Source organism: Rissa tridactyla, chromosome 1, assembly GCF_028500815.1.
Source record: "Rissa tridactyla isolate bRisTri1 chromosome 1, bRisTri1.patW.cur.20221130, whole genome shotgun sequence".
In the NCBI taxonomy this organism is placed as follows: Eukaryota; Metazoa; Chordata; class Aves; order Charadriiformes; family Laridae; genus Rissa; species Rissa tridactyla.
The window spans coordinates 88,852,717-89,141,074 of NC_071466.1; the positions used below are offsets into that span (position 1 = coordinate 88,852,717).

At 41.2% G+C, this 288,358-nt stretch overlaps 3 protein-coding genes across 5 annotated transcripts; all 3 read left to right on the plus strand.

Moving 5' to 3' along the window:
- The first annotated feature begins 3,187 nt into the window (after positions 1-3,187).
- Positions 3,188-39,403, plus strand: MBTPS2 (membrane bound transcription factor peptidase, site 2). 3 transcript variants are annotated; one of them, XM_054208158.1, is made up of 12 exons: positions 3,188-3,408; positions 8,924-9,072; positions 10,782-10,939; positions 12,754-12,827; positions 13,651-13,754; positions 16,121-16,248; positions 20,060-20,178; positions 21,131-21,311; positions 23,814-23,908; positions 25,876-26,071; positions 31,939-32,014; positions 33,365-39,403. In XM_054208158.1, exons 1-12 carry the CDS (start codon positions 3,334-3,336, stop codon positions 33,585-33,587), a joined length of 1,578 nt encoding a protein of 525 aa, XP_054064133.1. In that variant the 5' UTR covers positions 3,188-3,333; the 3' UTR covers positions 33,588-39,403. The 3 variants fall into 3 exon arrangements, 2 of the variants coding, with proteins under 2 accessions (XP_054064133.1, XP_054064121.1); XR_008467615.1 differs by lacking the exon at positions 12,754-12,827 and adding an exon at positions 26,204-26,268 and having other exon boundaries at positions 3,191-3,408; positions 10,782-10,920; positions 33,365-33,423; XM_054208146.1 differs by lacking the exon at positions 12,754-12,827 and having other exon boundaries at positions 3,190-3,408; positions 10,782-10,920.
- Positions 39,404-65,050: 25,647 nt separating this feature from the next.
- On the plus strand, positions 65,051-117,270 carry SMS (spermine synthase). The gene is made up of 11 exons (XM_054219928.1): positions 65,051-65,198; positions 82,707-82,827; positions 92,510-92,603; positions 93,375-93,439; positions 95,166-95,341; positions 97,232-97,386; positions 98,317-98,406; positions 99,492-99,606; positions 100,161-100,240; positions 111,088-111,203; positions 114,230-117,270. Exons 1-11 carry the CDS (start codon positions 65,144-65,146, stop codon positions 114,270-114,272), a joined length of 1,110 nt encoding a protein of 369 aa, XP_054075903.1. The 5' UTR covers positions 65,051-65,143; the 3' UTR covers positions 114,273-117,270.
- A 16,650-nt stretch (positions 117,271-133,920) lies between these two features.
- On the plus strand, positions 133,921-238,591 carry PHEX (phosphate regulating endopeptidase X-linked). Its single transcript, XM_054212651.1, has 22 exons — positions 133,921-134,313; positions 138,449-138,517; positions 140,848-141,009; positions 157,592-157,678; positions 158,770-158,996; positions 162,203-162,271; positions 166,488-166,604; positions 169,295-169,378; positions 169,689-169,834; positions 176,410-176,503; positions 180,784-180,912; positions 184,409-184,510; positions 203,264-203,341; positions 204,943-205,046; positions 212,702-212,760; positions 224,290-224,344; positions 227,548-227,615; positions 229,699-229,829; positions 232,864-232,929; positions 233,071-233,175; positions 234,970-235,046; positions 237,288-238,591. Exons 1-22 carry the CDS (start codon positions 134,196-134,198, stop codon positions 237,388-237,390), a joined length of 2,250 nt encoding a protein of 749 aa, XP_054068626.1. The 5' UTR covers positions 133,921-134,195; the 3' UTR covers positions 237,391-238,591.
- Positions 238,592-288,358: the final 49,767 nt, after the last annotated feature.

Here is a 288,358-nt window from a genome sequence, read left to right on the forward strand (position 1 = left end):
TAATCACTTATCTACTTCAATAATAGATCAAAGTTGAAGAGATTAATTATTAGATGTGCATAATTAATTTTTAGATAAATATATTTACTATGTCTACAAAAAGATGCCTATGATATTAAGCCGCTAACTGAATTTGATAACATCTTAATTAATGTAGTATTAACACATTCTGTTTGGTATCTACTTCCCAAATTACATTTAATAGGTATTATGCTTATGAGATTATTATTTTTCTGTTTAAAGTTTTTGCATGGACTTAGATACTCTTTGCGTGATGACTGATACATATCTTTTTCTAATCAGTCTTTGATACTTGCCCTTTGGAGGCCCGTGCATGCCCTCCCACTACGCACATCTCAGCTGTGACTGCTAAAACTCTGATAGTTACACTGCTTTCTAATAACGTACTGATACTGTGCACTAACCTGATTACTGCATGGCATTTTGCTTTAGTCACTACTTTAGCTTAATATGTGGCTGTAAGGAAAAATAAGCAGTGATAAAAAGTACATCAACATCTGTATTACCTTCTGAGCCACTTTAAAGTGTGAATCTTTAATCCTGAATATCTTAACTTTCAAATTGCAAAATGTGATCTCTCCTTGAAACACTTCACAGTCTGCAACAGTTTCATTGTATGAGAACAAGGATCAACTTTGCCTTTCTGTCAGGGGCAAAATACCCACTCGTTACGCAAGTAAGAACAGTGGGGCTGGCAGTTCACTCAGAATATCTACCTTCTGCGTTCTAGAAAATTCTCATTTTTGTTTGTTTGCTTGTTTTAAACTTTGTAGGAATAAAATAGAGACTGTGTATTTTAGTTGCATTCCTTTTTATTTGCACTGCCAATTTCTATGCCAACTCAATAAAATTCAGGTCTGTACTTTATACGGTATACTAAGTGAACATAGAAGAAAAATACAATAATGTTACAAAAGCTGTTTATCAATTGGATCATTTAAACACACACATTTTACTATGCTTGATCTCAGTGAGGCTATGCTACTAGTAAAAGTACTCATGTTCTTAACTATTTAAATATGATTCCCCTTCACTGCTTCCAAAGGCCATCATTAGAATAAATTTTGTATATTTTCATTAAATGCATGTTGGTCTATGGAACAACTTGAGTTTTTCATCGATAAGGTGGAGAATTAACCATATTTGCATCATTTCCCAATGATTTGCAATTCAACATGGTAGTTTGCAAATAACTGCAGAAAAGCCATAGTCAGATCTGATTATTCTGGGACCCTCTTTATGATTTCTTTTAGATGCTGGGGACATCTCAAAGTTGTCTATGTCAGTGCACAAACTCAAATTTGATTGCATGCAGGGATGGATTAATTTCCTGTAATTCTTCTGCCTCTTTGTTGGAATGAAATTCTTTCCAAATTTCTCCTAAGGCTTTGGTTAACATAATCAGCTCCCACCGGAAGGTAGGGGTTTAAGGATGATGGAAAATCTAAACTTGGGGGAAAACCATCCCTGACTTGAAAGACAAAGAAATTCACCAGAGAACCAGTGAAAACATATACGTATTACCAGTTCTCACTTTCCCTTCTGCCTCCCATGGTCAAAATGGCCAACAATGAGACATTGACCAGGGCTGTCTCCCCTTACTTGCTTGCTAACCTAACCACTTCCTAGGGTACGGCCCCTTATTCCTACTTCCCCTCAGTAATGCCACATTACCAGTGAAAAGAAAAGGAGCTGCATAGAGACAAGGAGTTCAGACCTGAGACATTCTTCCTGCTGGTATCATAAGGAAAGCTTGGAGCATCCGTTCTGGGAAGGACAGAAGGAAGCAGCATATATGGAACCAAGAAAGGGTGGGAAAATCTGAAAATGTGACTGAAAAAAGCATTAAAAACACTTACATTCTAGCAAAGGGAGGGCTAGATATAAGTCTAGATGCATCAGATTACATATTTTTTTGATTCAAAGGACGGACACTGGTATATTTCTTTAAAAACACAATTTCTGCAAAGCTTTCTGGAAAAGATAGGTTGGTTTTATGAACTCTTGTCCTAATAGCAGTCCCAGCTCTTCCACAGACTAGTCCGCAAACCCACAGACTAATTCATCAGAGCTGAAGGATGGATGGAATAAGAATTTTCAGAAGAAAGATGTCCTTCTGAGTATTTCTCACAAACCAAGGCCAAGGAAAGTTTATCTAGAGCACGCAGGAAAAGGTGGACTGGAAACCACAGAGAGCTCTCCCACTGCTGCTGCCTCGATTCAAACTGTAGAGGGCTCTCCCACTGCTGCTGCCTTGATTCCTGAAAAATCTTTAGAAATAATGAGAAAACTGAGGACATGAGAGTGCCTCTTTTGCACAGGGGGAATGGGAGGGGAGGGGCAGTTCAGTTTGCATAGTTTGTGTGGGCAAATAAATACTTTCCCTTAACCTGTGCCAAATCTTGTACTTGCTTGCTTTCAGTATTCAAACTGAGTGGAAGTTTTTAAACTAGGAAAGGCCCTGAGAAATGAACTCTTAAGGTTAGTGACATCATGGCACGTCCCACTTCTAGTAACAAGAGAAAAACACGCCCAAGAAGACCGGGAAAGATCAAGAGACGCATGAATTCAGAGAGTTAGGATGACAGCGGACTGGAAGCAACCACAGTGGCCTGGAAAGCACTTGCCTGAAAGCCCCTCTTAGAAGGAGCCTCATGAAATGATTTCGTTGTCACGAAGTCAATGTGAAATTTCTGTTAGAACATTAGTAGTTAAAGGGAATCCTGTTACACACTCATCCCTGAAGCGCTTCCAAAATCCCCTCTAATCCCACCACCGCAAACGAGTTTTATTCTCCAGCGTGCTTTCCTCAACCATTGTCAGTGCTGCCTCAGCAGAGGCCTCCAGCCCTTCCGCCCGCAGCCGCACGGCTACCGCCGGGGGCTGACGGGGAGCAGCCGGTGACCCGGACGAGGGGGTGTGGGTGCTCGCCTACGACTGCCTCTGTCATTCAACAAGTGACACAAAAAGACGGCACGTGGACATCCTTACAACCCTTCGCGACCTACGGACGCATAAACAGCTGACGCAAATTTAGCAGAAGTAACGCGAAGGGACCCAGCCGGGAACCCCCGGCCTGGCCTACCGACCCCCGCCGCTGCGCCAGCACAGTCTGCCTCACTGCGCACGCGCAGCCACGCCACGCCCTTCCACTGCGCCGTAGCGTTACTACGCCACCTGCCCTCGCTCGACGCGGTGCCCGGAAGCGTCCGACCGAGCGGTATCGCTGATGGAGAAAGGTTCCGGGACAGGTTTAGTTCCGGGGGCTTCTCCGCATGAACTGCCGCCGCCGCCGCCGCCTCGGCCGCAGCGATGATTCCAATCGCGGTGGTGGTGTCCGTGCTAGGGGGCTGGTGCGCCATCTACCTGGCGGATACGCTGCTCAAGGTGAGGGCTGCGGAGGCAGAGCCCAACGGGGAGCCCCGGGCCCCGCATCACCCCCTCGCACCCCGCCGGGAGGAGGGCGCCGGTAGCCCTATCCCCATCCTCTTCCCGCGGGCGGCGTCTGGAGTCGCCGTCGGCGAGCGGCCTCCCCGCCTTGCCCACCCTCCGCAACATTGGCCGCGAACCCCCTTTCCCCCCACACCCCGTCGCAGGCTGGGGGAGGTGCTGCTCCCCGGCCCGGGCCTACAGGCCCCAAGCTGGCGGCGCCCGGCCTCTCCCCTCTTCAAATCTTAACGGCCGGCGCGAGGCTTGGGCCGTTGGAGGCGCGCGGCGGCGCGGCCGTTCGCCCCCGCGGTTCGGCAGGTGCCGGGGCCGGTCGGCCCGGGAGCGGGGGGAGGAGGAGAAGGCCACGGGCCGCCACCGCCCGCCCCGCCGCTCCTTTTCCCCGCGGGCAAGCCTCCCCCTCCGCAACGCGGGGCCCTGCAGCCCCGCCAGATGCCTCAGCAGCGGCGGCGTCCGGGGACGGGGTGTTTTGCTTCCGCCTGTCGCTGGGGTTGGAAACGCCGCCCAGCCGGCTGCTGCGATTTAGGGTGGGTGTTAAAGGACCAAAACTGATGTGAAACTGTAGAGGAAGCCAGCTTTTTAATCTGCTGTGGCACTGTAATGTGCTTTCTGGAGCTTAAAGAGTTATCTTAAAAAACAAACAAACAAAAACAACCACACACACAAAAATGCCCCCTTAATTTGTAAGTTTGCTTATAGAATATGTCTTTTAGAGTGATGATTTTTCTAAAGTTACTGCATATAAAAACATAACTAATGCACTTTTTTTTTCTTTTGAATGTCCTTAGTTTTACTGGAAAAAAAAATATGTTGAGACAGAGCTCTATAGCCCTTTTAAAGAAATAAACTTCAGAGAGCATTGTAAGACTCATCATCTTCCTCCTGATGGAGGGAGGGGAAGGTTTGAAAGGAAAATACACCAAATAGACATCATTGTATCTAAGGATGCATTTGACCATTGCACAAGTTTCATTAAGTGTTGGTTTTTTTTAAAGCTCGAGAAGTATGATTTCTGAGAGATGACTGAAATTTTAATCTGTGTATGCAAAACAGGATGTGTGCTAGTTAAATATGAGGAAAAATAAAATGAAAGGTTTGATGTGTAATTCTCTTGGTGTTTGACGTTAATGTTACAGTCCAGGAGCTGCATCTGTTTCTGCCAAGTGCAGACAGGGCCTACTGATTTCCAAGCAAAAAATGTTCCTTCTGTCACTCCTATAAAATATAGGAAGAAATAGAAGAAATTTTAGGTGATGAGAGAACTTGGAAAAATAAGTGGCTCCCCCTGCTGCTGATCGTTGGAGAGCAAATGTAGCTCAGTAAATGATGAGAGCTATTAATTGCCAAATATTAGTCTGCACATCATGACAATAAAAACGACAGTAAATTATCTGAAGATTTTTCAAATTTTATTACATCAAGTCTATATTAGGTATTTGGAAGCAAACGTGGCACTGTTTTGAAACACATGAGAAGATTGTCTGAATACCAGAAAAACATGCTCCTGAGTGCAGCGAGACACTAAGACAGGCAGATTTTCTTTTTACAGTAATTTTGTGTCTGATGAAAAATCTTAAGAGTGTGAAGCAGGAGCTGAATTCGGGTAGTGGACCACGATGCTGTGGTATTTGTATCTCCTAGATTCTGAAGATTTCTTTCAGACCTTAAAATCACTTTTGTAGGTAAGAACAGCCAGTCCTTGTTACAACCTCTGGTAGAGCCTAGCAGCAGCAAAGGAGAAAAAAAGAAACCCCACAGTGTTTGGAGCCAACGTAGTGCCTGATTTATGTTGAAAAAGAAGGGGGAATGCTTGGAATGCTATAGCAAGGAAGAGAGTCCAGGAGTTAAATTTGAACTTTGATCTTTTTATTAAAAGTTGAAAAAGGTTATTAATCGTCGGGAAGTATGCGGGAGCTGTTAGGTTTTAGTGAACTTACTGGTAGATCTCATCTGTATACATCTCAGTGATGAGTTTCACTGTGAGCACCACAGCCAAAATAGAATTGGGTTTAGATAACCAGATTTATATAACTAGGAAACTCGGGGTTGCATGTTTTATTGCTGGTACTGTAAATCTCCCACCACTTTCAGAACCAGAGGCTACTAGCAACTGTAGCAAAAGGCAGTCCCTGCTTAGACCTCAAACCACGTACAATTTAATTACACTGAAAGCACATACAGAGTGTTAGTGAAAAACAATACAGAAGTACTTTTCTGTGCGTGATCCTGATGATATTTTTGGCAAGAGAAGGATCTGTGCTGTAACTTGGCAGTTGATGTTTATTCTGTAAACTTGTTCAATGTGCAATGTCTCTTATTCAAGTTTGTTCCCTTACTGGTTTTGTTCAGATTTTAAACATTTTGTTAGGCAGATCGACTCTTAGAAAGTCTACAATATAGAAGGCATAACTTTGTGTATAAATGCATTTTTACACAAACAGATTCACATATTATAATATTGCTAGACTTACCGTACAAGGTACATTTGTGTTAGCAAACTAAAAATATGCTGAATCAAGTTGGGACTTGCAATTTTAAGTCCCTCTTTTTACCCTTCATTGTACCCCTGGCACAAAAGTTTCCATTGAAGCTTGGATCCTACAGAAGGGAATCACTCAGACAGACCCCTAAATTCCAGCTCCCCAGCATCCTAAATCATCCCATTTCATTCTGCCTGAAGGATCAGGAATGAGCAAAGGGTATAAGGCTGTCCCTCCTTCTGCTATCATAAATAAAGGATGCATTAGGCGTGTTCAGTCAAGGTTGGCCTTCAGCTTTTAAGGTCAGGAAGCTGAAATGGTTCAGAGCTCTTGAACAGATTTTGTCAGCAAAGAAGAATGTTAAGGACTCCTGCTTACCGGCGGATATTTATGGAGCTCCTGGAGTATTTAGCAGATGTTCATTATTTTGAAGGCTTGCATAAATAAAAAAGGTATTGCTTTTATAGCAAAATTAATATAACAAAGATCACTTGGAAGAAGCAGAGCCGAGGCCTGTGTGAAGGAAAGTTGAAATGAAACATAGGATACCAGCATACCTCATACCAGGGTGTGGGAATGCACCTTATAATGTGGTGAATCTACTGGTCTCAGGACAAAAGGAGCAAAACTTTGCATAGAGCTTTTTAACATATTTTGCAAATTCAGTCATTTAGTGATCATTAATACTGTTTACCCAACTTGTGAGGAAAGCGCAAAAGGAAAATTAATTTTGATACCTTTTATTTATTTTTTTTCCACATTGGACAAATGTACGGTTAGTAATCCCATATTTCTCATGGAAAACTTCGTATTTATTTATGTCTTGCTAGTAAAATGGGGCTTTGATGTGGTTTGAATGAATTTGAAAGGATGAATTTGTGGCTTTTCTAGGGGAAAAGTGGTTTTTGCATGTGAAGGAGTAAATTTTTAAAGTGCTAAATTAATATATCCAATTAGCTTTATTATAATAATATGTGGTTGGTTGGGGTTTTTTTGAACTCTGTGTGAATGAATAGGACGTGTTTACTTAATTCCCAGAAGACAGTCTCTCATGTCAAAGGTACTTAATGTCATGTGTATTTTTGTTCTTAATTATCTGGTAGATTATTTGAGGTCTTTTTCGTCATTTCTTTGCCTTATGTATTATAATTTGTAAAAGGATAATCATCTTTGTGATCTCTTCTGTTAAAGTTAGCAAATGCTGTGTTAGCAAATGCTGATCTGCTTGTGGTCACTAAACTTAGTGATGTCATAGGGAGTGCCTGGTATTGAATAGGGAATACATTATGATGAAAACTTCAGTAGGTAACCTCAGCTGACAGCAAAAATATGACTGAAATCAGTAGGGCAAAGAAGGAAATGACACAGAAATATATAGGCAGAAAGGATAAATGGTGTAATGGAATCATAGGATTGTTAGGGTTGGAAGGGACCTTAAAGATCACCTAGTTCCAACCCCCCGGCCATGGGCAGGGACACCTCCCACTAGATCAGGTTGCTCAGAGCCTCATCCAGCCTGGCCTTGAACACTTCCAGGGATGGGGCTTCCACCACCTCTCTGGGCAACCTGTTCCAGTGTCTCACCACCCTCATGGTGAAGAACTTCTTCCTAACGTCCAGTCTGAATCGACCCATCTCTAGTTGTATTCCATTCCCTCTAGTCCTACCATTACCCAACATCCTAAAAAGTCCCTCACCAGCTTTCTTGTAGGCTCCCTTAAGATACTGGTAGGCCACTATAAGGTCTCCTCAGAGCCTTCTTTTCTCCAGACTGAACGACCCCAACTCTCTCAGCCTGTCCTCATAGGAGAGGTGCTCCAGCCCCTCTCATCATCCTCGTGGCCCTTCTGTGGATACGTTCCAGCACGTCTATAACTTTCTTGTAGTAGGGGCTCCAGAGCTGGATGCAGTACTCCAGGTGGGGTCTCACCAGAGTGGAGTAGAGGGGGAGAATCACCTCCCTCGACCTGCTGGCCATGCTTCTCCTGATGCAGCCCAGGATACGATTGGTGAAATAGGTGATAAATGAATGATGACCTGAATAAATGGGTCTCGTGTCTGAGGAAAATTGTTACTTGAAATAAATTTTTAGTGTTCAAATTCTAATTAATTCAACAAAATGAGAAAAGCTATGAACATAGTTGTGCACGATGAGATTGTCATCCCCACCACCACCGCGGCAGGACAGGAGGAATGCAAGGAACTTGGCAAGTTCTAAATTTGTTTAAAGAACCACGGACGACAGCCAGAAACTTGTGAAGCTCCTCTTGTGGGGAGAGAGAATGGAGCCTGTTGTGAACAACGCATTCCCGATGTCTTCAGTATGTGCTGCTGCTCATAGGGAAACCCGGGAGCAATGCTGCAGGTCAGACATCTCTGAAGACTTGTCTGGATTATGTCAGAGACACTCCTGCCTTGGGAACTGCCCGAAGTCAGAAGGCTCAAAGCTCTGGTGTGCTTTTCCTGAGCTGTGGGGTTCCTCTTTCACCTCCAAGGAAAGCATTCCTTCAGTTGGGTTTCTGATACTAGCTTTCATCAAGCAGGCTGAGTAAAGCCTATTGAGAAGACAAGCACCGTATAATATATAGCAGCAATTGCAAAACTACATCTATTGGTCTATTGTATCAGATAATACTGCAGATAAGTATTAATCATATAGTTTATAGGTCACATTTCCCATAAAAGAAAATCTTTGGAACCACTAGGAAGGCATTCTGTCAGTATCTTGAAATGCTGGGGAATTATCATAGTGAAGTCCCTGTTGTAATACAGGTTTATAATTTTAAATTCCTTCTGGCTTTTTGTTAGCATGATCAAATATTTCAGAGTCTCTTTAGGCATAGTCTCTGTGTTTGAAAAGTAGACCTTATTTTTACCCTTACAAAAGGGTATCCAGAGTACTGATCCGTATCTTACATTTACTGCAGAATCTTCCCAGAAGTTTTTTGTTAAACTAATTTTCCATTGTTTTGCAGTCATCCAACTCTTTGAAGGCATCTTATGAAGACTGGCTGCTGACGTACAGCTTGAGCGTCTCTCCTTTTCACATACGATGGCAAACAGCTGTCTTCAACCGCCAGTTCTACAACTGGGGGAGATGGAAACCCAGATTTCTGTATTTATGGTATCAATTCAGGACTTTTCCTTTTCTGTCAAATACAAAGTCAACAACTTAACCACATCTGTGCCTTTCAGCCTTAAAAGTGCATTAGATAGATGTGGTTATTTCACTGGGCTAATGATAACACCAAACTAGCGTGGTTATGATAATTGTTCTGTGCCAGTATAAGTCTTCCTCCTCTACTAAAAAATACATAGCTGTAATATAGGTTGCATATTGAGATGCTATAAAACTAGAAATCTGTATTTTTCCCTATGGTTTGAACTGTACATAGTTTAGAGTACAGCTTACGTGTAATACTGCATACAGAAGTAGGTCTGAAAGCAGCTTCTCGTATCCTAGAGCTGTCCGTCACTGTACACTGAGCCCTCTCCTGATCCCTAGAGTTTACAAAGTATTCAAAGACAGTTGTGTCCCTGTTGTCAGTCATTGCCCAGACATTCAGCACTTATACATGCTTAGAAGTTCATTGCTCACCTTCTGTCTTTTATCTGCTGGCACCTCTCCCTGCTAAGATTGCACAGTAAATTACAGATTGGGTAAATAAGCAGGATGGTTTGTATGGGTGCTCCTGGACTGGTTTAGAAAATTATTGCTCTGTTGCCTTCCTAGCATTACTTTATATCTGCTCTGAAAACATAAAGCGAATAAGGTTTGAATTTCTTTTCATTTCCTGTATTGCTACCCTCAGTGAGATAGTAATAAGAGGTCTGCTTCATATTGGTTTCTCTCATATGTAATGATTTTACTATTTCAATTTGAAATAGTTCTATATCAATCACAATTTTTTAATGGGTATAATTTATTACAGTATAATGTTTCCACCAGTCTCTTTAATTAACATTACAAGTACATGGCGCTTAAAATAAATCTACTAATTCCCAGTGAGCTTCATTAAGGATGATAAGAGAACAGTTATGCTATTGTGAGAGGAAGAAGGACTGTTAGTGAATTGTAGTGTTTTAGCTAGAAAATAAACTTTATCACATCCTTCAACTATTGAACAGTGTAAAATAATAATAATAATGCTGAATAAAAATTCATCACTAGGTGGACTGACATAAATTGAAATTAGTTGCAACACTGATTTTAATGAAAAATAAATTGGTTAGAAGAACAATGTGTTTTAAGAGATTGAATTTAATCTGGTCTTGCAATTGTACATTTTAGTTGTTCTTCTTTAAAAAAGGTTGAGTCTCCTTTATTGTTCTTTAGAACTTTTTATTGTTTGTGAGGAAGATGCAAAATTTATTGAAAAAGCTTACATAAATAAATATATTGTGCTACCCCATCATTTGATCCATGTCTCTAAATACGTAATGATGTGGTGCAACACAGTAAGTTATACATTGTTAATTATATTTTTGTGTTCATAGCTAATGGCGAGTTTCCTGTATGGGGTAACTGAATAAAATTTAGAATGTGTAAGAACAACATAAAAATATTTGAAAATTAATCAGGATGTGGTTTGGATACAAAACATTTATTAAACAAGGAAAATATTATATGTTATTAGTATATGTTATTGTTATTAGTTTCCTTTAGCTAATGTTTTTGTACTGGATTTTTGATACAGGAATGGTAGTAGCATCGGATACGTTTTGCCCTGTGAGTTTGCTGTGCTAAATTGCACTAAAGCAGTTACATGTCCAGAGAATATACCCTATATTCTTGCAGCTATGCATTGCTAAACTATTTGCTTCTCTTTGCAGGTTCAGCATAGGAATGGTGTTTGGTATAGTTGCCATGTTTGGCTCTGTTATTCTTCTCGGAAAGACACTGATGCAAACACTGACACAGATGCTCACCGAGGCACCGAAAGCCCAGAATGATCGTATGCTGCAAGTTGTTGTAAGTATTCTCTCCTCAGGTCTTTATTTGAGAGGTGTGAACTGATCTTAACCAGCTTCTTGATGGGGTATGTGATGCTTAAATCCTGCCATGCGAAAATAACCTAATTGCTGATATTCATCTACATAAAAATTTGCTGGTTTGTTTAAAAATGGGGAGGGGAGTGTAGGTAGTAAAAGAGGGGAAGGCAAATGAAGGCAAACATCTTGAAGAGTTTATATTAAAAATTCTCAGGCGTGAGAATTGGCTAGTAATTTTGAAAAGCCTTAAATTATCATAGTACTAAGAATACAAAACAGAGCTAAGGATTTGCCTCCTCTGAGCTGTGCAATGTAGAGGCACTGGTGGCCTTAAAGTTTGCAGAGCAAATCCGTAATCCACAAGAAGAGAGGAGTTCTATTTCATTTATTACAAAACATCAGGGGAAAAGGAAAGAAGCATTAAGAGCTTTGTGTGACAGTGGAAGCAAAGATTCATTAGTGAGGAGGTGGCATATTTTTTGATTGTTCAAGGACTTAGGCTCTAATTTACAGTGTTTAATTGAAAGTTCTGTTTCTGGCAGTATCTAGTCAACGGCCTAACAACAATGTATTTGATTGTTTTATGGATTTCTCATGCTGGACAATATATTGTATGATTTTGGAAAGGAATGTATTTTACAGAATGAGAAATATTGCAAATACTGTCTTTTTTTATCTCTACAAGAGGCAATAATGGAAGAACTGACATTGCCCTTACAACAGTTTTAACCTGGAAGGATTCCTGGCCACTCTTATTTCCCCAAGCATGCTAACTGGCCAAAATGTATAGTCTTTTTCCAGAAATGCAGAAAGTCCTATGAGATTGCTTTGCTGTCTGCTGCATGGTTTAGAGCAGGGATGCCCAACCATTTTACTCTTTTCTAAATACTCAGCTAGTCTAGTGAACAGAAGTTGGGAATTGTGTGCTGCTACGATAGGCCTTCCCGTAAGTGCTAAACTGACCACATGCAGCTAGACGTAAAAAATTGCAGAAGTGCAGGAATCCTGATCATTATCACGTGCCATAAACTCAGTGCCTTTGGGATGATTTGGGTCTGTTTGACACATGCAGGGTGAATATAGCAAATGCAGTATGTGTTGGCAAAAGCAGGCAATGAGACCTGGGAGAGAACTGCTGGCACTGCCACTGCGGTCACCCAGTCCACCGCCTGCTCCTGAATTATCTCCAGAAGCAGACAGGAGTGGGCAGTCTGTGCATCCAGTAGAGCACAAGTTGAACACAAGACATGCTGACTGTCCTCCCACGCACCCGGAGCAGAGGGCCACTGTCAAGGCCAGTTAACTGGTGCATTAGTGCCACCAGCTGATGCTGTTATACAAGCAGTGAATGCTTAACGAATGAAGAGCAGCTGTCTTCATACAGCGAGGTTCGATAGTCATGCCAGTTAAGATAAATATCTCGGTCATGATCACAATCTGGACAGAATTTGTGGAATGATTCAGTTTAACATTAATGAAAACAGTCTTTTGAAGGATTTATTTTACCTAGGTTGTCTCACTAACCTATTGTAGAGTTCTGCTGCATGGGAAGGTGAATGCATATAATTGAGGAATGTGCAGGACTGAATGAAGGTGGGATCAAATGGGATCTGTTCAGTTGGATCTGCAGCCTTTTGTGTCACACAAGGGTAGTTTCTAGAGAGTCCTATAGACAGGCCAGGAATTTTTGCCCATAGCTACTGGATTGCAATTCAGACTGTGTTCACATCAGCTGTTAGTGACTGTACTGGAGTGCGCCCTGCTTTGGGCCGGGAGAGCTGTGGAGCAGACAGGAGAACTGTCCCAGGGCAAGCAGCAGAAGCAGCCTCATCATCCCACTGCAGCATGGCCAATGAGCAGGGACAACAGGAACTGAGCAGGAGGAAAGTCCATCAGGAGGAAAGAGGGGATGGTTGCTCATTCCCTGACTTGTGACTGGTTTGAAGCCCGTCTGGAAGGAGTGACTGGTGCAATGAAGGACTTGGGGAGTGGTGGGAATCCACCACCACAGGTGGAACGTAAGGGGCCTGCATATTGTGTCTTACATAAATTAAAATAGTGTACTCATTTCAAGTGCTTCTTTTGTAGCCATATGTAGACTGGCAAAACTTGAGCAATAGATAAAAGTTAGCCTTTTTTGACCTTGTAAATTTGGGATAGTCTCATGATTTGGATAGGGAGAGAGAAGGGAGACTGACAGTTCCAATGGTAGGCTCATTTTTTTGAACTTTGAAGCCTTACAGTGCTTTAAGTGCCATACAATTTTTTTTTTATTTTTTTTTTGAGGGGTGGATCTTCTCTATAGCTGCATGATTGGCTGCAGGAAATTGTAAACCAATGCTCACAGTTGCCAAGCCTGTCTCATTTGAGTGGAAGTCTGTGTACATTTTTATAAACTTCTCGAGCTTAATATAGAGTAGGACACATTTGGTCAGGGCTGTGGGGAATAAGTAGGGCAGGGAGAAGGCATTTGCGCCTGGAGAGCTTTTCAGTCTTCAACAAAAGAATAAATATTTAATATATTTTAAAATACATTGACAAAATTGTGAGAAGAGATACAAACTGATAGTGCTGTGTGAGAATGGCCCCTCTTCTGTTGTGGGTCTGAAGAAGCTGAGTGAGAGCAGCATGTTTAGGAGCACAGTGATTCGTCTTTGTACTTCTTGATTTCCTCCTGTGTTTTGTTTTGTTGTCATGCCCGCATCAACAGGTGCCTGGTGTAAATTTGCCCGTCAGCCAGCTGACCTATTTCTTCTCTGCAATCCTCATCAGTGGTGTGATACATGAAGTCGGCCATGGTGTGGCAGCTATTCGGTAATACAAATTACTTCTCTCTTACTATGTGCCAGCAAAGCCTAGTATTCCAGTTGCAGTTGGATGACTGCAAATTCGTAGTATTTGGAAGGGTGTACAATTAAGGGTAGAGGTTTAATACACTGTTTATTCAACAGACCACGAAAAAGGACTTCTTCTTTGCGAAATCTATCACACTGCATCAGGTTTAAAACAATACTTCTTTTAAGTGCTCCTGGTTTTCAGACAGTAATTGCATTTCTGCAGCTGTGGCACTTGAAGGGGACCCATGTGCTGTTGTACTATGCTGCTTTAAAATAGATTATAAACTGATTTGTTTAAACATAGCTTGTGAAGTAGTGTACAAACAAGCTGAAGCAGTAACTTAGTCAAATGTGATTTGCCCCTGCTAATCTCAGTGTTGTGTTAATTTTGGTCAAATATGATATTTTTAATGTCACTTAACCATGATGATTACAAAAAAGTTATTTGACATGGTTAGTCACTACTGTTAAATGACGCTCTAGCATAAGAGGGTTAAGTGGTGGTTACTGGGACTGACATTCAAACGTTCTCTGCATTTCTCGTGGACATCATCATTATCTGCCCCATGAGCATGAAGGCTTAAGTTGTTTCTCTGATTTTCTTGAGTGTAGGGAGTCATAACTGCATCTTAACCCATTACTGCCTTTTTTATATCCCCAAAAGTTCTCAATTAAAGGGGTAATTTGGGACCCTCTGTGTTTCATATGCTCTGTTTGTCTCTCACCTTTTTTCTGCTAATATTCACAGGGATTTTTCTGTGGAGGATGAAGCTCTTGCTCAACCCACCACAGGAAGAAGCAGCAAAACTTCCTTTTTGTTATATAGTGTTTTCACATGCTGCTGGCTAACTGCAGAGAAGCCAGGAGTAACTCTAGAGCTTTTTTTAAGCAGAATGAATAATTCTTATACCTTAGTGGTGTGACATATTCATTCACGATCTGGAGCAAAGGCTCTGAATATTCAAGTTGGCATTATGTCTTTGTCAAAAAATTGATTCCCAGCTCTTTCCAGGGGGAAATTTTTTTTGCCCAGTGTCCATTGCTGTTGCTGCTGCTGTTTTCTGCTTGACTGACTTTTTTTTCTTCTAGCAAAGGTTGGGTCTACAGTGCTGTTATGGTCAATCCTCAGGGTTTACGCTTTACTAAATAGCCGCGCTGGGGACAAATTTTATTATTCTGGGAAATCACTTTGACTCCCTAAAATCTAATACCCTCTCGCCAACTTAGTTCAAGATAGTATTGGCTGTGAACTACAAGAGCTTAAAGTATTTAAGCCTTAGCTTAGTCAAGGCTGGTGCCAAAAAAGCCTTTTTCTTCTTCCCTCTGTACCTCCTACCCAAGTCATGAAATCATGTATAGGCATTAGACTGCCCATTAGTAACCAGTAGCATGAGCAGGTCTGATGAGTTAACTCCAGGGAATTTCTGTATTACTTCATTCTGATTAATTTTATATAATTCTGTGTCGTCTTTTATTGTATATGCACAATAAATAAATAAATGCAAGTAAATAAAATGCTGTGCCCAATATCAGTAAAGATGCTGGATTAGCTGATTCTTGCCTGGTTTGTCTTGGAAGACGATTGTCTTGGGATAATAACTGGAACGTAATTGTCTTGGAACATGATTGTCATGCCTCTACAAGTCCCTTACGAAATTTCTAGCTTCATAAAACCTTTACATAGTTATTACAAAAAGTGCCATTTAAGAGCAATTGTAAAACTTCGGAAAAAAATATATTATCTATATGATAGGGTCAGCTACCAATATATTTAAATAGCATTTGTCCTTTTAACGTCTTGACTTGTTTTCATCTTCTTCAGATGACATTTCTCTCATTTTTGTTAGTTTACATTTTACTCTAAATTTCATTTGGGAGAAACAGAGAAATGATAAATTCCACAAATCCGTAAGTGTACCTTAAAAGGAAAGTGATTGCTTCTTCCAGATAATTTTTCATAGATTATTTTGCAGCTGCATCCTCCAGACTGCCATTTTTTTACTGAAAAGAAAAGATCCCCCAAATGCTAAAATATACGTTAACTTGAAAGTAGAGGTTTTTTAAAAGTATTTTATGTATTACTGTTAAAAGGAGGCAGAAAAGAAGATGAATTTATCCTTTGTTTTTTACCAGGCTTTTTTGGTTAAAGGTGGTATCTACTGCAGAAAACATCCTTTAGCTTAATTATCTTCCAATTATTATGAAGGATTATGAAAAATAAGTTAGTTTTATAATTTTAGTTTTTCTTGTTGTCAAAAATATGTGTGCTGTGTAGAATCTCTCCGTTTTTCATTTGTTTGCAGTAACACCATTTCATTTCATTTTTCTTTTCTTCTTTTTAAGAGAACAAGTACGATTTAATGGATTTGGGATTTTTATCTTCATTGTCTATCCTGGAGCATTTGTTGATCTCTTCACAACTCACTTGCAACTTATATCTCCAGTCCAGCAATTAAGGATATTTTGTGCAGGTAATAGTTTGTGCTTTTTTATTAAATCTTTTCTTAGCACAGTTACTTATTCTCCAGGCATCATTTGTGAATCCTTGATGGAGGATTGAAAGTTTAAAATGAAGAAGTACAAAAGCTTGTCTTTACCTAGAGGTCGTCCATCTGTTCGGGACCTAAATTGTGATTTCAGAAAATCATTTGATCATTCCTGTCCATAGTGTGCTGTTTTCTGGAGGAGAGACATCAGTTTCTGGGAGTTTAAATGAGTACCAGTTTCCTGTCATGAAAAATGTTATTATATCCTAGATCTGATTCAGAATAGTCAAAAATTCCAGTTGTATGGTTGGGGAAAAAATGTGGTTTCCGACCTTCCTCTCTCATTAGAAAAAGCTCTTACACCAGCTCAGGTGCAGAAGTTCCTCTGGGGTTTTGGGTTTTTTTTGTTTGTTTGTTTGTTTTTTGCATATTATATGGCCCAAGTAGCAAATCCTTGGAGCACACAAGCTGGAAAATACTCAGCCAGAAGAGTGGTGGTATGAGAACATGACTTGCTGTCACAGGTGAACACCCTTGAGCAATTCACTACCATTTTTCTGCAACAGGAGCAATCTATTATGTGATTTTTCAATAGTATTGTGAGTGATTTTCAGTGACGTGTGAATTATATACAGGTCACTGTGTTTTGATGTTGCCATCAGGAGAAAATAAAGGCTAAAACACAAACATCCAAAAAGAATCACAGTTTACGGCTCCAAATAACCTCCAAATGTTTTTGATTTGATGTTTTTTGAAGTGTCTGGCTACTGGGAAGTAGAGCCCAGTCGCTGTGGAAAGTTAGACTGAGACTGTGTTATGCTGCCCGGACCGTTTGTATTACTGATTTCTAGAGACAAAGGTGGTTCCCAAACTACGGAAGGAAAGATAGAAAAGCTAGTATCTTGGTTTAGTTCTTGATACTGATGATGTTCTATTGCAGGGGGCAGTATGATAGCAGCCAGGCTGTTGTAATGTTTAGATACTAACATTATTTCTTGAATATTGTAACTAAAACATTATAAAGAGAGTTTTAGGCTGGGCATACAGAAGCCTTTAGCAAAGCATATTTTCAAACTTTCATAAATCGGGTAAATGATGATAAACGTTAGGTAAGTAAATATATCTATATTCTGAATACCCTAATGAACCAAAATCATTCACTGCAATAGGCTAACTTATGAAGCCCTGTTGCTCAAATTAATCAATTTCCATTTCCAGCTACTGTGAACAGAAGTGAAAGAGAAGACATACCAATTTTCAAAATGGGTTGCTTACATGCATTACTGAGAAATCATTTAGAAAAATAAAATTATAAGCTGTAATAGAAAATAATTGCTTGCATGTTCTTGATGACAAGCAAACACCTATAATACATTTTCATGTTTCTTTGGAAACCTGAAATAGGGGAATACAAGGTAGGAACAAGCATGTTGTGAGACTGGTTGGCATCAATGGCTTCTTATCAGTTAGGTATAACAAACGTATGCCTTTTTTGCAGCTAATGATAGGTACGTTTCAGAACTAGGATGTTTGATAATGATAAAATGTGATATTTAGTAAACTTGACTGAGTTTTTTCTTAATTGTCAGAGCAGTTGAATGAACCTATTCTCAGTGTTCTGAAGATCTGAGTTTACGGAAACATGCTTTCAGATTTTTGTGTGGCAGCTAAGTAAAAGAGCTAGAGTGGAGAATGACACCGAATATTCCTTTTGTAGTCCACCTATATTCTGGAGATTAAAGACTATATTTGTTGTACAGCAGATGGCATCGTGAGTTCAAGAATAGTGACTGAGTGTTCTTGTAAGACTTGTGATATTTTTAGCATTAATTCCACGCCTAGTAGATGAAAAGTGCTTCTGTGCAGCACTTTCTTGTAATTAGTTCAAACATTTGTATTATTTTTTGAGATCCTTTTTAATATGTTTTGTCTTGTCTTTAACAGAAAAATGAATTAAACATTTTAAAAATATTATTTTAAGGTGTTTTAAGGGTTGTGTAAGGTTTTTCTTTCTAAATATAAGGAATTAGGTATCCAAGGATGAGGCTGTTATAGCAAAATGAAATTGGTATACTCAGCAGTGTGCTTCTACAGATATTCTCATTTTGAGCCTGGTTATTTTTCTGTGGATCACCTGGGATGAATTTGAAGCCCTTCTATTTTAGACTTTTCTGCTATATTCCACACAGCATACTCTGTAGAATATGATATTAAGGCCCATGTTTTCTTAGCTGTTTCCTTGTCACCCTCTAGCAGTTCCATCACCTGTTTTTTTTTATTATTTTAAGGTTTGTTTTCAGTTTAGTCTTTCTATCGGCCACACTGTTACAAAGGTATTTTGTTTCTGTCTTAGTTTTTATCCTTTGTTAAGCTGAAAAAAATATTTTTAACATCAAAAAGTTAAAACAATAAAGTTAAAATACTTACTTAATACTTTTGATTTTGTTGCACTTGTGTGTGTGTATGCGCAGATATGTATGTGTGTGAGATAAAAAAGAACTGAATGTTGAACCGTTTCATCTATCTGGTTGCTTTTTAATGAAATGTGATTAAAAACTATAAAAAGAGAAATCACTTTAAGAAGCATTTACTAGTGGAAATGGCAACAAACCCTTAGTTAAAATACTCCAAAAATACTTCTCATTTCTGCATCATTAGAAACATAAAAGATGATGAGGTGAAACGTAGAGATAGCCAGGGGAAATAAGAGTCTGCCATGTGTTATGATTCCAGTACAAGAAAGATAAGTTTAATATGTTTTTAGATGTATTTACTTCAGTTCTTGCCCTGTAACTGCACTGTAAATACAGAATCAAATCAAACCCCTCTTAACAAGATGAAGCACTGTAAGGAAATGAGGATCTTCAACATTGAAAAGTTTTCCTACATTGATCGTACAAAATGGTTGTCCAAGAACACAAATAAAATGAGTAAATTTGTATAGTCCTGGATATTGAAGGAAGCCAGATGTGTCTTATGATAGTGGTTCATTTCTTCCTATGGAGAACAGCATACTATAAAGAAGGCAGCTGCAAATATTTTGCCCAGAATAATTTGTCAGGAAATGCTGACTGCACAACTTAATTTCTTGATGTGGTTTTAGGTCCAGATTTTCTTGTAAATGAAGCCTTTTTTGAAATAATTTTCTAAACTTGTTTGGCACATATACATGTAATTATTTTCATTGATACAATGGAGATAACCATGATAAATACTGAATTGCAACTACATTTCAAACATCTTGCTGACTAGGCAAACAGTATTTATTCACATATTAAGCCCATTTATTAAGAATCTTAACTTCAACAGTTTATTGTGGTAGAAGGTGACATGCAATACATTTCAGTCCACTAGTTTTTTAATATTTATATTTGATGACAACTCTACAGATAGAAACTGTACTGCAATAATTGATTCAGAAGCACATTTTTTCTTTGGATTCTCTGCCCAGTTTTTCATCTGGATACTCTGTTACATGATGAAATATCAATATGGTAGAATGACACCTTAAAAATAGACTTACCACTTCCCTGTCTTTTCTGGTAGTATAGTTCTCAGGGGCTCAGAGGCTTCTCTAAAACTCCCCTACAAAGTGACATCATAGAAACTTGAGTTTGTAAAGTAATATACATGTTCTTCCTTGGTACCTGTCTTCACAAATTAACTTTTCATCCATTCTTCAACTCATCATTTCAGGAAAGTTAATTAGAAGTTGGCTGGAGGATCTTGCATTTCAAAACCACCTTTTTGTTACTGGTGTTTATTTATGAACGTGATTTTTTTTCTTTCTTTTTAGGAGTGTGGCATAATTTTGTTCTTGGTGTTGCAAGTTTCATTGTTCTGTTACTGCTGCCAGCCATTCTTTTCCCTTTCTATTACACGGGTGTTGGGGCACTTGTCACTGAGGTTGCAGAGGTAAGAAAAGATCTTTACTGTTTTCATATTGTATGCTTCGTAACCTGAAACGTAAGGGTGTCTCTTATTATCACAATCAAATTTGGTCAGTGCAGCACTCTGCAGAATCTATTACGTTGCACTTTTTGTCTGCCTAAAGTTTCCTTCTCAGTCTCATGTTTTTAGTATTAGTAAATGGAGGAACATAGCATGAATAATTATAGACTATTCAGCATACTATAAAACTGTTTAGACATTTGAGACGAGTTTTCAGGCTTATTTCAGGGTTTTTTTTTAACTTCTTTTCAATATTGGCACCAAGTAAATCTACTGGAAACTGCATTATCATTCTAGTTATTGCTATCTGGTTTTAATGTTAAAGATTATTTTGAGCTGTTTTCCTTGCTTGTTTGGTCAGCTGGAAGCAAAGTAGAGATAGACTGCTGAGTTTCTGGAAAGGACTGATTTTTTTCCAACTTAATCAAATACAGCACAGCTGTAGAGCTGAAAGGAGCTGAAAGGATTCAGTTTTTCTTGTGTCTAAAAGCGAACGGATATAACTCAGGAGGAGAGTGACATTTATTGTGCTTTATACCTTCAAAAGTATACGTACACCCTGCTTTGTTGAAAGAGTCAGGGTATTAATTTAAGCTTCTTGAACTTAAAATGGTAGGAAAACCCACAACATACGAACTTGTATGAAAATAGTTACTCAAATTTGAAGAGTTCCCTTGGAAAACTTCAGGATTTGCCCTTTTCTTTTTCTTTGCACTAAGTTAGTTGTTATTTGTCAAGGAGGTTGTTTTTGTAATGCTGTATCATAAGTTGAAATAATCAGTTCTACTGTAGCCTGAGATTTTCTGTTTCTCTGGGAAGTGTCTTAACCTAAAGATTTCATGGCTATTTGGCAGAACTGTAAACAAATCCTTGTAGTTTTAATTATAACATGACTGACTTCACTGTTTCTTCTCAGGATTCTCCTGCTAATGGACCAAGAGGTCTTTTTGTGGGAGACCTTGTCACTAACCTACAAGACTGCCCAGTCTATAGTGTGGAAGACTGGAATTCTTGTCTGGAAGACATTTCAGAGAAGTCACAGGTCGGCTACTGTTTAAGTGCAGCCACCCTACAGCAATTAAGCTTTCCAGCTAGAGGTATGACTTTAAGTGCTCTCTTCATTATTTTATATTGTAATTTTATCATGTCTTAGAGACTATTTTGGATTTAGGATTTGTTGGTGGGGACAGATTTCTCTTAAGTTGAGTCTGCTATCCTATCTTAAGCAGTGACCAATATGCCATTCATTTTTGTGAAATCTGAAAGTAAGAAAGAGGTAGATAGAAGATTGGAAGACCTGTGAAATTCTTCTGTCATCCTATACAAATATCCTGTATGATCCGAATAATGAAATTTGCCTCTTCAGGATATTGCATAGCATGGTTATTAGCAGTAATAAAATTATCTCCTCTATTTTTAGTTCAGTTATATGGATCATCTCAGTGACCTTTTGCAGTTGTAAATTCCACACGTTACCTTACTGCTTTGATCAGCGTGACATTACAAATTGTATGGCTTAACCCAGTGATGTGCCTTATTATGGCCACTTCTGATTGGTCTCACTATACAGGTTTTATGTTTCATTTGCTTCTTCAACCTCACGATGTCATTACTCATAAACTTCGTTTTGCCTGAATTGCACATATTGCTTCTAGAAGTCAGTCTATTTCCTTCTGTTTTCATTTGTACATTAGAGTGCTTGTTGCTGTAACAGCTTACCCCTCAGAAACAAAAGAATGTGAACTGAGCTAAACTAGAACAATAAACAAAAATTAAGTAGAACAAAAAAGAATAGTCAAATTGAATTGGCTGAATGTCTTGTCACGTGCCCTAAAGCTCTCTAGAGTTTGTTTCATGCAAACATGCATGGAAACTGAATTCCAAAGGTAAGGGGCTGCTGCTGAGCAAAACCTATATGATGCTATTCAGAGCTTTAAAATTGTCACTGCATTTTACCATCGTACTGGAAGTTAACAGGAGGTCAGGCAGCTAGATGACCTATGTTTTTTTGGTGCATTATAGTTCTCTTGTGAGACTGAAAAGGTAATTTATGTATTTTTCAGTATGTAAGGAAAGTAATCTTACAGCTGGAACTAAGATAAATATTTAAACTGGAAATTAGCAGAGTATGGGTAAGATCCTGCTTTTAGAGACCTGACAGTTTGTATTATCCCTCTGAAGAGGAGGGCAACTTTGGCACACGCTTTCAGCTGTGCAGGGATGGCAAGTAAGAACCAATTCGTAGATGCTGTATGTATATATGCTTAGATTCTGCTGTTCTCTGGAATGCAATTTCAGAGTCATGGATAATAAAACTGCATATTCTGCAACTGAACCAGTCCTATTTAGATTGAAATACTAGAGACTTAATACTAGAGACTCAATAGTGCTTCCAAGCTTGGTTGCGGTATTGTGTTAGCAGCCCATTGTCCCACTGCTGCATTCTAATCAGACCAGTCTGTCTGCATTTTCAGAGCCATAAGCCTCCAGCAGCGAGAAATATTCCTCTGAAATTAAATGAACTCTGTTTGCTCTCTAGCAGCTGTCATTTGTCAAAATCTTGACAGTTCACAACTTGACATAAATACAGAATATCAATAAAAATGTATCTAGCAAATGGACCCTATCTACTTGGCCATAAAACAAATGGCGAGTAAACTATTTGAGTATGAAGCTGGACAGAAAACAATGCCCCAAGGACCTTCTTGAAATTAAAAAAAAAAGTAAAAAAGTATTTTCAATGTAGTTTATAAGGAAACTAATTTCATGGTCATTCACTATTCAAAAACGTATGTGGTTGCTTAGCCTCAGGGTACTTGAAAAAAGGATTGTACGGTACAGTGCTTGCACCTGTAAGCCCCAGGTATAAAGCTTCATGTTAGTGGACTGCAGATTATGCAGTGATAAATCATCAACGAGTATCGCAGGCTTCATCTGCCTAAGGAAGGTACTGCAGCGTTGCTGTGACACAGATTCTTACAGTGACTATTCTTTTGTGGGTTTTTTAAAGCTGTTGTCGCAGAGTACGTTAGGTTTAATTCATTTAAAGAGTATCTGTACAAAGATTCTGTACCAGACTAGTTAAATCATGGTTTAAAACATCATTTATTCACTGCTGCAGCCTTCAAGGCTTGGAAAGCTTTCAAAACCTGAATACTTGTAAAGGCTTTCACGTATTTAAGAGGACATTTTGAGTGTTGGTCATTTCCGTAGCCAGCCAGTGAAGTAGTAGGTGACAATTAGGTACAGTAGGTACAGTAGCAGGTAACAATTTTCTATGCCAAGCCTTAACGCAAGTTGGGGGCAATGGATAAAAGCATTTTGTAATTTGTAATGCTCAGGACATTGCAGTGGTTAGATCCCCCGTATCTCAAGGAGATTTATTACAATGAAAAAATCAGTATGTGACATGATTGAAATCAGATGACATTCACAGATATAAGCGGTGAAGCTTATTTTTAGTTGTGACTGAACCACAGCTAGACCCTGTGAATTACTATAGTTCTTGAAGGCTACAGAATGATTTGACTTTATTCAGAGACCAATTGCTTTTCATGAAGTTACTGTAATATTATTTGTTCTTTGCCTATGTTCTTTAGTCTACAGAAGACTGGATGGCACAGTTGAGTGTTGTAGTAACAACAGCCTCACAGACATTTGCTTTTCATATAGCAATAACTTGGACAGCCACCTGGTAAGTTACTTAAACTGCTAATTCTGTTTGGTAAATCTGAAATTATTTATATTAAATTTGTAATATTTACCATCATTTATGCAGCATACTCAAGTGCTTAATACCTACAATTTGTAATAAGGGTGTATGCATATGTTATTCTCCCCATTTACAGCTTAAAAAACCCAAAATATTACTTATGATTTTTCCCATGATTAATCAGGGAGTCTCTGGAAGAATCAGAAAAGATTCCTCATTCCTTTAGGCAGAGACATCTCCCCCATTTTCACCACTGGATGCAGAATATTGGCGAGAAAAAACAGCTTTTGAGAACAAGGTGAAATTGCTTATTTTGGTGCTTCAGTCTTTAAAGGTACTCAGCACTACAGGCAAAAACTGGACTCTGTTCAGTTATTTTGTCTGAAGCTAGCAGTGCTGCTCACTAGGTTAAACTAAAAACATGCAAGAGAAGGTCCTAGAGATTGCCTGGTTTCTCAGAATCAGGTCCTCTATTTGATTCCTTTTTCACCATGTTGATTTTCTTGTAACACATGAAAACACATAAAGTTTTTCAGTAGGATTTTTATTCTCTTCAGAATACAGAAATGTTTGTTAAAATGCATGATTGATATTGACAGTGATGGAATATTTCTAACAGTTCTCTTTACAAGAAAAAGAGCACAAATACCAACTGTGTAAACTTTTCTACACATACCAGTTTGTTATTGTTCTGACCTCTAAGTTAAATACCTAAAGAACTGGAAATAAGTCTGTTCCTGCATCTGCTATGTTTACAGTTTCTACGATGGTAAACTTCCCACTCCAGGGTGATTTTGTGGTATTTAACCACTAAGAACTGAGCACAGACCAGCAGTTCATTTGAAAGATGACAGTGGCTGGTAACATCCCGGAGTTCTGCAAGATTTGATAAATCACTGCCCCACTGAGCTTTGACATTCTTAAGCTCATAGCTGCTACTTAGGAACAGAGAAGAAATAAAAGCTTCCAGAAGCCTGTGACCTTCAAGTGTACTTAGATTGGCTGTGAGTTTCTGAACAATTACTTCAAATAGTCCTTGCAGCGCTATGCAGCAGTATTTGAAAGTGTGCCCTCTCCCCCTCAGTAGAATTGAAAGAGCTTGTATTGAGTTTAATGGAGAGTGTCTGACACTCGTGCATCTATGGGGATTGCAACTATCAGGATGAGAAGCAAGAAAATCCCTTTTTTTGTTGTTGTTTTTGTCTTCCTAAGGCAAACAGTAGATGAAGAACTTTCCTTGCTTGTGTTTAAGAGCAAAATGAAAATCAGCACTGAGCTTTTACGAGAGGCATGAGGGGGGAAAAACAATTTCCTGTTCCTTTCTGCTGTACTCTCTTTGGCCTGTGGGGAGCAAGAAAGATCTGGTCTTTCAGACTGCTGAGTGAGAGAGTGTTATAGGTAGGACTTGGGACACGGCACTGCATTAAGTCCTGTGCTCATCTTAGTTGAGAATGGTTTCTTAGTGATCACACAGCCGGTAGGTTTTTTGGTTTGTTTGCTGAACATAAGGTTTTGTTCAGCCAAATGAGGTTTTAGATAATGAAGATTAAAACTTCTTAAACAGGTAAGTCACTAGTATGTTGATACAAGCTCTGTTCATTAGAAATCACTGACTTATGTTTAGATGCCTTGATTTCTTTTGTGCATGTGTGTACCTTTTTAAAAATAGTTATCTTTATTTTGGTACACGTGCACACCCTGTCTTCCACATTCCACCAAAATGGAATGACAAGCTGAATATATATCAGGAAGAGGTTCTGCAGGATTTGGAAAAAAAAAAAAAAAAACAAACAAACAAAAAACCACTAAATCAGATTTGAGCTCTTCATGGACTGGTAGTATATTAGTGAGGCACTTCCTTCGCTTTAAAAAGGACTATATAGTACCTTTTTTCTGATCTGTTGGAAGATACCTTTACAGTTGATAATCATTTTAAATGCCCTTTGCAGTATGCCTGTCTGCCAGCACGAAAAGTTATTGAGGCCAGCAAAGTTTGTCGAACCAACATGGATTGCCAGAAGGACTCTGTTCCAAGCTTTTGTGTGACTCCTTCTTTAGAGAACCAAACAAGACTAATCAGGGTAAAACATCCACCCCATATTGACATGCTGTATGTAGGACACCCTATGCATCTTCAGTACACAGGTTGGTGTTATTTATTAAAACAATTTAAGAAAAAACATTTCTAACATTGTTTACTTTGCCTGGCTGCTTGAACAAGGTCTTGGAGCACTTGTCAGTTAACTTGTTTAATGCAGAATCCATTTCTTGTTACAGCCAGTGGAGAGACATGGACTACTCAGGCCTAAAATGAAATGTGCACAGTGCAATGAGTTACGAAGGTAATAGAAACCATATGTGATATGAGATAGTTGGTTTTTTTTCAGAAAAGTATGAAAGGGCTATTTCAATAACAGATCTCACTCAGGTTAGTCATGGGAACCAGGCACCTGCATTTTCCTAACACATAAACTTCTCAAAATACTATTGTAAAATCTCTAGGGCATCTTGCTGTAAGACCTTGCCTGGAATATTAGCATGACTGCTTAAATCATACCTAATATCCAAGTATCTGTGACAGATTCCCATGACTGCTGAGCCACAGGTACAATTACAACATAGTTTTTTCCTGATTTTTATTTATTTATTTGAGTGCCCTAAAATAAGTAACATACAACAGCTTAGTCCCTTTCTTTGAAATGGACTATGGCTCTCCTTTAGGCAAGCTTATATGCTTAAGCCAGGTATACAAGTAAAAAGTAATTCTGCTCTTGGAGCAAATATGGAAAGAATGAACAAATTCATCTACATTCCTACTTAGTAGCTTGAGTGGCATCGTGAAAATTAGCTTCAGATGGCCTAAAAAATTCTGAAGTGTTAAAGTAATGTCCCTTCCTGTGAGGAAGTTCTCTGTTCCTCACAGACGGCTGTACCTCACAGGGGGAGATTCTACTTCAGACATCTTGAAGTACCTCCTTAGCAAGGCATTGTACTTTTCTGAATAAGCACTGGAATTAGGTACAAAAAGCTTTAGAAACAGTGATGAAATCTGGTAGTGTAAATCCATTAGCAATCTTGCATAAACATATTTTTAGTTAATCTCTCAGTCTTTATCTTTCTGTACTGGTCATATTTTAATACTGCAAGACAAATTATTTATTTCTACTTGTTTACACTCTACCCTCATTTAAGCGCAAAATACGATCGCTTTACTTGTTATTTCTGCCCTTTTGCCATTTAGGAGGAAAAACATTGTTCACCTGTGTGATATCGATACACAGTTCTATATTTGATAACATCTATTCCAAACGCAGCAACAAATTTTAAGAATAGAGTTTGATAATTATTTCAAGTTCCCTTTCTTGGTCTCTAACAATACAAACTGTAGGTACTGTAGAATAATTGATATTGTTCTCTTTTCTAATATGTTGGAGCAATGGAGTTTTAGTCAGTGTTTCCTACTGAACGCTAATTCTGCAAAACGATCAGAACCTGTCAGTCTTTCAGAAGTCGGAAAAGAATGTTATTGCATCTAAAGAGGTAGTTCTACTTTAAGAAGTTACTGTGTGAAAATACAATTTACAGGAATATAATTCCTAAGTGATTTACTGTACCCGGGGAGCTGCACATTGAATGTGCTAATTTGAAAGCTAAAAGCTTGACTTTATTATAAACTTCGCTGCAAATGCAAACTGTACTCCCCTTGGAAAAACACCAGAGCTAAAATTATAGGATCCTGGCTTGGGCAGCAGGTAGTCTGCTGTACCATCGTAGGGTTCCATGCATTCCAATGAAACAACTTCTAAATATTTCAGACTTAACTTTGCACTGTACAATGCTGGCTTCGGGACAACAGGTTTGATTTTTTTTCCAAGTGTGACCTATCAGAATGTGGTAACCATTTTTTTACAGTTAAGAAAGGAAAATAATTTCTTCCTCTACTGTGTGACTTTTGAAATAGGAATACATTTTAGTGAAATGCCTTATTCTTGACTGTGATCTTTCTGCCTGCAGGAAACATTACTTTTTAGAGTAGTGCCACATTTAACGCTCAACCTGATACGGTGGTTGTACTAGTTTGTACTGTAGCTTTACTTTCTCTAGTAATGTCACTAAGGTAATGTTTGAAAAACATTCTAAGATTATGCATGTATTATTTTCTACTTAGGCTTGTATTGTTGTCATGATAGTCCTGATTTATGGAGAAGCAATAATTATTTCATATTTTCATTTGAAGCTAGCTTCCAGGTACATTATTTTTAAAATTTTGTATTCACATTCACAAGAAAAAGGCTATACAGCCTAATTCCATGAAATGTTTCTGTTTCCTCAATGTAAAATATCCTAGCAAAAATACTTTTTGTTGATATAGATGCCATATATTGCTCTTGTTCCCAGTATAAAAAAAATGTAAAGAATCATACTCCTTAATGAACTTACAGTGCTGGAGATTTTGACAAAACTAAACGAGAAGGGATGAGGAATGCACATTGTTTAGGATGACACATTGATTAATCCTTTTAATTAGCATTCTCTCTGTAAAAAGTATCTAATGTAATCCAATATAAATTCATACTGTGGGTTTAAGTCGTGTGGTATCACTCAAGACTCCTATACTTTTCTTACTGCAGGACAGTTATGCTCTGGAGGCTCTTCCTATGTCGGACATATGATATGTAAGGTTGTAAGGTTGAAATGGAGGGCCCTTTTGTTATTGCCATGCAACTTTGCAGTCTTTCTTCTTTATTTTGTGTGTTGTTTTTTATTCCTTCATGTCATTGCTGGTATTGCAAAATCTTGGCTTCCTTCTGTGGCCCTTGTTGGTTGGGAAGAATCTGGTGACTAACATTCACATTTGGAATTCGCACTGCTTGAGGGAAGATCATCCCTGAATGTTACTCTATTTGCATCGCCCATCAGGGATCCAAAACTGCAAGATTTTCTTCATGAAAATAAGATGGAATTTACCAAAGCCACTTCCTAGCTTTGGGAAGGTTTTTGGGCAACAACAGCCATAATCCCTGATTAAGGTCTGTCTGTTAGAGTCTGGTTTCTCAGTATTTCCATGCATGTTTCCTGTTATTGCTGAGGATGATCCTTCTTTGCTTTCAGCCCATATTTAAAGGGTTACAGGTGTAGTTCTTCTGGAGACCACTCAGAAATATCGCATGCTGTGCTGTCTCTTTCCTCCATAGCATACATGCCCTTTCCTCCATGAAGAGGTTTTGAAAAGCTTTTTGGTAAACGTAGTCTCCAAATCACTTCTAATTAAAATTGTGCCTGTTGTGCATTCTTCTCAATATTTGCCAACACCATGTAGCATTAGCCCACAAAAGAAACGTTAATTCCAGGTCAAAGAATTGTTTAATTAGAGTGGGAAAACAATGACTGTTTTCTCTCACCCAGCCTCGTTGCTGTTCATCTCTTCGCAGCAGCGTCTTTTGAAGACAAGGCTGGAGAACATTATTTCTGTAATTGTTTGCTTTTTCCTCAAAGGACAGATTGCCTGCTGCCACTAGGTTTGATCCATTACAGCCACTAAATTCATTGCCTCATATTACAGTATCTAGAGTTCAGTACAGTAACTTCCTGAAGAGTTTCTTTGTGTCTTGGAGATTGCTTCAGCAGCAAGGTTTGGAGTTTAGAGCCTGTCTACTGTCTGTCAGGGACAGCAGACAGTTTGTTATAACAAAGAGGGAAGGAGATTAGTGATCCATTCTAAATGTAGGCACAACTTCAGGTTAAGGATGATGACTTGTTAGCTGCCATTAGGTGTTTGTCAAGAGCAGTCAGGCTTTGAAATTACGCTGTATTGAAGTGTGTGTCTTTTGAAACCTTTGAATACACTGTCTGCCTCAGCCATTTTGCTGTTTTGGCTCATGAACAAGAGGTCTGGTCAGGTGGTCTGATCAGATGTTCTGATACCAGCCTTCAGCTTCATGAGTTGTTTGCTTTGGATATCACTTGACTTGGATGCCTCTGACTTTCTGAGCTGGGTGATGTCCAAGATTTCTGACTGTTATGTTCTTCACTCAGTAGTCATAGAATCATAGAATGGTTCAGGTTACAAGAGACCTTAAAGATCATCTAGTTCCAACCCCCCTGCCACGGGCAGGGACACCTCCCACTAGACTAGGTTGCTCAAAGCCCCATCCAGCCTCGTCTTGAAAGTAAGCATCTCCTTCGAGCTGGAAGTCTTTGAGCTGAGTCCAACAGACTTATTTGTTTTCTCTCAGTTCCCCTTAATCAGAGGTCTGTCTTAAGCTAAGGTAAGAGAGAACATAATTTTCAAGCCATCTTGGCATAGCTGTGGCAGTTTTGGTATTGGAAAGTTCTCTTCTTGTTGCCACACCAAAAGCATTCCTTCTTTGGGACTGCTTGCTATCCAAATCTCTCCATGGTATGCTTGCTGGTTGTAATAATTACCTCTTCTGACTCGTCAGGAAGGTCTCTAACAGAAGAAAATGTGTTTATGTGGCTGAGTGGACCAGTTCTGTGCCTCTTCTGCCTTTGCAACTACTTTCCCCTCGTCTTTGTTTCAATGTCCTTGAATTGTTTATTGAACCTGAAGAAGTCTGGTCTGAATCTTAAGCAAGATATACTTAGCAGCACTTTTGGTATATTATGTACTAATACTGGGGTTTCCAGTGTTCTCTTAGCCTATGGTTTTAAAACTTCTCTAAGGGCGGGTAAAATTGTTCCTTTCTTGGGGGTGTTTGTATTGAGTGGGATTTGAACTCTTGCTTTCACCTGTCTCTGTGGACAAGGTATTTCTTACAGCTATAACTTTTTCCCAGGTTGACAGGGGAAATTCAAGCTATTGTGGCTGGCCTCAACTCGCATCCGGAGTTGTTCTTTAGGGACAGAGGGACTATTGTTGATACTGTGCAAGCTCATTCTTAAGGTGGTTTTCTAATTCTGCCTTAATTTACTTAAACCTCTTCCTTCCCTGGGTAAGACTCCCCTACGCTATGAGTGGAGCCTTCTCGTAGGAAAGGTGTCCCTCTTCCAGCTGTCACAGAACTAAGGCTTTCAAATGGTCCCTGAGGCTCGCAGACCAAGACTGCTGTTTACTTTGAAAGACTGCATCAAGACTTTTTATGAGACAGCCCAGATGGAGCATCCCTGTACAAACAGAGTGCACTCCGGGAGGTCTCAAGCTACCTCAGTTTTCTTTGAGGAGTCTCTCATAAACATTTGACATGCAAACAGATGAAGCTTCATGTACACCTTCAAAGAAGTTACAATACTAAAGAAGTGTTTCAAGGTCATGTGGTGCTTGACACTTTAAATTTACAGTCACTATTTATATGAAGGATGCTGTGTCCCACCTCTCAGGTTTTTAAGTTGCATTAAGTTACACCTTGGAGTCATCTGAAGACTGAAAAAGAAACTACTTACATACTGGCTAACTGGTGTTAAGATGTGTAATGCACCCGTGCATCATGTCCTAGCCTTTGCTTTCTCAGAGTGACTCTAGAACTCTGCTCCATATCTGCCCCGCTCTTATACCCCCTGAGAACAGGGGTATCTTCTGCAGGTACTGCAAGAGAAGAATTTTCTGGCCTTCGGAGAAAGTGCCCACACATGTGCACCCACAGTATGAATGTATACATGTGGACTGCATATGTTGAAAAACTATGGTAACTGGTAACTATAATTTCTTTTTATATGTTTTTCTTTGAAAAGGACTTAAATTACACAATGTGGTCTTTACTACTACAGATGTCCAGTTGCCTCTGAAAATATATATCTTAGATCTACTTTTACTGAAATCATGCTAACTGTTATTTTGTGGAGTGACTTTACTATGATAGTGACCATGTTTAAGAAAGATTTAATGGCTGCACTCTTTTAAAAAGAAAGACAAAGCAAAACCATATTTAGATTGGTTATTCATCCTTGAAGAAATGTGATTTCAGATCTGATTTTTCTGCAAAATTATAATTCATAAATGTTATAATCCTGGAATGACTGTTCATGTTTTGTGTATCTTTATCTTTTCATTTCAGTAAGTCTCAGCAGTTTTGTACCAAGACAAAACTTTCTAAGCATCGATCTGCCTGTGGTGATAGAGACGTTTTGCAAGTATCCTTTGAAGTATGCTTGTTCTTTTAAGGCAAGAAGGGAAGCGTTTAGAATTTGGTGACCCAGCAAAATTTCAGTTGGATATCATTTTAGACAGGAAGCTCTGAAACATTTTTGTTGCATTTTAACATCTTTATCCCATCTCTGCGTTGATTATTGTCCATGTGACAAGCTCAAAATGAAATCTCTCACTTTCTTGTGCTTAGCAGGATATTTTTGGTCAGTGCTTTTTTAATTCGTTCTTAAGGGTGAGTCTTAAAAGCTGTGATGACAAAGTCAAAGTAATCCTGAATTTACAGCAGGACAAATCGGATGTTATTGCTAGCTTTGTTATGTCAGAGTTTTATCATTTTTCAGTCATTATAATGAACTAAATAACAGGCTATTGTTGTTGGTTTTTTTTCTTTTCCATCAACAGAAAAGAAAACCTAGCCTATTCAAAATGTAGGATTACAATTCAGGTAAAACATTTGTATTAATGAGCAAGATTATATATATCCGTATACGTAAAGGTGAGTAGGCTTAAATATGGCTAATCTAAGAACCCTTAGCCTTAGAAATGGAAATGTTTATGTGTGGCTATAGAACAATTAAACAGTGTAGTTCAGATTTGTCCATAAATCTAGAGTAAAGATGCTACATGAGCTTCCCTTTTCTGGGAACAGACCAAGGTTCATGCTGACCCAGCTGCTTTCTGAGTCGTATGTCTTCTTATCCAGCCATTATAGGATGGAGGTAGGTATTAATGTTAGCAAGCCTTTACCAACAATAAAAATTATCTACCCTTGCCTTATTCTCACATGCGTATGCACGTACAGAAATACACTGATCTTTTCTGGCTAACAGGCGAGTAGGAGAGAGAGGCCAGGTTTCCAGTTATATTCTAGCCATTTACTTACTCCAGCAAGGGAGTGTTTTGGAAAATATTCCCAATTGTTATTTCATACTTAGGTCATAGGTCTAGAATACCTTCTTACTTCAGGCATGGTGTCAGAGCTATAACCTGGCTCCAAAACCACACAAAGCGAGGGAGGAAGATGGGCAGCGTTAAGTATTGTTTTGCAGTCTCCTGCTTTCATCTGAGTTGTGAAGAGTGCAGGTTGTTTAAGTATCCAAACCTAGTGCTTAAAAAAAAAATAATGAATCTATAAAGGCAGTTCTCTGAGTTGGTATGTTATGGTGTAAAAATCATTGTACTCATATAATTTCCGTGAAACAGAATGGTAGCTAAAAAAAGATAATAAACCTCATATGCTTCTGCATACTAAAAATAAAGAAAATGTTTTGTATTTTATTTTATTTTTACATTTTCTTGAATATCATTAATAAACCTTAACTAATGTCAACCAGGTACCTAATTTCCCTGTCAGGAGCACTGGCAGTTATCAATGCTGTACCCTGCTTCGCTTTGGATGGTCAGTGGATATTGAATTCATTCCTGGAAGCCACTCTGAGCTCCCTGATTGTAGAAAAACAAAACAGAGAGCTTGTTGGCTTTTTAATTTTGCTTGCTGGTAGTGCACTTTTGGCTGCCAATGTTGCACTGGGACTTTGGATGGTGACAGCACGATAGAATATTGGACGCTCTTCCATCAGTTCTCAAAGTACACAGAAATAATTAATCCATTGCCTTTTAAAACTTCAGTACTGAGATTGAAATAATTCCTTTAAAATGGCACTGAAAGAACAATCACTGGTGGATGCTGTTTTAATTTAAATCTGTACGTTGTGCCTGTGGTCGTGAGAAAACTAATAGAAAGAAGTAGGAACCTTTTCATGTACTCTTTAAGCACTGTACTAATTTTGGAGAAATTGCATTGTAAAGTTTCACATGAAAAAGCCTGATAATTCATTAATTTAGATCTCAAAATAAGGGAATTATTTGGCCTCAAATATTTGTAAAGTGGGAGGAAAAAAAAAATGCTTAGGTTTTATTTTATAATTTGAATAATTGTCAGAAAATTGTGTGTAGGCTCTGATCATTTCTCAGTCAGCATAGTCTTGAGTGTCTTGTTTTGTTTTTTTAATCTGGTGTTCTACCAAACTGGACCCTAAGAAGCCCTAAAGTCTGATCTCAAAATGGTGAAAAGCTAAGAAAATACTTACGGTGTGTTAATGAGGAGAGAGAGGCCATATGGGTTAGTATCTTTCCTTTCAGCTGGCCAAAATGACTGGAAGCACGTTGTCCTCAGGATGTATATGAGAAGTGCCAACATCTGTTAAGAATGAGGCATGTGGGAGGATATGTGGGAGGATAACAAAGCCCACATGTCTGTGTTTCTTACACATTCAGTTGTATATTATCATACACAGATGAAGATTTTTTTTTAAAGGCAATATTTGTCAGCAATAGCCATTAGATAACGGAAATTTAGTTTCTGAGTGATGAAGTATGCTGTGCACAATACAAGTGATAAGTAATGTTTGTGTTGTTTTACTCAGAAAATAATATGTGTTATACCTGTTTACAGTCAAAAGTGAAACCTATTGTTTTTACGGTGTCTATCTTCTGATGCTATGCATGTAATATGTACAGTAACTCACTGATGGTTTTCTGTCTTTCAAAGGGTTGTTTTCCTTTGATAGAATTCATTCTGTTCAAAGATAGCTAACAAAGATGTTTTAGCTGAAGCTGATCTTGGATCAGAATGCTTAGAGGAAAAATACAATTGTGAATTGAACTATTTAAACATTTGGCTTTGCTTTCTGAAATGAATACAGACCATATCCTCGTTCGTAAATGAACGGTGGAGGAACAGCCAGTGTTTTTCTGACTGAAGTATGTCTGACATACTTTGAAGGTCTTTAAGTCTGTAATAGTTTGTCCCCAATAGGAATACATATTGACTGTCATACCCTCCTGTGATATATTGCCTAATTTATATAAATCAGGTTCATTCAGCTGCTTGCCTCAATATAGGCTGATATTACAAAAAAAAAAAAAAAGCTCTAGTTTGGGAGCCTAAATATTTGCGTTAGGGATATTTTGAAAAATACCCTGCAGCTTCTGTCTCGTACAGTGCTCCCCATAGGAGCTGCTGCAGCTCAGAGTTCCTTTACAGAAATGGCCTTTCCATCAGGAGCTGACGTGGAAGCTGATCTCAGGGGTACTGGCCTGCAGGGAGTACTGAAGCGTTCATGGCTGGCCAACATGGATGCTCGGGGCACTACAGGTGAAAGCCTGGGTAATTGTAAAAGAGGGGTTGAGCCCAGTTCCTGGTGCTACTGTGTGGATTCGTAACTATGATGTTTGCATTTGTCCACTGATGTGTTGATGTATTTTTGCACAGTAGCCTTCACGCTTGCTTAAGATGTATTCTTTTCTGATGCTGATGCAAGCAGTGATGAGAGAGCATGTTTGTTTATTTGTTGTTGTGTTAGTTTACTTACCTCTCCAGTGCCGTCACAGGCTCAGTGGGCCTCTTGAAGTTCACCTCTGCGGGGTGGCAGGCCCGCGCCTCTCAGCCATTTCAACTCAGGCGTTGTCGGCACAGATCTTGGTAAGAGAGAGTAAATCCTCCGGTCAATCCAGCGTGAGTCGGTCCCTTTGGGGACTGTTAAAGGTCAGACAAAGTGCAAGAAAGGAAAAACAGTCAGAAACTGCCAGCAGGCTTCTCTTTCTTCCAGAGACACCCCGAAAGTCTATAGCTCATCGTCACTCCTGGAAGCGTATAGAAGTTTCAGGGTAGCAGTTCTGATGGGCACTGCCATCTCTCCGTGGAGAGGAGGGGCAGGAGCAGCCCGGTTCTTGCACAAAGCCTGGCTCTGACACTACGCTCCAGGAGCCTTGTCGCTCGCCTAAGTGGCTGCTTACTCATCTGGGCTCTTCCTTCCAGTGGCTCTGTGCCACTCTCCTCTGTCTCTGTGTCTTGTCCAATCTATAGTGCACAACATTAATTGGCATTTAGGACTTTTAATACAATTTGGTAAGACAGGATATTTACTTTTTAAAGTGGCTACTATTTATGTGTCAGAGTTGCATTGCTGTCTTATTATCTAAAGCAGCAAAAAATGCATCTATGGTGATTTCAAAAATATTTTGTGAAAAACATCTCAAGTCGACTACAACTGCTTGGGACAATCTTTTAGCATAGTACCCCTCCTGAACGTGTAGGCAAGAGATTTAAAAAAACAAAGTTTCTGACTTAACATACACAAGTTACGTCTGCTATAATGAGGCTGGCGGGTTGTTCCTGGTTATTTAATGTGCTACCAAAACATGATGTTTTATCAAAGGAAACTAAATCCAGTTCATTTTACTTTACACGATCACTGAAAGCCACAGTTATACTAAGTAGAACTTCAGTCTGTGTTTGACCTCATAATCAAAAAGAGGGAGGAGAAGACATCAGTCATGTTTTTAGCAAAACAGACATGCTAGTACACTGTAAGGACCCTGGTTATCTTTTATAGGAGAGATAGTACTAGACGTGTTTAAAAATAATTCATGGGTCCATTTTTTTGTGTGCTGGAATTCTACTGAAGAAGGGTCTGATTTAGTTATGTACAGGTGCTTTGAATCCAGACTTCAAGCAAACTGGGTATGAATGGTGACCCAGTGCATCTTAGATTACTTGTGGACAAAGGTAATAGTTAAGTTGGACCACTCTCGGAAGAAAAAGTTCTTCAGTGGATCCATTTCATTCTCCTATAATCCTAACATATGGATTACATTCTGATAAGCAAGTGACACACATTGGGAAGAGTTTTGCTGGGATTTTGTTTGTTTAACAAGAGAGAACACAGAAGGACACAGAATGGGGTTTTTTGTGTTGTATTTTTACTCTCGACTATTTCTGTTTTTGTAAAAATTGAAAGGAAGTCTTTCCTTAAAATGAAATTTTTCCATTTCTCATTCTAATTAGCCTCAGAATGTAGCATATTCTTTAATACAGAATCCATCAATATAATTATAGGACATAGTAACTGGAGTATAGAACAGAACACTCTTAAAGATTGGATGGGTACTACTATTTATGTATATACTATGCATTTGAAATCTGTATCAGATGGAAAAAGCAATGTCTAACATTGGGAAGCGTAATATATAGCTTTTACTTGAAAACTGCCAGAAGAATTCCATAATTGTAATCAGTGATTGTTCTGATTTTTTTTATGAGAATTTTTTTATATCAGCAGACTTCCATAGCATGTTCTGATAATCCATGATATGACATGAAAATGGCTAACTTCTTAGCATGTGGGAAGTTACACACTCTTTGCTAACTTAGGAAATTAAAAGCAGCTTGCTTCTGTACAAGTTAAATGAAAGTGACTTCAGTAAAAAAAGTAAAGACAAACTTGCAGATTAGTCAGACCAAATTTATGAGCCAGAGCGGAAAATCTCTTAATTCATCCTTTTTATTTAGAATGAAACAAGAAACTGTATTGGCAGTTATACTTTTCAGTGATGATGATTCTGTGTTTGTGTATATGCGTGTGCATACATGTATACATACATATAAATAAGATACAGCCACAGTCTGTATTGGTGCTTTTTTAGGGATAACTTAGCAGTCCTCCATACTCTGCAATGAAGGCTTTTTTTTCCTTTTCCTTCTCTCTATGAATTCCATGCCTTTCACTGGATTTTAAAATTGCGGCTATGTTTTTCTCCCATAACTGATCTAACTCTTCTTTATTAACAGAAGACAAGTGATGGACATAATGTAGCCACAGCTGCATAAATTCTGCTCAGCCAATGTTTAAAATGTGTTTCTTGCTTTCTGTGAGGCCTCAGCTACAAGCATGGTAAACACAGATTTTTCAGGGCAACTAAAAGCAGTCAACCTTAGAATCCATCACTCTCTAAATGCTGCTGTTTCTACTGTTCTGAATAACTGGGATGAGTGAGACTGTGTAGATTATACTGAAGAAATAATGTTTTCAGGACAGACCTTCCCATGGCAGTCAGGATGTTTCAGTTTTCTTGAAATAAGGATAAATTTTTGTTCTCTTTAGAACAATCCAAGTTTTCTAATAAGTTTCCTTTACATTTTACGTGATGGCAAAGGGTGACCTGTAGCAAATAAGTTTTTAAATAAATTCTGTACGGCTTCTATCTGAAAGATCTGAATTTGTATCTGGATATAATTTATGACAGATGAAGAAGGGTTATAAAGATTTAGGTAGCCTAGTCTGGTTTTAATTATTTTAAAAAGATGTGAATTAAACTCTAGAAGTAAGTAGTTATTTGTAAAATATGCATTCTATACACCTGCATTCAGACCAGTTCCCGCAACCAGTCTTGCCTCAGCTTTGTTCTTGTGACCTTGTGAGTAAGGAAGCTGAATCTAACTCAGGTAAGATCCAATATTAGCAGTTATTTTATACCCTTTTTACCCTGAACTTCATTTAACACTATAGATGGATGAGTTGTTTAATGTGGCTGAGTTATCTGGGGTACGTATCCTGTATTAATGCAGCATTTGGGAAGTGTTGTAACTTCCAGAAAATTACTTTTCTTGTTCCTTGGACTCATCCACTATGGTCATGTGAAGAGCAGATGGCAGTGACTAAGGGCAGTGAAGAACCTCAGTTTATGGCAGCTTTACGAAACCTTCACACTGCTGACCCAGTGTGAAAGGACAGGAACAAAGAGCAGGATATGACACTGCAATTCCATTTACATTGGCATGAAGCATGAATTGAACTTGTAATTATCATTTCAGAGCATGCAGATATATTTTCCAGCCTTTCACTGAATCATTCAGTGACGGGCGATCCAACTGGTTTTGGGTTTGTTTTTTTTACACTTTGTCATTCCGTGTAGTGACCAAGTGGCATGGGTAGTTGTAACTTACTGAGTAAAATGGACTTGGATTTTTCTCATCTCTAGTTGTTCATCTTGAGGGTTGGGTTTTGCAGCATCATAGTGTAATTGACCTTCACTTGATACTAATTTGAAAGTTTGGAGGCTATTTCCAAGCCATCACTAGAGAAATCTCATTTCTTCCTTCCCAAGTTGTTTGTTAATATTTTAAATTCCTCTTTTCCTTACATAACTTTGCTTTTAGATTTCATATGCTCAGATGATCTTATCTGAAATCTGTCAATGAAATGTGTATTGTTTTGAAATTCACTGTGGAGTTTTTTTCCTCTACATAGCCTTATTTTTCACACTGACTCACAGCTGTGGAATGTTAGATTTCTAGACCCTTTGTTCCCACTATGCATTGTTCATGATCATGTTTTTTTAAAAAAAGGAAAAAAAAAAAAAAAGAAAGCGTCTTTTTTTAAAATGTCAGCTAACAAATATATGGAACACTTTGAATAATGTATTGTGCTTTTGTTTTGCCTTTTTTCTCTATTTAATCAACCAAACAATAAGTATTGTTTTCTATGTATGATAAATGTATCCTGCAAATAAATTCATTGTTTGATTGTTAATGTGCTTAGATCTGTTTTTAAAAATAAGGTAAGAGTGACATAATTCCTTACTTGTAGCAATTACCGTATTCTCTCGTATATTCTCATACTCTTACGTATGTAATTTATATTCTGTCTCTGGGTACCAACGAGGTACCACAAGGTACTACTATCCTTTTCGGTATCTGACCACCTCCTAAAATTAATAATCACTTTACTTTCCCTTATTTATCAGCTTACCACAGTAATGGTTTGAGTTATAGCAGAAATACATGCAGACAGACACCTACACGTTGTTCCGGAGTGAAGCTACCTTCATTTGAATGTGCCCAAGGTACATCGTGACTGCCTTACAGGAGCAGATCCCTTTCTCTTGTCTTAGTTCCTGTGTGATTCTCTGATGGAGTTATGGACCTCTGTGAGCTTGGTTTGTAGTGAAATATTTGACACAGGGTGCCATAGTCAAGGTAAGTGAAACCACCTCTTTGGGTGTTAAGGCCAGTCCTGTGTGAAGGACTTAGAAAGTCAGATCTTTGAATGACGTTAAGGTGATGTTATGTATCACAATCTTTGATTTGTAGAGACAGGCCAGCCCGGAGCTGGGCACATATCCCAGCTAGTTCTGAACAAATTTACTTAGGTATCCAGATGCTATCTGGGGCTGCGTTAGCAGGGTGTAACCAGGTTATTTAGCTTTATTTGAGAATGAAGCTTTATTGCTCAGTTTCTTGAGCAAGATCATGTGGAGTTAGCCAGGTTATTTGTACTGAGAACTAAATTGTCCTTTGTTGCTTATTGGACAAGCTGTTACTTTATACAAGCGGAGCTGTTTCAGCAAGCATGGCTTTGTTCCCAGATAAAAGATTACCATGAGAAACAGGCACAAAGCACAGATCGGACACATTGGTAGGATTTCCCAGATAGATCGCTATGCAATTTTCTGAATACTTGCATGAGGAGATGGTGCTTTTTTTCCTCTGTTTCTTGCCCATGTTAAAGGTAGAGACAACAGTTTATTTTTTCTGAAGCATTTAAGCTTCTAGGAGGGTCCTGAGGTTTTTCAATTGATTTTAAAAATGTTAACCCTTATTCTGATCATGTATGTTCTGTAGTCTAGAATAAAAACAGTGATGTCTTAATGTCATCTGGAGGAATGTTCCCTTAATCACTAATATAATTTCAGGATGAGATTTAAAAAGAAATACTGTATCTATGAGGCTTACTGCTGGTAACTTTATAAAGAAGGCTTAATATAATTCTTCCTCTGATCATACCAGTTTTAATCACCAAGCAGAAGCATTCCTAAGCACCTTCAGTAGACCTGTTTGCATCGAACTGACTTACTTAAATCTTTTTTAAGGTATTTATGAGATTTTGATGTGAGCTAGCCAATGAAATACAATTTGAGGTTTAATTCTAATCCTATGGTGGTAAGCTGGGAGAATCCACAACTTTCATGAGGTCTAACCAGCAGTCACCCAGACTTCTACCAACTTTTTCCCCCTTTTTTTTACCTCAGATAGATGCGGGTCTGGTGTTTACCTTGATGCTTTTAAGGCTCCATTGTTGTTGAAATAGCATTGGATGTTCTTACCAATTACATATCTTATTCTCTACATTTCTGATTAATTCTACTTTTTAGTTCTTTGTGAATACAGTAGTGGCTGAATAATACGTAACTGCCACTTCTGACAGTCTTGAAAACACATGGTCATACATCCTTTTTCATTTCCCCTGAAAGGAATCTTTCAAACTAAAAAGAAAGACTTTTTTTTTTTTTACTTGCTATTGTATTATGAAAGTCTCTGTATCTTTTTCCCTTTCACAGCTCCATGAGGATCTCTACTAAAATACTACTACTACATATTTTTTAATGTGTAAATTCCTCTGAGCCTACTGAATTTGATTCAGTTACCCACATAGGCATCTGTTGTGGTCTGAGATATCCTAAGGTGTTCTTAGGTTAATAACCTGACTTGGAATGACGTTTTGAAACTCATTCCCCAGTTGTCTCCTTTTGTCTCCAGTTGGTTTAGGTCTTAGGGTTTCTAAGGCCTACGCATGGGGTTGGCAGATGTGGGTGAGGCCCTGTAGGAGATCAAAGGCATTCTGGACCAGCAGCTGGATACTCGGAGGGGTGGGTACCTGAGGGCATTTTGTATCACGCCAGATGCTTAGATGTGGGAAAAAAATCAAGGCAGAATGACTCCTTTCCTTTCCTTGCATTTCTTTTCTTTTTGACTCATGAATTAAAGTGGAATATGAGGCTTTTTGCGTGAGTTTTATTTGACATAAAAATACATCCGCGCTTTTCTGTTTGTGCATAATAGTGCCATACAGGCTGTTTTATAAAAGTTAGGCTAGCAGAATACATGCATTATCCTCCTGCTCTGGGCCTTAGGTCTGGAAGCAGCAGAAATGAGTATTGCTGCCTTATCTACAGCAAGAACAAGGAAGGCTTATTTTATAAGGAAAATACCATCTGTCTCCAGATGCGGAGTGGTGGTAACAGCAGTGCACAGATTTAGAGGAAGCGATGAAGAGGCACCAGGTGGAGACAAGACTGCACGAGGGGACTATGATCATCTTGGCCAACTGCCACAATTGTGTACTTGATTCTTTTTTTTTTTTTTTTTCTTCCCCTTGCAGGAGAAAAGAATTCGTGGGGCTTACAGTTAGGAATGGGATAAAATCTGGGAAGGGGCGTGACAGTGAGAGGTGGTTTATTCATTTACAGAATCTTTAAATCAGAAAATGAGCATGTGTACTTTATGAGTGGAGATACAAGTGCTGTTCAGTAACTCCACGATAAGCATTTTTACTACTTTTTTTTTTTTTCCCCCTTGAAGCATTTATGCAGCTGACCTGCAAATAAAACTGACAAACTTCCATCATGGGTAGAAACATCTCGTGTAGTAAGATCAGAAGCCTGTCCTTCTAGATAGTAGTTCAGGGCATTTAGACGTCGGAGTTGTGTCCCTCTCCCTCTTTAAGGGTCGGGCCTGATCTTACTTTCAGTTAGTCTGGATGCAAAGTCAGAACTTTTCTCCCATTTCCACATTCCCTCTTCAGCACGTGTTGACCTCACAGGTGCAATTATTAAGAAAAATTAATCAATCCATTTTTATAATGTTTTGCCCCTTGGCTTTGTTTTCATTCCTGCAGCTATTTGAATAACTAGCAGAAACTGGGCCAAACCACCTGTATCTGTATCATCGCTGCAAAATCAACAAAGCCAGATTATGAACGTGCATTATAAACCACAAATTCCTGGGTGCTTAACACTGGTTATACCAACAAACTTTTTTTTTTTTTTTTAATTTGACTGTTTACCACTCTTTATTAGATGATTGAATCTATTCCCTGGAGATGTTCTGCGAGGCACTTGCAACGCTCAACGTGCTGCAGCGCTGAAGGAAAAAATGGGCAAACCAGAACTTGTATTGTATGCTTTTTGCAACTAGACAAAATTCACTGTTTCATTTACTGGACCAGTGTAGATAAGTTATTAGCCATATATGGAGGCCTTGGTTATTTTTCCACTATTTATCTTCCAAGTTGCCCCTAGGGAGAGCAATTCAGTAGTTAACCTAACTAGCCTCTGCGTACCACTTTACCTGCAATTAAATATAACTGAACCAGAAGTAAAATCGTGAAAATTTAGCATATTATCAAGCAGTATTTTTTCATAAGCTGCAGAAACCTATTGTTCATTTGAGAATTTACCTAACTGGAAACTGCACAATGTTTTTTTTAATCTTTATTTTTTATCTTGATGTGAAAATACCAAAAGCAATTCTGAAGAAAACATCTCAGCTTTCACTTACATGTTAACTTAGAGGGGGTTGCTTTTAGCATGTGCACATGATGGTGTAGAAATTAAACTGTATCATTTAACAATGTGATATTAAATGTGATACTAAATATGATAAATCACTCTGTTCTCACATATGTGATTCTCCAGTTCATTTCCCATGCTTTATACTAAGCCAAATGCAAGTGCAATGCAGATTACTTGCATGAGCCTTTATAGCTGTATGGTGTAGCTGAAGACACTAAGGTTTCAGCCAAACCAGGGGTCCAGGTTTGGGGAACTTAGTTCATCCTAGTAACAAGGATAAAGTAACAAGCTGATAAAGGAGTCATGAAACCAAACTTGTCATGCTCTGATGTAAAATAGCAAAAAGAATCCAGAAAATGAATGGTCATGCAGGTTTAAAAAATAATAATCTTTCTTATTAATTACAAATAAATATGTAAATAATTGGGGAAAATGCCCCTTAAATGAAGGCCCTCTTCTAGATCAAAAAGGTGCTTTGAAATGCAAAATAAACCTCTTTTCTTCTACCATGGGTTTGTGCATACACACAGATGCTAATTTGATAAGCACTTGGTTAACTTCCACTGACCTGAACTGTCATCAGTTTAGATAAAAATGATTGTTAGTGGCTAGAGAAGGCTGTGAAACATACAGGCTCTAGCTGCAGTGAAGGAAGCTGAAATGGCATTGTCAGATCCATAAATCAGGGCTTGCAGTGAAGAAAAGTGGTTCCGTATGGGCCTGGGATGTGAGACCAGGCAGCAGGACAGGTTGCCCGCTGTGCTACACCTTCCCTGCATGACCTGCAGCGTCTCAGAATGGCATCTACAGTCCTGAGGAGGGGCTTAAGCTCACTAAGTTCTGCAGTTGGGACCTTCCTTACTCTGAGGTCAACAGGCCTCCAGAACTAGCTCAGATTTTTACTCAAAATAGCCCTGAAGTCTTAGCTCTTCAGAAGGGATAGGCAAGGAAGGAGAGGCGGGGGTGTGGCTCTGTACATTAGGGAATGTATTGACTGTATAGAGCTAGATTCCAGTGATGATAAAGTCGAGTGTTTATGGGTAAGGTTGAAGGGGAAGGCAAATAAAGGAGATGTTGTGCTGGGAGTATGCTATAGACCACCCAACCAGGATGAGGAGACAGATGAAGTATTCTATAAGTGGCTGGCTGAAGTCTCACAATCGCCAGCCCTTGTTCTGCTTGGGGACTTCAACCTGCCGGGTATCTGCTGGAAATATAACACAGCAGAGAGCAGGCAGGCTAGGAGGTTCCTCGAGTGCATGGAAGATAACTTCCCGACACAACTGGTAGGGGAGCTTACCAGGGGAGGTACCTTGCTAGACCTACTGCTCACAAACAGAGAAGGACTAGTGGGAGATGTGGTGGTTGGAGGTCGTCTTGGGTTTGGTGATCATGAAATGGTCAAGTTTTCAATTCGTAGCGATGTAAGGAGGGGGATTAGCAAAACCTCCACCTTGGAGTTCTGGAGGGTGGACTTTGACTTGTTCAGGACACTGGTTGAGAGAGTCCCTTGGGAGACAGTCCTGAAGGGCAAAGGGGTCCAGGAAGGCTGGACGGTCTTCAAGAAGGAAATCTTAAAGGCCCAGGAGCAGGCTGTCCCCAAGTGTCGCAAGTCTAGAGGGTGGGGAAAATGGCCAGTCTGGATGCATAAGGAACTTCTGGTGGGACTTAGGAATAAACAGAGGGTTTACCACCTTTGGAAGAAGGGACAGGCAACTCAGAAGGAGTACGGAGATCTCGTTAGGTTATACAGAGAGAAAATTGGGAAGGCAAAAGCCCAGCTGCAGCTCAACTTGGCCACTAACATTAAGGACAACAAAAAAAGCTTTTATAAATACATCAACAAAAAGAAAGCCAGGGAGAATCTCCATCCCTTACTGGATGCGGGGGGGAAAGTTGCAACCAAGGACGAGGAGAAGGCTGAGATACTTAATGCCTTCTTTGCCTCCATCTTCAATAGTCAGACCAGCTATCCCCAGGATGCTCAGCCTCCTGAGCTGGAAGATAAGGATGGAGAGCAGAACAACCCACCCATAATCCAGGAGGAAGTAGTCAATGATCTGCTTCTGCACCTAGATGCACATAAGTCTATGGGGCCGGATGGGATTCACCCAAGAGTATTCAGGGAGCTGGCGGGAGAGCTCACCAAGCCTCTCTCCATCATTTATCAACAATCCTGGTCAACAGGGCAGGTGCCAGATGACTGGAGGGTGGCTAATATGACGCCCATCTACAAGAAGTTGGGTCCTGCATTTCGGTCACAACAACCCCAAGCAATGCTACAGGCTTGGGGAAGAGTGGCTGGAAAGCTGCCCATCTACAAGAAGGGTCGGAAGGAGGATCCGGGGAACTACAGGCCTGTCAGCCTGACCTCGGTACCAGGAAAGATCATGGAGAGGATCATCTTGAGTGAGCTCTCACGGCAAGTGCAGGGCAGCCAAGGGATCAGGACCAGCCAGCATGGGTTTAGGAAGGGGAGGTCCTGCATAACCAACCTAATCTCTATCTATGACCATGTGACCCGCCTTCTGGACGCGGGGAAGGCTGTGGATGTTGTCTGTCTGGACTTTGGTAAAGCTTTTGACATCGTCCCCCACAGCATTCTCCTGGAGAAGCTGGCGAATCATGGCATAGACAAGTGTACTCTTCTCTGGGTTAAAAACTGGCTGGATGGCCGTGCCCAGAGAGTTGTGATTAATGGGGTGAAATCCTCTTGGCGGCCCGTCACCAGTGGTGTCCCTCAGGGGTCAGTTTTGGGGCCAGTTTTGTTTAATATCTTTATCAATGATCTGGATGAGGGGATTGAGTGCACCCTCAGTAAGTTTGCAGATGACACCAAACTAGGTGGGAGAGTTGATCAGCTTGAGGGTAGGAAGGCTCTACAGAGGGACCTGGACAGGCTGGATCAATGGGCCAAGGCCAACTGTATGAGGTTTAATAAGGCCAAGTGCCGGGTCCTGCATTTCGGTCACAAGAACCCCAAGCAGCGCTACAGGCTTGGGGAAGAGTGGCTGGAAAGCTGCCCAGCAGAAAAGGACCTGGGGGTGCTGGTGGACGGCCAGCTGAACATGAGCCAGCAGTGTGCCCAGGCGGCCAAGAAGGCCAACAGCATTCTGGCTTGTATCAGGAACAGCGTGGCCAGCAGGAGCAGGGAAGTGATCGTGCCTCTGTACTCGGCACTGGTGAGGCCTCACCTCGAGTCCTGTGTTCAGTTCTGGGCCCCTCTGGACAAGAGGGACATTGAAGTGCTGGAGCGTGTCCAGAGGAGAGCTACCAGGCTGGTGAGGGGTCTGGAGACCAGGTCATATGAGGAGAGGCTGAGGGAGCTGGGCATGTTTAGCTTGGAGAAGAGGAGGCTGAGGGGAGACCTCATTGCCCTCTACAACTACCTGAAAGGAGGTTGGAGAGAGGTGGGTGTTGGCCTCTTCTCCCAGGTGAATAATGACAGGACCAGAGGAAATGGTCTGAAGCTGCGGCAGGGGAGGTTTAGATTAGACATTAGGAAGAATTACTTTCCTGAAAGAGTGGTCAGGCACTGGAACAGCCTGCCCAGGGAGGTGGCTGAGTCACCATCCCTAGAGGTGTTTAAGAAACGTCTAGGTGTGGCACTTCAGGGCATGCTGTAGTGGCAGAGATTGTAGGTTGTTTGGTTGGACTCGATGATCTCAAAGGTCCTTTCCAACCACAAAGATTCTATGATTCTGCACATGCCCAGCCCTGCCACAGCAGAAGAGCTGCTACACGAGGTTCAGGCCAGGGTCTGGCAGTGACGCGTGCCATCCCTCTTGCCCAGGGGCTCAGTCGAGCGCTTGGTCTCAGCATAGAAGTTTTAAATCAAGGACCCCAGAAAATGCAGCAGGGGTTAGTCCTGGCTTTAAAAATGCTGTGTGCACGGGTGGGAGCAGGATACAGCAGATGTGAAACAGCCTGGATACAATCCAGTGTCTGTTTAGTGAACCACTGTCCAGACTGTTTATACAATACTATAGGTGAATTCGAGGTCTTGGCCAGGACCTACTTACAATCCCAGGACAGAGCCAAGATGTTTCTAGGAATGTTTTAAATTGCCTCTTTTGGTTGTTGGGAGTTTTTTAATCTTTGCTGTATTTGTTTTGGAGCATAAGGAGTTTGGTATCCAGGGCCATTAATATCATGTAGCAGTCTGCGTGGGGATGGTTCCTCTACAGATGCACACAAACCGTGTAAGAATGAAGTGGTTTCTTCTTGGAGAGGAACGTTAAAGAGATACTGTCAATTTTAAGCTTTGGGGAAAACCCAACTATTATTTTAAAGAATAAAAGTGCCTTAATATTTGAATAACTGTTCTGCTTTTCTACAGTATTTGCTGAAACACTTTTTATATGTTTAAAAAAACCCATAAATCTAACTTTCTTCACAGGCTAGGAAGCATACAGAGCTACGGAATCTTATGAACAAAGGAGCTTTGAAATTGGCTGTCTCCTTTTCGACTGCTCCAAATGTTTGACCTTGGTGTATCATTGAGAAGAAACTGTAGCAAGCGTGTTGCTGATAAAAGCTTGCTGTTCTCCAGCCGTGAGCAGCCATCTGTTTTAAGAACAGCTTAAATTATCAGCCAGTCAAGCATCTGAAATTAGAGATTTCTACTGCTGCATCCCAGCCTTTGGAATGCTGTCCTATGAAATTCAACACTGCAGCGAGACAATTTGACCTGATACCAGAAAATCATAGGTCCAGATTAAATGGAGTCCATGAATTAAGCCCTGAATATGATATTCACGTGAAAACAGAGCCAAATTATGCATGAGTAATAAGACTGTTATCAATATGAAAATATAAAGGACTCCTTTCTTCCATCCTCATTCACCACGGACACGATCTTGGCTACACTGACAGCAGAGGAAAACATCCTGCCCCTATACAGAGTGGAATATCAAGTATTATAGTAGAATAAGGTGACGTAGCCTAAAGAACAGTGACAGAACTGGATGTGCCGAGGTAGGAAAACCTTGGTAAAAAGAAGCAAAGGTTTTCCCTTGTTATAGTTAACGCATTTTGCAAAGCTCCTTACTTGCATGGTGTAAGACATAGGCCTATTCTTCTAAGCACATCTTGCAAAAGCTATTTTGTCTTGAAGCGTAAGGATGTAGCAATCAAATGGAATTTGGAAGTTTTCTCTGCTTTGGACTGTAAGAAGCTTTCAAGGCTGCTGGTGGATTGAACAGGGTGCTGCTATGAGGGGAGGAGTTCAGGGATTCATTCCAATCTAGCTTGAGTCACTTGCTTAGGTATTTGGATAGTTATCTTTTCCCCTCTCTACAGTGGATGAAGAAAGAGATGCCACCACAGATGATAGCCATCAGAGGAGCGATCACGCTGTGGGGCTGCTCATCACCCAACATACTATAGGCGCAGCCTGGGTACGCAGCCCAGGTACAGCCTGCTCCACAGCCGTGTGGAAGAAGGAGTACGTTAATAAATAGGATTGCTCAGAGCACTTAGACAGGCAGTAATGGGGTAAAACAGTACCCCACAAAAACCATATATGTAACTTGAAACCAGTGAGTATTACAGTGCCTTATTCCTTCTTTCTTTCTTTGGTCCATAGCACATGAACAGATAAAAAGCTTTGCATGAATAAACACCGGTTTGTGGCTGATTACTTTACTCAAAAGGTCTTTATTCATGCACACCACATTCCTCTAAAGAATGTTTTAGAATAGGTTCTAAAAATTGTAAGGATCATTCCTGATTTTAAAATATTTTAGTCTAGTAACAGAATATCACTTCTTATACGTGCATGTGTCATTAAGATCACTGAAACACGATGATGAACAATTTGTAATTGATAGGTATCTGACATTATCAATCTCTTCTTAGTTTTAAAGTAAAAATTACAATAAAGTAAAAAGTTAAGTAAACAATACAAGTTTACAGTAGAGTAAAAATTACGATAATTTGCAGCCATCCAGGTGTGGGGCTGCAGGGAATGGCAGAGCCTTTCGCAGCAGCGAGAACAGCTGTGTGAGGTGCGACCAGGTGGACGATGTGCTCAGCCTGGTGGCAGAGCTACGAGAGGAAGGAGAAAGGTTAAGGAGCACCAGGGAGCCTGAGAAAGAGATAGACTGGTGGAACCCTGCTCTGCCCTGCCTGAGACAGAAACGGGAACAGCCGCCAGAAAAAAAAACAAGATCAAGGGGATCCTGTGTCCACCCCCTGACAAGCTGAAGGCAGTAGCTTAAAGGAGAGGCATGAATGGAGGCAAGTCCATGCTCAGGGTGGCAGATGAACCCCCTCCTTGCCCGCCTCACCTTCCCAGGTGCTTCTGTACAACAGGTATGAGGCTCTGGATGCGGAAGGCCAGTCAATGGATGATGTGGGTGATGGTCCATCTTCACCACAGGTGCTGCCAAGGTCAGAAAGGCCTGCCCCTGTATCACAACCACCTCCACAGGGAAGAAAAGATGGGTTATAGTTGTAGGTGACTCCCTTCTGAGGGGAACAGAGCCCAGTATGGCAGGCTGACCCTCCTCTTAGGGAAGCCTGCTGCTTCCCTGGGGCACAGATTAAGGACATCACTACGAAACTTCCTAGCCTGGTACAGCCCTTGGACTATTACCCATTGCTGCTCTTCCGTGTGGGTGGCAATGAAGCCTCAACGTGTAGTCCAAGGGGGATCAAAAGAGGCTTCAGGGCCTTGGCGTGGTTGGTAAGGGAATCTGGAGTACAGGTTATTTTTTCCTCTCTCCTCCCAGTTGCAGGCAGCGACATTGGAAGAAACAGATGGCCCCAGTCTATTAATGCATGGCTCCATGGCTGGTGTCATCAACACAATTTTGGGTTTTTCAATAATGGGATGGCTTACGCGGCACCAGGTTTTCTGGCATCAGATGGGATTTACCTTTCTGAAAGGGGGAAGAGGGTCTTTGCTCACAAGGAAACCAGGGGTCTGTGGATGAAAAGTTGGACACGAGATGACAATGTGCGCTTGTAGCCCAGAAAGCCAACCACATCCTGGGCTGCATCCATAGAAGCGTGACCAGTAGGTGGAGCGAGGGGATTCTCCCCCTCTACTCTACTCTGGTGAGACCCCCCCTGGAGTACTGCATCCAGCTCTGGAACCCTCAGCGCAGGAAAGACAGGGACCTGTTGGAATGGGCCCAGAGGAGGCCACAAAAATGATCAGAGGGCTGGAGCACCTCTCCTGTGAGGATAGGCTGAGAGAGTTGGGGTTATTCAGCCTGGAGAAGAGAAGACTGCGGGGAGACCTTATTGTGGCCTTTCAGTACTCTAAGGAGGCTTATAAGAAAGGTGGGGACAGACTTTTTAGCAGGGCCTGTTGCGATAGGACAAGGGGCAATGGTTTTAAACTAAAAGAGGGTAGATTTAGACTAGAGATAAGGAAGTATTTTTTTACGGTAAGGGTGGTGAAACACTGTCATAGGTTGCCCAGCGAGGTGGTAGATGCCCCAACCCTGGAAACATTCAAGGTCAGGTTCGACGGGGCTCTGAGCAGCCTGATCTAGCTGAAGATGTCAGATCAGAAAAGTAGACAATAATGCTAAAAATGTTGATGGTGAAGATAGTGAAACACTATTGATGAGGCTCTGAGCAATCTGATCTAGTTACTGCAGGGGGGTTGGACCAGATGACCTTTAAAGGTCTCTTCCAACCCAACACATTCTATGATTCTATGATTCTATAGTCATTCAGAAATCAACCTAGTTAGGATAAGCTTAGAAATAAGCCTTAAAGACAGGGATTCTCAATTATATGTGCGGCCTCAAATGGCCCCTTTCCACCTTCCACACTGTACATCTCTGCTCTAGTTGTAAATAATTACATTTTTACCTACAGAATTGTTTACTAGCCTTTTCTCTGTGTTTCTGTCAAGATCAAGACTGAAGATTGGAAAGCCAGTTAGAAATACGTCTTCCCTGTCAGTTTGACACTGAATTCACAACCCGTACTTCCTCTGCCTCCTGCCTTTCCCAGCACCTCCCCCCGATCCCCATCTTGACTTCACCTTCTCTCTAACAAGTCCGGAACCACTTTGCAGAGATATTCATTTCTGTCTGACTTTGTTTTGTCAGTAAAAACATGTTTTTCAGATGAAAAAGTGAGGATTTCTCAGCAAGCCATTCCTATGCAGTCAGGAGGAAGGAAAGGAGGAGGAAGGCATCTATGTGTTTTACTTTTGATTTAGCTGAGGGAGGACCTCATTAGTAAATATATTTGTCAACCTTTCTGTTCTTTACCTCTCTAAAATAAATGACTGTGGTGATATGATTGAGAAGGACTGTTTATAGAGTTATGACTCCCTACCTAGTTGTGTTCAGTTTGCCAGCTGTGGCATCTATTTGAAAGGCTGCACTCCAGCCTGGGGATTATTAGCGGCTGATATATACCAGGTTATATATTTTCATACAATCCATAGCTTAATGCTCTACCTCCCCTGACACTAGAGATGTTAGAGTAAAACCTGGATTCATGTTGAAGAATAATTTGCTTTGGGAAGAAAGAGATTTTTACAGTGAGTAAGCCTTACATACATCATATAAAGATATGGCCAAGATTCTGGAAAGTGACTACTGAATCTGGGTACGTTTCTAAGATACCCATTCTAAAGGATTTACTTTTCCAATGCAACAGAGCAGAAAATCAAGTCCTTTAAAAAGAACCAACCTGCACACCAGAAACATTGCTTACTGCACAGTAACATTTGTGTTTATATCTGTGAATGTTTGTGATTTACTTCTCACTGGAAGAAAAAAGAAAAAGGTTGGAAAAACTGAAGACAGTTGCCAGTACGGCCACTCGCCATATTGTTACATACAATCACACTAGTTTCCTGGACAGATGAAATAATAGCAGCCCATTTTAGTGCCCTTGTTGATTGCGCATCACAGTAAAGTCTGCAATACAACTGTCATCAAAATCGGCAGCACCTTAATTGTCACACTGAGTAACTAGGGCAGATGCTGAGAAAATCCCCATATCTGCCCAGGCTTGGTTTGGCTTCTAGGAGCACCAGGGAGATGACAGTCCAAGTCGCAGGATATTTCCACCATTAACAAACTGGACAAAGTTTTACAAGGCCTGAATTAAACTCTCGTTTCAGCCACTGTAAAACAGGAGCAATAATGTTTTGATGTTTTGCTGATCCCTTTTATTGTCAGTATTTGGATCATAAATTCTCTGGGTAGAAGCTCCCTCTTCTGAGTGCAGTGATGGGACGATGTAACTCAGTTTGGGGAAAGGGGGGCCTCCAGGTATCAATACAAAGATGGTTTGAGAGTAATGTGCACTGGAAAGACTGGCTTCCAGAAAAGAGATACCAGCTCTTAAACATGATCTCTGTCACACAGCCCAAACCCAAACAGCAGTATGCATTTTGAAAACAGCGCAAGCAGAACAAGAAAAAGAGGTTGTAAACAGCAGAGAAATCAGAAACGGATGGAATGAACATCATACAAAGGACTCGCATCAGGAGGGGATGCAAGTGACTAGTATCAAACAGAATAAAATATGGCTTAGGAAAAGAGAAAAGGAAGAAAGATGTGAGAACAAACCGTGCCTCATTCAGAACAGGTTAGGCAAGTGACTGTGCAGTGTGAATGGGAAGACAGAGAAATCTCCACTGATTTTGATTTCTAAATAAAAGATAAAGACGCTACGATGAATGAAAGATAATAAGGTGAATTAGGTATCGAAGAGCTATAGACAGAAGCAGGGCTGAAGTACCACGTGGCAAAAGAAAAACCAAGCTGATGGAGTGGAAATACTTGGGAGAGCATTAAAGAAGGATGCCTCCAGTGGCAAAGATGTTAAGTGATGATCACACAAAAGAAAGGAACAGAACTGAGAAGACGGGATGTTCAGAGGGGGAATGGGAGAGGTGACTGGGGCTTGAAACTGCAGAAGGGATGTAAGGATTAAGGAAAGATCACGTAAATAGCCATTGCTTCTCCTTTATTGAAAGGTACCTCATCTTTTTGTGTTTTTATCTCCCTCTCTTGTTAGTTAGACAGCACTTTTGTATTCACACCACAGTTGCATTACTTGTTTCTAACATCTGTTATTTCAAGCAGCTTGCAATATGACCTTAGGGGAGGTTTAAGGTTTTATAGCAACCTTTTACCTACCCACCACCTCTTCCCAAGCAACTTCCAGTTCATTCCTGCCATGAAACTGAAACGCTGCATGATAGCATCTTTGCAAAGCCTACAGAAGCAGCATAGGGCCAAAAGCATCTTATTGCTTCTCAGTTTGCATTTTCTTAAAGTCAGTTTAATCCCACGTACTTAGTGCTGTAAGCAAGCAATTTCAGAAAATTAAATAGGAATTTCCCTATGTGTTTATGACATGGCAGCGATGATAGATTTTTGTTTGTAGTTAAATATTTCCCTGCAGTGTTTACCGATTAAACATTCAAGGCACACAGGGAAAGTGATTGTGGGCTTGACTGAAAGCCAGTTGAAGAGAGAAAATTTCATTGATTCAGCTGGGGTTTAGAATTGATAAAACCAGTCCAGAGACTGATTTGCAAATAAACGTGTGCATTTCATTAATAAATTGGAAGTGGGAACTCTTGCTTTTATGGACAGGAACATTTACAAGACATGTAACTCCTAAACAGTTTATAAATAGAGCTCCAAACAGTTGTATTCTACAGAAGGATATACTGTAAATGTGTTACCTGGGGTCACCATTCAGACAGGCTGCATATTATCCAGGCAATGAAATATGCTGTGCATGATGCATCTCATATAAATAGCACAAGTCTGCCAATAACACATGCACTATCCCTTAAAGTTAGGCTCCACGAATTATTATAAAGGTAGAAGTGAGGCTCACTAGCGGAAGTATGCCTAAAGCTAATGCTACTGACAACGTATAATTTGACTAGAAATATTACCTAAAAGCAGAAAACTATGGTCTCTTTCCCATCAAAAAGTACCATTTTCATTTTGAACAAAACATGTGCAAAATTTTTTTTCATGTATGTTTAGCTTGATATTATCCATGAATGAGAAAGAAAAGCAATAGGAAAATAAAAGTCATTGAAGGTAAGTTGACAAGTGGTCAGTAGTCTAAACAGTCCTACATGCGTAGTAATAATGGACTTGCTCTCTTGTCAAGAAATTTAAGAAACTTTTAAAAGAGTCCTTTAGATTTACCCTGCAAAATCATAATCCTGTGGTCTCACAACTGGAAGGAGGGATCCAACAGTAGGAACGCTGACAAGAACGTATTTTCAGGGAAGCTGAATACTTAAAGAGTAAGGTGCTTACTAGTATTTCCTCCGACCATCTTGGCTTCCTCCTGCAACTCTATTGCGGCTCCTCCCAGCGCGATCCTACGGGGCTTGTTCCGATACCATTAGAAAGCGCTGCAGCAAATAACGCTTCTGCAGCTCAGATCGGCGTGAGGGGCTCCGACATCCTTACTCCTGTCTGGTTTGTGACAGGATAAGCTTTTTTCTCTTAGGGCCAGGGCTTTTAGTCTAGCTGAATAGTTTCAACGCGGGACAGTGTGTTGGAAAGCAGAGCCATACGCCGCTTCGACACTCCTACAGTGCTGGAGCCAGCAAAGGCTCCACGATAAGCCTGGCTGCACGTTAACTGCCCGTAACACAAAGGACAATCGGACTCATTCGCCAGGAAAGCCCTGGGCTCCTTGTGCCGGCGGCTCTCAGTGGCATAGTGAAACCATGTCGGAGTGTAATAGAATCTGCGGAAAAGATTTCTGAAAGAATGGAGTGAGGCAACTGCATAATTTTGTTCCAAAAAGTCTGCGTGACATATTGGCTAAAGTTAAGTTTTATGGCTTTGTTTGACATAGTCAGAAGTGGATGTCACACAGAAAATGTATCTTGTCTTTTCCTGAACCATTTTCATTGTAAAATCTGCTATTCATCATACATTGGTCAAAAAAATGAATTAATACGCTTTCACATTAGCTCTCGCACGCTTCCTAAGCAAACAGTAAAAGTTAAAAGGCCGTCAGTTCAGTATTGTTCATTGTTACATGGGGCTGTGTTAGTTTGCGTATGTGATGAAGAGAAATACAATACTGTATACTTTAAAACAGGAATCAAGTAGAAAATATAATCCAGAAGTTTCATTTCAGCATTCTCAAATGTCTTTCTGAGTCAATGTCTTTTGGCATTGGCAAGACACCAACCTGAGCTCTTTCAGCACAACGAGATACAGTACTGTAGGCTATGATAGACGCAGCCCTTGAAAACGGGAAAACAGAAAGAGAAGGAAGAAGTGAGTGCTCAGGACAGAGCACCTCGTTGCTTGAATTCATCAGAGTACAAACTGAATGCCACCATATCACTGCCCAGATCAGAGGAGAAACCTAACTCCGATTTCTAAAACCCCGCAGGTATGACAATACATTCGTTTTTTCTTACAACTGAGCCCCAGCAGAGTAACAATTCCAAAACACCACTGAAAGCCGGGGAGCCAGACCAAATTAAATTACCTGCCATTTGCTATAAATCATAAAGGCAACCTTTCTATCAACATGTACTTGAAAAATTAGAAAGTTTCCACACCAGAAATTCTAAGACTATCTATTCATGGACATTTCTAATTTTGCATGCCATGCCAGTATATCTGGGATTGGGGAATTACAAGAAATAAAATAGCTACTTGCTCTCTTCAGGATTCATACACTCACAAAGTAAGACTCTGAATTAATAAACTTTAAAAAAGAAATTATAATTGCATGTTATTGCATAAGATAACTGAAGTCCTTAAACTGCAGAACCCTGTATGAATTGCCTTCCTTTATGTTGCCGAGCAATTTTACACCTTTGTTTATTGAAGCAACTCGCACCTTCATTGCCTCTGCTTTGATATAACTCTCATCAAGGGAGTTTTTTTCTTCAAATTTTGTCCGGACAGAGGAAATTAATGATGTTTTGATATTTGTATAAGAAATTCCTTTGCTCTGTCTCTTTTTGGAAGTCTGCATTTCTCTCACAATTTTCAGCCTAAAAGTCAAAACAGAAATGGTACTCAAAAGTCTTGCCTTTGAAGATCATACTCAGGTGTTACCAGTATAATGTAGCTACCATTTCTATCATAAATTCCTTTAAGTATTTGAAAATCTTACCTCTCAAGATTCTTACCTCTCACCTCTTTGAAGAAAACTTTCCAGAATTCTGATGCTGGGACGAAAAAAAAAAGTTGTATTTGAACTCTGCATGTGGTAAGTATTCCTGTCTGATTAATTTTCTGATTTTCTTGTATTTTAGGTTAACGTTGCTGGCAATAGTAGTCATTCTAGAAGTGTTGCAGCCAAAACTTCTAGACAAACTACTGGTTATCTTTTGAGCAACTGCTTGATCGTTAACAATAGCTACAAATATAATTTTGTGTTCATCAGAAGTTCTTTCAGTTCAAAATTAACTATTAGAGTAATGAAGAGAAACTGAAAAAAAAAAGCAGCAATTTATTAACCTAATGGTTAAATAACTGGAGAATATAATAAAGACTGTCTGAGGAGTATTCAGATAATGTAAGGCAAATAATAAAAAAGCATTATGGAAAATGTACGTAGAATATAAAACACATTGTTCACAAGAGAAATTTCTACTTAGCTGTTGAATTTGTATTTTTAAAAACGTCACAGCTGAAACAGTTTCTGTCCTCATGGGTTTAAAAACTAAGAGAGAAAGAAAGTACTGTTACCACCACTTTTCAGATAGTTTCTAACTTATCTAGGGTGGAACAATCAGTAGTAGGTTAAGAATTAAAACACTGATCTCCTGACTCTCAACCTATTGCTCTAATTAGAAGATATTTCTTCCTCTTGAAGTATTCACTGAGACATTTAGCAAAGACCGAGTTGGCACCAGGGAGGACCAAACTCCACAATCAAGTATAAGTTATTTGACAAACTTTTAGGTTACAAGGACACATAGGTTTTCTGATACTTAAGACAACAGGCTGTTTTAGGCTGAAAATTTTTATGTTAATTCCAAAAGTCACTTTGCTGTAATTAGTGCCAACTACTACTTTACTGAGTTCTGGTGAAGTTTTGGTATCAGACTACAGTGCATTAATATTTTACCTTATTTAGCATTTTTACGTAATTTTTGGAGGATAAATTACATTTTTGTCTGTTTCTCCAAATCGGGTCTAATCATTGTAGCTCTAATTGTGATATTTAGGTGAGCTATAGATCAATCACTTTGGATTATATTCTTGACTCTACCTTTTGATTTAATTACCTTGCATTTAAAAACACAGATTTATAATTAGATGTTCCCTGATGACTTCTTAGAGGAACTGCCTGTGAATAACCACAAAGTCCTTCACAAAGTCTTTCCAGCCTTTTTCTGTGATGCCTTTAATAAACTCAAAAATGGTCTGGCAGTAAATAAAATGAAATTATTTGTATTATCTTACTGTATTGTTTTTTCCCTTGAAAAGCTCATCTCTCTTTCCTAAGCATATGTTGTTTCTTATTTACAATAGAAAACGAATGGAGAAGTTTGTGCAAAAGTTTCTGCAAAGAAGCAAACTTTTAGAAAGTAATCATTGCTCGAACTCGCTACATGGCAACTCTTATTCCACGTCAAGAATATCTCTGAATAGAAGGGAATGAATTTAATCTGTGCAAAGCACTCTATTGATGTGGAACGGCAGAGCGGAATTCACCTGAACTGTTCACAGTCAACAGAGAGAAGCAGAGCACAATTCATCTAATCTGTTTTAGAGATCTACTGCAGGGTGATCATTTTAACATGAATCGCATGTTAAAAATGGCTCTCTGCTGCTAAGGCAGTCAACTCAACCAGATCAAATACAGGCTTCTGGACTGTAGACATCTGAAGTTAGATGAGATGAGCTTCAAGCACAGGGCTCATGGGGGAGCCTGATGTGGAACAGCTGCTCTGCACTCACACTCAGGCCTTTTAGACAGGCACCTTTACTTAATCTGGAAATCCCTTTGAGGAAGAGACCATCCTTTTCCTTGGAATTTTTATTGCACTTGCAATCAAAAGGTTCAGTCATGACAGGCAAGCTGGTAATACCTCTGCTTATAATAAAAAAGCTGACCTAGTGAACATAAACTAATACCTCTTATAGAGTTATGACAGCATGTGTGTGACTTAATAATAGCTACTATGATTTATCAGCGTGGATTTAAGCATTTCGTTCATTCTCCCTGGTTTTATATTTTGAACGCAGTTACGTACAATTCTGCCCAGAAAGTCAGATGACCATGTAACAAACACAGTATTAACATAATCTTGTCTGCAGTGCGCCAGACAAACACTGACATTCTGCCTCCCTCGAAATCAGCAGTAAGTCTGTCTTTGACCTTGGCGGCAACAGCATTTCACATAAGAAGCCCTGAATTCAGTGCAGAATACAGGTACGACAAAAAATTTCACATTAGCACTTACCAGTGTTTCCTATAGATTGCACACTGAAGCACCATCCCTCAAAAGGAATTAGAAAAGACAACTAAAAGGAACAATTTTATAAGAAACAGTATTGCACAACATGCATATAAAGTAAGGTAAGTATAACTGGTCTCTACTGCAGGTAAAAATATCTTTTCCACTGTCTTTTTTTACACTCTGTTTTGGTCATCTGTTTTACTGCCTTCTTGTGCTGCCTGGATGAATTAAGCATTCTAATTTTAAACAATTTAACATCCATTCTTCTTTGTACAGGACTTCCCTCCCTCCCTATAAACACTTTGATCAGAAAGAGCAGTATTTCCTTCATGTTATGCAAGGCAAGGGTTACAATTTATCGACCCGTGTATATTTTCCCCTAATTTACAGTGGTTTAAAAGATAGAAAAAGAAATCCTCTCTCCCTGACCTTTTTTTTTTTTAAGATTTCTTTGGTCTGATATCATTTTTACATTATTTCAACTGTAACTGCTAATTCTGATCAAAAGAAAGGAGAATGCTGTCCACTGGACAAGAGTGGACACTGGAAGAGTGCTGTGATGAAAAACACAGGGCATTTACCTACTCAGTATTTTGTGGTTTTGGGGTTTTTTTTGATATTCAGAGGTTAACCTCTTCCTGAAGTGACCTGCATAACATGGGAAATGATCAATCAGTAGACAAGATGTGACTTGGGTGGATTGGGAAAATGGGCTGTGCATTACTGGTTTTGTGACTGTAATTATTAGGAAATAGAAGCCAAAGCAGAAAAAACTAGTTTATGGTAATAGAAAAATGACTCTGTTCTGTCACTGATGGAAACGAGGAGAGGGCTATCCTAAAGTCCCAACCATACCACACATAGCCACCCCCAGCACTGGTGTTCTGACATCACCTGAGCTTGCCGTCGTTCTCCTCTACCTACAAGGAAACAAGGCATCAGAATCCAATTTTTTCTGTTATGCTTTTTGTGAAACACAGGTCCTGTTCTGCAGCTGGGTCTGTAAGTCACCACTTGGGAGTGGTTAAGATATTCTAACAAGCTGCTGCAGCTATCGAACATAACTTCTATAGCTTAGATCACCAAGGAAGACTAGTTCTAGCAGGCCCTGTCAATGTCTGAAGAGTTGTATCTGGACTACGTGACAGCCATGATAAAGAAGATGTACAAGCCAGGCAAGCCCTTTGGTTGCTATCCAAGATAATGATCATGTGATGTGGGATTGGGAATCACCTGATGAGCCAGCTGTGGGATCAGATGATGGCTCGGGATGAAGAGGGAGTGGGGGAAGTCATCTGAGAAAAGTTATAAAATGGTTTCTCGGGAGCTGTTTTCAAACACCAAAAGGGACCGCTTATAGGATGTAGCTGCTCTGAGAGACGACACAGACGTTAAGGAAAAGCTTGACCCCAATTCGCTGTGTCATGTGATGGGTTCACAAGCAAGACTGTGGTCGGGGTGGAAAAGCAGTGTTCATCTAGCCTTTCCTTGTATTCACTTTGGGGGTGATGAAATAGTAGTTGGGATTCTGAGGAATTCTGTTGTGTGATCGAACATCTATAGAGAAACATAGAAAGAAACTCTGTCAGGACTGTGGCATTCTGGGAGTTAGGAAAAAAAACCCAACCCCCAAGCCCCCCCAGTATGTGCGGGTGAGAGGTACGACCCTGGGCTAAGCTGAGAGGATGCTTGTGGGGAGGCAAAGGTAGGGAATGATCTGCCAGTGGTTTCCACGGCTACTTCCCTGTGGTATCAAAATAATTTGTTAGCTTCTGTCAAACTTGAAACCTGATTAGTGAGTGTGCTAGCCTAACTAAAGTGTCCGTGATAAAGGTGTGTATGGTGACCAGGATCCTGGGGACACTGGACCTGAGGTCTCACCTCCGTGGTAAATAACCTCTGCCCAAAAGAGACAGACTGGAGTCTATTTGGATCACAGGAAATCCCATTGAAACGGTTCAAACGCAGCGCTCTGGCCGAAATCCAGCAGAGGGCTCTCAAAAAGCAGGGAGTATAATAGCTGCTATAATTTATGGTAGCACTTATTTAAGCAATTAACTCTTATCTGAGTTTGCTAAAACTTCCTGAAATTGTTCTCTTGTTCTGTGAGAAGCCTTATGTCCTATGATATAATTTGACTCTCCAGGGTCCTTGTTCGCACAACTTCAAAAAAAAAGAAAGAAAAAAGTCTTTACTCATCTTGTAATCTACTTGAATGTGTTTCCTTGTTCAACTCAATATGCTTGGTTTTAAAATTGGAGATTTTTTTCATGGTTTCCAGTAAGATGTAGGCTCTGCAGTGCTGAAATTTACTTTGAAAAAGTCAGTTTGCTATCTTTTTTTTAAGTCTCCAGAGCAATGCCCCAGCAAGCCTACATACTTGATTGTAAGCATCCAAGAACAGGGAGATAAATTATGTTTGTTTTAGTAAACAGTAACATGCTCAGACACAAAAGTAGAAATAAGAACAAAAGAAGTAAATTCATTATAATATTGAGTTCTAGTTTTCTTGGCTGTATTAAACAGATGTTCACCTCTAGAAAACATTAATTTGTCTTATATAATAATATACACTGTTTTGCAAAGAGGTGACCTTCATCTTTGGTCATGATTGTGGTACTACATTCTTACCTCAAATCATTTTCTAAGAACAACAACTAACTTACAAGACCCTTTTTTTCGCCCCATATGACTTTTCTAAAATCATGTATTATCTTCCTTCTCCTACCCCTCAAAATTTACTGTGACTCCTACCAATTATAAGCAAATACTTAAGGACTAGAGCTGTGCTTAAAAAAAAAAAAATGCCTAGGGAAAAAACTGACGCAGTACGATGCATTAACAGTGAAGGTGATGAAACTACTTCCAAGCGTTCAAATCAAACTCTAACCCTCTTTCGTTTGCAGCCCCTGCTATTCCCATTTTGGTACTATCTTCTAGCAGTCACTTCAGCATGGGGCTACGTTTTTACATGTTACCCTGCTTATTTAATTGTATTGTATAAATGCCTCTGCTTAGCATAAATTGATTAACATTAGTTTGAATATACAGAATCAGGCAAGGGGAGAGAACCTGTGTGTGCATCTATTTTAAATAGGCATGTTTTAATTAGCATTGTGAGATGAGGTCCCTTCCAACCTAGACAATTCTATGATTCTACGACCACATTATTCATGAGTGACAAAGCCATGAGATATACAGGAATTCCTAAGCAAGTGCTAACACAACCTTTGTGAACTCCTGTCTCAAATGTGTCATCACTTTAGAAATGTGCTTCACCATTCAGGGAAAAAAAGTCCACTAACATCAAGCAATCCTAGTGTACCCTAGGTAGGCCTCAAAAAGACCCAAAATTAAAGAATTTCTGAACAACTCATATATATGAGGCAAAAATCTTTTTGTTAAAGGATTTCTGTCTGTGAGAAAAAGTTGGTCTTAACTCCAGTTTCTGAGGTGAACTTTAGATTGTGGCAGTTGTAGGTGAAATATTTTCAGACCAATGAACACAGGCAGATGTAGCCAGAGAAGGCGAACTGGGAGCCTGTGGTTAAAAACCCTATTACGCTCTGCTTGAAAAATCTTGGGACTTGCAACATTGGCATTTCAGCCCACCATGGTTCTATACAGAGAAGAGAGGTGATGCAGACTAAACCACACCTCTAGTGCGGGTTATTGCATACCATGCAAGGCTTTTGTCCCAACCATTTTCCAGTGCAAGATTGTTCCCGTCAGCCCGAGTCTTTTATCTAATCTGTCCAATCTACCTGCAGAGGGTAGGGCCCCTGCCCTTGCTTTTCAACACAAAGCTTTCCATAACTCGGCAAACATCGGTGTCTCAACCTTTTTTTCCCCGTTGCACCCACTTTTGCAGTCATTACTGGTTTCAAAATATACACGTCATCTTACACTGAATACACTCTTTCCATATAGCCTGTGCTAATCTTAACAATATGATGTCATTCCAACTCCACAGCATTTGTGAAACATGTTTTAATATTCCAGCTCTTTTGATCTTGTCTCATAAATCAATCCCTCCATCTCTTTAATTATTTTAATTGCTCTTTTTTAAATTCCCTTCAGTGTAATTTTCTAACAGGAAGATTCCCAAAAATATCCCAGGCGTGACCTAGTTAAGTAGCATGCAGAGGGTGGTCATGCCAAAGAAGCGGAAGAGAAAGTCTATTAGTTCCTTCCTCAGGGATGGGATCCTTCACACGGAGGCTTAAATTCTGCAGGCTTTGTTATTATGCTGTTCTGCAAGACCACACGTAACGTACTGTCCCACTTCAACTCCTACATGTTAATATTGCAGATTTTGTCCTCTTGTTGGATGTTTTCCTACAGCTCTACCAATGTTTCCAAGATGAACCTCTTCTTTTCCATTCTCATTCCTTTTTTGAATTTGTTCGTGCTGTTTTGCCAGCTTTCCCAGCTCCACCTAACCTAACAAACAGCTGTGAAAGCCATTTATGGCTAATAACTGTCCTTTAAGTCAAAGTTTAAGAAAGAAAGACTTCATGCTGTTCTCTGAAATAATTCAATAGCCTTTTCAGCTCTTCAGTTGAAGTCCACTACTACTCCATAAAATCCCCATCCATATAAAAAAGGACATGGTAAGATGACTGTTTTGTTTCTTTTTTCCATAGCAAATTTAATTAAAAAGATGATGCTCCACCCCGCTTCAAGTGCCAGTCCGGAATGGTCGGCCTTAAGTAGCAAAATTAATGCCAGGAAAAGATTTGCATGACAAATTGGTGTTCTTTTTTTTTTCCTGTAAACCCAGCAAAGCTGCTCATGTGTATATAAGGGCATAATTTAGCAAGGCACCTGGCACGTATGAATAAATACAACTGAAGGTACTTAGGTGACAACATCACTATTACCTTTTTCCAACTATTCCACAATGGAAAGATAATGTAACAGGCTGAACAGAACAAAAGGCACTGGTTAGTTCCTTGCCACCACTGAAGTTTAAGACAGCAAAAAACAATCTAGTAAGCTCCTTTATGTAATGAGGTAACTGAAACAACTGCAGCTGCCACAAGCCATGGTGAGACATGAGATTATAAAGTACAGGGATTTTCCTGGCTGTCTTGTGGCAGCTGCCTGTCTGAAAAAAACAGCAGAGATATCAGAAACGGCAGTAAGGAAGCATTGATTTTTGTTTAAAAAAAAAAAAAAGAAAGAAAGAAAAAGGCATGGCACTAAGAAAAAGCAGAATTCCTGGTGAAACCTCAACAAGGCTACCCAATCCATTCAAACAGGACTCTGTAATCCCCTGTAACATCCAGGATTGGATCAAAGATGTTGAATGGGAATCTGCAAAGCCCTATATTTTAGCTAATTAATCATTAAAAAATAGAGCCTCTCATGGATCAGCTGTGTCAAATGAACACCAGCTGATGAAAGCATAGCTCTAACAGACCCACAGACGTCCATGTCTCTGTTGATGCATATCTCCAGTGAATGTTCCTGCTTTGCTCAGGGTGCATGTGTGGAATTTTTCTCTTCAAAATAAGGATGCTGAAAGCTCGCACTGAAAAAACGTTATTGCAACTTACAGAAATAATGACGGTAATACATTAGATTAGACATTAATGTGTAATCCTTGTAAACCTCTTCTTTTAATTGTGGAATCACACGAAATCACTGATGCCACGGTATTGTGCAAATTCGACCTCAGTCCTGCAAAGAAATTAAAAGGAACCAAGAGCTGTAAGACTTGTAGTAACCGGCAAAGTTAAACATCAGTCCCATCATTACCTACTTCTAAACGCACGCTTCTGGGTTTGTAACTGCAGGGGGCTTGTGTCATTTGTGGCTCGGGCACGCTAGTTTACGGCTATCCTTTTTATATATATATATAAAATGATTTTAAATAACTGGCTTTGGAGATTCTCTGGTGGCGGTCGCTCTGCAACAGCGGGATAAGAAAGGAGCCCCCTTGCCCAGCGGGCGACAGGCAAATCCTGCGACGGCGCGGCAGCCACCATTGCTGCTGGACCTTCTTCCTTAGCGGATTCCACCGGTGGATGAAGTGGGGAGGACGGGACGTAAACTGAATCCTAATAAAATTCCGGGCTCAGTTGGGCATTTTTCGGGCGCACGGACCAGCCCCAGCCCCAGGGGCCCTGAGGCGGGAGCTGACGGCCCGGCACCAGCGCCGGGCTGAGGCGCCGCAGCGGCCGCGCTCCCGCCGGCGGCCCGCCGAGGGCCCCCCCACCCCTAACCAACTGCCCCTCGCCCCCAACCCACTGCCCCTCGCCTGGCACCCGTTCCCCTCACGGCCACCGGCCCGGCTCCCGCGCCACCCCGCCGCCAGCCCTCCCTCCACGCCGGGCCGCCACAGCTCGCCGCCATTGCCCCCGCCCCGCCGGCCGGACCCCGCCCCGCCCGCCGCCCGTCCGCCCGCCCCCGCGGCGCCGCTGCAGCCCCCAGCGCCCATATAGGCTGCTCCGCCGCGCTTCCCCGCGCCGCCGCCTCCTCCAGGCATGGCACAGGGCTCTACCTCACTATGGCGGCAGCAGCAGCGCGGCACAGCACCCTGGACTTCCTGCTCGGCGCCACAGGTAACGGCCGCGGTGGGGGACAGGAGAAGAAGGGGGGGGGGGACGCGTCCCTTCGCCACCCCCCCACCGCCTCGGCGGTGTGTCGCGCCCCACCTCCCCTCGCCCCTTCAGCCGCTGAGGAAGCGGCTGCTCGCCCGCCAGGCCCCGCGCGGTCGCCCCCTGCCCCGGGCCTCCCTCCGGGTAGCCCGTGTGTCCCCCCGCGTCGCCCCGGCATCCGCCTCCGGGCAGGTGCCCCCGGGCCGCTACGCCGCCGCCCCGGGCAGGCGGGCGGCCGGCTGCGGCCTCCTGCCCTGAGCCCGCCGTGCCGCCGCCCCGCGTTGGGGGCAGCCTGGCTTGGGGCGAGGCGGCGGTGAAGGGCCGGGAGGGGCCGCGCAGGTGCCCCCCGCCCTGCTCGGTCACTGCGGCGGGCCCCGGGCGGCCGCCGGGACGGGCTTTCCCCGCCGGCGACAGGGGGAAGCGGTCGGGCGGGAGGTGCCGCGCCGCGGGCCTGGGGGGAGGGAGGGCCTGGCTGTTGGCGAGCGGCCGGGCCGCGGGGCTCCCCGCGAAGCCCGCCTGGACCCGGAGACCCGGTTAGCGCAGCCCTCGCACCGCGCTTGGGGGCGATGGAGCGGGCTGGGCTCCCCCGCGGAGCGAGCCGCGGTACCACGCGTGAGGGCCGTGTCACCGCGGTGTCTCTGTAACCCCGCCGCGGAAGCGCGAAGGAAGTGATTAGCGATGAAGCTCGGCTTCGGATGAGCCGCCGGCTATTTCGGAGCTTTACTCCGCCGTTATCTGTAGGGGGCACGTTCGAGCCAGAAACCCGAGGGAGACACCACGTTTCTCAACAGCCAAGATGGGTGAAAAGGTTTAATTGGGGGGAGGCGGCGGGGGGAAAGCCGCCATGGTCGCCGAAGCTGGCTGGCGACGTCGGTGGTCACTGAGCTCGGGCTGCCCGCCCCGGGACCGGCGGGCCTCGGGGGCCTGGCCTTCTGTGCCCTACTCCTTCCTCTTCGTTTCCCCTTTTGGAGGGAGGGAAGTAGGTGTGAAGGCAGTTCCCTTCATCTACGGATAAAAATCTGTCCACAGCTTTGTTCCTGACCCCAGGGCCTCTGCTGCATACTGTGTCCTTTGTGACATTGCTGCGTTTGCACTTCTGGGAGCCAGGAGCGGAGAGGGGGAAGGCATCAGTGGAGTAGCTCTCAAACAGTGTGCTTTGGAATGTGTTTCGTGGTGGAAGTCTTTCTATTTTACAGTGAGATTTTTATAGTGCAGCTTAGCCACTCTAATGGTGACCTAATGGCAAATGAGATAATCCTGTCATTTTCCTTGCATCTTCATAGAATCATAATCATATAATGGTTAGAGTTGGAAGGGACCTTAAAGATCATCTAGTTCCAACCCCTGTGCCATGGGCAGGGACACCTCCCACTAGACCAGGCTGCTCAAAGCTCCATCCAGCCTGGTCTTGAACACTTCCAGGGATGGGGCATCCACAGCTTCCCAGGGCAACCTGTTCCAGTGTCTCACCACCCTCTTCTTAATAGCTAATCTAAATCTTCCCTCCTTCAGTTCAAAACCGTTACCACTCATGCTTGACTGATCTAGCACAAGCAGAATTGAGAAGCTAAAGTAGTCTAAGACCAATTTTCATGGATACCAGCCAGCCCCTGCAGTGACCCTATCTGTTTAGTAACTTGAACTATCATGGGTTCAAGGGTTATGTTAGTAACTAACTGGCTTCTGCAGAAGAGTCAGAATTGCCAGGGAAGAGTAGGACTATGTGTATTGAAAACAAGCTGCAGTTGTATTAGCTGCTCTAAGATACAAAAACTATGCCATTAATAAAATAGTGTGGTAACAATCTTAAGTATTGTCTGGCTTCCAGGTTGGTTCTCTATTCTGTTTGCCTTTACTTTTGAAGACAATGTTTTGATATTTCTCCAATCAAGATGGATGTACCTAAATGTGGACGGGGGATGGACCAACTGTAGAAGTCTTGCTGTGAAGATCAAAGGAGGGGAAGAAACCTTTTTCCCTTCTTCAGTTAATTTTGGCACAATAGACATCTTTACTGAGATGTGAAGAACTTTCTTCCACTCATGACAGCTCTGAAGCTGGTTTCTACTTTTCATGTGGACTTTTTCCTCTCATCTAGTGCCTATGGCCCAAAGCATAAAGGGTTGCCTCCAGAGGAAAAATGGTGAATGTATGTTTGTAGTTTGTGTTAAAAGAGTTAAAGCTTAATGCTGAATCATGGATCATCAACTAGTTGAGGCTTTTACTGTACATTACGTGGACAATAAAACTTCTGAATGGTCGGGAATGCCATGAAATGGCATTTAGTAAAATAAGAGGTGTGTTTTTGTACCTTCTGATCTTGTGACATATTATCTCTACAGCTCATCTGAAGTTATTGCATCTTTGTATTGTGGAGAATATAGGATCTGTTAACCTTGGTAAATGCATACTCCTTATTCCTCAAAACATTAGCTGTGTCCTCAGTTTTTGAAAAATATGTATTTTTGGTAGGTGTTAATATACCTGTTAAACTTGCCAGTTTCTATGAAGGCAAGACTTTAGTCTATGAAAGCAAGTTTGTTCAATAGTTTGCAAGATGCATTGCAGTGCATTGTGCAATAACTGTACAAGGTTATGGTGTCCGCTTCCTTAAGAATCTGCTTGTGTATGACAGAGGTGTTATATCATAGAATGTGTTGGGTTGGAAGGGACCTTTAAAGGTCAGCTAGTCCAACCCCCCTGTAGTAAGCAGGGACATCTTCAGCTAGATCAGGCTGCTCAGAGCCTCATCAAGCCTGGCCTTGAATGTCCCCAGGGATGGGGCCTCCACCACCTCTCTGGGCAACCTGTTCCAGTGTCTCACCACCCTCACTGTAAAGAACTTCTTCCTAATGTCTAATCTAAACCTACTCTGCTCTAGTTTAAAACCATTGCCCCTCATCCTATTGCTACATGCCCTTGCAAACAGCCCCTCCCCAGCTTTCTTGTAGGCCCCCTTCAGGTACTGGAGGGCTGCTATAAGGTCTCCCTGGAGCCTCCTCTTCTCCAGGCTGAAGAACCCCAGCTCTCTCAGCCTGTCTTCATGGGAGAGGTGCTGCATATATGGTGGTTGAAATCTTTTGAATATGGTTCTCAGTGTTCCCACTTAACAGAGTAGCTATCCGGTGTTCTCCCAATCCTGAAGGAAAAAAAGGCTTCACTGTTAATTGTCCACAATCAAGGTTGAACATGACTATAAAGGATAGGGTAGTGTTTCTGGGGTGTTAACATTCTTCTAGGATCTGTTTGTTTCTTTATGTGCTGCATTGTGTGTGGCTTGTCTTCATCCTCAGCCTTTTGAGGTTGTCAGGGAATAGAGGAGGGAGGCTGTCTTTGGATTTCAGTGAAAAGATCTGGAGGGCACAACTCTGCATTAGGAAGATGGGATTTTGTCATGTGTTAATACTTGTGTAGCTATTAGCTAGCAACTGCTTGTGCTACAGAATGGTGTAGATTCTGGTGGGTCATTTGCACTGGCTGGCTTCCTTGGCGTGTGCCAAAACCCTTTGATAGCAGCCTTGTTTTCTTCAGGCAGTCCAGTTCTCTTGGGATATTGGACTGTGCTGCATGTCTGTACATTCTTCATGATTCAAATGTGTATTCAGCAAGGATCTTGAAAATGATAACTGGAATACTGGTACTTCTTGGTGTTTACCATCATCACTTCTGTAAGGTTGTTGGAGGTATTGAAAGATGCCAACCAATGTCAGTGAAAACATAACATGGGTGTAGGGAGTTGGAGGAGAAAACAAGTCCTCTTGTGTTGGTTTGAGATTGGGAGGATACACATAACACTCTTGGGGGTGGGGCTGCATGAGATGAATGAAGCCACTTTACTAAAAGCTGTCAGTTTTCTTCAAACTCTTCAATACATTTTTTAATATACTACAAAATCTACAAATTAGTTAACAGGAAAAAAGGCCCTTTTGTCTGTCTTCCTAACTATACATCCTGTAATTATGCATCCCATCAGTTTTTTTTAAAAAAATAGGCAATTAAATATAAGCAGGTATATTAGCTATTGTCTGTGGCCCTTGAGGTAAGTGGACAACTTCAGAAGGCAAAGAGCATAGTGTTCCTTATCCTGAAATACAAGAGTGCTTTAACATTTATGAAAATGGACGCAGATTGCTCACCTTTCTTAATTGGTGCATATATAAGGCTTTAGCCATTCCTTTCACTTCTGGGCTAATGACATCTTTGTTAGTCAGTCAGAAATGAGGCATTTGAGACTCCTTGAGTTACTTAATGTAAGGACTTTATTATGGAAGTAGGTGCTTGGTGCCTTACACCTATACAGAATTGAGCTTAGATTACTGTATGTTGTGAATCTGCTCATACATGGGAGTGTTTCCATCCATGTATGAATGTGTCATATAAGCTTGCTTTTCTTGGTTGTTGGGTATTAAAATGGTTAATGTTCTTCAAGTTTCTTTAAGGGGGTGGAGATAATATGGAGACTTTAGATTTGGGTTTTTCTTATTTGCTTCAGAAAGTTGCTTTGAAAGGGTAAGAACTTGTTGGAAAATTAGTTTTAACTGTATTAAAGTTTACTGTTTGGGATTATTGCTTGGGGGGGGATTATATGGTTTATAGTACAGCTGCACAAACAATTGCGCTGACAACATTCAGGGCCAGGGCACAGATAATTGAGCTGGTGGAGGAGAGCAGTGATTGCCTGAACTGACCCAATTACTGCAGTAAATTCATATGAAACTTGTGTGTGAATTAACATACATTGGGAATGCCAGGGCAGTAATGCAGGTAAGGCAATGCTTGGGTTTTTAAGAAAAAGGATAAGTAGGCACATGTGTGCACATGGCCTGTTTTTCTTCAAACTAACGTTTTCATGGAGGTAGAAAGAAGAGGGGAATGACCTTTTGTGGGCTGAGCCTCCTCTTTAGGCCCTTTGTCAGTGGCTTTGTTCCTGTCCCGCAGGGTCCACTGCTCAATTCTGACACTGGGGGGGAAAAATTGGTGAGAAAATCAAGCCTGTTTGATGGTTAATGGCTGCAGTACTTACGTCTAAATGTTGCTGGATGTAGACAATATATTAAGAGATACTCTTTACTAATACATTATGTGAAAAAAAAATCTAACTGGAGTCATGTGAACTGTTTTATGCTTTGGTTAGTGTTTTGCTGCATAACTGCACTTATTGGAGACAAACGATTACAGAACTTCTTTTGGAGGCTCTTGCAAGGGGATGCATTTAAATGCTTTACAAGTTAATTAAAAAGACATAAAATGTCTCAGCTGAAGTGTCCATTACAATGTAAGAAAGTGCCGTTAACTCTTCTGGCAATCCTGAATCTTAGACTTTTGGCCTACTTTTAAGCAGACATGAGTGCTGCCAGGTGAAGCTTTTATATGCAGTCAGGGGTGTAAAGATTTTTTTTTTTGTTGTTTACAACTGTTTGATAATACTGCATGATATACCTTAGTATTTGACATCCTTAAAAGTATAATAACTAACTGGTCATACATGTTGTGTTCTGGAAGAATCTTGACTATAAGGTGTTCTAAGTTACTATACTAACAGTTCTTTCAGTATTGAAGTTTTTACTTAGGCTATCAAATTGTTAAATATTTGAATTGCATGCAGTTAAGCTGATAATTTCATTCTTGTCTTTGTTTTGATTTGAAGTTGTAATGCTCTTCATAGAGCAGGATCACAATTCTATGCTTGTTTTTTGGCTGTGCTGATCTAAACTTTTGGAGGGGAGGAAAGAGTTGGCAAAGCCTAGTTTAGTTCTACATCCCTTTGCAGCCTTGTAGTTGAGCTTCCTTACTGTAACGACTGTATTGGCATTTCCCTTCTGCAATCTCTGAATTTCTACCTGTGAAAACACTTCACAAGTTCAGCTGCTTGTGTGTGGTAAGCTGTATCCTGCTGTAGTAAAGACAATTTGGAATTGGTGCGGGTTTGGTTTAATAAGCAGATAATCAGCAGTTCTGAGTCATAATTCATCCTGCACTAAGTGTGGAAATACCAGAGAAAGCAGGAAGAGGTGTCTGGCATTGAAAACTTGGTGTCTCTTGCAGAGTTTTTCCACAAGTCTGTCAGAATCTTGTGTATGAAGGAGAAAGGCTTAAACTAATACTAAATACTTGGCAATTTCTAAGATTTTATTGGTGAGTTTTCTCATTTATAACCTTTGAGCACTTGGCTGAATATAGTTATTTTTAAATTGATATTCTCTATAATGGGTGTTTTTGTTGCCTGATGTACCTAGATATTCTACAGCTCTGTTATTTCTTATGAGGCAGATCGGCTTCTATGACTGGAGGTGGCTGCAGTTAGCAGTAACAACACATTAAGTATATTTTGAACATGTTTGGAGGTAACAGTATCTCTGAGCCTGGTAGCTCAATTTGTCTGGTTCTGTCAAGTACTGGGTTGTCTGAAGTGCTGAAACATCTGATTACAATGATAACATGCAGATGATATGCTTATCTCTTTTCTTTACCATATTGATTTATGGTACGTTATCAGAATTTGCTGACTCGTTGGCTATGAGCTGTATGTGAAGACCATGTAAATAAAGATTTAATGGAACTCAAGTAAATCTTGCAACTGTTATCAGCCTTGGCTAAAGGTGTGTTTGCCTCCAGCTTGCAGCTGTAGTTCAGGAATGGGTCTGTGCTAGTTGAGCTCCCTTAGGAGCCCCTGTGAGCAGCGTGGGCTCAGGCTGTGCGCTTGGCTGGGCTGGTCCCAGCTGAGCCCTGCAGGTCTCCATAATCTAGTTCTAACAGGCCTGGACCAAGAACTGGCCTGCTGTGTGTCAGGGCACAAATGGGGCTTGTCAGGAGGAGTTAATACAGGAATTAATAGCTTTCTGTTTTTAGCAGCGAGGACTGCTGTGAACTCGTTCCCTGCTTTTGTTGATTTCCAGTTTTGAAGATTAAAATGCTTTATGAATGGAACTCTGAAAATATAATTATCTGATTCTCCAGCATGATGTCAAGTACTCAATGGCTCCTTGTTCAGACATGAAGGAACTGTCACCTGCAAAGGTGAACATTGACAGCATGGGAGACACTTTCCATGAGGCTGTAGTTTGAGGCTGTGGAACAGATTCCTGCAGGAAGTAAAGGCTGCTTTTGACACATCAGTATTTCCCATTTCAGGTACTTTTCTCTGACCATGCCTTTTTTAATAGCAAAATTCTTGGAAGGAGAGAAATACATATGACAAGACTAATCACTTTACCTAATACACTTCTAGAAGATGGGCAGATACCAGGTGATGAAAGTGGCTTGAGAGATGTAAGTGAACAGGAGAACTGGTGCTATTTGGGTATGCTGAAGTTCTGTTACCAAGTACATTTTGTCTTTTACTGCTTTTTTGAATGGAAGGGCTACAGCTCTTTCAACAGGTGACAGTGTTTATGTGAACAGTCTTTATATGCCAGTTGATGGATTTCAGTTAATGCATTAGTGGGAGAGACAAATTAAGTTAGTGGAACTGGGGCATTGGAAAAAAAAAAAAAAAAACATTTATTGCTGCTAAGGCTCAAGCTACATATCATATGAAGTAAGATTTCTGAGTGCATAAATACTCTGTGTAAAGGTGGTATGCCAAACTTAAACTTAAGAATGTTTGTAAATGCCTTTGACTTACCTCTTTGCCTGTTGGTCAGCTCTGATCTGTTGGGATGAAGTTGTGCAAGAAGTTCAATGAAATGCTGTCTTTCCTTAGGAAAACTAAACTTGACCACACAGCAAGTCTGGAAGAGTCTGTGAGACTTAGATGTTTAAAAGGTGAAAGATACTGTTTGTGGTTTGTCCAGAACAGTGTGACAAACATCTCATGTGTCTGTTTCTAGATAAGCAAATGTTGCTTCTATATTAAAGAAAAGTGAATTTGTATGAAGTGGAAAAACCAGTAAGAAACTTACAGGGTAAAGTAGCAATTAGGGAAAGGAAGAAAGTTAAAAATTTCTTTCTTAACTAAACTTTTGTGTGATTATTAAGCAGCAATGTGACTTACAGAATGCCAGCCACTGTTACTTGTGGAGGCCTATAAATGGTTTTTCTTCCAGAGTTACAGTAGAGTAGCAGGACTTCTGGTAAGCTGCTGTGCACCATTCCAGAAGATCTGCATGTAAAAAGTTGTTGTTAACCATAATAGGATGTCACATCACTAGTTGCAATTAGATGCCAGGTGTAAGAAAACTGCTTTTAAAGCATTTATTTTATCAAAAAATACAGAAATGAATACTTTGTAAATGTCAAAGTGAGTGGTAGAGCCTTCTTAAACATTCTTTAATTCTGTGTGTGACTACTGTGAAAAGTATATAGTCACCTGGCAGTTCTTTGTTGGCCTTTATCATCTTGCTGAATTTCTTTTTGAAGGAGCAATACTAAGTTTCGTCTTCAGAGTTGTTCTGGCTGTCACAATTCGGCACGCTTGCTGTCTTAAACTTATTTTTGTCTTATGGAATGTTCTTGTAGGACTTGTCCTACCTAACTGAAAAACATTCCTCTAATAGCCAGCTGAAAATGGTTCCTCAAGTGCTTCCAGCAGCAATGAGGGACTCTTAAAAAAGTTTTGCCAAAAGCTAGCAAGGAGAAACCCCTCTATAGGTCCCTGTGGCAAGTTCTTTTTAAACTTAGTGCTAGTGCATTGTGATGCAGGAGTCATCAGGAGTGAGCTGTTGATGTTGATGAATCCACAAGCAGGAACCCTGTATTTGTGCAGTAAACAAGCCAGGAAAATTGTGCTTGTGGTGCTAGGTTTCCCAAGTAACTCCTAAGTCATGTCAGATGATAATCAAATATGTCTGCAAAAGAAAAAAAAAATAATCTAGGTAGATTCTGGAAGCTGATCCTTTGTCTTTGTTCTTTCAAGTAGTTTCAGATTCAGACATGCTGCAAATACTTTAACCTTGACTTTGCTGGCTCTGCTGTAGTCATTCACTGTTACAGTCACAGGTTTATTTTCCTGTCTGTGGGTATTTTATTAATGATGCTCATAATAATTGAGCTTATATGTAGGCAGATGTCTGTGTTTAATTGCTTGTCTCTTTGCACTGGTACAAATTTTCAGAAAGACTTCTGTGGATGATGTGTCCTGGCTCTTACAGGTATCTCTGCAGGACCATGGCATAATGCAGAAGCCACGTATACCTGCTGTCCTCCTGAACTCTGGCTGATGTTCCTTGTCTAACAAGCGGGTGGAGATTCTGTGTGGCAGAATTTTAGAGATTAGTAAATACATTTATTACTACGTGTAGTAAAAGTTTAATAACAAAGCTGAGCTGCTTCACTTAAGTGATCTGTTTTAAGCCTTCTTTCAGTTGTTCTGAATGACTTAATAAAACTATCTGTACACAAGTGTGTGTCTGTATGTGTAACAGTCTCCCAGATAAATCCTACTGACCAATTGAGGACGTAAATCTATCCTTCCTGAGTGCTCTTAAAATGCAAAATGCCTTCAGTAAGGCTTTGATCTTCCAGAAGTCAAGAATATATTAATTGGAAATCAGTCTGTGGGCTGTCAGGAGGGAAAAAAAAGGGGCCCCTCACTATAAAATTTATTATATTACATATATTTATTATATTTTATGTTAATTTCATCACTGTTACTACTAAAGTTACAGTAGTGTTTTTAAAACTACAAAGCGAAGTTTAGCTTTTTAAAGGTGGTTTTAGGAAAGTTGAAGTAGGTTCTCTTCCTCTCTGCCCCTCCCCACCTTTTGCATTCCTTTGTCTGAAGATGTGCTTTCACAGACCTCATTCTGGTGAGGGGCAGAGGGAAGACAACTCAACTTTGGGAGACTTCTGCGTATGGGAAAGATGAGGGAAGAAGGTGGTGTAAATTGTGAAGGTGTGTGGTACTCTTTGCCCAGGACCAGGTTCCTTGTTCTTTGTAGGTGTGTGGCCCTATACTGATGCACTTGGTGCATCTGGGTAAAGAATCTGGTACTGAAAGAAAATCAATATCACTCCTGTCTTCAAAATACCAAGAAGGGAGACCCAGGGAACTACATGCCAGTTAACTTTATCTTGATATCTGGGAAAGTGATGGAGTAAGTAGTTTTGGAAACTATTTCTAGACCTGTTGAGGGCTAGAAAGCATAGCTGACATAGATTTACAAAGGATAGATCATGCCTGACCCACATGATAGCATTCTGTGGTCAAAAGACTGGCTTGATGGAGGAGGGAAGAGTAGCAGTTGCTGTTTTATCTAGACTTCATCTAGTCTTTCCAATAACATCTTCATGGACAAAGTGGGAAAGTACAAGTTGGAGAAATCCACAGTGAGGTGGACTGAAAACTGAATTGCTGGGCCTGAGAGATTGTTGTGATCAGCAACAAAAAGTCCACTTGGAGGCCAGTCAGTGGTAGTGTGCCCAAGGAGGGGTAGGTAATGGGGCCAATGCACTTTAATATCTTCATTAATGACCTAGGTATTGCTCCAGAGTGCATCCTTGTCAAGCTTGCAGATGACACAAACCGGGGAGGGATGACTGATGTACTGTAGGCCCTCCTGGCCTACAGGAACCCAATGAAGCTCAGCCAAAGGGAGTACCAAGTCTTGTACCTGGGAAGAATGACCCCATACACAAGTACAAGATAGGGACAGCTTTGCCTTCAGCCTAGGGATCCTTGCCCTCAGCTCAGCCCCAGTGAGGCATATCTGGGGTGCTGGGTCCAGTGCTGGGCTCCCCAGTACAAGAGAGAGTTAGTCCTACTGGAGTAGGCCTGGTGTAGGGTCATGAACATGATTAAAGGACTGGAGCATCTGTCATACAAAGAGAGGCCTAGATTAGCTGGGAATGCTCGGCCTTGAGCAGAGAAGGCTCAGGGGGATCTTGCCCGCATAGAATCATTTAGGTTGGAAAAGACCCTTAAGATAGAGTTCAGCTGTTAACCTAAGTCCACCACTAAACCATGTCTCTAAGCACTGTGTTGAATTACACCTATACATTAAAAAAAAAAAACCACAACAACAAACCTCATGGGCAGAGTAGAGAAGACGGAGCTGATCTTTTCTCAGTGGTGCCCTGTGTGACAGGACAAGAGGCAGTGGGCACAAATTGAAACACATGAAACTTGATCTCAACATAAGAAAACGCTTCTCATTGTGAGGGTGATTGAACACAGGAACAGGTTACCCACAGAGGCAGTGGAGTCTTACTCTGTGGAGAGAGTGAAAACCTGACTGCATGTGGTGCTAAGCAACCTGTGGTCGTTGATCCTGCTCTGAGCAGGGGGTTGGATGAGACAATCTCCAGAGGTTGCTTCCAATGCCTTCCATTCTGCAGTATCTACCTGACACAGCTGTGCCAGAGGGATCTACACAGAATTGACTTAGGTAGGAAAATCGTACCTCAGGTGAACTACAGGCTTGCTCAGGGGGTATGGTCACATCATTGCCTTAAGCACTCTTTCACCCTTCCCTCTCACTCCTTTTTATGTCAGCACTAGCTCTTAAAATATATGTTGCGCGTTGGTTTTGGATGCTTCCCATGCCACCTCCCTACCTCCCCAGTTGAGTCTGGTGCATGAATGTACAGGAAGAGGCAGCAATGAGAGAGGGTGGGAGTGCTCTGTTTGGCGGCAGTGCAGCTTTAGCTTGGCATTGGTCGACACAGAAAAACATCTGGAGTTCAGTCCCTAGTTGGTTGGATGTTTTGGGGAAAAGGTGGCTGGTAGCTGTGGAGCGTGGGTGGGAAGGGAAGAGGCAGGTCACATTTAACTTGTGCAGAACGCTGGAAGAAAGGGAAGATGTTTCTTGCAAGAGTAATGTATTTAGCTGGATATAAGACGAAAAACCTATCATGCTCTCAGAAATGCTGCAAATACTGTGTTAAAAGGCTTCTAGTGTCTGTCAGAGATTTGTTATCTCATATGGGTGTGTTTTGTGTGTATTATTGGCAATCTGAGCTGATAGAAAGGTAGTGGTAGTGCAGCAGAAGAATGAGGGTTGAATCAGCCTGTTGGTAGCTGGGTGTCTTTAATACTTGGAGAGCTCATTCTGGTTTGTGGTTGCTTTATGTATAATTTCTAACGGACGCTTGGATGCACTGTGGGTGATTTATATTGACTGTGGTGATGACATGGATGTGCTGGTGAGTTCATGCACTTGCTGTTGGGGCACAATATGGCTTAATTTGCCTGTATTCACTATGTAGCTGGAAGTTCTCAGAGTAGGAGTGTGGAGGATGTTCTGTGGAAACTTCAAGAAAAAGCAGCTTTCTGCTCTTAACCTCCTGTAATACAGAATAATGAAATGGAGGAAGTGCACAGGGAAACTTTGATCTGTTTTCTCATGGGTGGGTGAATAGTAGATGACTGTTTCCACCTGCTGCCCCTTTTTTAAGCCATGCATGATTTGTTGATGTCTGTGCATGAGTCAGCATGAAGAGGTTGATTCTCACAGGTGCAAACTGATTGAAAGGAATAATTTTAATATAGCTTTCTGGTTCCTGCTGTTTTCTGCTTTCACAAAAATGGCAAGGACAAAACAAAGGATTCTTCCTGTGTGTATGCAGATTCTGACAGGAGACTTCCAAATTTAGTACCTGGGAGGTGCATGTTTCTAAAGCCAGTTGTCTTTCATTTGTATCTGTTAACCTGTCAGGCAAAAGGTAGCTTCTTTGTCCTGGGGAGTAATGCAAGCAGGGGCTTCAGGGTGTTCTTGGAGAAAGTCCTCTCATTCTTGTGAGGCATGCATTTATTCTGTAGTCCTTTTTCAAGGAAAAGAACCAGTTAAGGGAACTGTTGTCATTCTGAACTCATAGTTGAGCCAGTGATATTTCTGTGGAAACTTCTCTGGATAGTCTAACACTAGTGTGCTCTGTGCACTGATTTTTTTTCCATGCTGGCAGATCCTTTTAACCAGGACAAAAGGAGTACGGTTGTTAAGTTTTCAAGTTTTAAGAAAAAGATTGCCATGCAGGAGTTGATGACTAAATGATAATCACCAGTTATCTACAAATTATTCTGTACTGCTTTGTACTTATATATGTAGGGGAGAGGGTGGGCTAGTAAGATGAGGCTGTTGGCTTTCCATAAACTATGGCGACTTTTGTCGCTTTGTTTTTTGTTATTTCTCCATTTGTTTTAGTGCCTAAAGGAAATCTAGGACATGTGAAATACAGGCACTGGAGCCTGAAGTTTCTCCTTGTCTCTGGATTTTAAAATTTATGAATGTTTTGCTCACTAAGCATTTCTGCAGCACACACCTAATTCTGGAGTTTTTATCATAATTAAGACTGAGATTTTTCCAATGTCAATATTATACCTCAGATTAGTCTATGAATGAGAGGAACACCTGTAAGCCTGGTTACTGTAGTTCCAGTCGGTGGTGGTGGAGGGGAGGTGCTGAGGGTGGCCTGATGTGACTGTGGTGGGCTTGGTGGCCAGAGCAGTGAGGTGTGCTGTTGCAGCAGGTTGAAGGACCATCCTCCTGCTCCTTGCCTCTGGAACTGCCCCTGGGACTTCACCTGGCTAGAGATGAATCTCTTTTCTCAGGTGTGTTCCCTTCATCGGTTGTACCTGACACCTTCCCACCTTGTCTCTGCATATTTCCTTTTTCCTGTGAGGTTTTTGAAGAATTGAAGTTGATGGGTAGAGAGTGCCCATGTGTGAGAATTTCAGACTTGCACAACACAATGACTTAATATATTGAAACAATTAATTTAAACGGCTCTGAACTGAAACAATATGTCAGTCATTCAGGTTGCTGTTTACTATTAGCATATTCTGCGTTTTGGCTCCTAATGTACTCTAACTCATAATGTGTTGTTAATGAAGCAGTTCACTTAACTTATGTTTTTTTCTTCACCTTTCTCCACTGAAAGTGTTAGCTACCAAGAGAAAAATACATTCAGAGATGTGGAAGCATATATAAGTGCTTTGATGTGTCCTGTTTTGGTTATATTGCATTCTTTCTTGCTTGCTAGAGGAAATGATTCAAAATCAGGGTAAGAAGAATTTGAAGTCGGAAATGGGGTGAATATTTTCAAATGAGAGCTAATCTGTTCCCATAGCTTACTAAGATTTTTGTCAATCCTCTGGTATGAGGAGGTCTTAAACCAGAATATTTTTAGAGATAGTCTGGCTCAATAGCAGATTACTGAACTGAGTGTTAGAGTATCTGGGGGAAATTAGTTAGTGTTATGCAGGAGGCCAGACTGGATGCTCACAGTAGCTCTGGACCTTGAGCTGTGCTTATGTTCACAGATTGCTGTCAAATAATGTCTTCTCTGCTGCTAAAATTTCAGAGGAACATCTGCAACTGCTGGAGATCATCTCTTCAACTGAAATACCAAAATTGTCTGGCTTAACTAGGCATTAACTCCCTTGAAAAATAGGGATCTCAATCTTGTACAGTGTTTTTGTTTCTGTTCTCTACAGTTGAAACTCTGGGCCTCTTCATTCTTTCTGACAAATAATTATCAAATACTTAAAACAGTATTTCATACTTGGTGACCAGATTATGTTTCCTTTGTTTCTGATTAGGAAAAAAATTTAATGACTACTTGAATTAACATTTTGATGTAGATTCAAAGGTGTCTGTACAGTTCTGATCACCATTGTCCTTTTTGCTTATCAATGCTTGATATAGGATATCTGAGTTTGAAGTGAGTGGTGGCAAGTGGATTTGGGTGAGAGATCCTGAGGTTGCTGAAGCTTCCTGATGCCTTCAAGCAACCACTGATGCCTCAAACACTTTAAAAAGGAGTCTTCAACTTTGGAGAATTAATTAGCCCTTTGAGGCAAATCTTGTGTGGTATAACCAAAAGGAGATCTGATGAAAGAGCCTGTTGTTGTCATCTTAATTTCCTAAAGTTAATCGCATAATAGGAAGAACTCAATCAAGCTTGTGCCTTGCTGCTTAGCAAAGAAATGTAGTGGTGAATGACGAGCAGCTTGTGAGGGACTAGTATGTTCATGGAGCAGAAAAACATCAGTGATGATTTGTCCTGCAGTCTCTGCCAAGATGCACCTAGCAGGAATCCTTGAAGTTGTTGAAAGCAGCCAGGCTAAATGTGGTATGAGCAGTTCAGTTCTTCCAGAGTCTGTTCTCCATCTTACTACTTCAATATCTTGCAGGAACTGTAAGGTGGAGTGGTCTGGGTGTTAGGTGCATACTGCTTCAGTTTGGGTTTTGTGCTAATTTGCTGGCCTGGAAGGGAATGCTGTGCATTATTCAACTCGGTTCTTGTTTAACATTGTTGTGGTGGTAACATAAGAAATAAGTAAGGAGAGGAAATGAGCATGGGTTTCATAAGAGATGAGGGATAAGGTGAAGGAGTGGGGCAAGGAAGCAAATGCCAAGCAAAATGAGGGGACCACATGTCTGAAGTAACAAAAATTCTTTGAATATACTGGCGCTGGAGCAGCAGCTCTTATCCTCCCCAAAAAGAGTGTTGATGCATGCTGGAAACTGTAAGTTTAAAGTGTGCAGTGCAAAGTTGCCTTCCCAGTGCATGAGACCAGAACCAGGTTAAGAACTGTGGCTCTAATTAAGGCCCCGCTTATTTGTGCTTTTGTCACAAAAACATGGTGGCTTGATTGTTGGCCACTTACCGTAACCACAGTTACTGGGCACATAAACTGTGTACTCGGAGCCTTAATTATTGCCTGCGCCATGGTGTGGTACCTGACTGATGCTGGACAGGAAATATAAAAACTTACTGGTACAAAAGGCACAGTTTTTGACAGGAGGGTGAGGAGGGGGGAAAAAAGCTTCACAGTGGTAGTGGACTGTGTGTGGAATGTCTCATCAGTGAGGGTAAAAATCATCAATGGTGCTACTGAGAAAAGGCCAGCAGTCAGATCACTTACTGTTGTCCAACAGAACTTATTCTTCATTAGTTTTATTTCCCCATGATTTGCAACATGAGTTAGTGAGATGTAGACGGTGAAAAATATTTATCTCAGAAAATGCATTCAAGATCAGATAGTATGAACAGTAAGAAGCAGGCCCTTTCCGCTTTTAATAAATATCCTTGGCAAGGTATTGGGGAACTGGTTCGCTCTTGGCTTTGTGTAGAGGAAAACTGAAGTGAATGCTTCATCTGTTATTTCAGCCTGTCTTGTTAAATCATACAGGGATAATAGAGTCCAGGCTTTACAGATGGGCAAACATAGATTTCAAGCAATAAAGTTTTCAGTTTAGTCTGCTGTGGAGTTGTGTAAAGAAGATAGATGAGCCAAATCTTGTGATTTACTTGGTATAGATTTGTTTGCTTGTTTGAAGCTTGTGCAGATCAGTAACATCCTGGAGACTATTGCTGATTGTGTCTGTAGGCTACACTTACTGGTTTCCAAAGTGTATGCATTTGGGGGCAGGGAGTAAAACAAAATAATTACCTCAGGAATAACTCTTCAATAGCTTGGGGCAAGGGGAACAACGAGTGAGTGCTGAAGCATTTGGTTATAAACTGTGCTTCTAATGTGGCTGTGGCAGGTGATTTCTCTGATAGAAAGACTCTAAATCCTGGTTACATTATTGATATATTGCATGACTGCAGTGGCTTAGTTCTGTATTTGTGAAGCAAAAATGATACTTCCCTTACTGGGACAGCCTGTAGAGTAATACTGGTAGATCTCTCACTGACACACTGGTATGACAGTCTTTCCAGTTTTGTTCCCGTTCGGGTAGGTGTACCTTTACCATCATCCTCTATGAACTTGCCTCATCAATTCCAAAGTCTGACAAAACTTGCAACTTGTTTTTGGGACGCTTATTTGAATGGTGCATCTAAAATGGCTGTAATGAAGATTATTTAAAAAAAAAAAAAAAAACAAAAACAAAACACAAAACTAATGTGTACAGCAAACCTGGGGCTTCTGACACTTGCACATTCTGACTGAAGAAACATCTTTATGGACAAATAATCAGCTTGCTTTTGAAGATAATTACCAGAGTAACTTCTTTAGTTACTTCCAAGGGAATTTTTGTGAGGCCTTTTCCATAGCATCATGAAGAATTCAGCTGGGGGGGCTTGCTCTGTCCTAGATGTTAGAAAAAGGATGTTTCTATAGGGCAGAGTGGATAGGGTGTCTTGTCCTGTCTAGTTTTCAATGCCTTTGGAAAAAATGTCAAGCCATAAGACAGGGAAACTACTAAGTTTCTTGTCAGTGCTGTGGTTTCTTTCTGGGGTTGTTTGTGTCTTTTTAAGAGATTAAAAAAAAAAACAAAAACACATGAGTAGGGACTTCACTGGATTGTGATACAGTTGGTGACCAATAGTAGCCATATAAAAGTACTCTTATTACATCCATTGTAGATAACCAGTTTTGCTCAGGGGTAAAGACTGATTTAAATTGTTTGGATCCCCATTCACTGAAGAACATATCTCGGGATGGAGGTGGGGAGGGGAGAAGGTACAGGAAAGCTATTGTGCAGATGAAACTCAGAGTATGTACTCCAGGCTGCCAGCAAAAACTGTTGAGCCTTTAAAAAAAAAAAAAATCCTTACTAATTTTTTTCCTCTTTAATCTCACAGCTGATTGCAATGCTGTTCTTAAAGCTCTACAGCCCATTTTTCAGGAGCAGGGAATGACAGAAACAGTTCATAACTGGGAAGACCATGGTTATTTAGCAACCTACATCAAAAAAAATGGCAGGTGAGTAGATTTCCTTCCTATAAATTATGTCCTCTGTTCTCTCTTAAAAATATTTATTTCTCCCATGTTGGATCTCCTTCTGGGGTGGAGGCAGGGCAAACTGTTCTTTTACCAGCCTTGTGTATGAAGTGACTAAAATAAAGCATAATACTGTTGATGATCTTGTCTATGTCATCTTGCAATGTCATCTTGCTGTTTGGATATCAGAACAGTTGAATTCTGGTCTGCATTGATGCAGTGACATTGTATGATGTCTCGGTCTCAGGGCCAGTCCTTCCAGATGCAGGAAAGCTCAAATCAGTTAAATGTATTTGTAATTCTTATGACAGTTGAATATGTCTAAATATGTTCAAGTCTAACCTTAGCATGTGAATGATGAAAAATTTCTGTCTCTGTCTTGTTGTATGTGCTTTTAAACACTTTATTATACACTCTAATTTCTCAAGCAGTGACTGAAGTAACTTAACAGCATGATAAAGGTGGTTGGTGTCATTAGTGACACTTGCATAAACAGAATCTACTGGGATAAACTGGTGAGCAAAACCAAATTCACTTTATTTCCTGAAGCTGCTTTACAGTGTCAGGGTTAGTTAATTACTGCATACACCTATTTGTTTACAGTTACTCAGTTGTCTGTTCTTGACACTCATTGTGGCAGTTGCTGCTTTTGTTCTTCTGGAAATCTCTAGTTCTGCGTTCAAGATTGGAGTTGAGCTAAATAACCTTTAATTTGTTGTCTCTCTTCTCCTGGGTGTCTTGTTAAGCAGCTCAGTTGGCCACGTTCCTAATATATGAGAATTACCTAAGGATTTTCAAGTTGTATTGTTTCTGTCATTATATACATAGAGAGAACTGATATATCTAGTAGGAAAATTGGATCCTAGGCAAGTGTGTTGCCTGCTGGAATTCGTCTCTGTTTACTGTGTATGAACATATTTGTATGTACTGAACATATTTGTGTGTACAGCTCTATATGTATTTTACATATGTAAGTGGTGTAGACAAGTTACACTGGTAAACTTGGGGCCTGACTTAAGGTAACAAATAAGCTGGCATGAGTCTAGTCCTATGTTTGTATCTTTCCTGGTAATGCTCTATGAATTTCTAAGCGTATTTCAGTCATCTTTTCAAATGTGACACTGTCTCTTTCTGTTGAAAACTATTTGGTTTTTTATACTTGATGTGCCTATTATTTTTCTCTTGTTTTTGTGTGGTCTATCTTATTCTGGTTTTAGTTACTTATGCTTTTATGTTCTTCCTGAATAAAGATTCCAGTTCTGTAGAAGCTTTTGTTTCTGAGGTCGGTGAAAAGATAGCCAAGTTGGTAATTTAGTACTCTGGTGCTGTCCTTCCTCTGTATTGGGTTAAGCTTGTACTTTGTTCCCCTAAAAAGATAATGCCAAGGATACACAAACTCTGAATAATTAGAAGGTAAAATATCTAAAAGTAAAGAGGACTTACAAGACGTAAAGGTTGGCTTTCTTTGATTACATGGCCTCATCTTGCTTACCTGTGTTTCCTTGAGTCTGAAAGTGACATGAGATGTGAATTCTCAAATTGGCTTTCCCCTTGGCAATCTCATCTGGTCATTTTTCTTAAGAAGACAGCCTCTTCTAAAGGAGCCATTTCCAGACTTAAATTACCTGTCTTCTGACATGTTCCAGGAACTTTCTGGAAGACTGTCTTCTATTGTATAACATTTCCAGGAGATAGCTGATCTGGCATCTGGAAGCATCTCTGAGTAAGGTCCTTATAAATCTAAATCTTAAAGTATCTAACCTGATTTCTCTTACTACACTGTCAACTGAAAATACTGTCTTCCCCAAGTGCTAGAGTAATACTAATGAATGATTGAAGGGGGGAAAAAAAGGATGTAAAAGTTGACATGTCTGCATAGGAGAGCTGGGGAGCTGTGCACTGAGCTTCAGGAAAAAAATGTGAAGTTTAAGATCTAAATGCTGAGGCATCCACATAAGACATGAATGGGCTTTCTAGTACTGCAGCACCATTTTTGCCTTTCCTGATTTGCATAGGCTGATTGACTTGCTCTGTCACTCTCCATTTGATGTGTGTTTTTTATCAGTCAGATGTAGAAGTCTCCCCTTCTCCCTGTAAATATGCAGGTGCTGCAACCTTGCCTTTCCTTGTTCCCCCATGCATACTGTGCTTCACTCTCTGTATTGCTAATCCGACCATCAATGCGCTGCCCAACAGGAATGTGGATAACTGTCAAAAACCTTTCATTGACCTTAGTTTTAATATTTTGTCAGCTTAATATTAAATTGTCGACAAGTGTTGTCAGTTCAAAATTGTTTGCTAATGAAGACTCTTAACACTTAAGAAATAAGTTCTCAAAGTTCTGATATAATACAGATCTAGAAATAGTTGACCTTCTAAGAGAAGCTATCCATAAGAGCATCCTAAGCATAATAACAAATTGCAGTTTGTGATGCAGCCTCAAAAGTGAAGAATGAGCGTGCTCAGAAGAGCTCAATATTAAGAGGATATCGTTCCCTTTGCAAGTGGCTGGTTTAGTGTGTTTTTTTCTTAGTGCACTGCTAAATGTCAATTAATAAAGAATGATTATTGTTTTCTCTTGGTATATTCATTGCTGTCTGAACACCGGAGCATACCGGATTTATTTCCTCTGGAAATTACTTACTTTACTAGCCAATTTACTGTAGTGGTGTGAGTTAAAGTACTCTTCTGTGCTTAGCCATGCCCATTGAAAAAAATACTGAATTGGGGAACAGCAGCATGTGCAGAACTTCCTGTGAGTTTTGGGACTTCAGCGGTTTTGTTTTCTTGAGTTTTCGATCACTTAAAGAAACTGCGTGTACTTTTTTTTTTTTAGGCAGCCTTAAACAGCATATTTCTGTTAATGTCAGTTGATGGAGTTTCAGTTAAGTGAAGCAACTGAGGGTGTGAACGCTTAAAAACAGAAACAAACATTTCATGAGTGGTAAGAATGAACTGGTGAACATATAGAGGATGGTGTGAGGCTGCACATACAAGCACATTTTTAACCAGCCAAAGGGGACTGAGCCATTGCGAGACAAAGATGTGCAGCTGATACAACAAGCCGAGTACTAATCCCAGGAAAAAAATGTTTGAGATGATAGTGATACGTTGCTAAACAGTGTCTACAATCCGAAATCTGCAGAGATAACGCAGACCCGCAGCCTGCAGGCTGTCCCCAGTTACAGATTGCTGGACTGTGGGCAAATCTGTTTGACTGTTGACAAAACTGTCTCTGACAAAGACACGGTGTGAACAGCCCCGCGGAGGGCTGCGGTTGTTGAACGAATTGGAGCTGATTTGGGGATTAAGCCGTGCTTTCCTGTTGTCATTACCAATGCAACAGAGCTCAGCTCTCCTTTGTCTGAAGTTAAGCAAGCAAAAGTCACATGTGGCAACTCTACCTGGTCCATTTACTTTGTGAAAGACTCCGACAAAGGACCTAATTGAGGGAAGTTCAGCTGAAAACGTTTACTGATGGGGTTGTCAACACAAGGCTCGAGGCTGGCAGGAAATGGCTCACTTGAGCCACTCAAGTCCCTGTCTGTAATGGTGGCGACGGATACACTTCTCTCTGTTCTGCCAGCCCCCTTGCCCAAACGCTGAATGGGGGAACAGTAGCACAGGCGGGAGAGGAGCTCTATCCCTGAGTTTTTTTGGGGCCTCAGAAGCCTCGTTTTCTTGAGCTGTGTGTGTTCAGATCACTCCCAGAATGTTTTTGGGGTCACTTTTCATAAAAGTGTTTCAGTAAAAGCAGCATGCTTTTGTTGAAGTGTCGCTTACCCTAGCTTAGAGTGGACAGTTAAAGATTTCGCATTCCTAACTTTTTTTACCTTGTTTCATGTCACGAGGCCCAGTATATCTTAACAGCTTAAAAGTTCTTAAATCTTGGGTAAGAAGAAAATCATTAAAGCTGATTTTTGGAAATAGTTGAGTATCTTCTCAACTAATACTATATTTTGATAGCATCACTGCTTGTGAGCAAGTAAGTACTCTTCTGTTACATAGTGTGTACACCTGCCAGGGATTTTTCTTGACCTCTGTGCATCCACATTCCCTCTTTTGTCATGTTCGACCTGAAAGTTATTTAAAACACCACAAAACCTGAAACTTAGAGTCACTATTTCTACAGAAGACTTTTAGAAAAGCTTTGACATCCCCTATACACACATCCACTTTTAGCTTCTGCCCTGTGTCTGAGTTCTTGTTTAAAGAAATGTAATCCTACTGGCATTTGACTTCGCTGTTCACAACAGTGCAAGATTTACCCAGTTGAAGTTGGCTTATATGTCACTGTGATGATGATGAATATGTTAACGCCATGAAGGGAGGGGTGAGTGTTTTTACTTTTTTCTCTTTTATGTGTTGTGGTTTAACCCCAGCCAGCAGCTAGGACCATGCAGCCTCTTGCTTACCTACCCCCACCCTCCAAAAAGGGTAGGGAGAAAAGGAGGGGAAGGGGGAAAGACTGTTTAATAGAGCAATAATGGAAAAGGAAAATAACAATGGTAAAAGAATATACAAGACACAAGTTGCTGCTGCTGCCTGGTGGATTTGGTTGCCCAGCCTGACCTGAGCAGAGATAGCCAATTTCCACCCCCTGCCAAGCCCCACTTACATACCAAGCATTGTGTCTATGGTACGGAATATTCCACTGGCCATTCAATTTTTTGTCTGTGTTCCTTCTCAGCTTCTGTGGGAAGCTGAAAAAGCTCCTTGGCTAATGTCAACATCGCTTAGCAACAACTGAAATAATATGCATTGTTGACATTCATTTCATACCAAATCTGAAAATACAGCAAGCACTAGAAATAAAATTAACTCTGCATCAGCTGAAACCAGGACGCTATGTTAGTCTTTTGCTAACCATTCTACATGCTAGTCAGCATATTTTAAAGGAGCAGGATGAACGTTCCTCCGCTCTTTGTTTCAGGTTAAAATGTTGTAGTTTTTTCATGGAGTTACTTACCCAAAGTGCAAAAATGGGCTGAAGAACAGGAAGCGGTTGCTAGGAACTAGCAGTTTAAACCAATGAAAGCTACCGTGGTTCTAATTTCCTTATTTTGTAAAAAGAGAATAGGGATAATGCTATAGTGGCTGCTTATTTCCTTAAGGTTCCTTAAGTACTTTGTAATTAAGATGAAAAGCATTTTTAAAAAAGAGAGAATATGCTTTATTGAAACAATGTCATGATGATTTCTTTTATTTTGTGATTTCCTAGTATTAGCAGGTTCCAATTTCCAGGTGATACTTTTATTGGCAATCTGTTTTTCAAATACTCAAACTATTCCATGTATTCTGTAGTGACTCAAAGTTAGTTTATCAGCAGGTAAAAGCTTTGACAGTTGAAGAGGGGTTTCTTAGGTACCTGTCTGTCTATCCTGTTTTATTCCCTGGGTGCAGTGTGGGGGAAATCCTTTTTCAAATATGTGGCATTACAATGTTTCGTACTCCTCAGTACATGTAACTAAGGTAGGATACACACTTTGGCTTAGAATGTGTTGATCTCCCTGCTTCTGGCTCTTTTTAAATAAAGAGTATGCTCATCCAAAACCTCTCTCGGTTTCAAAGAGTTACCTTTAGACTTATGCAATAGGGATTTATTTCTTAACATCTGATGTACCCTGTTCAGGTGGTAAGATGCAGCACTCAATAGAATTGTTTCTGTAGTTAAACGCATTTGCATGCAAACATGCAAAGCTTGAGTTCTGCCCTGGAAGACATGGCAAGGATGCAGGTGCAGCAACAGGGGCCTTGTTACAGTGGGGGCCACTTCTCATGTGCAGATATTGTTGCCTAATGGAAAGGAGAGCATCCCTCCTTCCTTAACTTTTTTCTCACTGCTTTTATGAAAATGTGTGCAAGCCCACAGCAAAAGTGTGGCAGATGGTTTTTTTTTTTCATTAAGACAACATGCGGGAGGGGAGACTTTTGAAGAAAACTTAGTTTTTCACAGGTTTTTTTCCCCTCGTTTGGATTGTAAAGTAATCTTTGCTATATTTTCATAGGTAGAAAATAGAGACTGTATTATCATGGTCTTTAAAGCCCTCCCCCAGATATTGTAAGAGCTGCTGCTGAAAACCTGCATTCACATGCATTCTGCCAACCAGACAAGTGTAAAGTAACAAAAACCAGCATAGCCTTTGCTCTCCACTGATGGAAGCTAGTTAAGTCTTTTGTGTGTTCAGCCTTGGCCTGCTGCTGTTGCCTTAATGCTGCTAGTCTAGTTGCCTTTCTGGATGTATACTTGTACTGTTGGCTGTATGTTTAAATCTTTGCAGGCATTTTAGCTATTTTGGGGGTTAATTTCCAACCCAAGTGACTTTTAACCAGAGTATAACCAGCCTGGGTCTGTATCAGCTTCTTTGAGAATTTTGAATTTCATTCATGGTTCTTTACTATAAATTAACTGTCTGAGATTCTCAGCCAGACTCTCAGAACTTGAATTTTTGCCCCACTACACTGCTCCCGTCTGGTGGCTGCCTTTCATCTCTCCCCCCTGCAGGTGTTAGGACGGTGCTATTTCAGTAGAGGTAACAATTTGACGAAATGAATGATGGTTCTGCAGTTACTGTCTTCCGTATTCTAACACTATCATATAATTTATGGTAAGTATGAAGTTGTGTGGTTGTGCTTTTCAGAGCAACCCGCCTCTCCTTGCCTCTCATCCAGGAAAAGACCCCAAAGCAAAGGCAGTAACATCATATACTAAGGAAATGCTTCATGCAGTCACAGGGTAAGTGAAGACAATGCCAGCTGTCAAATCTTATGACAGCTATGTGATTCTTGTAGGAAAGGAATTTAAAAGGGAACTAGAGTCGTGGGACAACCAGTCTGTGGCTTATTTGTGTAAATAGCAACCCCTCGAATATGGGAATAAACTGATAAGAAGTTTTTCTAACAGTGCAAATATTTCTGGTACTGTGCCAGATCTCAGAGACCTTGTGACTATGCTGTCTCATGAACTGCAAATTCTGTCTGTAGTGCCCCAGCTCTGAGGGCCTGGAGCCAGGTCTGTTGCCTTTACCAGAAGTGTCCCTTTTCGTTGTGAATGGTTGCGTCCAAAACCTGCTGGAGTGACCAGTGGTTCCATCTAGCGAGCTCTGCTCTTTTGTCTTTCTCTCCTTTAAAAAACCCTAGATATTAACTCCTGAAGTCTTGCTGTTTGTTCTTACACTTATGCCTGAGTGTTTTTTCCTCTCATGTTAGGCACATTACAAAATAAACCCTTGCTGACGTGAAAATCATATAAACAGAATCCTAGTAGGGTTTTCTCCAGAGCTGTCTTTTGCAGTAGCGATTCCTCTTATGCTGACGACTCTTAGAAGCACGCAACTGATTTGAGTCCTTTTGATTCAAGGGGTTGTAAGGTCACAGAAAGAAGTGTTTAAAAACTCTAAAAGCCATGGTGGGGTTGGGGGTGGAAGTGTGTGCGTCCTGACCTCTCTTTTCTTTGTTGTTTAGTGGTCCTACTTGTGTCTTAGTGCCGCTGATGGGAACATCAACTTAAGCTGTAAGATGTTGTGGTCACTATGCAAAGTATGAAGTGGCCCACATATCATAATTACTGAACTGTGTTAGTCACCAGCGAGTGGGGCACGGCATCCCAAAACACGCAAGTAAAGTGTTTACCTGCCGAAGTTCAGAATGGCATCCTCTGTTTACTTTGGTTTTGGCAGGAGTACATTAGAGTGAGTTTGCTGGTTCTCCCGAAGCACTTTCTCATATAGCTTGTATGAGAGAAGCAAAAAGCTGCCATAGAAATGTCTTGAATACTTGAAAACACTTTTATTCTGTCTATTTGTATTCTTATACTTGGTCTCTCAAGTGGTAGCATTCTATCAGGTAGTTAAAAAGAAAAAAAAAGGGAAGAAGAAAAAAGCATCTTTGTTTACTTTTTGACTATCTTCTGTCCGTCTCTTCATCGGGGTAAAATAGTGTGTTTTATTTTATGCAGGAGTAATTTCCTGGTGTGGGGGGAATGCATGTATTAAGGCTTTTCTGTGTTTTCACTTAATGGCCACTGGGAGTACACCCGTTTTCTGGTCCCTAATCAAAAACACTTGTCGGGAGGACACCTAGTGGACGACCGCTGAGATGTAGCGAGAGTCACTGAAGACTCTGACAATCTGCAGGTACTTGAGAGGGGGAAACACAGTGGATGTTTGCGTATTGTATAGAAACGTCTTTCCTCCTGAAGGCAAGACCTGTGCATAAAGGCTTCAGAAGAGTCCAAGACTCCCCAGGCTCGTCTTTTGAAGAGAAGTGGGTGATGATCTGGTTTCTCTGTCAACTGTAAACACATCGCAGCTACAGATCACTGCTGTCCAAAGCCAGCAAGAGTGTTTTTATTCTTGATTCACTTCAGTCAGTTTCATCGTTTTATCATTTGACAGTTACCAACAATTATCTTCAGATAACACAGAATATTCAGGATTTTCTCTCTCACTGCAGCTAAGGGTGTTTGCTGGCCAAAGTTCCCACCACCACAGGTGAGGTGGTATTAATACTGAGGCAGACAGTTTAGGAAAGTAGCTCTGGAAGGGACAAAAAAAGGTGGGAGTGGTGGGGAGATGGGAGGTCACCTCAACTTTTTGTCTCAACAAGAGTTGGTTTGTGTTTTGCCCTTGAGAGGCTTAGTGGGGTGATAAGAGCAGACAAGCAAGGAAAGGGGCATTCAGAGAACTGCATACAGCTTTATCTGGGGTTTCTCTGTGTTATACTAATGAACTTCCATCCCTGAATACCCTTCTTTCTTTCCTCGGATGTTTCTGTTCCCATCTGCTCCTCTGCCCTCTTCTTTCACTGTATGCTTCCCTTCCTTTAGGTGATCCCCTTGTAGCCTTGTTTGGTTTTGTCTTCTCCCCTCCCCAGTATGGAAATGCATAGCCTCTGCTACTCTATTCTTATTTTCTTGTGTCCTTCCACGTAGTTGTTATCTTTTGTTTCTTGCAAGTTCCTGAAGGTCCTCTATTTGTCCACCTAACACGTAGCGTGGTGAAGCCTTACTCTTTGGTCTTTAAATGCTCCTGTAATAAATACAGTATACAGTAGGAGTTTTGTCTGTCTTGCATCTGTATTCATCAATGAGAGTTTGCTGCTGTGATTCCTTTGCCAAAGCAATGGTTTGCTTCAGGACACTTACTGTTTTTCACTTCTAAATTTTTATTCAGCTTTGAATGTGAACACTGTCTGTGTGAATAATTGCTATAATGTTTAAAAAAGAAACAACAGCAACAAAAAACCCCCAAGAAGTGAGAAAGGAGATACAGGGGAAGGAAGGCATCCAGTTGCTTACTTAAGGCTTGATTTCAATTAAAAAACAAAACCAACACAACACACCTGTTCAGGCAGGCCTTATACTGCCTACTAGTCTCAGCTCTTTAAGTATTTTCCCCTTGTACCGTACCTGTTCTGTTCTAAACACCCTGCTTCCCTGCCATGCTGTCTGCTGATTTTTAGTTATGTAGTGACCGGCAACGAGTGACTAGGCAACTTTCTGTGACTTGCAGAGGAAGACCAGAGTTGGCACTCCCAACAGTTACAGATGACTGGAAAAAGAAACATGCATTCTGAATTTAATATAACTCATTTCAGACCGTCTTTCCTCATTTACTCTGATTTTTGATAGTAGAATCATCATCCCTGTCTCTTTATTTTGTAGTTTTGCCAATTTGAGAATTCACCCTCATGGATTAGTGTTGGTGGATCTGCAGAGCTACAATGATCATACGAAAGGAAGAGAGGAAGTCGATCAGGTATGAGTGATGCTTATCTTACTAGGCTTATCAAACTGCATGGGGAGCTCCTTCTTTTCTTCAGGTCTATCAAAATATATCTTGGTAAAAGATTTTTAAATATCAGAGTTAGATCAAACCTGAATGCTTACAGATGAGGAGTAGTAACACCTATTGTAGTTGCATACATATATGAGTGTTTGCACACAAACAACACACTTTCTTTTGCATGTCCTGGGCCTCGTGTTCTTTGCTGTAAAAGTTGTAAAGACATAAGCAGCCTTGGTTAGGGCTCAGGTCTCTTCAGGTACCCAAGGCAGTGAGGGAGAAGTGATGTCCAACCTGCAACCTGGTGTATCAGTATATGACTTTTTTTCCCTCTCTAATCTGAGAGGTGGGGAGCCTCTATACTCAAACCTCTTCCCCACGGAGAAAGATAATTTCATCTTCCCTGACATGAAGGCTTCAGAAATTGGATATTGCAGGGGAATAGGCCACTGATTTGGGAATGAAACCTTAGGGGGTTCTCGTGTTCCCCCTTCAGCTGTCCCTGAAAGGTTTGGCTATGTTATCCTGGGGGACGGCTAAACACAGTGATGACAGCTGCTACAATATGCACACTCTTGCTAGTAAAAGAGGCTAAGGTGACCAGCTAGTTATTCATAGGCTTCTAATGTTACATTTCAAAGACTTTCAATGCAGGTGCTACTATTTATTGCCTTCCAAGTAGCCTAATTTTTACATTAAGCGATCATCTATAAATTCCACCTCTTTTGTTTGCTACTTTTTCAGCTTCTAAACAAAGTAGAAGAAAGAATGAAAGAATTGTTTCATGGTAATATAAAAAGGGTGAAACGGTAAGTTCTTGCATCTACTTCTGAATGTGGCTTGTCTGCATAGTTGCTAAAGATAATCAAATTATGCTTTGCCGTACTGTGATGAATAGCCTGGAGTATGAATTTATGCATTTGGTTTTTTCCCCAATATTTTAACATTGTTTTATTGCAAAATTGAAGATACTGTGAAGTTTGTCACTTTGTTAAGCTTCATCTTCAGTATTGTTCTTTTGGACAAGGATTATTTCTTTAATCTGCTGCAATGGTTGCATGAAGTGGTGGGAGAAAAGGCAACCAGGAAGCAAGAGCCAGACTGCTCTGAAGGGGCTGGGGAGCCAAGGGTGGCAGAGGCATAGGCCAGGCTATGAACTGTACCCACCGGGCCACATCCCACCGGTGATTTTAAAAGTGACAATATACCTTGAATGTTGTTTTTGCGTTTTATAGCTGTATGTAAAACACAGAGGTAGTTATTTTCTTTCTTTCCTTTGTTCTGGTAAAGCCTCATGTGGCGCACAGTGTGCAAATGTAGATAAGCTTGTGTATGTGTATATGGGGGAGAAGCTCTCTCTTTGAGGATATTCTAATACTGAAATACAATATTGGAAGTTTTTGTGTAATCCCTGTGATAGGAACTTGTTAAAAATGGGTCAGGAAAAAGTCTACCTGGAGTGATCCAGATTATTCTGGTTAGTCTAGTATAAGAAGATGAACTTCCTAGAACAGTGGATCTGGCATGGATCTTGTCACACACCCTTCAACTTTTTTTTTTAAATTGGCTTTGCATCCTTTTAGTGTTTGCTTCACATATGCAGCTCCACTAGAATTAATGCTGCTGGAAAAGTTGTAACTGCCTTTTTGTTATCTTCAGGTAGTGAATGGAGGCTCTTCCTCTCACCGTGTGCTGCCATCTTGCGGCTCACTGAGGGTAGAAAGTATTGTTGAAGAGTTCATTGAGAATCACTAGTGCATTTAGAGGAAACATGTCTATGTCTGCTCTTCTGCTACAGCCTCCTCTACAAAAAAACTCGCCCATAACTCTGAAGTGTCTGTGGGAAATCTGATGAACTCTGTCCGCACATTTTGCGTAAAATGGAATGCAATGATTTGATTTTGATCATTCACTGCTATTTCAAATGTAGTTTGTCTTTACAGGTGAAATACTGATTTGAACCAAAGTACTTCTAAAAGGAATTAAAAAAAACCAAAACACAAACAACAAAACCCAAAACAATCTACGCAGCTGCTTGAACCATTTTTAAAAATCAGTGCAAACTGTCAGCTGATCTCAAGGATTATGTTTATGCTTTGCAGGGTGACCTGACTCAGTTTGAAACACTATAACAGTTTGCTTTTTGTGTTTGTGTATGTATTTAAAATGTCTCTCAGTACAACTTTAGAATGGTGGGATCCACTAATCTCAAAAAATGGCATTCTTAAGTGAGCTGAAGGTAGAAGAGGTTTTGCCATGGTTTTTTTGGGTCTGCGTTCTGCTTTTTTATTTTATCCATTTCTAGTTATGAGCTGATTCTTCTGCAGGGGCTGGTATGTTACGTAAATCCCCTCTCTTAGGGTAGAAATAGATTCATGTGCACATTGTAGAAGTTGTCATAAAGAAGAACTGCTTATTTCATCTGTGCCTTAATATTATTTGTTTATTATGGTGAATCCACAGGATGTTTAGAGGGAATTTATAGTAAACGTTCTCAAATGCTTTGTGATCTTTTTTCTTGTTATTTCTTTCTAGATTGCCAGCCATTTTGAGAGGGGGTGTTATTGATAGATACTGGCCCACAGCTGATGGGCGCCTGGTGGAGTATGACATAGATGAAGTTGTTTATGATGAAGATTCACCTTTTCAGAATATTAAAATTCTGCATTCAAAACAGTTTGGGAATATTCTTATCCTCAGTGGGGATGTTAGTAAGTATGATCTCCTTTGAGGATCTTTTGCATGAAACTGTAGGAAGTGTTGTTTTCTATCTTGCTATGGCACAGCTTTAATAGATTACTAAGGATCATGGTTCTGGTACAGGAAGCTGCATATATACATGTACACATATACCTGCTCCCGTATATAAAGTATTTTAATCAGAAAGGCTGACCAATGTAAAATCTAGAATACAAAACAAGATTTCTTCTTCTTCCAAAGTTGTCATCTTTGCTGTGGAAGGTGGCACAGAGAGAGAATCGAAGTCAGTCTTCTCTAGCAGACCTTATTCTACTCCTTTCTTTCATATGAGCTTTTACCTGTTTGTTGCAAGTTCAACCTCTTGAAGGCTTCTGTTTGACAGTAGAACATGCTACTTGTTGGTCTTTAAAACACAGTGGAATTCTAAAGAAATATGAAGAAGTAAGAGCTAGCATGTGCGTGGGGATAATTCTGCTGCTCCCTTGATGCCCTAAAGGAATTACCTGCTTGGTGAGATACAGAGCAGCTGTATCTTAACCCATTTAGCTGTTTTGTTGGTGAATATCTTTTGACTCTGTCGTCTTCAAAATGCTCAGTTGAACTCTTATGTTAAGAAGAGTGACCCAGCCTTTATGGGAAGGTCTTTAGATGTGGTGCTCTGTGCCTGCTGATCTTTGTACTTTTGAAAGTGAACTTGGGAAAAGATGGGATACCGTTCTTTTAAGCTGGATGAGAATGCTGTTTGCTAGAAAATTTAGGCATCAAGGAGTATGCTTTGTAAACTGTCTCAGTACTTACGCTGAAAAGTACTGACTGGGGTAAATGAGGGACGTTGCTGTCTAGGGATAAAATACCTAATTTTAGTCTAATGGCAGAGTAATTAAGAAATTTGACTATAGCTTTTTGAAGTCACCAGAAATAGCTCTAACCATTCAGTTAGCTTTCTGCAACTGTCAGGGGTACTTCTGTGCAGATGGCAGCTGAAAAGTGTTGTTACTGAATTCATTAGCAAGGTATTTTCTAATTCAGTTAGAATTGTATTTGAAATCACCAAATTAGGTATTCCGTACTTCTAGCCAGAAATTTTAATCAGAGTTTCATATGGAGATGGGGTTTTGCTTGAATGTTGTTACAATGTACCTCATAGAAAGGGAAGTAAGCCATTACTTTTCTTACCTTCCATGGGATTTTAAAATACTGCTTTGTGTCATTTCGTTATTGTGCACTTAGAAGCAAAGTGCTGATTGCCTGGCAGAATGTTAGGACGTGCCATGATGTGCTACTGCACAAAGCTGTGCCCTTGTAGCTCACAACTAATTACAGCTTAGGAATGTTACTGAACCTAATGGTGAGCAAGTCAGCAGAAAGCACACTTCAGAGCCCTTCAGCAGTTAGGTGTTAACGGTCATCCTTATGCTTCCATCCAGGAATCCACTGGGGTGCATCTAGGTTGCTCTTTTTACTTGGGGTGCAGAGTGTGCTTTCAAAAACCCCCAGATTTGTCTCTTGCAGCACTAGCCTGAGGTGAAAACCCACTGAAGTATCAACTGTGGACATGAAGTCCTAAGTACTACCCGTGTCTCTACACAGTTACAAAGCACTACAACTTTGCTTCTCTTGACACACTGTGCTTGGTAATGCTGAGGTAGCCATTTCTGGGTTTGCATTGAGAACTAGAGAAATGCTGTGTGGGATTCTGAGGAGGATCTCATTAGCTTTGGTAAAAAAACAGCCTCCTGTTACCTGGACTGTCTCTTGGGAGCTATGTTCTTTCTGTACAAGCTCTTGCTTTGGTCTGTATTATAGCACCTTTGCATTAACACCAAATTAATATCAATTAAGAAGAAGAAGAATTAAAGATATAATGCTTCTGTCCAACTCTTTCTCTTCCTTCCATTCAGATCTGGCAGAGAGTGACCTGGCATATACTCAAGCCATAATGGGCAGCGGAAAGGAAGACTACACTGGGAAAGAAGTCTTAATTTTAGGAGGTGGTGATGGAGGTATACTGTATGAGATAGTCAAACTGAAGCCAAAGATGGTTACTATGGTAGAGATATCCTTTGACAAATGACTGATTGTTTGTTTCAACAGTTTTCAGCCTGTGTATTCTGGTGATGTCTTAGCACTGAGCAGAATTAACTGTCAGGTTCCAATTTGCGTGAGGAGATGAGATCTAAAATTAAAATTTCTTTTTGTCAGCTTAAAGAGACCCAGTGACTATGTATTTGCGCATCATTACGTAGCATGTGCTTTCAAGTTCCCAATCCATACTAAAACTCTTGAGTAGCCATTTACATAGAACTGGAAAGGAACACTTCTGTCATGAGACCGATCTTCTCTGATAACAGAAGGCAGGTCTGTCAAGTCTGCAGTTTGGGCTGAGTTCCGCCTTCTTGGGTTTTTCTGTTTTTGTAAAGAAAATAATCCCTAGAAGCAAAAAAGTTTAATCAATAGGAATGTCAGGACTTGGCAAATTGTGTTGGGGGCAGAAATGATCAACTCTTGCCCTGTCTTAAAAATACTGATACAAAACAAGCTTTCAACATTCTCTAGTACAAATAGTATGTAATGTAAACCATTGTTTTCACTATGAAATGTTGGTCATCCTAGGATTTGGGATTCCCGTGCTAGAAATTAAAAACAATTATTTTTAAAGTGTAGTATTTAAAAATAAGAGTCTTAACCTAGTTTAGCTTTATGGGGTTTTCAAATACACCATGCTATTGTTCACATTTCAAGCTTTCACAGTAATGGTAACCTAAGGTACTAGAAATACTGGTTAAAAATGAAAATAAGCACTTCCTAAACCTCTGACTGAATCTGGAGGCAAACGTATGAGGCTAGTTATTGCAATATGTATACCAAGATACACATCTCGCTATTCCTTTGTGAATGTCACCTTTTTGAGAATTTCTTTCTGAAGAAATAGGAACTGTTACTCGTATTATTTCTGGAATGTAGAATGCCTTAACCAGCTTTAAACATTGACCAAATGGTGATCGACGGGTGTAAAAAATACATGCGTAAAACATGTGGAGATGTCTTAGACAATCTGAAAGGAGAGTGCTATCAGGTAATTCTTTGTTTTTCTTTCATTAGAAGTAATATTTCACATACAGTCATACCTAGCCTGGAAGACTGCTATGGCAATGTTTTGGGAGAAAAGTCTTCTGATTTTTCTTAATTTTGTGAAGGATTTTTTCCTTTTTTATGATACTTCTAAATTTTAATAGCTGGCAGTGGGATTTCTGTTGCAAGTATACATTAGCGTCAAAATATTTTAACTCACCGTCTTCAAATTCTTTTAAAAATAATTATATATAGCTTTTAATGAATATGAAATAAGAGAATGTTTATTGCCATAGCTTACTAATAAAGAGAAGATTGCAGTAAAGATAGTGTTAAATGTCATTCTTTAAATTGATGACATTAAATTGATGAAAAGATAGAGGAAACGTACTTAAGTTAGTTGTTCTGTACTTTTGAGAATATCTGAATCTGTAATATGCATTTTAAAATTATTTTTAATTTGCAGGCAAAATCTCTTACCATTACATGGCCAGTGTATTAAAAAATAAAAAAAAACAAACCAACAAAACAAACACAAACCACCATGCATCCCTGCAGTTAAGGTCTTTATGTGCTGCATCTGACAGAGCTTACAAACTAGCCCAGGTGTGACCTGACATCCTCAATAGAAATCTTTCTGTTTTCATTACTCCTCCTGAAGGCTCTCACAGGTACTAGGTTACAGGTGTGAGCTAAAAAAAGCATGCAAAAAAATTAACGGAGAAGTCACTGGAAGGCTACTTTGCCTGAGTCAGTGGCCCTTCTTACAAATACCTTATTTTACTCATGTGTTGGGAGACTGCTAACCGTTGTTACCATTTGGTAGGTAGAACAGCAGTCACCCAGCAATCAATGACAGAGCTAGGAAATTCTGTCCTGCAGTGCCTACACTGTCATTGTCGTAATTCCTACTACTGTTCCTCCTCCTTATATGATGTCAAAAGTTGAAAATGGAGCCTAAAATTAAACGCATATTTAATTTTGTACTTTCCTGCTCCTCTGAATTCCTGTGAATCTGCATTTGTTCCTTTTACCTGATCAGTTTTAGGGTATTTTGAGGACTAGCTACAGTATTTCATTCTTACACAGGTTCTAATTGAAGACTGTATTCCTGTACTGAAGAGGTATGCCAAAGAAGGAAGGATGTTTGATTATGTAATTAATGATCTGACGGCTGTTCCAATCTCCACATCTCCAGAAGAAGGTTAATCTTCTAATTTATTTTCCTAAACTTCTGAGGATTTTCCACATTTCTGCCCCTCCGCTGCATAATGGTTGGCAGTTTGCAACAAAGAATACTTTGATTCTTGTCTTTTTAATAGCAAATCTGAGGGGCGAAGAACGATGGTAACACATCTGTTCATCTTGAACGCTAGAAAAAATTAGCAAGCGCCTAGGACTTTTTTAAACTGTGCTCTTATTCCAAAATAATATGAACTCATTTATTTCTCAAGAAATATTTGTGGAGTTCACACTCCAGTAGATTTTTCCTCAGTGTATAGTTTCTTGGAAACATCTGGAAAATTACCGTGAAGAAAAACAGAGATACTTCCACCATCGTTACCACTGTATATGGGTTGTGTGGAATTTTTAACTGTTTTTTTTGATGTTGCTGGTTTGTTGTTTTATTTTGGGTTTTGTTTTTAAGTATAGGATAGCTACTTTGCAAGTGAATATGTAATACGTTGCAAGTGAATATGTAATAGTGAAAAAACCAGTAATGTGCATTTCTGTATTTAAATCATACTTCATATGTAGATTCCACATGGGAATTTCTGCGGTTGATTCTTGACCTCTCAATGAAAGTCCTGAAACAAGACGGAAAATACTTCACACAGGTATGATATCTGGATGTGAAAAAGTATTGCTGTATGTGTATTGCAATCTGCATTTTTCAGATGGAAAAAAAAAAAGGTGACGAAATGAAACTAACTAAAAATCTACTAGAATCATAGAATACCAAGTTGGAAGGGACCTCAACGATCATCTAGTCCAACCTTTCTTGGCAGAAGCACCTGTCTAGGCAAGATGGCCCAGCACCCTGTCGAGTTGAATTAGCGTCCAATGTTGAGGAATCCACCACTTCCCTGGGGAGACTATTCCAATGGCTGATTGTTCTCATTGTGAATAATTTTCCTCTTGGATCCAGTCGCAGTCGTCCCAGGAGTAACTTGTACCTATTACCCCTTGTTTTTAACATGTGACCCCTTCTAAAAAGGGAGTCTCCATCTACTTTGTAGCCACCCTTTAAAGAGTGAAACATGGTGATAAGGTCTTCCTTGAGCCTTCTTTTCTCAAGGCTTACTAGCAAGCTGGTTTTCTCTTTTTAACGACTCCTTAGGGATTTTTGCATGAAATTTGGGCTTTGCTAACTGACTTGCCTTTTTTCATGATTTCAGCTGAATTTGTAGCGCTTGTATCTTTGAATTTAGAAGTATAATTTCAAGAATCAACTAGGCATACAGAATATTTTAGCTGTAAGCAATTTCGGAAAAGCAGATGTACTTTATAAACAGATACATGGTTTTTAAGATAATGTAGGGTGTAAGACATGAAAATTTGTCATCCATAAAGGTATAAGAATTTGACATAGGTGCAATGGGACGAGAAAATGAGTCATTTGGGAGTAAATACTCTCTTTTTGCTTGGTATCCACTCCTAATGCAAGTCACTGGTTTGGCTTCTGCAAAATGGATTTTAAACACTTGAATATGTTTTTACAGTGCTTGGCATTTGTGAAGTATTTAATATAGTCATAAATAAGATTTTGCCCTTGTGTATGAAATTTTTAATGCAACTCTACTTAAAACCAAGTAATTTAAGACTTGTATACTTGCTACAGTATAGTCACCTCATGGATAATAGTGGTAGAGCTTTCATCTGAAGATACTTTCTGTATGTAATGCTGAATTCGTAATGCCACAAAGCTGCATGCACGTGTACAAAAACGCGACAGGACCCAGCACATGGTTGAGTGAAGTACAAATCTCTGAAGTTGTGTTTCTTTTGTCGTGACCATACCTTAACTAGTCTTCTGATGTGTGGAGCATCTAAGTACAGCATTTTGAAACAATCTTGTTAAGATCTGAAATAATGTAGCTAAAATTACACACTTGGACTCTGTTGCTATCAGCGTAAAGTTTCTGAGGTGTGTAAAGGAACTAGTTTACTGTAAAATTGGGTAGGTTTATAAAGAAATGCAAAATTCATAGAATGAGGTTTTGGGCATCTTTAATGTGCTGCTTTATTTTAAAATGCTGTGGTTGCATGGGCAAGATAAACTATCTTGTGCTTGAAATGTAAAATAGGGGGTTGAAATGTAAAGTAAGGGTTGTATCACACTGTGAATTTTAATGGCTTTTCTCTTCTGTTAATAGTGGAAATATCTATGACATTGTGATATTGAAAGAACACTACATCTTTTGGACAGAGCAAGCATTTGTGTTGCAGTTGTCACACTTGTAACACACACACTGAGACTAGCCCACTTTATTAGGAAGTACGTAGATGTATGTCTGTGGAGAGGTATCTGTCAGATTTTGGAGAAGGACCCTGGGAAGAAGCTGGAGTGATGGCTGTGCTGCAGCCAGGGTACAGGGGGGGGTGGGTTTGTGTCAGCTGAAACCAATAGAGGTTTAGGCTAGCCCAGTCCTGCTGCCTGTCCTGTCCTGATGGGAGGAGATAAGCCAGCTCTCCAGCCTCTCTGCTTGCACAGGAAGAAAGGATGCCAGTACTGCACCAGCCCTGGTGGGTTTAAGCCATTGAGAAACTGTGGGATATCGGTTTCACAGTCCCCAAGCAACAAGGTGGCAGGATGGGAAAGAAACAGTATTAAAATTGAAGACTGAATTTGGACTTGTGGCTAACTGATAGCCACTGGTAGCCAGTGAAAGGGCCGGAGTGTCGAAGCAGTACACTCTGGCAACTTAGTCTTCCTGAGGGTGTTGAAAAAAGGAAAATTAACATGGGGGTGAACAGCTATCAGAGCTTTTGCTATATCTGCTGATACACTACCCAGCCCATTTGATGGTCCTTGTAGCCTCTTCCCAGTTGATCCTAATTTAAAAACAGGAACAAACAGAAGACCCCCCCGAAAACTCAGTAATCTGATCATAGGAAGAACAGACTTTTAGGGATGCTTTAAATAAAATCATCTGTCTATAAATTAGATTTTGAATTAAACTAATTAAAGCTGGATATCCAAAGGATTGGGTTAGACCATGGACAGAAGTTCAGATGTGACAACTACCGACTTTGGTAGCTGAGCTTAGTCACAAACTGGGATCTGGTAAAAGGTTTTGAATGCTCTGATGATGAGCTTTTTTTTAGCTCTGTGTATTAACATTGGAAGTTTAAGTTACTTTTGCTCCAACTGTCTACTTCCAGGATGCTTATCTTAGATAGCAGGCTATACTTTACTTCCTGAAGGAATCGCATGCATTGTAAGGCAGTTGTGTTTTTAAAATCCAGGACTCTGTGTGCTCCCTGCACACATCCCCCCCCCACCCCCTGGCTTTCTTAAAGTGCATTTTGGTTCTCAAAAACATAAAATATGTTATATATCATAATGAAAAGCAGTTGGGGGAATGTCCACCTATTTGTTAGAGCCTTTGTTGTGACGAGGAAATGTCTCATAGGAGAGAAGCTGCAAAAGGGTCATTGTCCTGCCATTGTCTTGGACAGTAGCTATAGTTGCTGCTTCTGCCTTGGCATTATGTTCTACTAATATTCAGAACTTCTGTCCTTTGTGGTTTGTGGCCTATTCTCTGATAGTTCTGCTTGCACGGGTTACCTTGTGCGTCTTGTTAAAATGTCATTTATTTCAATGCTCAAGACATGCTTTACCCAAAAGTGAAATTCTTTTCACAGGATGCCAGCTTTTCACCTACTGTATTGCTGCCTGGTTCTCTAAATGCCACTGCTGGGAAAAATAAATGGAAATGCTCATCACCTCTTCATTGAGCTCTGCACGAGTTTTGGAAAGTGTTCTCTTCAGCACATGAATTGATTTTGAGGTGTTTTACAATAGACAGTATACTAGTCCTTTCTGTTATTAGTAGGAGCAGACTGCTACAAGTATTATTCAGGACTGCTGTTAGAAGGCAGGGTCTAGAGCTGCCTAACCGCAGCACTCCAGAGTCCAGAAGCACTGTCTGGAAAACGGTCTTTAAAATAGGCATGTTCTGGAAATAAAAACAATTGCTAGTAGGTTGATAACATGGAAGCAATATAAATAATAATGATAGGCCTTGCAGTGCTAAGAGAAAATAGTAATTCTCCTTAGACTGCAGCATAACCTCTTCTACTCCCATTCAGGATACTTTCCTGTAGAGTTCTGTGTACTGTTTCCAGCCTAATTGAGAATTAGGGCTTTTGTTGTGGCACTCTGATACAGCTCTGAACTTTGAGAGCTTTTTCCTGTCTCTTAGTTGTTAATAATTTCATGTGCATTAACTAGAAAAAAGCTCCTAATATCCTACTAGTTACATAATGGTATTTTTGATTAATTAACTTAAAATATGAGTTCATCAAAGCTTCAGTGCACAGAAATAATCTGTTTTTCACATAATTGCATTGTCCAGATGGCATGATGCTTTCTCTTTGTCATCTGCAGGAGATGACAAAATGGTTGGTGCTGTTGCTCCAGTTGGTTGAGAGTCTTGTCTAGTGCTGCACAGTTGATGGGTTTCCTAAAGATGATTGGCAGGCCAATTTGATTTTGATTAGATCTTGTAGGCCTTAATGCAGATAGTGTATTTTTAGGATGGTATGTGCATTACCAACAAAAGAAAAAACTTTGACAAAATGCGCTGGTGTATGTTAGCTTCCTTTGATTGATATCCTTTATTTCAATGAAGACCAAAGTGCGTTAAGAATGGGGTATGCACCCTGACCCAAGAGCTGAGAAGTGCTCCTAGACCAACAATTTTTTCAAAACCAAAACTCTTCCTGGGAGTGCTCAATAAAAGCAACCAATCGTGATGTAGGTAGGAGTGCACTAATGTCAAGCGGAGAGCAAAAAGCTAGGTTTCACTGGCTGATCTGTTAACATATTATTATGAAATCACATTTTCTTGTGGGATGATATCTGTTTGCAGCTTGCCTCATGAACGTAAATCAGTTACGTTTTTGTACAGCTAAAATAGTATTTGTGCTTGTCAGTAGTCTCTTTTTCCCATGACACTCATGATTGTAGTATGTACTTCAGCATTTGCAGGTCATAAATTACTTCGAGTTTTGGTAATGATGATAATTCTTACTCAAGCGTGACACACCATGCATGCCTGCCTTTCCCAGATCTGTGTGCCTGACTTTACTTGAGATCTTGCCAGAAGCAGCCAGGCAATGAGAAGTTCTCATGCAAAGCCAGCTGAAAATCATGAGGGCCATTCTAGTAATTTCAGGAGTGTGTCAGAGCAGAGGTCTGAAATGAACAGTTACAACAAGAAGTTAGGTAGTGGAGAAGATAAAGAGGAGATTTTTTTCTTTTTTAAAACTTTGGCAAAAGTCAAACTCTGTGTAAAGGAGAAGGGAGATTTAAAAATGAAGATGTGGTGGGTTTTGGTGTGGGTTTTTGGCTAGGTGTTTCTGAGCAAGTTGCGATTAGTGTTTTCATCGATTTGGTAATCGGCTATGAAATACAAGAGTATATTATGCACATTGATAGAAAATAGATAAAAGCTACTTTTTTTTCTAGATAATTTATTTAGGTATGCTTATCATTTGAGATTATCAAAAGAATTCTTTTTTGGCATGCTACTCTAACACACCTGGTTGTTCCCTCAGGATGCCATGGTGATCCTCAAAGCAGTCTGCAAAAGCTAATGCAGAATATCCTTTCACCACTAGGTGGAGACTGGTAACTAATATTGCTTAGCAGTTTATTAATATTTATAGAGAGATTCTGCCTGTAAAAGGCTTTTCAGACTATTTATTCATATTCCTAGGGGATGGAAGAACATATGTGGCCAATTTTAGGTTGAAGGAGGGACTTTTTGCTTGTTTCAGTTCTGGAAAGATAGAAAGGGCAGTTTATGGAGCTCATTCTCTGCTGCTGCAAGTCTGTGCTGAAGTGTACCAGGTAGAAGAACATGTCCATACTTGCTCTACACATCCATAAATAGTAATTGCAATGAGAACAAAAACTTACCTGAATGAACAGCAGCCTTGCTTTTCACGTCCTTACTTTTTTAGCTGCATTGTCCATACTGAGACTCTTGCAGCCTACATAAGACCTGGACAAAGGGAGGTGTCCTTAGCCTGCAGGACTTGCAGTCCTATCTGTATTTTTAAGACTTGAGGCTTATTTGCGAAAACTTACTGTTGAACATAATCCTGCTACTGTGATGCTTAAGGGTCGTATGGCTTGCTGTTCTTCTGTCTCCTTCTGAAGCTGGTGCTTTAGACGGTTTAGTGATGTAATATGGGTCAAGGTCTGTGAGGTGCTCAGTGTTGCCTTCTTCAGGGGGAGCCAGTTACAGGTGCAGGTTTCCAGCCATCACAGGGGAGAGAAATGGGAGTCACTGAGGATGTGACAACTTGGCATATCCTGAGGTCCGGTTTCATCTCTAATGGACCTTCCCAGTGACTTGTTTCTGAAAACATTAAGTGTTCTTATGCTATTGGACCTTCTAAAAGCCAGTATGATTTTTAGATTGCTTAAGTAATTCTTTTGAGCTTCAGTGGAATATGTGTACTTGTAGATACTAGTGTGATACGTTTGTGGGGTTTTTTCTGAACCGTCGCCATCCTGCACCTTCTATGTAGCACCTGAGGATTGTCCCAACAGTCATGAAACTGCACTCTGCACGATGCAGAGACTGATTGTAAGGTTGTCTCTGCCTGTCAGTGGATTACATGTAGCTATGAAAACGCCTTTTTCCGTGCTAACTTTTTGCTCTGCTGACCTAATCCTTTGAGGTTGAGCAAACTATCATTTTCAGCTTGTTTATGAAGTGGAACCTTTAAAAATACCTCTGAACAGGAATTTGCTGCTTCCTAGTCTGGGTCATCCAACCCAGGCAGGATAAACAGACCACTCACAGGTTTGTGTTCCAGTAAACAGTGCTAACCACTGGTGCAGGGGATCAGATGTCTGCCACATGCACACGCAGCCCTTCACCAAGCTGTCGCTTCCTGGCCACTCTCTTAATACGGCGTGGCCCTGCCCTCAAAACGTGCAGACCACCGTGATGTTTCTCCATAGTTATGCTCCTTTTTTTGGCTGCTGTGTGGGTTTTCTAATTAGCACTTCCAAAGAGGGAGCAGGGTTCTCCTTGAGTGCAGTGTGCAAGGAGGTGGGAAGAACGGCTGTATGTCCCTTTGAGCCTGTGTGATTTCTTGGCAGTCTGGGAGTCTTTAAGGAACAGACTTTTCATTTCCTTGTGTTACTGAGAGTTCAGTTTTAAATTAATTGATTGTTTAGCCAGTGGAGATAGATACCTTCAGTCAGGTTTGCCTCCATTATCTCCTTAAAAGCTACCCCCCCCCCCACAACTCAAACCTAGCTTTGATGCTAGGTCTTTCATGCTGTATGTATCTGCTTGCTTCTTAGTCACTCTGAAGTGAGGAAAGAAAAAAAACCTTGGCCATGTTCAAATCCTGTGCTTATCATTACAAAATAAAAATAGGGAACAATGTTAAACTAAAAATAAAAATTAAACTTCTCTAGTATAGAGACAGACAAGGATGTTTTGTAGCAGTGACATGTAGGGTAAGAGGTGAAGAATGACACGTGTAAGAAATGGGCAAGTATGGAAGGGGACTTCCATCTGCTTTCCGGTCACTAGTTTACTTTCCAAGGTTGGAGGAGGCATAGTGGCCTAAATGCAACCTGTAATCAGTTGATGGACACATCCCCTTTATAGGTGGGTAAAGTTAACTGGAACTTACAGGGTTAATGTAAACAAACTCTCTTTTACTATTCGTTTTAAAGAATGTTTTTTATTGTCTGGCTGAAACGGTTTTTATTATTTAAATTGTTCAGCATGATTCTCTGGAAACATGGAGGCTAGACCCATGGTACTACAGAATGTATGCCTTATGAAAGCCCAGAAGAATTGGTGTTGGGAGACAGACATGAGTTGTCAAAATGCGTACAAGCCCTGAGCAGGCTCCGAATGCAAAGGCTGTGAAACAGCTCAGGGATCATCAGTCTTAAACAAGGTCTTATGCATGCAGATTGGTTAATTTCAAAGTGTAAAACTACTTCAGCTGCTTTCATGTCAGAGAGATGCTTGTTAAGGAGGGAAAAAAAAATTCAGTGTTCTTATCTATCAAATTGCTTGACATGGAACAAAGATTAAGTAAGGGGGGGCAGGCAGAGGAGCCTGGTAGGGTGTTTGTATGTGTTGAAAGTTGACTGAGCAGTGTGGGAGGAAAAAGAAAGTCTGATTTTGCTTATTTCCTTTTGAAAAAGTATAATTGGTGAGGTCATCAGCTTTAAACCTTATTAAACACTGTTCAATATTAGTTTTGTTTGAGTATATGGTTGCTGTTTGGAAGAAAACATGTATTGCTCTACCACATAACTATTTTCATTAGACAGGGGAGTTAAAGTGAACACAGGTTATTAGACTGATCACTGTATTGTATTCCAGGCTTGGTTCCCTGTGTCGTATTTTAGTGGTACAAGAACATCTAAATGTGATTGACATAGTTATCAACACTGTAGGCTTGGTTGATAAAGCTGCTCGCTTCTTACAGAAGGGTGTTAAAAAGTGATTTTTAATAATTTTTCTCTTTATGGAAATAAGTTCATCTAAGTTTTGTAGATTTATTTTTTTTTCCAATTCTTAGCTTTTTGTTGGGTAAAGCCAAATTATTGCAAAAAAATTGTAACTGTCCAGAACTATGAAAAAATCCTATGGTGTGTCTCGAGAAGAGGTCGGGTATCTGAACCTTTAGGTAAGATCTTGATTTGGAGATTGTGAAGTTGCGGGTTTGAAACGTTAAAATTGCTTATTGGCATGTCTTATTGTTCCTGTAATTTGCTTTCCACGCTGTCTGCAGTGATTTGTCTGTTGCTGGAGAAGGGAGAAAGGCTGAAATACTGAAGCGACAGGCTAAGAAACTGTGGATACTTCTATCTCATTGTATCCTATTAAACTTCCTCCGTAATAGTGGTATGCTCCATAAATTACCTCACAGTGTTTTCTATTTATGACTCAAATTGCACACACAGGTTGTTTTTTAGGTTTCTTTTGCATTTAGTCTGATGTTGAAACAAAATTACATGTTTGGTAAAGGGCGGCTGAGCCGAGTAACTGCTACAGTCCCCTGGATAATAACAGGTTACTAAACAAGTGCCACAGTAGTCTGTTCATTGCACTTTGTGCAGTTGTGCTCAGTTAGCGTTTGTCTCATACCTTTTTACAAACCTCTTCTGTTCTCTGATACCCAAATCCAAATATGATATATTCAATATAAAGCACACCATCTTCCTTTACCAAATAACCAAGTACACATTTGTTCACGGAATATGATCAAAATGATAACCAAACACGTGTTTGGTTATCAAACCAAACCATTATCAAAAGAACCAAGTTCTTTTGAAAGACTGCTTTCAGGAATACAGGTTTTTTTTTTTTTTAAAAGATGCTGTGTATAGGATTTTTTTAAGTTGAGGTTTTCTTTTCCACTTGTGAAAACTTGAGCATGATGCAAAAATTTTGGAGGAAGAACAGTGGGATGAAGTTTGTTTTCACTTCCTCTAGAAATATAAATGTTTTAAATATGTCGTGAAAAAAATCCTACCAATAAAAAGAAATAGAAAACATAGTTTAAATACTGAAGTCAGAACGTGCTGTTTAGATGTTCTGATTTCCAAGAAGATCTCTGCTTGTTACGGCCTCTGCCCGTTGTACACTGTGTTTGAGAGCACAGGTAGTATTTGTTGGTTAAACTCATCTTAGTTCCTTGCTCTGTGAAAATTAACTTTCAGTTGCATCTGTTGTGCACCTAAGTATTTAAAGGCCATTTTGAAAAATCAGGGAGCACCGAGAAGCAGAAGTTAAACAGTAAAACGCAGCTTTCTTAAAGACCGTTCTCATGGAGTTAAAAGCTTCGCAATGTGTTTGCAGAGCAACACACACATGTGAAACATAGGTAGTGCAGATATTTTGGAAGTATTGAATAAATCCTTTGTTCCTGGGGTCTTATGGAACTTGACCTTAGTTTCAAGTTAGAGGTCTTAAAATATTGAATAAGCTGTGACTGTAAGAGCTATAGTTTTTAATTAGGACTAGCTCTTTTTTCTTAGTTGAACCATCTGTGTTCATTCAGTCAGATGCAAGTTACACACGTTATCCAAGGGCAGGAAGGGAGAAGATACCTCATTCAGTAACTAAAAAAAAAACCCCAAATTATGCACGTGTGTGCGTGGGCAAACTTTTTCAGAAGGCATTCAGAGCAGAGGGAGATATTGCCATGCCATAGGTGTAGTCTATTGCTGTAGGCTTTCTCGTTCATGTCTCTCTTTCTTGCAAAGTCCAAGGCTTTTAAGGACCAAAAGCAGTACTCTGCTCGGAAGTGCTTACGCTGGAAGGCTTTTGGCCTGTCTAGTCATGAACAGAAAGAGTCATCTAGAAACCAAGAAGCTGGCTGTATTAGTAAATAACTCTTTCTTCGCTTATTTTTTTTGATTTATCTAGACCTTTTTCTGTCTAATGCATATGCTCATATCATCTAGGGTAATGTTCTTGTGATCTGAGATAAATAGCAGCTTTTGTGCCTTGGGTCTCTTGCCATCATTTTGTGGGACTTTGGCTCATATGCTAGGTTAGTAGGAACTGAGTATTCATTAACATGAAAGTTCCCTTTTTTTATTGTCTTTTTTTGTCTTCTGTGGTGAGCATTGTTCGTTGTTCCTCCACTAGGAGTGGTAAAATGTGTGGGAAAGCTGAGAATTTTTATGTTGAAAATAGCTCTGGAGAAATGCTAGTTAATGCTTCTGTTTCTACTGATTAGAAATAAGAAGAAAGTAGGCTTTGTGCTAGGTCAGGGTAAAAGGCATTTATACTATAAGCTGATAAACCCAACCGTTAGGGAAGGATGGGGACACACGTCTCCTGAAGATGTCTCATCCTGCCCCAGGATGTGCACATGCTGTTTGCCAAGGACTATTAACATAGTGTTCCCCTTGACCAGAATCGCAAAACGTCTTGTCTCTATGCTGTGCCACAGCAACAGCACATTCGTATTTGGTGGGTCTTTATTTGGCGTCTTGTACCTGGAAAACAAAAGCTGAGTAATTTGTAAACCATGCATTTTAATGTTGTAAGACCCAGGCAATGTTAAATACTTGAGAAAATCTGGATGTTGTAATACTGTTTACTAATATATGTAAGCAATCATAAAGAAAATGGTTATTGCGTAGATGTTATAGGTAAACAACACATGGTGGTCCGTTTTAACTGGAAGCCCTAATGTAATGGTTGCTACTGCTAGTGGGAAGATAGATAATCCCCTGTTACTTACCCTTTCTTGAAAAGATACAAATTGTTTGCTGTAGGCAGAATGAAGACAAGCTGTTCAGTATTTGCCTTGTAAATATTAAATATTAAGAACAGCATGTATCTGTTTCTGAAGCGTGTGTGAGCCTTGCATTAATATCAAAATGTATATATTCATCTGCAATTTTGTGTATTTGTTTGATTGTAACTGGGACTATTCTTTTTTTCTTCAGGGAAACTGTATCAATCTGACGGATGCCTTGACTCTGTACGAAGAACAGCTTAGCAGGCTTTATTGTCCTGTGGAGTTTTCAAAAGAAACTGTGTGCGTTCCCTCCTACATGGAATTGTATCCTTAAACACTGAAAAAGAGTGGAGAGTGTGTATTAATAAATCAAGCAAACCTAGATTGCTTGGAGGTAATGAACTCAAGAGCAGGAATGCAGTTCTAATTTAAATGCTATTAATGTTTTTTATAGTAAATGAGCTACTGCAGTGTTATTTTGAGGATAATTGCAGGAATTCTTTTTTAAAGGTGCCATAAATTCACAGCTGGTGAAATGATCACTACCTTTCAAGATCAGGCTATGTTTTTATCAAAGTTTTTGAGTGTTTCCAAGTGTATTGTTTACACGAAGTAGGATAAACTGTATGATGAGGGTAACGCTGCCTGGGAATTCTGTCAAGGCTGTATCTTCTTTTTCCTTTTTACTTTTACAAAAAAACCCCCAAACTAACTTTATATGGATTAGCATGATCCAGATCTTTAAGTATTCTCTAATAGATCTATTGTTGAACATACAGCTCAAACTGGATTTTTAATAGGGAAAAGAAGTGATTCCTAGCAATCATTACTAGTTAGTGTTCCTAGAAAAAATATTCCAAGTGGAGCGGTATACACGTTTCTTGGCAACATCCCATTGCTTAAAAACAATCCTTCAGAATGTCTTCATTTTGTGGGTGGTAGGCAAGTTATACAAGGAGCTAGAAGTTTTGGCTTCAAGCCATTAGCTCTAGAGGAGCATTTTGATCTGCTGTAGGGTGGTTGTGCTGGCTGCGTTTGCGTTGAGTGTTTACCACTTCTGTGTAATCTCCCAGAAAATGTTTCTACAGGGTAATGCCTGCTGTAGCTGTCCCTCTCTTGACAGGGGAGACCTTTCCAGGATCTGCTTACTCATAATAGGTTAAGCGTGTGAAACTCTGACACCGTCTTTCTTCTGTTCTGTGTGTTCATTTTGCCTCCCTTCTCTGTCTCTAATCTTGACGCTGTTTAATGCTGTAGCCTGCTGTTCTGGACTCCACACTGACTGTAACAGGCTCCTCCTATTTCTCATTACTGTCAGCTCTCCAGTGAAAGTCAGATTTGATCTTAACATTTTCAAGACAAGAAAGAAAGAGTAAAATAGGATATGAAGATATTTGCCCTTGTAGCTTACAGTTTCAGGGAAATTGGTTATTTTTGCCTCTACAACTGCCAGGCCTTCATGCAACATGTATGTGATTTGAAGTGTGCATCCTCAGAAAGTCTTCTAAATACTTATTGCATTATTTATTTGGAAGTATGCAAAACGTTTCTAAATCAATTGAGTTTGAAATGCTACTTCATTCCTTTGAAAAATACATTTAAATGCTGCTAATGTATGAAATATTTTTAGCAATATATTTATTAAAACTGGCTGTTAAATAGGTATAATGGAGCTTGAAAGTGAACAGTTCTTAGAGAAATGGAGCAAGCTTTATTAGTTTGCTTTTTCTGAATGAGTTAATGATATAATAGTATAGGTACAGGAATGTTAAAGGAGGAGTCATCTTGATGACTTCAGATTAGCCCAAAGTGAATACTCTAATTTGGCCTTGGACTTCTGATAGGCTTTTACCTGCATTTCAGGTACAGGTTGTCATCTTACTTGCAACTTAAAGATTTCCAAGTTAGGAGTATTTTCTGAATGAAAGATTATACCTAAAGGCTGTTTCACAGGTGACTGAGAGATTTGATAGTTCACAGTAGAATTGTGACAAGTAATCAAAAAGTTAGGGGTTTATTTCTTTCTGAAGAATGTGACACACTTGTGACATTCATTTAAGTGCCTGAAATCTCTTGAGCCATTGAACGAATCTTTTCGCTTAGGCAAATGTTCATTTTTGTAATCTGACCAAAAGTTACCTGCGTGAGTACCTGAATGCAGCCGAAGTGCTAAGCTGGCTTATTGCTTTTTATTGTTACTTGTTTTGCCTACTTCAAGAATTGTTATCTAGTGTAACTGTTACTTGAAATTCTGGTGTTTACCAGTGTTGCTGTGGCGGTAGTCTGAAATTTAAGTAGCTGTTGACATAAAAGCCAGCTCTCTGTTTTAAGGAAAGCATATGTGTATCTGAGGTTTCCACTGGGACCTTATGGTGAATATGGAGGCTCCCATCTGAAGCATGTGTGACCTTGCTGTGTAAACAGAAAAGCATGTATTTTTATGTGGGTTTATTAAGTAATAAATCCCAGAAATATCTCTCCTGTGCCCAGCAAGGCAAGAGAGCTCTCAAGGATTAGTTGTTTGTCCTGCCAGGAGTACCTCAGAGGACTGTGGTTTGAACATACCTTCTGTGTGACTGTGCTGAAGCTGGGTCCATCTCCCCCCGGAGAAGCAGCAAAAAGAGCACTGATACAGCTGCCAGTTGTTCTGTATTTACTTTTAGCTCAGTCTGGGCGACATAAAGGTCCGCTTTCTGAAAAGTGTTTAAGTCCATAAGGCAAACACTGCAGAAGCTTTTAGAGAAAAGTCTAGGCAAAATTTAGATGCGTATGTTAAGTGAGTGTTCAACAGGACCCCGGTGAGGTATTTAAGAGGCAGTAGACATTTAAATCTTTGCCCAGTAAGATACCTGGACACCTAGTGTTCAGCTACTGAACATCTCAGTATTAATTTTGTGCCTGATTGTGTCTGCATTAGGGGTTCACAAATTAGGTAGCTAGATGTTTCTTTCCTAGTCAAGCTTGCTGCTTTACAGTTGAGAAGATGAGCAAGAGGGATCCCAACTCGGTGAACGTGATCAGAGTTTTGATCGCTCTTCCCGAAGTACTGCTGTAGTTTGTGTTCAGTGGTTGCAATGCAAAGAAATGCACCACCTGAAAATCTGCAGCAGGAATTAAAAAACATGGGATTGCAAAGGGTTTTGGTTTCAGTGGAAATGGCATGGTCTTTTGAACTGATAAGCCAAAAAGAGGATTCCAGGAGATTTCACTTTTGAGAGTTTTACCTACTCCATCTTTACGAGCCGCCAGAAGTTTTCAGAATCGAAATGTAAGTGAAAAAGAACTACTTCCATTTCACCTGTGTATTGCAAACATTGCTTTTTTTTCCCTTAACTGCATATTTTCTCCAGATGGGTGTTCTACACTATTTGGAAGAAACAAACTGACATCTGAACATCAAGATTATTTGAGATTATCCTAAATGTACATGCTGCATGGAGCATATAGGCCTGCTACGTGCTGCATATTGGCATCTTGAACCTTTAAATTATACGCTGTAGATGATCCTGAAACTTAGTCATGCTATTGATTGTGAATTCTTTAAATGTTTTTTATTATTATTTTAATTTAAAAGCAAATGGAAAATGTATATTTTGATGAGCTAGGGTGTTATTTTTGAAAGTCAACTTAAAGATGAATTAGCAGCAAAACTATATAGCTGCTGAATGCACTGAACCTTTAGAATGTGATCCTTTTTATTTTTTTGTAGATCTTCACAAGCTGATTGATTAAAAAAGACATCTTTAGCATTTCATCCCTGAAGGGTTGTCCATGGAGTTTCTTTTGGGTTGTTTTTTTTTTTTGCTTTGTTCTCCACCAGACTCTTATCTATGGTGCTTTTTAAGGATGGAGGGAGTTTTGTTTGATTTTTTTTTTAAATGAACACCACAGTGCTTCCATATAGAGAAGGGCATAACTTAAAAAAAAAAAAAAAAGGGGGGGGGGGATCTTCTAAAAGGATACCCCAAATCCTTCATTTCATTGCAAAGGGAAGAAAGAAAGTCTTAATTTTTATTTACTCCCGTTTCATTTATCATTGCTGTAATGTCTTCTGCAGGAGAGGAATCTTTGACCTTTCACCTCATGGAATTCTTTAGCTGCTGCCACTCTGATTATTTGGATTTTGATATGGATTTAACAGTAGGTTATAGAGGCACTTTGAACTCTATCAGCATGAAAATTAAAGCTGGTTTTCCATCCCACCACAGTGCAAGAAATCGAGTGTAATGAGGTTCTTGTGGGCATACACCCCTCAGCCTTATGGGAAGCACTGGGTTCTCGAAGAAGGAAAGGTTGCTTTAGAGGGCAAAGGAACGTGGGTGTGATCTAGATTCACGTGCACCAGTACTGAATGCTTGAAATATTGAATGTATATATACTTCAGTAGGGCAAGTCCTGGTCGTGTTGCCCTAGATCGATCATGTTGTGTGTGTCTCTTGCTGAATTAGATTCACTTCAGTGTAAAAATCAATGGAAGCTAGGTCACGTTGGAGTTTTGTTCTGAAAGATAAAGCATTTTTCTTTAACTGTTTGTCATGTTGTCTGAAAAGTTATATTTTTCTAACAATGTTCTACGTACTTCCTAAATCTTTGCTTTCAGTGTTTAAAAGATCCCACCACTTCAAAGGAGGTAGGAAGGCCATAACCATTCTGTGCATTTCTGTATGTTTCCACGATAGAATAAAAAGTGCACTATTTCCCTAAACAGTCAAATCCTGAACCATGACGATTTTTTTTCCTTCAGCACCTAGTATCAACATTTTCTCAGTTTTATTGGAGGAAGGTGATCACCTCCCTCCCCCAAGATACTGCTAATGAAAGCAAAACAAACAAACAAAAGCAGCACTTCTGAGATCTGTATTCTTAAATCATACGTAAAGAAGAATTTTCCTGTGTCCCATATATGTAAACTGTTCATGAAATCTGAGTAGCCTATGTAGAATTCCAGAGTGATACTGGAAAACTTGCAAAAATTTGCTCTTGATTTGGTGTGTAATTATTTTTGTATTGTACAGTTGTGCTGTTAAAATGCTTTCAGTTTGGAGAGCCGATAGAAGTATTCTTCAGTCATTGTTTTAAATTATTGCAGTTAATGTTGATTCTTTAATATACATGGCAGACAGTTTTTTCCATGGCCTAAAGCTCATGCATCCTAAATACTGTCAAAGAGCAGAGCCTCTCTCTAAACAGGAGAGAAAAGTGTCTTGCATTTCCCTGAGTATTTAGCCCTTGATATTATTGCCTATGACCTAGTAGTGACCCGTCATTTATGATACAGGACTGCAATCAGTACATTGTATAGCTGCGAATGAACGCAGGTGTCCTATAAAGAGTTAGGTGTATCCTTAACTTTGCAAGCATGAATATTCCCATTGATTTCCTAGTATGATTACTTGTGTAGGTGAAATTAAGCACACAGGCATTCACTGGGACGGGGCTTATGGCATATGTGTTCCTGAGTGAGATTAATAGATATAGAAATCGGCCACAAGAAGTGGGGGGCAGTTGTTTTTTAGCGAAGAAACTTAGGAACTGGAAGATGACATAATGTGCTTGCTGTACCAAGGCTAGCACTTTTCTTTAGCATTGCTGCGCAAGGCTGCCTGAGCACAGAGATGTTTGGGTGTGCGGGGATGTTCAATAATCGGTTCCCGGAATAACCAGGGACCTGAATTACTTATCGATAGGTGCGAGGCAGCAGTGCTTGCAAGTCCTTCTTTTTCAACTGATATAGTATAAAGAGAGTTGGAGGAATTATTTTTTCTCTTTAAACTTTTTTTAATGTAGATTTTTTTTTTAAAAAAACTGATAGATGCAGTATAAAGAAATTCAGCAAACATTGAATGTTATCTTTATATTTTTTTAAGTTGCTGAATTGATTCTGAGCAAATATATACACACTGTCAGTCTTTATTTATTTGTTGCTGTAGTGTAGACTTTTTTCTTTAAAAGGACAACAAGCCTCTTTGTGTTAGAATTTTCAGATGCAAACTGCTATAGCTGATGAGTTTTCCATGTTTAAGGCCAGTTGGGAATTAGCTGTGATTGCTGCGCTATGTATGCAAACAGTTCCCAAGATATGGTTAATATTAGGGTTTTGTTAATTATTCTTTGCACTAAATGCTGCGTCCACCTAGAAATGTGATTTCAGTAATTAAAAACTTGACTGGTAGTAGTTTGTGCAAAGAGAAGACTGCTGGCGTTGTATCTACTGCATCAGTGCAGTGCACGTGTTAAAATAAAGGTACACTATTATTACTTGCGTGTTTGAATTGTTAAATATCTTGTGGATTCAGTGTTGAAATGACAGAACTGGTGGGTATGATGCTTACCATTGTACCTCTTTTTTCTTTTCCTTGTCACCTAGAAAATACAAAGGTAGTTAAAAGTTCTTCTATTGAGTATCTCCTGTCTCTTTCAGATTAATAAACTCAGTTATTTTCCATATAATATAAAATATTCCACAGTATGGAACGGCACACTGATGTTTGCAATTGGGAGGATCACTTCAGTGATTTTTGCCTAGAAAGAGTCAACTTTCGGTAGAGTACTGTAGATGTGAATTCTTTGGAGGTCTGTAAGTGTAAGTTCTAGTTTTTACGCTGAAGCGGCAAATTGGCTTTGGGTGGCGGTGTGACTCATTGTGTGGCATAGAGAAAAGATAGGCTTAGGAGAAAGAAGTGAGACATTAAAGGTGATACAAGTTTTGGCACAGAAGTTTAAGGAAGAGAGAGAAGGGCATGAACAGGCCAGGCCCATTGAAGAAGTTACTCTGGGGTGTGATTCAGAAAGATTAATAATGTCAGACAACAGAAGAAGGATGTGACTTCTAAAAGAGATTGTAGAGAGATGTACATAAGTTCCAGCTAACTGGAAAGGAGAAGTATTTACATCTGTCCTAAGTACAGTGATAGCAAATGATTTGGCAGTTGGGAAAAAGACGGGGGAAGGCTTAACTTTTTGAGGGGAAAAAAAGGTCTCACATACAGACTTTGAGGGTAGGATAAAGAGTTATTTTAGAGTCCCTACATGCATGGCAGGGAAGATAGGTATCTCTTACTTTATTTTCACTGTTTAGAGTTTGAGGTGTTGACAGCTTGCTGGAAGGAACAAGGCGAGGGGACAAGTGAGAAGCAGAAGAGTACTCAGTTTCTTATTTTAATTTAGGAATAGGAGACTGCAGATGATGTTGCCTGAGGCTAATAGGAGGAAGCTGACAAACCTTGCCCACAGAAGAAGAGTGGTTGCAGTCATTGAAGGAGATGTTGAAGGAGCAAGTGAGAGAACTAGCAAAGGAAGTGAGTGCAGGAGTGATTAATAATAGCATTGAGCAACATAGGAAAGTGCCTTTTTGAAATGCGGGATGCTTTAGGAAGTAAGGAGTTAGAAATGTGGAATGGGAATAGTGGAAGGATATGAGAAGTGAAGAAGTTCAAGTGGTCATACATTTTGGTGAACTTGAGCTTCAGAGATTAGAAGCGGAGAAAGTAGAAGGGAAGAAGAGGGTAAAATGCACTTCCATCATTGGAAGCATGATGACAAGTACTCCTGTGCTGTGTCAAGGGAAGAAAAGATGCTGGAGCAAGAGCAGTTAAGACGGGAAGGAACTGGGGGAGTGAGCCAGGAGGAGGAACCAGAAGCAGGATAGCACAACAGATACGGTGGGAATTTGGGGAGCACATTGAGACGTATAAAAAAGGAGTGCTGGTCACACTACCCAGCTTGTCATTTGTAGATATCATGGAGAAGGAAGAGAGACTGGAAATGTTAGGGGTTTTTTTTCTACTGAGTAACGATTGCAACATGGCTCCTAAGTATTTCAGGAGGAAAAGAACATAACCGCTGGAAATGAAATGGTGACAAAAAGGAAACTATTCAGATTAAGGAGTGTTTAGGGTAGACAGATTACCCAAGCAAATAATTACAAAATTCATGAGGCCCAAAGGAAAGGGAACTGTGGGATTTAACTGAGTCATGGGTTGTTATTGTGAGCGCGGAAGGGTGGGAGGCAGAAGCATACCAATGGCATCTCTGCTGTCCTCAGCTCGTGGAATTGGGAAAACTGATCAGAACCAGCAAATGTATGAAAACAAATGGCCAAAAAAAAAAGCACTGCTTCAGCCATTATAGGGTTTTTCATCTGACTTCAAAGTGCCATGACAACTTCATTGTATCTTACTGGGGAGGATAATAGGCTTCATGACCTCAATGGTGAATGCACAACACATTCTGTGCCATGTTGCCTGTGCAGCACTATTAGCATGATTTACTTTGAAAGACCCAAAGACTAAAGTATTTTATTGATGTATAATGGAAACATCTTGGTGTGAGTAGTCTTTGTGTATACAAAGACAAGCAGCAATGGAATTTTAAAACAATAGTGGTAGATGAGAATAACAAAGGTGAGTATATACAGCTATGCGAAGCTCTTTTTTTTTTTTATAGTAGCTGCTAATGTTATCTAACACATCCCTATTTAACTTTTCTTTAGTTAATAATCAAAACTGATGTTTTTGCTTTTTAAAAATTATTTTATCTTATTCTATGTTTTGTCCAAATTCTGCTCTTATACTTTACATTAGGACATTCTGAGAAATTTCTTCCTAATGATTGGCATCTCCTGTGACACTTAGGTGTTTTTGATGAAGTTTTATAGCCACTGGTTAGTTATTTGGGGTGGAAGGATTACTGTAAATGAGGGTTTTTTTCAGGCAACAAATTTTTGACAGTTCATTGTTTAAAACCCCAGTGAAGACTGACAGAACAATTAAAGTAACGTGCATTGACTTCTATTTTTAAAAAGGGTGGCATCCTTTTGAAATTTTTACCTGTGTCATGTAGTAAAGAAGTTGGTACTATCATTATAAAATTCTTACCATATATAGCAGTTAACCACTAGGGAAAGGGAAAATACTGGTGCGTAATTTATGGAGTTGGTTTTGAGACAGCCATGTGCCTTAAGACGTTATAGTTGAGATGCACTTCAAGTCTACTTCTTTGGGATCTTGACCACCTACTTAGTGAAGCCTTGTGTGGCCTTTTACCTCTGTGGTGGCTGGGATCAGATGCCACACCTCTGGCTATCTCAAATGAAGAAATGGTTGAGCGGGCCTAAGACTGCAGCAGATATTAGACAGTGCGAAGGAAAGCAAAGACAATGTCTCTGGCCTCTACCTGCTGATGTATGAACAGAGTTAAGTGACACCAAGGACATGGAGTATGGGTAGCTTGTAGTCATATAGCTAAGTCTCTCTCATGTTGATTGTTTACCTTTGCAGGTACAAAGTGAGCTCAGGGAAAATATCCACGTTTCCGGGAGACCTGATGATCTTAATACTAGGCAGGATGCTGTGTTTTCATTATGCATGTATTTTGTTGTCCCAGAGACTGTATGGGGTGTGGGCTAGGAATGGCTGAAGGTACCTCAAAAGCAGAAGGCTGACCCAGGCTGGCCCAAAACCTTACAGTGGAGAGCTTGCCTCTGAGAACAATCCAAAGCCATCAGCATATAGAATGGGAAGTCACTGAGCTTGTCTGTCCCCAGCCTGAGTGCGTGCAGTTGGTCCCTTTTTCTATCAATAACCTTTTGCTGCGTTGTGTTGGCAGGCTTGCTGTGGGTGCTGTTTGCACCTGGGCAGTAAGACCAGAGCAGTCTGGGAGCACTGGGTATATTGGGCCAACTGAGATGTGAGGTGCAGTGCTCACCCAGAAGCCTACCTTCTGGGAGTGCTAGGTGAGCTGCACAGGAGACAGCTGCAGGAGGGGGAGAGGGACAAAAATGAGACTGGTGGCTGTGGGTAGACCACTGTTCTCACCACAAGGGAAGTCTGCAACCCACAGCCTGTTTATGGGTTCCCTGCTGGTAGGGGGTGGGTGAGACAGTGGACACGGGTCACCTGAGGTCTTCTGGAGGACCAAGTGCAAGTTGCAGGAATGCCTGCCTGGAACACCTTCAACCTGAAAAAAAAAAAAAAAGATACTTGAGAAGTGAATGACTGGGAAGACAAACATGGCAAGAGACTAATTTAGTGCTATTCAAGGTAAGTAGAGAAAGAGACATCCTCATTAACACCATTTTTAAGTCCCAGCCATTTTTAAGTTGCTGACTGCTTAGCCTGGACACATGAAAATATTGACAACTTTTAGAAGATTTATCCCTAATAATGAGATAGGTTGTTCTCTTGAGCTAAATCTAAAGAGTTAGCCACTATCCATCATACTTGTGAAGTTGTGGTAGTCTGGTGAAGTTCCCACTGATGGGAAAAGGGGAAACATAACCCCCATTTTTAAAAAGGGAAAAGACTTGAGGAACTGCAGGCCAGTCAGTGTCACCTCTGTGCCTGGCAAGATCATGGAGCATATCCTCCTGGAAACCTGGCTAAGGCACATGGAAAAGAAGGACATGATTGGTGACAGCCAACATGGCTTCACTAAAGGCAAGTCATGTGTGACAAATTTGGTCGTTTTTTTATGATGGGGTTACAGCATTGGATGTACCTGGACTTGTGCAAAGCATTTGACACTGTCCCACACGACATCCTTGTCTCTAGATTGGAGAGATGTGGATGTGGTGGATGGTCCACTTGGTGGATAAGGAGTTGCCTGGATGGCCACACTCAAAGAGTTGTGGTCAATGGCTTGATGTCCAAGTGGAGACTGGTGATGAGTGGCATTCCTCAGGGGTTGGTACTGGGACCACCGCTGTTTAACATCTTTATCGGCAGCATGGGCCATGGGACTGAGCACACCCTCAGCAGGTTTGCTGACAACACCAAGCTGTGTGATGCGGTCGACATGCTGGAGGAAAGGGATGTCATCCAGAGGGACCTGGACAGGCTTGAGAGATGGGCCTATGTGAACCTCATGAAGTTTAGCCAGGCCAAGTGGGTTGGGGCAATCCCAAGCACAAATACAGGCTGGGCAGAGAATGGATCGAGAGCAGCCCTGCCAAGAAGATCTTGGGGATGTTGGTGGATGAGAAGCTCAACAATAGCTGGCAATGCACACTTGAGACTCAGAAAGCCAACTGCATCCTGGGCTGCATCAAAAGAAGTGTGGCCAAGGGAGGTGATTCTGCCCTTTTACTCTGCTCTGGTGAGACCTCCCCTGGAGTACTGCATCCACTTCTGGGGCTTCCAACATAAGAGGGACATGGGCCTGTTGAAGTGAGTCCAGAGGAGGGCTGCAAAGATGCTCAGAGCATCTTTGCTCTGAGATGCTCGGAGCACCTCTTCTATGAGGACAGGCTGAGAGAGTTGGGGTTGTTCAGCCTGAAGAAGAGAAGGCTCCGGGGAGACCTTATAGCAGCCTTCCAGTACCTGAAGGGGGCCTACAGGAAGGATGGGGAGGGACTTTTATCAGGGAGTGTAGTGGTGGGACACGGGGTAACAGTTTTAAACTGAAAGAGGGGAGATTTAGATTAGATATTAGGAAGAAATTCTACTGTGAAGGTGATGAGACACTGGAACTGGTTGCCCAGAGAAGTTGTGGATGCCCCATCCCTGGAAGTGTTCAAGGCCAGGCTGGATGGGGCTTTGAGCAGCCTGGTCTAGTGGGAGGTGTCCCTGCCCATGGCAGGGGGTTTGGAACCAGGTGATCTTTAAGGTCCCTTCTAACCCAAACCATTCGGTGGTTCGATGAGTTGAGCTGCTGCCAAAGCCTTTCTTTTGTAGTGTGTATCTTAAGTCTATGGGTCATGCTAGAACTACTGTAAGAGCTTGCTCACAAGACAGACCTAACTGCTAGGTTTGCTGAGACTGGAAGGTATAGTCCCCCTTGTCCCCTGTCTCTCTGAACTTCTATTTCTAGATGTGCTGCAAATGCACATGAATATGCAGAGAGGTATGAAAATTTAATTAGCTATAACTTCTCAAAGATCAAAAATATTTCAGGCTTTCTTGGCTGAATAATGGAGTGTTTTTGAAAATCTATTCAACCTCGTTCCCTCAACGTTACAGCTTGCATGAAGGGGTTGCTGTGGAGGCATTTCTTCTGGTATCTACGCCACGTAAATGGTCCCAGCCATCTTCTCTACACTCCCACCTCTTCGTCCTCACCCTGCATGAGCTCCTTTGCTGTGAGAGTTGCAACTAGCCCCCCTGTGGCCACGTGGCAAACCGATTAGGTTAAAAACGAGTGAGCAGAGATGTTAAAGAGATGGGAAACTTGATCTCACTTCAGCTACGCTGCTGAAATGAATGGATGAAAAAGCAATCTGTGTTTAAAATGGACCTGTGTGGTTCATCGTGTTGCCAGACACGCAGCTGTGCCGACGGACCCGAGTGGTGCGCAGGCCTGGGAAATAGTGATGGGGGGAGCAGGTCAGAGCAAGGTGCAGGATAAGGGAAAAATGTTCAAAGTAAAGGCTGCAGCGTCGTAGTTTATATATACCTGCTTAGGAAATATAGGGGAGGAACTGCGAAGGGAGTTACCCTTTGGTTTTTTTTTCTTGTAGCTTTTTCTCTAATCCCATCTACTGAATCATTTTTGGGTCCTTTCCAAATTGAGATAGGATTCTATGATTTCGATCATCCAGAAGTTTCAGTTTGAATTTTTGGGAGCAGCTAAAAGGTGATTCAGCAGAAACCACATGTCACTTTGATCTAATGGAAACTGAGAGCTTCATCTGTGTCAATACTCTGCAAGTAGCTTTTGTAGGGAAGTGTATTGTTTGTCAATTACTCATTGCCATTCACACCTTCAAAAAATTTTAAATAAAACTTTGTTTACGTTAATAATTTAACTCTCCCAGTTCATTTCAGGTAAATGGACTGATTTTATTCTGTTAGGTTAAAAACGATGATGATAATGCCACTCAAGTTTTAGATACGCTTTCTCACGAGGGGTTTGTTTTAAAGAATACATGGGCAGCACCGCTGTCGCGCGACGTGAACTTCCTGGCTGTTGATCTATTTTGCTATGGTCTTTAAAAAGAAAGAAATGCAAGATCTATTATTTAATTTTATTTTCACTACAGGCAAAATCAGCCACGTGGTTTAAGACCCGCGTGCAGGAGGAGTACTGCTGTATGTTATTACAAATGTAAGCAGCTGCTCAGTGAGCTGCAGCTGGAAGGAAGCTGCGTGGGCCACGGCGAAGCACTCCGTGGTGATTTCCTTCATCTAGCAGAAATGCTCCTCCTTACTCAACATGTGTTAACTTGAGAGAGCGGAAGAACACGGGCTGGGTCTGGATCAGGCTTGTGACCTGCCTGCTTGGGACCTGCCAGGCTGCCTGGTGGCAGCAGGTGAAGCGTTTTTTCAGCGAGTGGCAGAAATTCGGCCTTTCTCGAGCGTTCAGTTGTGAGCAAATGATGCTGAAATACATCTGAACTTCAGACACGCTGAAATACGTTTTATGTCATGCCATTCAAAATACATTTTAATAGCTTTAAATGTTTTATAGTGCTTCCAGATTCATGCAGCAGTGGACGTGTTTCACTCAGTATTATATGTAGCTTAAAATAGTGCTTTATAGTTGCTTTTATCCCCCGATACAGTAAAGAAAAATAGATGGTTAAAATAAGAACAGTAAGCCACAAGCGATTTTATGAAATGAAGCTGAAAACACGTGATTCCTTTTAAGAGCATGTTTCCCGAAGGCAGAAGCTGCAATGCCCTGAGAGTGCAGCCACAGCATCACAGTATGAAAGCTTGGACAGGAGCGTGAGTTTATCTGATTGACCCAGAACGAAATCAACTGCGTTGGCATCATTCCTGATAGCCTGTTCCGGTGCTCTGAAAGGCGTGAGTAGTGACTGCAAAGGGAATGAGTTAACTCTGGTGAAGGCCAGCAGCTCGGTGGAAAGCTGGAACATGGCACTGCATGTTCTGACTGCTTTTCTGAGGTAAGATTTGTTACCAGATGAAGCTGGGAAATGTCCGTGTAAGAGGAGCGGCTCTTAGGCTCTAGGAGATGTAAGAAAGGCCTGCGAGGAAATGGAGGTCTTGCACTTAACAATAGTTGATAGCCTGGGCTACGTGACTGTGTCCCGGCTGGCTACAGCACAGCCTGGGATCCTGATCTCTCTGCTGCCCTTAACACACCGCAGTTCTCATCAAGGTCTTGTATCAGTGGTGTTCTGTCCCTGGCCACCCTGGACGTGGGTGTGGGTTGCGCCCAGATGTGGACTCAAGTCACGTTTGGGAAGCCAGCAGGAAATTCTTTTGTGTGTCTTAGTCCGGATGCAGTCTGGGTGCGAGTGCTTTCTCTTGGGGTTGTGGAGATAGAATATGCCTGTACAGGCTTCTATTTTCTCTCATTAATTGCTGCTTTGAAGGCTGTGATACTCCTAGTTCATTTTTGGAAATGTATTTCCTGGCTGTAGAGTTTTGCCTAGGTAAAGCAGATGCTATTAGTCTGCTCTGGCCAATCTTATTTCTGTTCGTAGTCCAAATTGCAAGATACTTAACAACAACTAACACTTTTTATTAAACCCACAATCTTCATGACAGTTTGACTTAACTATCATTGTAAAATTGGGTGATGAATCTCCCATTTCAGTTGTCCAGCTCAACCAAAGAAGAGGCTGATCACGTTTGCAGTAATTTCAAAGAACTATGAGCAGAAATAACATCAAATTGTTGAAGATCTGTGAATTCACCAGCGTCTTTTAGTGGACTAAGGTTCTGTCATTTGCTTGAGAAGTGTATATTGAAGAAGCTGAGGAAACTTTTTTCAGAGAAGCGTGATCCTTTCTGCTTTAGAAAAGGATTTAGCTTTGGTTAATATGCTTTTGCTTCCCTGTAAGCATGCTTGATCACAACTCTTTTTGTCATTGTTACTAGCTTTGCTAAGAGCATTGGTAACTTCTTCGCAATTATTTAAATATCTAAAAGTAGCTAGTTAAAACCATACTGAGGCACTTCCATCAGAGGGTTCCTAGTCCAGCTACTTGTTCTCAGGTTCTAGTGAAAATTTTATCAGATAGTGATTGAGTTTTTGATATCCAACAAGTACTTTGGGGGCATTTGACACAAAGCTCAGTACAGAAATCCTCATTCTGCTGCTCGTTTTGCCTTTCACTTTTTCCTCGGAGGCAGATAAAGACAGCGACAGTGTATTGCCACTGACTTTTTCATCCTGCAGCCTCTCAGCAGCTGCAGCCTCACACCTTTCTTTGTCAGAGCTTCCCTTCCAATTTTCATTATTCCATTTATTCTTCTTTTGGCCTGTGATGGCTAAGAAGGCAGAGTTGTGGATGTCTTCAGCACTGTACCGTCCCTGAGTCTTTGGATCCCCTTACAAGCTGCAACCACCATTTCTAATGCTTTTTTTAACTTTACTGCTAAGTTTCTATTCCATTTTTGCCTTTTACAGGGGTATGAGTGGTCGTCTTAAATTATTCTGCTCAGAGCAGAAGCAACGTTTGACATTTTTGCTTAAGCCCCTTTCAAATGTGTGCTCTCCTCATGCAAATTTTTTGTGATACTAGAAATTGAAACCAAGAAATCCAGAACACTCTGCAGGTAAGTCACAAAAGACGAAAATCGCTACATGTTTTTCTTTGGTCCTAGCTAAATCCTCTACCCAAGCACTGCAATAAGCTTGAAGCTAGTACACTCTTCATTTCAAATAGTCCATGTGAGTTTTCACAGGCTTTTCTCAAAGTTTTATCTTGTTTTGAACCAGGTTTGGTTATAAATCTGTAAAAATGTAAGGCAGTGACAAATCTGTGTGGTTTATAGGCTTGTGTGAATAGCAAAAAAAACCAAACCCCAAAGCTTTATTTCAAATAGAGATGTTGGAAACTTCAGGGAAGGGCTGTCAGAGACATAGCAATTTGGTTTGTAAAGATAATTATATTTAGTTCCTAACTGTTTGGTTCTTGAGCATTTCTGTGACTTCAGGAAAGCAAATGTTTTGTCTTGATCCTGTCCCGTGGGGCCTCATGCTGTGGTTTCAACCTGATCTGACTCTGGCCTTCCCTTTGCCGAGAACTTGATGACCAAATGCATTTAAACCCTCCTGAGGTGCTGCTGTACATCATTATTAGTCATGGGCAAAATTACTGGCACAGCACCAGGACTGGGACAAGAAGAGACAATAGCTAGAAATACCCGCACTGAATGAGAGACGCGCAATCTCATGTTGTCATGGGGCATTGTATTTAGGACATCATATTTAATGTGGGGTTTTTCTGGCTTTTAGCTGTGTGCAAAGTTAATTGTAATCTCATTTTGAGATGAAGGAGAAGAAAAAGAATACACTTAGTGAAACGCGTTAAAAGAAAACTAACTTCAGGAAGATCCCAAGCTGGCTGTAGCAATACCCTAGAAGAGCAGGGTTGGGTGGCTTGTTGGTTTTGGGATTTTTTGTTTGTTTGTTTTTGGTTTGCCTTTTTTTTTTTGGCTAGCCCGCTTTCCTCTGAAAACAGAGGTTATGCTGTTGTGCTTTCCCTTACTCTGCCCCCCGCCCCCCCTCACCCACCCTTGGTCAGTAAAGCTGGACCTTGTCAGCCAGCTTCAACCAAATTTGACAGAAGGGGTTTGGGCTCAAAGATATTAAATTCTGACAATTTTTTGCCTGGGTGAAAACGTCCCTTGTTTCTGCTACAAAGGCTTCAGTGTGAGTACAGCCCTTGGTGGGCACAGGAGAATTCGTCGTGCAGAGGGATGTGACCAAAAGGCCCTCATGCAAGGAGAGCTTTCACCAGAGCTGCTATCTATGGGACTGCTGAGCTCTACTGCCTTGGGTAGTGAAGCACTTGGAGGAGCTTTTGCCCTGCTTTTTCAGGTTTTTTACAAAAGTTAGCACAAGTGAGTCGATACCCTCTTGCAGTAACAGGGTACCCCCAGTTACCTGTTCAGTGGCACCTCTGTGGAGTAATTGCTCTGCTCCTGGCTTCAGCTGTCTCTGAGATCTGCGTCTTCTGAAGATGGATTTGTGCTGCTGGAGATCCAAGTGTGAGAGTAGGCAGGAGCCATTGCTTTTGGAGAGGCAGTTGTGCTCCTCAGAGACAGGAGGACACAGTAGGAGGATCTCTTTGGTAGATGCTGAAAGCAGCCACATGTGTGTCTGGTAGCTCTCTGTTGTGTTAAGAGTATGAGTCTGACACGTGGCTGAGTGAACCCCCCTGTTGAGTCATGAGGTTCCCTTGCGTTCTAAACTCTTTCTCAGAGAAGAGTCTAGGTGCAGCTTGATCCAGTCTTAGTCCCAGACTTAGTCAGTTGTTTATGTCTAAAGGATTGGGGTGTAGCCACTTATTGGAGTCAACGTTTGCCTGTTTCAGAGCCCGTCCAAGGGCTTTCACTGAGACAGTTTTGCAAAGTTGAAAAAGATAGGTGATTTATTAAGTCTGTAGATATTACAAGGCTGGAATTGCTGTTGATAAATACATTTACTGCAAAAATTGAGCTCAGGTTAATAGTTCAGCACTTTATTTGACAATATTTTTCCAGGTAACATCCAGCATGGTCGGAGGTGTGAGTCTTGCTGAAGAGGCGTCCCTGCTTGGGGAGGGGAGAGGTCCAGGCCCGTCGACCCATCTGGTGGTTGGAATTCTCGTCCTTGAAATGGAGGTTTCTGAATGTGAGATTTATACTTTTGGCGAGGTGGGGCTAAGTCATTTATCATGTGCCGATTGGCTCTTAACAAGGCTTGTTGTGCTGTCGGTCAACAAAGAGGCGGGGCCTTGCGCAACGTTTGGTTCAGAGGCACTGTTGCTCTCCTGGCTTTGCTGAAATAACATTGAGCTGCGGGGCATCCGCCTCACCACAGGTGTCCCTCAGTTGGTTCGAGCGTTAGACCGCAAGCCTAGACTGCAAGTCATTGCATCTGTCCTGGCCTTCGCAAGGGTAGGCAAGTTAGGCAACTCTTGCTTGGTTGCCCCTGCAAGACAGGCACGCTGCTCAAGCTGCGCTCTTGCTCATGTTGGACCCTACTACTTTCTGCCGACTCACGGTAGCTCTGTATTCGGCACCAAGAAGCCTGGTTCTCCACACTCTCCTCTTTTGATTTCAAATGTTGGTGAATATTTGTCTCATTACACACCTGAAAATTTGTCCATGAGACTCAAACTCATTGGAAACCAAGCTTCCTTGCTTCCACTGTTCCTATCAATAGTCTTGGACAGCTGTGAGAAAACATCTGCACAGAGTAAAGCTCTGGTGGTCCTGATGCAATATTTTAAAGACACAACAGATAGTTGTGTCCTCTTTACACCCCTGCACCTACTGGCCATCGGAAATGTCGCATTTCCCACAACTTTTTCGGTGCCTTTTCAGCTTCTGTTCACAGTTAGATCACATGAAAAAAGCAAAAAATTTGCTCTGACTTACTCCAGAGTATTTTATGTATTTCTTAATCCGCAACTAACATGCCGTTCTACAGTCCATGTCAGCACGTACATTGGACATAGACTCCAGGTTTAATCTATACGGTAGGATGACAGATGAGGAGTATATATATGTGATGGCTATATGTAAACACACTCTTGTTATAGTGTGAATGTGGCCTTCAGGAGAAGTAGTGTTTTGTTTAGCTATAAATTAATCTGCTTCTTGAAGAAAAATTGCCGGAAGGCCTAAAGCAGTTCTTCTTTCTGCTCGAGAACATATGTATTGTTTCATTAAAGTGCTTTTTCAGAAACAGCTCTAAAAAAGCTTGCAGACTTGAGTGGTTTGACTTTAATCATCCCAGATGTTGGCTTTTGTACTGAGTTGCTGTTTGGGTTAGATACAAGCACCTCTTGGTCAGACAAAGCAACGTTTCCTATAGCAAGGACAGGTTTTTCTTGGAGTAACAAGAATAGTTTAGCCTACTTGGAACTAAAAAAGAAAAAAAAATTGATTTGGGGAGTTAAGTGTTGGAGGACAAAGCTTTCTGCTTTGCAGGGTGTTCTCTCCACAGTTGCAATTATAGTTAGTGGAAAAGCTTGCCACCAGCAATGTTCAGAGCCCTGCAAGGCCTTTGGCTCTATGTTGGCTCTTAATTAATGACCCACATTCTCACAGCTGCACAGAGACCTGCTGTGATGTGGCTGTACCAGTAGAAAACAATGGAGTTATTTATTTCCAGCTGTATCTGTCACATGAATAAAGGACCGATTGGTGCCAGAGTGTGGTTGCTGTTGGCTGCAGCACGGAAATCTGGGGGGGGGGGAGGATTGTAGCCAAGAGAGTATCACTTATAAGATTCAGAGATCTGAGGACAAATGGTCAAGCTGTCTTCAAATGCAACATGTCGGGTTTTTTCTCAAGCACATCGTGTGTATGTAAAGCCCAGTTGGCCAATTCTGGCTACAACAGCTGCATAGTTTGAAAAAACAGTTCAAGGCCCCGTAGTGGAACACTCGAAAGAAAATGGAATACGGCCTGTACTCTGACCTGTGCTAATTAATCTCTGTCAACAAAGCCCGCATATACCTCTGCTTTTCTGCTGAAGCTGTGTCTGGTGTCTCTGCCTCCAACAGTGTGGTAGCAGCTATAGTATTCCTTTTACCACGAGCTGAAAATGCTCGATGGGGCATCATCAAAGCTGTGATGCTTTCATTGTGAACTGCTTCGGTCAAACTTAACTAATTCCTCTAAGGTAACCTGTCAGTTGCCTCCCAGGTAGGGCAAGTCTTTAGTGTGCACGATGAGGACAGCATCTTCTGAAGAAACATCTTCTGTAACTAATGTATTAGTGTAACCTACAATGTTTTACATGCATTATTTTGTTTTTTACACTTAAAACTGAACTGTTCTTTCTGTCCGCATTAAAAGAATCAGTAATTGTTTTAATACATTCTGAGGTTAGCTAAATGTGAGAAAGACAAAACGCTTTATAGTGCTTAGACTCATTGCAAGCAGGTCTTTCAGCAAGCTTGGGCTGAACATGTGCTGGCCTCAGGCTGTTTTGTCGCTCCAGACATTCAGCGACACCTGCGTACCTGTGGTTTTGACTGTTGCCAGTGAAAAGTAGTCAAAACGTGGGGCTTTGTGTGTCTATTGAGTGATCAAACTTCAAGAAATGGGAACTTCCTCCCACCAAGCTACAGGAGGAGAAGCTGACACAGTGCTATTGATTTTAGCTCTGATCAAGCGCTCTTGCCTGTCTGGCATAATCAATGGAAGACGGAATTGCGTCTGCCTGTGAAACAGCAAGGTAATATGGATGTGCATGCACGGACACTTACATATGCAGACAGACTTTTTCTAGAAGCTGGCGCAATCTTGCTGTGGTTCAGCCCGGAGCATGTTCCAGAGGGTTTGCCAGCTCTTGCATATGGGCTTGAGTGGAAATGTTTCTGCATTGTCCCGGCATTATTATAAGTGATCCCATTGTTTGAGTGGGATCTTCGTCAGAGGCAATTCTGCGTGAATGAAGAGTGATTTAGAGCGTGTTGCATTTAATTATTACTTGCCTGCACCACTACACCCCATGTCTGTTCAATGTTCTATGAGTGTTTAGCAGAGTCTTTGCACAGCCTTGTTAAGTGCCTTATTGGGCTGTAATAGCCAGAACTGTTAGCAGTTCCAGCAGGAAGTGTGGCCGTGTATGGTTTACCTGCCGAAGAGCTGCCGGAGTTATGACGAGCAAGGCAACCAAATCCTAGCACACTCACCAGAAACACGTATCAAATTCCACAAACTTCTGTTACTGATCAGCAGTATCAGAAGCTGATTCACGTGTGCTCTCTGCACCTTTCAAATACTGCCAGAAAAGGACTTCTGCAGCTTTTGCCTGCAGCTGTTTGTGTTTTAGCCCTAATTGCATAGTTCTGTATGTTCTGGAGAAACCAAGATGAGTTACTGACTACAACCAGGCTCTACAGCCAGAGGAAGGACACTTATGCTATGCCACAGTGTAAATAAACCCACAAACCTAAACTTAGAGAAGTCATTCTGTTGCTGGCAGCTGATTTGTGATTTTCTTGCCAGAAAGATCATGCACTGCTTAGGGCTGACTCTCCAGAGGAGTCCTGTAGTTGGAGCTTGCTGGTTCTTGTTGGGATATCTCCGTGTTCCCATAGCCCTCACCTTCTCTTTGGCTGGTTGGGAGAGGGGACTGAATTGTCCAGCCTCTCCCTCTTATCTGCTTCTCTATCTCTGTTTTTAGCTCTTCCCCCTCACAATTTTCCTGAGGGAAACAACTGGTTGCTGCTTTGCACTGTTGAAAGCTGTTCTTGGTTTCTGGCCCAATGCTGTCCTAGAAAGAAGTCATACTTTGAAAGCAAAAGCTGTTAGTGAATGATATTTAGTGTTGATGTTCATGATATTCAGGACATGCTAGTACTTCTCTAGGGAGCAAAACTTTCAAGTTCAAAAGTGTGGGGGAATTGGAGTAGGGATGCGATCATTTAATATTTTGGGGGGGATATAAAGCTGATGGACAGTATGTATAGGTCTGAGTATTTGTACTGTCAGTGTTTCAATACTGACATAGAAGGAAAATCATTGGGCAACTAATAGCAAACCCTTGTCAAAGGGTCCTTTTGAGATTTACTTAGCATTCGGATCATGGGCAACATTGATTAAGTGTTGAGATCACAGCATGTCCATGCATTTTCTGTGTCAACACCCTGCCCTTTTGGCAGCGCCTTTGAGAATCCTAGTGATTTCTGATATGAAGACTCAATAGCACCAATGTCACTTACATACCGTCTCAAACCTGTGATGGTAACAGGCTTGTGCTGGGAATTGTTTATAACCAGGCATCGGCTCACACTCATGAACTCATTCATGCATGAATAGGAACTCTTGTACTGGGAGGAATGTGGTCCTCCTAGTTCTGTGGCATCACTTCCCTCTTCTTCCTCAGGTGATGGATGTCAAAAATCATGGGTTGAATGTGGAACAAGTACGCAGGTGAAAAGAAACAAAAGTTTTTTTCCTGTTTTCTGCCAAGCAGAGATGAGAATGACCTCCTGGAACTTAATGGTGAAGAGGATGGGAAGAAGAAATGAGGGCATTTTGTTTGCAGGACCCCAGCCAGGCTGTAGAGGGGACTGAGGAGTGAGGAGTTTCAAGACCTTCAAACTTCTTGTGGGTGGAGTAGGTTTTCCCTTTATGCCCCTTTGGGATCCAGTACAACTTGTGTGCAGGTGCTCACAGGGAAAAGCCCTTCTCCAAAATGATAGCCTTGCTGTCACACACACACCTTGTGACATGTGCCTTTCTTCCCTCTAATTGTGCGGTTTTTTTATCAGGAAGGGTGTGGACTGAGATAAGAACTCATAAATCTGCATAGAAGTAACTCAGACACATAAACTGTTGTTGGGAGGGTAAGCATGGTGCTGCCTCTCCCTGCATCCTCATGTTTTGCATGGGAGTCCCGCTCTGGAGGAAGCAAGAACTCCTCAGAGGGCTGAATGTCACAGTCAGGTTAGAGAATTCATCTTGAAATGATAAATTTTGTTACTTGGTGAACAGGGAAACCTTGCCACCTGGAGAAAGCATCAAGTCTAAGCCAGAAAATGAGAAATCCATATAAATAAGCCTTTTTTTCCTTTTATTTTTTTTTCCCCACCAACATGAAGGGCCAAATAGGTATTTTCCACTAAGTTCATAGTAGTACTTGACTTGGAAGGACAGGATCACTTCCTAAGATTCATTGCGTATCATCAAGGACTGAAATATCTTGCCTGGATAAAAAAAAAAAAAATCTAGCTTTTAAAGCAGCACTATTCTGTAGGTTGTGCTGATTATTGCTTTGTGCTGCATGACTGTGATTTTTGGCACACAGTGTCACATACCAAATTCCCAAAATAAAATGCTACATGATATTCTAAGAGCTCTTAGGAAGCTTTAAAAAGGGATTTGTCCACTGAGTGGTATCTCTTCTGGTGAAGCCAAACGATGCTGCAGGAATGGTTTAAGAGGAGGAAACTTTAGTCATCAGATAATTAGTCTTTTTTAAATAAGCACAAGGCGGGGGGGAAGAAAACCTTCCATCAGTCTCGTGTTTGTAAAAGTTGTCAGCAATCCTGCTTTGATTGTAAAGGGTTTACAGCTATATGTTTGAATAGCTGAAACATCTGTTCAGCAACGTTGTGAAATCCTCGTGTTCGGAACCCCTGATAAGGGGGACTGCTGAGCGATTGGCTCGTAGAGGCTTTACAGGCAGCAAGAGTGGTCACCGCTCGCCTTTCCTCCTCCTCCTGGTCAGAGGAAAACGTAGGAGACAGCTACTATTTTATGCACAATTTTCCTTTGAGAGGGGGGAGAGCAGGAAGTGCCTAGGAAATGGTTCACGACAGAAACCTGGAGTTGTAAATAGGGAGAGGAGGAGGAGGAGGAGAGCTCATGGGTGCAGTTTGTGAACAGTTGAAATACTGATAGCACGCCAGCAGAGGAAAACCAGAATTCTGCGAGAGCGAGCACGTCCCAAGCCATGCCGATGGAAGGAGAGACAGTACCCGAGGCCGGGAGAGCAGCCAGCAAAGCCACACGGATCGCCCTCGGCGTCTTTGTGAGTGGCACCGTTGTGCTTGGCACTGCGCTTTTCTTGGGTAAGTGAAAAGGTCGAGATTAACCTGAACATAACCCTCCCCAGCCTGTCCGCTCGGTGCAGGTGCGTGTGCTCCATGACACACTTTGGTGAAAATCTCGGTCTCTTCTTCTTTTCCCCCCCATTATATATTTATCCTGAAAGGGAAGCCTGTCAGGAAAGGGATTTGTTGTGGGAACATTAGAGCTGGAAGACGCAGCATGAGCCCATGTAACTTTCTGAATGCTGAATTTAAATTTACATGCTAAGATGAATGTGTTCTAGCCAGAATTGGGTTCTTTTGCTGAACAGGGAGAAATGGGTGAGATTACGCACATCGGTAATGCTGATTGCGGGCTCCCAGATTGTGACCGAAGTGGGCTAATACTATCTGTTTCCTGAATATGAATCTGCAATGCACACATTTTATGGAATCTTTTGGGTTTTCCTTCATTTGGTTTTCATTTAGGGCTTCACTAAAATTCCTGTAGAAGGCTTCAATAATGCATATGCTTGCACATTTTTTAGATGTTTGTGTTCTTCTGTGATGAATTGCAAAGTCGTCTTCGTAAAAATCATAAAGAGTGCATCCGGCATGAAATTAAAATGTTTTGATCAGATTTATAAGCAGTACCTGGACACAATAGAGAAGGAATTAGTTTTTCCTCTTCGGAATTTGGAATCATCTGTAGATTGATTTTGTTGGAATATCGCATGGAAGCACATGCTTGCACCTGTAAAATGATGTGAAGAAGTATAAATGTACCCCGAACCACCAGGCAGAGAAGAGAAAGCAGTGTTGTATCCTGTAAGAACTTGCAAAGACAGATCTTTTGGAACAATTCATCACAACTTTTCATTTCTTTTGACCAACATAGATTTCCCTAGACTGGGGAGAACTTAGCCTCCGAAGCATATCTTTTGCCTCCCTCCAATCATTTAAGATCCTGTGGTCTTGTTTGAAAAGTCTGCTTCATTTATAATCACAATAGAGAAAATTATGCCAGGTTTTCTGTAGAATATTTAAAGCACCAGGTTCGCAATCGGTTAGTGTTTTTCTGCTCTAGAGCAGCTGCTAGAGCAAATTCTACAAACACTTGCAGGCAAGTAACTTTTGTGTCTGTGAGTAATCCCACTCAATTCAACAAAACTCTTTCTAAACGGGAAAAGGATTAAATCTTCAATTTGTTAGTGCAAACTATTTTTTCTAGAGTTCACTTAAAGAATATAATATCAAACACCAAGGATTAATGGAGAGATCTTATTTCTTTTTTTAGCACTTGATTGTTTATTGCTTGTAAAAAGCAATAGATGATTGCCACCATAACTTCTCAGACACAGAAATGCTTTATCCATAGACTAGACATGAAAATTCAAGGAAATATATTAATTCTTAGACGTAGTTTTTCAAGTGTGCTGAGGTCCCTTAGCCATGGATTCAGTGTCAAAATTTTTATTGGCATAACTGCTAAGAAAATAAAAACGTTGGCCTTGGGTCAACCAAAATGTTTTCAGTATTTGTGTGGAAATTGTCTGAGGTTTTCAACCAAAAGAATAAAGGAAAAAAGTTAAATTGTTTTAGCTTAACATTTTGTCAATGCAATGTTTCCAAGTTTCATTGTGACACTGTGTTTTGTTTGCAAGTTTGAGTTTAACTGTTTCTTAGTTTTGCTAAACTGTAGAGAAGGAGACCATTTTTTCTGGTCATGGAAAACATTTCAGGCATCTCAAGACAACCTTTTTTCTTCAGTTTTTATTTAATCTGCAATACTTCCTGTTTCTGGTAGACCTGAAAGAATTTCCATTCAATTTTCCATCCTGAGGAGTGAAACGTAGCCTTCTCTTGCTTCTCTAGTTTCTTCCTCTCAGAATTCCTACGACTCTAAGGAGAATCACGTTTTTTTTATTTACTGCTACTTGCTCGTGCTGGCTGTAGCCATACCGTGACTTCAGTGGGGAGCTACCAGGGGAGTCACTTGGCATCACACAGGGTCCTGCCTGCAGCTTTCCAGAGGGTGGTGTGGGCTGTGGCAGGACAGGAGCCATCCCCTCCTTGGGAGCCTGGGGCCAGAGCAAAAGGAAGCAGATCGCTCTCCAGTTCCCTCAGGCAAAAGGTCGGGCAGCTTTGAACATCAGTTCGGTAGTGTCTCCCCCTGATTTGATAGCCCTTTGGACTTCTGAGATTGTAGGAACATCCACATTATTTGCATCTGCATATTTGTATGCCTTTCCCCTTTCACGTTTTTGGGGTCAACTTAATTACAGTGCCTATTTGCTTAAGAGTCTGGAAACAGGCTTAAAGAGGAGCAAGCTGGGACACTGAGTGTTATAACCACAAGTTTAGGTAATAATGTAGTGGTTAGTTCTCTTAACAACAACAAAAAGGCAAGAGAACAAAACCAGGCAAAGTTTTTCAATCAAAATTAGCTGTTAATTAAATGGGAAATGTTACTGCCAAAGATTTTTTTTTTTAGTTTGCTCTAATGATGAAGTTGTAAATGGAACAAAACCAGATGAAACGGTATTTTGCTTCTGTTTACAAGTATCAAACCCACAAAGGCTGCTTCAGATTCTTTGCTGATTTTTTTTTTCCGTCTCCCTCTTTTTCCATCAAGTGCAAATGAATTAAATGGTGTCTGGGATTTTCTCTCCTTTCTTTGCTTTGTTAAGGAGAAAAAAAAAATCTAGCAAATTTTCAAGACCTGGACGGGTTCTGAAAGGCTAGCTTCCAAGTGGGGGAAAGATGAGTCGGGAGGAGTGCAGCACTTAATTAATAGGCACGTTATCCTCTACTTCCTGTGGCTTAAAACCGTATTCTGGAGACCTCCACTTTTCTATTTTCTACCGTTCAGTATTCCAACCGCAGTCTTTATATGCCTCAAAATCTCATGTATTTCTTGGTTAATTTACCAAGGTGGTTGAGGTGTTGTATTTCACTGAGTCAACGCAAGCTTTGGTAAAGCTGTCCAGAAATAGTTTTACATTCTCGGTTTCTAAGAAAATTTGATTGAAATCCGGCCATTTCTGCCATTAATTGTCATTAAAGCTATGAGGCTGGAAGAGATGAAACAGCTTTACATTCAATTCTAGCTTTAGGTTTTTTATAGTAAAATTTTCCTGTGCTGAAATACCATTTCACAATTTCCTATCCCTTTGGAACAATATATAACTACAGGAGAAACTCATTTATAACTAGCAGCACCAGTAAAGCTACTATACCTTAATATATTCCATTGTTGAGTTTTTGGTTTGGCTTCTTTTGCTTTTTTATTTTTATCACAGGCCGAGTTATTAAGATGATGGATATAACAAGACACTTCTTTATGTCTACTGAGCCCATCCGCTGAGTCTTATTTCATCTGTCCCTCAGGACTCTCCCATCCTCATCCCAAGTATCAATTATCTGCACATTTGCTGCCTGACAGCAGTGTCTGAAATTAGCAATTCCTGTGTTTCGGTGGCAGCTGTAATACACATTTTTTTAAAAGACGAGCGAAATTAACTGATGATTTCATAGTTCTTGTCAGCAAGGTTTTGGGAAGCAAATCCAATTACAATACTTTTGGGAGCCGGTTCAGACAGAAACTGCGCTGTGCCTTATAAAGCCCAGCCGTCCCTGTGCCCGTTGCTATCTGGTTTATTCCAGGCTGCAATAAGGGGGCCCTGAAAGCGTCCTGTGGGCGCTGGGTCGTGCCGGTGGGGCCGGGCAGCACAGGAGAGCTGCAGGAGGAGCGGCGGAAACCCTGCAGAAGGTGGCCAGATCCAGCTCCATGTTGCATCGCCAGCTGGGAAAGGTGCATCTCTGGAGGATGAGAGCAACGATGATTAATTGCTTGTATCGTGATGGTGCTTGCCGTCTGTGAATAAGGCTGAAGTGTTGTTACTCCAGGCACCGTGCAAACGTACGGTGAGAGACAGCGCTTGCCCCATGCTGCCTACGAGCAAAGGCAGACAAAGGAGAAAGCAGGCACAGAAGGGAAAAATTACTTGTTACGAGCTGCAGTATTTACTTAATATACATCCGAGCTGTTTTAAATCAATGTAGTCAGGGATGCGTTAGATCTTGCACTGACGTTCAGATGATCAAGTACACAACATTTGGCTGCAATGGTCAAAATTCATTACAAATGATCTCATTATCAATTTCCATTTTGCAGTCAGCCAAGGTCTTATAAAGTTTCATCCGAAGCAACAGTACTGTTTGACCGCAGAATGCATTGAAGCTGGTAAGCAACAATTTTATCCTCTCTATTATATCATGATTGTAGTATGTTAGCGAGTTATTTACACTGTTTGAATTTTTTGTGATACATTTTATTCAGAAAGATTAATTAATAATGAGGGGGAAAAAACCCCACAGACTTTTTAAAACATCACTGTTTAAGTTGCTACAGATCTGTTTTTCTACACTTAAAATTTGTGGTTTAAATTTTTAACTCTGTTTTACCTGGGTTAATTTAAATTTTCTCATAGGGTTTATTTATTTTTTTTAATAGGAAACCAAATTTTGGGCAACTTGACCTTCCCGTGTATTTTGTTGTTTCCTTCCAAGTAGTCAGCTGTTAAGCACAGAGATGCTTTAGGGCCAGATCTTGCACAGACTTGCACAACTGTAACGTGGTGACTCTGACTCAAAATCTGCAACTACTTCCATATTGGCAGGCTCTTCTCTCCATGCAGAGGGACATGTGGCAACCCTCATAGAGCTGGGATGTCCATTGGTATTAAATGCTAGCTAAAGAGACCGGGCATAGTGCTTAGAGATATGGTTTAGTGGTGGTTTTTGTCAGAGTCAGGCTGATGGTTGGACTAGATGACCTGAAAGGTCCCTTCCAACCCAGGTGATTCTATGATTCTGTGACCTGAGAAACCCTGCACGCTGTTTTGCACTGGGCCGTTTTGACACAGTTTTGCTCGCACTAAATCAATGAGACTTTTGTCATTGAGCGTAATGAGAGCACAGATCAAACAATAGTTACCGCACCTAGAAGTCTGCCCCCAGACCTGTTTTATTGGAAACAAAGTGGACGCTGTGTGAACTTAAGAGTATTTCCGATCTGAACCATATTAAGCTGATACTGTGAGATGTTTGACATGTTTTTGAAATCCTGACAAATTCTGTGGGCCACCATAAATCGAAAAATTTGCAGATCTCAACATTACCAGGACATTTCTTGTCATTCTACTTTTGCTCTGTACTGCCCTGACAGTGCTTTTGTCTGCCCGGGGCACCACCATCCAGAGCTGATTCTCAAATGAGTGCAAATATCTGAGTAAGGTGGGATGACTGATCAAAACACTACTACCACCACCAGCAACAACTCGTCCTGTTCTCCCAACACCCCCCCACACCAAAAGTGTATGGGCTTCACCTAGAGCTTCAGAACAAAAAAAAAAGTCACTTAAGAAGTCTGAATCTGAATTGGCTTTCTTCTTCTCTTGTGTATACCAAATAACATGATTCTTTTGGTAAGCTCAGCAGAAGCTGGTATTTTGCCCCAAGACAGACTCGGACATCTACGTGACCTGACTGTTTTAGCTCAGAGCGGACTGAGTGGTGACTACCCAGTGTCTCGAGACCTGAGCCTTGCCTTGCTGAGCAGCTTTTCAGGAGTGACAGAAAATTGCCGAGGACCAAAATGTCTGCAACGTAGGCAGTTTGAGAGTTTCTAATGTGAGAGAAAGAATTACAGCTAAGACACAGAAATATCATAGGAAGAGTTACTGGATGCTAGAAATAGTACCATGAAGTCTGTAAAAGTTGTCATATTTCCTACTAGGATTTTTCATTAGTTATTTGGATAAACCTCAAAACACATGGTCTTTTAGCCAAAAAATTGTCCAGTATCCATGTATTCCATGTTACTCGACCTGTGTAGATCACTATAATGCATGATCATTTGATTAGATACTCAAAAGTTAAGTCTCTGGCTTGTCAGACTGATCTCTCTCTTACCAGTCTCACCTCGCATAGCAACTGTCAGAGATGCAGTCGCAAAATGGAGCTGAAAATACTGCAATTATCTTTTCCAATGAAGGGTAAATCAGAACTTAATTTGTTTTCTTGTGCAGCTCTTCAGCTGAAGGTAAACCGTGCATAATTTCTGGAATGCTAATTACAATCTGCTTTATATGTATTGCTACTAAATTCCTCAGGCAATTAATTCCATCATGGCAACAATGGATAACCTGTCTTTAGGTGTCTGGCTCCAGCAGCCCACGTTCCTGTAGTGCTAGGTTCAGTGGTCACTGCTGTACGGCACTCAAGAACACAAGAACATTCATTGCAGCTATTTTGTCTTTTTTTTTTTTTGCTTCTCATATAGGCACGGTTAAATGCTAGAGAAGCTGTGTGGCATTCCTGCTGCTCTTTAAAAAATGGCAGAGATCAGGGCACACATCAGTCCTAGAAAAACAAGGCTTAGCTTGCAAGTGAGGCCAGCATCACGTTGCAGAGATTGGTAAATGTTAATCACTGTTTCTGGACTGTGGCCTGATGTCATTCTCTGTTTAGGAAAAAGTGTTACACAGAATCTATGTGGTGTCATTTTTACAGCTGCTGCCATCTTAAGCAAGATAAATCAATCTGTAGATCCATGTGAGGACTTTTACCGATTTGCATGTGATGGCTGGATATATAATCACCCTATTCCTGAAGACATGTCAAACTATGGTGTTTATCCTTGGCTGCGACACAATGTGGACCTCAAACTAAAGGGTAAGTATGTAATTTCTGAAAGTGTTTAGTTGGCTCATCACTGTAGCTTGGTAACTAACTGGTTTTGAAACGAATAAAGACTCTATGCTTCTTTTGGATTATTGGATAATATTCAACAGCCCAACTTGATGTTCTCCTTGAAATATATTTTTGTTGGTATTTTTATTGAAAATATCATTAAGAGATAACGAATTAAAGCAGAAACAGAATTTGGGAAGAAGAACACAACTGGTGGCAACTCGACAAGTTAAGAATTGAGGGACAAAAGGACACTCCCAAGGGGGGCAGGATTTAAACTCTTTGACTCTTGCAATAGACAGGTAGAGCAGAGTGCGGGGGCACAGCACGCACGTTTAAGAAATGTTTAAGATCCACACAAACGTCAATCTAGGACAGAACTCTGTCTCTAAGAGCAGCCAATAGCAGCAAAAGAATATAATAAGGCAAACCCAGAGTGATATTTTCCAGTATACTTACCTAGCTCTTGGCAGGAGGCAATTTACAGACTTCCGGAGACGGAGGTTGTTTGGGTATTGTGTTTCCTTCATGTGTCTGTTCAAGCTGCCATTGAAGTACCTGAGCTATCATCAGTGAAACAGAAAACTGGTAAAGAATGTGTGTCTGGAGGAAAAAATAGCCTCGGGGTGGAAATGTGTAGGAAGAGAGGTATTTTAATCTGTGTGTGACTTGACTTTGTGCTATACTCTGCAGTAAGGCCAGCTCATCAGGAAGCTGTGCAGACCAACCGGGGAGAAGGAATGACAGTTATTGTTAGGTAGAAAAAAACCTGCCAGGTTCTTACAAGCTTCACTAAAAGCGAGTCATGCAAAAGAAGGGACACGTGCAAGATTTATTATCGTTGCTGGTGTGCTTGGGAATTGCACACCTTGAGCACTGCACACCTTGAGCGCGTTACTGATCTATTAGTTGACATAAGAGCCTGCTTTGAGCTCACCACAGAACAGAGGTCAGTTTTAGGATGTTGTGCTTAAATATAGCGTTTCTTTTTCTCTTAGATTTTGTACATATGTGCATGTGTAGGCATCAAAGCCCTTCTCTGCTTGCTTGCTTTCTTTAGTCATAACGTATTCAATTTTCGCATCGTGAAGTGTTTTAAAAGCTGCATTCAGTTTCAGAATATGAGTGTGGAATTTCAGCATAGGATACGATCTGGTGAGTGCTGTTTTAAGTCTGCTGAAGATGTCACAACCAAAGGGAAAAAATATTGCCTGAGCCTGTTTTAAGTTATGCTTTGCACTCTAATTGTTCTGCTGCCAGAATCGGGCTGTATTAGATAACTGCACATCCTGCATGAACGATAGCCACAAAGAAGCCAGTCCTAATTGAATATAGAGTAGCAAGCTGTGACTCTCAGCCTTAATTTCCTCTTTTTACAGAGCCTAATCAAGGACATCATGCTAAGCCACATTTTTATATGTTTTTCTTACTACAGTCCCTTTAGAAGTTGCTAATCCGTAGCTAGGAAAATACAAGACAAAGAAAGAAACATCTAAGTGAGAAGTATTTGCTTAATGGAAAATTTGTATCAAAAAAGAGGTGTAATGAAGTGCCTGATAACTAACTTAATAGGAGGCCTAAACTGCTCCTTGGCATGCATGGTACAGGGACAAAGATGTGAAACGTTGGGTGGTGTAGAGGAGTTGATTTAATATAACATTTGTCGTCTCCTCCTTAACTTTTTACTTAATAAGCTTTCTAAAATATATTCTGGGTAATTAAAAAAGGAAAAGAAAAAAAAGTATTGTATGTCTGCATTGGCAGATGAAATAACAAGGCGTTAACTTCAGCCTCTGTGTATGTTTGTGTTTTAACTTGAGTAACTTCAATAAATTAGCTTGACGCTGAGCTATTCATTTGTGGATGACCACAACCTTGCTATCAAAAGTTTTAGTGGGATGAACTCTTGCACAGAGAAACATGCATATGGCTGACCAGACCTTGGAAGTCAATTTAATCTCTCCTTCCTAAAGAACTCTTAGTGGAACTTCGTACTTCATTGTAAATGTCCCTGTTTGACACTGAGTAGATTAAAAAAGCCACAGTCTTTAAAGAGCTGATTATTACGCAAGTTCTATGTTCTGAAATATTTATCGTATTAAAGAAAACTATTAATCTTAAGGTGATAACATGGCTTGGCCAGAAAGCCACATTTTTCATATTTGATATTTTTTGATGGTGTGATATAGACAGAAGTATTTATTCAGGCAATATATTAAAAATTATGTTACTTAAAATAAATTATTTGAACATCTAATCTGTTTTCTGGTCCCTGAATGTTCCTCAGCCTTAGGCAGAAAGGGAGTTGGGGTATTTGTGCAAAGACCTGTGCATGGCCTTGGTTGCACAAGGCTATTTTCGATCTTCTGGAAGCCGCATTTTTCGTTCGGGGGTAATTGCTACGGAAGAAGATCTTCCAGTTGATAATGGGAGGCAAGCGTAAAAATTAGTTTTGCCTTACCAAAAAGTGGTAGGTATAGCAGTATAATGTACTGAACCATGCATTAAGTATTACCAGGTTTGACGGCAAAGCTTTTCTTCTTTTCCTTTTAATTTTTTTTGAGGTTGCGGACACACAAGAGCGTATGACATTGCAGGTATTGGCTTCAAGAAAGGGTAGAACATTTTCTGTGTCAGTGAAGGTTTTTGGTCCTGTAAGAGAGGAATGGCAATGGGTCAATGGAAAATAGCTGAGAACTACTGGGTGGTAGATTTTTTTGCCTGCATATCTCTGTGTCATTGAAGGAACAGGACAAGAAACGTTCATTTCAGGGGTCTTCTAGATTTGCAAAACTTAATGTGGTAGTTAAAAATCCAATTTTTTGTAAGATTTGGGTTTTTAATGGGGTAGGAATACATATATGTATATATAATGCTCCCATGGCTTTCTCTAGCTGTCTTAGGATGGATTCAAACTAAAATTACATCATTTCCCCTTTAATTTCTTTACCATCCTTTGTTTGAGGGTCACTTGGATTTCTTTTTCTGGTCTCAGAGGAATCCACAAACCACATGTGTAACTCACTTTGATCTCCTTGCTATACAAAATGGATAAAATTCTGGCCTGGTGAAAGCGATGGTAGGTCTTTCCTTGGACATCAGCAACAGCAGGATTTCATGTGTTGTGGAGAAATGTACAGAAGACAAGTGTAGATAGCAGAAGATACGCCAAAAGCAGAGACTTGTGGTTTTGGTTATGACCCAGATCCAGGTAATGGACATGTAATATTTAGGTTAAAATTTCTTGGTTCCTTATCAAACTGTCCTGCAGAGGACTGAGGTACTCCTACTTCCAGTTAACCATTCCTAGTTGGACCAGACTGTCCCTGACTTGAAGCCAGCCTTTCATTGGTTGATACATTGCAGGCATGTTAAAACCTGCTTCTCCATGGTTACTAGCAACTACTTTTTTTTTTTGTGCCGATGGGCTCCTAAGGAAGCTCTTGGAGTCCTTCAAAATGGAAAAAATGGTTTGACTGTGGCACCTGTTGTACAAACAAAAGCTATCTCAAACTGCGACTGTTTCAGCCTAATGTCAGGTCAAGATTGCAATGTCTCTGCAAGTATATAAATGTTTTTCACTTACCATAAAGTTTCCTGCAAAGCTATTTGTGTTCCTGCTGAATTTTTCCATTTTGATTGGTGACCTTAATTAAGAGTTTAGGAGCACTGTTGTCTTACCATTGAAATGCAAGTGGCTTTTTGGGAATAATTCAGAACTGGAAGTCTGAGGCAAGTAAATCAGTGCCTACGACCTGTGGTGAATGTTGATTGTGAATCAAGCAGTTCTTTTCCTTTCTCTGAAGCCTTCAGAACAATGATATACAGCTGGTGGTTGGTTTTTTTGGTGATTTTTTTTTTTTTCAAGTGACCAAGCAGGAAGCAATAAATTAAAATAAAAAAAAAACCAACAAAACTACGCAAGCATTCCTAAATCTCAGCACTGCAAAGGAGCTGATTTAAATTATGTGAATCATTTGTGAACATGTCTGCCAGCCCTTTTAAATTTAATTTATGTCTGTGGAAACCAGTTTACAGATTAAGTCTCCGTACTGACCCTGGCCCAGTGAGACACCTACTTCAGACTAATTTGCTGTCCTAAGCGTTCTAGCGTGGCTATTTTCTGAATGCCAGTCAGTTTAAAGTGAGGAATTTCCAATGTGGCAAAGAGAAAGAAATGGAGGCCGTTTAGGAGGATATGGTGTGTGGGTTTTTAAAGAACATGAGACAGACAGCAAACAAAATAACTTGGCAGTGTAGGCAGCTCTTCCCATGATAATCTGCAATGGTTTTCTTCAGAAAACAAATTCTTTTTTAAGTAAAACCAGTAAGGTAAAAATATCTCCGTATGGAAATTTATACTATTTGACCACAGGACAGTCCTTTCAGACAAATCCAGAAGTTGGTGCTGAGTGGCTTCTGTTGGTGTTGAGTGGCTGCTGTCCTGCTTGTTTCTTTTCTCCTCCCACCCTTCAACAGGTGCTTGGCTGGGGCCACTGGGATGGCTTGGAAGCAGACATGAAATCTGCAATGTAGCTGCTGACACTTGTCCCTAGGTTTTTGTATTATCTGACCCATCTTTTGTGATTTCTTCCTTCAGAGGCAGCTGGTTAAGAGCTGCCCCAAGTAGAGGGAGAACACCAGCAGTAATTATGAAAAACAACCTCAGAGGGTATTTATGTTTTTGCCTCCAATATCTTCTTGTTGGATAGCTGCTCCTGGATAACAAGATAGCAGCAAAGAGCAACAGCGCTTAATGCTGTTTTGCTTGGTCTTTTCTACTACAAATGGATATTTTTTTAAATGGTGCAGACATTTCTTTTCAGTGGTTGAGATCCTTCCTATAACAGATTATTCATCTAAATGTAAGAAAAAACATAAATGGCACAAGTCAGGTAGATCTCTCTGGGCAACAAGTTAATAGCTTTTCTGTAAAACGAAGCACCTGAGCCAAAGGTAGTGAAGCCAGGACTTTTTTCAGGCTTTGTGGTGGCTCGAAATGAAAGTTGTATTTGTAATGGGTGATTTTGGGAAACCATGAGTATAGAAAGGAGATAATTTTGGTTCCTAAATGAGGTTTTAAGGCAGCACAGTAACTGAGCCACAGGATTCCCACAGTATCTCCCTGGTCGGGAGAGCAGAGCGGCATCCTCCTGTGAGCCCTGCTTACGGCACGCTGCCGTTCCACGCATGGCACAATATTCCCCCTGGATTTACAGTGAAACTCTGTTTTGGCTGTTGCCTGCAGAAGGATGATATGTTCCTATCTGCAGGTATTGAATTTCAAAATTACTATATGACTGTAATTTGGACTGGTAATTTTGCAGAAAGAGGATTCATACCTTGGAAGACATAGTAATCATGACATCTGATGTCCCATTTTCTGACCAACAAAAAAAATTACGCAAGTATATGTTGAAAGCGTTAGTATAATGAAGTAAAGCTCAGTGCTGCCATTTAGTATGGAGTCTAACTATATTGTAACAATTGGGGATCTTGCAATCTTCTGGTATAAGTGAAGTTTAAACTCTCGTGCCTCATACTATAATGACACGTGTTATCCCTTACAGCATAATACTGGGAGGCTAGAAGGGTAGGGGAGGGGGGAATACTGCTCAAAAGACTAAGATTTATTATTGAAATTAGATTTATGAACAGAGGCTCTCACGTCCCCATGAGATGGTTTGTTACCGTTTGTGTACAGTTATGCTAGTTGACTTTTGGAGGAACTCACATGGTGTGCTTATCTTTTCATATACAAACTCAGAGAATTTATAAAATGCTGAAACTAGAAACAAACAGCATTGTCATTTAGGAAATGTGCTACATATTGGGGCACTGAGCAGCGTTAGGAAGCATTTATGTAAGCACAGCTGTTGGAATGCCATTTCCATGAGACCTTCCATATTGCCAAAATGGAAATTCGAGAAAAGGATTGTGGAATTTCTTCTCAAGGGGAGAGGGGGAACCCTAAAATGCCAGTATATCAGTTGAGTTTACTTGTGTAACTACAGCATCCTTTCATGAAATTGGTGTTTGGGAACATTTGTTTGATTTACTTGATTTATGTTCCTTGGGAATTAGAACGTATATGAATTGATTAATTACTAAATCTTCATTAATTCCTGTGAGCACGCATATTAATTACATCCTCATTAATGCAAAATTAATTCATAATGATTAAATGTTCTATCAGAATGTCAGAGGAATTAATAATGATGGGCTGGTTATTTTCAAGAGTCACTAGTCTGACCACGGTGAGATGGACGCTGCCATCAAGAAACAGGCTGATGGACATTAATTGTATCAAATACAAAATATGCGTGCCAGAACTGATTAATGGTGTGTTGATAATCATTAAATTCCTTTTAATAAATCCAACAAAACGCACAAAATAAAATAAAACAAGGGGTGGGGGAGATGCAGTTTAGCAAAACAAGGCAGGCCTAGATTAAGGCATCAGCTCCACAAAGACAGTTCTGAGGAATGAGCTCCTGGAGCTGCAGAATACACTGGTAGTTTTTGTTTTGTTTGTTTTTCTTTTGTAAAGGCTAATGGTTTGAAAAGGTGGAAACTATTATATTTAAGGCATATCTGAGGCTGTGTAAGCCAACACAAGGCCTTCCAAAAGGGACCAATAGCGCCATTCATTGGCATCCTGGATGTTTCTGCCTTCCAAAGAAACATCTACGATGTGGCAGGTGGTTAGGACAATCTGAGTTGTGTCTAGTACTCTGCATTATTTCATATTCCTGTGCGAGGAAGGAGTTTGCCTTTATGAAAGTTGCTTGGAGTGATTATTTTGAGTCCTTGTGTACTCCAGTAAGATGATTCTGGTGACCTGATTATTTACAATGGGGAACTGAGAGGAAAAAAGTTAAGAAAGTAGTAGAAGGCTGATGAAGGAGGGAACAAAAAATACATGGAAGTGGAAATAATATATGCTTCAGTAAAATGTAAAAGCTACATTATACGCACCAGAAAAGTGCATTGACTCACTATTTTATTTTATTTTAGACTCAAAGGGAAAGGCTTTATTTAGGCAAGGATAGTTTTAAGCATACGGAGAAAGATTTTTGCAAGCCTTTGATGCTAGTTTGGTTTTCCATATATATATATATAGATATATTTTTAGCAAACAGTAGAGAAATCTGGACCATAATGCATTAAAATTTCAAAATAGGTGTTTATAAAATGCATTTAAGTATTTTTTTATAGTGCACTAGGCTCTGACTGCTTCCCTTCCAGTCCTCTGGAACTGAGCAATATTTACAGCCACCAAGAACAAAAAAGGAAGAGGAGCCTTAAAGTCAGTAAGGTGCTGGTATTTTTTAAAATTATTTAACTACAGTGGTGAGAAAAATTTTCATTGTTTGGCTTTTTACTTGTGAGGGAGTGAAAATTACATCTTTAAACAGTGTATTTTCTTATTTTGGAAGCCTGGAAACAAACTTTTACCTAAAACCCAATCATTTGCAGCTTATTTCTTGTAAAAATGATTGCAGACCGCACATGTTGGACTGTGCACCAGACACATGAACTAGCAAGAGGCACTGCAGAACAATTAGCAGAACTGGTAGTTTACAAAAATAAATACATTGTGGTTATTTCATATTTTAGGGAAGCTTCAAAACACAAATATTGCTATCAACTGTTAATAGAGGAAATGGGTTGGACTGCACACTAAAATTGCATAGTAGGATAAATTCCCAGAACAACTTGTGTTTTAAAGGCATAAAAGAATTTAATCAAGCCTTGAAATTATGTATTTGAAGTTGGGTTACACCAGTGTCAGAAGAGAGCTGTAAGTAGGCTTCTGTGCCCTCCACTGAAGTTTGTCTCTGGTGTTTTCCAGGCAGGCGAGAACTTGCTCTGCTTTTCTCCCGAGGCTTCCAGATGCAAAGCAGCTCTGAAATGGAAGCTGGGCAGGTGCTTTAGTGTGGGGGTTTGACCTGTGCCAATAAACCTGCTAAGAGGGATAAAGCTGGACTGAAACATTAAACGTTGCATCTTACAGCAGGAGATGTCCATGTCTTTTTCAGGAGAGTGCTCTGAGAGAACGGATTTAACTCTAAGAATAATCTTGGCTTGACTATATTTCTCTTGTTCCCAAGAAATATGTACAGCTTTGAAATATGTCAGTTAAGTCTGTCACTTCCTTTTAGAACTTTTATCTATATTTATTCTTCACCCTCCCCTATATACCCTTTTCCAGCTATAGGTGTTAGGCTTCCAAACTCATGAGAATAAAAATATATAGGTCAGATTTTCTTCTTTAACGATCTCGTAACCTGGACTGCTTGTGTTGCAGTCTATTAAACTCATATTTTTGTGTAGTAGGACAGGGAAGTTACCATTGGTCAAGTGATCACAACAGTGTTGTGTATAATTTTAGATGCTGTGGCCAGTGCTTTTATTTTAAGGTAGAACATTGTGACCCTCATAGGCCTTCACCCATCCACTGCCAGCTCTCCTTTGCTTAACTTCGGGCTCTGAAAAAAAGGAATTGGAAACCAGATACTCAAAATGAACGTCAGCTGACCCCAAACCATTCTGAAATAATCACTCTCGGAACATGTAAGCTCACATTACTGTAATTAAGACTGTACATTTCTCTAGCTGTGATTTCCGCAACAGCAGCATGGTTCTGAAGTTTTTTGTGTGCCTTCTGGCATCCTGGCCAAATCATTGCTCCGCAAGATGTACTGAACTTGACTTCTTAAACCCAGTGCACTGGGAGCTTGAAGAAAGGGCAGTGCCTTCAGGACACAGCTGGAGTCCTTAGATACCCTTAGTGGCACAAGTGCAGTTGACTACTTGGGTTTTAGGGGTTATGGTTGCTTTTCAGGAACTCTTTTGCCGTAGCTCTTTAGTGTGAAGAAAATACAGGATTAAAGGGTTAGACATTCTTAATGAGGACTAGATTAATCATAATTATCTTATGTCTCAGAGACCTCAGGGAATGACATTCTGCACACAAGTGTTGTGTGTTTGGTTTGACTGCCAAACTCAAAACAAGGTCTGAGTAGGTTTTTCTCTACTTTTAAGCTGAAATTCCTCACAGAACATCCTTAAAACATCCTGCTGCTGGCATCAGAGGATCTCCTGAAAATTTCCAAAAGATAACTTAGGTTTTGCTTCTTCACAGAGGTAGCAGATAATAGTGCTAACCTGGGAAGGAAACAAAACTTGTGACTTTTAATTATTCTTTTAATTATTCTTGTCGTCATTTAGAAGCCTGACCCCTATAGCTATATAGCACTATAGAGGGGATGGTGAAGAACAGACTCTTTGTTGCTCAAGCATTGAAAGAGAAATCCACCCTCTCTGTCACCAGGCGTTTGCAAAGAAACTCCCTTTCTACAAGAAGAGTCTCCTGCATTTTGGTACAAGAAACTGAAGCTTATAAACATGCAACATGGAGCAAGTATCTGGTTGCTAGCTACTGCTACCCAAACCAAAGGGAGAACATGCTGTTGCATGAGGCTTTGATAGGGCCTTACTGTGGACATAGTTGATGAGAGAGCATCTTCTGCTTTTGGCCCAGTGAATGAGTAGGCATGGGTTTTGGAGAAGCCCCTGGGCTGCTTTCTGGATCTGCTCCTGAAAACGATACATTACAAATTGCTTTCAATTGTAGTACTGAGCTTCATCTGGGCAATGCTGAGCTACTCCCACTGTCACTGACATTAAGGGGACTGAGGGACATTCACTATCTCCAAAGGATCAAGCTCTTTGAGTGGCTGGATCAAGATCAGCAAGCTTTATGCTCATAAAGGGGCACTGTTCCAATCAGTAGGATTCTGACATGAGCTAGATAAGGAGGAATTAATCCTCTGTGGCTTGCTTTCTTTATCTGCAACAATGGATAATAGCTGTATCTCCTTGGTCCCACATGTCTAAGAGTGCCTTGAGATCCTTATCCTAAATGTATAGAGTGCAATGCCAGGAGTAACCATTAGATTATCTCCTATGACCTTTCTTGTATCACAGACAATTGCATTACCTATGTAATGCAATTCAATAGCTTGCATGGGGGTAAAACATAATTCGCATTGGGCTAAAGCTTATCTTCCAAAAAAGCATCAAGTCTTGAAGATGTTAAGGGGCAGAGAACCTACTGTCTCCTCTGGTTGCTTGGCTCCAGTGGTTAATCACTCTCACTGCTGAATTTGTCTTCATCTTCCAACTGTTGGCTTTCTTCCTGCTTTTTTTCAATAGAATAAAGATGGCTTTGGCACCAAGCATTTTCTAATGGTGAGGTGCTTTCATACTGTAATCCCACCACCATTCTGCCATTTCTTGTGAGACAAATCATGCATGGCTTCTTTTTCCCCTTCTGTTTCTCAAGCCACTCCACCCAAAATAAAACCCAAATGGTTGTGATGATTTTCTGCACCCTGTCCAGCTGTCCAACACTGTTTTTAAAATATGGACAGCCAAAGGGCAGGTAGTGTTCCAGTCTGTCTCACCAGCCCACAACTGTAAGAACATCTCCCCACTTCAATACTTCTCTGTTTTTGCAGTCCAAGACCGCTGTTTGCTCTAGCATTGCCCTGGGAGTTCATACTGAATTACTTGTCTGCTTCTAGCTTTTCACTCCTCCAGGGTTACAACTTTCCAGGAAATGGGATGTCCCCTTGGGGCTCACGTATAGCTTTTTTGTTTTGTTTAGAGTCCAAGCATATTCCCACTGGGATATTTGCACATGCAGTTTTTTATCTTCAAGATGCAAAGCATCATAATGTATTTCAGGCCATCACATCAGATACGTGCAAACACTTCAGTTTGCATTTTCCACATACAGCAAATGTTTGTAAAAGGATAAGGACAAAAATGAATGGAAAAAAATGTTATCATCTTTACTAGTAAAATGTATTCTCCATGTCTAGGGTTGGGAAGTGCAGAGAAAACTTACATTTTTCTCTCTAGAATAAGAACTAAGCTTAGTGCATCCCATAGGGTCTCAGGAATGCAACTCAACTGTATATGTAGAAAACTGTCTGATGGCATACGGAATGTATACAATCTGCAGATCAGGACACTGGTAAATTGAATCAATACTCCTAATCTGAATTAATGGTATGCATGTTTCTTTTCCCTTCAAATCTGGCTCTGCAATCCCCTTTTCATGCACTCCAAGTCAGAAGAGGGAAAGGTACAGGATTTCTCAGTGCCATAAATAAAACACGGTGGTTGAAAACCAAAGTGAAGCTGTGTAAGACAGTAGGCTGGAAAATCATCAAGGGGCTAGAAATGGAAAGTAAGATTAAAGGTAACACTTAGCACAAGATTATTCTTAGCAGCTTCAGAATAGCATGCAGTTAAATAAATACACACACAAGCAAAGCTTACTTTGTAAAGTCCCTTGCTCTCACTTTTAACAGCAGATGATTGCTATTTACTGTAGGGTAGCGAACCACAGGAAGCTGGCCTTTTTTAGCCCTCTTGCCCTGGAAAAGCACCGTCTGAAGGCAACTCAAGATAAACCTCCTTCCTTCCCTTCCCAACCCCAGCTCTCCGCCCCCCCCCCGATCTGTGGCTTTGTTCCCTTGACTGTCTATCTGAGCATCTACAATTCAGACAAGTGAGGATTATTCCCAGCTATGGCGTGTTTTTTTGTTGGCGATGCTGAGTCCTTGTGTTTTGCACAAGAGCCAGGGAGAGCAGTGATGCAACCCTGCCTGACCTGGGCTGCCAGAAGTACCAGAACTTTGATTTGTGATGGGAACATCTCCGCCCTCAGTCCCATGGTGAGAGCAAATGAATGATGAAGCAATTTGCAACCTCAGAAAGTTTAGGATATCATGAACACCTTTAGCCAGTTTCTGACTGTGCAAGTGGTAGTTGTTTGATGAGATGATTTATGTTATTTCCAAGCTGCAGAGCAGAATTACCAATAGGTTTTGACACTTGCCATAACTAAGTTTTATGTGGAGGGAAACATAAATCTTGCATCTGGGTATCCTGTGCATACGGAAACATGGACAACGAGGTGCTGAGATCAGTAGCACAGGTCAGGATCCCTTTTATCCCAAAGGGAGTGACTTTGGAATTAATTGGAAAATGAAAGACGTAAAAGACATGACTGAAGAAAAGATGCTTTGCTAGAACAGCCATTCAAATGCATACTTTATATTTGGCTGGGGAAACATGATCACAGACTTCATATTCAAGGTGGCTTAAGCTACGCTGCTTCACTTTGCCTGTCCTGGTGATTTTTGGCTATGATATTCTGCTTGGCATTTGCAGCAGGCTAGTGTTATAAATCAGTAACAGTAATAAGTTGTTAAATTGTGGTTGCTGTTAATAATAATCCTGTGCTCTTTTAGAGAGTTGTAAATCAGTTTAGGTTGTGGGGTTTTTTAATCTCTTCAGCTAGATTGCTATTCCGTCTCTAGCACTGTAACATTTACCTTGGAGCTAACAAATGAACTATTATGTCAAGGGTTTTTTTCTTAAAATCGTTGGAGTGCTGTTTGTTTCCTACTCTGGTCAAAAACCATTCTTATTTAAAGATGAAGCTAAAAGATGCTGATCAAAGCTGGATACAATTTGTTTCACAGTCACTGAATCTGGTAAAGGATATATTTTTTGTTCTATTGAAACTGTCTATGGATTCAAGTGGAATTCAGTTAAAGTTTGGAGTCCAAAATGGAAGATTACTTTAGGGAGTTGGAGCTTTTCATTTTGAAACAAGAAAACTGAGGTAACAAAAAGAGAGGAAAAAAGCTGCAAGAAGAACAAACTCAACGTCCTTCTTAGCGCTGAGTGAGCTGCTTTAGTCAAAACGCTGGTAACCCTGATCTCCCTAACTTGGCCACAGTTTTCAATTCCAGCCACTGGACTTTAGCAAAAACTATTAGACTGAACTTCTCAGTGAATTTGCACAAATACGCCCAATCCCCTAGTGAGGGGTAAGAGCGGGAGTTTGGAAAGGCAGAGTAGGGAAGTCAACAGCAGGTCTGTGGGCGTCTCATCAGGCTGAACAGTAACTGATTGGGGGTCAGATCCTTTTGAAGACCTCGTAAGTTTTGCTTTTGTTATGACGTCCAAACAGAAAATATCTGAAGCCAATAAAAATTTTCAAGGTGGAAAGACACTCGTCCCAGGCGTCTATAGTTAAAGAGTTGAATTTTGGCAGAGGGGCTGGATTTGTGCTCTCTGTTGGTCACCAGCTGGCACTTGCCTCAGTGTAGACGAGAGCCTGGAATGCCACGTCACAGGTCAAGAGATGGAGCACTGTTCAGAGAGAGCCTGTCTGTGCCAGTGAGAGCGCGGGATGGCCCTGAGGCAGGTCAGTTGAAGTTGCGGAGGTCCTTCGGAGAGCAGAGGCTCCGAGCTGCAGCCCTTCAAATGCTGCACTGCAGAGCTCGGCGCGCACCGACCCACACAATTAGATAAGCTCAGTGCAGGAGGGGGGCTGTCGCAGCCTGCTACTATGGCCAGGCTACTAACAGGACCTGACACTACTAATTTAAAGATAGCTTGATGTGTCTCCATTGACTTTCTTTCCATAGATGCAGCAACCTGTAGATAGACTAGTTGATTACCCATGTTTTTGATTAGTAAGCATCGATTCTTGTCTTTTTTTGCTCCTGTTCTTAAAGAAGAATTTAAATATTTAGGGGCATGTAAAATCCATATGTATTTGTGAGTTAAATAAGAAGCAAATTTCTAAGCCTTGCATTTAGATTTTATACTACCTAATGCAGAATTCAAGTGGATGTGACCAGTGCTCCAGGTTTGAGCTTCTAAATTGTTCTGAAAGCTTGAGGCTAAGGCTGAGGAACCTCTATAGCCTAAAGAGCACTCATGGATCACATCACCTATTTCAGCGTCCGCACGATTCCACTATCTTGTTAAGGATTTCATGTTTGATCACTGGATTTTACGTCATCAGAACCAAGAATTTTCTTCATAAATGAATTCTGAGCAAACTGGCAACATCTACCCCATCTTATTCTTTGCAACAGTGCAGGGAGTGTTACAGCTTCCTTCTGTTGCATAATGAGATGGCTTGATGGGAAAACACAAGGTCTGATTTTAACAGGATTTTATGCAGGTGTATTCCTAGAGTTGATTTTATTTTATTGGATCTCATCCTCTATATCTCTCCTGAGCTTTAGCTAGGCTTTAGCCATTGAATTTTATTAGCTTCAAAATTTCATGGCTGTGCAGCTCACTGGCAAGGAACAGAAGTTATTGCAATGGCTTTAGTAGGAGTGCATTTCTTCCTCCTTAGCTTTGTGTAGGTTTCGTTTATAGTTGCTTTTAAAATGCCATTCTTAAAACATGAACAGGTCTGATTATTCTGCTAAGAACTGTGCACAGTGAAGATATGTGTCAATGATTGGCATTATATTTTATTTAACAAGCTGAGAAATATTAACAATTTGAGGATTTGAAGCCAAAGCTATTCGGAATCCTGTCCAGCAGTAATTTTAGGGAAAATCTTATCCAGAACTAAAAAGGAATGATCTCATTACATCTCTCAAGGATCCAAGCAAACGAGTTGGGGTCTTTTTGTTTGCTTGTTTTGTTGTTGTTGTTTTGGGTTGGGTTGGGTTTTTTTTTTTAAGGAGAAAAGGGATTGGAAGGAGCGAACAAGTGACATTTGCTCATCACTAAGGTATTCTTTGACTAATAAACACTTTGAGGTCAGCAGTATGGTCCCCTGAGTACTCACATGAGCACAGGTGGGGAATATCTGAGAGATGTGGCACAGCAGGTTCTTCAAGGTTCTAGGGAAATCCTGGAAAACAAGTTTTCCAATCCTATCTCTGTCAGTGAGCTCCTAACACTGAGTGAAACTGTGCAAACCCAGACCGTTCTCAGCTACAAAATCTAGTGGTACCACCTAGCTGGACTTTGGCCTCCTGTGAGAGGTGACGTTGGAGAGAGGACTCCGGTGATGTGCTGGAAAGGGCAGGGGCTGGAGAGCGAGCAGCAGCCTCCCGTTTGCAGGCGGGTGCTGCTCTTGGATGGCAGGAGCAGCACCTCTTCATACTCCACATCACCCCAGCCACCACTGGCAGAGAAGAATGTTGCATTGACACCTGACAAAGGTGTCACACCAGTACCTAAAGGGGGCCTACAGGAAGGATGGGGAGGGACTCTTTGTCAGGGAGTGGAGCGATAGGATGAGGGCTAATGGTTTTAAACTGGAAAAGGAGAGATTTAGATTAGACACTGGGAAGAAATTCTTTACTGTGAGGGTGTTGAGACACTGGAACAGGTTGCCCAGGGAAGTTATGGATGCCCCATCCCTGGAAGTGTTCAGGGTCAGGCTGGATGGGGCTTTGAGCAGCCTGGTCTAGTGGGAGGTGTCCCTGCCCGTGGCAGGGGGTTGGAACTAGATGATCTTTAAGGTCCCTTCTAACCCAAACCATTCTATGATTCTGTTCTGTGATAAAGCTCTGTGTGGGAGCGGTTTGGTTTTGCCATAGCTGGTGTTATGAAGCCCCAGTGACCTTCAAGAGAAGGCACTCTTGAATTTTTCAAGGCTTTTTAGCTCTGGCTGAGCATACGACAGGAGGGTCTTGGGATGGTTCCAGCAAAGTCACTCTCTCCAGTGGTCCCAGTAACAAAAAGGTAATGGTGTGCAGGACCTGTTTGGGTCTTACAAAACCAGGTGAGGTCAGAGAGGGTTTGCTAGCCCTGTTTCTGTGCTGTGTGGAAGCACTGCCCTGCTTCTCTTGGCCATGGAAGTGCTCGTGCTGTGCTGCACCTGAGCTGATAGATCTCACTGCAGCTAAGCTGCCTCTGCATTTAGCTACAGTACATGTATCTGCAGCTGCATCATGACTGATTTACAACTTGGATAAAATGGCTCGAGGCAGATGAGATTCAGATGCACTTTTCATGCTATTTCACTTCCGTAACATAATGTGAGGAATGCAAGGAATGTAGAGAGATGACAGCTTAGACGAGCCAGTTTGGCTTTCAGGCACCAAGGAGGTTGATGCACCTATAGCGTGAGGGAGCTATCTAGTGCAGCTTTTCAAATAGCAGTTGGACACTTGGCCACCTGTGTCATTTACAAGTCTGAGGTTGTGTGCATTTGACAGACAACAGGGCAGTTCTCTGCTGCTTTCTTTCAGCAGCAGCAGCAGAGCTGGTAAAAGTGAATGCCAGCTGTCTTGCTCCTGGGATGCCGTTGCCTTCTCAGTTAGACCCTGATTTCATAACGTACCAGCACCAGAGGCTGAGCCACTTGAAAAAATCTCTGACACCCTGCCCTGTGCATTGGTTCCCACCCTCACCCCATGGTTCCCTGTCACCTCGTTTGCTGAGGGTGGCTCTTTGTGAGGATGAATAATAAGCAGTATCTGTTAACTGACTTTAAATCAGTCCTCTTAAAAATAAATCAAAACAAAAAAATCTTTCTCTGTTGGGGATCAAAAAAAGTACAATTTTGTCCGTGTTACTGCTTAAGAAAATACAGGTGGAACCTCATCCTTGATTAAACAAATGCTATGATTAAAGCAAATGCTGAGACAGGCAAACAGACAGTTCCTACGTTTTCTGATGCATTGAAAAAGATTTTCATTTGTTTCTTCAGCATTGCTTGAGAAACCCATCAGCAAAAGACGAGACAGTGAAGCTGTACAGAAGGCCAAGATCCTTTACGCATCATGCATGAATGAGAGTAAGTAAGTTGCCGGATTTAAGAGGGACACGTGTGTGTTACCTGTGTTTATAAAGGCAGGCTTTTTTGCTCTCTGCTGAGCTCTTTGAAGCTTTGTGCAGATGCACAGTTTTCGCTGATTTGGATTCAACCAAATGCAGAGGGTCTCCTACGTGTTTCTGAAGCTGGCTGTTGAGACTGAGGTACACCAAGGCCCAAGAAGTCAGTTTGACAGAGACCTCTGCTTGTCAGGGAACTGTGAAGGGATATTTATCTTTGCAAAGAGATGCCAAAACCGTGTCCCAGGGGGTGTGGGGGTAGTGCCTGGTAAATCAGAGGAGCCCTCTGATGAAATTCTTACAACTGACACTTTCAAGAGCCCGTTGCTCAGCATTCTTCTACCTTTCTCTAAATCCATTTAATCAAAACACAGGGCTGGGTATAGACAACTCTGGACTCCTTATCTTCCAATTATCTGCATGTCATGCAAGTTTGGATGGGGAGCCCTATAGCCATATTTGTGGAGTGCTTTTCCTGAGCTTGTAAATGTTGCTGTAAAGAGCTGTACAACTAGGTTGGGGCACATCGCTACCTTCTTGAAGCTGCATGGGTGAAAGATGAGTTGGGAGGGAGTCAGCTTTGCCCTTCAAGGTGCCCTTTGTCCTTCTGACTCTTTCAGACTTTATTTCCTACACAGTTTTCTTCCAGCATGCCCTGAGACTGAATGTCAGCAATTGAGGCAGCCTGCCCTGCGGCCTTGGTGCCGCGACACTAACCCCTCTAGCTTTGGTTACGTGCAATAACCACCTCCCAGAAACAGTGAAGTTTCTATGCCACTTTCTAAGGGAGGAAAGTTTTTTTTAATGGACCTAATGCCAGCCTTCGTCTTTTTTGAAAAGCACGGATTTGCCTCTCTTATTCTTGATGCAGATAAACTGGGATGGACTCCCGGGCTTCTGTGCTCACAGGCAGAGCAGAGGCTTTGGGTTTCATCGGTTGTGTTTTGTCTCGCCTAGAAATCGATCAACGCTGATAAATCTTTGTGTCTCGTGTGGCTGCTGCTGGATTTGAATTGTCTGGAATGTAACTGTTGTCACACTTTGGCATTTCAGATAAAATTGAAAAAGCCGATGTGAAACCCCTGTTAAGTATACTGAGGCATTCACCCTTCCGCTGGCCTGTGCTGGAATCCAACATCGGACCTGAAGGGCTGTGGTCAGAAAGGAGGTTTAGCTTAGTCCAAGCTTTGGCCACTCTCCGTGGTCAATACAGTAACTCTGTCTTCATCCGATTATATGTGGCTGCTGATGACAAAATCTCCAATCGATATATCCTGAAGGTACAACATAGCATATTAATAGGTTACCTCACATGGTATTTTGTGGTCTCATTTTAAAAAAAACGTGCTTACATGCCAAAGGTTTACACCTGAATATTGTTGCTATTATCCACTGACTTACAGATGTACATAGGTGCCAATTTGTGAGAATGTAGAAGCCACTAGGAACCACACACCATTGAAAAATATTTCTATACAGGATATTTTCTCCTTTTAAATGGCAAAAAAAGGTAAAATCTGTTCCCAGTGGACCAATGTCTAGGGTTTCTGTGTGTTAAAATGAGAAAGGGGGATATCTAGTCCTGAGGGCGTTCTGGGTGCTGCTTATGACTCAGCAGTTGCGTGAAGAATGTTTTTTTTTGTCTGTGAAGATGAAGAATGGTGCATTAGTAGCAGATATTTTGAACTTGAGCTATTTTTCTTGAGATGGAAACACATTATCTCGTGCTTGTACAGCACCTTACCACACAGAGGTATCCCAAACGCTTCTAAATCTGAAATACAGATTTTTACCTTTTGACTGAAATGCTATTGCTTTTAGACCAAAGCATTACCACTTTGTTAACAGAGCATGGCATTACACAACAGTTTAGGTCAGCGAGAAAAAGACCCAAGAAACGTTGCCTCACTGTAGTCTGAGAAAACTCCAGAGAGACTTGCATTACTGTGAGATGTCACCATGGCAAGACTGAGTTCCTGGGTCGAATGCATTGCTGTTTAAGAAGTAGAAACGAGTGGCCAGAGTAGAGCAGCCCTCTGCTGCTACAAGAAAATAGTTTATGATGGCAAGAGAGAAGGGACAAAGAAGAGAGTTATGCCATTCATCACAGCAAAATAGTATCTGTGATCCGTACCTTGCTAGCATCTTGGCTAGCTGTAGGAATGTAGCCAAGAATACGTGTATTTGAGGATCAAACAACAGTTAACTGTGGTAGTACTGGAGTGGATGTCGATTCTGAAGCAGTTCTTTAAAATGTCTTTTGACTGATGCATTCAACTGGTATAAAAGTGAAGGGTAAGTTTTTTCCCCCTCTGGGACATTTTCCTGAATAGTTGAGTCAAGAGCAGATCAACAGTTCACTGTATTAAAGATGCCATTCTGCTAAGATGCTGTTCAGATCCTGTTAGGATTGCTTTGGCTGGAGATGTGTTTAAACAAACTGAAACAGTAGAATCAGGAGAGATATTTAGGTATCTCCCGTCATAATACTTCAGTCCAAGTCTCCTGTCAGTGAAGGGCCGGGCTATCCTTATTGCTGGTCTCTTGGAAAGGAATTACACGTAGCAGTATCTTCACTCAGTATGCTTAGTGGCACCTAAGAACTAGGTATCTAAATAACTGGAGCACTACATGATATGAATAACATATTATTCCCTAGGGTATTTTGTTGTTGTTAATTTGATTAAGAACTTGATCTGCAGAATCCATCAGCCGGTATTCTACTTTGTGTTTTAACAAATTCCCGGGGCTGCAGATGTACCGCAGAGTATTTCAATCTACTGGTGAAAATGGCTCTATTGCAAAATTCCTTTTGTTCAGCATTGCAAAATCATGAATGGATCAGAAAAAAAGTAGAAACTCCAAATAAAACTTTGTTCAGTATTCAACATGATCTTTTTTTTTTTCTTGAGGGCTGAAGAAGTTGGTTAACTTTTTTTGTTTATTTCTCATATTTGTGCTTTCTTGGTTTCAGTGGTTTGTCAAATCTAGCTCTTAAGCCAGGATAATTTGGATGAGCATTTCATACAACAGTCACAAAACTGAAATAGACCAAATCATCTGAAGTTAACTATTACCAGGACACACATATGCAAAGCATAAGAGTATACTCTTCTTGCTTCAATATGCTGAAAAAAGAAGGTGATACTGTTTTTCAAAGAATGAGAGTTGTGCTGAGCACCACAGCTACTCTCCTTTTAGTGGATGACTTGTTTTATTTGTTTATGGTACATTTTAAAGGTTGAGAGCATCAGCCCGTAGAAGAAAAGGTGACATGTATTAGTTCATTTTAGTTTCTAAATTGTACTTATTTTGGTCATTTTTATTAATGTAGAAAACGTAAAATATAAATGGTGTAGGATTTAGATTAAAAAAGAGTTATGTGAAATGGTATAAATAAATCCAATCTCTCTTCACTAGATTTATCTTGTAAAAACAAATGCAGCATCAAAATAATAATTTTAGAATATTGAAAGTGTTGTTTCTTCTCCAATCAGTATCTTATTCAGAGTTTGGAAGCTGGTTGAATTATGTTTTCCTCTTTGGCTTCCTTACCTTAACCCAACCTTATTGCATTGAAATATTTTGGGAAATCTCAGTTTCCAGTAGTAATTTTAAGATATATGCTAAACTGTGAGTTTTGCCTAGTTAGAAACTTGAAACAGTATGTAAATACTCCTATGTAGTCATTTCATTCAAAAGACTAAGTGCAAATCTCACCAAACTTTGAGGACTGATTTAGGAAGTACCTTGAGGACCTTGTTCCAATACTAGGGTGACTGTAGGCCAGCAAATTTGATCCATGTTTTGGATCAAAAAAATAAGTGAAAGTCTAAGATCCACCTGGACCGATCAGGCATCTTTAGCTAATGTACTGGAGGCATAACAATTTCCTGTGCATGTATGCAATTATTTCTGTGGCTGGTATCCAGCTGTACATCCATTCAAAAAAGCCAAACACAGCAATCGCTGCTGGTCTAGGGTGAATCTCAAAAGTGTAACCTCAATTTCGGTGAAAGAAGGCTAACGGTGCTTTACGGATATACAGCAGTTAACATGCTCCAGCACCTATTGGACACTTGGTCCATACACTAGACTAATGTTTGTCTCAAGCTGACTCCTGTGCCCCTGAAAGGTCAATGGTTGTCAGCACCAACTGTTTGATCTTGCAGACCCAGTCCTATTGCACTACGTATTGATTTATTACCTATTGATTCTCTGCTGTAGTAGGTCCTTAGATATTGCAGGGAGCATCTGAGACTCTCCAGATCACAGTAATGTGATTTAGGTAATGTCTTTCAGCATTCTTTGGTCATTTTGAAATCCTGTGGAACTCAGGCTGGTGCAGTGTATTAGGTATTAGACATTTACACACATCTACCATAATTACCAGAAAACCATGAACTCTTGCAAGGTTGCTTATAGGGCTACCTTTGAATTCTGTTGAATTTACCTATTAAATGGTCGTTCTTGTTATTTTTAACAGCTTGACCAAGCAAGCCTCTCTCTTGCATCTCGAGAGGATTACCTAGAAAACACCACAGAAGCCAAATCTGTAAGTATTATTAACTGGAAATCGGAGTGACCATTTTTCCCCTCAGTTTTTTTTCATCGTTGCTTTTGTTCACTTGAGCTCCAAACTGAGAAAGGGTTGTGGTTTGTTTGGATTTGGATTTTTCAGGATACCTTCTGAGAGAAAACACCATCAGTCCAAGCACCACTACCACAAACGCTCTTGCAAAGTTTCTCAAATAAAGATTTTTGTAAGATTTGGGGTCCCCCCTGCTTTTCTTCCCCATTGTAAGGGCCCTCTGGAGTTCTTCTCGTCCAATCCCTCCGCTCAAGCAGGGTTGACCTCTGGAGTATACTGTTAATGACTGGCCTCCATCTCGACTTTGTGCTGCTGATCACAACCCTCTGAACCTCATCTTCAATCCACCTCGCTGTGCATTTCTCTAACCTGTACTTTTTCAACTTGGTGAACAACCACAACTGCTCTCCCCTCATCCACCAAGATATTTATGTAATTGTAGAAGGTTATCAGGCTGGTTAACTGTGATTTCTCCTTCGTAAATCCGTGCTCACTACTCCTGATCACCTTGTCCTTCATGTCTTTGGAAATAGTTTCCAGGAGGATTTTCTTCATCACCTTCCCAGGGATTGGCATGAGGCTGACCAGCTTGTAGTTTCCTGGATCTTCCTTCTTGCGTTCCTTGAAGATAGGAGTGATACTTGGCATCTTCCAGCCTTTAGGAACCTCTCCTGACAGCTATGACCCTACAAATATTATCCAGAGTGGTCTTGCAATGATATCAGCCAACTCCCTTAACACTCATGAATGCAACCTATCAGACCCCCTGGATTTACTTATGTCCACTGGTTCCTAATCTGGTCCTCTTCCACTAAGGACAGGCCCTCCTTGCTCCAGACTTCCCATCTGGTCTCAGGGCCCTAGGATTCCTGAAGGCCAGTCTCACCAATATAGACTGAATCAAAGCTAGCATTGAGTGTCTTGGCCTTTTCAGTGTTGTTTGTCACCCTGCTTCATTTAGCAGCAGATCCACGTTCTCCCTAGTCTTCCTTTAGCTGTTATGTATCTGTAGAGCCTTTTCTCATTGGTCTTCACATTCTTTGCCAGAATCAACTTCAGGTTGGCCTTGGCTTTCCTAACCATATCCCTGCAAGATTTGTCAGCAACTCTATACTCTTGAGTCACCTGTCTGTGCTTCTACATCTTATACACTTCCTTCTTATGTTTGAGTTTAGTTAGGAGCTCCTTGTACACCCATGCAGGCCCCCTGCCACCTTTGCTTCATTTCCTACTTGTCAGAATGGACCTTTCTTGAGTTTGGAGGAGCTCAGGTAGAGCTTCATGCATTCACACTGGTGTCTCGCACAAAGGACAACTCCCTGTCCTCACATTCCCAGCCTCTCCTTCCTAAAAATCCTGTATCTATCCATTGCAGCACTCCAATTGTGCAAGTTATCCCACTATGTTTCTGTGATCCCAATGTGGTCATAGCCCTGTAACTCCACACAGATTTCTGTTTCATCTTGTTTGCTCCCCATGCTATGTGCGTTAGTGTAAAGGTATTTCCAAGGGACATCCAGTCTTGCTGATTCTTCTGTATGGCCTTGAGAGCTTTCCTTATAAGACTGTCCCACAGGCACTTCCTTCTTTACATACCTACCCTCAAAGGGGTTCCATTTCAGCTTTGTTTTGTTGTTTGTTAGGGCCCATGGCTTGCCTACCCTATCCTCACCTTCCTTAGTGGTTTCTTGAGGAATCACTCCCTCCCACATTGTTTCTAGTTTAAAGTTCTCCTTATCGCGTTGGCCAGCCTGTTGGAAAAGATACTCTTGCCCTGTTCAGTGGATCTCTTCCAAGCAAATGTGAATTTTCAAAGAGGGTCCCATCATCACAGAAACTAAATCTCTGCTGCTGATGCCAGCTGTGCATCCTGATGTTAACCCACAAGATCTGTCATGTCCTTCTCAGGCCCTTGTGCCTCACCAGCAGGATCAAGGAGAACACCACCTGGACCCCATGCCCTCGACCTCTGTCCCCATCACCCTGCAGTCATGCTTGATACTTCCCAGGTCACCCCTGGCAATAGCATTGGTGCCTACCAGGAAGAGCAGGAGGGAATTGTAGTCAGAGGGCTGGATTCACAACATCCCGAATGTGAGACTCCCAGCAAACCTCCCTAGATGACAAAACAGGTTGGCAGATGGGGGCCTCCATCCCCTGCAGCAGTGACTCTCTTACCACTGTCACTTGCTGCTTCCTTCTGTTAGTCCTAGGGGGCTCAGACTCAGCCACAGTGCTCCAATTGATGGCGCTGCTGGGTCCTTGTCAGCTACAAGAGCATTGGGCTTCCAGCCTTCATTGTGATGGGAGTTTCCGCTTTCCAGCTCCATAGGCACAGGCTCCTCCTGCTCTTGAAGGTCCAGGTTTTTGAAGCTGCAGGGTCTCAGAGGAGTTCTGGAGCTCTGAGCCTGTGTGATCTGCTGACCTCTCACAGCTCTTTCACTTGGCAGTGTAGCTTATCTGCATGCTAGAAGAGCGTGTGCCCCAGACTTACTGAGAGGCCTCAGGCACTCCCTGCAGCCTGAGGCTTGCAGAGCTGCATCCTTCATTATGAAGCACCATCTGGGTCCAAGAGTCCAATAACAAAGAAACAGTTACACCAGCGGTGCCCGGGGAACACGTCCTGTGGCGTGTGACCTCACTGGATATGAAGGTCTGTGGGCAGTATCCAGCACATGCAGCCCAAAGCTCAAAGAAAACAACCCCTTGGGTTGTCGTGGGGGACAAGTCATTGCTACTGAAGAAGTTTTTACAGTTTTTCTTCCAAGTTCCCCGAGAGGTTAGTAAGCTTTTTAGCCACATCTATCAGACTAGATCATGCCCGGATACACTAAAAGATTGTGTATGTACTAAAAGATTAAAGGTGAAAATGCATTGGGTTATGGTTTTGCTTTTGTTGCTTTTGTTGGACTGTAGGCCAGTAGAAGTTGATGAGGAGCAATCTGACCCCTCCAAAATCTCTGAAAGATTATGCTGAGGGGGAGGTATCAGAGAAATCACTACAATATCATTACATACAGTGTATTTTGCTAACATTTGTGTATACACACTGAGACTAAAATGTGCTTTGTTAGGATAGCTTGGGGAGAGCAGAGCAGAGCACTGTAGCAGGTACACGTGTTGCAGTGCCGCGGCAGGAATAGAGGGCTCAGTGGAGGATCCCTTTATCTCCTTATCTTCTCAGCCACTAAGCTTGCACTTGTATACAAGTACTTCTTCAGTCCTATGCTGATTACTGTATGAGTTGGCACAAAATATTGGTGTACACTCATACTGTGATGGGTTGACCTTGGCTGGACGCCAGGTGCCCACCAAGCTGCTCTATCACTCCCCTTCTCAGCAGGATGGGGCGGGGGAGAAAATAAGATGGGAACAAACCTCGTGGGTCAAGGTAAAGGCAGTTTAATAAAGCAAAACCAAAGACTGCATGCGGAAGCAAAGGAAAACAAAAGATTTATTCTCTACTTGCCATCAGCAGGCAATGTCCAGCACTTGCTGGGAAGCAGGGCTTCAGTATGCATAGCAGTTGTTCCAGAAGACAAACATCATAAATAATGAACGCCCCCTCACCTTTCTCCTCCTTTCTCTTAGCTTTTATTGCTAAGCAGACGTATGCAATATTCCTTTGGTCATTTTGGGTCATCTTCCTGGCTATGTCCCCTCCCAAGATCTTGCCCACCCCCAGCCTACTGGTGAGGGGGGGAATGTTGGAGAGACAGCCTTGATGCTGTGGGAGCACTACTCAGCAGAAGCCAAAACACTGGTGTGTTATCAACGCCTTTCTAGCTACCGATACAGAGCACATCACTATAAGGGCTGCTATGGGGAAAATTAACTCCACCTCAGACAGACACATACATGTTGTATCCCATTGTAAGAGCTATACATGGTGTCGGTCCAACCCGGAAGTGTCATTTGCATTCCCTGAGATTTATACTTCACGAGTCACAGCAGGTATCTCTGTCTGTCACACATAGTATGTTTACAGTGTTATTTCTCCTTTTTGCCTTGATGACAGCAGGCATCCAAGGTAAGGAAAGCACAACTTTGGTTGCTAGGGTATGGAAGTACAAAGTATTATAGTTCATGCTATAGCTGTGCATTTCTGGTATACTGCTATACTCGAGCTGCACTCGAGAGTAAATCCAATGGTCATTTCACTCTTTTTGTTTCTTTACAGTACCGAGATGCCTTTTTGCAGTTCATGGTTGATACAGCAGTGCTTCTGGGCGCAAATGCTTCACGAGCCGAATCTGATATGAAGTCGGTTCTAAAACTGGAAGTTAAAATAGCTGAGGTTGGTAATCTAACATGGGAGATTGGAGCTAGCTTTTTAAAAAAAATTGTAATCCTTTTTCAAAATGGAAAGCCGTTATATTAACAACCTTAGCAATAATGGGTTTTGGAAGTAGAATGAAAGGAGAAGAACCTGATGAAGAAAGGATGAACGGTATTCCTCACTTAGTTAATTGTTAAACTTATTTCATTCTCAAGGGAAAAAAACGTTAGCCAAATACTCTTGGTCCTTTAAATTGTTGATATGTCAACCAGGTTTGCTAAAGATAAGCCATGGGGCAGCAGGCCAACGTTTGAGGGACTGTGTGCTAGAGAGGCCCTTCAGTCTGCCATCTCAGTGGAGGTAGGGGATGGAGATCTATGTGGCAGCAAGGACATAAGGGTTATTGATGTGTTAGAAACCACAGAAGTGCCTGAGAACGGTTATGTGGGAATTAGGGTTTGTCCCCACAAAAAGCCAATTTGAAGTGCATCTACACCAATGCCCTGGAAGCCGTTGTTGAAGCATTGATCTGCTTGAGGGTAGGAAGGCTCTATAGAGAGATCTGGACAGGCTGGATCGATGGACTGAGGCCAACGGTATGAGGTTCAACAAGGTAAGCCCACTATCGTTTCCACTTCTTCTAAAGCTAGAGAGAAGAATCAGCCTCAATGCTGGGAAATCAGCAAAAGTTAGGGATACAAACTTGACACTGATTTGCGGAACTGCCAGCTGAGCTGAGTGTTTCTTCATATCACCAAGAAAAGAAGCTATCCCCTGTGAAATGCTGGGTCTCCTGGTAACAGAAACGCCTGTTGCACAGGATAGGTGATGCAGCAGGTGACTTTTCCCTGGGTTCTGCTGTTGCAGTCTACAGGAGGAAAGGCAGTGATTCTTCTTAATGATGTGTGTGTGCAGAATTGAGGGCCACCCGCAGTAGGAGTAAATCAGTGTTTCCATCTTTCTGCTGAAAGAGAAGAAATTTTGTCAAACCTCTAAATAAAGCCCAGTATTCATCCTATTACCTTGAATGGATGGACTAACGAGCAGATACTTCATTGTGACCCAATAGGCTTGAAAAAACAGAAAAACTTTCTTCTGTTTACTGGTGATGTGGTAAGAAGATGCATTGCTACCTCTGGTAGCTCTAATGCTTTATTTAACAAATGTCTTACAGAGCTTTAATCCACAAAGTATATAGGTGAAGCTGCCATATAAGATGACATGGATCATGTAAACAGCCGTCAGTAATGCATACTGTTATGCAACAAGCCATACTTGCTCGTGGCTACCTAATTTCCCTGTAGTATGAATAATCCTCCTAAAATATATCCAGATATTAGGCATGAGTCCAGGGACATGAATTGTTGCATAATGCCTAATGAGCTCAATAATTTATATAAACATTTTACTGTGATTTCAAAGGAGATGATAGTCCTGTTTCTTACTTAGGCTTTTACTGTATCCTGTCTTCCTCTGCAATCGTTTTAAGGGAATATACAATGGAGAACTTGCGTGCTCATGAAGAGACAGCAAGAATAAAGGGAGGATACTTTGGATATAGGAAGGAGTGGCGTGCTTCAAGAGAGCTTGTTGTGTACAAGGAAGATTTCAATTAAGTTTGAATTACTGGAGGAAAAGGGAAAGTTTTGAGAGGAAGGGAGCAAATGGGTTCAAGAAGAGTTTAAAGATTTGTCAGATAAATGAAATTTGCGGAATGGAAGAAGAAAGTAACTTTTTTTCTGTGTGGCTTGAGCAATAGTAAAACTGCAGACACTGGAGAATTTTGGTTGGAGAACTGCCAGCTGTCTGGTTTGTCTGCCATCAATCTCTGTCCTCCTTAAACTGTACAGCGTACAGCCTGTTGTATGGGATTTACCTTAGGTCGGGGCTGGAATTGCCATTGGGAATTCTTGTTTCTCTTGAATACTGAGAAAATTTTGAGCTATATTTTGTACTTGGCTTGTTTTTCTATTATGAACCATGCTGCCATCTTGGAATCTGAATGTCCCTTTTCAGTTATAAAAGGACTTGCTTTACCTCTAGGATTTCTTTTGCTATGTACTTGGACTTTGACATTACAGAGGATCCTGAGGTCTAGATTCTCTGGTCACTCAGTTGAGAGGCCTGGTTGGAGAATGCTTTAATTCATGTCTGGCCTATATACCCAGGTTTTCTGCTATGGAAATCAGGATGCTGGGGTAAAATGAGGAGAAATTGGTGTGTACCTGGCTCTTCCTGAAATGGAGTCAGGTCATAGCAAGAACATGTTCAAATCCAAGAGATGAGATGTTCTTCCAGCATACCTATCTCAAATTTGGCCTTTTAAACCATGTAGTTCGGAGTTGGCTTCTACCTGACATGATGGGATGAATAAGTATTAATGGTGTAGGTGTACTTTTATCTCTTATGAATCAACATGCATTTCCTTAGTATAATCAGAGCTAAAATTGGTCTCATATGTTCAAAGAAGGCATGCAGCTCATTAAATTTCCCAGGAATGAGTTAAACTGACAATGAACTGTGTTCCATTTCTCCTAGTTAAATGCCATCCTCAGAAAGGGAAGTTAATGCTGTGAATGCTTGGAAAACAGGTGGTGAGATATTTATGCACTGGGATTATGACGGACAGTAATGACGTAAAAGCAGGTCCCTGCAAGAAAATCCTTGTTTTGATGGTTTTGATTTTCTTTTTTTTTTTTCCCCACCAGATCATGATTCCATATGAAAATCGAACAAGTGAGGTGATGTACAATAAGATGAACATATCAGAGCTTAGTGCCATGATTCCACAGGTTGGTTGGGGATAATTGCAAAATTACTCTTTTAACATCTGACCTATATAATTAAAATTGCCTTTAGTGCACAGAGCAGCATGTTAAAGGAATACCATTAGGAATGTGTGTACTCAATTACAATATATGTTCTTTTAAATACAGTTACAACTTTAATGAGGTTTGAAAACACATGTAATGACAAAGTGCAATAGTTTCTAAATTTTTAATAAGTAAAGCTTTGAAACCATTTGTCTCAAAGGTGCAACTTAGTTAATAAATTATCTCTCTTCATAATGTGCTTTAACCAGCCTTCTCTTTGTCATTGCAGTTTGACTGGCTGGGATACATCAAGAAGGTGATTGACACCAGGCTCTATCCTGAACTCAAAGATATAGGTCCTTCAGAAAACGTGATTGTCCGTGTTCCCCAGTACTTCAAAGATTTATTCAGGATACTAGAAAACGAAAGGAAAAAGTAAGGATCCTATGGTAGTTTCACCCACACTTATGAGGGGACATCAAATGCTGGGCTTTTCATGGGTTTTTCAGGTGCTTCAGATATTCTTGGAATCAAGACTCTTGGCAAAAGGTCTGTTTGGTTTTGTCTGAATGATGATATAGATATTAGCTTGTGTTTAGCAGGAGAATTTGCCGTTTCAACAGCTTTCTCTTTTTATGGAAAACACAGGTTGCAGTAAAGCTACAGATTCATTCCAGCAGATTCATTCAGCATCTCTTACTTGTACAGGGTCTTGTATCTTGTGAAATCATTTACAACTGTAGAACATAGTTGTAAAATGCAGGGCGCTCAGATTAAACATAGTAGATGTGCTTTGCACAGGAAAGCAAGACAGCTTTGGGCAGTGTGATGAAAAAGCGTGCATGAAGATGATGTTCCATTTCAAAACATCATTATTGATGACATCTAAGTGATTTCTGTGATAATTTGTTCTCTGATGAGGTGTGTTGTTGAACATTGTTGACAAAATATTGTCTCCAAAAATCATTCTTTGCTGATTGTATAGCACAGCCATAACTAAATTTAAATTTCAGAAAAAAGACTAATTCAGAAGCATTATTCTTACGTTGTTGCTCTATGTCTCTAGTGACAGAATGCTTACATTAATTCGTAGTACCTGTAAAAATAACACACAGATCAAACAATAAGGAAAATGAAAATGATTGATCTGCCTACAGACTATCAAACATCCTTTCTTTATAAAATTCAGACAAATATCGTTAGTGTGACACCAATCTTAATCTTTTGAAGAAAGTCTTCTAAATTGTTTGGGCTGTCCATGCTTTGTAACTCAAAAGAGATGCTTTGCAACCTGGAGGCTTTTTCCATTAGGGTCTTATTCAGGGAAAATCTGAGGATTCAAGAGGAATTAGGCCAGCCTGTCTGTCATGGCAAAAGGAGGCTGGACTAATGTCCAGAAAGAATGGCAAAGCTCGAGACCAGCTTCCTCAACCCCACAGGTCAGGGTGGGGTGGGCAAAAGCAGTGTTTAATTTCCAGTAAATTCATGCTGCATGTTTTATAGTTTATAATGGTTTAGGCATTTTCTGCTCCATCTTACCCTAAGAAGTTTGCATCATAAAATGTTAGAAATGGCAAATAGTGTTAAACTCAACCAAAGCAAACTTCAGATTCTTGTACGTGAAGTCCATCCAAACAGTCACTGCATGATAGCCAAGATCATGTTTATCTATTAAATGATAATGTTCATTACTTAAAATGTCATAGTCTGCTCCAGAAGTAACCTTGTTATCTGGTCTGAGAAAATTAGGAAATCATCTTAATGTGAACTCCTAACAATGAGGTCTTAACATTTCCCTGTAGGGTGAACTCTGAAAGATTAAGAAGGGTATTTTCTTTCAGGTAGTCTCATTTGTCATTCTGCATATGATATTTTAAAGGTTAAATTAATACAAACAACATTAATTTGGTTTGTTACAGTTAATATCTAGACCAATCAAATTCCTAGTGTAGCATTCCAAAATTTTAGATTTGCTTCTGTGATTAGAATGTGAATTAACTTCTCACCATTTCAGGAGATGCAGCATCATTACGAGAAGCAGGTACTTCCACCAAGTTCATATTCTTTTCAGTTACAAACCTTCTTATCCCTAAATTATACTTTTATTTCCATGCCTTGTGTGTCCCCTTCCCAGACAAACACCCTGCTGGCATGGGTACTGTTCAAAATGGCACAAAAAGATGGTTCATGCCCCAGTGATCTGGCAAAATACTCCATGAAGTTTGTACCAGGTGGAGGGAAGAAGGGAGTGAAAATTAAGTCTGGCTACAGAAGCAGTTTTCAGTGATGGAGGAGACAAGTCATATGGACTTACAATCTTCATATTGAAAACTGCTCCCTTGGAGAACCTGCTGAACAATCTTGAATTGTGAAATCATTCACACGGCAATGTTACTAGAAAATAGCACGTTGGCAAAGTGGAGCGAATTTAGTAGAATAAGGCTGCTGTTTACTCGTCAACCCTGCTGCATATAATCAAGTGACTGTGTGGAGCTTTGGAATATGTATAGTGATGTGGTTTGGAGGTCTGTCTGAAATTCCCAAGCCGGGGCACTGCTGTGAGTCCAGCCCAGGAGCACTGCTCTCTGTAGCAAGCTGCCCAAGAAGCTGAGTAACTAGTAACTAGCCTGCAGGAGTTTCCATCAGCCCTGGGCCAGCTAGCGTAAGTCACGTCAAGTGTGCAGTGCTGACCTAAGTCACACCTTCTTCGTAAGAAGTCTTCAGGGATTCCTGCAGTGTTTTTAGTGTACCAACTAATTTTTAATGGAGTTTACATCTATTACAGGAAGAAGAGTTGTATGTTGAAAACACAGATGTAGCTGTGGTATAAATGAGATAATGGCAGAGCTCCAGTACAGCTGGGCTGTGTGAGGGGGTAGATGGGACTGTGCTGGCACAAGTTATGAGCCCGTTATATCCATTCCCCGTTACCTGTGTGGTGGTGCTTTTTGTGTGAGCCATAAATAGGATACAGTAAATTGTGTCCTTGTTGGAGACGTTTGCAGCTGTTGAAGGAAGCAGCTTTATCCTTCTTGTGGACGTCAGAATGAATGACTGGTTTCCTTTGCCTTACCTGGCCCCATCTTTGCAGTTTGGGACAACTAATAGAGAAGTACTTTGTAATTCCTGCAGCATAAGAGGAATTTTCTTTAGCCAGGGATGGGGGCGCTAGATCGCCTTTCTAGTCTGAGCCTGCCTCTGAAAAATTAGAGAAGTTACAGCAATTTGACTTGAACTAGTGCCTCTAGCAATAGAGGCAGAAGTTTTTCAGTACTTATAATTTGATTCATGACTCAATTCTGAATACAATTTTCAAACAGACGTCGAAATTTGTGAAAGGGATCTTTTTCTTAAAATGTCAATTAATTTGTCTATCTATCTCATGTTAAATCGATCCTCTTTAATTCGTACCGTGTCTGTTGCTTAAAATATTACAAATCCACAGAATTTTAGATGAGCAACCTACTTTATTCCCGGACAGGGTAGAGAGGTCCTTAGTAGATGTTCATAATCACTGGTATAATTTTAACTGTCCCAGCAAACAAGCTCTTTACCACTTCCTTTGGGAGTGTGTATCACAATAATGGTCACATTGGTTAAGAGTGAGCCTGCCTACACATCTTTCTGTAACAGACGTTTTGAAGTTAAAACAGGGGACTGTGTACTGTACTCTTCTGAAAGGTTACAACAACAAATGGTCTGGTCTCATCAAAAGAGCAGAGAGGATTTGTGTGTTTTATTTCTGTGCTGGATTTTGCTCCATGTGAAGAGGTTAACCTCTCTGAGCCTCAGTGAACTTATTTGTGAAACTGGGATGTAAATCACTCCAAGATATTCACTTGAGGCATTTCATAACCAAAAAGTGTCAACTTTTAAACCGAATGAAGGTAGATGTCCAATCAATTTGAAGTTTGTATAGTTAACCAAAAAGGTAAATTGATCATCCCCAGAATAAGTAGACAAATTCAGGTAAAATATGATTTTGTTTTGTTTTGAAAAACAAAATAAAGAACCTCCCCTCCCAGCCTCTTGGCTTTGAAGCAAAACCTTCCTATTGTTTTATGCGTTGTATGCATTGGTGGATTCTAGTGTGATTACAACCAGGAATTATTACAAACTCATCAGACAGCTTGGTTTTAGGATGTGTCAGCCTTCTTTTCCTTCCCAAATTAAAACAAACCTCAATTAATTGTGTGATATTTCCTGTAAGTGACTGCTGCCTTTGTTACTTATGCCTGATACAAAAGCTTTTGAATTCCCATTGATATTAGTGTCTTTGAAAAAGTCACCTTTTTGAGAATCATCCTTTACAAATTTCAGTCTTTCATTCACTACCAATTTGACAGAAGTTCCCCAACTCAAGCATAAGGACGAACGCTGCTGGATGAGAACAAGAAGCACACAGAAGGGAGAATTGATGGTTTTTTTGGTAGCAATTAAGTACTGAATTGTAACACATAATTGGTTTATGATAGCGATCTATTTAGCTGATGTTTTTACCTAAGACTTTTGATCGAAATTAAATCTTTAAAGCTTTTAATCTGTAGGACTTGCGTAAATACTGTTTTAGATCCACAGAGTAGTTACTGCAGAAGCATGGATGCTATTCAGCTCTGCTGAAATGCCTGAGGCAGATAGTTGTGAGGCTTGTGGAGTTTGAATCATTTACAAAACCACCAAGAGCTGAGCAGTTTTAGGGTGCTTCAATTGCTATTGAGTGAGGAAATTCCACGTTGTCAGAAATGTGTTAAGGGGAAAATCTATGCTTTCTGGTATTTCTTAAGTTGGAATGAATTTTTAATGACCCTAAGCATTATCTCAAAATGGTTTGATCATCTAAGCAGAGCTAACTGTTTTGGCTTTTGAACATGTACTGTGTTATAAATGTACATTATTAATGCTAAAAAGCTTTTTCAGATATGTTTTATGATTATTGTGACTATGAGTACAATAGGATATATCTGTATACTGAAAGAGGGAAGGGTGAGAGACGAGGTGAAGTATAAAGGTCGGGACTTATAAATCACAGCAACTCTCTACTCCCCTGTAGAAGTTGGCTCTGTCTGCAAAGACTAGTGAGTATCAGACCTTTGCGGTGACAGCTGGCTTGGGACTGCACCCTTAAGTTTTCCTGTGTGAAATGAGTCGACCATCTTTCTGACCTATAAGCATATGCAGACTTAACTGATGAGTAAAACAGGCTTTGCCCAGGCTGTCACAGATGCACAACTCCTGCGCAGGTTCATGTGAGGATGCACGCTTGTGCCAGCTTCAGTTCAGCTGGATCAGTGTGCAGGGACAGCCAAATCCAGCGGCACTGCAGAGCGCCTGCCTTCCTTGGCCGTTGACCGCTGTGCCTGATCAGACTGGTCCCCAGGGCACGTCTCAGCCAGCCTGCAGAGAACGCGCAGCCGCCCATCTGCTCTTGGTGTAGTCTTGGGTCCCACTTGAATGCATACATGCTGCTGGAGTTACTGGGTTATCAGGGGGCTTTGAGCCCTGCCAGGTGTCCCTGCCCATGGCAGGGGGGTTGCAACTGGATGGTCTTTGATGTCCCTTCCAACCCAAAACATTCTATGACTCTGTGATCATGTGCTCAGTCACTAGTAGACAATACATAGCTATAGCTTGCCTTAAACCTTTCCATTGTCATCCCATTATCACCTCCTGGGCTGAGTGACCAAGAGTGTAAGACTCCAGCAACAACTTATCTTGAGCTGGAGGCTTCATGTGGGTGGACTGGAGCTTGGTTAGAGGCAAAACTCAAGTTACGGCTCAGGCAAATGCTGCTGTGAAGACAACACGCCCACAAAGCGTGTTTATAACCTGCTATGATTCAGAGGAGGGGACAGTATGGGATGTGTCTGTGAATGAAGCTAATGGAGTGACACTGTAGCAACAGCTACGCTGCTCCATACCTATGGCAATGGGAGATTGCAGAAATGGGATTTTTAGAGCTGGGAGAGTCGTTCAGACTGTCCATAACAGCATCTTTGATTGCAAAGGAGCAATTTTCCTCCCTGTGGAGAAGTTTATGGCCTGCCCAAAATGTTATGTGTATCCCAGTGTAGAACAAAGACCATTTGGATATCCATAGCTTTAGAGCAATGACTATCCTTGAAAAATACATCGTGGCTAAGAAAAGTTGAGAATAATACATGTAGGCCATTATTGGATTTGTTTTGTGACTATTTGAAGTTGAATTGTGTATTTCACAATACACCTTTTCCTCATATAGCCACTGCTGAGCATGGAGAAACCTCAATCTAGACTAGATAAATCCTCCAGTGAAGTGCTTGAAGTTTTAGAAAAGGGGCATGGATGTCAGGTCTCCTGGGAATTTTAAAGTTGTTCTTCCTGGATCTCTCAGCCTCAGTTCTTATGAGATTCTTGTTACTGAGACTTCTCTTTTTTTGGTATTTCAATTATCCATCTGCAAAATAAGAGTGGAAATACTTAAAGAACTCTGTGAGTAGTAAGAACTTTTAAAAGCATATTGATAACTTCAAATGAAAGATACATATGTATGATAAGGATAGTGTATATGGGATGGACTGTTATCTGTTCTGTTTCATAGTTATGATTTATGTGCCCAACTAATGAGGAGAGATAACATTCACTTTGATTTACAGGAGAAATCAGTTATTTTCTTATCTCTGGATAGAACTTTTATGCAACTATTATTATGACAGTTCTTGCAACTTCTATGGAAAATGAAAACTGCCTTTTGAAAAAAGCATTACCTAAAAGTGACATACTAGGAGATAGACGTGTTATAAATATCCCCTAGAAGATGGTTATCATGGTGCAATTACCTATTGACTGGCTGCAATCATACAGATTCTTCTGTGTAATAGGGATTTATCATTTTGGTCATCATTCATTAATTTTCAAGGTGAAATTTCCACCATGTGGAAATGTTGTTGAAATGTTTGTAAAGATATTTCTGTGAGTGCTTTGAGGTACATCATATGCATTTAGATGTCTGATAAAAATGTCTGATTTAACAGGACTCTTGCCAATTATCTGGTGTGGAGGATGGTTTATTCAAGGTTATTTAACCTCAGTAGACGTTTTCAGTATCGGTGGCTGGAATTTTCTCGGGTAAGTTAGAGTTTTTACAGCATTTTATAGTGTTTACAATGGTATTAGTGTTGACACTATTGGTTTCCCTTATAGTTGCTTATACCTTTGCAAAACATTAAATGTTTTCCATGCTGGATAAATTTATTGAAGAAACTTTTTTCAGTAGACATACATATTCTTGTACATGACACTAAGGAAAAATATCTTTTAGATTATGTTAATGAGTTTTTGAGACCTCCCCTTTAAAAAGCTTAGTCGTCTTATGCAGAAAATTGAAAGCTGGAAAGTTTTTGGGTTACGTGCCGAGGCTGTGACCTGTGCTATTCCTGCAGGCCAAACCTGTTTGGCCAAAATCTAGGCTTTTGAAAAAAAAACCTACTGTTTACTCATGTGTGACTATAGCTCTGGTAAAACAGAAGGCTAAGATTTCAGCTTTTCTAAGCTTGCTTAAACCTTTCCCATGCTCTAGTAACAGCTTTACATGAGCTCTAGCACATCCATACACCGGCCTTTTCCACAGAGAAGCAGATGAGGTGCCTTCCAGCTTGGGGTTGCAGAAGCCCCAGAAGATGTTAGTCCCTGTCCCAAGCTATGAGGACCAGAGCTAATTATCTATTAAGTAATACAGGCATTTATGTAAAACACATATATTTGGTTAAGTGAACCCTGAATAGAAAGCTACCCTGATAATTCTGTGGGCAGCGTGAGGGCTCTTTAAGCAAACCAAGGATGAAACTGAAAGGTGCTTTGTCTTGTTTCCAAGCCGCTTTCGTTTAGATGGTGAACTTTTTGTTTGTCGCTATGAAAATTAGCTGTGTGGTGACGCCATGACAACAGGAGGCTGGCACGATGCTGCCACTGATGTGGTGCAGGAGGTGTGGGTGCTCTGTCTGCCCTGGTGAGGCATGCAGGTCACTAATTGAAGCACCCGTCATGTCTTTCCTTTAGTACTGGAATAGTTCTGAGTTGATCACATAACTAAAAATAAACTCCAGTAGCTCGATGGAAACTACACAGGAAAGGCAGTCTCTTATAATTCTGAAGTTATATTCAAATCAGGCTTGTTAAAGATGCCATTTTCTTCATGCAAAAATGTGAGAAACTGGCTGTCAGAACCACAGCAGCAAGTTTGTAAGTGTGTCCCCTCCTGGGACATTCCTTGCTAGCCAGGTAAAATAGATTGATGCTGGCCATCAGCCAGCCTGCAGCATAGTACTGAGTTATATTGAGTTATTTTATGGCCAGAAAAAATCCTGGAAGGAAACTTTAAGCTTTGGATACTGTGCGTTTTGATATGGTAACTAGGTGCTGTCGTTTCTCTGGTTACTTTCTCCAGAGTTTAAGGAGAACTCTAATTCAAGTTGATTCAGTGCTTATTAACAACGTCATCGAGGGTTTCATGTAAGTGGTTGTGAAAACTTAAGAACAGCACAATAAGGGCAGTGAGTCAGCAGCTCATTCCCGTTATCTGCCCCTGGGACCTGGAGATGGAGAGTTAGTTAAGTAAACAGCAACAGCTAATAGTTAATAGCTAAAGTTAAGCGCAGTAAACAGCTCAGGGGAACAAACTTCATGGGTCAGCAGAAAGGACATGAGAGACGGAGTCCAAGGCAAAGGCTTTGTTGAACAGATTTGTCCCGTCAGAGGCTGGAGGACTAATGGCAAACGGGTCCTTTGGGATCATAAAAAGGACCCACCAACCTCTTGCCAGGTAAGTGAAGAAAACATTGAATGATTACTAAAAAGACATGACCATGAAATGAATCAGTGACCCTTAAAGAAAAGGATATCTTTTATTCATTCATTCATTAATTCAGCCAGCCTCACCTGTCATAAGCGTAGTATTTTTTTCACCAGGTCCTCATTTTCTATGGGTGGCTTTTACATCTTACATGTAGAAATCTTGGGTTCAAGACACTTAAGTTCTTTGCAAGGAGAGGGAAAAAGACATGACAAAGCTTCAAAAAACTTCAGGTTGAGAAATAGGACAAACCTGCTGACTCTAGAGAAAGTGCTTTGATTACCACCACATCAGCAACTATCAGCAGCTCCTCTGCAATGGCACTTTGAGACCTGCGAATATGCAGTGGCACCTGGGGAAGAGATCAGTTAATTCTATTGTGGAGCTCTGAATTGAATGGGAGGGCTTGAAACGTGCTATTTATAGTCACGGTTACTACCTGGAGTACTGTGTTTTAGAGTGGTACATTAATATTAGGAGGACCATTTTGAGGGAATTCAACTTGGCTGTTGTAACATAAATATCAATAAACCAACTGTGAGATATAATCTATTCCTCTCAGCTCTATTTTTATTGGTCTCTCAGGCTGTGCTGCCTTTCTGTCCTCCTTACAGTCAAGCCTCCCTCAAAATAATGGTAATTATTATGTTTAATAATAACATGCCACAGTCTAAAAGCCAGCTCTGTCTACTGACTCTCTTTTGTGGCTGATGCGTAGTCAGAGCTTTCAGAAGGAATTTCAAGCTCTGGTGACTAATGTCATGACTCCCCTTCTTCCTCTGCATCAGGAAAAAGCTCTATTGTGGTGTTACTTGGATCCTGGAGAGAAATATTCTTCTCTCTTTTTTTATTCTTCTTCTTTTTTAATTTTTTTTTTGAATGCTGTGTTATAGATGAGTGTTGAAGAATTTGGAAGAGGAGTGTATTTTCAAATTTGTCTCTATTTTTGGCTCTATTACCTTATTATGTATTGCTTTGCCTAATGTGGTTTTCTTATAGAAGCAATGTTCTCTCTGTCATTGAAAATCTATTAGTGCACATACAGTATTAATAAAAAGTGTTTGAAAATGCAATTCACTGGTGTATTTAAGTATGAGTCATTGATTAAGCTTAATTACAGACAATATGATGGAGAAAATCAATCTTTGAACTACCAAAATATCTGACCTTCAATAGCTAAGGGTTAGGCTACTCCGGAATTTTCCAATGAAATCTTTTCCTATTGGAAAACAACAAATCCAAACCTCTCAGTTTTGCTATAAATTTAATCATGGGCTCAAAGGAGGAAGAGAAGACTGGGAAAAAGAAGAGGCTCAGAAACTGCTGGATTAGTGCTTCAGAGGCTTGTATAATCTGTAAGAGGCCAAAATTCTATCCCGCCGGACCTGGTCTGGTATTGACTGTAGTGTGCTTTTATACAGCTGACAGGTGTTAACTATTGGACTGGGATTTTGCTTGTTCTCTGTGGAAAAGCTTAAGAAGTTCCTTAAGTGGAAAGGGAACTCTTTGGACCCTGAAAACAGCAAAAGTTTCTTAAATCAGCACTGCTATGGCTTACATGGAGCCATCTCGTATTTTGTTGTGTGTATTTTTTAAAAAAAATGAACTTCTACCTTGACAAGAAAATGTCATGTTAACTGGGTAAGACTCCACAGTAGCAGCATTCTTCCTGTGAGAAACAGAAACCAAGGCAGCAATGTGCTTGAGCTCTATTTCGCCTTGTTCATTGGTGTGTTGACCATTCTTGACTATTTCTCTTTTGAAGCTCGTGTATAGTGGTGCAGGGACATTATCGGAGCCTGGAAGTGACTATTTAACCACCATTCCTTTAGTAAAATATGCAAGCTGGTCTACCAACATCTTTCTACCATAACATGGAGTGAGATTTTGGGAGGACAAACATATATTCAGTGTTCTTGATGATTCAGACCTGTTTTCTCCTGAAAATATTCTGTTTGTCAAAGAGACTGAAGGCAATAGGCTGTGATAAGAGTAACCAGACAGGTAAATGGCAAAAAGGTGCGGACACATACCTACCAATGTTAGCCATCATTAGACAGCTAAGTTCATGACAGCGGAGGGCTCTGTAGGAGGTGTTTCATAAGAACTGACCTCATTTTCATGAGGATGATCTCCCTAGGCTTCTCACCTAGTCAGTGGAGAGAGAAAAACTTCTTTGGGAGATATTTCAGAGCAGGGATTTTCTAGAGGAAAGTGTCTCTCCACTTAACACAGAAAGACTACCAAGATCAATCTAAAATTGGCACTTGGGAATGCCTTGCTGTAACTAACTCTCTAAGCCTAGCCTCTCTAAATCATTACCATTGCACTGTTTCTAAGTCTAAAATCTTACAGCTATTTTGTGGAGTTCAAAAGATTTGTCATAGCACTTGAAGAAAATAGAAATAACTGTAAAATATCATTACTGTTTCCTTTTGGTAGCTATTTGACAAATATGCTTTAGACTGTACAGTATGTGGATGCAGACTTGTGCTCCTTAGACTTGTGCTCCTTAAACAGCATGATGTCATGACCTACTACATGCACCTGCCAACAGGTGATCCATGGAACCACAACTTTGCTGCCTCAGTGGGATAAATGCGTGGACCTCGTTGAGAGTGCGCTCCCCTATGTTGTGGGCAAGATGTTTGTGAAGGCCCACTTTCAAGAAGACAAGAAAGAGATGGTGAGTCTGCTGAGATCTCTGTCTAGAAACTTTGAATTAGCGGCTTCCTCCTCACAAGTTGCCTCTGACGTTAGACTAAAGTTTAAAAGGGAAAAGATTCTTAAAAATGCTTTAATTGAATTAAAAAAATAAAAAAAGACAAGGAGAAAATGGAACAAATTTGAAGAAATGTCACCTTTCTGTCCACCTGGGCACTGCCCGTTTCTTCCATATGCAGCCCTTCAGACAGATATGTAGCCAGATCAAAAACAGGCTGAACACCATTAATTTGTGTCAATAATGACAGCCAGGCTGTGCAGGAACAGAGCGAGGGGTATCGATGAGAAATGGGTTTAGCACAGTTAGTGTAACTTCATAGTAAATTTCTTGCTGACTAGTTAAAAAATTGGTCAAGATCTCTCTGCTTCAGGGCTACCCTTTTAAAGCTGACTGTGCTACAACTGTAGTCTAAGCAAGAAAAGTGTAACTGATGTCTGGCCCAAATGAAGGAACGCTTAGAACCACGTAGTGAGAGTTTATATTTGTGATTTGAATCTTTTTTGCTCAACAGTGAAGGAAAGTATTCTTCCACACTGCTGAGTCCAGAGAATAACTTTTAGCTAGATGTTCACTCTCATTTTAAAACTTCAAACATAGCTACGTTATCATTTCCCTTAAGGATATATTCAAATGATTAATTGCCCTTCACAATAATTTGACTTATTTTCAGTTCATTTTTTTATAGGGTTTTCCAATATCTGCTTTTCCAGCCATTGATTTTCCAACAGTAATCGGTTTAAAATTAACTAATTTAGTCATTGAACTTAGCTCTCAGTGCAGGAGAGGCACAACCATTTAGGAAACGTGAAATAGCATCCTGTGCTGGGAGCGACAGCTCTGTCATAGTCCTGCACAGCCCTGGCTCAGTAGCCTGAGTTTGTCTGTTTGACTTTATCTCCTTTGACTGTTTTTTCAGGGAAGAACTCCATTTTTGACAGACCAACACTGATTTGGCTTGTCCAAATTTTTATGACGTGTGTTTCCCTCTCAGGTTCTGCATTTCTTTTGCTACTTGGCTTCAGCTGGAGCTTCTTCTCTGAGATCCAGCTTTTCAATGCCCTGATTCTTGATCAAGTTTGTAATGTGCTGTTTGGCAGTTTAGTGGCAAAAATATTTCTGGGATATTATACAGTATGACCTCTGCGCAGGGTAACTGGGAAGAGAAGTACTATAAGAAATGTACACCTTATGGAGGGGACGAATATGTTTTCATGCTTGTAAATGTGATGGAAAATTATGAGAAGCTGATAGAGTAGAGAATGGCTTTCTGTTGAAATGTGAGCTAATTAAAATATTTCTTAGCATGCAAATTCCTTTCAGACCAAATCTTTGAAAAATTATCTGAATTCACAGTAGCAGCTGAAGTAAGAAATGCATATAAAATTTATAGTGTAGATCACAAGATTCAGACTTATAGTGAACTGCCCATAGGGATTAAAATTAGATGCAGGTGAAATTTCTTGCAATCCATTTGGAAGTGTGCTTTTCAAGTTAGTCATTTGTGGTGTTATCATTTTCATTTTAACTGTTTTCAGTTCTATTCTTAAGCAGTAAGAAAGCACTTGAGAAAAGCACTCTTATTTGTACAGATTTGGGGTTTTTTCCTTGCTTGTAGCATATATCTGTCTATGATAAGCAAATCCTGAGTTATGGATAATAAGGATTCTTTTTCCCCCGTGTTTTGTCACTGGTGTTTCATACCGTAGATATTTTTCTCCTTTTATCAAGAAAGACATTATTTGTGTCTAAATATAGCACTGTTTCTAACCCAGAGTGCCTGCAGTGTTTCTTAGAGCTATGCCTGAGCAGTTTCAGTAATAACTTTGATAGCAGGAATAGATTTCTCCCCCTGCCCCCCGCAGCTACAGCTGGTGCATAAAGCCTAAGTATACACCAGGGTCCAGCTGCAGAGCTTGAGTTTGAACTTGTAACCTCCAAATACAGGGAGTTCACCTCATTAGTGCACTAAGTTAATTGAGTCAGTGCTCTGTCATCAATATCTTTAAGTTACCCTATTCCCTGGGATGCAGTTTACTGTGAATGTTGAATGTTTAGTCATATTTAATGCTAGACCTGTTCCAGTTGTTCCATATTGTCTCTAAAAATAAGAAAATATTTTTTGAAAAGGGTAGGGAAAAATGAATGATCAAAGGAGCTTTGCTGTGTTTTGTCTGTCTCCGCCACAAATAAATAACAGTTCCAGATTAAGATATACATCTGATCCATAAATGGCAATTTAGCTAAAGGTAACATTACTTTCCAGGGTTAAGTCCCCACTTTTAATGACATTTCAGAGCTACCAGATCTACAGAATATAATTACATAAATCTCCAGTACTTGACATTTTCGTTATTTTTAAATGTAACGTAACTGATAACACGAAGATCCAATAAGTCTTCACGTAACGATTATCTGTCATGTCTTGTGCTATCTCAACTCTGGTTTGGTCTGTGCTAAAGGACTCCAGCGATGGCTGTATCCCCCGAATTGCCTCACTCTCACAGTATTCTCAGTGGCTAGCTGCCATCAGGTTCATCTACTGATAGAAACAGAAGCAACTGATTGCGTACGCCGTCCTGCTCTGTGCTGCTAGTCGGATGCATGGGCATTAGGACGTTTCTGCTCTTTAGACTGATATAATGCTTAGCCATTAGATTTCTTGTTTTCTGTCATTTCAGTTTTGTTTTTTTTCCCCCTATTATTTTTTTTTTTTCTTGCTTGTGTTATGCTTATGGCTTTGTCTGAAGAAGCAGCCAGGCTAAAATGGTTGTGGTTTTTCCTAGCTTTGCACAGATGCAAGCTGTCACTGGTGGTTCAAGACCACAGAAAGAGGTAAGGCTGCTCAGTGTCGTGAGCCATGGCCTCTATCCCTGCAGTAGGCGAAGGTTAGGAGTACTTCACAAATACAGCTAAATACAGGCTAAATACCTGCATACTGCTTTGTATTTGGACCGTGATACTGTCAGCCCAAATTCAGTCCTTTTGGCAGTATTAATAAGGTGTGTGTCAGCCTGACATAAACCAAACGGGGCTGCAGATGCTCTCTGCAGAAAAGGCTTTATTTGTGCAAATGCCTTGCAGCTGGCTACTTCTTCTGCATGGGCTAGTGATCTAGAACCAAATGGTCTGAAATCTCCCCAAATCACTGCAAATGTCCCAGTATTTTTTATGATTTCAAGACAGACATTCTTGCAATTGTGACGTGAAAGGATCAGCAATTAACAGGTTGTGTGGTACAAGTGAAGGAAAAGAAAATGGAGAAACTTATTTTCAGAGGAAGTGTCTGAGGTCAGAGAAAGAAGAAATCACCCTTTAAGAAAGAACATCAGATACTGTCTGATTTGGAATCATTCATGGTCTAATGAAATCCATTGCTCCTGCATACACCAAACCTTTTTTTATAATGATTCTGCCATGACATATTTTACTGGGGAGAGGTTTGCTAAATGTTTTGCAGATGGAGGAGCTGACTGAAGGAATTCGCTGGGCTTTTATTGACATGTTGGAAAAGGAAAATGACTGGATGGACTCTGAAACAAAAAGAAAAGCTTATGAGAAGGTAACAAATATAAATGTCGAATGGGTAAAATCCTGTTACGGTGACGATTTGACTTGAGTGAGAACAGAATGTCATGGACTGTACTTGCTGTTCCAGTTAATTACCCATTGTTTTGTTTGTGAAGGGACATGTGCCACATTTGTTTTGCTAGAAGCTGAGCCATCTGAGCTCCTGCTTCTCTGCTGAACTGATTTTTGTTACCTTGTTCTTCCTCCCTTGCCTTCATCTTTCCCCGTCTGGCTCTGACTGATGTAGGCTGTGAGCTCATTTCAGATTTGCCTGTACAGTGGCTTATCTTGACAACATCTTCATCTTGATTGGGATGTCGGGGGCACTCCAGCCTACAAACAGAAAATGGTGTCTAAAACATCTGGGTGTTCGGTGTGAAGATGGAGGGTCCAGCCTAGAAGGATATATGAGAATAGGACAGGTCTTATACCTTCTCCAATGTCGTTGTGGGAGGCCTAACTTGAAAGCCATTTTCCAGGAGTGCAATGACCATCCCAGCTGAACATCCATGTACTGATAAAATAATGCCAATTGTGAAGTGTCACGATCCAGGATGGCATTACTGGTCCTGGTTACTTTCAGATGGAGCGACAATAAAATGCAGGAGGTAGAGGTGAAGGCAGGAGGAGTTACTCAAAGCTCCCTTTTCACTCTATTCCCATGTTTACAGCATGCGGTATGTGGAAAGGGAGCTTGTCCAAATGCAGAGCTCAGTTGGAAGAGGTGTAAACAAAGAAGAGTGGAGGTCAATGTGTAGGACTGTGCCCTTATTTGTTGAGGCAGTGGGATATGAGTGAATTGGTAAACACCCTCTTTGAATAAACTGACATGCAAGTGCAGCTGAACTGTTCCTACTCTCTGTGCTTGAATAAAAATAGAGGTGTTTTGATTTAAAAACAAACATGGACTTCAAAGTTTTTTGGTAATTCTGATGGAAAGGCTGTTGAGACATTTTATCGTTGGAAAGTTTTAAATTCCATACACAGCCCATTTACATTTTGTACAGAAGTGCTCTTCACAGATGTGCAAATGAAACAGAGCTGCATAAATGCACCAACAAACTCTGTAGCAAGAGAACAATAGTAAGATGCCATTTATTTCCTGCTAACCTCATGGTAAATGGACAGCAGTTATTACTTCTTCCTGGCTGTTACGCTTGGTTTTTTGCTAGAAATACCCTTAGAAATAAAAGTACCTGTAATTTAGATATTTGACAAATTTGGTGCAAAATAAGAGCAGGAAGATTTTCTAATTATTTCCTTAATTGAGATATTTCTATATTCCTTTACAGGCATATGCAAGTCTGATGTTGATTTTTCTAGCGAACAATCTGCTTAACCATTTTGTTCAAAATTTGCGACCTGGCTTTCAGCCGAGAAACAATACAAACATTGCCACAAACTAATAAACTCCCTAAAAAGCTCTCCCTTTCCCAGTTTAGGGAGAGTTTTGTTCAGAAGGTAGGTTAGGTCTTTTGTAGATAGAGGTGCCTGTTTCCCTCTTTTGACACATTTAGGAAGCTTATGGCACTTTGCTCACGATTTAGGCATCTCCTAAAGTTTCTGACGTTAATGCGGTGAGTCTGGGCCGAACAATGCATGACAAACTAAATTCAAGCAGTACAATAAAAATAATACTACAAGCCATAGTACTATGAATAGCAAATGGTTTAAATCCATTCTCACTGACTTGAACAACAATTTTATAGTTTACTGGCACAGGAACAAGGTCAAGCTTGTGAGACACAAGTGTTAAGTAATGACTTAGAAATTGCAGCAACAATTATGCGGTAGGACTTATGACTGTACGTTTAAGTTCAAATTCACCAAAATTGCTGCTTGGCTAGAAGGAAAGAGTCTAGAGAGACATTTTGGTAGATTTCAAGACTTGGAGTTTGTGCATGTTTATTAAATGCTATTTGTTACTAATGATAGATATTGGATTTATCCTGAGACATTTGAATAGGCATGTTTTTAATTCAAGAAATAGATTCATTAAATGTATGGTCAGATAATTCTCTGGGGAAATCTAGAATTTATAATACAACAGAACCTTCAAAATCTGTTACTCTTTTCCAATTAAATCTCATGAGCCCAGCACATTATGCTGTCACTTTTTTAATAATTACACTTTATTAAAGTAGCATAGACAACAGGAAATTTGAAGTGGGGATTGTTTGGGTGTTTAAAAAAAAAACCACCCAGTATTATTATATTACTTTATTACTTTATTATATAGATCCGTAAAAGTGACATTTCTTCATCAATAAGTGTCAGCCACATCTGTAAGGACAGTGCAAGTGCCATGGATGTCACAATTTAGGAAAGAGCTCAGTTTGTTCTTGAATTGAAGATCAAGTTGTATTGTCCTGGGGGTCTTCTCAGGTTTACTCTTCATTTTTGACCACTATCAAAATAGAAACTAGTGTTATGACAGAGCACAGGGGATGCTGAAGTGGGATGCTTCTTTCAGACAAAGGCCAGAAAGGACTCTGCTTTGATCTTCTGTGTAAGCAAACCATAGTATTTTAGCCAATGATTGCTGGGCTGAGCCCAATAACATATAAAACTGTTCTAGTTCTCTGTGGTTACTAACACCTCCGTGGTATTTTTTTTTTATTAGGGTAGGATGTTCTGCTTGGAAATAAGTTGCAGTCCTATGTGAGCATCTTCTGCTTGTTCCTATTTCCAGAACAAAATATGGCACCTACTGCATTATTAATCTGATATCCTTCTACAATAAGGTCACCTGCCTAGTGGATGAAGGGAAGACAGTGGATGTAGTTTTTCTGGAATTTAGTAAGGCTTTGGATACTATGATTCTATTTGATGATTCTATGCTGTCCCTTACAGCATCCTTCTGGACAAGTTGTCCAACTGGGAGATGAACAGGTACATGGGATGCTGAGTGAAGAACTGGCCAAACATTAGGGCTCAAAGGATTGTAGTCAATGGGGCTACATCTGGCTGGCGACTGGTCCCCAGCAGTGTTCCTCAGGGCTCAATCTTAAGGCCAATTCTGTTCAATATTTTTATCAATGATCTGGATGCTGGAGTTGAATGCGCCATTAGCAAGTTTGCTGACAACACTAAACTGGGAGGTGCTGTTGACTCTCTGAAGGGACAAGAGGCCTTGCAGAAGGATCTAGACAGGTTGGACCACTGGGAAATGATTGATGGGATGAAATTTAACAAGTCCAAATATCGGATTCTGCACCTGGGATGGAGTAATGCTGGACACAAGTATAAATTGGGAGTGGCTGGAAAGCAGCCCTACAGAAAGGGATCTGGGGGTGCTGCTCATCAGCAGGATCAATATGAGTCAGCAGTGTGCCCTGGCAACCCAAAGGGCAAACCGCATCGTGGGGTGCATCAAACCCACCATAAGTAGCCGGTCAAAAGACAGGATTATCCTGCTGTATTCAGCACTGGTGTGGCCTCACCTGGAGTACTGCATGCAGTTCTGGAGCCCACCATTTAGGAAGGATGTGAAGGTGCCTGAATGCATGCAGAGGAGGACAGCAAAGCTGGTGAAAGGGCTGGAAGGCATGTCCTTTGAGGAGTAGCTAAGAATTGTGGTTTGTCTAGTTTGGAGAAAAGGAGGCCAAGAGGTGACCTCATTGCTCTCTGCAGCTTCCTGAGGAGGGGAAGTGGAGAGGGAGGTGCTGAGCTCTTCTCCCTTGTATCCAGTGCCAGGATGCATGGGAATGGTTCAAAGGTAGGCCAGGGGAGGTTCAGACTTGACACTAGGAAACATTTCTTTACCGAGAGCATGGTCAAACACTGGAACAGGCTTCTTAGAGAGGTGATCGATGCCCCAAGCCTGTCAGTGACTAAGAGGCATTTGGACAATGCCCTTGATAACATGCTATAAATTTTGGTTAGCCCATAAATGGTCAGGCAGTTGGACTAGATGATCATTATAGGTCCTTTCCAAATGCAATATTGTGTATTCTATAGTCTATGTTCTATTCTATTCTTCCATTATCAATTAAGTAAAGAAAGGAAGTTACTAGTTAGGTAAAGAATGTCTTAGTCTTTTATGTCTTCATCACTAGCTGTAACATTGTCCCTTATAGCAATGCAGAGTAGAGCTCCTGCCTATATGAACCACAAGCTTCTTGGGAACGACTGTAATTCACGTATTTTGCTTTTCCTCTGTATTTTTCATCTCATTGCATTCTTGAATTCTTCAAATGCTCTATGAAGAAAGGAACTGTAGAAACCTGGTGGTTTTTGTTTACTGGGCCTACTCCATGTGATCCATTTAATGTGTCATTAGCCTTTTCGTGAACTTCAGGCGTATTCAGGTCACTAACAAAATTTTTACTCACTTCCTGAAAGAACAACAAGGTCAATGTGGATGTCTGGACTGTGAGCACGGAGAACTTTCCTAGAAAAACATCTCATCTCAGACTACTCTTCTGTTCCTTATGTGATTATATCTTTAGATGACAACACTGTAATGCAAATGACTTGGCAGGCTTGAAAGAGAATTAACTCAAATCCTCTCCCTGATTTGGATACTCGCTGTTTTGTGTGCATTCTGCTGCCTGTTTTCTGACTGATGCCCACCTTTCTCATGCACTTGGCTGAGGCCAAACTTGTATACCTTGCTGTCAGCCTGATGCTTTGCAATCAAAGAGACCATTGACCTCCGAAGGACTTACAAAAGGCCCTATGGTAGAATCGATGCTTGAATTTTGCTTTAGGCAGACAGTCAGCTCTATCTAATCACTGAAACGTTTCTCCATTGGTGACTCTGTGTCCGTTCTTTTGTTTTAAGTTACACAGAGGGGACACTACTAATATGATGAGCCCAAACCATGTTAAAAGGATCAAATCAACGAGTCCATGTGACATAAGGAACAAATGTCTTGCAGCCTTCATTTCTGAGAATCACCCTTTTAGCCCTTGTGTACTTTGGAGTTAAGGTTTGACTTTCCCTCTATAACAAAACAGTATAATGAGATAACATCAAATAATTTCCTTCTCTCCTCCCTCCAGTCCTCTCTTTCTGTGATCGAAACATGGATTTAAACCAGACCACCTGAAAGCCAGTCTTGCAAAGAAAGATTTTAACAGGGCTAGGTGACTCGGTGTGTCTTCACGTGCAGTTCTCACCTAGCTCTCTGGATGGAGCTCATGCTGCTTCCAAAGGAGCTCCGAGTCGGAGAGGAGCATTCGGCTCTGTGCTGTGATGCTCTGTTCGCTACCCTGTCCTTCCTCCTCTGCTCTGTGCGAGCCTTGCTTTATTGCTCTGTATTTGACTGTCATCTGAAATTTGCTTAAACTATGCTTCTCAACCTCCCGAATTTTCAACGGAGAGCTCTGATTTAAAAAAAAAAAAAAAAAAAGCAGAAGGTTCCTCTTCTTGCCCTTTTAGCCTCTCTTTTGTAAAGTTCATTAAATTTTGCCCTCGTTTGAAGAACAGAGAAATTATTCACATGAGCGCAGCTTCAAGGCTGTGTCTGGCAAGAGACTCCAAGCGCTTGGGCTGCGAGTTACAGAAGCCATGCAGAAAAATCCCTCGTCGTCTGCCCAGGCACCCGGTGAGCTCTGGGCCACCTTACAGCCCCTGAGAAGGATGGCATATGAGGAGGAGAGGGGAGAGAGGAGAGCATTTTGTTTCCCTCACAATGAAGGTGCGGATTGCAGCCTGCTATATCAGCCAAATGGTATTGACAGCTGCATTTTGTACGGGTGGGCCACAGGGAAAAGGGAGAACCCGCAACTGAAGCTCCATTGACATGACTTGTGTTATCAGGGCTCCCATCTTTAAAACGGTAATTTATTGCTGCTGCTCTTCAAAGCATAATTCAGTGGAAGATCATCACTGAGATGTAAAACTATTCTCTTTCCTGGGCAGGAGCCATTATTTTATCACTTTTTTTCCTTCCTGAAATGCCCTTTGTACTTGGGTTTAACTGGAGGCTTGAAAAAGAGACCTTTACACAAATGGGTGTTTTCTGAAAGTTTTTAAATCTCTCGTATAATAGCCTGTATTGTAGAAAGTTATTCTTTTGCTTTGCAGGACTATTTTTAAATTGGGGATGATAAGCCAAAAAAAGCTTGTTTTTCTCTAATAAGTTGGTTTTTTTCTGTAACATTATTAACCTCTGTAGGTCATGGAGCACAAATCCCAAGGTCACTGTGCAATCATTTCTTGCCTGCGGCTTGGCTTTATTCCTCTCTAAGGAAGTCGTATGCGCAACACTTGTTTTCTTCGCATCTCTCTGAGTCTGAAGACCAAGGCAAGAGAACCACAGAAAATATGAGGACAGTGCCTAGCTATTGGTGTCTCTCTCAGGCAGTGTTAGGTAACTTTGTTTACCCTATGGGGTTTGTCCTCCTGCTTCAGAGAGCTAGAGCAAACCTCCCTAGATAACGCAGTGCAATTTTGGCCAATAGCCCTTAGGAAATCAAGAGCCATCTGTACAAGCCCCTATTTAACAAAGTATAGGTACTTTAAATGAGATAGGTGTCCATGGGTTATCCCACTGAAGCCATTTGCTTCTCTAGCTGGAACTTACTGGCTGTATCCAGCCCTCCAGTCAATTAGCTGAGCCCCTGCCATCTTTCCCAGTTCTCTGTGGTCTCTCTCTCTTCACATTTGGGTGATTTCACTATGAACATGACAGCCATACTGCTCAGACCAGAGGTTCCAATGTCTGGTTCGGACAGTGGCCAAACAGTAGCAGATGTTTAGAGAGGAACATAAGGACAGGGCAAGCATAAAGGGATACATTCCTGATATCCTCTCCCGGCCTCTGACAATCTGCAGCTCAGTTGCTTCCTGAGCCAGAAGTGGTGTCTTTGTATTTATTCATATTTTTGTGCTGTGAATTTGTCTAATGACTTTTTGAACCCATGACAGTTTTTATCGTCCACAGCTTCCCATGGCAATGAGTTCCATCGCCTCACTGTGCTCTGTGTAAGAAAGCATCTCCTTTTGCTTGTCTGGAAAAGGTCACCTTCTCCCCCTACCTTCTTGTCGTGGTGAAACCAGAGAATCATCATTGTCTGTTCTATTCTGGTGCCCACTTCTGCTTATGTATAACCCTGGCACTGCAATACAGCCAGGGAGTATGGAGCCTCCTGCGTTTGTTCAGATAGACTGTCCAGGGCATGCACTAGATACAGTTCTGAAAAATAACTTTTCATGAAGATCTGAGGTATACCCAGATAAAAAGGCCAGATGCCACAGCTTCAGCAGCTGAAATTAATCTTGCTTAATGCCATGCTAATTTTGCACAAAGATGAAAAATCATCCAATGCAAAAATAAAAAATGCCTTTTGTGCCTTGTGGGATCTGTGGACCCACCCTATGTAAAATAATGAAAAAATGCGACAGAGAAACTAGCCCTGAATCTCAACACCTCCCATATGTCATTTGGGCTTTTTCTGGAATGAAGGCCAGCACGAGGCTGACAGAACAACACTTTGTAAAAGAGGGGGGTGGAGTTTCGAAACCAAAGATCCCAAGACACCTTTTAATGGTTCTTTTAGGATGACTTTATATCTTTGTTTCAAGGAGCTCGGAGAACTTCACCAAGTGTAAGACTGCTTCAGGGCACTAACAAGCTGCCAAACTCGCTTCAGAACTAGGAAAAGAGGGAGGAATTTCCAAAGGCTGTAATTGCATTTAGGCACTTCATTCCTGTTCAAAAGCCAATGGGGGTGACTGCAGACTTCCAAATTTACTGGGTTTACAAGTTTTGTTCAGATCTTCTTGAAACAACCTTGTCATTTCTAAACTGGACAGCATACTTGTGCTTAGTGCCAATTGAACTTTGGCCACACTTTTCCTTTGTGGAAGTAAACTTTCTGAAATGAGGGCAGTCTCTGACTGGACTAGTTCTTGGATGCGAAAATGTAATGTGCTGCCTGTATTGTAGCAGTTGCATTGCAGGGAGCAATGAGCAGGTCTCCTGATAAAGTTGAAACATGGGTTGGAGTCCAGAAGAGGCAGAGTCACATTTTAACTCTTTTCCTACATGTCTGCAGTTCTCTCGGGCATTAAATGTATCACCAGGAGCTTATCTTCATGGTGTAACTCATCTTTATCCGACTCTGTGTGTGGACATGTAAAGAGAAGGTGACAACTCGATAGAAAGCAGGAAGTAAAGCAGATGCTGTGCAGCTCAGAAAAGATATAGGGGATTTGAAAAGTTTGCCTTTCTTTGCTAGTTTGGAATTTGGTCAGGACACTGAAGCTACCACTCCCACACCATCCCTGAGATAGCTGTTTGGGAAATGCCAATGTTTAGGATAACAATTTTCACGTGGAAGATACAGAGAATGCAAGGTACATTCTGGTGTGAAAGTGTTCCATGCTTTTTTCTGAATGAAAACAGGTCTTCATTTTCCATCAGATCAACAACACTTTTTTTTTTGAAGTCAAATGTTTATTTCTCCTCACAAACTTTAATTTTTGAACTCAAAGAATAATCTCTCTCACATTCTGAATTTAATTTAACCTTCTCAGGAGGACTGGGCTTTCCTGTTCAGTAACGGCGGGAGATGTTCTTCTCCATTGGCCAGAGTTGAAACTAATAGCCATGGCGTGTTTGCTTATCTCTTATCTCTGGGGTTAGATCACTGCTGTCATCTTCTCCCTTGTTATCTGGCTGCTGCTACTGCTCACTCAGTTGTGCTGGGATGTCAGTTCCATTAATAACCTGAGCACCGTGCAAACAGATAGTGGAAAACAGGTGAAGGGAGAGGAAATTGTAGTTAACCCTGATCTTGCAGCTGTCATTTTTCAGACTCCACCACGATGCCATAAGGCCAGAATGGGTGCGTGACATCAAAAAACTTGTGACAAATCTCATGCGTGAAATAGAAGGAGGGAGACAGATGGATGGACACACCTGCAGGTGCTCAGGGTGAATCTGAAACTTTTGAGGTAGAAATGCAACAGGAAAGCGTTGGTATGCTAAAAGACAGATTAATTCTTTCAAAGGGCAGGAAGTCCACCACCAACCCTAGAAATCTCAGACAGTTTCAACTTTAACTTTCATTATCTTTGTTGTTTTACCAAGTAAAACTACCTCCTGTAGACGAACAGTTACAAAGACAATATAGTCTCCCAGCTCAACCATAACAGATACTGAGGTATGGGAGACCCATTGTCTGCATGCAGGAGTCGTCTACAAGGGCATGCTCGGGTATCTACTTGTCATTCCCTCTTTATTTCCAATGAATGTGCGTTTCCTGGCTGTGCTCTTCTCCATGTCCTGTACATGCCTACCTGAGCCACCAAGAGGAAAGCTGCCCACTCACTGGGAATGGGCAGGAAGCGCAGCAAGGCAGGGTCATGGGCTGGGGTTCCAGATGGACCTTCAGCCTTGGACACCAAGCTGTGTGGGACCAGGAGCCTTAGCAGCACTTCAGCTCACTCAGGTATTGTACTAGTCATGGAGGTATGAAGCAAATCTGTGAAATGTTTAAACGGCTTCAGGTACTGGTATTGCTTTAGAGAAGCTTTGCCACACAGAGGTCATCAGACTCAGGAATTTGCTCCCTTAGTGGCCTTTCAGAAGCCAGGATGCTGTCCCTAAAAATAAAGGATTCCTGAGCTGCCCTCCTTCGGGAGGGAGCTGTGAGATGCCTTGCGCTCAGTTCTCTGAGTAAGTGGTGAATTCCATCAATGTGGAAATAAATACATATGTATAATTTATTTAAAAATAAAAATATGTAAAGATTTGGAATAGAGAGGGATTTGATCTCGAGTAGAAGGTAGAGCATATCATGTCTATGTTTTTCTATATTCAGCAGCTTACGTTTTTGTCTATGTAAGCATCCACTTTCCCCCATGTATTTAGAAGGCATGGACAACTGGTGGGGGCACACTAACTGGTACACTGCTGGTTGAGGTCCCTGTTCAAGCAAAAGGAATTTCTTTCCAGAGAGAACACCTGCAAGTCCTGAGCGAAGTTAACACTTGTGTTTAGGTTCATAGTCCCCATTTCAGTTTTAAAGTAGTGTAAGTAGTCTGGTCTCAGCTCAGTAGTGCCATGTCTGGTCTCAGCTGTAGCTAGACTGGGTCTGATGCTCACTTGTGGCTATAAATGAAAATAGTATTTTCCACATTCTATTAGTTAAAAAAAAAAAAAGTTGCTCTGCAACCTTTGCTAAGCAAAGATAACCTTGAAAATGTTAAATGAATATAAACTGATGCAAGCAGAGGCTAAGGTCAGGAGTTGTCCCTCCCTGGAACAGGTTATTCAGAGTTTTGCATAAAACTGCCAAAAGAAATGCTGTGGTAACTCATATCCCATACAGCTGTGATGGGGAGGGAGCTTCCTTACCCTTTCCCAGTCCCTGGGGCTGTCCTTCTCTCAGCATTTGGTGCCAGAGATCTCCAGCACACCAGGCTTTTTGTGTCCTTGGGGACTTCTATTTTGTCAGAGCAGTGGTTTTTGTTAAACCTGCTGTTTTCCCAGAGCTGAAACAAAACCAGCAGAAACAATTTTGCAGCAAGGTGGGCGTGCTTTTAGCAAGAGGTGGCATGACAGTGGGAGTACGGGTCAACTGATGAGGAGCTCTGGCAGTGAGCAGTGAAACGAATCCAGGAGGGAGGTTCTATAAAAAATGCAACACAATAGTTTCTGCATCTCACTAATGTGCCAAAGGCCAGCCAAAAGTGAATTTTTCTTTGTGTTATTGCAAATCCTTCGGATTCTGGTGCAAAATTAGTTTGGTAAGGATATCTAATGCAGTTTCAAGAGACAGATAATTTTGAGTTGTGGGGGTTTTGTTAATTGGGTTTTTTTTGTTATTGTTGTTTTGGTTTTTTGTTTTAGGACATAATTGCACTGGAAAACATAGAACATTGCCTGAAAATAAAGGCAGGAGGAGGTACGCTCTTCTGAAGTGCTAAGGATGTGTCTGAGCTTAGCTCAGGTGCATGAGCTATTAGAGCCATGGCAAAGGCAGCTTGGCAGCCTATACCATGGGGTATATATACACCAGCATGACACCGATGATGGTCTGTGCCTTCAGACCACAACACTTGCTTCTGGCTTGTTTGAAGTGCAGCTGGGGGAGCTGCTAGCTGTCTGCCACGCCCCCCGGTATAGTCATGCCCTAAGTGATGCACAGATGCGTAGAGGGGAATCCAGTGCAGGAATCCCCATCCTGGAGTGGACCTGTCACTGCTGGTGTGGTGACGTGATGCCATAGCTGGACACAGCGCAGGCTGAGTCAGTTTGCGTATGTGTGTCCTATCCTTTCTTCTGGTCCTCAGGCATGAGCCCAGCTCCACTGAGAACCCAGAGGCCCTTAAAACTGACTGAGGAGCTTTGGACAGTGGTGGTTAGATGTTAAATACATCTTTTGGCAGGTACTCAGCTGTGCTGGTCTGCTGTATAAGTGCATTTATGTATCATGTAATCACAGAAGAAGATATTTGCTGTGTGCTGTGAAGAAATGTTGATTTACGGAGCTGTGGTTCTGCTCATGAAAGACAGCATTTATGTCTGTCATATAGAATATTCTATGTGTAAAATAATGGAATCGTGATAACTGTCATACAGACATTACTAACGGAAAATGGAATTAAAATAAAATGGACAAAGGCATTTTTTTTTCGTAGCAAAATTAAAGTATTGCTGGCAGCAGAATGAGTTTGGAACCAAGCTGGTAGAGAAAATATGAGTAGATCTATTATTTATACTGTTGCATTGAACTAAGGAGTTATGCTTCTGAAAATACCACTGAATTTTTATTTTCACATAAGTAAGACTGTTCAGATTTCTGTGATTTAGTTCAGTTCTATTGCTAAAAAAAAATAATAAAATAATGCAGGATTAGTTTAAACTGAAAAATTAATTCCAGTGAAATTACTGTCACAGTGCTTGAAGTGATGATTGAGTCTTTGTCTTGCAGAGACTCAGAAGCAAAAGAGATTTTGGACAGGAAAGAGTGGCACTAATGTATGTTGTTGCTTTTTCTGACTCTCTTCTGTGCCTGGCAGTCCTACTAAACATTTAGGTGCTTGCAACTTTATGGTTAGTAATAATAATATTATCTTGATAGCTAGTGGATATTAAGACTGAATATATAATCTCAACTAACAGTGTGCTTAGAAAATATTTTGTCCCTTTTCCCTTCCTTTTCCTATCTAGGAAGATAACGTATGGTATGGTCCCTTTTGAAGTGTCCTAGGTAATATTTTCTTGTCAGGAAGTTTTCTTTGAGTGGGGCTTTGGTTTGAAAATGTGATTCAGGATAGATGGGTAAACAAATGTAACACACAATCCCTTTACCGTTCCTCCTCTGCTTTCCCCCACTATGTGTTCCCAACACTTATCCTGTGCTAGTTCCAGCTGGTTCTCTCTGTGTAGCGATTTAGCTGACTGATCTGGTGGAAAATTAGCTGGGATAAAAATTGGATAGATTTCTGCTATGTTAGTGAGCTAAGCAGTATCCCAGAAAGATGTGGCAAGGAGCTGAGGCAGCTCAGGGAGTCTGTGGGTGCAGGCAGCGCGGGCAGAAGTCTGGACAGAGATGGGAGGAGCAAGGGAGAACAGTGAGGAGTAGGATATTTTTTTTTTTTCACTTGGCAGTACAAAGCTGTTAAACAGACTCAGCTGCTTTTGAAACCACAGTGTGTATTTAACTGAAAACAATTTTTTTGTGTACTTGATGCCATAATATTTTAAACTTCAGTTGTCTTGCTGGGTGTGATTATTCACATAAGTCACTTGATTTTTTTTTTTTTTTTTTTTTACCCCTGGGCTCAAGCTATTACGAGACTGGAGAAATAGCTGTATTTTCCATCTTCATAATTGATTAATGTAGAACATTCAAAACAATTATTAAAATATTGGGGTGAGGATTATGGTGCCGTGTGAGGTGCTGGTGTGTGAATCATTATTACATGAAACAACACTAGTTCTGAAAATCTTGAAATATCTCTACAGTTTGTATTGTTGTGATATGCAAATGTAAGAGGAAAGTTAAAGCCAAAGTTTAAAAGTAAATAGTTTGATGATTAGCTATATTCTGGAGTATGGAGTATGCCAGCTCACTGCAGATCAAGTGCTCTTAAAAATTATTGTCTCAGGCCAAGTGTTCATGTTTGAGTTGCGACTTCACTTTTGATTGCAGTTGATGATGTGCAAATCCCTGACATTTCATGTGGCCCCTGCATAGGAAATAAAATACATCATTAATGTAGGTCCAGTCCATCTCCCACTCAAGCCAGTGGGTCACTTCCTACTGATATTTGTAGGACTGGGCTTTAGCCCTGTGATGGAACTTTTCTGTGTTTTACCAAGATCCATCGCTCTCTTTTTCTAGTTTTTCTATACATAAACCCTAAATAGATGCAGTGATATTTATGCAGCAGTTTTACCAGATGGCTCTTGAATCATCTGTTTTCAATGAAAAATGAAAAGACCAGACACGTACATAAAGGCTGAATTAATCTTTGTAATTAAATGGAACATTACTTTGCCGTGAATGATTTTAGCTTTCAGAATGACTTTCATGCTAATTTTTCAGTGAGCTGTAATTGTATTAATTTTTTTATATTTTTAGAAGCTTGAAAATTATCTTCCCAAAGTTACTGTGGGTCAAGTTGATATATAGAATATCTGTGTCAGGCTCATAAAATTTGTCAGTGGTGAGATATATCTTTTGTTTTTGTTTTTTTTTTTTTTTTTACAGTAAGTACAATATGTCAGTACTTAGTATTGCTAGCAGACCTACGAAATATCCAAATCATACCGTGATGGGGAAAAAAAGGCTCTCAGAAGACTCATGTGCCAGGTTTCGTTGTCAAATGAGAATTTGACTAGACTGGAAATTGGGTTTCTTTGCAGCATTGAAGCATACATGTACGTTCCCACATTGGCAATTTGTTAAGTCAAGAGTTGAAGGTCATTTATTATTTCGTCTCTGCAGTAAAGTGACTTGCAATGCTCTCATCGTGACAGAAAGACACACTGATGGTAAAATCCCCGCTGCGTTGATGTCAGTGGAGGAACTTCCTTGCGTAATCAGTGATGGAGGAGCTAGCCCCACTCTGCGTCCTCTGCCTCGGAGTCTACTCTCTGGCTGCTGGGACAGAAAGCAGTTATCATTACCTACTGTAAAGCATGCTGCTGCTCCGCGTCACCCCTGCAAGAGCCTCTTGCTTTCAGTGGCAGGAGAGGAAGCCTGCGGAGATGAGTTTTCTTAATTTACCCAACAGCCTAAGGTAGGCCGAGTACTTAGCAATAGCTGTGGGAAATATCCCATCATCCTGTTTCTTCCTGTACACACGGTTATTTAATATGCAAATTAGATATAGGAATTAAATGAGCCTTTAAACCATAAAAAGTTGTGCATGGTGTGTTTACAGCGGATTCATGTACAATTACCACATGGTTGGTTCCTGTATATTTGTCACGTTTCATTTGCTTTCCCTGTATGTGCGTGCACGCTCCCTGGAAGGCTTGTCTCTTAAGCATACTTTTAATCTTATCAAGGGGAAAATACTGACTTCATTATCAAAGACCAAGCCAGTCGTAGAAGAGTTTTCCACTTTCTTGTGCTATGTATGAATAAGGAGTTCTTGAACTGCCGTTAAATATTACTCAAGTGAACAGAGAAAGTAGTCGAGGAAGCAAGGGACTTCCAACGTGCAAATATAGAAAACTGCTCTTAAGACAATGCTTTCAAACTTGTCTATTGTGTAAATAAACTGGGCTGTGTGCTGGGCTCAGCTGAATGGGCTTGAACCTGATGCGAAAGCCTCTGGGAGGAACCCAGTTGGAGGTATTCCCAAGGACTGCAGAGGGCTTCCTATGTCCTCTCATGGGTTTTGCTTTGGCTATAGGAAACAGTGCCCTCCACCAGGAGCCACGTGCCCTGTGCTGGCAACATCAGGGAACTTACTGGTGTGCCACAGCCTTCTGGCCTGCCACCCATGCTTCTTCCCTAAGTGGGCATGTATGGGCTGTATGGGCCTGGACCTCATCCCAGGCTGGAGTTGGAGGCAGCCCTTCAAAAAGAGAGATGCACTTGGTCCTTCCTCTGTTCGTCCCATACCAGGATGTGCTACATGGTGGAGATAAGGCAGCCCTGGAGGATCAGGGAGCTCAGAAGGATCTCAGGGGAGCATGGCACACCTCTAAATTTTTCGCCACATCATACATGCCATTAGGACGAATTTGAGACGCATTCCTTTTCTGGGAGAAGCTGAACAGTGAGACATGGATTGCACGTGACAACCTTGTACCAGTTTGCTCTCCGTCAACTCTTGCTCTAGGTGTTCTCAAAAAGGCTCCCAGAGGATGTTGTTCATTTGTGGTTTTAGATGGTCCAGAGGATTTTTAATGGCTTTTAAGCACGTACCTACCTCTTCTAATAACAAGTTAACTCGGTGGTGTAGTAACAAAATGTGTAGTTTTCTGAATCGGACTTGTAGAATATTTAAGAAGGCATTGGAATTGCAGTGGTAGTAAGGTCTTACATGGTGCTAGTAAGAGATTTTAGTCATTACAGAGTATATAGTTGCCTGTATGCCTTGCTCAGACTTCTGAAACATACACAATGTGGCAAAAACTTATAAGTAACAAATGCAGTAAAATAACATTTTTCCCTTAAATATATAACTATCTTACGAAATAGAGAGAGCTTTAGCTATTGATAAAACATCAAAGTACCAGGAGCAGCATTATCTTTCGAATTTACTTTCAAAGTAAAAGTCTTTGAGACAAGCTCTGTTATTTATGGAGTTTTGTATAGGTTTTATAACAAAATATTTCAGTAGTGCCTGATCATTTTTTCCTCATACATGGAAATCTTAAGCTCACAACATCAATTGTCAAAAGACACAAAGCAAGAGCACGTGTGACCTGACAAGTGAGCTCAGCTCTCCTGAGGTAGCCTGGTTGGGAGAACTCTTCCTATCTTCCTTTTCTAATGCAGCAGGGCCATGACAAGGCTAAAGGACAAAATTAATGTTAAATATTAATTATATGGTTATCTATGACATTATAAGATTATATATGATATTTAGGTCAACCAATGACAAACCTGCTATTAAGGAACCCGGAGAAATCATCTTCACCCTTAGAGATGTTTGGTTAAGGAATGGGGTCTAAAAGATCCAAAACATGTCCAGTTCCAAGCTGCCACTCTCGGTGGGCTGCTATGGAAGAAGAGACCAAGATGGATGTGGCAGATATTCCACAAAGACCCCAAAATGTCCATGCAGTGAAGTGGAGATAGACATATTCTGGTCACAACCAGACAACTAGTACCATCTCTGGGGCCCATCTCTGCTTCTTTCAGCAAAGATCTAGGTTGGCTTCATAGTCGTCTGTATTCATAGCCAGCGAGCCGTGAATTTATTTGCTTTTATTTGGAAGGCAGTCTAGAAATTGAATGTTTTTAAAGGATATAGTATATCTCAAAGTGAAACACGTTCTTTTATGTGCCAGAACATGATCAACAATTTCTGATCGACGTTGTACTGGCTAAATCATTGGTGAAATGACAGTGTACTGACACAGTTAATCCTTACTTTTTCTTTAAAAGCCACTGTTGTTTTTTTGCAAGTTGCACTATAAATTGTTTTTAAAGGGTTTACTCTACATCGCATAAGTTAATTTTTAAATTAAATCTGTTTAATCAAAATGCTAAGAGGCTTAATTAAGTAGATTCAACACAGAGGCTACTCGAAATGATGGTTACTCTGGAACACATGCAGAACATTTGAGGTTCACTGAACTTGTTTAAGCAGCTGACTTAGTAAAAACTAAAACTGATGAGTTTTGTACTGTGTTTTTTCAAGACTCGTGTAACAACTAGGATTGAAACATTTGAAATGGAAAATGGAAATTTTCCAGTTCCTTGCAAAGTTCAGTCAGCCGGACCTGACAATACCACCAGGAAAAAAAAAAAGGCACTCTTGATTATATACAAACTTGCAGATTAGTTGCCCTCCCTCTCCCCCAGCATTTAAAATATCTTGAAAGGCTTAATTTTCCTTCTGGAAAAATGAGAAAACATTGTGTTGGGAGTTAATTTGGCTCATTTCGTATTTCCTGTTCAGCATTTGTCTTCCATTGTTGTCTTTTTTTTATCACTAGGGAAATTTGCATGACAATAGGATCTTTCTTGTTTAAGAGATCATCTGCTCCCGCTGCTAATTTCCTACCTGAAGTTGTAATCTTCTGTTTGTGACATCTTAATTATCTCAACCACAATTAATTGTGATGTCACGAATGGAGGATTATGACTTTGAGTTGGAAATGAGATTGAGAAATTGAAGGAGTCTGAAGAAGCAAAGAAGCCTTTCTTCTTGAAAAATAAAAGAGGCGACAAAATAATTTTGGTTAAATGGAGGCAGTCCTTGATCAGCTTCCTTCTTACAGTCGTGGAACAGACGTTTCTAATTCTTGCTGTCACAGGAGACTCTGTTGTATTGAGACACTGTGGAGGGGGAGAAGGAAGCAAGGATTTAATTGTGGAGGAAGGGGAGTCTTCCCTTGAACAGTCACCCCCTGCAGCAAGAGGGAAATAGAAATGGATCCTAGAGAGGTTCGGGGTCTGCTTGCAGAGAGCAGAATGCAGGGTTGGTATGGCTGCAGCTCGTTTAGAGGCCAGTTCATTTATTGCACTTCATATCTCACAATATTCATTTGGGTTTAGGCATATGAGTTTGAAGAACAAATTTCCAGAAGAGCGTTTTTTGAGGGGCGGGGGGAATTCCAAAAACTTAAGGAGAAATTACGTTCAGCATCCTGAAAACGTACAAAGTGCTTTGTGCTACTGTAGTCCACCACGGCTTTAATTTATTCTATGGACTTGTCATATTTCATTTCTTGCTATGTCACCTTATCCATTTCTATCCTTCTGCTTTTCTTCTGGAAACGTGTTGTTTCCAGAGAGATTCTGGGTGGCTGGGTGGCCTGCTGGTGTATTTTGAGGACGTTACTAAGCCTGTTTATACACTTACTGCACCACTAACAAAGCGGCAATACTCACCTACAGCTACTATCACTTCTTACCAGAGTGTTTACACAGATGGTGCATGGACACTGGGACCAAGTCATGACTGACAGAGGAAAAAACCCAAAGTTAATGAAAAGTGAAGTGTCTTATTTTAATACCTTTACTTACATTAGGGAAAGGGCAAAGACTGCAAAGTAGGGGGATGAAAGTGGAGAGCGAAACAAAGATTAGCCCTGTGGTTTTAGGAAAGCGTCCTTCATAAAAGTGTGCACCCATCCTCAGGTGTAAATGGAAGTGACCCTCAGTGGAAATACACTGGTCTGCAGCTCCTGGGACCCACGTTTGCTCGTATCTGTGTATCAAATCTATTTTAACAGTGGGATGTGTACCAGCTACTGTGCCATAGCAAAATGGGCCATTTCGTGTTGTCTTTTGGAAAACATAGTAAAAACAGGCATTTGACCATCTGATTAACACAAAAACCAGTAGGAAAAATCTGCTGTTAAGGTTTTGCACTCAAACGCATTGGTGTAAGCCTGCAAAAGCTCTGCAGGTGACAGTAGACTCACTGTGATAATCTGACAACAGAACCTGGAGCCTCCACGTTGTGATGCAAAGCTCATTTGCGGCACCGAGTTTACCTTGTAGGCAAGTTGGTTTGAAGTTAAATTAGGATGCCTTCAGGAAGGCATAATAATAGAAAGTAGAAAAAGAATGGGGAAAAAAGTGCCATACACTGAGAAACGGTTGTATCTGCCAACATTTTTTTCTTTTTTTTTCTTTTTCAAAGGCAAAAGCAGTAATGGCAAAAGTGGGTTACCCTCAGTTTATAATGAATGACACATACATTAATGAAGACATCAAAACAGTAAGTGTCAGACTTGCACCTTTCTTCTTTTACATGTTGCAGCCATTCTTTGCTCTGTTTTGCTGCTGTTTAAAATCAAAGCTCTTCTTTTGTTTGGCATGCTTCTGGAGTTTTGCTCGCCTGGCTATTTTTAGATGTTGAATTAAGTATGCTAGCCCTTATGTCTAAATTGTCAATACCGGTGTGTCTAAGTGAGATGACCACAAGGCCTGCTAGGAGTAAAACGTGCCTGGGTACAAAGAACTTTCCTGCTATTAAGCATTTTAAAGGTTAAACATACGCTGGCGTAAATTTTGCGTTTAGTTATGAAAATGAAACAAAACAAAAAAAATTATCCTCAAAGTAACAGTCTTCAAAAATACTAATGCATTTTTCTTCAGAATATCACAATTTATGGGGAGAGGCTCTCCCCACCTCTGCAGGATATGAATTTATTTATGCTTGTTGGTTATAATCGTGCCTCGAGGTCCTAACCGATGTATATGCCTACCATGCTGGCTGCTGGACAAGGATACTGGGGCAGGGACAACGGACGACTCCTTCCTGACCCAGGGTCTGTTCAGCCTAACCAAAGCAGGAACGCAGATGATGAAGATAATATATTTTACCATTTTCCATGCCTGTAATGAATTGCATTACTGAAAGTCACAGGCAAAATAGAATCACAAATTCAATCCTGAACTGGTAAAATACAAGAGTGATAGTCATCTTTGTCAGAGAACATCAAAGAACACTAAAAAGAGGCATAACTTATTGAGAAAACTTTGAAGAACCAACTCTACGAGCCTAGTCTTTGTTCCTAGAAAGATTTGGGCGAGATGGTGCCGTGAAGGCAGTGTAGAGGATGTGACCAAATGACCACTCAACTTATGGAATTATTTGCCCGCATAAGTGGTAACGTCTAGCAAAAAACACGTGTTAATCACAGTTGCAAAACCATAGTTTTAATCTGAAGTATAACTTCCTCACAAGTTGTAGGATTTCTTGAAACTGATGACAGGAATATCATCTGGATTTATGAAATATTAACATCCCTTTTTCTTGCATGGTTAGTTGTGTGTGTGGATGTGGGGTTGCTATTAGATTTGGAGGCTTAGGGAACCATGGAGCCTTATGTCTGTAAGCATTTAATGTGAGAAACAGTAAGAAAGCAGTGGCAGAACCCTCGGAGGGCACACAGTCCAAAATATTTGTAATAAAATGCAAAACAAACTGAAAATAAGGGGCTTTGTTACATTTTTGAAAGTGGTTTTAAAAGTAAAAGCGGACCTACTTCCTTAAGGAAAAGAGGCTGCCTGGGTAATAGCCTCGGAGACGTGCAGTCTGCAATTCATCGTTGGGTACTTCTGCTTTCCTCTGCACAGGGAAGAGCTTTTCCGATATTCCAGGCCCCCATGTAGATCTGTTCAGCCACTGTTTTTTAACTAAGCTCACAAAATATTTTTTATTCCTACCACGTGTGAAAATTTTACTTGCTTTGATTTGATAACGGCTAAAAAATTAGGTGATTATATTGTTTAAAAAAAAAAGTTCTGATTGTTTTATGTCAGCTTTTGTTTCCTTGGACATGCTTTAAAAATGTCTCTGTTTTATCTATACAGCTGAAGTTTACAGAAAGTGACTATTTTGGCAATGTGTTGCAAACTCGCAAATATGCAGCCCAATCTGATTTCTACTGGCTTAGAAGAGAAGTTCCAAAAACAGAGTGAGTAGACAAAAAGCAAATTTACATAATCTTCTAACAATATTTTAATTCATATAATTTAATTTATAAAACTTATGTTTTAATAGAATTATATACACAGCAACATATTATGATGCAAAAAGCCTATGGGCAAACCCCCCAGTTATTCAGAAACTCCTGTGGATATTTTTTGTGGTAAATTCTAGGTATGCCTGTTCTGATGCACAGTAGTCACATGCCTGCAGCTTAAACTTTTAATTTAATGAAAAAAGGGGTAATTGAATCTCAATTAAGAAAGGATTATGTCTCTTGGTCACAGTTTGAATTTAGAATGGTACAGCAGGGATTTATGAAATGAATTTTCTAAGAGTGGAACCATCAGTAAGAGATAACATTGTTATTAGTAATAGCAATCAGCATTGTTAGTTACCTGCTGTTGATAGCAATGATATGGAATAAGAAGTAATTTAATTTACATACGTTATTTTTATTTATTTGTAAACCTGAGAGTGCAGATTGTGTCACATACTGTCATCAAATACATAAGAGAATCGGTCTCTTTTCTTACTGGTGGGTAATCAAATCCTTAAAATGCAAATTAAAACCTAAACAGAACTTAATTAGTCTAATCATGCTATTTAAAAATTACTCCCTCTACACGGAGACTTTGAAATCGGTGCTGCTGCTTAGCTTCTGTGGTGGTGTTTCCTTAGGGCTCCAGAAATTTCTACTCAGACTGAACCGTACCTTGTTTTGGGGGTGACTCTGTGTTGTCCGTGAGGCAGCTGGAACATGTCAGCAGGACGGGCACAGGCTGTTATAGAGTCATAGAACGGATTGGATTGGAAGGGATCTTAGAGAGCATCTTGTTCCAACCCCCCTGCCTATTCCTGCTTAGAGCATTGTAATTTGGCCCCATATTTTCTAGGGTTTGTTTATAGCTTAATTTTAATTCTGAATGTTACATCTCATCACACTTTCTCTGACATCACGATGGTTAGTTAATCCCAGGGGATGATCTTGTGGGCTTTCCTGCAGCCCTGGATGCCAGGGCTAGATCACAACAGTATATTCTCTTCAGACCGACAGTTTCCATTGAGAGCAGTGAAATAACACTTGCCTCTCTGTAGCGGTGGTGATCCTTCCTTCTCATGAACAGTGCTGTGGCAGCTCTAACGCAGGCCACGTAGATTCTTGACACGATGGGAAATCTCCCCTGTAAGGAAATTAATTGGCAGGTAATCCCTGCCTGTACACCTGTACACCCCTACGAGGGCTGTAATCTGAGAACGGTCACATCAAGTGGGTGTACTTAAAAAGGTTTTACCCATTGCCCACTACAGGATTGAATACTTTCTCACGCTTTGTCTTTACTGTTTCATTTGAAGGACTACTTAACAGCAGCCCCCTCATCACCTTTGCCTTGCTCTTCTTGTCATCCCGTGGGGCACACACTGGCCTGGGGGATCCCAGTTTGATTTTTGGTCTCTGTCAGCACAGCTATATCCTCTGCCTTCTGGGGGGCTGGGGTTAACCTCCGCTTGAGCCTTCAGTCATATTTATTCCTGCTGGGAGATAATGTTGCCTTTGTACCTGCTCAGTGATAGAAAAAAGCTCTGAAAGTGGTGTGTCCCTTACACTGTCTACTTTTGCTGTGTCTGCTGAGGGTTACCAAGGCACAGAGAGTCATTGCCACCTCCAGCAATATTTTTATAAAAATTTCTTATAATAAACCAATAACTCCCACCCACCAGTCTGAGGCATTTCAAATCTGGCCTTTAAAATATCAGCACTTGCCACATTTTAACTATCAGTCTCTACTGCTTTCAGATGCTTTTACTCCTCTCCCTCTCCCTCTCCCTCTCCCTCTCCCTCTCCCTCTCCCTCTCCCTCTCCCTCTCCCTCTCCCTCTCCCTCTCCCTCTCCCTCTCCCTCTCCCCTCTTAAGTTTTTATGTTTAATAGCACTACACAGATCTTTGCTCTACACTGTAGCTTGGTGCTGTGTTAAGAGAGAATTACCCTTGGAGTTTTGTTTCTGTTTACTTCATTTCTTCTTTTCCCTAGTTCAGTAGCTTTTAGCATGGCATTTATATTTAGAGATAGATATTATAAAGTGATCCAAGCTTTGGACTGAAAAAGATAAATAAGAAAATGAGTATTTAAGGTATTATTAAGTTACCAGGTAGTAAAGTAATATTACTATATCACCCCCAAAAGGTAAAACACTATATTAATTCAGCAGACAGTCCAGATTTCTCAGCAATATTATCTCAAACTGGACTCACTTTCCTCAGCACAGTAAACTAAATGGAAAATCAGAATGATGGTTCAATCAAAGCATCAGCGAAGCACTATCAGGGGACAGACAGAAAAGCTGGAAGGTACAAGACAATGGAGTTTGATAAAGCAAGGGGGAATGTGGATATTAAAGTGGGAATAAATTATTCTGGAAATTCAACAGTTTTGTTAATCTAAAAAGAGGAAAATAAACCCACCAAAGCAGGGATAATTATCAAAATTCTTGGTCCTCTGTTCTGCTCCCTCCCTCCCTAGCAGTTATCTGCCTTACAGGAAAAAGGGAGCTTTGCTCAGGGCATGGATGGGGGGACATACGCGGACCAACTGGTACCAAGGAGCTGTGACAAGGCATCGGGGCGCTGGAGCCACCTGCTCCCCAGCCAGGCTCCCCCACGGGCACTGCAGCTGCAGGAGGTGCAACTTGCCGTCCTCAACACCCGCTTTGGATCCCAGCTGTGATCCTAACAGCTGGCTGGGGAGATGGCTGTCGTCTTTACAGCTGGCTCTATCAAACAGGAGAAAAAGTGCTCAGGTATCAGGAGAGAGATGTGCAAAAGGGATTTGTGGCAGGAGCTGAGGAATATGATGCACAAAACGGTGCAGGTTGGATCGAAAGGGCTGAATGGAGGAGGTGAGGCTGGAAGGGGGAGTGTGGGAGGAAGGGGAAGGTGTGAAGAAAATTATAACAACCCAGTTGAGACACGGCTTGAGCAGAGGGAGCGGAAAGGCAGGCCGTGGGGAAGTGATAGCCTTGTAGAAGGGAGAGATAAAGGAGAATCAGGGTTTTAGTGGCATTTGCTTATCCATTCATGGAGCCATATACATTCATACACAATACATACAATATACATACGTGTCTGTGTGTATATATATATATATATAAAAACACCCACCCACACCTTTTTAACAGTGATTGAATCTATCCTTCTTAACACTGGTTATCATACTTGCAAATAGCAGGGGATCAGAGGACTTTTTGGGCATACCACTTCATCATTATTAATCTTTCTCCTTTGAAGTCAGGACATCTCCTCTAAGATTTTTAGACCTGGCCAAATCTTTCTTCACTTTTCACTCAACTTTCAGTGCTGGAGATGCAGGCATCTAGTAGCCCTATAAGAGGACACAGAGGAAGTGTACTGTGGGAAGATTCCTGGGTCTCCTCCAGGATCTGTTCCAGTTTCTTGATCACACACTGTTGTTTTTTAAGCCCTGGCTCTTGGTTCACCACAGGGGTGGGCAGCTCTGAGAGGTGCTGGGTTAGATGCCATTAAGGACAGTGCCAAAGCTCCTTCTGCAAAAAGGGAAAAGCAGCCATGAAAGACACTGGGCAGGCTGTTGTCTGTTAGAGAGATGCCACTGGAGATCTGAGAAGTACTGTGGGTGGACCTGGCCTGCAGAGGAGAGGCTGGAATGGAGCCTCCTGGAGCCTTTGCCTGGTCTTTGAACCTCATTTTAAGCAGTGATGTGGCACAGGAGGCTAGGCCCAGTCTTACCATCCCAGTTTTTTGCCCAGCCCCAGGCAGCCTGGCCTGGAAGGCTAATTCTCTCTTTCTACATGGGAAAATGTATAAAACAGACTAACAATAAGAAGAGGAAATACACTTATGAAATTCATCTTGAAGATTTCCTGCCCTTTAGAAGTTTTTCTTTATAGTCCTTTCTTGGGAAGAGATTTTCCAGATTCCAGCTTCATTAGCAACTTTGTACGGCCTTGCACTTCTAACCAGCTTAAGTGCGTTAAACTTTCTCAAGTTCATTTTCTTTACTTACATGATTCTCTTTTTTAAAAAAAAAATCTTACTTGGGACAATGAGCACCAAATTCTGCTCCACTTGAGTTATTTCTTCTAACTCAAGAACTTGAGAGAACGAATTGCAAATTCAGCTTGTGCTTTACCGAGAATTAAATAAATTAATAAGATTTTCCCTGTATTGTAAATGTTCCCATGCTCTTAACTCAGAAAGGAAGATATTAGTGAGAAAACTGTGGCCTAAAGAAACAGAAATGTAAAAGAGTATCTGCCCTACTTGCTATCCCAGTGTGGGTTTCAGATTTTATTTCTACATGAGAAATCTCAAACTTACAAGTGTCAAGTCTGTAGAATTAGGTTTTGACAGCTGCAGTAATTGATAGGTAATGTTACAGGACATCATTCAAAGCTGTCCCTTTTTCACATGCTAATATCAAATGAAAATAATGTAAACAATTCTAGATATTTTTTTTCTATTTAGTTTGTTATTAATAAGAGTTTGGTTATGCCTGGTGTGTTTTTTGTGTTTTTTTTTTTTTTTCCTTGCTATCCTTCTGCTAATAGATCAAATGCACTGAAATTGTATCCAGACCTAGAGCAAATGCCCAGGCAGCCTTTCTTCGAACAGGAATGAGAGCTATTTCTAAATTTGCTTCACCTTAAAATTTAACAGCAACAGCTATTTATTACAGACCTTCATACGATAATTTGATGTGTTATTAGTTAAGGTCTGTCACTGAGGTTCAGTCATTTCAAGGAGCTCACTGAAAGAGGATGACAGATGAGAGGTGAAGTTGTTCTGCTAGTCTGAATGCAAGTAGTCTCAGTTATTTCTGCTCTTTTGCGGAAAATGCTTCCTAAATCTTTTTGAGAGTGGCTGAGAATGGTACAACAAAATGCTGGGCTGTAAATACGCTCCTTGCTGAATGTCTAAATGTCAAATATGAAATTCAGCAGTATACTCTGCTTGACACTAGAGAACTCTCGTTCTTCCTGACTCCTTGTTATGGCTGCTAAGTCTCCTCTTCCTAGCTGCTTAAAAACATAACACACTTCATGCAGGGTCATTCTTGAGGCCTCGTTATGAAAGAGCAACTTGGAAAGAACTTAGTTCAGTTTTGCAGTGAGAAAATAGAGGCTGGTATTCGTCTTTGGCTCATAATAAGCTCAGCAAACAGGATGGGCTCTGTTATTGCAGTGGTAGATCGTGAAGAAAGAAGCAGTCTCGGGATGGGGATATTTTGACGAGTCTTAGCAGTAAGTCTATGAGCTACGAGTGCATGAGTTCATAGGTATGAAATCATGGCCAGCAGTGGTGTGATGCCCTCCCTCAGTAGCTGCGGACCAAACGGCAACAGCATTTGCAGTTGCTTTTGGGCAGAGTGAGGTCTCCTGTGGTGACAAGTACGTGCATCACTGGTTAGCTCCTCACCTAATAAAAACGGATGCAAACTTGTACTGTTACAGACATATTGCTTGTCAGTGAAGAGCTCTTTAACCACTGCTTGTGGTGGTTCCTATCTTGAACTAGCTGTGGTGAGCCCCTGGGGCCGCAGCAGCAAGGAGGATGGGGAAAAGAGCAAAGCACATCAGTCTGTTTTCAAGTATCTGTTGTCTGTCTCAGGCTCTCAATCCTGTGACTGGAAATGAGAGGCCCTGTAAAATCCTTGCTCTGGGAAGGATTTGCAAAAAGGAAGGAGTTGTTGCCCTAGAAGCCATTTTCATGCTTAAAAGTTGCTGTTCGAGAGTTGCAAGTAGAACGAGGCAACAGGGTGAGGTGGAAGTCACAATGCTATGTGTCTTTGTTCAAACTTACAGTAAAATCTAAATTAAAGTGTTGAGTGTTTCAGATAGATCCTTTTCAGACGGGTTCTCTCCTTGTCAAAAAAGGGACAGAGTCGCCCAGAGCTACTGCTAAGCCCGGAGAGCAGGGGTCACGGCACAAGTGGCTGGCTTGCATCCTTCAGAACAGTTCAGCTGACTGCTGCTGTGAACAAACATGAAATTGAGATGTAGTTAATTAAGTCCCCTAATTTTTTTTGTATCCCCTCACCATAAGCATTCTTTCTTCAGTTTTCCATTATCTCACTATATTACCTCTAACATTTAATCCCTGTTATAGAGGAAGCAGAAAACATATCAGAAGACAACCTCCCCCTGCTCCTCCCCTTCAGAATCTCCTAGGTAAACAAAACAGGGAGAGTTATCGGTGTCAATTAGAGCCTATAATGCGATGGATGGTTAAGATATTTACATGACGTCACCCTTTGCTTTCATTGGTTAGTTTTTCTAGTTGCTGCATTGTAAAACAAGCCACTCAGCTTTGAAGATGGGAGAAGCAGATAAATGTATTGATAAAAGACAGAATGCTGCCATTCTAAAACTCTCCGCTTCGTTGCATGGTTTACATGAGGACATCAGTTGCCAGAAAAACAGTCAGGATCTGCAGATAACTCGTTCGATGGTGCTATTTTAAAGCACAGATCGTGTATGTGTCACTGACATCACACATTTTCCATCTTCTGGGAGATCTTCCTTTGTCTTATTCTTTGTTTTGCAGCTCCCATTTCTTCTCCTTGAAAGAAACGTACCAAAGCAATTGCATTGCATTCATTTGGCTTAATAAAACTTCCGAGTAATGCATTGCTAAAGACATCAGGGTGTTCCTGTTTGGACATTTATTTGAGTTGCTTCTAATTTATTATGAATTAACGACTAATTCTCGCCACCTTTATTACTTTTCTTTTCTCTCGGTTCTTCTTTACAAAATCATAAAGTGAAATCTTGGACTCACTGAACTCAGAGTTCCATCTGAGGGGATCTGGATCTTGCTGAAGCCAGTTGAGATTTTCCACTCATATGGATGAAACCACTGTCAATACAGATAAGCATAGGCTAAGGAGATTCATAAATCCTATTTGCTATTCAAATCTTAAACATACCTCCAGTATGTATGAGAAATCTAACAATGAGAAGAAATGCTAATATTCCTTTTGAAATTTGTTTTGCCTTGCAAGAGGTCCATTTGTTTACTAGCACACTGGTAGCCGTGTTCATTGTGTAGGGTGCAGAACATGAAGTTGCTTATTTTGAATTGAAGTTTCCAGAAAGCACCCGCCCATGTTGCTGGCATCATCCTAATTGTTCAAGTAGTTGTTCAGCAAAGTGTCTGAAGCCACTTCACTCCTTTCAAAATGCACTCTTCTAATTTCAAGAGGGAGTTTCTCCACACATGGTTGAAAGACACCTAAGAGAGTTTTCACAGCTGCTATCAGTGTTGCAGCCTGCATGGGGTGAAGTTCAGCTCATCAGCATGGCAGACCTCATGAGCACAACAGTCACTTAAAAAATAGGACAGATTAGGAAATAGGAAGCTTAACAAATGCTCCCTTTGAACCTTTGTGGACTGTATGCACTTAAAGTAAAGCTATTAAACAATATATTTCAATGTTCCAGAAAGTGTAGGCAGCATGTGTTGAAATGGAGAAATACTTAAACTTTAATGTATCCTAGGTCTTTCACATTTTTGCTTCTTTCGAGTGAGTTCATTTTTTATCTTTGCTCATTCTATTCGTAAAGATATGTACGTGTACTGACAGCCGATTTCTTTTGCTCTTCCTACAGGTGGTTTACAAGCCCAACTACTGTAAATGCTTTTTATAGTGCATCTACCAACCAGATCAGTGAGTATCTGACTTCTGATCCTCCTTATAAAAGGGGGCCTGTTTGGGAAATGTATGTATCGGGTAATACCTGTACAGTCTGTGTGTTTGTGATTGAAAATCAAAAGCTCAAAGCTGGTAATTCACATGTGAGATATCTTAAGTGAGAGGATAGTTCTGAAAAAGCAAGAGCTCCCACAAATTTGAATTACTGTTGCTTAATGAGTTACCCCGTGTCACCTGAGTTGCAGTAACTGCTTGTGAGTGTTCTCTGTCCATGGCAAATGTTAGCTTAAATTACTTTTATTAAAGCTTAATGTTTCTGTCTTGTTTTCTGTAGCAAAAACATGTGTAGACGTACCTCCACAAATACGCTGTCGCTCTTAAAGTGGTAGCAACTCAGTCCTCTAGTATTAATAAATATGTAGCAATAAACGTGAATAGAAGACAACTGTGAAATAGAGCACAAAACTTAAGAAGTGGTATCCCGCGGATTTGTTCCATACCTCCAAGGACAAGGAGTGGTATCTGCAGTTAACTTAAAATTTGAACCTGTACAGTTGGATGAAAATATCTTGTATGTACAGCACAAACTGTCTTGCACTAATTTTAGTTACTGGTTGTTTTTAGAGACCATAAATTCTGATTTGGAAGCAGATGAGGTAAAAGAGCTGTGTTTTTCAAAGAGTTTGGATGTTTGTTCTCACTTGCTTTAATGGGACTTGCATACGAAATCTCTATCTGGCTTTAAAAGTCTATACCAATATTTCTGTGGATAACAGTGTTATCTTTACCCTGAAACTTCTCTTCGCTGTTTTTAGCTTTGCAAGTTAAATCAGCCATTCTTGTTCTGTGCCATCAGGGCCTGGAAGGCGGCTGCTATAATCTCTATGGTCTCAATCCCCAAAGACAGGTGTGTCAAAAATCACTGAGTGACTCCCCCTTTTTCTCCGAATCTCTTTTGGTCTTTTACAGAGTAGTTTTTGAAACGCATAAAATCTATGTATTCCACTCGAGGGGTTAGAGGAGAGGACCGGTAATATGGGTCTGCTGGTATCTGCTCCTGCTGACTTCTGTAAACAATTTTTGCCTTCAAACTACTCACTTAAATTCTTTTATGTCTAAGTAAGCTCATTTGTAAAATGAGCATGATAATCAAGCAGTTCTTTCGATTAAAATTAGTTGTAGGCCCAGACCTCTCTACCTTAATTAGAGGGCTGCCATCATTAAGCAGCCACATTTTTGTTGATCATCTGAGGGAGCGCTTGAGGCAGACTTCCCTGAGCTGATCACAGCTCCGAGGTGCATGTGAAGCAGGACAGCTGCTTCTCCTGCTGAACAAAGCACCAGCCACCACTGCTGCTTCAGATGTATGGCGTGAACGGAGGAGAAGCTCGGTCAGCATGAAACGAGAAGGGTTGCTGTTGTGTCTTCTTTAATATTGGGCCCTTTCAAGTTTCAGCAGGGTTCAGCTCTCTAACCTTCTCTGCCATGGCACATTAGAGACAGCTGTAACGAGAGACTGGAGTCACTGAAGCTAAGTTTCACGCTCGCTATGTCCTAACGGTGTCACGAAGCAGAAAGATTTCAAAAGTAACCAATCAGTCACGGGGTGTAGCAGCAATTGTATTTTCTACCATAACTGCTGACCAAATCGTGCTGCTGGCATCTGACCTTGAAGTTTGGACAGTGCAGTCCTTTTAGGGCTGTTCTCAGGAGGAAAAGGATTTTGGTGAAGAAAACTTTCTCCTACCTGAAAGAGTGAGTGGTACAAATGTAATCATAGAATCATAGAATGGTTTGGGTTGGAAGGGACCTTAATGATCATCTAGTTCCAACCTCACTGCCAAGCCCTGCAAATCATAGGAGGGAAGATTCAAAGGAAGGCGTGGTACAAACCATTTTCCAGTACTGGCTGGTGGGATTTGCAGGGGAAGAGGCCCCATGAGACGTGGGAGGAACATGCTTGGGTCTGAAGCTGCTGATAAATATTTGTCACATCATGTGTGAATTTCCATTAAAGCTGCTGGGAAAGAACTGCAGTGTGGGAGACTGAGATTGTGAAACCAGGCACATTCGTATTGCGTGATGTATCTTCTGGGCAAATCTCATGCTCAGCAGTTATTACCTTACTGCTTTGCAGCTATGTTTTCAGTAATAATCAATAGAAAGTTTTGTAGGGGCTGGTGATATCTACAAAAACTGTGATCTTTTTAAAGGCCCAGTTAAACAACAGAAAAAAAGTTCTACAAAAGAGAATCATTAGAGAATAAGAAATAAGCATGGAATCTAGTAAGTTAAATGTAAAGTATATATAGCAAGCATATACAATATACAGCAACTATATAGAGTAAGTATATAGCAAACCCACAAAGACTTTGAGGACCAACTTTCTAAGAGCATTAAGAACTGATAATGAAACCTTTTTTCAAACACACTGAAAGAGGTGAGTCTCTAAGCCATAAAAATAAGATAATTCTTTGCATTGGAAGAATTTGGGAAGTTCTTATCCTGGAGCTTTTTCTTATGGGAGGTAAGTCCCAGGAGGTGTTTCAAACTTAGTGTCAACAGAAGGTACTTCAGAAGACATTCACAAAATGGACTGTGACAAATATAAGGACCAGATAATATTCTCTCAGGTATTTCGAAGGGATTTAGACAAGAAATTGACAAAAAAACAGCTTTGATGTATAGCTTATTACTTATAGTGGCCTTAGCACAGGAAGAATAGGTCTGGCAAGTGTCAAATCCTTTTTTTTTTTTTTTTTCCAAAAGAAAATCCAGAGGGATCTGCATAAAAAGTCATTCTAGCTCCTATATGAAGGAAACTGGTCGTGACCACATGGATGAATAAGAGAGAATGAATAAGCATGTGAAATAATGGGGAAGACTCAACGTGACTTGTTTTTTGCTTTTCTTTTAGAGAAAAAACACTCTTTCTTAGTCTATTGGAGTTTTTTGAAATTTGGAAAGTATGCTTGATATGCTATGTTTATTTCCATATAACACTTTTGATGAGGTTCTTTCCCAATGCTATTAACTGGAAGTTGTCATGGGACAAGAAAGAAGGTCCTTTCATAAATTAATGACTGATTAGAGATAAGAAAAGGAGGTAGGAACAAATTACTTGTTTTCAAAATAGTTGGAGTGGTGTGTTATGAGGATCTGTGCCGGTCACTGTATTAGCAAATGATCTGAAAAAGAGGGAGTTCTGTTCTGAACGAAAGAACAGACAGACACAAGCTCAGTCCAGGAGGACAAGTCCTTCTGCTACTGATTGCTGGAAGGTAGAAAGATATGCTAGTAGAAGAATTACCTCACAGATAGATAGGTGCCTGATGCTCTTTCACTACAAATCTACTACTGATCACTGCTGGAAATAAAAGAATGGAGCAGATAGGCTCTTCATCTGCTTGAGTGCCCCTGTGTTTCAGTGGGCAAACTAGATTTCAGTGTGTTCAAGGCCCATCTATTTTTGGTCTTGGTAAATGAGTTTACTTAGAAGGGGAATTTGAGTAATGAGACTATTAAAATGCATAATAGAAATTGTTTCTGGAAAGAAGCTCCTATATTAAGTGGAAAATACTCGGTTCCAAAGTTGGATGTAAAAATTAAGTCCATTCAGTTTGGCAATGGAAATGTACTGTGTGATGTTATCAACATAACCACAGCAACTCCAGACTTGATTAATCACTGAAAGCTTCATGAAAGAACTTAAAGAAAAAGCAACATCAGATCCTTGAAGTACCTGCAGAAGTGGAGGAGAACATGGAGGTCCTGATCGCTTCTGAACTTTAGAAAGATGCTTTTGCTTACTGTGCTCAGAGCACAGGGTGGTCTCTGACATCCTCCTGTTGGAAGAATTACAAATTCTTCTATCTCTGTAGTCTGTATCACTGACATAAGCATTAAACAAGAAATCATTGCAATCTCCACACAAGTCCATGCAATCTTCACACGTGGGCAAGCTGTTAATATTTTTTAACTTGACCACTCTACTTGAAAGAAAAGGTCTTTCTTCACCAAAAAGTGAAAATTAGTAGAGAGTAGAAACTAGATGATTTAGAAAATGTAATAATTTTCTATTTTGGGACAATACAGCAAAATTTGCATATGCAGTAGATTGTAACAAATTTTGCTGCACTTTAGTGCAAACATTCTTATGTTTGCTATTGTTTCATTTCATTTTCATTACTAAACTATTGATAACTTGAACAGCCAACAATTCTGTTAATATCTCCAAAGGAGGAATAATTAGATGTATCAAGGTAAGATGTGCTGCAAAGATCAGTTAAAAAATATGTTACATATAACATATTATACAAGTTTACTCCTGATGTCCTCTTTACATGAGTTCTATTTATTTATTTCCTCTTTTTCCATAATACAAAGTGTCTTAGATTAACAACCATACATGTTTATAATGGTTGTTAATAGTTTTTCAGTCCTAGTTTGGATCATTTTTCAATTTTCTTTGCATTTGCTTGTCAATTTCCCCTCAATTATAAGTACTTAACAAGGACAACAAGTAGATGTCATTGCCTTTAGATTCTAAAAAGGTATCTAAGTACACTTCATATAATCTGAGCATCATGAATACTATCTTTTTAATTATCATCATTGGAACACAAAAACAATTTCTGAAAGGCTCTGTTTATTTTAATGAGCTATAGAGCAGTCAGTAAATATGTGCTGAAAATAGATACAAGCGATGATCAAAGTAGGCTAGCATACTTCTGTTGAAGGAAAGGTTTTCTTTCATTACAGCACTAAAATATTGGCCCTTGAAGATGTTAAGGATAGAAGGGAACTGCCCACTATACATTTGGTGTATTTGATTTTCTGTCCAAGTGTAAATATGTATGGCTCTAGAATATATCAAAAAAGTAATGTTTGTGGGTTGTGAACAGTAATGAAAGGGAGATTCACAGTGAACTGAGGCAAATATAAGCACCACACTCATGAGGTGTAAGCTTGAATAGATGTATTGGATAATTAACTACTGTTGATATTATCTCTGTAAGTTTATACCCATGCTCCTTCGAAGTCATTTGTGCTTGTACTGCAGTTCTCTAGCGAAAGTCAAGAGGCCTCTTTAGAGACTGGCTTCATTACATGTTACAGGAAGAAGATATAATCTAAACCAGAATTTTAAAATTACATTTGAATTAGCATCCGTAGAGAAAACCACAGATGAGAGCTCATATTAAGCAGTAAGTATCATCTTTATAGAAAGCGGCATGCTGATATTGATGCTGGCAGTTTGCTGATGCTGTGAGTTGCAAGGGAGAACTCTTGTCTTGCCAGGAGCCAGGGAAGTGCTGGCAAACAGCACACGGTGCTGTGGCTGGGGAAGAATGAGGGGACTGTGCGTAGGGGCACTTTCTCTTGCCTTAAGAACTAGGCTAATTGGAAGGTTATTGATGAAGTAGTTTCAAGTGCCCCATTAGTTTCCAGGAGGTAAATGAACATAACAGATTTGGACTGAACACTTTCTGAACCCTGTTATTAAGTAAGCTTTAAGTGTTCTTAAATGAGCCCTCATTTTTAATTTTCCCTATTTACCGATGACCAGTATTCTCTTTTATTTAATTACGGTCACAGGTGAGATAATGCATGATCCTTACATCCATTCTTTATTTCTTCTTTCTAAAACTCTCATCTATAAATGTATAAAATAGGAGAATTTTTTTTTTGTAGAATCTAGTGAGTTTTTTTCCTTTAGAAAATAAAGACCAAAATTTTTTAAAAACAGGTATTTTCACAGGTTTCCTAGTCCCTTAGCGCACAGTATTCCTTGGCCCCTCACAAACCATCTCACGTTTCTCCTCACATTGCTCCACTGAGGTTGGGAAATACTGGGTTCTCTCTTTTTCATGAGCAGCAAAGAGGGGAAGGAGAAACTGAGCCAAGAATTGAACTAGAGGATACTAAGTCCTCTGCTTTAAGACCATCACTTCTCTTTATCTCTTAATGAATTAATTCACCACTCCTTGGAAAGTTAAGCTTCATATTCATGCATAGCATGGAACAGTTACTGTGCCTTACACAATTTGTATTTTCTATCCTTACACAATTTATGTTTTCTATCCTCTTTGTCCACATGATAAAACTTGAAATTAAGTGTGGGATTCAGGTCCGTGTTATGACAAGGAGTTTGATCCTAATCATCTACATATAGGTGCTCAAAGCTGTCTTGGATGCTCTATAGCATCCGATATGTTTCCTAACGTCTGGCGTATCTGAGAGAGAACTTGCAGAAGACCCTTGCCCATCGAGAGTGGCAGCTAAAGCCCAAGCAGGACATGCAAAGTCATCTCTAAAGGCACTGGGAAGTGATTCAGTTGTCCAAACAGAAGTCTGTAGAACCATTTTAAACAAATGTATCCTGCCCTTTGTGCTGTTTTCAGATTACTAACCAACACCCTAGTCATCTTCTTGTTTAATTCCTTCTCTAAATTCAATATCCTTTGCTAACTGACCAGCAGTTATTCTTCTGCTTATATATTATCCCTTTAAAAATCTGCACCTGAATTTATTCAATGACACTTGAAAAATGAGTTACAACCTTTAAACACATCTGAGAATTGCCAGTACAACCATTGGCAGAGTACCCTGTATATCATGCAATTTAGCACAGCTGTCTCCCATATCCACTAATTACATACTGGATTCACTAGCCTGTCAGAAGTTGCTTTAAACAAACCAACTAATAATTGGAAATTCTAAATGCACTGACTTGAAATAAGGCTTTACTAGATCTTGTCTTGCCCGGTTAAAAATATCATGCAATGTAACTGAATAATGCAATTAAACTATAGAATTTGAATTCATATTTAGATTTGAACTCCAAATTTCCTCATGATTTGGTGAGCCATCTTATGTGGTTTTAGTTTACTTAGTCTGCATCGTTTCAGTGAACTATCAGATGAAATGTGATTGCTTGTGTCTCCTCGAGGAAGTAACAGTATTACACGGAGTCTCAGGGTGTTCATCTGCAAAATGTGTATAATAATACCATAAAGGTATTAGCTGGTAAACAGATTCATTAATGGTAGTAAAGCCCCTGTAAAAGTGGAAAAAAAAATGTTTCAAATTTGAAATACATTCTAATAAGCTTTATAGCACCTTGCTGTGGAGAAAGGCTGAAAATTGATATAATGGATAAAATGAATCTAGAAATCTTCAATTAAAAGTGCAGGTAGAGTGCTGTCAGAGCTTCAAGATCAGCATAAATTTAGAGTGAAATATTTGAAGTAAGCCAGATGTACTCCACTGCTTGGAATGCCCCTGTCTTCCAGGACTGTAAGGCGAGTAAGAGAAAAGTTCAGCAAAGAGTCACTGTTCAAGGGTCCAGACACAGGGTTTAGGAAAGCCAAAGCCCACCTGGAGATGAATCTGTCGAGGGATGTGAAGGGCACCAAGAACTATTTCTGCAAGTGTAACAGTAGCAGAAGAAAGTCTAGGGAAAACATGGTCCAATGCTGAATGGGGGCAGGGGACCTGGTGACAAATGACATGGAAAAGGCTGAGGTACTCAATGCCTTCACTGCCTCAGTCCTTACTGGTAAGAGTGATTTTCAGGAATCCCAGGCCCTTGAGACCAGCGGGAAAGTCTGGAGCAAGGAGACTTACCCTTAATGGAGGAGGAGGTTAGGGAATATCTAAACAGACTGGGCACAAGTCCATGGGCTCTGGCAGGGTGCACCTATGAGTGCTGAAGGAGCTGGTTGATGTCGTTGAGAGGCCACTCTTGCTTGTCTTTGAAAGATTGTGGTGATTGGGGCAGGTTCCTAAGGACTGGAAATGTCACTCCTATCTTCAAGAAGGAAGTTCCGGGGAGCTTCAAGGTGGTCATTCTCGCATCAGTCCCTGTGTACATGATGGACTAAATTCTGGAAACAGTTTCCTTGAGCAGCCTTCTATGATGAGATGACTACGTCAGTGGATGAGGGGAGAGCAATGAATGTATTCATCCTGACTTTAGCAAGATTTTCAGTACTGTCTCCCATAACATTCTCAAATACAAATTGCTGAAGAATGAGCCAGGCAAGTGGATAGTCAGGTGGATTGATAACTGGTTGAACTGCTGGAGTTAAAGGGCTGTAATCAGAACTGCTGGGCTCTAAAGTATTGTGGTCACTGGCACAAAGTGCAGCTGGAGGAGGATCTAGCCTGGCTGTCCCACCTCGCCACCTGCAAGATGCATGGTTGTAGGGTATCAGTGCTGTTCTGTGACAGCTTGAACTCAGCTGTCCATAGACCTTCAGTGCTCCAGTGGCATGTGAGACCAGTGCCTATCTCAGATTGATGCCGCTCCTATGGCATTGCTCCAAAAGTAGGTAGGTTGTAAGAAGGTAGGCAAGGCAGATTCTGCCAGGTCCTACATAAGGCAGATAGGTTTGTGTGGGGTCTGTAATAAGACAACACAGTTTTCGTTCCATGTGCTGTTGGTGAGTAATGGACTTGAGTGTAGGCTCCAAGTCTGCACTAGCAATAAACGGTTCAGAGAGAGAGGCTTTCAGCACGTATCCCTCTTCTAGAGCTGTGTAGAGGAAGAAAGCAAGAAAAGATGCACTACAGGCTAAATTTATGGTGAAGTGGTAGCTAAAAGTATCTTCTCAGAGCCTGTATCCATTCCTTAAGATGTGAAACTCTCTGAAGTCTGGCTGACTTACTCCTCCAGATCAGTGCTTTGCTTGCTTGAACTCCAGTGGCATATAAATAATCTCATTAGTATTTATTGCTTCTACAGCTTGCTTTGAGCTCTCTGAGTTTTGTTATTAATTCTTTTAGGTACAATATGCCAAGCAAGCAAAAAACAAACTTCACAAGGCAATTGCCTAAATTGAGGGATTCAAAACAGCACAAAATAAGAAACTGTCAGGTGATCTATCTCCTGTTATAATTTCAAGGAAATTCTAGGTGTAGGACATTGTTATCCGTGTTCCCTCCAAGGATGATCTGGTTGATGCTTGCCTGAGAGAGACATATGCATACAGAGGAATGCCCAGTGTTGCCAACACCGATTCTGTTCCTTGTAGTGTTGCAATAGCGGACAAGCACCCTCCCTCATTTAGTGCGAATAAACTCTGGAGAACAGAACACATTTGCTTTACTAGCTGCCCAAGAATCACATTCAAAACTAGATATTTTTTTCTTAAAAAAGAAAAAAAATCCTGTTATGGGTAACACACTCCAGTTCCCTGAGTTTTTCTTTGGTGTATATCAGATTCTAGTGGCTTCTGAGTCTCCTTTGGCCTGAAAATACTTCCTAAGCTTCCCTTAGTGCAATCAAACTACAAAGATGTTTCACACAGCTGCCCAGAGCCGAAACCACTCCTTCAACAAGTTCTGTGCTCAGGCGTGTCTTACCTAAAATGGACCCTGACTTTGAGTAAAGTAATTATCAACCTGTTGTATGGATTCAGGATTGGAGCTTCTTCCAGTTCATTCGCACGACTTGTTCAGTGAAAACTTTATCTCATGGCTTAACTCACATCTGATGGTGTTTCAGCAATGTCCTATGAAGACAGCTTTAGATTATATTTCTTAGATGTATGAGCCTGAGTGAAGGTTTGCACATAGTTTACTGTAAATAACTTATATTGCCTCTACCTGGCAAACAGGCAAGTGCAAAATCACTTACAAGTCTATACCTGGACAAAATAATTGCACCTCCTTACAAGGTTTTGATAGCCTCTTGGTGTGGTGACAGGCACAGAGGATTGTGTGATCCCTAAATGTGATTTGTAGGGCAACTATGCTACTTTGGTTCATACCATCTTCAGTATGGGCTCATTTGTTCATTTTGGCCAGAGTTGCTCTCATCTGCTGTTATGGGGAGAGGATCATTCAGAGTTAGTGGAGTCTAGTGAATCCTTCATTAAATGGTCTCTTTGGCGTGTCTAAAAACCTTTCCAGGGATTCAGTAGTTGGAAGGAACCAAGCAATGCAACTCAGACTGGATTTTCAGCTCTTAACAGTGTACTAACAAGCGATTTTCATCAGGTTGCGTGAGTGTACAATTGTTGAGAGATGTTTAAAAATATATACAGTAAATACTCTTCTGTGTGTGCTGGGAGGCAAAGAGAGATCAGGAAAACTTTGTCCTTGACATTTGTACAATTGTGCTTTGTAGCACTGGAAAAGCAGATGATAACATGCTTGAAACAACAAAGTAGCATCTAGAGAAGTAAGAGAAAAAAGAAATCACTCAGAAAATAAGTTTGAAAAACACACTTTTTATAAATTAGTTGCAAAGAGGTGGTCAAGGCAGCCAGGGAGGAGCAGCAGAAAAAAAGCGGATGGGCAGGCCAGAAGGACCTGCTACTTGCCACATCGTTTGACATGATTTACACTCAGCATATTGTCTTTAAAGGCTTTGTAAGGAAAGGACAAAAAACTTGCCTGGCAATTTATCTCAGATATAAATAATATCTGTCCTATCCATGTCCTATTTATCAACAAAAAACTGAATAGAGTCGGAGTCAAGTGAATGTGGCTTTTGTTTTGATCTGAGTGGCCAGGTGGTGTCTCGAAAAGAGACCCATAAGCAGAAACAAATGTTCCTGGGAAAGTAAGTGAATCGCCCGAGGAAACTGGTTCCTCATTGACAAGGTGATGTCCATGTGAGGTAGCCTTCAAAGCAGGTGTATGCCTGTGCTTTATAGATGGGAATTCCTGACACAAAACATCAAATTCCACATTTGAGCCCACACTTTTCACCAGTGTTTGAAAACTTTGACCATAGGTGTCTGTTTTATTTAGCAGTTCTTGGGGCTGTTAAACTGTTACCACCTTCAGCTCCACTGTCGTGGAGCTGAAATGTCATCCAGGAATTAGAAATAGAGCTGTGACTTTGCACTCAAGAAACAATTTTGGTTCCTATGTGCAACATCAATAGGCCATCACTCACTAGAACAATGTCTCTGCTGACAGGTTTTTGGCAAGTAGTTAGTCTACCAGAAAGGTAGTTCCTGTAGCTAGACTGACTCTACAGCCTTAATAGTCTACAGCTCTTTTTTACCACAGTGCCTACGTATGTTCATTTACCTTTGATTTTCATAGAATATATAGAATTAGGCTTATATTTTATCACTTCCACATGTCTCTTGCTGCACTGAAGCCTCACTAGCCTTAACAGTTTGCTAATTCTTGTTGCATTTTGCCTTTATATTCTCTGTTCACCTGTCAACATCTGAGGGCAATCCAGTAGTTTTGTTCTTTTTCACAGGAAACACTAGGTGTTTATTCACAGGAACACATGCACTTGCACACACAGATGTGCATGTGGCCACTGAAGAAAATAAAGTTTTTGCAGTACAGCACCTTGTTGCCATTGTGATCCTGAAGAGGGGAGGATCTCTGCTTCTTCTCAAACATCCTCTCTACTGCATTCTGAAACTACGACCTGAGGGAAAGCTCCTCTAGCAAAACCTTCTGAAATTAAAAAAAAAAAAGTCACAAAATCCAAATTCATGGGCCTTGTGACCGTTATTCAGCTGTATTGAACTCAGGACCTCACTATTACTGTTTTTGCTATTGCAGGATTCCCAGCAGGAGAACTGCAAAAGCCTTTCTTTTGGGGAACCGAGTATCCTAGGTAAGTACTGGACCAGGGAACTTCTTACACCTGGAAATGAGGAATAACGGGGAAAGGTATTGGAAATACGTATAGACATTAAAGAGAGCATGGAGAAGAAGGCCGCACTGCTGAAGATGACCAATAGGTAGTGCACAGGAATACTGTGTTGTCCTTCTGTAGGGAAAGCTTGGCCCTTGGGCTGTGTGTTCTTCCCTGCTGCATCCTGCTGGCTTTTACAGTTGAAAAACCAGACTTTGAAAACTACTGCTTTGTGTGATAACTTTTCTTACCCTTGGGAGCTGTATGTGTTGCTGTTGTCTTAAACTGGTGACTGATTTCTCACAGGAATTGCTAATTAAGTGCACCTGAGTGGAAGAGTTTCAATGCTATAGCATGCAGATGCAGCAGTGTGCACATCGCAGGTATTAAAAGGAATTGTAAATCAGGTAACCAACACTTCCTGAACAGAACTGAATACCCTGAGAAGCCATTTATTATCAGTTTATTGTTCACTTTCTGCTAATATCTAAGATTAACAGTGGGCCTTCGGCTGTGCCTCTTGAGGTGCACGAGAATATCTCCATGTGCATAAGTGATCACCCATGTGCTACTGTGGCTGAGGAAGAGTAATTATAGGTCACATATATTTAATTTTGAAAAATCACTGCTTTCGTGCAGTTCAATAACTTTCTATTTTAGGACGGGATGAGACCATGAAAACTTTCTGACAGCAGTCTCTGAAAGTTATTTTGCAGTTATATAAAGCCAGTTACTGGTGAAACATATCCTTAATAAATCTTTGTTTAAAATCAAAATTTTAAAACATTTTGGGTTTGCCATCTTCCTATATGGATGTGTCCTTGTAAACAGGAAATTTGGCAATATTTGTAGAGACACATTCAATTTAGGAAGAAATGAATTTGCATTCAAAGAGAATTCTTATGAGCCAGGTGACTTTCTAAGTGGCAATTGGGGATAGAAGTCCTTTCTTGTTAAGGCGAACTTATTTTCTGCTGCGGATATTGCAGACCTGCTTCCAGCTTTGCTTTCTGAAGAGATTTCTCTGTACCCTGACCTTCTGCCATAGTGATAAAATTGTGATCCTTTCAAAGAATTATACTTTGTTCATTTCTCTTCTTTAAAGGTTACCTGAGCTTAAATTGGTTTTGCTTGAGTATGTATCAAAATGAAATTTAGTAAACAAATGTAGCTGTTTTATATCAGACAACAGATTGCTTTTGTCCTTGAAATATTCTGGATCTGTTATTTGTCTGCTTAAAAGAAACAGTACATGGCACTGGAACAGAAAAATCATCAACAAGTCATCAGCACTTGCTGGAAAACTGATTTATCAAATATTTAACATTTAGTGGTGCTTTAATGTCCAGTTCCAGCATAACCACTATAAAACAGCTGCATCTGTTTGCATAAAGGGAAGCTAAGTTATCACTTTCCATCTCAGTAGATGAAATACAATACCATTCAAATGCCATCTTTCATAGTTATGAGTCTTCAATGCCAGACGTATTGAAATTAAGAGACTTCAAACTACCCGAGTCGGTAGCTTCTTTACAGTCCTTTGAGCCTCCCCAGCCTCAGAAACCTCCTCTCTAATGTGGTACCTGCTGGGCTGCACCTAATCTCCTCCCTCTGTGTCTATCCGTGCCCCAGAAGTGAAGAGCATGAACAGAGCTGGGAGCATTTCTGGCAAAAATGTTGTTAAACTGGGCAAAATGCTGCAGGCGGTTCACAAAAGTAAAGGACAAACTTCACCCCATCTTTTGAAGCTGGGGGAAGCCCTAGGAGCACCCAGGCACCAGCCTGTTCTTTTTCCCTGCCACCCATGGTGACCAAGAATCTTAGAGGAAAAATAAGATGTAATTAGTAACGGGGCTTATGGGTTCTTCTTGACCTCTTTACATGTTTTGTCCCATTCTTCTTGTACTTCTCCAGCTGCAAAAGATCCTGTATAACCACTTTACTTCAGATGTGGAAAACAAGTCTAACATAGTACATTTAGTATGGATAATTATCACTATGTGCTACACAAGATTACAAATTTGTCACACAAAAGGATGATATTTCCATTGCTGAAGTGTATAATTTTAACCAGCATTTTTTAGTGAAGGTTTGCAATAGTACTTGGGGAAAAAAAACCCCAAACAAACAGTAGGGAAGATTTTGTCACATGCAAATTACCTTTCAGGAAAGAAAAAAAAAAAAACAAGTGAAGAATTGTCATGGGAGCCAGGGGGAATTAAATCATATAATACTTCTTAGGCATGACTGAGATGAGCAATTAGTGTGCTATGGATCATTAGGTCCAGTAATAACATGTTACTTCAAAACCCTCTGCCTTTCTCCTATTTCAATACAATGTGTTAGAAATACTTTAAGCTACTTCGAAGTATGGCGTCTCGATAATTGAAATAATTAAAATCACAAAGAACAACTTAACAAATGAAAGATGCATTTAGCAGATCACTTTCCCCCTGTGATATCCACTGCATTTGGTATAAAAAAAAAACAAACCCTGAACCTTTCCCTCTTTCATCCCTGTTTTTCCCAAATGCATGTTTGTTTGGATATAATGAGGAAAATATAACTAATTGTCAATCAGGAATACAAAATATTTCTTTCTATTCTGTTTCTCTAGTGCATTAGATCTGTGCAGGTGCAAGGAAATTGTATGACCTTTCTTTTTAAATTGGAAGAGAGGTCTATTTAATGCTTTACAAACTAGAGTCAGCCATTTGCAAGTCTGTTTGTGGCATGCCGGAGAAGAACGGTTGGAGCTGGCATCACAGAAGCCATTTCAGTCTTTGATCTCTTCTTTTTTCGTGACGATGTTAAGAGAATAATTTCACCTATAACTTTGTCCTCTTCTCAGTTAGAATATACCCAATGCAGTCAGCTGAAGGTGACATTTAGGAGCTCGTATGATGCTAATAAGGGATTCGGTTAGAAGAGTGGACCATCACAATGCTGTTTTAGGTTTTATATTGCAGGTTGTTTTTAAACAAGTAGGAGTTTAACATTCAGACTTTCAACAACTTTAAGTCAAAATTGTGCAGGTATGACTTTTAGCCCCATTCCCCCCCTGCCCCCTCCGTTTAAATAAATAATGATCTTTCCTGAGGTAGAAATCTGTTTGATTCTTCTGCCCTTTGATGTTCACGAGTGTGAACACTTTTTGAAGAAACTGCTTCTTTGTGTTACAGGTCATTAAGCTACGGTGCCATAGGAGTAATTGTTGGCCACGAGTTTACTCATGGATTTGATAGCAATGGTGAGTATTTGTCCATATGTTGATAACTTTCTTTTCTTAACAGAGTTGACAGATTAGAAAGCTGACTTGTATATGCCTTAGCTTTTTTATTTATTTGGGTTTTTTTGTTTAACTATACTGAATTGTGGGTAAAAAGCTATAAAGTTGTATTTTTTTATTTATTTATGTATAATCTATCTGCCTTGTCTGAACCAGATTTTGTTTGGTAAGGAATACTACAAGTTTGACACTTTCTGTTCATTTTGAATGGAAACTAAAGCAACAACAGTTTCAGAAAATCCTGGTGGGGGGAGTGGAAAGGGCAAAGGGACAAATTCTGATTGATAAAAATGACTTCCAATAAAATTTTCATTTCAGATTTGACTATTTTCAGAAGACAATTATGTACAAATATTAAAATACAATATTGGAACAAAAGTGGAACAGAAAACATATTGCAAAATATCTTAAAAAAAAAAATAAGAGGGAGAGAGAAAGAGGAAATGGTCTGAAAATGTCAAACCAACTGTCCTGAAAAACTGGGTGGAGTGGGGCATTACCACCATCTAACTTTGGCTATCTCAGTAAAGTGCTTTTTAAAATCAGGCTCCCAAGGGGAGGTGGGGTGGGCAGGCAGAGAGAGAGAAACACGAACCTGCTTCTCCAGGGAGCAATTTTGAGTGTCTGACTGACATCCCGCTCTGACTCACTGTCTACAGAAACTTCTTTCCACTGAAAATACAGGGAGTTTAAGGAAAAGCAGGCTTCTAGCTCACTGCCTCACTAAATTAGGTTGCTTATGTTGCATTATTTTGAATACGTTTTAAAAAATAAGATTAAAACCTTCCATCCTGTTGGTACTGCTCCACAACATCTTGCATAACCAAACAGTCCTGAATGGCAAACTGTTTCTTCACAAACTCCCATCTGCCCTCCCATCCCACTTCCATATCATACAGGTTATGGCGTAGCAAGTACATCCACGTATTTGAGTGGATAGTTTGATTTGGTAAACTTGGCTTTGGGTAGACCCTGCTACAGAGGATATTACAGCATGTAAGTAGAGGCTGATTTTTCCATCCTGCCCTCTGACGTAGAGGGTCTGGACTTAGTTTTCAGTGCTGACCCAATGTTCCTAAAAGTCTGGCAGTCAGGTCTTATATAGTCTTTTGCTGGAGAAAGTTAGACACAAAACAAGTTAGAACTTTTTTGCAGAGCAGGCTTAGCTGCCCATGTGGATGCAACTGTGCTCTGTGATTTGATTCTTCATTATGACTGGGGGAAAGAGAGGTAGGGAGCAGCCAGTAGCCATGTTACCAAGTACTGAAGACATTTTCTTTCATGTTTTTATTTCTTTATTTTTTTCCCTGTGTGTTGTCTTGCTCAAGACAACAACTTTCCTAGAGATGTACTTATTTCTATATTTGGAAGGTAAGAGCCTGGACAAGGGGTAGTGATCTGCTCAGGGAACTGAATCTTACCTTCCTCACTGACTGGCTGGAGACATGATGGAGATTAGGTACTCTCTGACAAATGAGACAGAGCAGGGACCTGAGGCTGAATCTTCCACGAGCCATTGCTGTAACCATCGGCCTAAGGAGTGGGATGCATGCGTTCTCTTTGGTTCCATGAATAGGGTTCAAATGTTCAGGTTTTGCCTCGAGGCAAAAAATGGAAACTTCAGAAGTTTCTATGAAACGGATTTTTTTTTTTTCTGGTCAAGCGTATAATTAATTAATAACAAATTAGTTATCATCAAGTTTGCAGAATAAAAGACATATGGGCTGAGGATGAAAAATACAATTATACTTACAAGAAAGCTCATATGCCTTTCACACTATGTAATTATAAAATGTACTATCAAACTCATTAGTCATTACTATTTTTTTCTGAAAATGGAAATTATGACAATAAACAGCATGCCAGCTTTTTACCACTGACTTGAGTGGGGTCAAGATTTTTCTCACTGATCTTATCCATTTTGTACACACACTTGCATGAGTACATTCACCTTTCATTTCTGTGCCGGTGATAGGTTACAAAAGCGGAAAAGCTTAGGTTTTTCTCCTCCAAAACCATTTGTTTTCTTTCTTTCTTTTTTAAGGCCGAAAATATGACAAAAATGGAAATTTAGACCCTTGGTGGACAACTGAATCTGAAGAAAAATTTAAAGAGAAAACAAAATGCATGATCAATCAATACAGCAATTACTACTGGAAGAAAGCTGGCTTACACGTATGTAAAACAAAAGTGATTGAAAGCAGCGGTGCATTAGTTTGGGGAGGGGGGGCAGTTGGAGTTATCTTTTTATAAATTTCAACATATTGGGATATTAAGCTACCAACTTCTTTGCTCACAACAAATCATTTTTTGAAGTGAATAATTGTGATAAAAATTGTCTGTCAGATTTGATTAGTGCAGTCAAATACCACTACCCACACCCTGGTGACGGGGTTAAACCACTTCTCCCCATCACATCGTATTGGAATCTGAGAAAGAGGATAAAGCCACTCAGTAGGGCTGGTCTAATTACTGTGAGCATGTTAAATGTCTTCTGAAGATGAGGTCTGTAATGAAAACTGAGCAGCCACTCTTTTTAAATAGAAGCATATAATAGCATGTTTTATAGATTCCTTTAGCAATTCTGCCTGTTATTTATTACAGCTATAAAATGGATGCATAAACCCTACTTTATTTCACAGTCAACTCTTGTTATTTCTTCCATGTGTGCACACAGACCCAATTTGTATCTCAAATGAAGGGAGTAGGATAGCAGTAGCTCACAGAAAAGTACTGAGAAAGAAAGTGCGAGGAAATGGTTTCTGTTTCATTGTCTAGCAGAGCTGTGGGCTTCCCTGGAAATGTGCACATTATGTAAGTGTCCAAAATAAAGAATAAATAGGATAAATCCCAGACCTTCGGAAACAAATAGCTAAAACTCCAATAATGTTGGCTGGGGCATGATTTTAATCTTAATTTTCAGGCTAAAACACATACCGACCCCCCCCTTCTCAATTCTACCACCTCTGCTTACATTTTAGAATCAGAAATAGTTACATCTTTGTCTTTGTAAGAAGAGAGAGGTCACACTGAATGCTTAGCAATAATTTTAACACTTTCCCCAAGCTGTTTGTATTAGTCTCAGAGATAACATGGCCACATTGTAGTCCAGTCTGAAGTTCAACAACTCCAACTTGAAATACTTCATAGAAGCTAATTTACAAATAAAAATTCTCAGGCTCATTTCTGAGTATCTGTAGGACAGGAACTGTCGATATGAAAGGGCCACTTAAAGAAGGTCATCAAAACCTTCCGCAAGGATGTGACTGAGCCCTTCCCATGCTCCTGCCATTGGCTTGGCCATCCCCTTTACCTTCTACAGTGTCTCTTGAGATGGGGTAGGTCTGAATTTCCCCTCCGGGCTGGTAGCTACAGCCTTTGAAGCCGGTGGATTGGCTTACTAGAGAGATCCTGTTACCCACAGCCTTGTCATCTGTAAGGCTTTTTCCTCCTATTTCTGTAGGATAATCTAAAGCGCTTTTTAGAGGGTAGAAGAAGAATCTTGATATTTTCTGCCGTATTTTATGGCTTCTGTATGAAGAGGTACACATGCAAAGACCTTTTTTTTTACCTGTCATTTGCACCAATATTTGTACATTCTGCAGATTTTTTTACTCCATATGAATATTTCATATGGATCAAGAAACCTATTTACTAATCTTTCTCATTCGGTTTACGATAAAAATGTCTCCAGAAAAGAAGCATAATGAAAGAAAAAGTGGATATAGAAATAGCCTTGGAGTGCAGTAATCACATAAAGTCATCTGATCAAATAAAGGGCTTATCGTGTTCCCTGAGCCCTGTCACGAACTGTCTGCACAGAGTAGTCTCAGATATCTGACCCAGAGCTGCCTGAGATCAGCGGAAAGAGTTCTTCCACTTATTAAAATGACCTCTGGCCCAAGTGCCACTGCTAGGTTACTCTCATTTTATGCTCTAAATCAGTCTACTTCACAAGCCCACTGCAAGAAAAATCTATGAGTAGGTAGGCTAGAAAAAAAGGCAGCTGGTGTGTGTGCGCATGTTTCCTGGTGTCCCAGCACCTTTTCTCCTAAAAGCCTCTCTCACCTCCACCTCCAGCCTCCTGAGTGGAGGCAGGGCTGGCAGGAAAGGGGTGCACTTTCCTCTACTGCTCCCTTTTCTCCTTTGTTACACCCTTAGGTGTAACACTAGACCCAAGGCATCAGGCAAGATGCCTTGGGTCCCGTCTGGGTGCTTGTCTGCACTGAGTGGTGGGGCTGTGCACACCTACCTGGGTGTCCACTAGGTCCTTTTGCCTCTTCTCCACCCTTTTCACCCCTTTTACCATCTGGAAGCTGAACTGGGTCCTGACACCAAGCCGCCTTCTGTTCATCCCTGCAGCACAGGAGAGCCTGTCATCGGAGGATTTGCAGGACAGCATTGACCTTCAGAGCTCTGCTCAAAACTGTGCTCAATTACCTTGCTCATTCGAGGCATAGCAGAGAGTAAAACTGCTTAGTTACAGATACAGTCTGGTAACACTAAGACCCTAGTAGGCTGGGTGATCAGAGATAACGCTGCACTTGCAGAAATGAGGATTTCTTCATAATGATATTGCACTTTGTGATACCAGGAGACTGGCTTTTTCAGAAAGTTTAGGTAGCGCTGCTTCTCGCAAATGATTCCTGTTGCTCTTGCTCTTGGAATCAATACTGGGGAGAAGCAACATGAATCTCCTTCACAGATATTTTTAGAGCACTGAATATACTATCAATTTCAATTCTGTCTCTGACATTGTTTTTTAATTACGCTGTTTTATGTTATGACTTAAAAGTTATTTTAGCATCCCGGGAGTATATAAAGAGTTATGTAGAGAAACAACTATAACCTCTTAGATAAAATTTTAAGAAAGGGGCTACTGGATCTCACATGTAACCAGAGCAAAAAAGCCTTCAGGGGAAAATTTGTGATGCTCAGATTAAAGATCAGAGACTGGATTCTTGCACGCATTTTATCTACTACATCTTATGCTACAGAGAGCTAGGACCAGAGCCAGGATAACTCATCACAGAGAGTTGTTTACTGACAGTTTTCACATTGAAACCCACTTTTCCTAGCCAGAGAGATGGCGGTTGAAAATGGCTGAGATCGTTCTCGCCTTGTTTTATCTTTCCCCTTGTTTCTTGAAGTTGATCAAGAAGGAAGTTCAGAAATGAGTCAAATGACTGACACTCTTTCATTCTGCCAGGTGAAAGGCAAGAGGACTTTGGCAGAAAACATTGCTGATAATGGAGGTTTGCGAGAGGCTTTCAGGGTAAGTAGGTGAAAAATACCTGAAACATAGTATTATTTGGCGGGGGGGGGGTGGGGGGGTGGGGGTGGGGGGGGAAGAAAAGAAAAAGCTGTGGTTAGGCTCCAAGTCGCTGAAAGGCACTCAGTATCTCTTTCTTATCAGGCATACAGGAGATGGATTACAGAAAAGAGGGGAGGAGAAGAGGAGCCTTTACTGCCAGGCCTTGAGTTCACGCACAACCAGCTTTTCTTTCTGAGTTATGCCCATGTGAGTAGTACAAATGCGTTTCGAGTCCCCATCTATTAACCTGTACAGTGCAGAAATGAGACTGCTTTGTTTCAACAGCTACACTACCCAAACCCAGACTTTTAAGGGTATAAGCAGAGACTTCTTCTCCCACGACTATTATTTCTTTTCTCTTTCTCTCTTTGTCAACATCTATCTAGCCATGGTGCCAGAACAGAATTATTCTTGGTTTTGCACAGTGTTGTCATGGCAGCTTTCTTTCCTCTTGCTGCTTCCCTCCACTGCAAGGTTTTTATTGCACGTATTGACTCCTTAACATCTTTCCATTTTAGCTTCCCAGTTTTCTGGTGATTGTTACATGCAGCAGTTTCTGACTGCTTCCACCACAGACTCCTGTTGCAAATGTACCACCGCCATTCCTTACTGAGCATGTTGTTCAGAGGAACTAAGCAGCAGTGAAGAAAATCTTAAGTTTATTTTTTCCAATCTTTGTTTGTGTACACTAGATATGCTGTAGTAAAACTTTTTAGGGGATGTGAGTTTTTCAGAAAAATGTGTAGAACAAGGGAGAGAGTCAGAAATTAGTTATTTGATTAAGAGAGTTGGGGCAAACTCCCTATATGAGTAAATGTTGAGCTATAAAGCTCTGCCCACCAGCTGAAAGAGTAAGTCATCCAAAACTGAAGAAATAGGACCCAATGCAACCACTGTTGGCATTTAACCAAACCTGACTGAAAATCACTTCTTTGCCAAGAGTCAGTGTAGCAGTATATGAGTCTGTGGCTACTGGAGTTTGACAATATTGACCAATGGGAAGACTTCACTTTGGTTGTTTATGCTGAGTTGGGTTTCACACTGTGTCAGTTTTTCCTCAGGAAAACCTTGAAGCCATAGGGAAGGTCTGGGGGTCTTACAGGACCGCTGCAGGAATTGTACGTCCAGTGGACCCTCGGAAGGCAGGCACATGCACAGTAAAAACAGTGTATGCCAGGTACCCTTGAGCTCAGCCTGTTCCCACAGAGCTCAAGGCACTCAACAGACTCATTCAAACTGACAGGGCTGTCTTCAGACAAAACTGCTCTGAAGTCCACACATCCTATGGGCAGTCTGGCATAAAGGATCTTCTCGATAGGAAATATTCAACACAGGGGCTCAGGTAAGGCAGGGGCTGCTTAAATAAGATTTTTTTCATGCAATGGATAAAGGATAAGAGGGATTATTCAGTTGTGCAAATATTCTCCCTACCTTGTTTTGTGGTCAGTTACGATTGGGTCAAGTATCATATTAGGAACAGTGAACTGCGGACTACTGATGGAAACTTGAAAAAAGTGTAATTTCAAAAGAAACTGACATTGCAACATGGAATAAATGTGTCAGGTAATATAGCTGCAATTCTAGATATAAGCATCATTACATATACCTTTTATACACATTAAATAGCTTTGAGATCAAGAAGTGTGCTTGGTAATTATTAAGGCATCAGATGCTGTCCCACAAGCAGAAAAGCAAGCTAACATTACAGAGAACCTCAAAAACAGAACTAGTAAAGTGACTATGATTAGATGATGGGAATGAGTGGGTGGAGAATAACAGTGGGAGGAGACTGGAGCCATTAAGGGATTTGAAAAACAAGAGAATATACCAACAGAAAACTGCAAGTTAGCAAAGGTGAAACAAAATAGGAGTCTGTGGTGTCTTTCCATTTTGTGCGTTCCGTAAGTCATAGGCGTCTTAAGAACAGTGACATTACATTCTACTTTACTTCCAAAGTCATCCCTGATAATATGTCTATTTCTGCTTTTTATCTTTTATTAGGTAAGATGCAACTCCTTTAGACCAGAATCTGCAAGAGAGCAAATATATATGGGAGCTCACAGCCCTCCTCACTTCAGGTAGTGCAAATAATGTATTTACTCAGCATGCATACAGAATCAACCACTGCGGCACAAAAGTGCAGAAATTTAGCGTGTTAAGAGGGGTTTAAGAGCAAACACAAAATTGGACTGTGCTCTTGGCTTAGATTGAAGTTGAACTGGTTCTATTAGCTTATCTTTCACTATTACAAATGCTTTCCTGTAAAAATGAGGGGCTTGCATCTACCTTCAAAAGCAGTTGAACCAGAACACACTCTGATCCCGGTAATATTCTATCATCATGGCCTGAGTATCTAAAATGTCTCATCTATCACTTTTTTTTCTATGCAATTCTACTTTAGAAAGCAATGAATATTAGGAGGGTCCTTGATTTAATGTGCCTGAGTTCACTAAAAGCTTTAAAGTGAGTACTTTGAATTATATTGATAATGTGGGGCAAAACATGCCCTGTAAGTTCAGTTCAAGATTGAACTCTTCAGTTGCCCTTCAAGAGACACTTTGCTTGAAGGGCCAGCGGTAGTCCAGCGGTAATGGCATGTCTTTGTCCTCGCTCAAAAGGCTTCCCACAGGCTCTCCTAACCTCAGACACCTCTGAACCTCAAGAAGGAAAGTCTGGAAAAGGCGGAAGGTTTAAAGACTTCATAGGAATTAGGAAGACAGAGTTTATTTCTCTGTATCTCCTCAGAGTTTGTGTGACCAAGAACAAGTTTTTTGTGTTGGGATTCATGTCGGTTGTATTTACTTAACTAAGAGTTGTGTGTTTGTCCTCGGTCAAGTGCTACATTACCTGCCATGTGGCAATATCAAACCAGGAGTAGAAAAGTCACATGCACAGGCACATAAAGGTCTTTTGCTGGCTAGATTCTGGTTTTATTTATTTTTAAGTGGCAGATTTTCAGTATTCGCTATTTAGTCTTTGCTGATTTTTGAATGCTGGTTTCAGAGTGAAATCCCTAGCATGGCAGACAGAACTCCCACCAACTTCAGCAGCGGTTCTGCGTGACCAGCTTTTGCTGTTCCAGTCCCTGCATATGTATTTGCAATATTTTTGCAGTAAAGCTGTATATCTTATTGAAGCCCTAACATCATTTTGTAATTCTCCCTACAAAACTGACCTTTAGACATTTTTGCGCCAGCTGACTGCAAATTTTCTTACCCTCAGAAAGTATAATCAATGTAATAAGAATATTTTCTGCCATGCGGAGCTACGCTGAGAAGCTTATTGCCTGCAATGGAGAAAAATGCCTTCCCGCTGCATAACAAAGAGGGTAGAAAGACACACAATTAATATCTCAGTAGATACTTTTCTGCTTTTAACTCAGGATACTGTTTACTTTAATACCATTGCAAATTTCAGGTTAGTACATTCCAAGAGGCTTAAAAGCATAGGAAAAATCAGCAAACAATGCAATCCCAATCTAGAAATGGCAAAATAATAATTTCTGAAAACATTAAATAGTACAGACACGAAAGCAGGAGCCAAGGATGACTGCATACAAAGAGCGCGCTCTTCCCCTGTGCCTGGAGGTGCCAGTCTGGGGCGCAGAGACATTGTCTAGCTTGTGCGAGGCAGGGATGCGCGGCTCTTTCAGTGTCGCACCGTCTGTGGTGGAAGCAAGAGAGCTTGGGAGCCGGTCAGGGCAGAAGCCTCAGAAAATGGATTTCCAAAATATCAGAGGAGTTGCGATGCTCGAGGGTGTAAGGCGGAGCTGGCTGAAGAGCGGCTCTGCGTGACTGCCCCCCCCCCTCAGCTCCTGCTCCCAGGAGCAGGCTTGTGTGTGCACGTGGCTGGGCAGAGGGTGTTGTTACGAGAACCTGGCTGGCAAGAGGCAAATCAAATCACTTCCAGCACAACCCTGTGCCTACACGCTCCTGCCTGCTGGACCGCAGCCGTTTGGCAGCTGCCAGAAGAAGGGCTCCACCATGGAAGGCTACCGCTGATCTCCCACCCGTGCTGCTAAGGGTGGGATTACAAAATGGTTCTGAACGACATAGTATCCACAAAATGCAATTGGTTTGGATCGAGTTTCTAGCAAAGTAAGATTCTTCTCAAAGCACCAAATGAAACAATATTGTCTTCACGTTAACTTTAAATGGGAGTGCTTCTCCTGAAAATTTTGGTTTTATTTGTGGAAAAAATGACATGGGAAGCCTGAAAACTCAACCTGAGGTGAACAGACTGAAACACTTACAGGCCTGTAGTGTTGAACAGAAGACAATCTGCACGTCAACCACTTTTCTTTTCTCTTCTCTTTGCAGAGTTATCGGTGCCATGAGCAACTTTGAAGAGTTCCATAAAGCTTTCAATTGCCCAACAAACACGACGATGAACCGAGGGGCAGAATCCTGCCGGCTGTGGTAGACATCCCTTCCAAGGTCTTCTGTCAAGAGGGGTCTGCAATGTGAACTGCTGCGCCTGAGCTCAAGCCCTCTGCTAGACTTTCAGAATAATGTTCTGCGATCTGGAGAGGTGTTAACTTCAAATGCATCTTCCTTATCCATGCTGATAGCCTGCACGGATCTAATCACTTTCTATCCAGAACCTAGAAACGTTTAAAATAGGAGCGGAGGATGGGTTTTCTTTAATAATAATAAAAAGGAACTCTTTTTACCCATAAAGCTACTCTCGTTCATCTGCAGTTGCATCGCTGTTGATGGATAACTGCCATTATCAATTCTAATTCCTGATTTATAGTTGAGCACGAGGTAAATGCTAAAATCCAGTTTTAATCTATTGCTCTGCAGGGGTTCTATGCAGAATGTTCCCCCACAAAATTTATTCTTTCTGGATGAAGAAATTCATGAGACCTGCTATAAAGCCAGCTCTGATCTGCTGTGTGATACAGCATTTTCATAACTTAAACTGCCACTGCCCAGCATGCCATAAATGATGTTGCATGATGTAAAGACACAAGACTTTATATAAATTCGGTTTAATATGTCAGATTAGTGCCTCAGGTTTTGGAGCAGTTTCAAGCTGAGAAAGCACCTCCTGGTTTCCATCTGCTAAGACTAAACAGAAAGGAAACTTTTCAGATCTTGGCCTTTTCTAATTTTAGAACAGCTTATGATAAAAATCAATGCATGGTGAAAATCAGAGGCTTGCAGAGGGAATTCCCAGCACCATGATACTCAGATCTGTTACAGTGTAGGCAGTTTTTTTTTTCCCAAGGGGTGATTTTTACCTTGTGCTGAAGGTAGCTTCACCTACATTTATTTCTAAGCCTGAAATACTATACCAGTTTGAGTTTAGGGATGTGTCTGGGTCTTACAGAGGAATGTACATAGTGTGCGTGTTTGTCCTCATGTTCTGGACAAAACATGGTGACTTGTGATTTTAAGGAAAGAAGAATATGTGACTGAAAAATAGAGTATCAGCAGCATTTGACTTGTCTGGATAAACATAGCAATTCAGGAGTAGAGGACTTTTAAATACAGTATACACGCAGGCCACTTGAGCTTTTAATTTGTTTTGATTTCTAAATATATTCATAAAAAAATATATATTTTATTGCAGCAGAAGAACCTTAACACATAACTATTATTAAGGTGGGAACAGGGACAAAAAACCAGCCCTTTCTTCCTCATCAGAAAGATACATATTTAACTGGTATTTATTTATACCTTGTGCATTAATTCATTTTTACATAGTGGAGTTTTTTCAAATGGAGAGAGAGCTTCTTTAGACTGATATAATTACTGCTAATCTATATATGTCTCTGTGTGTATATACTTTTTTAATATATATATATACAAAATATATAAATTCTTATATTTGCTTAAATTTTATTTTATCAATATAGAAATGTTATTTTTACAAGGATTGGTCAAATATTTTCCTACAGTCAAGTTAGAGGAAGGTTCAATTGAAGCTAAGTTTTTTTTTGCAAACAGGGTTAGTTTCCAATGTTTCTTTATAAAGAAGGGGAACATCATGGAAACATAATTTATGGAGGGAGACAGGCCCTCAACCTACGTTCCAGTGAGAAGGAAGACAAGACTTCTGAACTCAAGGCCCTGTTGCCACTTCTTAGAAATAAAATATTGTGTTTGGGGACCAGGACTTTCTTTTTTTCAATTTTTCCCTGAAAAAGTCAAAGTTTTCCTAAGAGGAAAAGCACTTTTGCTTCCTTCAAGCCAGCTCTTGATGTTGGCTGCTTTGGATCAACAGCACAAAGTTCAGGGGTGACACCCTGGCCCCATTAAAGGTAGTACCAATACGGTCGTTGTCCTCAGAAAAGTCAGGACAACAACTCAAACACTTATCTAAACTTTCTAAATTACTGGACTATGCAAAGCCGGTTTCACAACAGTCAGCTCTGAGATTTCTAATTTTATCTCTCAGGTCAGAGATGCATTTGCAAGAGCTCCTCTCTCATGGCTATTTTCCAGTGGGACAGATTCTGTCACTTTGTGGTTTATGGGGTTGTTCCTCTGTACTGGATAGTGATTTCTTCTGCAACGCCTTATGTTCACTGCCTTAAATGTCACTTTTGCTGCTCCTTGCTGGGGTCAAGTCTTTTGTGTTTAATACCAAGGATTCTTTGAACTGTGGTATGTATATTCCCAGCAGCACAGGAACCACGGCAAAACTGTCTCATCCTTGCTAGGGCATCTCCTGCCAGCAGGCAAGGGGCCAGGTCCTGGGCTGGGGGGATAGAGGCGAGCTGGAGGGTTTGGGGGCAAGGCACCAGGAGGGGAGGAAGAGAAGGCATGACCAGATTTTGTACCCTGATTTAGCAGCTGGGAGGGGGCTTACACACTGCCAGGAAAAACAGAACTCCTCGCTGATGACCAGCACATTCATTGTTGGTATCCCAGTTTGGGGAATCCTTGCTATAGACTCAGGTTTTCAGCGCCTTGGCCTTAGGTCTTGCATATGCCCGTGCGAGGATCCCTTCCTGCCTCACCTGCCCGCTTTTTACCTCAAACCAAGCAGACGATGATGCAACTTCCAGTTCACTTTGGAGTCAGCTATTTAGGTACCAGTTGGAAAGCAAAGCAGAAGGTAATTAAACTCATTCTTAAAAACTCAGTCACCAAAGACAGCTAAAGCATAGTGGTGCTCTGTGAGGGCTCTTCCCATTGCCTCTGTTTTACCAGACCCCCTGGCCCTGCTTCGCTTTCACACTGTGCCTCCTGGGTCTGAGCGGGCAATGCCTTCCTGTGTTGCTGTCAGGCTCACTTATTACATCTATGCAAACAGATGCTTCATGATATATATTCTTCTCCCAGGGCTTTTAAACTGTTTTTTTTTTATTTTGTTTTGTTTTTCTTTTTTTTAAATTGCCAGTAATATTGTGAAATGTTTTTTTTCTGTTGACTCAGTAATCATCTTCTCTTCCAGTGATCAGGAGGGGAAGGATCACTTATGAATGAAACATTTTTACCTGTGTAAATTTGAAGAGATATTTTTCTACTGTGTAGACATAAAGAAACAGCCTCTACTCCTGTCCCATGTTCTCTTCTTTAAGTCCTGAAAAAAATGTAAATCTTTTCACCGCTCCTCTTTTCACCTCTCCTCTTTTCACTTCTTTTTCTGGTTCAACCCTGAAAACACTAAAACGCCACCTTATACACTGTGAGTATTTCTGCTTACCACATTGTGAAAGGGTTAGCTTTACAGATAAGTAGCTCTCTGAAAAGGCAGCTGTGCTATTCACCTCTGTAAACTTCTTAGGTACCTAAATGATGTCCAAGCTCAGTCTGGATGCTGGAGAACCAAAAAACCCAGTTGGATTATAAAGCTCTGTCTTGTGCCTTGTGCAGGGGAACTTCAGCATTCTTTAGGGAGGAATGCTATCATGACACTAAATGTTTGAATTATTTATAAAATAATCAGGTGGTTTTATGCATAACTTCTCATTGAGTATTACTCAACATATTACAGGCTTAGAAGTATATCTCACAGCCATGTTTTATATATATATATATATTTATCTGTCTCCAAAGAAATATTAAAAGCCTGACAACTCAAGAGCCAGAAGTATAGTGAGTTAAAAGGTCTTTTGTGTTTATGTCTTTTTAATCCGGATTTTTATTTTGCTAGTCAGTGTATTGTGCTTTTAATTTTTTTCTTCTTACGTAATACGTTAATTGACTGTTTTAAAGACAATTGTGTTATCCAATAAAAGCCAAAGTAATGAAGAATTTTCTTGTGCTTGCAGTACAGCAAAAGCTGCTTGGCCTGTCGCTGTTCGACTCTACAGTGTTACTTCTACAATATGTAGTCTTTATAAAATGTAATAAAGTGCATAATGACATGGCCCCAGGTTCTCAAGGCTACTGTTACTGCTTGAAAGGCTAAAAAGGACCTCCTCTCTCTTAGAGTTGTCTAGCCACCTTCAGCCAGAGTTTATTAAGCTCCACTTGCTCCCAGTAATCTGCTGGAGGCAATTAAAATGAGCAGAGGGTGAGCTACTGTGGATAAGGGCTGGATGCTGCAGAAATTGCAGCAGGGCAGGAGGAGAGTTGGCAGAGCTGCCCCAAGCAGAATCCGCCAGAGCATAAGAAGGGGTGGGAGAAGATCCTCCTGCCTGTCAGCCTGTCTTCTCCTCTTACCCCCGTCTGTTCCACCCTTTGTAGCCTCACCTGCTTTTCAATTGCTTTTAAGCATTTTCCAGAATTGTTTTTAATAGGATAACCCTAGCGCTGTGCCTGAGTTTGAACTGCAACTCAGTGACGTCTCTTCCCAGCCAGCACAAAGGAGTAGTTTCGTTGCCTTCCCAGGCTGTGGTGTGACTGCAGGGAGCTTAGCTTGCTGCAGTTCCTCACCGCACACTTCACGAGCCTGACCGAGAATCACAGAATGGTAGGGGTTGGAAGGGACCTCTGGAGATCATCTAGTCCAACCCCCTGCCAGAGCAGGGTCACCTACAGCAGGTTGCACAGGAATGCGTCCAGGTGGGTTTTGAATCTCTCCAGAGACAGACTCCACCACCTCTCTGGGCAGCCTGTGCCAGTGCTCTGCCACCCTCAAAGGAAAGAAGTTCCTCCTCATGTTCAGAAGGAATTTCCTGTGTTCCAGTTTGTGCCCCCTTGCCCCGAAACCAAGCATTTATTCAAGTGACGTTCAGGCACAGGGACCATGCTGAGGCCTTATACATTACCAACTTGGCTCTTCTGGGCTAGGTGCCCTATTTCTTGGGCTCTGACCCATTTCCTGACACTGCTTGAGTTCCCATAAGCAGTGGTGCTGGCCAAGCTCAAGGAAGCACAAACCCTGTGAGCAGTGAGGAGCAATTGTACCTGGTGGGGACGATGGCTGAAGCTGGCCTTGCCGCATCTTTTGAATGACGCCCTGTGGAGACACAACCTCTCAAAGCCCATAGCTTTGTGCAGGGAGCTCTCCACACAGCTCTTGGGTTTGGGAGGGTGGCAGGGAGATTTTGTCTTTGAAAGCCTGCAAACTGAAAGTTCTGACAACCACTTTACAGCGCAGCATTACAAACATTCCTACAGGCAAAAGAAAAGATTTTCGTGGATGAAGATGAATGAACAAAGCCAAGGTTGGGGTTGGAGCATGAAACCAGCCTCAGCACAAGGAAAATGTTTTGCTTAACTCTCATGGGGTTTGCTGAACTTGCCTGCATCTTGGAAAGATGCTTTAACAATGGCTATAGATTGCCCTGAGGAATTCATGGTTTATCTGCTGCAGCAAGAGCCTGCTTCACTAATCAGACAATTTGATCCCATTTAAAATTTAATATATATTAAAAAAAGAAAGGAAATTAAAGATTCCTGAGGGATTCTCCAACACAGCATTATGTTTTATTAAATATAACATCAAAGTTGGAAGTTACTGAGAATCAAGATAATGCGTTACACTAATTTGTCATCAAAGAAAGAGATATAATGATATAATTTTAATCATCCATAAGCACCATAGCTGAAACAGCTTTACATACGAGATTAGACACATACACAGATGCAGAAATTAACTGCGGATGTGAACTTAGATGCAGATTTTTGAAAATGTCTCTAAAATTGTATCACATCCGTATCTACTGTTCAAACTGGTGAAAAAGTGACCTGTTTAACAAAGCTTGGGAAAAGGCTTCAAAGGGGATTTTAAAACTTTTTCTACCACAAAATTTATTTAACATACCAGTGCTGCTGTGAGCAATAACAGTGCTGGTTGTTTTGTATGGATGATACATGCTCCCCTTCTGAAATATGAGTAGCAGAGATTTCAGTACAGGAATCTGACAAAATATGATGTCTCATCCTCTTACTTCAACACTAGGAAAGTATTTGGGTAAAACTCACAAAAAAAAAAATCTTCTGAAATAGAGCAATTACAGAAAAATGCATATATGAATACATGCCACGGTGTGCAATTAGAAAAAAACACTCTTTTAGAAGATGCAGTTGCCCAGCTGGGCCAGGAGAATGGTTCACAAACTTGCCCCATCATTTCTGCTGGGAGAAAAACCTGAGGGCAGGAGACCTGTCTGCCCTTTGGGAAGCACGTGGGTGTTACAGCTCAGTCCTTGGCACGGGTCCCAGCACCGCGCCTGCTCAATGCTCACCCCATCGGCCAGTGGGCTGGAGGCGCTACCTACCCCCAAAAGGCTGAGTCTGCAATTCTGCCATGGACTCCTAGTTTTATGCATCCCTTTTTCCTTTCCCCCCAGCACATTTAACGGGCATACACATCAACCAATCTCCATATCATGGCATTTTAAAGCAAAAAAATGGTGCCTTTATAGGTCCATGCTGCAAAACAATGCAGTGCCACTGCATCCTAAAAACACTGCCATGTTTTGTGGAATAGGACTGCTCTTCACCAGATACTTTCGTGTCATTCCACTAGAACGGGGCTTCAGTGGTTTGCGCTGGAGAGAAGAGAGCAACATAGTGAGTGACCTCTGAATAGGACAATAAAGAGAAATTAGAAACATTTTTCTTTAGTATTGTAAATCATTAATACATTTTAGAAAGCATTAGAATAAGTACTGCTATAAAAGATAATATATATATATGGGCATTGCACAGGAAGTCTGTTAAGTCTGTGCTATGTAAGTGTATATAAAAATGTCAGAAATATGAATTATTTTTAAATAAATAGAGTCTCAGGGTAAAACTCTGACCTCGCTGACTTCATTGGGTGATTAACATCTGTGGGGCCAGACTTTTACTCCGTCTGGATAACTGCACATAAACTTCACTGGTTTAAAACTATCTGGGACACACATTTTCTACTATGCAGAAAAAAATATTCTAGCCTTTGGGATTTTTCAGAAGCTGTCCTGTCATTTCCATAGGACGCACTCTGTTTACTCTTATCTAGCTGGTATTGCATTTTCCTCTTTTTAAACAATTTATGAGTTACTTTATCACTGTTTCAGAATTGCAAAGTAGTTTTTTCAACCTGACTTTCCCAGATAAGGCTCTATTAACCATTAAAGTAAACACCGTCGCTCCTAACGAACTAAGTGTAGGCTTATTTATGCCACTGAGGTGGTTTTGTCTCCATGAAGGGACAGAAAAGTTCCGTGTTACCAGAGTGGCAGGGAAACCCGGAGGTGTCCATGGCAGGGACAGTGCCACCCGGGCACAGGATGGCCGGGGAGGAGGAGTGTGGTCCTCTGCGGGCAGGAAAAGCCACTCTGTGAGAAGGCAGTGAGCGCTCGCCCTGAACAGCTTTGCTCTACAGCCAAGACATTTAAACGGTTCTGCCTAGCAAAACAAAGACATCTACTGTCCTGACCAAGAAATTGAAGTAAATTTCTTGTTTAAATCAAATAGGCAGGAAAACTCGAGCCTTGATACTGACTGAGGGCACCTGTGTCGTGCTTGTGCAGGCTCCAGCAAGGCTACACCCACGGGCATCTGCAGAACCGCCTCTGCCTGCCTGTGGGTCTTTCCCTTCATCTTGAGATGGTGCAAGGGGATGGATGGGCTGAGCAAAGAACCAAAGGCCCCACTGCGGGGAGAGCAGCACCAAAGGAGCACTCAGCAAGAAACAGGGCACCCCCCTGTGCTGCCTGGACAAGGAGTCACCAGATGCTCCAGCACCAGCAGAGGGTGCAGGGCACCTCCTTGCAGAGTCAAGGTAAACCTCCTGCTTCCCCAGGGAAGCCTGCCTGCAAAAAACCAAATGAAATAGAGAGGGAGAAGGGGCTGGGGACAGAGGCATCTCTCTTAGCAGCTGGGCACGCCTTGGTTCACACTAGCACTGGCGCAGGGACTGGCGCGCCACCTAACCAGCTGCCAGGGTTCATGCATTTCTCCTCCCTTCCCTCCAGGTCAGCCAGGTGCCAGATTCCTGCTGGACCGTTGCCACCATCAGTTCGCCTCCAGCAGTGGCAGCCACCCCATTGGAGCTGGGCCCTGCCAACTGGGAGCGCAGCGTGCACACATGTAATGTGCATACATGCAGCATGCATATGTGCAGTGCACGTATGTGCAGTGTGCCTATGTGCTTTGCATGTGTGCATGTGCAGTGTGTGAGTGCAGTGCACGTATGTGCGTCGCACATATGCACGTGTGTGTACATGCGGTGCACGTGTGCAGTGCATGTATGCATGTTGCCTGTGTGCATGTGTGCATGCATGTAGTGCACATGGGCACGTGCAGTGCGTGTATGTGCGTTGCATGTGTGCAGTGTGCGTACATGCAGTATGTGCATGTGGTGTGCATGTATACGTTGCATGTGTGCAGTGTGTGTGCACGCAGTGTGCATGTGTGTATACCTGCAGTGCACATGGGCATGTGCAGTGCGCATCTGCAGTGTGCATACGTGCATTGTGTGCATGTCTGCAGTGTGCATACGTGCAGTGCACACGTGCATGTGTGTGTATGTGTATTGTACATGTGCATGTGTGCATACATGCAGTGCGCATGTGCAGGGTGCGTACGTGCCTTGCATGTGTGCATACACGCAGTGTGCACGGGCACGTGCAGTGCGCTCTGCCTCCAGCCTGCCCACCGGCTTCTCCTCGTCCCCTCTCCCTCCTGGAGCTGGGCACTACAAGGCCGAGCAGGGGCTGAAGGAAGCAGCGTGGCCCCTTCCCAAGCCACCCCAGCCCCGCTAAGCCACTGGTAGGCACAGATTGCTGTGGCAGTGCATCGCAGCGCTGCCTGGTCCCAGCCTGAAACAGTGGGAAGGGTCAGGTCATCTTAGAGACAATATAGGACCATCTCTCCTCCTAGCCTGGGCTGAATTAAGATGTCATGGTCTGACTTCAGCATAATAATTATTATTTTCAGCACGTGGTGGAAGGGCAAAACACAGAGCCTTCCTTTAGTGAACGCTTTCATTAGTTCAGCTGGGTTTTCCTTTGTTCTGCAGTCAGTTTGCCAACAGCCAGCAGTTCAGACCTGCGAGCACAGTACTCCTTGCAAGAACAACATGTGTTGAGGCAATCACTGTGTCTATATTCAGCATGCTTATTCGGCTTTGTTTTAATAAATCCTGTAATAGGCTTTCAGAGGCAATGAAGGGAAAAGAATAATTTGAAAACAAAGCTGTCGAAAAGAATACAATGCACATGCAGTAGAGAAGAGTGTGATTTTGGAGGTCTGTGCAGCTGTTTTATTCCTTTAGAGGATTTTAATCAACCTGATTACACAGGGAAGCAAAGGGATTTTTAAAACAGTGTGGTGATAATCAGCCATAAGAGAAAACAAAGGGGTATTTTCCCTCTTTCATATCCCTCTATTTTATTTTCTCCCTTTCTTGTGATTTTACAAACAAAAGTGCCATATTAGCTCATTTTAATTGAAAAACTATCCATTTGCTAGAGAAGCATTTTCAGTCTTTGCCCACTATATCATTTAATCAAAGTTATCCTAAATGGTTTCAAGATTGCCATGGCTGCACCAATCCGATTGCCATCAGTGTAATGGCTTTCCCAGTGGATTGGAAAAAAACCTCTAATTGGACACGAGCCCATCCTTTCAAGTGGAATTAGCAGCTCTGCTGCAGTCTCCCCCTGAATTTCAGGGTCTGATGTTCTTGTCTTGCTCCTTGTGTACTCACTGTCGCTGCTGCAAAGCATCTCTCCAGTGCCACCTTTTGATTTGGGCAGCACGTCCACAGCAAAGGGAAGGACCATGGAGCTGCACTGCTGCCAAAGGCCACCTCTCCAGGGTCACCAGGAGCTACACGCTGGTGGCTGGGTGCCACTGCACTATTTCTTAAAAAAAAAAGAAAGGTTTGTGCAGTGTGGGAATTTGCTACTTGTCGCTCCTAAAAGCTTTCAGATGGATTTGTCCAACATCCTGCCTATACCCTCTCCCCGATGGAGTGCACGTCAGGGCCTGAAAGCAAAGCACCAGCAGCATTTTCCCTGCTGCAGCAGCCACCTTCTGCACATGCCACCTGGAGGTCTGAGACTTGAGCTCCTCTCCTCTCCTCCAGCCCTGCACGCTGCGTTACACCACCAGCACTGCTGGCTCACACAGCACCACCCGCAAGCAGGACCTTTCCTGGTGTTGCAGGCGCAGGGTGAACTCTCCATGATGCACCAGCGGAGTAGACAGCCTTTGGGCACATCCCTGTGAGCAAAGGATCACGGGAACACTGAGACATGTAGAACTTCATGTGCTGCCTTGGGCTGCCCAGGTCCAGCCGTGCTCTCTGCCCACTTTTATAGGTGTAGCAGCATTGACCATAAACACAGAGAAATTGGTACCTTCTGTCTGGAATCCAGAGCTGTCGCTGTACATACCATTTTTGCTCTGCTCTGTGTTAGATGGAGACCTCCAGTTAAAAGTTCAGCATCATCTTCTCTGCCAATAATAATGGTTCCTTAATTTATTTCCTGCTCTCCTAGGTTACACTGTGTTCAGCTGGAAGTTGGGGGGGGGCTGTTCTCAGCAGGACTGATCTCTCTCTCACCTTCTTCCAAAGTCTGAGCACTTGTGCTCTTCACAGCAAATGGTCTCTTCTTGGAGGTGTAAATGGTCCAGCTCTGATGGGAAGTTGAACATTCATTTTAAAAGATTTCAAATTACTTTAAATGTATCTATTAAAAAAAAAATTACTAGGGGAAACTGGAGAGAGAAGTGGCATTTCCTAATGGATCTAATTGGACGCCAGTCTAAAACCTGTTCCTTTGTTCAGCTACAAAGTATGGCCTTAATGGAGTAATTAATGTGGAAAATTGTGTGGCCTGCCTTATTTGGATGCTCAGACCTGATATTCATATTGGTCCCTGGTGGCCTTAAAATCAATGAACCAAGGAATAATTCCTGTTGTGCCTTTTCTTATCGTTCGGGGACTTATTTTGTTTATGAAATTCTGTGCCTCTGAAAAATCTGGTTTTCTTTTTTCTATGGAGAATAATATTTCCACCAAAATGACTTGGAGATGGGTATTTTTAGAAAAAAATTTTTATCCCTCAAAAAGTCAAAACTTTTCAGAGCCCAACTTTTAGTGGATGGGTGTTTCCAATGTTTCTCAAGCGCTTACATTGCCAAAAGCATGGAAACTCCCAAAGAGGAAGGCTTAGCTTGGGTAGGGGCAAACCTACATCATCACGGGGACCACATGCATAACTGTTCATCTTCTGCCAACCCCTGGACCACAGCTGGGTCACTGGCAGCAGATATGGCAGCAGCAAAGCACCTAACTACTATCCCGCTGGCAGGACAGGGGGGCGTTGGGATGTCAGTGCACGAGGGATGTCATATTTCAGCGAGAGAGAGAAGATTTTATGGGCTTACAAAATGGCTGATCTGGGTTTGATGCCGGCTGTGGAAAACTTTCATTTTAAGGCATTTCCAGATGAGTTTGTTGGACCGGTGTTATATCAGGCAACAGCTCGGGATACAGAGATCAGGCAGAACTGAAGGTGACAGATCTCTGTCCAGGTTCTTCTCTCTGGGTGACTGAGGGAATATCCTTGGCGTGAAGAGCGCCGTGGGATAGGCCCCGAGTGATAAAACAGGAACACCGTGTGTTTCCTCATCAAAGTCAAATTTCCCAGGAGTTCAGAGTACGCCTGAAGAGTGCTCAAGACTTGCTTGTTTCTGCTTGTGCAGAGGGTGGATATCACCAACAAATACAATAATTTAGAAAGAACATTTAGTCCTGAAATTGGTTTTGACATATGTGATTTTAAAAATAATTTTCAGATAATTCTGGCAGGAATTAACTAACTATGATTATGTAGTACAGGAACGGGAAAAGCCATGCTATCCATGTCAAGATGAACCATAAGCAGTACGATTTTAAGTATGGTATAACAGAGATGTGAATTTATGATAGAGCTCACGAATATTTAAAAGCAAGGGTTTAAAAGCTGTTCTTGCAAGCTGGACAAAAGGAATGGGGGCTAAGAATGCAGGTCCTCAGTGGGATTTGGGAAAAAAAATGAAGCAAGAATACAGGAAGATCTAAAATGAACACCTGGTGAAAGCCATGCAAGTGTCCCACGCAAATCTCCCAGGCTTTGGTTGGTGTGGTTAGATAATCATTAACCAGGATAGCATCAGCCAAAATACCACGTGACATGAAAAACAGAAAGGTGATTCCCAAGCTGATGTGGGAAGAGGCTGCAAGAGCTAAAAAGCCATGCATAGTGTAGGAAACGAATATGGTAACAGTCATACCATCCCAGAAGAGTCTTTCGATTGACAACAGTGGAAGAGATGATGTGTAACTGGGCAGCTTCAAAGCAATGTACTATTTTGCCATTTTATGTTGGAATACAGCTGGAGACCTGCTGCCTCAGGTCCCTGCCATGGAAAGGGCAGTGTGCCTGAAGGCAGGGGCTAAAGCAGGACCCAGGCTGGCTCTGGGTGGTAGTACAGCAAATAGGAGATGTAAATGCGTAACTAGGTGTGTGATTTGTTTTGGTGGAAAATGAAGTGAAACTGGAACTCCTCCCTTATGCATCACTGCAAGAAGTTAAAAAAAAAAAAAAAAGAGATAAAAACATTTGCTATTAAAGACAAGGGGAGATAATTTTGGCAAGATAGCTGATATCAATTCTTCTTTTAGCTTTACAGTGACAACTTCAGGCTGGAAAGTCACTTGGAAAAAAACGACAGGAGTCCAGGCAGCACCTCCTTTGACAATCACTGTTTTCTCTTCCTGCCATTTTCACACCTGATGTATTTCATGAGAAAATGTCACAAGTTTCTGATAATGAAAACAGTGAACATGTTGAACCCTCTATGAGCTACAGCATAGGTCACGTGAAATACGAAGGTTAATGCCTGGTAGCAAACTAGAATCTTTAAAGGAAAGATCAAGAACACATTTTATCTTCTCCTAGGGTTTTTATATTTACATGTTGAAAACATTGTCATCTTTCATCATGAAGACAAATGGGAATATAACCCTTATTGTTTTCCAAAATTTTGTTTGTACCAAGATTCTCCTAGGAAGGCCTTAGGGAGCAAGCATTTGAAGGACAGAGTGCTTTGTCCCCTGAGTGTGTTCAACCATGGATTTTTTAATTATTTTTTTTTTCCAGAGCTGTCTTTCATCTTTCCAAACAATGATGTCTTACACTTGACAGAAGTGGTAGCACTCCCAATCATCTGAATCCAATTCCGGGCAGCTTAATTAATAAAGTGCTTATCTTAATGCCCCATGGGAAAAAAACAAAAGTTTTCCAAGTGAAAATAGATATAATGTGCTGGCAGAATGTTAAAATACAGTTGCTAATTAATGTGCATTGTGGGATAAAAAACACAGAGCGAGTCAGAGTTTGGGAAAGCATTTGAGACGCACAGTAACAAAACAGAACAATTATTTTTCTCTCTCTCTGATGTGTCTTATAAGATGAATTTTCTATGAGCCATTTTCTTGAGGATTTGAAGTCTTTCATGGAGGGTTGACATCTGGAAATTATCCCTTTCCATCTGGGTGCTACTTCCAAGTCTTGGAAGATTTAGATGCATTTGGCTAGTTCCCTTGTGTAAATGACTCCAGTGAGTTCTTCCTTAGTTTTTCTTCCTACCAATGGGATGAATTCAACTAATTTACTGTAATATAAGAAAACAGAGGTACCAGAAGAGCAGCTAGAGTTTAAATTAGCAAGGGATGTGAAGGACAACAAGAAGGGCTTCTATAATAAAATTGCAAAAGGAAAACTAAAGAAACTGTGAGCCTGCTGCTAAGTACACCTAGAGATCAAGGGACAAAGGACATGGAAAAGGCCAAGGTAGTCAGTGCCTTTTTGGGTTTTTTTGCTACTGAATACTGCCTTCAGACCTCTCACACCCTTGAACCTGGTTGCAGAGTCTGGAAGAATACAGCAATACCCAGAGGAGAGGAAGATAGAGTAAGGGAGCACTCAAGCAAGTGGGACATGTACAAGCCAGATGGCCCAGATGGGATGTCTCTAGGAGCACCAGGGGAGCGGGCCAACATCACCATGTGGCTGTTCTATAACAGCTTTGGAAGGACATAACAAAGTTTATGGAGCAAGTCCTCTTGGAGGTCCTGTCCAGGTGCTTGAAACTAGAAGCTGGTGGATTAGATACCACCATCAGAGCAACAATTTTGGTTAGTCAATTTAGGTATGGGGCTGCTGATGACTTTTTAGTTGCAAGGGTTGATGCAAGAGCACTTTGTGATTTGTTTGATGGGGTGAGCCAGTCTTGCAAGAGGTAGGGGAAGAAACTGATGCAGGGGCCAAACACAGTGGCTGTGATGCTATTAAAAGCCTTATGGAGAATCCTGAATAGTTACATGCTTGTGAATGCCGTGCACATAAAATTACGAGTGAGCAATCCGAGCACCCTTCATTAGAGACATCAGCATTTCATGGTTGATTACGGTTTCCAGGGTGAACTGGACCACTATGCCGTATCAAATGCTCCAGAACTTTGAAAGAATTTCAGCTCTAGACCTAACTAATATTTTTGAGAAAGGGCAGGTGGTGCTTTCAGCTGTGCCCTTCTATGAATAGTCCTTCCTGAAAAAATAGCAAGATGAAAAACCTTAAAAGATGGTTTATTTAGTGAAGTTAATCTTTAAAGTTGTCAGTTGAAGTACAATGATTTTTAAACTGACTCTGAAAAAATAGTTTGTGTGGCTATTTATCAGGAGCTGACTATAGTCAGTGGCTTGCTTACCATAGCTTTAGCTTAGACGTTTGGCTAGCCAGTAGGACACCCAGTCTGTGCTCAGTCACCTGAATGTATGGTGCTGATCCTCTTCTTTGGTAGGAGGCTGTAATTAGTATTGTATTTCTCCACAAAATGCATTTTGTTTAATTACAGAATAAAATTAATTCATTCTGGGAACTCATTTTCATGATAACAAATAATATCTTAACATATTCTTTGTTATTATCTAGAAAATGGCTGCCAGCATCATGTTACAGGCTAGTTTTTTAAGTAAATAGATTCATGGCAACTTGCAAAAGTCTTTTGCGATGGAGGGCGCCAATGCGCTCTGGCCATTATTACATACCTAATAATTGCAAAGGACATAGCTACCTGAGTTCAGGATTTTAATTACTAAAATTGCCATTCTTAGGCTTCTCAAAGAGCTGTGTAAAATGGCATCCAAGAATGCTTCTCCAAAAACCCATTTGTATCGGCAAGCTGTTTCTGTCTCTGCTGACGTGTATTAATCCTAAATTCTCACGACAGAGACAATGCCTTTGCTAATGGTGCAGTAAGTATCACAGTTTACATCAGCTACAACTCACTGAGCATCTCAAGAGCATACCACCTACCACGAATGAGCTGAGTCACAAATTGTGACCCTGGCCATTTGTGCCAGTCCAGCACACCTACATCACTTATCTCTCTCCAGCCCCCACATTTCAAAGTGCTACGGGAAAAAAAAAAAAAAGAAAAAAGAAAAAAAGAAGGCAACAGATAACTCTAGTAATTTATTTCCAGACATGTAACAACACATCTAAGAAAGGTCAGCTAGCAAACTCCTTCTTGGGGTTGTTGGCAAAATAAATATGACACAAATTTTAAAAAAGAGGAGACAGCAAATTCATTTATCTACCCCCTGGCTTTCAAATACACCTGTGGCCTCATCATTTAGGGGAAAAGACATGAAGCCCAGCGAGAGCCACACATGGACAATGCATTAAAATGGACTTTTTGTCCTCTATCATGAGCAGGTGGGGTTGTCTTCAGAAGTGGTGTGGCACTTTCCCAGACTGCTGTGGATCAGATCTTCACAGGTGGCCAAGGAGCTCATTTAACTGATATTCTCTGTGCTCTCTGCCGGAAAGATGAGCCTTTCTGGCCAGGACAGAGGGCAGAGTCACCTGCTGCTGCAGGGGACACAAATGCAGTCTCAGTTTTACATAACTGCTCTTAAAAATTTCAGCTGTCATGCTCCAAGACGCAAGGACTTGACTGAATCTAGGGAGCGACTCTTGGCCAGTTTTCCACTAATCTCTGTCCTGACTGCTTTGCATTTTATCTGTGTCTGGCATTGACAAGCACAGTGTTTGTAAAAGCCTTCAGTAAAAGGAAAAGATTGAGGTAGGGATGCAAATTAACTGAGTTTAGCCTCAAGCTGTTCTCTGCTAGTTGTTTTCCTGGCACTCCTTCTGCTGGGACAGAGCTACTTAGGGATCTGGGCCTGTCTCTGTGAGATGCTCTGCCACATGGGCTTTTAAATTAGTAGGTGTCTGGTCAGACTCCTCATTTGTGTCTCCCATGAGCACCAGTAGTTGTGAACAGTGCACTTGTCAGGGTTTCTCTCTAGACTTTGAAAAGCTGTGCCTAAACCATTTAGTACTTAGTTTTAACCTGGGAGAAAAAAAGTCAGTCTGCTGGATGGCTTATCACAGTTGCAACTAAGAATCACTCTCTTTTGTGGGTTTATATAGGGTCTTGGTGGAATTCGGAATGCAAGCCTAGTTCTAATGTTTTTGCTTCTCAAAAGCAGTAGCAGAACCGAGCCTAACTGTTTGCATGAGACACAAAAACGTTTGACATGAATAATAAGGAGGGAGTCTACCAAAACGTCAGTTGCATTACTGTCTTTTAGTGTAGCTTAAATTGCAAGCTGGTTCCACAGAAAGTATTTTTAAACAGTGCGGTATCATTCTTGGCGAAGGAAAAGCCAACAAATCACTCCACTTGTGCTGCACAAAGCTTTTCATCTGATTGTAGGGGATCCTCATTCCAATGAGCAGGCTGTATTACACATACTACTAACATTAACCTTGATGTGAACTGAAGCAAGATATTTTGTAGAATAGGTGTTTACAAATAGCAGTTTTATCACTTGATCATTGCAAATGTCTTATTATTTAGCAATGTTTCTAATGAAAGTTGTGTCTTAGCATAGACTGTGCATTTGAAAAAATTACACAGAACACCGCAGATATAGATTATAGAATGATGAAACAATGGTCTCGTTTTGTGCCAAGATCTTTGCTGAGGCCCAGGAAAGTCCTGAGAAGCCCTGTGCTTAACCACATTACCCTGATTTCCACAAAATCGTCCTAAGATCCTTTGCTATTCTGATCAGAGAGGTAAAAGCCAGAGAATGAGATTTTCTTATTTCAGGCAATAAAGGAAGTTGAGTAAAAATACTATTCTGAAGACAGTGGTAACCAGAAACTCAGTTAATTTCCCTACATTGGACTTGTGCAGCCATTTGTTTAGTTGTCTGGTTTGGGGTGAAGCAGAGCCAACTTTCTGTTCAGCAAGAGAGGCTCTTGCTTACCATTGTTGCTGTGGCAACCAGGGCCAGCTGACCTGGGTGTTGACCCTGTGGAAGGGTTACACCTGTGGACAGGTCAGGTGACCCAAATTGGGTATTCCATGTATTTCATCCCATCTGCCATGCTCAGTATAAAAGCTGGGGCATCAAAAGGAACTGGATTGTCTCTTCTCCAAGGACTCTCTTCCTGCAGCTCTTCTCCAATGGACCCTTCTTCAATGGACTGATGTCTAAGGAGGACCCTATCAGCTCATGTGCCTTTTGATCCCAGTCAGTGTGTTCCAGTTCCCATTTGTCACTGAGTCCAGTCCGGAACTTTCCAAGGGCCTGCCAGTGCCATCTTCCTAGGAACTTGATCCAGTTTTCTATATATTTATTTATATTGTATCTATTTTTTATTTTTTTTTTTTTCATTAAAGTACAGTTTTTTCTAAACTCATAAGTCTCTCTCTCTGTTCTTCCTCTCCTTGGAGGAAGAGGTGGGCGAGAGCATCTGTTCTCTTGTCATTGGCCAACCCAGCCCAAACTACGCTCTTTGACATAAGCATTAAAGGGCAACATAAACCTTCCCCAGGTAAAACAAAAAGAGTAATTAGTAATAAAATCCATTATGTGATGCCCAAAATATGTAGGCATAGCCATTATCCAAGTAACCATATTATATATCTGAATGCCAAACCATACAAAAATATCATGTTTAAACAACTGTATACACGTACAAAGAGCAAGTAAACCATGCAACATGTTCAGCAGCATTGTATCTATTAACATCAAACAATGCTCTCTAAAGGCACAATGCAACATTTCACTTAGGAATGACATTCTCCGAGGAATCTGGAAGCTCACACCCCACGTTGGGCACCAATAATGGTGTCATGGTATGGGTTGGGTTGGGTTGGCCAATGACAAGAGAACAGATGCTCTCCCTGACCTCTTGCTCTAAGGAGATGAAGAAGAGAGATAAAGAGAGTTATGAGTTTAGGAAAAAAAGTAAATTACCTTAGTGAAAAATTAATAATAAAACAAAAAAGGATATAACAAAATACACACAATATAAATAAATATATACAAAACCAGATCAAGTTCCTAGGAAGATGGCACTGGCAAGCACTGGAAAAGTTCCAGACTGGACTCAGTGACAAATGGGAACTGGAACACGCTGACTGGGATCAAAAGACACATGAGATGATGGGGTCCTCCTCAGGCATCAGTCATTGAAGAAGCAGTCCACTGAAAAAGATCCAAAGACAAAGAGCCCTTAGCTTTTACACTGAGCATGGCAGATGGGTTGGAACACCCAATTGGTCAGTTTGGATCACCTGTCCTGTCCACAGGTGTTTACCCTTCCACAGGGTAAACAACCCAGTCCGCTGGCCCTGATTGCCACAGCAACGAGTGTAAGCAAGAGACTCTCTCACTGAACAGAAAGTTGGCCCTGCTTCACCCCAAACCAGGAGATCGGTGTTAAAGACATTCATAGGAGTTCTTTTTACTTAAACATTCCCTATGTAAAACCTGCTGTTGAGCAAAGGTTTCTTGAAAAAAAAACCCAAACCAATTACTAGCTAGAATGCCTCCAAATTCACAACCCATTCTTTTGCGGGTGAGAGCGGGTGATAAAGTGTGTCATGACAGAGTTGTCTGCCTTGTGTGTATGTTCCATTTTAGAGTAATAACTCATTTTCTTCATAAGTGAATAATATATGATCTTTAATATTTGAATAGTCCCTCAAGCTGTAAAATAAAGTACGCTTGGAAACGTTTTACTCTTAAATAATACTATAATTAGTATATGTTTCATTACCAAGGTTCTCAAGAGCTTTCCTATTCCTTTTCCTAAGGATTACTCAATCAAATCCAGCTATTCTGGGGCTGGAACACGAGAACTGCTGTGTGATACGATTATGATGCAGTATACTTGTGGTGCAACGGGAGCATCCTAGCTTCACAGAAAGCCATAGATAATTAAGTAGAACTGGTAGAACTTCACAAAACGTTTTTCATCTATGAAACATTATACAGATTTTTAAAAGCCTGAGCATTAGGAAAGAACTAAAGCGTTTTTTCAGCAAGACTGTTTTAGGTAAAAGCTATATTTCAATCAAATATTTTCACAAAGAAAATACAAAAAAATTTTGTAATTATTGCCACCTCTTTTTGTTTCATCTTCAAAGTCACGTATTTTACTTTGAGCCTTTACCCACAGGTTGCTATGATAAATAATAGATTCTATACTATTTGTTAAATGCTATTTTTCTGTTCTTTCTATTTCAACAAATCCTGCCCTTTTCTAACATTAGGAAATCTCCATGTTTGGCATCTAAAAATATTTCTCAGCATAAAAAAAGCGATCTTCACTTTCCTTTACTCACTTGTTCTTGACTAAAGTTTCTGGGTGCATTTCAGCTGAAAAGAAATTTATACCAGGATTGGGACTCCCTTGATATCACTGAAAGAGCTGTGGGTGGGAGGAGGGAAGAAGAGAAAGGGATGATTGCCTCTCTATAAATAGAATATTTTCTGCACATCACTGATCCTGCACAGATGTCTGTCAATGACAGAGATGCTGCTTCAGAAATTACTTAAACAGCTGCATTCCAGGCAGAGAGGAGACAATTAACGAATGGATTTGGGTTGCAGAAACATTTAGTTTGGTGACAGATGTTTGGATACAATCTTACTTTTTATTTATGGAATAAATGCTCTCAATCTGATTCCCTTTTATTATATGTCAGAAGAACACAAGTAATTATTTTCTAGGTGAAAGTGTTTAAATCACAATTTAAGAGTCATGAATTTATTATTTTACTAGGAGCAAGTAGATGCCTTTGAAGTGCTGTTTGACTAAACACAGAGCTTGTCTCCGGGCAAAGGACAAGGACAATGTTTGATGAGGGAATATACAAAATCTGGGACACAGGGACTCTTTTCCATGAAGAGGACAGACCTCCTCAGGGAGTGTTTCTCTGAGGATTGTGTTGGTCCAACACTTCCAAATATCCCTTATGAGGTAGTATACTCAATTTTTCAAGTTTACAAACCCAAAGTTAATTTCTTTCTGGAAATCACTGGTAAATTAACAAGTCTTAAATTGTTATATAAACACTTTTGCCTAGAAAATGATTCCTTACAGAATAATAAACTACTGGATTTCCCAGGGAAACATGGGACAAATTCAGTGTCCAGGATTATGCACGAGGTCAGATTAGGTAACCTATTAATGTCTCCTAGTTTTACAACCTATGCATCCTTAACAATTCACTGGCTAACTTTCAGACTCTGATAATGAATGCCACCATATACTGTTTCAACCAGGTCGTTCAGAAATATCCTAGATAAGGGTTTGGTAATTCCCTCTCATTCTACCAGTGACTGAAACAAACCTGGAGGACTCCTAAAGGGACTAGGATTGCGCTGCTTAGTTTTGCAGTTATTTGCCTGAAACCTTTTCCCTTTTTTGACTTGCTTTGCCTAATAATATATGAGTTTGTTCCAGATCAGCTGGCATTAACACAGTGGGGGTGAAGGAAACAAGGCATGGGGAACTGGAAAGACATTTCAGGGAGTGTGGGGAGCGAGGCAGGCGCAATGGGAAGGAACCTGGCTGCTGTGATTTGAAGCACGTTAGCGTGGAGCAAAATACACGCAGGGAGCTAATGAAGCTGGTATACTCTCTCTGAGGAGTTAATTTAAACACGTTGGATATTTTAACTACCTTTTTTAAAGCCTGAAATCATTTGGTTCTAATTTCTGAGCAGGGACTTGCAGCCCACATAGCAGCAGGTCTTGATAATTATTAATTATATGTTTTTCCTCTGTTCTGTATGACCTTGTTTGTAAAAGCTGTGTGCTAAAGCTAGAATATTAAAAGCTTTATGGGCCCTGGCATGCCACCTAGCTGGAAAAAAGGAAAAGATTTAAAGAAGAAATGGGTAATCCAAAGTATGACCTTGAATTTGCACCCTTTCACACGGCACTGAAATCCAGAGGGCACTCACCCAATGCACAGGACAACTGAAAGAGCAAGCCGGTGATTTTCTGGGTTAGCTACAATTAAAATTCCCACGTGCTCCCTTCTGACAGTCTGATGTAAAATGGCAGCAGTCTGCAAAGACAGACGGCAAACTGCCTATGCAGGGAATTCTAGTTTGAAAATCTGCATTAGCTTTATCCTAGCAGAGACCCAGACACCATGGCTTCGGCCCAAGCATTAGAGTGCATTACAAAAAAGAAAGACTCAGGTGCCAGGGGAAATCCAAATTAAATCTGAAGAGGAGAAGCTTTGGTATGAAGTTTTTGTCTCTACTTCATCTGTGTTACCTTGTAAGGAGCTGCACTACCCTCTGACTAGAAAATCAGTGCGTTCCTCTCCAACTGTGCATGTTAATCTAAGAGTCCAGCCTTCTGTATATGTGAATGGTTAGATTGGTTTTTTATGTTGCACATACTTAGAGAAATGCTGCCATCTGAGCTTTCTGCAGTTGCCCAACTGCCCCAGAAATCATTCTTTTCCCATCAGAAGTAATGAAGCAACCTGACTTGCAATAGAAGAAAAATGTCCTGGGAAGCCTGAAAGCAGCTTATTTGTCCGCAGTTACAAAGAAAAGGTATCAGCGGACCTGGGTTTCAAAACGCTGAAGAGATACATATTACTTTTGACTTCTCTGAAAAATCAGTTGGCCTTCAAGCCTTGACACACACAGAAGAAAACATATTTCCTTATTAACTACGTTTTGGTTTTCTTCCACAGGTTTGGAACATAACGTCATTCTCTGCATGGCAGCTCGTACAGAAAGTGAATTATTGCAGTGCTGTCGGGAAGAGGGCCTGAAGAGGTTCATGCGCTATAAAACCAGTGTCCGCCCACGCTTCACTTTTAATGTTATCACACAACATAAGCACTGAATAGCGCAAATTAAGTTAGAAATCTCAAACCTTTTTTCTCCTGCCCTTTTGACTAACAATGTAATGTGCTTCTCAGCTCTTTAAATTGCAGAAAGTGGTCTCACTAGAGTAGCAAACTTCTGTGATAAAGATTTATGTACAATTATGACTAGTAAGACAGGAAAGAGAAAAGCAATTCCATGAAAGCATAGATGTCTGCTGCAAAAGGTAGATTGGCTGGGAAAGTTGGGACAAGAATATGACACCCTTTCACGTCTGAATAATATTTTTAACACAAGTGGTGCCCATGGAGTCATTGCTTGCAGCATGATGAATGCTGCAAAGAGGTCACAGACGGCTCTCAGAGCTGCTTGGAAAGTGGAAGAAATGATGAGTTCTGCTGTCAGCTTGCCTTGTCTTTGTCCTCTCCAGATTTGTTTCAGCTGTCACTTGTGCCTTTTTGCTGAAGCCATAGCTGTATTATCTCCGAGATGAAGAACTGCCTTTTTACCTGACCAGGGCCTCTAGCTGCCAATGTATATGGGAGCAACATATATGTACAACAAGACAACACTGGCTCAGCTCCTCCTGGTAAGGATCAGAAGCTGAAAACTGGTTGGCAGGACCCCGACACTCAGATTAAGTGCATCCAAAACCAGCTGTCTGGATAAGACCTGAAATAGATTGCACCTGGGCCATTAATTTTATTTCACATATAAAGTATCTGGCTAATGGGTAAAATTGCTGTGGGAAGAGAATAGACCATTACTGTGCCCATCCGCTGTCAGTCAACTGTGAGACATCAACATCAGATACAGCTCCTGCAACTTGTGAGCACATTGAGGGCAAAAGCAGAAGCACAGGGGGGAAATCTGGCACCAAAGAAAAGGAACAGAGTCTTGACGCTAACTTTGGTGTCAGACACGGGTTGGCCCTCCGTCGACCAACAGTTATTAGTGGATTCTGTATGGATGGGCTTTACAGAGCAGGAAATCTCAGGGAGAGCCGTTTTCCAGGTGGTGGAGGACTCTCTCTGCAACACAAAATCGCGTCTGAGTGTGTGGATTTCTGGATCGGTTCTCGGGGAGCTGCAGAGGTGCGGTTACTTTGCGCTTTAAAGTGGTTCATAGGAAGACAGACCACCAAGAGCATCGGGTCTGCTCTTCCACTGCTTTATTCTTAGTGCCCAGTCATCACTCCTTTCCATAGCAGCTGCTCATAAGAGTCCAGTGATTCACATTTTTTTTGTCTCCCTCTCAATCTAGTTAGATTATCATTTAGAAGCCTGGATGCAATTTAGGCAAAAAAATTATAATTAATGCACCATTACTTTATTTGCAATCCCTGCACCCAGTGTTACATTTCCAATTAAGTATTCTGATAAAGTACATAAGTGCTAGAAATGTTAGCACAGGGCTATGTAAACAAAGCAGCTGGCACAAAGGAAGATTTATCCTGCTACAGCTTGTTATCATAGGGATTTTGCTCGATTAAATTGAGCATGCAGTGAGAGCTCTGTCCACATCAATGAAAGAAAATTCCTCAGCAAAGGGAAAACACCAAAGAACAACGCAACGTACAACAACCTCTTTACACAGTGTGCACTTCTGACTGTAGTCACCCCAGGTTATTATACTTCTGTTTTGTGTCAGGGAGATTACCAATGCTTTTAATCTTTTGCTTTTTACAGCAGTATTGCACAGAATCACATACCTGTCACCTGGCAGTATAAGAGCACACTGAGCTAATGATCATAGGATCTTTTCGTAATGTTCTCTTCATGTCCTGGAGCTTTAGTTTTTTTTTTTTTAATTAAAATTAATGTATTTCTTATATTGTAGTGCTAGAGTGCCTATAACTACAGCTGTCTGTAATAGTCATCTGTGGCAGAAGAAGGCTTGTTCAGCTTTAATGTATGATTCAGCCATGAGAACTTGGGTGTCTGTTAGCCACATTGATGCCAATGAAAATCTACTTTTAAAATAAGCCATTTACATCAGAGAAGAAAGATGGCAGTGTAGTGAGAACATATTGTCTGGGACAAGCAGACCCCATTAGGTCTGGGTAGGCTCAGCTATAGCCTTCCTATGGTATTATGAGCAAGACAGCTAATCACTCACTGCCTGTGTTCCTCAGCTATATAATAAAGGTGATAATTCTTTGCCTAACTATTCCTTTTTTCTTGTCTCTTCAAGGCACAGTCTGCATGGTGTAGGACCATCTTACAGTGCATTATTTTTGTAGCATTAGTACATTCAAACACCAAATGTAGGCTAAAGCTTCTGGTTTTGTTGTTATTACTATAATAAAATAAACACTATTTTAGACTTAGCAGGGGCTTCAACACAGAATACAGCTGCTGAGCCATCTATTTAGAGTTACTTTTGTATTTATATACATTGGCGTTTAAATAATTCCAGCATTCGAAAGAACCGTGATGGCATTTTGCTCATGAAGGGTGAAATGTTCAAGTTCTACCTTCCTAAGGTTGCTTGCCTCGTTACAGAGTTCTTAGCACATGGTCTCTGCCTCATTAATTTTGGCTATGCAAAGCATGGAGGGTGTTGGATTTCTTTGCCAAAAAAGAGAAGTTCCATTTCTAAGCACAGAAAGAAAACATAGTGTGCAAAGCTATTGCTTTGAATTGTGTGGCATCACTTAGTCTCGCTCATGTTTAGCACCATTTGCCACCCCACTGGAACTGGGATTGTGGAGGGGATTTTCCTCCGCTAGTGGGTACAGGGGGACACGCTGGGTGAAGGGCAGTTGGTTGGCAGTGTTAAAACATCCGAAGAGGAAATAAGGCAGAAAGTGGGAATGCATAAAAGCGTAAATTGGGGGGCATTAAGAGGGAGCAGCTGTGCAGGGACATGGCAGCAGTCAGTGGTGAGAGGCATCAGCAGGAAGACACAAGGAGGTGCGATGGCCCCGAGCGGGACACTGCCATCACCGCAGCATGAAGGACTGTGCAGGACAGAGAGATAATGAAAACACTTTGACTTGCTTATGTTGCACAGGTGGTGTGTTTTGGAAGTGTCACATTGCCTGCAATCTTCCAGAGCCTTTCAGCCATCTTCACAACCAGCTCCACTGTTTGTTTCCCGTGACTGCTTCTCTTCCACGCTTCCCTACTCCATTGCTCAATCAGATACTCTGTCAGGGATTTATGCCACAGGAAAGCGTAGCCTGATTGTGTTATCTGTTGGCTCGTTGTATTAAACTCCTCCATCCCCAGGGCTTCTGTGGGTCAGGCAGGCTCATGGTCCATCTTGCCCAAAGCAGTGGAGGAGCTGGGAGACACTTTCACACCTGGAGGGGTCGTGGAGACATATGTGGACGCGGGCAGGGCCTCTGTGGTTCTTTCAGCAGGACGGAGGGATGGGCAGGGTGGATATTCAGTTCCCAGCTTCAGTAAATTAGCTTTTATTAAGACAGAAATGTTTTTTAGTTTTGCAGATCTTTTTACTCTGGCCTGGCTGTTTGTGTATTAGCTTGGAAGATTCAACGAATGCCAGTCCATGCCTGTAAGGTTTGAATCACCATGCTGTCCTGCACCTAAACATTTTTTCGTGCAGCTAATAAGGGAAGACCTTTCTTTTCTCCATGGGAGCACGAGCATATTATTTTTAGGCAGCAGATTGCTTCTTTCCCTTTCCTCCTGCAGCTGTTTTGTAAAAGACAAGTTGCCTTTGCAGCATGCCACAGGGAGGCATATTTTCTTCCTAGATGCAGCTTTAACCTACATGATCCAAGCAACAAATGCCATATTTTGTATAGTCGTGGGGAAGAGGCTGTAAGGAATGATCAATTCCAAGAATCGAACCATTGCTCCCATTTGCAAATTATCAATAGAAGGCCTAGGTTTTAATGATTTTTTACTCTTTCCAAAATAATTAATCAGGGCAGAGGCTGTAAATTAGTCACAGTGGCTTCACTGAGGTGTGGGTGCAGATGGTTGGGAGTTTTACAGAGAAGGCAAGAGAAGCCCGAGAGCCTTCAGGAGGATCAAGTGAACAGCCTTGGCAGGCTGCTGCCTGCAGCCACAGCAGGCTCGGCGCCCGGCTGCTGGTAGCTAGCCACTGGGCAAATACCAGAGCCAGGAGAGTTTTAAATCCTGCCTGTGAGGCAGCCACCATGGGGCAGTGGGGTGGCCTTGCCACATGTCCACTGACAGAGAACCTGTAAGTGTTTTCTGGCAGAGAGAGAGAGCACCCCTGCTCTCCTGGCACTTGCACGGTGACCTAATTACCGTGTTTCCATCAGGCTACCTTTTGAGCGTGTCTTCAGACCTAATTACTCTGGATTTCCTTGCTGCACGGGGTTCAATGTGCCTGGTGCATCTGCGAACGCCTGTCCCAGAGCCTTCCCATGGGATCTGCATTCTCCTGAAAAAGAAGTCTGGCTTCCCCTGGAAAGCTCATGATCCAACAAAATATCTAAAATGTACTCCTCTGCCTCCTCCTACTTTAAATGCAAGCAGCAGTGTGCCACTGTGCTTTACCATAAACCCAGCAGTGTCCATAAATTTTATATTTGCTCTAAAAATGCCTTACAGAACAATACTTAGCTGGGGTCTGGTGGGAAGCCATCTTCTGCTTGGATGTCCATAAGGGTTAGCATCTCTTCGGGCCCAATCAAGCCTGATAGAAATACCTAGGAACACTGCAAATGACTTTTCATCAGACTGGTAGCTTTCCTCTTTGGGTCTGGCTCTTCCTCACCATACAGTACCTTTTGGGTTCATGTTAGTTCTTGGGCTTGGAAGCCCTCAAGTGTTGTATTTTGTTGATTTGAGTCATCTCGTGGGGCCTGGGGCAGCCATGGGCTGGCTGCTGGTACCATGTTGTGCAGCCTCAGCTGAGTGTGGGTGCTTGGAAGTGGTGGGAACCACAAGGGCTGTGTAGCAGAGGTGAGGCTTTTGGTGCAGAAAGCTTCATGATAGATAAGGCTTGTCACTTCTGTGCAAGTTCCCTCTGAGCATCTCTTTAGCATTTCCCTGGGTTTTAAAGGTTTTAAGGTTATTCACATGACCAAGATCAAGCTGCTGGTACCATGTCTCTGCTGAATATTGCTGTGCATTCCCGCAGACAAATACCTGACTCCTCCAGCTGCGTAGGTTATCCCTCCATGTCTAATCTGTCACAAAAGATTTGTGTTTGAAAGCAAAAGTAAGGCTTTTTTTTATTTTATTTTTTATTACCATAAATCTGTCAAAAGGAAGCAGCTGGAGCAGAGCTCTACACCCTGAGGGAAAAGAAGAAAAAATATTGTTTTGGTGGGAAACTCAGCTAAATCGTTTAAATTAGGAATTACTAACACTGTGACTGCTGGAGGTGCAAATTGAACACCTAACTGCTTGAAACAAGAGACTGGGAAAAGTCAGATAAGTTGTACAAAAAAGATCACCTCTTCTCTGGTGCTTGCTAACTTAATAAGATTTTCCTCATCAAAATACCATGCTGTGAGGAAATGGTTGATTTACTCTTGAAACATAGGGCTCAAGTCTGAAGAGGCACTGGGTAAAATGTATCAAAGAAGAAAGTCAAGACTCAAGTTTCAGATTGCGTCGTTCGATGCTTCTGTGGCCTCACAGCTATGAAACTTCATCCTCACTCAACAGCAACCTCTGTTTCAGCGGCGAGCAAGCACTATCTCACTTGCCCAAGGACACTGAGAAGGCTCTGGGCTGGAGTACGTCCATGTCAGGGGGCAGAGCTATCCCGAACTGGTGCATCAGCCAGACCTGATGCCTTTCCTGACATCAGATACCAAGGCGTCTGCCCATCCAAGATGAAGTCAAATGATGGTGTGAAGTACCACAGAGATTAATTCAGAGGAGACGAGCATGAAAGCACTGAGCATCTCACAGCAATGTTCAGGCTTAGGGATTGAGCAAAGCCAGGACTGCGGTGCCTCTCCCCACAGGGGCAGGGAAGGGCCAGGCTCTGCAGCCGCTCGCTGGACCGGGAGATAGGGAAGCTGGTGGGCCTTGCAGCAAGGGAGCGCTGGGATGACTGAGCTGCTGAGAAGCATACTCTTATTTCACATCTGGACCTTTCCATCTGCATTTAGTTACAGAGATCTCTAATTTCCCAGCTGCTCCAAGAGACATCTCCTGGGGGAAGCATGCAGCATCCTCTGGGCTGCTTCTGGCTGGGGTCGCCATAGTTTTGCTTCTGGATTATACTGAGCTAGACAAAAGGAAGGAAGTGATCCTGGTAAATAACATTAGCCAGATGTATTCAGAAATTATTCTCCAGCCCTAGGTGCTGAGAAAGGGGGAGGGCAAAGGGGTATTGGTGCTGGTCAGGAGGGCAGGGTGGCTTTGGGGTGCTGCTCCCATCAGTGCGCACCGGGGCACGCACCCACGGCCGCCGTTTCTGCCACTGCCAGGGGCAGCAGCTGTGCGAGGGACACGGGAGAGCCCTTGCTGCAGCAACAGGAGCTGCCCAAAGAAATGGGAGGCCTGAACTCAGCTCCCTTCACTGCGTCCCTGGCTAATGCAAAGGGTGGAGGGGTTACTTCAATCCCCAAGCAATTTCTTTCTAGTAACAGATGTTACACCAGTTCAGGACCTTTACTCCTGTTGAGAGCTGCTTTACTGCACAAGGAGGCCTCTAGAAGACAACCAAACTGTTTCTAAAGAAAAAAAGAAAGAAAGTCTGGACAAATTGTTGGAGACGGTGGTACAAAATTACACTTCCGTTTCACTGCAGAAGGCTGTCTTTCACTCCTGAGCAAAGACCTACGTCCTGAGCTACAAGGGGACTCCACTGCAGCACTTTCCATCAAAGTTAAATTCACAGCTTAGAGCAAGACATTCACCTTCCCCAAGTAATGAACTGGAGCCATCAGCAAGGGCTTCACCAGAGACAGCACCCTATGTGGAAATACAAAAATGTGGATGTAAAATCCTTGTGTGTGTGTGAAACGGCAATATTGATTGCACAGACTGGATGTGAGGGAGCACACGCAGTATGTCTGAACAAGTGTATACATGCCTCACTATTTATGATAATTAAAGTCTGAAGGGCAAAGTGTGTGTTAGATACAATTTGCTGCATTGATCTCAAAGCTCTTTCCTTAAAGAGTATTTATACATTATAGAAAATCGTCCCTCGCTTCTGCATGTGCAACCCTGGTTGATAGCGGGAGCTCTGCACGTGTATCCTGAGTGAACGTGACCCACCTTTGAACTTCCATCCCACGCACGCCAGCCAGGTTAACCTAGGAAATGTGCAATTATTATAACCTCCCAAATGAGTTTCCTGTGATTAGTCAAAGGCAATAAACAATTTTTTACGAACAGAACACAAGACATTAAACATTTCATGAACGACAGCTTCACATTTCTTTGAAGTCATTATGACTAGAGAAATATAATGTAATATTGCCCTGCATTATGAAATCGCTTAGATTTCAGTTTCTCCTCCACTGGTTACAAAACCAAATCTAATATGGCTTTTTTATTTTTTTTTTTCCTCCTATAAATATACCCTATCCAGTGCGGTACCTCCAAGGCACACATTTCATTTTTATTAGCCGGGCAGTGTGAGTCATACTATTAATCGCTATCAGTAGCAACACATCACCAGACTGTCCTTTGCTGCACAGCCTATATTTAGAAAGGGAATGAGACTGCCGCTGGGTTATATAATGATGCAGCTATTTATAGATCTCCATTATACCTAGAGAGCACTATCCTGCCATCCGAGCCGCGAGCAGCCAGGCTGACGGAGTTGTCGTTATAGAGTCGGCATCCTCCCTCCCTTTCCCCCAGCCACATTTGCAATTTTGTTTACCTGCCATTATTTCTGTTTATTCCGCCTGCAGTAAAAGTACATTTGAAATCCTACGTGTCGAGGCAAAGAAACATTTTAGAAGCTGTTATTGCTTGTGGGAAGGTAAAACAGACAGTCACAATGGCAAAAAAATAACTGTAGTTTCACTTACCTTCCTTTTTGTTTGCATGAACCTAGCCAAATGTAGCTGCCTTAAAAATACACCTATATTTCTATTAGCACTGCCCTAAAATTCTCAGATTCTGAGGGGTTTTTTCCACTTTTTTCTTTTTCATACTGATTGCTAGTGGCTACCAGTAGAAAAAGCAATCTAAGACAGATGACTTATTGTTGGGCCTGAGCAAACATAAGGGTGGGGGAGGCAAGCATTTGTGCTGGAGGTAGAAATGTGGTTTCTGCTGTACCTAGCGTGTCTCACAGCAAAATACTGGTTAGGTCCTGCACAGCACTTAGTTCAGATGAAATACTGTTTCAGACAAGTAATTGCAAAGCAGATATTAACTGCTTAAGGCGAGCTGCATAAAAAAGGCTCAGGAGGGCACAGTTTCCATGCTTGCACACCGGAGGCGTTTCAGACCTTAGGTGTTCATTTGTAGATTGTCTAGAACTGTAAATTTACTTTTAGAGTAGTAAATAGACTAGATTCCTGCCCTGGCCTCTCGGTGCCTGCCCCACCGCAGACAGCAGGAACTGCTGAAGCAATGGAGTTAGCTCACACCGAAGCATAGTGTCATCCCACAGCAGTGTGTTGGCTGTAGGAGAGCATAAGACTTTGCAGCGAGTACAAAACTGGGAGGAGTGGGAGATGCACTGGAGGGTCATGCTGCCATCCAGAGGAACCTCCACAGGCTGGAGAAATGGGCTGACAGGAACCTCGTGAAGTTCAACCAGGGGAAGTGCCAAGTCCTGCACCTGGAGAGGAACACCACCATGCATCAATACAGCCCAGAGGGCAGCTGGCTCGGAAGCAGCTTTGGAGAGAATGATGAAGGGTTCTGGTGGACACCAGGTTGGACATGAGCCAGCAATGTGCCCTATCCACAAAGAAAACCAACCGCACCCTGGGCTGCATTAGGCAGTGTCACCAGCAGGTCAAAGGAGGTGACTCGGCCCTGGTGAGACACATCTGGAGTGCTGGGGGTTGAACTTGACCATCTCCAGAGGTGTCTTCCCACCTCAGCCTGTCTGCAGGACTGGGAAGGCTGTTCTTCAACTGCAGGATCGTTACCTCGTGAACAGGACTGTGTTAGCATGGGGCAGTGAGTGCTAGGCTGGGGAATTTCTCCTTGGTGGAAAAATCCATGTCATCTGACTGTGGTGCCTTGATCCTTTGTGCAGCACACTGCAGGGGTTCAGTATGACAGAAAGGATCCATGAGACCTAACGTGCTAAGAGCAGAGCTACCAAAGGTAGTCTGTACAAAACACGGGTGACTGTGGATATTAAAACTCGCCCCTTTGTGGTTTTCAGTTGCTGTCAAATGCCTACCTCCAAAAGGGATGGAAAATGTGCTCTGGAGTTGTGCAGCTTTTCTTTCAGAAAAGCAGGCAGGTGCTTCTCCTGGTGTGTAATAACTCAGCAGATAAAGCTCTCCACCAGGCTGGGGGAGATTTGGGTCTGTCCCTTCCTCTGCTTCAAGGGATTTATAGCCTCGGGTAGGGAGTGAGGGTTTCTCAGAGTCCTGTTGGTTGCATCCCAAGTGCATTCAAATACTTAGGAGAGACCAGTGTCAAGCTATAGTAGTGGCTAAAAGTAAAATCAGCTCGTAGATGGGGAAGTTGGATGCATTTTCTTCCAGCTCCCTGATTTTCTGTAGATTTGTTTCTCCCCCAGCCCACGGAGGCCCAGGCACCAGAGTGGAACACAGGGAACCCCAGAGTGGTAAGTCCAGGTGTGTTCATGCTGTTGAGTGTAACTGTGCTTGGCAGGGTTTAAAGTCCAGCTGCTGCTTTTTAGCTGCTGTGCTCAGGCTGGGTTACGTGGTGCCAGGTGTCAGGGCAAGGCAAGCAGCAAAAATGCCAAGGTCCACGTCTGGCAGCAAGCATCTACTAAGATGAGAACTTTTCTCTTTCGCTTTTTCCCTTTTTGTTTCTCCTTTCCTTTTTTTTTTCTCCCCTTCTTCCATTGTCAGCGTATCAGAGCGTCTCTCTCCACTCTGCTCAGACATCCAATGTTCACAGAGCTGGCAAGAGTAGGATACCCTTTGGGGCTCATCAGAGTTGGTTGAAATTGGCTACTGACTCAACAGGTTTCAGAGGCAAATACAGACACACTCAGTGCAATCCCATAAACCAGCATTAAAACTGTTTCCTTGCAGTATCAAAATGGTTTATCTTATACTACCTGTGCCGGGGTTTTTTTTGCTAGATTTGCAACACCCCAGGTCATGGTGTTGTGTCAGGCCACTGTCTAGGGTGAGTACAAGAGTTCCAGCTTATATCATCATGTGCTATTTAAAATAAAGTGCTTAAAATATTAACCATCATGCATCAGTCTCTTCATTACAATTATAAGCAGCTTGTTTCTGCAAATTGAGATAGGTAATGATACAAAAATTAATGAAATGTGCACATTTCATTCCTGGCCAGGGTTGCATTTCTCTCAGGCCCCAGGATTTATTAAATTCCCTCCTCCCTTTTTGCATGTACATGCAACGCATACATAAGTATCACAAGAGAATTACAATATAAAGAGGTGCACCATCAATCTGATGGCCATTAAAATATGGTCACTGACCAAATCCCTTAATATACTGAGTTACTGCAGTTGGCTTTAGAATATACTTTGGAGAGGATTAACTGCAAAGCATGTTAAACCAAGGGCATATCTCTCATTCTCAGCTGCCACAAATGGGATGTAAGTTTTGCATACAGAAGGAAGGAGAAGGTTTCTGACAGCTGGAGATGCTTATCTGTCCTTACCACAGGGAAGGCTGGACAAGATGCTGCCTGCCACCTTTCCAGGCTGACATTATCTACGCATCGGCGAAGCTGCTGAATGTCAGTCGGTGATAACCAGGGAGCACTTGCTTCCATATGCAGAGGAGCTCAGCACCACACAACAGCGGCAGATAATGCTTTTTGAAGCGGGGCAGGGGAGGGAAGGCAGAAAGCATGCGGTCAGAATACACATCGTCCTCACAAATTAATTTGAGGACCCTTCATTAAAACATGCCATAAAATTACAAATGCCTATGTTAGCTAGAAATCATTATCCATCATATTTTGCTAGCCCATGGATATTTAACTTACTCTGAGACTCTTGTTAATATATGGAGTTTGATTTATTGTGGCAGCCATTGAATAGCAGTAAAATACCTTTTCTCCCACGATGAGGACAGGTCCAAATACTGTGGAAGACAAGAGCTGCTACTGAAAGTTAACAGCTTTTTAATGTCCTGGAAGCAATTCAGGTGGACCTGTGCCGGCTGGAGGTGGCACAGCCCTAGCCATGGAGCCACTGCAGAGGGAGTGGGTGCCATTTTGTCAGCACTTGCCACAGCTATAAAAGTTACCTTTGGGGCCTGGACTTATGAAATGCTTGGAGAGGAAACTTTTCCAGATCCTATAGAGAGGTTCCCAGATTATAACAATTTAAATATTCAAATATCCCCACAGGACATTATTTTAATGTAATATTACTCTGTGCACCCTGTTTGCATGTTCTGCTGTATTTATGACAGTGGGTATCGTGTCCTTCTATGGACTAGGGAACTGCTCATGTTTCTTAGTTGGGGAATCCTTCACCAGCAAATATACGTGTGCCCTACCCAGGTAGTCTTTTCAAATAGGGGTGCCTATGCAGCAAAGAGCTCACTCTGTTTTTCCTCCTCACTGTGCAACTATGAATGTGAGACTCATGAGACCAGGTTGCAGTGAGGCCAGGAAAGGAGTAGCCTCCAAAACGTCTTTTTCTGCTGCAGCATAATGAAGCTAGGGATACTAGTGACACAGGGTAAGAGCAGGCGAGTGGAAACAGAGCTCCCTAGCCCTGTGATTTACTCAAACAATCACTTGGAGTGAAGAAGAGTCAGACATTGCTTCAAATTACAGGCACTGATGATGCATTTTTGCAATCCACAATTAACTTCCCCCTCCCCTGCAAAACAAGCAAGCAAACAAACAAACTCAAAAAAACCTCCAAGCCCCACAATCCAGGATCAAGAACAAGACAATTTTTCTCATGGTAGTGCTCACTACGTTCATCTACCATAAGGACCTTCCTGTCCCATGACCTTTCTGTGCTTGGCTGTGCATGGCAAACACTTTGGAGAAGAAGAGCACTTTTACCAGCCTCACCAGCTGTTTAAGCTGACTGGACCTCATTCAGCTGTATCCCTACCTTCTGCAGACGACATCTGCTCTGTCCCCATGTGGGTGAAGGCACATACGCTCCAGAGGTGAGTAGGAATTTGGATGCATTACTATGTTTAGAGTGAGATTCAGCTCCAATTTAACACACCAAGATGTAGCTGTGTACATAAGAACCTGGTGGCCACGCTCCCATTATGGTCAGTGGACCATACTGTCAATACAGTCAATTGAGCCAGGAAAACTATTGACCAGGCCAAATGTTGGTGCCTGTTGTAGGTGAACTCCCTTGACCCTACCAACTGGACTGAGTAGAGGCAAAGTTCAGTTGCTTAAATGCAGAATTATGTTGATGTTATGTCCTGCCTCCCTCCAGGAGGCTGAGGTCTCCCCCCACATCACAACAGCCAGCGTTATGTGTGTGTCTTGGCTACCCTTTAGTGTCTCAATTGGCACCAAGAGGTAGTCACTGGGGAGCTGAACTGGAACCTGACTCCCCACTGCCTACAATCAGGGTCTGGGCATCATCCTGTTCACATCTCGACACTCAACATACCACACTTAGCTGTAGGTATCACACCCTGCCAGCAAGATCTCGCTGCTAGTGTTTCCCACTGTCAAACTCTCGGCAACTTCCCTCTCAAACTATAGGTTTTTTGGCTCCTGGTGTCCTCAGCTGGCCGGATATGGCACCTAGACCCCATACGTCCCTGAACTCCAGGTTTTGGCTTTAGCTGCCGGAGTTACAGCAGCAAGAGAAAAAAAAACAAGCTTCAGCTCTTCATGAGAGCAGAGCTTGAAGTTTGGGGCAGGCAGGGATGAAAGGGGCAGTGCACAAGGTGTCGTGGTGGAAGAGGTCTCATTGCTCTACTAAGCAGACCTCTTGGCAGACTTGCTTTTCTTTAATCACTGTCATATATGTTCTCAGTGAAATGTCTACAAATGATCCCTCAAATGTATAAACAATTTCTTTTTTTTTTTTTTAATAGACACACAGCTAGTAAAATAGTGATTGCTCATTCTTGCTTAAGTGCTGGCAGGAGCTTGGATAGTTGGAAATAGCTGCTATAAAAGGTTTGAGGTCAGGATCCTCTGAGACTTTAAAATGTGTCACCAAGTTTTTAACCAGTTTTAGTATCCTGTCTCTCCCTGCCCCTGATTTCAGGATCCTGCTGTGCATAATAGATGTGCATTACCTAAAGGAAAATAAAACTGCCCTTTAGCAGATATATTGCTTTTCAAAACAAATTGGTTTCACTATATTTGGAAGCCCATATGTGCTGAAAAAAATCCGTTGACTGAGAAGAGTTACCGAAAGCCCATAAAATATATGCACAGTAAATGTTCATGAGCTCAAAGCAGGGAGCTGTTTTGTTGAGCTGCAGGAGACATAACACAACTGTAGAACATTGTTTTCTCCTTTCCTTCACTTTTTGCTCATTATTATGCAAAGCCAGTGGTATCTAATGCTAGAAACAACATTTCTGGCTATATCCCTTCTGAGGTATTTACAAAGCTGATACAATGCAAATTAAGTAAATTCTGAGGCTTCCCTCAGTTTTTCAGTAATCAGTTTTTAAAGACTCCTGTTATGCTGCAGAGCAGGTTCAGAAGTAGCACATCCTTGTCAGGCACTCAGTTTGGGGCACTCCTTGGGAACATGCTTATGGCTCACTCACATTCTGCTTGAACCCTTGGGGACCAAGGAGAGACCAAGGATGACCCGGGCTACTGAGCCTCAGAAGACTATCAGAGAGATGGACCCGGGTACCACTGATGAGTTCTTGGATCCCTACAGAGAAAGCATTTCCCAGAGCTGCAACTCTCTGAGTGCCTGTGCTTTACCTCTCAGGCATTAGGAGATAGGCAAGGGCTGAGTTACCCAGGGAACAGGAGGTGCCCCCAAGAGCCTACGTGAATTGTCGTGCACTGTGCGTCACAGCCTGGGGAGCAGCTGCCCTCCTGTTCTCGTGGAGGAGATGGAGAACTTTGTATTTGGGAGAGAGAGAAATGAGGGGTGTGACTTCTCAAGGGACATTTCTTAAAGATAAAACCTTCACAAGGCAGATCAGGACTGCTCCTTTGCAGAGGCAAGGAGCTAGCTTGTGAGCCACATAATACAATGATGAGGCAACAGCCCATCTTTGGCCCACGTTCTTTCATGCCTCCAAAGCACTCTAGTTCTTCCATACACTGTTCCTTGACTGAGAAAATGAGGGACAAGGCCTTCCTCACCAGCTTCTGGGATAATCTCTTGCTAATACTGCCCTGGACAGGTTTCCCAGGGAAAACTCAGCTTTTTATGCCCTGCCCTTGCTTGTCCCTGTCCCTGTGAATTATTCCCTGAGGTGCTGAGACAAGCTGTCCTCCCTTAGAAGTTCAAACAGGGCTTTCTTACCAGCAAGCTACAGCTGAAGCTGTTCAGCTTTCCTTTCTCGTTTCATCTGGAGCTGGTTAGGGACAAATATGGGCGAGCTGGCAGCTCTGAGTAGCTCCTGGGAGGAGGAAAGCTGAACAAGCTGCAGGGGAGAGGTAGTATTTTGTCTTTGCAAGACTGCAGTATGCAGAGTAAATAAGAATACTGCCCCAGAGGGGTAAGTTAAACCTGGGATAGTTGGGGGAGGTTTAGCTGTCAAAACCATCTGCCTTGCCTCTCTCCTGGAAGCTGCCTCCTCAGCTGAATGATTCATGAACCACCTCAATTTACAGCTTGGCATAGTCACAGGAATCGAAATTAATGTGTGCTGGCTTTGACACATTAGGCTGTAAGTACAGCATTGCAGGGACAGATACACATCCTAGTCAGGGTGTGCCTGATATAAGCAGGGATACCAGCCTGTGCAAGGAGTGTAAGATGGGTTCTGAGAAGAAGAAAACCATCAGCCTTCCTAGTGCCACCCATGCTATATGTGTGCCAATAACTTTACCACCCCAAGCTATTTTTCCTGTGCTAAAGTGTGAGAGAAACCATTCTGTGACCAATTCTCATGACAGTGCCCATAACCTGTTTAAAAAACTGCATTCGCGAGTTCTGTATCCCCAGGGGACCTTTCTCTAAGATTGAGTACACTCATACTAAACCCTGCATTTGAGCCCAAAGCAGAAAAAGAATAAAACTATGTGTCTGCATCCACATGCTGCCCTTGCTCACTGTTCTTCCACCTCCCCAAATATCATTTTTTCTCAAAAAAAAAAAAGAAAAAAAAAGAAAAAGTGATTGTGAGAAGTCTTTTTGAGATTATTTGATACAAAATTTATTCCCTCAGCAAGACTTGAACATTGTTTCTGTTTCTTTCTGGAAAGTTTTAAGAACTTGAGCAGCAAGTGTATCCAAATATAATACGGCTACCGGCAGCATTCACTCACTCAGCCTGCTTTGCATCTCTCTGGTTTCATTCAAGCAAGTGTCATGGCTTGTAACCACACTTACCGAGAGGCATGAACAATTATCCTCATCAGTTCCCCGCTATCTGAGAAGATTTTGGGGAAAAATTTTAAGCTTTTTACTGGCCTAAAGATCTGTACAGCAGAACCAGGGATAACATGCATGAGCTGAAGTAGGTGTATGTCTTCAAAATCTACACTCGGTTTGATCTGCCAGGTATGCCTGGGGTGGTCATCACTAAAACGAATCTAGTTTGTTCCTTTTGTGTATATAAGGAGTGACCTCAAAACTTTAAAAGACATTGGGAGAGCAGCCAGTGGGTTTTCCTAGAACTGGGAGATAAACTAGGCAGTTTCAAACTACACCGAGCCAAAGAGAAAGGACAAAAGATGACTTAAGAACTCCAAAAAACCTCAAAAAGTAATAAAAGCTCCAATCTTACTTTGTGAAGTTATAAAGATAAAAACAATCAAACAAACACAAACAAAGCGTCTTCAGTGAATTGCATTTAGATCCAGACAGTGTTGTGAATGATTCAAGGACAGATTCTGGTCCCGTTGCACTGTTTTTCTTTCTCTCCCTTCCCCTGTTGCCTCCTCTCCCCCCTCCCCAGACAGGCACACTGTGCCCTCTGCAAGCCAAGTGTGAAATAGCTGCCTTCGTTCATGTATGACCTGCATGAGCCCCCCGGGAGCGTGGAGGGGAGGGAGTTTTCCCTCCTGATTGTTGAATGCATAGGGTCATAGGCAAGACCCATGAAGTGTGTTAGACAACTATATCCTCTCATCTGCTGATGGTACGAAACCCACAAGTTCCCTCACACAAGTATTCAGAAATGTAACGCCAGTGCCTCTGAGTCGCGTGGATCTGCTCTGCTCTTGAGCCATGTATGTAATTTTGCAGCGGTGGTAAATAGCAGCCTCGGTAACATCATGCTGCTAGGCTGGGGGAGCTGGAGCAGAAAATCCCCTGGAGATTGCAGATGGCCAGCACCTTGTCCTCTGCAGCTCCTGTTCTCCCACAGCTTGTTTAGGATAAAGTAGAAAAATGGGAATCCCCGTCTCCTCAGTACAAACCTCGGTTTAGTGTCATGTCCATGTCTGAACCATCTAAAACATGCCACCTATTTTATTCTTTTGTATGCTTCTGGCGTACAATTGCTGAGATTGCCAGGACAGGGTTATTTCTTGCTTAGAAGTGATCTAAAAAGAAAGTGGTGGTAGCTGTCCTGTTACCTGTAGCTGCTCCCCACAACATGAGCTTTGCTAATATAAGCCAAATCTTGCAGTGACAGGGAGCTGAAGCAGCCCAACACCACATATACGAAACTGAAAAATAAAGGGAAATTGCAGCTTTGCTTTTATCAGCCTGCAGGCAGCTGGATCTTTTTTGTCTCAGCTAGCAGAAGAACCCCACCTCTTCTCCTGCAATAGATCTGGAACTAAGAATAGACACAGCAAGTTCCTCTGACAGGCTTTAGTGCTGTCTCTTGAGAAAAAGCGGGCAATCAACGGTCCGTCAAGTAAAGAATCTGAGGAGAGAAAGACAGCCCAGGAAGCACAGGACCAGTGTATCGACTAACTGCCTTGTTCGCCATTCGTTTAGGTGTCACCTGTTGCTGCAAAGGTTTTGCTTTTCACTCCCATTCTTGATTACATCAGCGTGCAATGCTTCCTCCACTACTTCTTTCCTTCCTCCTCCTCGAAAAAGAAAAGCAAAATTAAGTTTAAAGCCATGCTTATCCGGGAGGCAGAGTTCAATTAGCTTACAAAAATACAAATTTCATGGTGACCTAGAGACAGACACGGTGAAAAGGGGAGCACTTCAATAACAGCGCTTAGCATTTGTGCAGTGCTGCGCGCATTCAAAGTGTGTTACTTTGACCTCAGCAATCAGCACAAGCCTCCTGCAGCAGAGCTTGGAGATTATCGGCACCTCCACTTAGGGCTGCCCATGTGGATTGTACTGCTAGTTTAAATAAGAAGACTAGTTATGGTTTATTCAATTGTAAAACATTTCGATCTAACAGCAGATGCTAATTTTCATAGGAATGATTATGAGCCTATGGACCATTTTGCCAGCCGTGCTGTCTGAAAAACAGTGTGTAAAGACAAGTTTGTGGCTGCTTCTTAAATGCCAGTGGCTACTTTGTCTTCTTTTCCACCTGCAAAGTGGCCACCACATTTTTGAAGAATAATAAATGAAATTATTGCTTGACTTCACAAGAGCAAGGTGAGAGTGGTCAGTAGTCTGCATTTCCATAGGAATGTTGCCTAGGAAACATCATCATGTAGTAGCTGTCTTTTTAGTAAGGACATAATAACTTTGTCTCTGAGGAATCACAGCAAGAAAATGCTTCTAAAAGGAAGGGATGAGGGGAGACAGAGCCCCCACCCTCCACCCCATCCTTGCTCTCCTGGCAGTCAAGGCATATCACTTACTAATAGCTCGAGCTGCTAAAGGACCTTGGGATGTTCCTGGCCCTCATTACTACACTGGCTGCTAAATTAAGGTTTTCCAAACTTCTCTTTGTCTTTGGTCCAGCTCCAGAGGCACCTGACACCCGGTGGAGTAAGGCTATGGTGGACCTACCCGCGCCATGGTGGGGGCATGGTTACTGGAGATCTGAGGATGGCGCTGACTCTGCTCCAAAATGCCAATGTGGGTATAGCCCTAATCCTCAAAACACCTTTCTGAGACAGAGAGATAGCATCATTAAAGAAGGAGATGTGACAGAATGAGACGGCAATGAAGATCCTGTCAGTACTGAGATAGCAAGGGGAGAAGAGAAAGGAGAGGAGAGGAGAGGAGAGGAGAGGAGAGGAGAGGAGAGGAGAGGAGAGGAGAGGAGAGGAGAGGAGAGGAGAGGAGAGGAGAGAAGAGAAGAGAAGAGAAGAGAAGAGAAGAGAAGAGAAGAGAAGAGAAGAGAAGAGAAGAGAAGAGAAGAGAAGAGAAGAGAAGAGAAGAGAAGAGAAGAGAAGAGAAGAGAAGAGAGAAGCATTAGGGGAAACAGGGCAGCCCCCAGGAGGGAGGGAAGCAAACCCCACTCTTCCAAAGGAACAAGAGCTGTAATTAAAAGCTTACAGAAAACAAAGCACAGCAGTTTGGAAACACGTTGAAGTCGAGGTGATATTGTCAATAAGGAGGAGATAAGCCACCTTTTGTTCTTTCACAAGAGCTGTCACAAAGCTACCTGGTGAATCAGCAAACAACTTTCATTATGAGAAAACAACAAAAAAAAAAGGTTTGTACACAAAGCCAGGGAAAACTGGAACTACTGAATGAAGGACTTCAATATGAGCTGAAAATAACTAGATGTCAAAGCTAGCTAAAAATCTAGTGGTATGTGTAATGCCATGTACGACATTGATTTCCTGGAAAGAGAGGGTCAAGGACAGGTGACTCTCATAATTTCAGAATAAATGCCCTTTTCCACCCAGCACTGCAATCACTTTAGCATCTCTGCATTTCCCATGAGTGCAAACACAATAATGCTATAAAGCACATTTCTCTCTGCTGCTAAGAAGCACTCATTTTGTTTGCTTGTTCATTTATTTTAGGTGTAATAGTTGTGCATACATGTAATAGAAAATGAAAGATTGAAGTAGTTAGAAAAATTGATGCTCAAAAGTTAAGTTTCTAAACCCCAGGACCCATTTTTTGTTTGTTTCATTGCTGTAAATTGCAAAGACTTGGGCATCTTGTAGCACCATGTTTATGTTCTGCAGCCATACAAATAGTCTCTGCTGGTTGACACTTTTACTGGAATTTTGTGTTTTGGCTTGCCAAGGAAGACATTTTCAAGCAGCTAAAGCCAGTCCAACAGAAAGATTCACAAAACCTCTTAGAAATTTAAAAAACAGAGCCGGAAGAGACTACCTACTCTCTTTTTTTTTCCTGGCAGGATCTTGAGTCTTTCATGATCAATTTTTCTAACCTACTCCAGAGTCCTCCAGTGGTGGAATGGTTAGCTGTCCTTTTCATCAGGAAACATTACCCTCTGACTATCCTAAATTTCTCTGGCTGCTCTTTAAGCTCCCTGCTGCTTGTCCTAGCCCTGTTAGGGATGGGAAAAAAAAATATCTTTTTTGCTTTGATTCTATATCTTGATCATAGAGCCAAAAAAAGATATCAACTATCTTTCCAGACTTCTTTTTTTTGAAAAAAAATAAACCCATGCATCTCATGTACCCAAGCATCCAGTGCTCAACAAGTTTTCCCAAAAGAGCCCACAGGTTTGCTCCTGTATGCTGGATATCAGTCACACTAACGCCAGCCAAGATTTTCCCAGTGCTAATGAGAATAGGGAGATTAGTCATCTGGCTATGTGGGTTTGTTTATCTACTGTCTCCTGAGTCTGATGCTGTCTTTTCCCTGCAGGAGGGCAAAGCTCTTTGATTGCAGCAGGTAATCACTGCAAGCGTTCTAGTCCAAGGTGCACTATGTTGGGGTTATGCTCCTTGGGATCTCTGTGCTGATATCAGAGCCAAAATCCAGCCAGAGCTTTCTCTGCACTAGAACTAGGGTCTTCTTCCAAGGCCAGCGATTGCTCCTGTCAAACCATATCATTTGTCTTGAATACAAATGCAAGTGACAGTATGATGTTATGAACTTGTCCTGTAATTGCTCCTATTAGTCCAAGAGTCATGACCTCCTGGACTTCAGAGGGATGCTTGGATTTTTTTTTTTTAAACTACTTTTTGCTATCATTATAATTTTACACTGTGGTCCTGGGTATGTTAGCAAGTCAGAGATGATCCTCAGGCCATGGACTGACTTAGCAATGAATGTCTTAGATGCTCTGAGGAGGTGAGGTCTCTAGTACCTATTAATGCTAAAACAAAGATGGAAACCACAATATGAATAGTCCGCGTTATCGATATTGGCAGATATGGCCCTTTCCAGGGAACTCCCTTTCACCTCCAGACTCAGTCTTTGCAATAAAGACCCAGCTGAATGTGTATATTTCTGGATCTCCTGGGAGGTCCTGAAACCATCGCAGGAGCAAACGGACTCTCTATGTATATGGGCAATGAGTTTAGCTCTAAGTAGCACAGGCATCAGGGGAGAGCCCTTCGTGTTTGTGGAGGTCATTTAACTTTCAGCAGTTAGTATCCAAATGCAATGACGGAGGGAATACCCTTTCTAGGGAAGAACTTTAAAAAGGAGCCCTCAAAGAGCCCCAGGCAGAGATTCTGCTGGTATAAACTGTCACAGAGCCATGCCAGCAACTGCGCTACTGAGAGTGGTAAGGAGGTGTTGCTTTTGTTTCATTCTGTAATTTTACACAGGGTGTCACAGCACAGCAGAACAGGATGGGAGCCATGCTTGCCAACCAAAGTATAACGTTCTATCAGGTCACCTCTCCTTTCCTATAATATCTCTGACAGGCTAAGGCTGTCTGCAGCACTTTTCCATGCCCTCTTTGGAAGGAAGTTTGTCACCTGGCTCTCTCAATTCCAAAAGTTTCTCCTGTTACTCAGTGTCTTGCCTCGCATCTAGTGATGTTTCTTGTCGTACACATTGGCACACCCAGTTTAATCTGCCATTGCTGCTATCTTCATAGTTATTTCATTTGTTCACTTTCTACAGGAAACAAATTGATCATTCAAAATATCATTCATATGTTCATTTTCCCAACACGTGCAGTGTGTACAGGTCAGCTGCAAAATGCTCTTCTGACACCAGCTTGCCATTTTTGCCCAAAGAAGAGTCACATATTACATGACACATAGACACATGTCTAGTAACACCTCTAGAGCAGGGAATGAGAAACTCTTCCTTTGTGGCAGACCAGAAAGACCTTTAGAGGTCTACAAACTAACACATACTTCAGTGATGTGAGAATGGATGTGCTGGATAAGACCAAAAGACCATTCATCTCTCTCTGAATATGCCCAAGACAAGGTTGTAGGAAATGAGAAATATGCTGTGAGGATTTTACATGATGCATTTTTATGGCTTCCAGCAGCTCCTGGTTTTGGGAAAATAGTAATAAACAGCAAATGTTCAGAAGACAGAAACAAGGGGCAGACCAGGAGGGGGACACAAAACAAAAGTAACATGGAGGAAGTAATTTGTAATGAAGACATAAGCTGCATCCAGCCTTTGGGAAGATAGGTTTTCACATTTGTAATAGACAGTAAAGTCGTATTTTAATAAAACAACTTACTAGGGAAATGTTAGCAGCTGAAGGGCAAATCCCTTTGACTGCTACTGTCTCCTTTAGCTGGCAACTATAGACCTGACAGAGGGATGGGAACTGTGGAATACCAGTAGCAACGTTTCTTGAGGAGGGGCTGAGCTTTGTCAAATTTAGTGCACAAGAATAGATGTAAGGAGCAATGAGTTTCTGTCATCCTGTGGATGCACATGTGAAGGAAAGGGGGAGAAAGAGAAAGGGAGAAAAGTGAGGTTAGCAGTTGGCATGAATCAGCATGACTCTGCTGGCTTTGACAGAGATCTGGTAGAGCTCTCCTGTGTTATCCTGCCTGTAGTACCATCCACGTATGTAAGAAGCAGGGTTAGTAACTGAGCTTGTATAAAGACATAGAATAACTTTATATGGATAACTTTACAGACTGATAGTTATAACTGCTACTTTCTAACATGGAAGGAGACGCATGCATCCGCCAATTGGTGGGTTCAGAGGGATTACCGTAAACTATATATGAGCTCTGACCTTAGGATGTGGTAGGATGTTAGCTTCAATGGAGCTTTGCCAAGAGTTTTAAATGGCAAACAAACAGAAGCAGTCATAAATTGAGGTTGGAGATTTTGCCCAGATTAGAGTGAGTGATCCAAGCTGCTTTTCTGCAGTAGAAATCCCAACTAGCTTGCTTCTGGAATTCCCAGTACTTTGTGACCTGAGGGTGTTGAGACATCTAACACCTGAAAGTGATGGGGCTATGTATTATCTGAATCTGTCTGAACCTGAGGGAAAGCTTCAGTTCAGGGTGAAATTCATTCACTCATGGGAATGTGTGTTGAATTAACTTGTTGGTTTTTTTTTTCCCTGCTTTTAATAGGCAAAGCTGCCATTTATTTACCAGAAAGGAGTGTATCACCTTGTTGCTCCTTGACATTCCATAACTCCAGGACATTCAACCATTTCTGCAAGAACATGCTGAAGAAATGTTCCAAAACAAGACTTTTTGGATATTTTCCCAAAAGCTCCAAATACAATCATAATGTTCTTCGAGTTATCATAAGCATCGATTTCACCTTAATTTTAAATGGGCTCACTAAGACAGTAAAACATTTTAACTTTGCTTGTTCAATAGCAATATTTTTATAGAAAACTGTCTAATTAGCTTGTGTGTTTTCCATTTTCTGCTTTAATGGTGATAAATGACATTTCATTCAGGCCAAAACGAACATCATCACAGAATTATGCTGAAGAAACCACTATTTTACCTTTGAACTTAACAAATTTCTTCTCAATGAAGATGAAACATATTTCTGCCTGAGATACTGGGTCATATCCTCCAGTAAAACCACATGCATTAAGCTTAAGGGAGGAAAATGCTAACGGCTTTAATGTTCCCATAGTCAATTTGACAGGGGCAAATAACTCATTTTTTATGGGAAAAGGCTGCATTTGGAGTAAATCTTTGTTTCTGAGTGATGATAAATGAAAGGCTGATGTGATGATCATACTTGATAGTGTTTGGGGAAAATGATGATGCATCTGTCTATTTGATGGATTCCCATTCTAGCCATAGCTGGCAATATAGGATCCTGGGAATACTATTGCAATTTTTTTTCCAAAAATCGTTCCCAGTAAACAATTCCTCATTGTGAGAGCGATATATCAAAATTAATTAGGCATGTGTGGGAGTACATGTGTGTTTATATGTGTGTACAAAAGAGCAATTTTGGACTAAAAAAAAAAAAAGGCAAATTCCTAACAGACTATAAATCCTGTACTGGTTAAAATTAAATTCTAAGCCCTTTGCCTGCAAAAGGGTAATGAATACTCAACAAACTGCCTTGAGAAACACCTCAAAGCCAGAACTTTCTGTGTCCCTTGGTGGGGACCATGTTCTTCTGTGCTCTGGTGTGGCAGACGGAAAAGCCAATGAATGCAGCAGTCATCGCAGTCGTCCTAGGCTATATATATGTTGATTTTAAATTCACAATATTTTAATCCATAACTTCAGATTCAAGTAGGCTGTGGATTATGGAGGACAGGAGAACTAGAAGTTTGGGGAAGTTGAAGGGGTTTTGGCAAACAGAAGATGCAAAGATGTGAAGAAGGATAAAGCGATTGGAGATTTTCAGATGAGCAAATCGCTGTATGTTTTGATGAAAACTGTTTGTACTGAAATGAATAACATTGGTAATTAAATTGTCACTTTTAGATTTCAGGTTTAATACTTGATGGAGGTGAATGGGAAATGTCACACTTCTCAGGTCATTTGCTCCAAGCTTTTCAAGATTTCTTTCATAACAACAAAAGTTACCACCTACTACCACAAGCAGCAGTAGTACTATGGCCTGGGTTCCTCAGCTTTGCATCTGCAGTCAAATGCTCTAATATTTAATAGGGTCTGAGAGTAGAATCACAGAATCACAGAATGGTAGGGCTGGAAGGGACCTCTGGAGATCAGCTAGTCCAACCCCCCTGCTGGAGCAGGGTCACCTAGAGCAGGTTGCACAGGAACGCGTCCAGGAGGAATGTCTCCAGAGTTGGAGACTCCACCACCTCTCTGGGCAGCCTGTGCCAGTGCTCTGCCACCCTCAAAGGAAAGAAGTTCCTCCTCATGTTTAGCTGGAACTTCCTATGCTCAAGTTTGTGCTCATTACCTCTTGTCCTGACGCTGGGCACCACTGAAAAGAGCCTGGCCCCATCCTCCTGACACCCACCCTTTAACTATTTATAAGTGTCGATAAGGTCCCCCCTCAGCCGTCTTTTTTCCAGACTGAAGAGACCCAAATCCCTCAGCCTTTCTTCATAAGAGAGGTGTTCCAGTCCCCTAATCATCTTGGTAGTCCTTTCCCGACACCCTCTCCAGCAGTTCCCTGTCCTTCTTGAGCCAGGGAGCCCAGAGCTGGACACAGTACTCCAGATGCGGCCTCACCAAGGCAGAGTAGAGGGGGAGAATGACCTCCCTCGACCTGCTGGCCACACTCTTCTTGATGCACCCCAGGATGCCATTGGCCTCGAGGGCACATTGCTGGCTCATGGCCATCCTGTTGTCCACCAGGACTCCCAGGTCTCTTTCCACAGAGCTGCTCTCCAGCAGGTCAGCCCCCAACCTGTACTGGTGCATGGGGTTATTCCTCCCCAGGTGCAGCACCCTACACTTGCCCTTATTGAAGAATGAGGCTCTGCATGTTTGGAAGCAATTGTAGCCCTCCAAACACGCTTCTCTAGTGTGGCTCCTCTGCTACCTGGTCAGTGGGAGGTGGATACTGCAGCCTTTTCACCAGGGGGTCAATTAGAGCATCTCTTTCTCTCTGAGCCAGACACTGATTTCCAGGAAATTGGTAGAAACATCATTTTTTTATATGCTTTTCCTTACGTTAAATTTGGACATTGTCCCAAGTCTGAAATTTGTTAGATTTGAGTGAGTAGATATTTAATATACTCAAATGCACACAAGAAACTTTTCTTCTCAGAAAGCAAGGTAAATTACAGTCCAGCTTTTCAGACAGTATCAGTGTGTGTGTAGGCCAGTTTGTTCCAGCCGAGGGCTAGGGCTGAAGACTTTGACACTAGATGATAAACCCACCTCTGACAGACAGGGGCAGCCCTGCCTTAGGGACAGTGGAGCGCATGCCAACTTTAAAACCTTTGGTAACACCTTTCTGAGCCCAGGGTACTTTGGGGAGTTTTATTTGGGATTCAGAATTGGAAAAAACCCTTCTCCCTTGATGCACCTGCTTAGTGACCGTGTCCTGTTATTTCTGCTTATTACTAACCTTTTGCCTCCCCCTGCCCCTTTTTTTATAAAACCTATGGAACAAATCAGCTAATTGGGAAAGAAGTGACTACTGTGCTGAGCCATACCCACAAGTTAACAACTTGTGAATGGAAAAACGGTATTACTGCCGATGGTCCACGAGATAATCAGATCCGCAGCTAAACTAACAGAAATGCCAGTGGGGACAAAACAAGATACTTACATTTCCAAATTGACTTAACTGATGCACAGTACTCACAAAGAAAGAATGCCATTTTAAAGCTACTTAGGCAGTAGCAAAATTTAAGCAAAAAAACTTTGTAAGTGATGCACAGCTCACTGCAAAATCCTTTCACAAGCTAAGAGGACATCATTGGGTCAGCATAAATATTACTCTCCATTACTCTCCACCTATTCAGCCACTGTGAAGAGAAGGTGAAAAACACCTATGTGTTGCCTTCTAGACCACAGAAGTAAAATTTCATCACTTTGAAATACGCATTCCCAAAGGAGGTATTAAGTAATGCGATATTCAGAGCAGCATCGCTTAACATTTAAGACTCGCTGAATTCACAGCTGCTGCGCCGTGTACCTCGTCATACACACACCAGGGAAGAGGGCTAGCTACCACAGCGCACGATTCATAGCAGCTGGCGCTATGGGGAAAACTGCCTTTCCTGGTTAGCAGAAAAGGAACAGAGTTTTCTATGTTTTGTCCCTCAGGGCTGGGTTGAGAGTGACCTCGGGTCCACCAGAAAGTGCCTGCTACCAACTGGGAGGCCTAATATTTGTACCCTCTTGCTTATAGTTCTCTGTTTTAAAGACCGAAGTGGTGGCAGTCCTTTCTATCAGTGGATGGAGCACTGGGCTGCTCGGCGTTCAGTCCTGCTGGTGGTTAAACGTCCCTCCTGGGTGGGAGAAGGTGAGGTAGGAAAGGGAGAGAAAAGGACTCTACTGTTGTTAATTTAATGCCTATTTGCCCTTAATGCCTACTCAGAGCAGCAAGGGCTTTTCCTCTCACAGGGAGATTTTGGCAGGTATGTCTACTTTGTGACTATGGAGGGGATGTCAGGTTCTGTTGAGGACCAGCCCAGCGTTTTTAGGACTTAACTAGCTGTGTGTTTGCATTCATGTTGCAGAAATGTAGGATTAGGTGGGAATTTCTGGAGTGACAAAATGTTAAATATAGGAACTTAAAAGTTCCTGAAAAGCTTATTTAACTAGCCTGATGCACTCTGTTATTGTTATATACATTTACTATGGTCTGTCTTTTATTGTCTACTAATTGTGGCTCCAGGTGAATTAGAATTGCATAAGAGTCCCATATTCATATGTTTTCAGATAGGTTTAGATGTCATGTGGATGGTGTCATTGATGGAGTAATGCACTTCACCCATAAGAGGGAAGCAGCAATATATTTATTGATATAAAACAGTGATTTAGCAAAGTTTGATAGTAAATGAGACAGTGGTTTAACAAGATTCAATGGCAAGGTATGCTTGGTTATTTACTGCGTAGAGGACAGGGTCAGACAGAACTGTCAAGGAGACCCTCCCATTGAGTCATGAGGTTCAGAAAGGACCCCTTTGCTTTCTAAACTCTTCTCAGAGGGGTCTAGGTGTGGCTGGACCCAAGGATTATATGTGCACAATCACTCTAAAATGTAATCTCAGTGAAGCTTCAAAGTTTAGCAAGCTATTACTCACTTACTGAGGGTCTGTTGTGGAAAGGAATCTCTGAACTTCAAGGAGTAACCTTGAGAGGCATCCATACCCAAGGGGGGATCCTGGCATGCAGCCCACTGCCGTGCAGGAGAGCTCAAAGGACTCTTGGGCTGTTCCCTATTTGTGGCGGTAAGACGATTGACTTATATTTACATACAAACTGCAGATGTTAGTTTCTTACAAGTTTGTCTTGAGTCAGACATTGACCAGCACTGTGGCTAGGTGGGCGCGTTGCTATAAATTAGCCCTTGGCTGTTGTGTTGTTATCCGTCTCCCCCTGAATCCACTTTGAGCTGGATGCAGCCATCACGATCAGACGCATCCATCACGATCACCATTGGTGGTTATCACTTGAGCAGGGTTATGGGGAAAAGTCAGGTCAGGGTTGGGGTAGGATGAAGCATGCCATCACAGATGGTTAAATTATTCCTATTAACTCAAAAGAAATATAAAAAAAGAGAAATCTTTATCCTTAAACATGAGATGCTATTAATTAGGTCAGATATAATCTATCGCTTAATGAGATCCCTTGGAGTTTGGACATAGCTTCTATTTTATTCAGAGCTTTATCCACTCACTTCAGTATATTAAATACAGGTGATTACTGTGATAGGCCTAGGAGTGTCCCCTTAACTCCATCAATTCCAGCAAACAGTCTGGAGTGCACCACACCATTATCACTGCTCCATAAAAATGGAACCCAAGCGTTGCAGAGTGTCATGAAAAGACCTGGTTTTATCAATGAGAGGTTTGATCAGGCTGTGATTGGTTACAATCTGAATCGATGCTATTTATTAAATAAGGAATTTTGTAATGGGAAATCAAGTGACAGAAATTTGCAATGTACCTCCTTTTCTTCCTTGGGGTTTTGCCTAACATTTTTAATGATGCTTGTGGACTATATTAAGCAATAATTCATTGTGGACCTGATCCAAAGACCATTTAAGTCAATGAAGGCAATCCCATGTAATTCACAGACTACCATTCACTGCAAAGGGCTTTGGATCAGCCCCAGCAGCTATACAGTCAGTGCTGAAAAAGCTCATCCCCAGACAGTATAACAGTTCTCTATCAGCATGACCAGCAAATTAATACTGGAAATTTTAGTTTCTTTTCTCTGCTTTGATTAAAACTATCATGTAAATTTTCCCATCTGCACTTCATTAGATATGTTAAGATGAGCAGCTGTGATGCCCAGGGTTGACTCTGGGGTGTCATAATAACACATCCAATGGTCTGCTAAGTGGGAAAAGGAGTCAGTTCTCTACTCCTTTCAGGCTGCACCTGGAAGGCTGGCGTGGCTATAGAATTTATTTTTTTTCCCAGTAAATAAACTACATACATTCGCAGAGACCATTAAAATGGTACTACTGTGGATGTTTACAGGATACAAGATGAGCTCCTTAAGGTTCTCCACAGGAATTTAAGGCAAACAACCAAAAAAGAAATGTGAATGCTACCCATGTCTCACTTCAGTGTGCATTCAGAATCCTCACAATAAGAACTAAATTTACAGAGAGGCTTTCCTATGATTTCTACTTCAGCACACACAGCTTTTTCACTCTGAGTTGTATATAGAGGATGGAATGTAAATGCACAAATCCAGCTGTGCTCCATTTTTGTAAGGCATGTAAGAGTTCGGGTCTACATAAATTTTTAAAACAAACCTGTGTGAAAAACCTGCACTGTCAAGTGAACTGCACAT

What these genes read in the sequence shown, in the direction of transcription:
- MBTPS2 (XM_054208158.1), top strand. Translation starts at nt 3,334, where the DNA reads ATGATTCCAATCGCGGTGGTGGTGTCCGTGCTAGGGGGCTGGTGCGCC. An exon ending in ATTAAGCTTTCCAGCTAGAG is followed by an intron (nt 21,312 to 23,813) that starts GTATGACTTTAA and finishes TATGTTCTTTAG; the next exon opens with TCTACAGAAGACTGGATGGC. An exon ending in TATGCATCTTCAGTACACAG is followed by an intron (nt 26,072 to 31,938) that starts GTTGGTGTTATT and finishes TTTTCATTTCAG; the next exon opens with TAAGTCTCAGCAGTTTTGTA.
- SMS (XM_054219928.1), top strand. Translation starts at nt 65,144, where the DNA reads ATGGCGGCAGCAGCAGCGCGGCACAGCACCCTGGACTTCCTGCTCGGC. An exon ending in AGATGGTTACTATGGTAGAG is followed by an intron (nt 97,387 to 98,316) that starts ATATCCTTTGAC and finishes CCAGCTTTAAAC; the next exon opens with ATTGACCAAATGGTGATCGA. An exon ending in CTCCACATCTCCAGAAGAAG is followed by an intron (nt 99,607 to 100,160) that starts GTTAATCTTCTA and finishes CTTCATATGTAG; the next exon opens with ATTCCACATGGGAATTTCTG.
- PHEX (XM_054212651.1), top strand. Translation starts at nt 134,196, where the DNA reads ATGCCGATGGAAGGAGAGACAGTACCCGAGGCCGGGAGAGCAGCCAGC. An exon ending in TGGAAGTTAAAATAGCTGAG is followed by an intron (nt 166,605 to 169,294) that starts GTTGGTAATCTA and finishes TTTCCCCACCAG; the next exon opens with ATCATGATTCCATATGAAAA. An exon ending in TCATGGATTTGATAGCAATG is followed by an intron (nt 227,616 to 229,698) that starts GTGAGTATTTGT and finishes TTCTTTTTTAAG; the next exon opens with GCCGAAAATATGACAAAAAT.